We start from the raw sequence: 288358 nt of genomic DNA, 5'->3' as shown, positions 1-288358 counted from the left end.
TCATTAGCAAACAAAATGAAGTGGTCAGGGTTTTGCAGTTGCACTAATTATCATCGTGAGTGGGGCATTGCGACTGCAGACTAATTTGGGTAAGAGAGACTTCATTCCCACAAGTGGCAATGCATTGGGACACATTTTCCAGCCAAGGTGAACAACTCTTGGTAAAGAGCTGTGCAAAGAATAGTATTTCATATGTATGATAGTTGCATTACTAGGAAACTTGGGGACTAATACAACAGTATTTATTTACTTGGAATTACATGTAAAATGGAGTTTAATTGTCAGCTTAGATTACTAAACAGTTTTTTCACCTACATCAATGTCCACTAGGACCTTTGGAGGTTATGTGGGTCAATTCTTTATTGAGTGGGACAGGCTGGTACATTGCAGATTGACTAGCATCCTTGGCCTGCATCCCAGGAGGGCCTCCCCATTGTTTTGACACCCACAAATACCCACATTTCCTGCCCACATGCAGGAGGGTTGGGTCTGCCTCTCCAGGTAGCAGCTGCACCAGCCAAGACCAGCTTCCGTGCAGTCAAGGGGCCCCCAGGGAAGTCTCAGGTCAGTGAGCCCTTCTGCAGGGTTCAGTTGAGTGGCCTCAGGCCCAAAGGCATAGGGCTGGATAGACCCTTGTTTCCTAAGGAGTCAGGGGAGGGCTTTCTTGTCCACGTGGTTCTATCCTCTGGCAGTAGACATGGAGTAACCAGCTATATGGCTGGAGAGAAGACCGGATAGGGAGCAATATGGCTATTGTTCCCACTCCACAAATCATGGTAGCGACCCCATCCTGAGCTTCATACCTGATGAAGCCACCAGATTAGCATCCAGAAGGCACACACAACTATCCATATGCCAGCAGCTTCTCTCTGGGTGTGTGCACAAGCAAATACTTGGCAGGATGTGAAAACAGGGCTTTCCTCCCTTTGGCCCCTTAAGTTGTAAGAAACTTCTTCCATCTCACGTGGTTTTTTCCCCCTGTGAAAGTAAAGTCGCTCAGTCGTGTCCGACTCTTTGCGACCCCATGGACTGTAGCCTACCAGGCTCCTCAGTCCATGGGATTTTCCAGGCAAGAGTACTGGAGTGGGGTGCCATTGCCTTCTCCAGAGGGTCATCCCAACCCAGGGATCGAACCCGGTTCTCCCACATTATAAGCAGACACTTTACTGTCTGAGCACGTGTATTGGATGTTGGTGACTACCTGGAAAGTGTTTGCATTTTTTTTTTTTTTTAGATTTTTAAGAAAAACAGTTTTATCCTTTATAAACTATCACTAGGACATAAATGCTGTCTCCATTTCCTTCACTCAAGATACAAGCAATTGTTGGATAAAAGCGAGCACTTTGCAGGGGCTGTGAAGAAGTGTGCTCAGCCATGCAGTTAGGTTTGACTCTTTTGCGATCCCATGGACTGTAACCTGCCAGGCTCCTCTGTCCATGGGATTCTCCAGGTAGGATTACTGGGGTGTGTTGTCGCGCCCTCCTCCAGGGGATCTTCCTGATCCAGGGATTGAACCCACATCTCTTGCTTCTCCTGCCTTGGCAGGTGGATTCTTTACCACTGTGCCACCTGGGAAGCCTTACAGTGTTTGCTTTTAGTTTCTCTTTATTTTTTGGCTGTGCCAAGGGGCCAGTGGGACCTCAGTTCCCTGACCAGGGACCAAACCCACACTCTCGGCAATGAAAATGCAGAGACTTAACCACTGGACCATTAGGAAAGTCCCATATGTGAAACAGATCACCAGTCCAGGTTCGATGCATGAGACAGGGTGCTCAGGACTAGTGCACTGGGATAACCCTGAGAAGTGGGATGGGGAGGGTCAGGCTGGGGACACATGTACACCCATGGCTGATTCATGTCAGTGTGGCAAAACCACTACAATATTGTAAAGTAGTTAGCCTCCTGCTGCTGCTACTGCTGCTGCTAAGTCACTTCAGTCGTGTCTGACTGTGCGACCCCATAGACAGCAGCCCACTAGGCTCCCCCGTCCCTGGGATTCTCCAGGCAAGAACACTGGAGTGGGTTGCCATTTCCTTCTCCAATGCATGAAAGTGAAAAGTGAAAATGAAGTTGCTCAGTCGTGTCCAACTCTGTGCGACCCCATGGACTGCAGCCCACCAGGCTCCTCCGTCCATGGGATTTTCCAGGCAAGAGTACTGGAGTGGGGTGACGTGTTTGCATTTTAATTAAATTACCTAGAATATGGTGAAGCCTCTTCTCACCAGGCCCTCACCATCTGGACTGTGTTGTCCAGTGTGGTGGTGGCTCTTGAGTCTTTGGAATGTCACTCATAGTAAAACACACACCTGTTTTTGAAGACTTAATAGGAAAAAAGAGTGCAAAATACCTAACTAATAGACTTTTTATTGTGGGTACATGTTGCAGTGATAATACTTTTGAAACAGGGTGTGAAATAAAATATTGCTATTTTATATTGTTTTCCTTTTAATGTAACTAGTAGAAAATATGGAACTGCACATATAGACCGAATTTTATTTCTGACGGACAGTTCTAATCTAGGAGGAGGGCTGCTTTCTTTTGTCCTTTGGTTGGTATATTGGGATTTAGATTTTTGCTCTTTTGTTGTCTTTAATAGAGTCCCCAAGTTTGAGAACTGGATGCTTTCTAGGAAGAACTGCTTGGGTTCTGAATCAGTATAAGGGAGCCCTCAGTCTCTGTTCCGTTTCATCCATCCATCAACCAAAGAGGTCATTTTGAGGAGAAAAAGGTAACTTCTGTAAAACTCCCAGGTCTGAACATGATTATAACAGAGTGAGCAGCCTCTAATGGAGGAGGCCTCTTGTGAGTGAGCCCCAAGTCCTTTTCATATCATTGTTTAAACTTTTTGCTGTAGAAATATTTCAAATGTATATGAAAAGTAGTCAGAACATTATAATCAATTGCCACGTATGCTTCATCCAGCTTCAAGAATGATGATTTCAGGCCAATTTTGTTTTCTTCAAACCTGTACCTATTTTCCCCCTTTTTCATTTCAGGGCAAACCTAGACATCATATCTTTCCATATACAAATATTTCAGTATGTATCTCTAAAACTTTAAAGACTCTATAAAAAAACAACATAACTTCAATAATATTATCACTCTTTAAAATTAGCAATAATCAGTATTATTAAATATCAATATTCAGATTTCCAGTTACCTCATTTATTTACTGAAGCACAGTAATTTGTAATGTATTAGTTTCAGATGTACAGAAAAGTGATTCTGTTATATATATATATTCTTTTTCATGTTCATTTCCATTTTGGTTTATTACATGATTCTGAACATAGTTTCCTGCTGAAGCTGGAAGAGCAGGAGTGAATGGTCAGTGGATGCCTCTCTCCCCAGGTCTGAGGCTCTGCTGTAATTTAGGGGAATGAATGATAGGCAGCCCCAAAGCAGCCAGCGTGTACCCTGTCTACCTGTCCAACACACACACCTAGGCATACACACACGTCTTACAGTTTCAAAAATGCCCCCGCAGAATAAATCACTCACCTTCCTCCCCACAAAAAGTGGACAGTTGGGGTCCAAGTCCAGTGCCAAGACCGAACTTGCCACAATGTTGTCTGCCAGCCCCAAATGTCGTATATCGTGGTCCAGCAGTAAATTATAAATGAAAACACCCAGTGCACAATGGTGGCAGGACAGTAGAAGAGTTTCACAGCTAAACTTCCCTTTGGGAAAGGAGAGGAGTCATTTGTCACCTGACTCTAGCACATTTTATAACCCAGTGAGCAGATCCTACCTGTGTGGCGACGGTGTGGAACTTGCGTCAGTCAGCGGCTTAACTTCTTCTGCTCTTCCTCAAGGGTCTTCCTTAGCCGTTGCCTTCCAGAGCCGTCTCTAGGGCAGGGTCGCACCTGTTCCACAGCCTACGCCTTGTTCTCTGGCTTCACGGATCTAGGGATTGCCTTAGGATTTAAGCAGTCATTAGCTGTTTTCAACCATTCCAGGGTTTTATCCTCTAGTATTTAAAAACATGATAAGATTTTCTAGAATCCCCAAGCTCCATGGACTAGTGAACAAAACTCAAAATCGTGTTGGGAACAAAACTCAAAATTGCGTTGAGTCGCAGTCTTTGAAGGTGGAACCAAGCCTGGGCAATTCTGTCTCCCAGCAAATGAACCACCCTCCGCTCATAAGTTCTGTGGCCTTTATCTCAGTCTCTGATTAGGTACAGTGTTGAAACAGTGGCCTGAGGTGGTGAAGCCACTGTTAATTTACTCCTTGCTCCTGAGATAGAGTATATCACAATAAAGGTAACAGCCTTCTGCTCAGACGAGAGACCACAGTGTCTTTGGGGGAGACAGTGGGAAGTTCAGCTTCTCCTTTGTGTCAGACTTCTTTCCTGATATTGTTGTTATCTTTTGGACCTGTTCTGCCTAATGTTAGCATAGTGTAGAGAACTGGGGTTTTTAACCCCACAAGGCTCCGGATTCTTTGACTCTCAAACATCTTGGTTGCACATCATAGGGGGAAAAAAAGGCCTCTATTGACAAACCTCGTCCTGCCCTCCTCTCCACCAGGCTTCCAATAAGTTTCATCCTAAGTTTCTCTTTCCTGTGTATCTTACTGAAGGCTGAAAGTAGCCGACATACTCCAACCTTCTAATTTTTTCTCTGAATTCTTTAATGGCGCACCTTCAGTAGGCTTGTGGTCTTCGAGCCAGGATTCAGTAGGTGGCAGCCTAACCAGCAGTGATGCCATCACATAACCAGGATGGCCAACTTCCTAGCCCAGGAGAGCCTGCACTAGCTGTCACCCAACCTTAAATCAGCCAGCTGCACATTTTAGGGTTAGTCACATTCAATATTCACTTCTAGTACTGATTTCTGTATCACATAAGTGTTTGTATTACCAGTAATAGAAAACCTAACCACACTAACTTGCATGAAATATAGAATTTATTTGCTAGTATAATTTAAAAGTCCAAAATAGAGCTAGCTTCAGGTATAGAAGGATTCCGCCAATAACATCAGCAGCTGGTTTTCTCCATCCCTCGTTTCTCACTTTGTTGGTCTCATTTTCAGACCCCATGTGGTCAGAGGATGAGTGAGTCAGTTTCAGCCCCTCCATCCTCACAGACCCAGCTCCATCCCTCAGGAAAAATTCTGTCTTCTGGACACAAATCCCCTTGGTTCTGATGAGGCCACAGGCTATTGCCAAGAAAAGTCTCTGGGGCTGCGTGAATGCAAGGCTCCCATGAACCAGCAATTCATGTATCTGGAATCAGAGTAAATTCCTCTGGACCCACAGGGTCTGGGAGGGAGGGAGGGAGAGATGTGTCTCCAAACAAAAACTGAAGAACATCATTGTAAGTAGGGTCAGTGGATGCTGAGCTGCCAAAACACAAGGAAATATGTTGCAAATGTTTCCCCAGGTAAGGTTATACCAATTTATATTAGCAGGACGTAGAATAGTGTGATGTTAGTTCTCAATTTCTCTGTTTCTGAGATTATTTTTAAATGATCAGCCTTCTATATAACTACTGATAGGTTTCCTTTGTTTCTGCTCTTTTAAATCATGTGATTCCCATATTTTAATACTTTGAAAGTAGAATTCCTCTCACAATAAATGCGTACATTTAGTCTGGTACTGTTTCTTCTTCCCCATAAAAAGCTATAAGGGGGGTGTTTTGCTATTGAAGAAAATGGTGTTTTAGAATGGAAGGAGTACAGTATTTTAAAACATGTTTCTGCTGCTGCTGCTGCTGCTGCTAAGTCGCTTCAGTTGTGTCCGACTCTGTGCGACCCAGAGACGGCAGCCCACCAGGCTCCCCCGTCCCTGGGAATCTCCAGGCAAGAACACTGGAGTGGGTTGCCATTTCCTTCTCCAAAACATGTTTCTACAACTGGGGAAATACTGCACCATAACAGGTAGTCATGGAAACACATTGAAAAACTGGAATGAAAAGAAATCAATTGTCCTTATATTTCATTCGTGGCACTGTTGGCCCGATTCAGTCTCTGCTGATTTGGGGTCTCCGCAGGAGGGTCATTGGCTGTGATTCTTCACTGCTTTTTCCAGGTGAGAACCACAGTGTTGTGCTATAATCTCTGTGTGCTCTTCATTTTCCGTTTCTGTAGATTAATATGAAAGATTCTTCACTTGATTGTTCTGGAGACTGTTGATTATTGTTTTGCTCTGTTTTTAGGCTAGGACTGGTCCATGTGTTGACTAAGGTAATATATGCATTTAAAATTCCCTTTGAAGTCTGGAATCATGATTGTCTTTATTTGCCTCAGGTTCTCAATCCACTTTTCTTTAGCCTTTCATTATACTAACATACCCAGTGAAAAAAGTGAAAAAGTGAAAGTGTTAGTTGCTCAGCCGTGTCCAGCTCTTTTTGACTCCATGGACTGTAGCTCACCAGGCTCTTCTTTCCATGGAATTCTCCAGGCAAGAGTACTAAAGTGGGTTGCCATGCCCTTCTCCAAGAGATCTTCCCAACCCAGGGATCAAACCCAGGTCTCCTGCATTGCAGGCTGATTCTTTATAGTCTGAGCCACCAGGGAAGCCTCAAAATCAATACAAACATCCCCAACACCCCTAATACTGTCATCAACTGCTTCCCTCCATGTTACAGCCTTCTCCCCACCCCTCTTCCTTCCGCCTCTTCTTATGCTTATACAGAGGAATTAAGTAAATCCTCCCCTGAGCTTAAGGCCATAATGACACTGGACCATGGAGAGAGAGACCGGGCTTCTGGCACCAGCTCTGCCGCTGCCCGCTGTGTGACAGAGGCAGGCCACTTCATCTCTCTGCACTCTCATTTCCTCTTCTGTAAATGATGGTGTGGACTCCGGTCTCTGCAGTCTCATTCATCCTTAAACTTCCTTGTAAGCAACCGACGCTGATCTGGGAACCCCTGGGCACAGAGGAAGGGACAGAAAGCACTTTCACGTCTCACATCTACCTGCGTGGCGTTCGCTGCAGAGGGTGGCCTCCAGGTCTGCCTTGTCAATAATGCTGTCGGAACCCTCCCCCGCCCACCACGTGCTCTTCCCTTTGTCTCAGCCTTCAACTCTCTCAGCCCATTTTTCTCTCCTCACTGCTCAATGACATGAACCACTTGCACTGCGTGAGACTCTGCCTGCATTGTCAAGGCCCTCGATGAGCTAAAGGGCTCCCTGCTGGTCTCTGGTATCCTTTCCCTGGAAGATTTCCCTTTAGCCTAAGCCTTCCCAAGAAGGGGGTTCAAGTCTGTCCTTAACTTTCCTCAGTCACTGCTTTAGGGGAAACAGTCTCAGGCTTTTAAAGGAATGTTATGTTATGGTACTATTTTTAATTATTTTCTCTTTCATTCAACAAATAACATTCATTGACACCCACCAGGTACTGTTCTAGATCCTAAGGCAACAACAGGAGACAAGGTCCTATGGAACTTGAATTCTAGTGGGGAGAGATGTGCAAGTAAATAAGTAATTAAATCAATGGAAAAAAACACCAGATGGTGACAAGTGCGATGGGTAAAGGAAGACAGGAGCAGAGATGGGACATGAGAGGGGGCATTTTTGCTGACAAATGGAGAATGAGGAGGAACCAGGAAGGAGTAAGGTAAGAGGGCTTACAAGTGTCAGACCCAGGAAGCAAATGAGCCTGTGCATTTAAGGAATAGAAAGGGCTGGAAGGTAATTAGCAAGACGGAGTTTACTTGAAATGAGGTCAGAGAGCTGGGGGCAGGTGGGTGGGCAGATTTTGTGAGTCCTTGTGGGCTAGGCAGAACTTGGATTTTTAAAGTGAAATGAGAAACCATCAGATGGTTTCAAACAGGGAGGAACATTATCTGATTTATGTCCTGTGGTTCCTAGTAGACACCTCATAAATGTGTCCAAAGTTGACTGTGCTTACAAGTTCTCATTAAAGGTGGAATAGACGCAAACCCTAGACAACTACTCCCTTGAATGTGTCATGGGCTCCAGACTTCTAAGTGACAGACTCCCTTCTTGTTGAGTTTTTCCTAATGGATGGGGATAGTGATGATCTATCATGTCCTGGGGGTGGGGGGCGGTGCGTGTGTGTGTGTGTTTGAGGGGCATTACCTGTTAGAGAACTAAAAAGTAATTCTGTAAACACATAGCAAAATCACCATATTGCCTATGTTCTCTTTTTAGACCCAACTATAGTTAGACTTCCCCAAAGAGTCATTCAGGCATTTACTTAGTAGTTGATCAAGTTTTCTGTTTTTCCAAGGTTAGTGGAGGGCGAAGGAGATAATAACTGCAGGCCTCCCCCTCTTGTCCAGCCCCAGGTCTGTGTGTATTTTTTCATGTATTAAGTGTCTCTTGGGCTCCAGATCCTATGTTAGGTGAGATGAATAAAGTCTGTGCCTTCCAGTGGCACTGGGCAAAATAGAAGAGTCCAGATCACTAATCCTAGGCAGTTCCATTTCTCGGAGTGGGAATCCCCACTGACTCAGTGGTAAAACCAACTCTACTATTCTCGCCTGGGAAATCCCATGGACAGAGGAGGCTGGCAAGCTACAGTCCCTGGGGGCGCGGGAGTCATCATACACGACTTAGCAACTAAACCACCTCCACTTATAAGAATTCTGCCATGACTTGGCATCACAAAACTCCTTGTGCAGCCTATCTTAAAGAATTGAGAGTTAAAAGAACCTTAGTTAACTTCCAGTACTTAGTACTTAGTCAACTATCCCAGTACTCCACTCTAGGAGTACTTCCGGTATTGGGAGTGAGACTGTCCTAAGCATCACAGGAAACTTCATATTCCTGGCTCCACTCATGAATCCTACAAATCTTCCTCACCCCTTTCCAACCCACCCAGCGGAAAATGCCTCCACACGTTTCCTGCAGCCCCCTGATCCACCCAGTCCCATCATTTTATGTATAATGGACTATTAGGCAGCTTATGATCTTTTCATACCTTCTTCCTCTGAACCCAGCAGAATCAGGACCCCAGAGTCAAATTTTACAATGATGTTAGTTTCCAAAATATGCCTCTTTCTCATTCTTTCCGCTGATACTGTTTTCTCAGAGCTACATGGCATGTGTCACAAATATGTCTGAATAGATCAATTCAGACAGATTGAGAAAAAATTGAGAGCATTTTCAGATTTTTATACATTCCTCAAGTTTTGGTATAGTATTTTCTATGCATATTCCATTGCCTACCCACCTCTCAGCGTCCTTTAATAATGAGGAATCTGACTTTCTTCCTTCTGTTCATCATCACTGCTTTTCTGTCAAGCATCTTCTGGGAGAGTATTGTCACCCCATTTAAGTGTGGAGGATGGAAACAAAATATTTTGGTGTGGAAAACTCTGATCTTCACCTGACTTGACCTGTACAGGCATACTGTGGAGACATTGCAAATTCTACTCCAAGCTACCAAGATAAAGCAAATATTGCAGTAAAGCAAACCACACCAATTTTTTTGGTTTTCCAGTGCATATACTCTGCTGTAGTTTATGAAGTGTGCAATAGCCTCATGTCTAAAAAAGTGCACAAAAATTTTTAAAAAACAAAACAACAAAAACTAATAATTAAAAAGCAAAAAATGTTAATCTACATACATACCTAAATTAATAAGTCCTTTATTGCTCTTGTAAACCAACTATACCTCAGTTTGGAAAAACTTCATTCAAGTGGTAACCTTCATCTGAGCCGTCAATGTGTTGTGGTAGTGACGTCAAAGATCAGTAATCACAGATCACCATAACAAATATAATAATAATGAAAAAGTTTGAAATATTGCTTGAATTATCAAAATGTGAAGCAGAGGCACAAGGTGAGCAAATGCTGAAGGAAAAATGGCACCAATAGACTTGCTCATCTCAGGGTTGCCACAGACCTTCAATTTGTTTAAAAAAAAAAAAAGGCAATATCTGCAAAGCACAATAAAATGAGGTGAGCCTGTATATCATGTATTCTGGCTTGGGCACCAGAATCACATTTCAAAAACTCATTTGCCTTCATACACCTGACTGGCTTTCTTCACCGGCATTTGTAACTTACTTCCTACACACTTGACTGCTCTGTAGATGAGGAAGAATCACTCACCTTATTTATCAGTGTCATTTGGAGCTTTTAGATCTTGAGTGACTCTTTTCCTTAATCCTAAATGTTATCATCAATATCAAGAGTGATACTTTAAAATGAAATTTCCTGAAAGAGTCTCACATTCCATGAGCAGTTATTTTTGTGGAGATGTCTAGAATAAAGTTGAGCTGTTAACCAGCTCAAGTTGCTATCTCCTCTTGTCCCTGTACCAAAAGGTATGTTACACCTGGTGGGAAGGAGAAACATTAAATTTTCCAAATTTAGGGGTTTTTTCTTGCTTGCTTCTTAAGTAAAACCAATCTAGCTCCTTTTTCTGCAGAAAAGGAGGAAGGAACAAGCAACAAATTAATCAGACAGGAAGTGAATAACCACAGAAGGACGTCTGCCTCTGACTCAGTATGTCACATTTAACAAGAGGCCAGAGCTTGTCCAAAATGGCGGTCCAGAAATGACCCCTTGTTTGTGTTAGAAGACGATGGCTTTCACAGCGACGGTTTTCTCTCTCATTCCTCGTTTGCTCCCTGCCTGCTTGTGTCCCTGATCATGCCTTCCTCCAATATCCTTTAACGGTAAGAAAATTATATTCAAACTCCGTGTATTTCCTTTATTCAGTTAGTGGGGAGGACTAAGTGGCTTTTAGTGGACCATTGTATGCTGAGATAATATTATGTAATTTTTCACACACCGTGTGGTCCTCCTGTTGCACACGAGACTAGTTTCACCACTACGGTGACTGTGGGCAATTTAGAACTTATGCTTTGAACTAAAATGTAAGCAAGATTTTCAGCAGAATTTTTCCTGACCACTGGACAAGTGTGGATCCACAGTAATTTTTCTCCCAGTTAAAATGGCAGTTTATGTCGCTAACTGTATCCTTTCAGTGGATGGTACAGTTTGTCCACATGATTACCTTTGAACTCTCACTTTGGCCAACAACAGTAAGTGCTTTTAAAGCAAAAGGTGTCACTGGAAACTTCAAAGGAAAGTACCGTGCAACTCAGCTCTTGCCAGTCTGTTGCTATAGATCTGTTACTTAAGTCCAAATCCCAAGCTATTTCTAAGTAGTCTTTTAGGACAAAGACAGTTTGTCTTTTAGGACCATTCTGTTTAACATCCATACAGTGTAGTGCACAATTAATTATTGCTGATCAAATTCTGCAGCATTCACTATAAACAGTTACATTTAATACGATTAATATTGTGACACAAAGCATTGTAATTTTCATATTCCAAACAGTGTACTCAAATATCTACAGAGCAGGATTAAGGAAACTTTGTATTAAAAAAAAATGCTTTTTTTCCTTTGGAGCATATATGAGAAAGCAACTTGATTTATATTCCTTTTACCCCATGAAGAAGTACAAAATAAAGCTTTAAAAAGTTAAGAGGGTACATAAAACTTTGGTCAATAAGTATAAGTTCTTTTAAATAATTCAATGGCATAACTAATCTGTACAGTAGAAAATGGACAAGTAGTAAAATGAAGAAAAGGCTGCAGGAAGATTCTTATAAAAAAAAGTAGGACAGCTTGGTTGAGAGAAAGTGAGGAAGCAGGAGAAAGAGTAAGTCAGGATAGTGAGAGAGGAAGATGAGAAGCTTGAAAAAGACTTTGAGGACCATTAGGGTGGAAACCATACCCTTTCTGGTCACTTGGATTGTGGGTCTAATCTTATGCATTAACTTCATAAAGTTATGTTGTTTCTGAACTAGAATAACATTTAGTCAAAATTCTCCCTTGTATAATCTAAAGCACTTAAATGATCTATCTAAAATCAGAGTCAGGTTTCCTAATGCTTTTCAAAAGCTTCATCTATTAGTTAATTGCTCACAGCTCTTCAACTACTCTTAATGTCTGAACTTTGAGGGACTTCCCAGGTGGCGCTAGGAAGCAGTAAAGAACTTGCTTGCCAATGCAGGGGATGTAAGAGACAAGGGTTTGATGCCTGGGTTGGGACGATCCCCTGGAGAAGGAAATAGCAACCTGCTTCAGTATTCTTGCCTAGAATATTCCATGGACAAAGGAGCCTGGTGGGCTATACAGTCCATCGGGTCGCAGAGAGTCAGACATGACTGAAGCGATTTAGCACTAAACCTTTAATATTATGCATACTCTGGATGAACGGCAGTATTCAGAGAATTTCCCAAGGTGAAGAATTTTCCCTGGGGTCCAGCAGCAGTTTCATTCTGATCATTTATTGAAATCAAGTTCTAGATATGCCCTATAAGCTAGAGGTTCCCCGACTTGTGCTAAAATGTAAAAGGAAGTGAGCTACCTAATTCCTGGACCTTTCAAGGTTTACACTGTTTGAAGTCTGCTTAGCATTTCGTAAACACGTCATTTTGTTGGGAGTTTCTGGCTATTTAAATTTTGATCCACTTCTGGTTTAAGGTTTGACTCATTTTTGTTTTTCCAAATTGTCACTTATTTACCTCTTGTTGAAAAGAACATTTCCCTTGGACTATCATAAGTACTAAATACCTCTGTCTGTAATTTGGCAACCCTCAATTCTGAAAATTAAGACTGGAGAAAAGAATACTAGAGTAAGAAATGCCTTAGTATCCTTTTCTGAGAAATTTTAAATGCACTTTATACACACCTCCCTTTGCCATTTTTTTGTAATGCAGAAATTACATGGGTATGCACATGTGGGCTAGGCTTTAAATCAGCTCGTGATTTCTTTTTCTCATGGTTAAATAGAGGAAAAGATCATGTTTATTGAGCACTCACTATATGTTAGGTTCTTGACTTCTGGTTATTTTTTTAAAAAATGGCTAACAGCAATCGCCTCATTTAATTCCTCAGTGGTCCTATTAAGTAGGTACCCTTCTCCCCATTTTATTGTGGGAACTGGACTTAGGCTGAGCAGTTTGCCCAAGGCCACTAACAGTTAACTGTAATTTCAAGAGCTTTTTTCATAAGTACAGTTTAGAGGGCATGAGATGTCCTTTTCTAATCCTGAGAATCTGGGATTGTGCAAATGCTTTGTTTTAAAATGTCACAGCGATAGTAAATATCTTTAAGTGAATAATCTCAAGTAAGACCATTTCCTTTCTAAAGTCTTTTGACCTTTTTAAAAGTAAATTTGGTGACGCTTCTGCTTATATTACAAGGCTATACTTTCAATGATTAAGTTAATAAAATATGTTGAGTGTGCTGACATATATGCTGTGTGTTGTGCAGGTGTGTGTGTATGTGTGAGTGTGTGTGTGAGTGTGTGTGTGTGTGTGTGTGTGTAGTGGGGAATAGGGAGCGGCAGATTTGGTAAAACTAAATGTGGTGCTGAGGATTTAACTTTGAGATTTGAGCCCCTTAAAGAGAGTACTAAAAAAAAAAAAAGACACAAAAAAAGTACTTGTTAGAGATGGGAAGTTGTGGGAGGAAAATCGGTACTTTTTAATTAAGTGAATAAAGTAGAAAAGATTTACCTTCTTTTCTCACAGTTAAACAAGGACTGGTGGGTCATTCAACTTACCTTCATTTTCTCATTTTTGAGAGGTTTAGCTATCTGTGAATTTGTGCTGACTTTTCATGTAATTAAACATGTAGGACTGTGTATTCTAAAAATAATTTCACTTCATAGAAACCTTTATTTTCCCCAGCAGTTATTCTTATAGCAAAACTGTGTGTTTGTGTCCAAGCTCCCAGCTAATCATAATGACGTTGTAGATGCTTCAGAATGTCTTCTCTGAAAAATGCCTTCCCTCTACTCCCCAAATTATCAATTCTTTATCTAAAAGAACTCTAAAAGATATGTTTCTGAAATAGCCAAGGACCCTCCAAGTACCGCAGAGACACAAACCCTTACCACTGAGAACACAACCCGTAAGCAACAGTCACTTAAGGTATTGCCTTAATTGATGCCCAGCTGAGAAAAGAGCAAGTACGTTTTGAGAAATGAAGGGTCCCATGTACAGTAAGCGTGGGTGCCACATTCAGCTCAGATTGAGAAAAACAATGATCACGAGCTAGGAGAGGCAGTCGCTGTGCTTATAAAGGAACGCTTGTTTCTTTTCTGTACCTTTGGCTTCCTCTTGGGTTGAGCATCCTTTTTTGTTTCTCCTCCTCTATTGATTGCCTCATTGCCTACAGCCCTCAGAGCTTGAACTGAGGAGAGGAAGAGTCACAATAATAGAAACAAACTTTATGCAAAGATATTAAAAGTTTCTAAAATGGCCAAAAGGACATGCTATGCTTGGGGGTGGGGCACTGGGCCTGGTGTCAGAAAATAGAAATTACGGGCGACTGCAGCTGTGAACGACTGTGCGACAGAAACAGGATGGTTGTGGTTTGCTGTGAGCATCAATTTTCCTGTTGAGCATTTTTACAGGAAGTTAAAGAACAAAGCCGACTTCATCTTAATTAGTTCTGATGGTTTTCAGATCTTCAACACATCCAACAAAGTTTGCCTCATGGAGGAGTCTCCAAAGAATAGAACCAAAAATAATCCTGAGTTGGAATCATAAAACAACAATGTTGGCAGCAATTTGGGTTTTTGCTAAATGATTTTATTTTTACAGTATAACTTGGAGTGGATTTATTACCTTTATAATGAGTGCCTTTGCACTCTTTTTTTATGGCTGTGGTAACTCTATGAATTTAAGGGCCTTATTAAAACACTACTGAGTTATATGTATTATAAATTTCCTTCTGTTACTATTTGGTGAAACAGTTATGCATGTGTGTATTTATATAGATACAAAGAGGTGTATGTGTGCGTGTGTATAAACATTGGAAAATATACATCAAAACGTTGACAAGAATTATCTCTGGATATTATTAACTCCAACCCTTTTCAGCCAAAATTTAATTATTATCAAATGCTTTGTTCAGTGGTTAAACACAAGTGTCCTGTTTTATTTTCATCTTTGTATTTTAGTGTTCCCTGTTGTTTTCTTTCTTTCTGGCTGTTCTGGGTATTCATTGCTTTGCTTGGGCTCTCGCTAGTTGCAGTGCCTTCTCTTGTTCCAGGGCACAGGCTCTACACACGGGCTTCAGTGGTCGTGACACACAGGCTCAGTAATTGCTGCTCGTGGGCCCTCGCACGTGTGGCTCTGTCGTTGTGGCACATGAGCTTAGTTGCTCCAAGGCATGTGGAATTTTCCTGGACCCGGAATCAAACCCGTGCTCCCTGCATTTTATATAAATGATATATAAATGGCAGGCAGATTGCTATCCACTGGACCACCAGGGAAGTCCCTATCTGTTGTTTTCTAAATTAATAAGTAGATAAGTGGTAAGTAGCATTATCATTTTGGAAGCAGGAAAAAAAATTCTCAAAGTCTAACCTGAAGAAGTCAAGAGCACACAAGAAATACATACATGAAGATGAGTTAAGAACATTATATATAAAGTAAAATGTCAATGAATGTAAACAAAAATAAGATACAGAATAGAAAGTAATGAAGGCAAGAGAACATTTGGATCTTAGCATCTTTTCAATTCTATTATTTCTATTATGTCTACTCCCTGTCCCTGCCCCGCTCCACAATGATGAATTCAATCTTTTTGGAAAAAAAAAAAAAAAAGTTTACTTTTTTCTCATTTTATAGAATAGTATTCAAGGGTGACTTTTGGCAAGATTTGCATAGCAAAATGCTTTATAATTTTGAATAGCCCAAAAAGGTGATAAAACGTAACTGAATAAACCTGCTTCTTATCTTCTTTGCTAGAACTTGGCCGATTCACACACACACACATCCTCAGAATTAGAGGCTGGCCTTCTTCGGGTTATTTCATTGGATAGTGCTGGAAATCTCTCCCCTCCTCCTGTTGTTCTATAAAATGGGCCTCGTGTGGCATCATCTGGAATGAACTTGACGTTGGTTGCAAGAAACTAAGAAACAGTTTATTTAAGTAACTCGTCAATTCTCCTGGTCATTTCACATTCGGAGATGATTCTGCTTTCTTAGTTGAACACATTGAAGAAGAAAGCCTCAGTTTCCTGGGGCAGCTCTGGACTGACCTCTGGGCTCTGGGTGAGTGACTAGTTGTCCATGCTGTTGGGGGAATATGTGGCTGTACGGTGGGGAACAAGTCACTCGTTCTCACAGGTGTCCCCCATAACCAATATTACACAGCAAATGGCTTGTGGCCACAAGCTGCCCTGGTTATCTAGGGTCAGTGTGTGATGCTGTTTGCTGTGAGTTAAACCATGAGTTAAACCAGCATCATGGTTTAATGCTGACCTAGTAGAACTGTAGTAAAACCATCAAAACCATTCATTTCTCTCACAGAACTAGGAAATTCCAGAATTTCTAAATATTGATGTGTACTGTGTGTATTTGTGTTGGTGACAATGAAGAACTAATTAGTGGATTTTGAAATCATTTATATAAAATATTCTACTCTGTTCTCTCAACCCTCAGAGTCAGTTCCTTTATAAAAGGTTTACTGATAGATCTTTCCTTTCACCTCAGTAGTTTTCACCTAAAATTTAAGTGTTTTAGACTTAAAATTTTTTTTGGCCACACCGTGCGGCATGCGGGATCTTAGTTCTAAGACCAGGGATCAAATCTGTGTCCCCTGCATTGGCAGGTGGATTCTTAACTAATGGACCACCAGGGGAGTTCCAAAATTTGAATCACTGATTCATTCAGTGATTAAATAAAACTTTGGTAATCAATCACACATCTTTGGGTTCAGGTTGATTTTTAATTTCTTTAACTTTTGACAGACAATCCAGAGATGGTTTGGGTGAGAAATCAATGGATAGATTTTATTCAAAAACTCTTATAATTCCCACAGTGGATAACAGACATGATAGGTAACACATATTGTTAAAACTGTGTTTATTCATTTACTAGGGCTGCCATAACAAAGCACTTCAGATTGGGGGTCTCGAACAGCAGACTTTTATTATCTCACATTTCTGGAAGTTGGAAGTCAAAGATCAAGGTGTCGGCAGGTTTGGTTTCTCCCAGGGCCTCTCTTCTTGGCTTGCAGATGGCCACCTTCTCCCCATGTCCTCACACAGCCTTTTCTCTGTGCTCACGCATCCCCAGTGTTTCTTCCTCTTCTCACAAGGACCCTAGTCATATTAGATGAGGGCCCAGACTAATGGGGGCCTCTTAGTTACCTCTCTAAAGGCCCTCTCTCCAAGTATAGTCATATTCTGAGGTACTCGGGGTTAGAGCTTCAACATATAAATTCAACCCATAACGCTGTGTGTGAAAACAAAAAACCCATTTCCATCCGTGTGGTTTTCTTTGTGCACATAAAATTCAGCACACACAGTGAACGTTACAGAAAAGTCTGGGTTTTCTCCCTGTGATCAATGTTATTTAAACAGTGAAATGAGACTTCAGAAGCCATCACATGCTCGGTCATGTCCGACTCTTTGTGATCTGTAGCCCGCCAGGCTCCCCTGCCCATGGGATTTCCCAGGCAAGAACACTGGAGTGGGTTGCCATTTCCTGCTCCAGGGGGTCTTCCTGACCCAGGGATCGAGCCCCATCTCCTCCATCTCCTGCACTGCAGGTGGATTCTTCACCACTTGGGCCATCAGGGAAGCCCTGAGACCTTTATATGCGCATCCAGTTGCTCCAGGACCATTTATTGAAAAAACCTTCAAAAGACCTCCCCATCAAGTAGCTTTGATCACTTTATTGAAAATTAATTACATTCACATGGATTAATTTATTCAGCATTTTCTTCTTTAATAGATTGTTTTACTGGGAAGAGTACTGTTTGCTGCGTTGAATGTTTACAACACAGAAGGACTATTTTTATATTAAACTTTAAATTTTATCATTTGTGGACTAAATATATTGTTTTAATTTTAAAACAAACAACAACAACTAAAATCAGTGAAATGAGGGACTTCTTGGAGGTCCAGTGGTTAAGACTCAGTGCTTCCACTACAGGGGACACAGGTTCAATCCCTAGTCAGGGAATTGAGATCCTACATGCCTCGAGGCAGCCAAAAACACACACACAAAGAAAAACAGTGAAATGATTCTCTAAAAGCAGCTAATTCTCAAAAGTGTATATTGTTAAAAGTTCGGTGCCTAGGGAGGGTGGGAGAGCAAGGATCATTAAATGGGTAGGGCTACGGTCCTCCAACTCCAGGGAGCCTGGTTCCCATGTGAGAGCTCACAGCCCGCACTCTGGGAACCCTTGTCCTACTCACTCTTTCTTTTCTTCTAGAGCCCCTCCCACCCGGGGAACTGAGCTGCCTTTCCTGTGGGATTCCATCTCCTGAGGGAAGATCGAAATGCAGGAGGCCAAGCCCTCAGGCTGCCTCATTCCCACGGGGGCAGCCATACCCACACAGGACTCTTGGCAGAGCCAGGGCCTCAGCTCAGTCTCCAGGCCTGGCCACCCTCTGCTGGCTCTCACACCAGCAGGACCTGTGCTCACCTCAGCGACCACAGCTCTGGACCTATCTGCTGACTGCTTACTCTGCCCAGCCCTGCTGTACTGGTTCACTTCATCCTTCCCACACCCCCATTTAACAGAGAGCTTAGTCTTATCCCAGGTTATTAGCAACAGCAGAAATTCACAATTATGTTCTCTTGACCCAGGACTCCTGTTCTCATAGAGATTCTAACCGTTTTCATCCGTAGGCCACACTGGTATCTGGTAAAGCCCCCAAACTCTAACTTCTTCCCTGACTGCTGTTAAATGTGTAAAACAATATACAGAGGATTACCAAGGAAACCAGTTACAGTGCAATAGGTACAGCAAGGCCTAGGAGCAGATCATTGCCCCAGCTTCCAAAGAGATCTGCAACAATTATACTATGATGTGAAAATATCAAGTGAAAAACTGTTGGTGAAAAGGTTTCAGGTGTGGTTTGTGGCCTACATTTATAATTGAAGGAAATGCTAAATTGTAGTTAGAATTTAGGGGAAATAAGTATGTCCCTTTTTTCATCCACATTCATGAACCCCTGAATTCTGTCCACAGACCTTGTGGGTATGGGGATCCAGGCTAGGAAGGCCTGCCTGTTAGGATTTAGGCTGCTATTGAGGCCCTTCCATCAGGCCCAGTCTTGGTTCTGACATGGCTTTCCCGCGGCCTTGGACTCTACTTCTCTGGTGAAGTCAAGAAACTAAGCGCCCAGACTAAAAGCTGGCCTGCCTCTCTGCTGTGGGACTGGTTCTTTACCCAGGCTCCGGGGTGGTCAGAGCTCGTGCTGGGAGCTGTTTCAGTGGCCAGCATCTGGCTTGTTTGTGTGATACCTGATTCTTTCATTCCCGCCACATAATCAGTGGCCAGTCCCTGGTGGCTCAGAGGTTAAAACGCCTGCCTGCAATGCGGGAGACCTGGGTTCAATCCCTGGGTCGGGAAGATGCCCTGGAGAAGGAAATGGCAACCCACTCCAGTATTCTTGCCTGGAGAATCCTATGGACGGAGGAGCCTGGTGGGCTACAGTCCATGGGATCGCAAAGAGTCGGACACGACTGAGCGACTTCACTTTCACTTTCACATAATCAGTGAGACTATGTCCCATGTATTGGGGAGACCTGGTGTTCACAGTGGGGTGGAAAGACAGCCAAGAAGGGGATCCAGCAAGGGCCTGGCATGCGGGACATGAGATTGATCTTCTTTGACCCATGTGCTGGGGTGGCAGGTTTAGAGTCTGGGGTTTCTCACAAACCTCCCTCAAGGCCCAGCCTGGACAAGTCCAAACCAGCAGCTGTTCAGCTAGCAAGGAGCCAGGAGACCATGGCAGCCTCTGAAATCAGCTTTCAGCATGGGGGCAGGCATAGGAGTAGTTTTTCTGGAGGAGAGTGAGGCAGGGGGGCAGAGGGAGCTGCAGCAGGGGAGAGAAAGGAGGACTGAGCCTGGGAAAGGCAAGAGCGCTCACCCGCAGATCCTCACCCTGTTGCTTATGTGAGGTGGTCGGGGGCAGGGGAAAGCCCAGCTCTGTGGTCCAGAGGTTTATTTATAAGCCAGTTAATGCACAGAGAGAACCACAATAGCAACAGAAAACTGTGAGAGAGTTAAAGAGGCCTTGCAGGGTGGCAGTCTCCTGAGAACGCCCCTGCTCCATGCCTGGCCCCTAAGGTGTACAGGACGGAAGTTCGATTTGATCTTTGCAACCAGAGACTGGCTTATGAGAACCAAACCCAGAAGAGGTTCCCGGTGGTGATTAGAATTCACTTCTTCCTCTGTCTTAGGATAACAGGATGGCAGGCTAGTCAGTGAGCACAGAATCCGACACGATGAATTGGAGCATTGAGGGGTCTTTCATCCACCGAGCTCATGGATGGTCTGTCCCATGGAACCCGTCTCTCGCATTCTGGGTGGACCCGGCCACCCTCTTCCTTGATGAGCCACCTCCTCCAGCTCTGTTAATACCATTGCTTTGGCCACAGCATCTTTGACAGTTAGTTGGACCTGAATCCAGTTTCAGACCCTCGTTCTTCCTGCTGGTCCTGGAACACAACTCTGCAGTTGGAGCACCCCCTTCATAGCCGCCAAATGCAGGCCCCCAACTCTGTTTACATTGCCCATGCAGCCCTGTGGGTGACTGGTGTTACCCAGGAAAGATCAAAGTAAGGGATAGTGCAGCCCAGCCAAGACTGACATTCAAGTGGCTCCTCTCCCTCATCTCCGTGGCGCAGTCCTCTCTTGCCCACTTGGGGCCCACAGTATTTCTTCTCTGTCAAGAGAAGTAAGAGACAGTAAGGGACAGATCCCTGTCTAAGACAAGCTCTTTTTGAAAACCAGATTCTGACTGAGTTTCAGGTGAGCTGTAATACTAGTGAGCCCTTCACCTGCCTGAAAATGCTTATCTAAAAAGAGCAGAGATCAAAAGGACTTGATGTAAATGACTTTCACATCATTTCAATGAGTTATTAATTTCTGAGTCCCAGCATCCTTCCCTGTAAAATGTGTTTGAGACGATGGAAATAAAGTGCCCTTTATTATCCAGTTGACTGTCAATAAATGAGAGCAGCTGTTGCTGCTCTAGAGGTTTCTAAATTTCATTTTATAGAAGGCACTCAGAACAGAACTGTCTTGATTCCTATCTTCCAGAAGCTTTGACAAGTCTAGTCATGTCCTGTTAGCTTTTCCATTCTGTGAACATCACAGAAAGCAAGCCATCCAGCAGAACTTCAATAGAGAGTACAGCTGACCCTTGAAACCATCGATATGGAGGTTAGAGGCACCGATACTCCATGCACAGTTGCTCCTCAAATCCATGGGTCCCCTGTACCCTGATGCTGCATCTTTCGATTCAGTCACCCATAGATGTTTACTGTGGAAAAACATCCATATCTAAGTGGATCCTTGAAGTTCAAACTCATTGTTCAAGGGCTATCTATATTTGATTCAAGGTGTAAGTTTCCCTCAACTTTTAGTGATTGAGCTAAATTAATACTTTACATTCTAAGAAACTGTTTTCTGCAATTCAGAGACTGTTGAAAATAAAAGAAAGATAATTCCGCTGTTTGAAATTCAGGACACACGTTACATAAGAACAGTGTTATTCAGGTGGTCAGTGTCTCAGGCTGCTCTCTTGGTTTAAGGCTCCGTGACCAGGCTTCTCGAACATTAATGCATATGAATCACCCAGGGATCTTGTTAAAATGCTGAAACAAATTCAGTGTGGGCAGCGGGGCTGAGATGTGATGTTTCTCATGGTGATGCTCTGAGGCTGATCCAGGAGCCCTGCTGATCCAGGAGTAGCAAGGTCTAGGTGGGAGAAGCTGGGATGCGGAGGGTGTGAAGGTGGCTGAGGGGTGGGGCATCTGTCCCAGGGACAGGACTCTGAGGACTGGGGAAAACAGGCCAGGATTGGTGGTTAGCATCACTCCTGGGGCACTTCCTTCCCTTTGCTTATCTCCTGACATTGACCAGGCTGCCCCTTTACTGGTGTGGCCCACCATGGCTTCCCTGTACTGTCCTACAGCCTGGAGTCTGGCCTTCCCTCTGTCCCCTGAGCATCACACTCTGCAGAAAACCTTTCTAAGGAACCCTGTTTCTAGTAAACAGCTCCAAGTCAGAGGTTGGAGTCCTCCTCTCTTTTTTCCCCTGGCTCCTGTAAGGAAGTGCCGAGTAGCACAGAGGTAGGAACCTGGTCTCCTTGCCCATCTTACCTTGTCCCCATCTCCTTTCCCTGGAGGACTGGACGAACTTTGAGGGCAAGAATAGAAATAGGTTTATCTTTACATTCCTGCACGGCTACTCAGACCTAGACAGATGTCAGGAATCTCTTGACGGAGAAGAAACGCTGCCGGGCACCGAGTGGGCAAGCCCAGGAGAGAACTGCACCAGGGAGACAAGTGAGGGAGAGGAGCCACTTGAACATCAGTCTTGGCTGGGATGCACTGCTATTGTTCCCTGATAACCCCCCGGCTTCCTCGGGCTGCAGGCCAGGAGCCTTCCCCGACCTGCTTTGGTGGTGGTGAGATTAAGCAGCCTGTGGCACTGCACTTTGCTCGCAGTATCTCCGGGTACTCTGGCTGAGAATCTTCCCTGGCTGCATCCTTCCAGAAGAGTAACATCCTAGCCATGTTGTGAAGGAATCCCGCCTCTTATAGAAACTCAGACTGTCCCTTTGAGGTGAAAGGGGAAGGAAGATCAGGACAGAGAATTATTGAGACGTCTAATATGTGACGGTGCTTTGTTTCTTTCTGTTTTGTTTTACAGATCTGTCAGCCAGACTGTTGAAAGCTAACTGTTCAAGATGCCCGTTCCACCCCCTCCAGCGCCCCCGCCGCCGCCCACGTTTGCTCTGGTGAGTGGCTCTCCCCATCTATGATCCATGCGTGAAGCAAGTTAAACAGACGCGAACCTGGCACACGTGTTAGTTTTCAGTGTGTTTATGTTCTGGCTTAAATATGAATGATATGGTAAGCTCTCCAGGTGCTGGAGTAAGCCAGACCCTGAGATACAGCAGAAAAAATGTTTTGTAGTTTAAAGTCTCATACAATAACTAGAACACATGCAGAATGTGGATTAGTTAGGTTTGCTCCACCTGGTCTATCAAGGGAGACATATCCTATTCATTCAAACATGCTGGCCCAGGACAGGTTCACAGGACCAATTCTGCCCAGTTTGCCCTTTTTCCATTCAAATGGACTCAGCTTCCAGCCTTTACCATCTGGGCAGGATAGTCCAGAAACCCAGGTCTGCCCATTTATCTGAAAATGCATCCATTAATGTGTCCTCCAGACTCACTCATTTCTTTTTCTCTGCCTCTCCCCATCTTTCTTCCCACTCTGTTTGGACAAATAACCCCCATCTCCCATGCCATCCTCCCCTACACCCTTATTTTGCCCTTTAAGTCCATCCTCACGTTTCCATGTGTACTTTCCGAAGGAATGTATTCTCTGGGCCCGTCCCGCCCCATGATGGACATGTCCTGGAAGTTAGTGCACCCTCTTCCAGGAAGCCTCTTCCAAGTAGCCCTCCATGCAGTAATCCAGAAAGGCTCCCAGACGTACCCCTAGAATACAATGCCTTCACTCTTCACTTGGGGAAACTGAAGCTCAGAGAGAGTCTTTTGCCCAGGCTTCCAGGCTTCTTTCTAGCCCGTCTCAGGCTGGACCCTAGTTGGGAGAACAGACCATTAATTAGCTCATTGCTATTCCAAGTGTAATCCTCCAACTCCTGGTTAGAGTCCCCCCCAAAATAAAGACAGAAATTTAGAGTAATTTAGAGCAATCTGATAATGGTGTTGTGTCTATTTCTTCTAAGATTGTATTTTGTGTGTCTTTTTAAAACTAATTCGTTTTTCTAATAATTCATTGTTATTTTACAAAATATCGGTCCATGATGGATTGGAAATTTTTTTCTTAAAAATTCACCCTTCCCTAAAATGAGTGAAAAGCTCTGATCTGGCGAACATAGAAGAACTAGTTTTTATTTCCTGAAAACTATAGTTGTGTACCACTGCTGGGTAGTTCATGCCTTGATTAAAAAAAAAAAATGCTCATGTGTTTATTTTAATGTGTATTTGAAAAATTATAACTAGCACACTCAGGGTTTAATAGTGAGTTATCAATAAAACTTGAGGCAGAACAGGAGGCCAAGGAGGGTTGCTGACCCAAAACCATGCAGAAAACCAACATGGACACGTTATTAACCCTCTTTGCTGCTGCTGCTAAGTCGCTTTAGTCGTGTCTGACTCTGTGCGACCCCATAGACGGCAGCCCACCAGGCTCCCCTGTCCCTGGGATTCTCCAGGCAAGAACACTGGAGTGGGTTGCCATTTCCTTCTCCAATGCATGAAAGTGAAAAGTGAAAGTGAAGTCGCTCAGTCATGTCCGACTCCTAGTGACCCCATGGACTGCAGCCTACCAGGCTCCTCCATCCACGGGATTTTCCAGGCAAGAGTACTGGAGTGGGGTGCCATTGCCTTCTCCGATTAACCCTCTTTAGGCCTCAGGTTTTTTATCTTTAGGTTCAAGACAATAGGTAATTCAGAAAGCTCTTTCCAAGATGTCCAAGGCATGGTTAAGTTATAAAAACAAGTTTCAGCAATAGAGGGTGATACCATTAGCAGAAGTGAACTGTATATGCAAAGAGCCTTTCTGGAACTGACTGCCGAGAAGCTCTTAACAGGCTTGCTTCAGAGGAGGGTTGGATGGAGGTCAGTAGGCAAAGGGCATTTTATCTATTTTTTTTCAACTGAGATATAATTGACATATAACATTGTGTAAGTTTAAGGTGTACAGCATGTTGAATCGATACAGTTATGTATTACAATATAACTGCCACTGTTGTTTTAGTTAATGCCTTTATTACATCACATAATTATTATTTCTTTTTTGTGGTGAGAACATTTAAGTTCTGGTCTCTTAACAGCTTTGAAGTGCATAATGCAGCATTGTTAACTGTAATAACTATGGTTTACAGTTAGATCTCCAGAGCTTAGTCATCTTTTAGTTGCAAGTTTGTACTCTTTAATATCTTCCCAATTTGGGGAAGAGGCATTCAGGACCCCATGTTCATCCTTCTGCCAGGTTCTTGGGCTTTGGAGCCAGGCTGCCAGGCTTTTAATCCGAGCTCCTTCTCTTACGAGCTGGGTGACCCGAGTGATGATTTAACTTCCCTGTGCCTTAGTTTCCTTAACTCTATAAACTCACAGAGTTGATGAGGACTGAATGAACTAATATACATAAAATGTTAAAAACGATTCCTGATCCATAGTAAAAGCTATGCAAACGTTAGCTGTTATTATCGTGAGCAAGTAATACCTTAATTATTTTAAGACCCTTTCAGCTTAACACAGAGATTTCTGTTTAACCTGCTTCAGGGTTTTCTGAGCTCTCCCTCTGCCTCTAACTATAATAAACAGCTGGGTCAGGTATCAAGCTACACTTGCCCAGGTTTACTCCCTGTGGCCTTTCCTGGCACATCTGAAGTCAGAGCCTTTCAGAGTCCCTCGAAGGACTCTCAGGCCTGCCAGAAGCACCTCTGGGTTTGGGGAAGACGACTCTGCCTGGACCAGGCCAGACCAAGCCAGTTTCCAAGTGTGACAGACACAGGCACATGCCTACTTCTGAGTCCATTTGCTGGGCTCTTATTGTCCCTGCTCCTCTAAAGAATTCTGGAAAAACAAGATCCTAATTTCACAGTAAGGAGCTTTCCCGAAAATTCTGAAATCATAGAAAATACCCAAAGGTTTTAAAGTAGCACCTTTGTCTACTGTGCAACCTCTGCGAGGTAAATTTTCAAAAGGATTCAGTTAACTATATTTAATATCCTGTAATAAAGCATAGTGGGAAAGAATTAAAAAATAAACAGTTTGTAAAAAGGGATTACACATGAGGAACCCCTTAGGCCAGAAGGATGGGAAGGGAGTTTGGGAGGTAAAGGAAATGTTGTGTATCTTGATGGCTACACGATTGTATGTTTGTCAAAATTCACAGGACTTTACACTGAAAAAATGATTTTACTATACATAAAATGTAAAAACTATATGTATTATGCCTCCAATCTGCCTTAAATTAAAAAGAAAAAATTATCTGGCAATGAAACCAGAGGGAATTATTTTCTAAAATTTTGGTGCATTAAAAAATACAGCTGACCCTTTTTACTAAAGGCACTTGTCCTCTTGCACCAGCTTAGTTCCAAAAGACAAGAAAGAGAATCTATTCTTCAGAGAACATTCTAGAGGATGAAGCCTCGCAATATCCTGTCGATTCCTTTCAGACTTAAAATTCCCTTCTCGTCTCTAGCCACCCAACCCCTGGCTCTGTCAGTTACTGCCAGATTGTGGTCTGAATTTTCAGAGACTTTGATCAGGGACTGACTCTTCCTGCATGAAAAATGAATGTAATTTATTGCTGCATCTGCTCCCAAATGTCTGGATCTTAAAAAGAATGACATCAGGTCTAAAACTTGTGGAGAATTTACAGCCTATTGCCAAGAACCTTAATAACAAGCTTCCAATACTCTAGCTGTTCCCATTGAGTGCTGTAGTACATAATGTTAATTCAGAAGATGAATACGTGTTTGCATGGTTTCCTTTTAGGCCAATACAGAAAAGCCTTCCTTGAGTAAGTCAGAGCAGGCTGGGAGAAATGCTCTGCTCTCTGACATCAGCAAAGGAAAGAAACTAAAGAAGACAGTCACCAATGACAGAAGTGCACCAATATTGGACAGTAAGTTAAAAAAAAGTTATTTTCCATGGAGATAAGTGGTTTATGACCTAACAATCAACCCTACCCTTCCCACCAAAAAAGTTTTTTTTTTTTTTTTTTCTTCTGGTTAACAACAGCTGTGAAGCTAGCAGAATAAGGGACTGTATCATTCATTGTAGGCCATGGCTCTGGCTTGGGTTCCCTCTAATGCTGCAGGAAGCCAGTATAATAATTCTTTGTCCAAGACACACACAGCAGTGATTCTCTGAATTATTCACAACACTTTACAACACTTTCTGGAAATTAACCCCTTGTCTTACCACAGAGCAAAAGGCAGCATGAAATATGTAAAGAGCCCTAGTCTTGGAATCAAAGGATGTAGATTTAAGCGCTGACCATCTTCAACCCTTTGTCTCCATTTGTAAAATGGAGATAATAGCTGTTTCACTGCCCGCACATGTTTGTTGTGAGCATCAAATGAGACAATGCTTGAGAGTGTTATGTTGCCCGGAATGTATAATTCACGTGTACAGATATGATTATTAGGAGGTTGGAGAGAGAGGAAATGAGATCACAACTTTGCTTATATCCATCATAAATCTGAGCTACTTTCTGGAACAAGATAGGATATGTATAAACAAACAAGCACCTACCATACAGGGCTACTTATTAACATTTACAACAGAATGAAACATTACAGATGACTAGAATCTACCAGAAGTTAATTATCAGGCCTCAAGACTATCTCCTTGTACTCCTAGACATTTCCATCGCCAGCCAGCTATGCCCAGAATTTGTCCTAGACTATGAATCCCAGGGACGGGGGAGCCTGGTGGGCTGCTGTCTATGGGGTCGCACAGAGTCGGACACGACTGAAGTGACTTAGCAGCAGCATGGATCCCACTTGGACTCAATAGAAAATAGACTTCCCCAAAAATCACCAGAGGGAGCTTTGTAGACAGGGAATAATGATGTAGGATTTTAGTCGACTGGAGGATTAGAGAGCTTTAGGAAGAGTTTCTAGGAAAAGTGCCTAATGAGTAGAAGAGAAAGATGAGAATTATGAGATGTGAAGGTGAAAGTCACTCAGTCGTGTCTGACTCTTTGCAACCCCATGGACGGTACAGTCCAGGGAATTCTCCAGGCCAGAATACTGGATTGGGTAGCTGTTCCCTTCTTTGGGGGATCTTCCCAACCCAGGGATCAAACCTAGGTCTCCCGCACTGCAGGTGGATTCTTTACCAGCTGAGCTACCAGGGCAGTCCACGAACACTGGAGTGGGTAGCCTACCCCTTCTCCAGCAGATCTTCTCAACCTGGGAATTGCACTTGGGTCTTCCTGCATTGCAGGCAGATTATTTACCAGCTGAGCTACCAGGGAATCCTAATGGGTAGAAGAGAAAGATGAGAGTTAGGTGAGAACACTGGTGTGGGAAGAAGGTAGAAAGAGGAGTGTCATGACAAAGGCTTTTGAGTGCTGCTCTGTTACTGGGCAGGGTGGTACAGATCAGAATGTACCACACCTCAGCGGAACTAGGGGGTCTTTGACTTTCAACAGACTCTTATCTATAATGGGTCAAAATGCCCACAAAATGGTATGGTTATTGTATAATTAGTTCCTTAATTTTCCTTATCTTTGTCGCAAGGTTCTCCCAGGGAGTTTCCCAGCCCAGGCAGTTCTGTCTGGGGAGCCTACATCCAATGCCATTGAATTGTGGTGCCTGCTATGGAGCTAGAGGAACTCTGTCTGCAAACTGCCAACCTCCAGAACAGAGCCCAATGGTTCTCTCACTACGAGAGGGAGCGCAGACTCTGGAGATGTGAATTCCCTAGATGTTGAAGGAGAATGGACAGTCTGGGGCCTAGTTCTGAATCCACTAGTGGAAATTCATTATATTCTTCAAGATACACTTCTCTCATTAAAATGGAAATAAGTGTTAGTTCTCCCTTTCAGCTGCTCAGTGATGTTTAAGAATGCACTGTGCTTTGTGGACACCAGATGCAACCAATGCATGCCCTTATTGTCCATGAACTTAATTAGACACTAATACTGTTGTCTCAAGCTCTTTACAAGTGGCAAAGTTCATTCATGGTTTTGTATTGTTTGCAGGTAAAACCTCCCTGGGCTCTATGTTAAAATGTTGACCAAGGTTATGCATGTTGAGGTCAGCCTTGTCCTCAAGGTCAGCAATTTAATTTAATGCTAACAAAGTGACCTGGAGCCAGTTAGCTAACCTCAACTAGTTTAGTTTCCCTATCTGAAAGCAGCACAAATGCTGCAAGTTAAGAACGCTAATGTATGATGTCTGTTAGAACAGTACATCATTCTCTTTGAATGTTCAATTCCAGGTAAAGGTGTCCTATCAGCTATAGTATTCCAAAATGTATCCTTCATCAGTGAATAACATTTGAATGACAAGGACATTATTCATATTACTGGCAATAATTAAAATTAGTAAAAATTTTAAATTTTATATGGAAGCAATTTTACACACACTTCCAGAAACTTATTCTAATTTGATATATTTTATTATGTGAAGTAATTCTTGAGAGATCATTATCAGATTGTTTGTTTTATTAGCAGAGTTCCCATCAGTATCCCAGAAAGTCTTACACCTAGAAAAGGTACAGAGCCAACACAGACTTACAATAAATCTAATCCAGAAAAAAAGAAAATATCAATGAATAAAACAGAGCTCAGAAAGCAGATTAAATAAATGATTCAAAGCAGATTTTCTAAAATTAAGGAAGCTACAATGAAGTTATATGCTAAAACATTTTGAAATCTTAAATAAATTTTTAAGAAAAGTACAGATTTACCAGAAATCACTCATGAAGCCTCAATGAACAAGGGAAAAGTTGAAAACTTTATCAAATTACTTTTTCTCTACAAAGCTTTAGAGCCAGATAATTTTTATCAGAAAATTCAGATTTTAAGACATAGCTAATTCAAACACTATATAAATCATCCTAAACATAGACAGGAAAGCTACCTCATAGGTGTAATGAGACTAACATGATCCTAATATCAAAACATGATAGGCAGCTATCATGCCTAATATCAAAACAGGCAGCTGTGTATCAATGTCTCAGGGGACATGTGGCAATGCCTAATGGCATTTTTAGTTATTACAACTTGAGGGAGGGGTTCCTACTGACACCTAGTGGGCAGAGGCCAGGGATGCTGTAAACATTCTACAAAGAATAACAACAGAGAACCCACAACAAAGAATTATCTGACCCAAAATGTCAGTAGTTCCAAGGTTAAGAAACCTTACTACATATAGACCACTTATGATCATAGATGAAAGGCCACATATAATCATAGACTAAAAAACCCAAAGACTCTAGTTCAGTAGTATATAGTATTAAAAATAATAATTTTATAATTTACCAAGACCAGGGTTTATCTCATTTTTAATGTTAGAAAGTCTATATATCCATCATGCCAAATAAGGAAAACTATATAATGATCTCAGTTCAGTTCAGTCACTCAGTCATGTCCAACTCTGCAACCCCATGAATTACAGCACGCCAGGCCTCCCTGTCCATCACCATCTCCCAGAGTTCAAACTCACATCCATCGAGTCGGCGATGCCATCCAGCCATCTCATCTTCTGTCGTCCCCTCTTCCTCCTGTCCCCAGTCCCTCCCAGCATCAGAGTCTTTTCCAATGAGTCAGCTCTTCGCATGAGGTGGCCAAAGTACTGGAGTTTCAGCTTTAGCGTCATTCCTTCCAAAGAACACCCAGGGCTGATCTCCTTTAGAATGGACTGGTTGGATCTCCTTGCAGTCCAAGGGACTCTCAAGAGTCTTCTCCAACACCACAGTTCAAAAGCATCCATTCTTCGGCACTCAGCTTTCTTCACAGACCAACACTTTCTTCACAGTCCAACTCTTTCTTCACAGTCCAACTCTCACATCCATACATGACTACTGGAAAAACCATAGCCTGACTAGATGGACCTTTGTTGGCAAAGTAATGTCTCTGCTTTTCAATATGCTATCTAGGTTGGGCATAACTTTTCTTCCAAGGAGTAAGCGTCTTTTAATATCATGGCTGCAGTCACCATCTGCAGTGATTTTGGAGCCCCCAAAAATAAAGTCTGACACTGTTTCCAGTTTCCCCATCTATTTCCCATGAAGTGATGGGGCCAGATGCCATGATCTTCATTTTCTGAATGTTGAGCTTTAAGCCAACTTTTTCACTCTCCTCTTTCACTTTCATCAAGAGGCTTTTTAGTTCCTCTTCACTTTGTGCCATAAGGGTGGTGTCATCTGCATATCTGAGCTTATTGATATTTCTCCCGGCAATCTTGATTCCAGCTTGTGCTTCTTCCAGCCCAGCGTTTCTCATGATGTACTCTGCATATAAGTTAAATAAGCAGGGTGACAATATACAGCCTTGACGTACTCCTTTTCCTATTTGGAACCAGTCTGTTGTTCCATGTGCAGTTCTAACTGTTGCTTCCTGACCTGCATATAGGTTTCTCAAGAGGCAGGTCAGGTGGTCTGGTATTCCCATCTCAGTAAATCCTAAATAGGCATTTGATAAAATTCCATGCTATAAAAATAGTCTTAAAAACCCAGAGTAGAACAATCCTTGCTAACTATGAATATTTAGAAGAAAAAAAGTTATTTCAAACCAACAGTCAATATGTAACTTTGAAACATTAGAGTAATTCTCATTAAAAGCAAAATATTATTTACTCAGTTTTATACTACTAGTGACATTAATAATTTACTTTTAAGATAAATATATAATGTATATTTACTCTTTATAATTTATTTTAAAATAAATCATCTTTAATGAAACATTAATAACATTATTATGGAAACTCAGTCATCAAAGTAATTTCTTATATAAAAGAGAAATAAGATATACAACTGTTAGAAAAGACGAGGTAAAACCTTTATGATCTGCAGACCATTTGTCTATTAGAAAAGCCAAAGTGAAAGTGGTAGTCACTCAGTTGTGTCCGACTCTTTGTGACCCCATGGACTGTGCCTACCAGACTTCTCTGTCCCTGGGATTCTCTAGGCAAGAATACTGGAGTGGGTTGCCATTCCCTTCTCCAGGAGGTCTTCTTGATCCAGGGATTGAACCCAGGCCTCCTGCATTGCAGGCAGAATCTTTACCATCTGAGCCACCAGAGAAGCTCAGAAAATCCAAGGTAAAAAATTAATAAATTTTAATTTTGAAAATGCAAAGTGATTTATTAGATATCAAATGAAATTTCCTGATGCCAATAATAACCATATCCAAACTACAGTAGCAAAAGCATTCATCCTTTCAACAAAAATGTATATGAAGTAACCCTGAAAGAAGTATGGGTGACTCTCATTACAAAAAATATAAAATTTTACTGAATGAATCAGAACACATGGGAAAACATAGCATGTTTCCATAAAGTCTAAATATCATAAAAGTGTCAGTTCTCTCAGATTATTTTGTAGATATCATGTAATACTTATCAAAGACTCAACAAGGTTTTCCAGGGGTAGAACTTTAAACAGTATTTAGCCTCATAAAACATACATACATAAATTGTTAAGAGATAGTTTTTTAAAGAGGGTAAAATCATGGCTCTAATATGGATATAAAATAAACATATATCAAATATTTTATATAGCTCATTAATTTAATGAGGGAACCAATATGATATTATCAATTCAAAGGAGAATTATAAGTACCACACATATGCAGGCAGGTGAGTGTTGAAATGAATTTGCAAATAGGTGTAAGGTGAAGGTGAAGTCACTCAGTCATGTCTGACTCTTTGCGACCCCGTGGACTGCAGCCCACCAGGCTCCTCCATCCAGGGGATTCTCCAGGCAAGAATACTGGAATGGGTTGCCATTTCCTTCTCCAGGGGATCTTCCCGACCCAGGGACTGAACCCATGTCTCCCGCATTGGAGGCAGACGCTTTAACCTCTGAGCCACCAGGGAATAGGTATAAAATAGGTCAATAATCAGTTGAGTTACACTGAACACAGCCAATATGCATTTCTGTGGACAAATACGCATTATTTTCAGTTTTCTACAACTTACAGAGTTATATAGACTAACTCAAAGGCAATGGGAAATGACCATAAGTAAATGGTCAAATAAATTACAGCACATTCATGTTCTAAAACACAATGCAATCCTTTAAACTCATGTTTTCAGAGAATATTTAATAACATGGGAAATGCTAACAATATTGAGTGAAAAAAGCAGACTAAAAACTATGTAGTGAATTTGGTCTTAATTTTAAGAAAAAAAGTGTATACAGTGAAAAAACTGGCAGGGGGGAAAATATACAAAAATAGTGGGTATTTCCATGAAGCAGAATTATGGGATATTTTACTTTCTTCTATTTTTACCTGTTCCTTTCTTCTCACCTTTTATTGCATCTTCTCCTCCCTTAACACATTCTTTCTTTGAAGATACTTTTATTTGCCAAATCTTCTGATACAGAGCAAATAGATATTATTAATTCATATGGCAGTGAGCCAGGTGGAGGAAAGACATTATCTATTACTGATTCTTCCACCACAGGGCTTGAGATAGCCCTGGAGTAGAAAGAACCCTCTTCTGCTTTTCTGACTGGAGATAGGGTGAGTCCTTAAAATCCTACCCTTTAATGAAATCCCAGTTGTCCACTATGGGCTTAGGGTCAGCCAGCTTCCTGCTGTATCATTATTGTTTACCTGGGCCAGGACTGGTGAAGTTCTCCAGCAGTGTCTTCATACATGTGAAAAGAATCTGTCTTCTTCCTTCTACAGAACCTAAAGGAGCTGCTGCTGGTGGTGGTGGTGGTGGTGGCGGCTATGGCGGAGGCGGAGGCTATGGCGGAGGCGGCGGCGGGGGTGGTGGAAGTTTTGGAGGAGGTGGACCACCCGGTTTGGGAGGACTGTTCCAGGCTGGAATGCCGAAGCTGAGATCCACAGCCAACAGGGAGAATGGTAAAGAGCATTTCCTTCCCTTAGTAACCGAAGACAAGGCACAGTCGGGCGGTTTGAGATTTGGCATCCCCTCTAAGGCACTATGCCCTTTAAAATGTTTTAGATTGCTTGAAATGCTAACACCGTTTTATAAGAGGGACTCTATTTAGCATCGTTTTTTCTTTTTAAATCAGGATCAGACAGCTCCTTGAGATGTTAAATATTTGCCCAGTGTCCTTGGGGAATCTTGTACTTTTTTGTACTTTTCTAAAGGGTGAGCTAGATTGGAAAGAAAAGGAAGGAGCAAATGAGAGCCACCCCTGGAAACTCTGTCTGGTGTCAGATTCAGCTTTCTTTGTGAGGTAGTCTGACCTAGCTGTCTAGTGGAGTAAATACTTGTGAGTCTCTTTTCAAACACGCAGTGGAGCATGTCATATGGAATATAATTACATATCTCACAAAAATCTAAAAAGGCATTTTGCCTGGCAGACATTTGCCATTTCAGGGCCAGCGATTCTAGTATTCTCTGCAGGAAGCCATGGAAATGGGTCCTATAGGAATGTCTATGAACAGAATGGCAGAAAGAAAAGTTGAACCTGGTCATGCCTAAATTAAAAACCTTACAGAGTGCATGAGGCTCTTCCCTGATTGTGACAGAAACTCAAGAAAGTTTTCCATGAAATTTTATTTTTTAATGTTTCCTGTGCTAGAAGAATTTTATTTTTAATTCTATGGTCTTTTAAAATGTCACTGGGAAATTCTCACATTCACATGGAGATAAAGGCACTGAATCCTCAGAGTTAGCTGACTATTTTAGTTTTGGATTGTCAAAATCTAGAGGGAGACTCACTAATATAAGAGATTTTATCTTGCTAGGCCTGCATTTAGAATTTGTATATTTAAAACCTACTGAAAGGTTTTGAGGCAGCAGACATATGCATACGTTCAGTACTCTAATAGTAAGTGAGGAAATTTAGGCAAGAGACAACTGGAAGTAAAATAATTAAATGAAGATGGAATTGAAGTTAGTGCACAAAATGGTGTACCAGAAGTATATACTTTCACAGCATACAATTTGCATATTGGGTCCTACATGTAGATGTAGCTATGGATAATAACTGTACCTTTAGGGCTTCCCTGGTAGCTCGGTGGGTAAAGAATCCACCTGCAGTGCAGGAGACCCTGGTTCAATTTCTGGGTGGGGAAGTTCCGCTGGAGAAGGGATAGGCTACCCACTCTGGTATTCTTGGGCTTCCCTTGTTGCCCGGCTGGTAAAGAATCCACCTGCAATGTGGGAGACCTGGATTCAGTCCCTGGGTTGGGAATATCACTTGGAGAAGGGAAAGGCTACCCACTCCAGTATTCTGGCCTGGAGAATTCCCTGGACTGTATAGTCCATGGGTTGCAAAGAGTCCGACACAACCGAGCGATTTTCACTTTCTTTCACTTTCATCCAAACTTTGAAGATAAAACTTATCACAAGTTGGTGACATAGAAACATACCACACAGCCAAGGAAAATATAGATAATTTCTAGTGCTAAAGTCAAAACAAAAAACTCTCTCTAGAGTTCACATTACTCCACTGTATAAATCCAGCCAAATGTTTCTCATTGGACTTTTGGGTGAAATCTGAACTCCTTTTGGCCTACAAGGCTCTTAATCACCCGGCTTCTGCTGACCACTTAGGCTGCATTTGACAGTGTTCTCTGTGCTCACTGTGTGCCTGGCATATGAGCCTTGGTTTTTTAACTTAAGCTTACTTCCACCTCAGGGCCTCTGTACCTGCTGACACTCCGACTGAAGCACCTCTCCGCCTCCTTTCCATGGTTGGCCTTAGCTCAAATGTCACATCCCCGGAGGAGCCACCCCAGCCATGGGCACCTATCCTGGCCTCTCTAGCACTCTTCATGTCATCAGCCTATTTTAGTTTCTTTTTAGTACTTATAATGATCTGAAAATATTTATGTTTACCGGGTTTTTGTTCATCTCCATAAGAACATAAACTACAAGAGAACTGGATTGTTTCTATTTTGTTTACTCCTCTGCCTCTAGCATCTAGAATAATGGTTGGTTTATAGTATAGCAGGTACTCAATAAATAACTGGTACATGTTTGAACTGGTAGGAGTTTTCAGGCTAAGCATTTTTTAAAGAATTAGTTTGGGTTGCAAGAGACTCTGCAGTAGTGATTTGAATTTTTCCATAACTTTGGTTCCTCTTTAGTTCTGCCCTTTGCTGAACCAAAGCAGTCGAACATTAATTATGTAGTAGGGTGGTTCTGTCCTATATTATTGAAGTGGAACGACCTACGAGGGAAAAAACTGTATAATTGCCTACTTGTTTCCAGATTAAGACCACTTCCTGGTGTCAGCTCTTTCGATTAAACTTTAACAGCTTCTTTTTTCCTTTGCAGTTTCTTATTTCAGCCATAATTCTTCCATTATATTTTTCCCATCCTCTCTTGCACATTTCTTTACAAAGGGGCTAAGTAAGCCCTCCCATATAGAAACTTATATTGGGATAACTTCACCTAAGATGGCTAAATTATTTTTCAAACGTGAGATACAGGGTTGGGGGACCGGGATAGTGATAGGGAGAAAAGAAAATCCTTAGCAGAAATCACCAAGAGCAGTCCCATTCTGTTCTTGACCTCTTGTAATGAACAGTGATCTCTCCAGAACTCTTACCAACGTCATTCTGGTTTTTGTCCATCCAGAATTCCAAGAGAGTGCTCCAGAATCCCTTTGGAAGCTGATGGGTTGTAGAATCTGGGACTAGAAGAAAAACAGAGAGCTGTGATCTATTCCTTTGCCTCCAGGAAGGACACACTGAAGCCCCATTTATATAAATCATAGTTGCCTATAGTTTACAGCATCTGGGAAAGGGCTTCCAGTAGCTGGCAATATACTCTAGTTCTCTGATTTCCTTTCAGGTTCCTAACTTTCCGGCTTTTTTCCTGTTCTTCAGAGTCCGGAGGAAGCCGACCCCCAATCTTGCCACCAGGAGGAAGAGCCACATCCGCCAAACCTTTCACACCCCCAAGCGGCCCAGGGAGGTTCCCTGTGCCTCCTGCAGGCCACAGAAGCGGACCCCCAGAGCCTCAGAGGAACCGAATGCCTCCCCCGAGACCCGAAGTGGGCGCAAAGCCTGATATCATCCCCCCTCCTGTGCCTAATACTCCAAGACCCAGCCAGTCAAGTCTGCACAACCGGGGGACCCCCCTAGTGCCGGGGGCTCCCCGGCAGCCCAGTCCTGGCCTGACCCCTCCCCCTTTCCCCGGAAACCGAGGTGCTGCTTTCGGAGGAGGCTCCATCCGTCACACCCCCTCAGGCTCCTCCACGCCTCTCTCCACTAGGCCTCCCCTGCCTCCTACTCCGAGCAGGGCCTTGGATGACAAGCCGCCTCCGCCGCCTCCTCCGGTGGGCAACAGGCCCTCCATCCACAGGGAGTCTGTGCCGCCGCCTCCCCCGCAGAACAGCAAGCCCCCGGTGCCGTCCACCCCGCGGCCTTCCTCCTCCTCGCAGGCCCCGCCGCCGCCGCCCCCCAGCCGGCCGGGCCCTCCTCCGCTGCCCCCCGTGTCCAGCGGCAGTGGCGACGAAATCCCGAGGCTCCCGCAGAGGAACTTGTCCCTGTCGTCGTCGGCGCCTGCCTTACCTTCACCAGGACGGTCAGGCCCTCTTCCGCCCCCGCCCGCTGAGAGGCCCCCTCCTCCGGTGAGGGACCCACCGGGCAGATCAGGTATGGCCGGACCGGACCGCGGTGAGCTGCTCCCCTGCCTCCCAGCCAGCCCACACGTCACCAGCACGCTCAGGGGAGGGGAGCCCAACGCGGGCTTCAGTGAACCCTCAGACTGCTCTGACCTTTGGAGAGACATAGCCCATGTGATCTCCTCTTGACCTCCCCTAAACCTCTGAGGAGAGCGCAGGCCAGTATTTCTGTCCATGTTTTAAAAGTGAAGTGACTGAGTAACTAATGAAGTGCAATGATCCCAAGTGAGTTAAATTAAGAATGGGCAACTCACCTTCCATCTGAGGCTCTGCCTTCTCTCCTGGAAGGGAATTTCTGCTGTCTTAATGGGAACTAAATTCCCATCTCCAGCAGGAGGGCCCATTATTCCAAGAAGGGCAGTTGTTTAAGAGCAAGTGAACTTCTGTACTACATCTCTTCATTGGTCAAGCTTTGAGGCCACTTCCATGCTCAGTAAAGACACATAGTAGAGTCCATTTTCGGAGAAGGCAATGGCACCCCACTCCAGTACTCTTGCCTGGAAAATCCCATGGACGGAGGAGCCTGGTGGGCTGCAGTCCATGAGGTCGCTAGGAGTCGGACACACCTGAGCGACTTCACTTTCACTTTTCACTTTCATGCGTTGGAGAAGGAAATGGCAACCCACTCCAGTATTCTTGCCCGGAGAATCTCAGGGATGGGGGAGCCTGGTAGGCTGCCGTCTATGGGGTCGCACAGAGTCGGATACGACTGAAGTGACTTAGCAGCGGCGGCAGCAGCAGAGTCCATTTTGCTATCTATTCATATCTTGGGCACAGAGATCCCTTGGAGAGTTAGATAAAGGTATAAGGCCTATAAGGCCTTCTTCTCTCCATAAAAGTGCTCATAAGCATAAACTCAATTTGCCTGCTGTTTCATAGGTTGAGGACCTACTGAAGTCCATCTGTGCCCACACCCAGGGCGGAGAAACCTGGATCTAAGGGCAGAACCTTCACAGTATATGAGGAGTTTGTATCTCTCTCCTGCTTGTGATAGGTGCTTTTTTGTTTTCTGTTATTGACAGATTCAAAAGAATTATCTCACTTTTAAATTTAACCATTTGGAAATGGGGTACTTTTTTCTCTGTGAGAAGCTGACTTTTCATGCTCTGACGTCAAGAACCTAATAAACGCCATTTTTTCACCAGTAATCCTCAAACCTGACCACATACTGGAATCACCTGGTGAGCTTTAAAAATGATGATGCCTGGGTTTGAACCTCAGGGTTTCTGGTTTCATTTGTCTGGGTTGAAAACTGGGCACCAGGATATGAGGGAGCTCCCCAGTGACTGTAAGATGTCACAAAGTTTGAGAACCACTCCTTCAAACCACTTTGCCAGGGAGAGTCAGCTACAAATACAAAAGGTGGCTAGTCTATTCAATCTAGACACTGTGTCATCTCGTTACGGATGCTTCAGTGAACAAATAAGAACAACAGTCAGATGAATGAAGTGTGTTGTTTTCTCATTATCCAAAACCCCCAACATGGTTAAGGAGCTATTTTCTTCTACCAAATGACTGAATCAACAGGTTAAATATTCCCCAAAGTAGGATAGGCAGTGATATATATTTGTTGTTTCTTTCAATTACATAAGTCATACCTATTTATTATAGAAATGTATAAAAGAATAAAAGGAAATAAAAATCATCTATAATTCTGCCATCACCAACATTTTGATGTAACATTTTTTAGATACCCTGTCTTTTTTAAATGCATGTATATAAAAGTTTGCAAAATCAGTATCACACTACATACATTGTTGGCTAATTTTCTTTTATTTAACAATATCTCACTAACATTTTCTTGATATTATTAACTGTTCTTTTACACCCTGACTTTTAATGGCTGCATAATATTAAATCCCACATGAGTACCTTGGCTTATTTATTAGTCATGTGGTCATAACAGGCCATCTCTAGAGTTTTGCTATTGCAGATAATGCAGGGATACATTCTTAGAGCTAAATATTTGTGCACACCTCTGTGTATTTCTTTTGGAAAAATTTCTAGGAATGGAATTTCTAGGACAATGGATATGCGTAGCAAACTGTGAATTTCATAGGTATTGCCAAATAGGCCTCTAAAAATTCCCACCAATTTACGTTTCCACGGGGAACCTATGAGAAGTCATCAAGGGCCATCTATATTTTCAGAGGAGGTTTGGCTTCATTGTTAAGGGAGTGCTTTAGAATTTGACAGAATGGAGTCATATCCTATTCTTCCACTCACTAGCCTCCTGACTTGAGGTTTTTAATCTTCCAATATCTCTGAGGCCTTGCCTGCTATCCTGACACTCTTCAGGGTTATCATCAGAATTAAATGAGATAAGTGTATAGAGTAGTTTTCTTATTTCCCTGTACGTAGTTCAGTTCAATTGCTCAGTCTTGTCTGACTCTTTGCGACCCCATGGACTGCAGCACATTAAGCCTTCCTGTCCATCTCCAACTCCTAGAGTTTATTCAAACTCATGTCCATTGAGTCAGTGATGCCATCCAACCATCTCGTCCTCTGACGTCCTCTTCTCCTCCTGCCTTCAGTCTTTCCCAGCATCAGGGTCTTTTCAGATGAGTCAGTTCTTCACCTCAGGTGGCCAAAGTATTGGAGTTGCAGCTTCAGCATCAGTCTTCCAATGAATACTCAGGACTGATTTCCTTTAGGGTGGACTGGTTGGATCTCCTTGCAGTCCAAGGAACTTGCAAGAGTCAATGATCATTTTTATTATGCTGCCAACAGGAAATAGAAATCTGTTTTCTTTTCTGTTATGCTTGCCTAGGTTTGTAGCTAGGGGCTAAAAGGTTGGGCAGTTAGGAACATGAACAGTTACTTTTAAAGAGAGATACTGGGGTTGATGAGGTTGCACAGTACCAGGCCCCATAGTATTGGAAGTCTAGTTTGCACGTAGTGACAGTATGAGGTAATACTACCACTGCTTTTAAGCCCACAGCATATGAGCCACTTCTTCCCCCAGTGAATCTATTTATACTGACTGGGACTTCAGCTTTGAGAAGCAGATGGGGCAATAAATAAACCCTGCCAGGTGGGGCACTGAAGACTCCTTGAGATGAACCAGGGCTGGGTGTGCCTCCCACTTCCATTAAGGATCTGAGCCAAGACTTCCAGGCAGGAATATCTTCCATGGGTGGGTCATTCAGTATAAGGTCCTCTAGTTGGATTTTGACTGTGTAGTTAACAAAAGATATTTATACTTATAGCACCATAAGATGTTGTGTTTACATAAAATGTCAGCATCATGCTAGTGGAACACAGTACTGAAAATCAGGCATAACTACTAAGGCCATTTTGATTTGTATGAGAAATGCTCAAGTTCCTTTTATATGCTTTTTGACTATTTCTGGCAACAGTGCAGTGAGAAGGGTGCTCTTTTGTAGACAGGAAATCAAGTTCCATAGGATAATCAGCCTGTGTGGGGTCAGTGTCCTGCAGTAGCATTTATAACCATGCATATAGCTGACTGTCACTCCCTGTGTTAATCTGCCTCCCCAGATTAAGAGGAAGAACCAAGAAGGAACTCCTGCTCATCTCAGGATGACTGATATTTGGTTTCCTGATCCCTCTTCTGTCTAGAAATAGATCATAAGCATCACAGAAACATGCTTGTATAATTAGCAATAATACTCTGCATTTAAAAAGTTAATTCCTCTGGAGACCTAAAATAAGTTCATAACTATCTTATTTTTAAAACATTTACTTAATAAGTAGTATGTCACAGAAACTAGTTCAATAGCTGTTTATAAGGAATTTTAAATGTTTTTAAAGTACACAGTTGTCAGTATAAACAAATGACTACCTGTTCTCAACTACGTCATCTCCAATCTCAATACTGACTCAAAGCCAAATAGCCAGTTAGCCATCAGTGTGCATTTGTTCCACATGTGTGTACATTTGTGCATTTTTGTGTTTATATGTGCCTCATTTCTTGGCTAAAGCTCCTAGGAAGTCTCCACCATTTCTCTATTTTCTCAAGTAAAAGGGCGTGTATCCAGCAGGCATTCAGTAACTGCATGTTGATGATAATAGTAACATAGTATGTAAGGTATAGCACTAAATGTCATTTTTCTTTGGCTCCAGGCCCTCTCCCACCACCTCCTCCAATGAACAGAAATGGCAGCACATCTCGGGCCCTGCCTGCCACCCCTCAGTTGCCGTCCAGGAGTGGAATAGATTCTAGTCCCAGAAGTGGGCCCCGGCCTCCTCTTCCTCCCGAAAGGCCTGGCACTGGGGCACCTCCCCCACCTCCACCATCAACATCAATTAGAAATGGCTTCCAAGATTCTCCATGTGAAGGTAAGATGTGGTCCCAGCTCCTGGGAAGCTATAATGGGCAGCAGTTGAGTGGCAGGTGTGTTTGTATGTTTGCATGAACATTTCTTGTTTGTGTGACCTCCACTGTTACCACATTGCACAGCACTAATCTAAGCATTCTAGGGCCCACTATGATTTCAAATGAAAAACAGTAATCACCTTTTTCTTGCAAAAAGGCAGGTCATTATTCTCTGTTCCTTGTTTGAGTCTCATTTTGGTTAACTTTCCAAAGATTCTAGAATTCTGAAAAGAACCATTTTTGTAGCTTGCTTTCTTATTACCTACCTTTCTGAACAGTTTGCTATGGGTTTGAGGCCTAATGGCCTGCAGGTATTGAGCAGCTTATCCCTACCATTGTTATCAGTTACTCTTTCCACTGGTGGAGGAATAATTAAGAAAAGTATCCCAAACCCCAGCCCCCATCTCCTGAGAGGAACTGGCTGAGTCCTAGTCACCCTAGTGAAAGTCACTTAGATCTGTCTTTGGTTTGATTTGCAGACCAGTACATTTTATCACTGTGGTAATCAGTGACAGTGGTAGTATTTGGGGCTTTTCTCTGAACTTCTAGATGTAAAACCAGATGTGATCTCTGCTGTTCTATTTCATTCTGTGTCTTTCACTATATTAGTCTTCAGAGCAGATTGTCTGTTACTGAAGATACTGTTTGTTTCTCTCCCTCAGATGAGTGGGAAAGCAGATTCTACTTCCATCCGATTTCTGATTTGCCACCTCCAGAGCCATATGTACCAACAACCAAAAGTTATCCCAGTAAACTGGCGAGAAATGAAAGCCGGAGTGAGTATTTCTACAAGGGCTTTTAGATGGCTTCATACTTGAGTAGCCTGGGTCATACACAACTGAGGATTGTGTAGGAAATCCAGGTCTCTTGTCTGAAGTGGGGAGATTTCAGAGAAATTACTCCTGGATTTGGAACCATTTAAATTCTAGTAAACTTTCCTACATTCATTGAGGAAAATGGAGACATCCAGAATGCATATGAGAAGCGATTATTTTAATGTGTCATTATAAGTTCAAAATACCTTTAGTTTCCCAGTAGGTTAAATTTTATTATTTGGACAATCTTTCCCCATTTTGATCTTCCTAAATATGGCACAATTAGAATCTCTTCTACTCCTACTAGTTTTGAGACTGGCAGAATGTCTCATTAGTTATTAAAAAAACTGACTGTAACTATTTTGATCTTTTAAATATAAATTTACAGAGCATTACATGAAAATTTTAAGTATGCCTATAATCTCTGTACATAACAGATATTTTCATTTTACCAGGTTCTCTTTAATTTTTATCTGTCTAATTCTGATTATATAGTTATAGAATATGGGTTTTGGGTGAGGGAGGCAATGGCACCCCACTCCAGTACTCTTGCCCGGAAAATCCCATGGATGGAGGAGCCTTGTAGGCTGCAGTCCATGGGGTCGCTAAGAGTCGGATACGACTGAGCGACTTCACTTTCACTTTTCACTTTCCTGCATTGGAGAAGGACATGGCAGCCCACTCCAGTGTTCTTGCCTGGAGAATCCCAGGGACAGGGGAGCCTGGTGGGCTGCCGTCTATGGAGTTGCACAGAGTCGGACACAACTGAAGTGACTTAGTAGCAGCTAGGTAAATACTTCCCTATTTTATCCCTTGTTTTTTATTTTACAGGATTCCATCAAGTCAGCATATAATAATTTAGTTTACCATTATTGGACATTTAGATTTTTTTTTAACAAAAAATATATACAGCTAAGGAAGAATTAGCAGGACATATACATATATCTTTGATGGGGCTCTGTCTTATAACAATGTTAGCTTCAGAACCAAACTCCCAAGCCACAGATGTGTGGAGAAAAAGTGTATGAACATGTTAAACAGCTGTCACATATCCCTAGCCTTGTGCTCACTGTCCAGCAGAACTCCTTCACATACTCTGAGCCTACTGACTCTTTCTTAATGCATAGTTCTTAATTTGGGGTTGGTTGGTTCCCAGCCTTAGAGCAGATTAGTATCAGCTGAAGTCAAGGTTGGTTAGAAGCAAAATTACTGACTTTGGGGAGATGATAGGTGGCAGTCTTGGGTCAAAGGAGGAGCTAGGGACACAGCTGTGCTACGTATCACCAGACAATACCAGATACGTCTGCTGCTGCTGCTGCTGCTGCTGCTGCTAAGTTGCTTCAGTGGTGTCCGACTCTGTGTGACCCCATAGACGGCAGCCCACCAGGCTCCCCCATCCCTGGGATTCTCCAGGCAAGAACACTGGAGTGGGTTGCCATTTCCTTCTCCAATGCATGAAAGTGAAAAGTGAAAGTGAAGTCACTCAGTCGTGTCCGACTCTCAGCAACCCCATGGACTGCAGCCCACCAGGCTCCTCCGTCCATGGGATTTTCCAGGCATTTTCCAGGCAAGCGTACTGGAGTGGGGTGCCATTGCCTTCTCTGCCAGATACATCTAGTGGGTTATTAAAAACGGACAAATTTTGCCTTGTGCCTCTGTTGAAGAACTCAAAGAATTAGAAAATATTTTAGAAAATTTTCCCTGAGAAAAAAATGCCAAAAGTAAACAGAATATTTTACTGAAAAGACCTGTTTAAGTCCTAGAAAAAGTTATGTGGAATACTGAATTCTAGATAATGCCTAATAAAAGAGGCATAACTGTAATAAAATTATCATGCAGGAATTGGTGGTTGAAATTTTTGGTGAAAAAGTCTTCACATGTGACAAATATTCTTGAGTTTGCTCTCTCCTCACCCCACCCTATCTGTGCTATTTATATATTTAAGTCAGTAACAGAACCATCCTCTCCAGCCCTTCTAGATTTTTAATTTAGTAGCTGAACACATTCCTTCCCCCAACCTCCTGTCTTCATGATTATCTGCACCTTGAGGACTGGAACTATGTCCCTGCTCACTACTGCATCTTCCGCAAGTGGCACAGAGCTTGAAATACAGTAGGCATTTAAAAATATGTCTTAAATTGGTGAATTAATTTCCACAGCTCTCCAAAAATGTTCTTGTACCTTTACTATTTCTAGCATTAAGCATGTTTAATATTTTATAATATAACTGATCATATCTCTAACACAAAGTGCCGTGGAATGGTTTTACCCTGCTCCTGAACCTGCCTCTGCCTCCAAGCAGAGCTGCCCTGGTAGGGCACCCAGGCAGCCCTAAATAGCACAACCTACTTGCAGCTCTGCACAAGGCCAGCCCTCGATGTGCTAACCATTTGTGGTGTTATCAGTTGATGGTCAGGGCTTCGTGACAGATGGCTGGCTTACATCTAGGCAGTCTTTCTTCAGGTCCCTGCCCAGAAAAAGACCTGGTTGGGATAGAAAGAGGAAGAGGTGAGGTAATGGACTGCCAGTGTTTCCCTCTCACTCCTCCCCTTGGTCAGAGATTTGTCCTAACTCAGAAATCCCTCAGTGGGCTATTTTGGTTTCTGTCAGAAAAGTAGCTGCCTGCTGAGGAATCTGTCAGTACCAGCCCACCTGAGTCTGAAAACCGTGGCCATAGCAGACCTACCTAATTGACACGAGTCCCTGATTGACCTTCACACAGCATCTGAGCACCAGGCTTTGTGCCTGACACCTTTAAGATCCTCAGAAAAATGTGTATGGGGCAAATGAACTGTTCAGTCCTGAATGGATGTTAAACCAAGTTATGGTGTGCTAATAGCCCACAGATACGCATAGTTTTTAAAAGAACACCATCAAGACAGAGAAGAGACAACTGATGAAATGAGATAAAATATTTGCAAATCATATATCTGATAAAAGATTAATATCTAGAATATATAAAGAATTCCTACAACTCAACAACAAAACCCAATTTTTAAAATGAGTTGACTATTTGAATAGCTTATTTCTTGAAAGAAAATATACAGATTTCTAATAAGCACATGAAAAAATGCTCAACATCACTAATCATTCAGTTCAGTTCATTCGCTCAGTTGTGTCCGGCTCTTTGTGACCCCATGGACTGCAGCATGCCAGGCTTTCCTGTCCATCACCAACTCCCAGAGCTTACCCAAACTCATGTCCATAGAGTCAGTGATGCCAACCAACCATCTCATCCTCTGTCGTCCCCTTCTCCTCCTGCCTTCAAGCTTTCCCAGCATCAGGGTCTTTTCCAGTGAGTCAGTTCTTCGCATCTGGTGGCCAAAGTATTGGAGTTTCAGCTTTAACATCAGTCCTTCCAATAAATATTCAGGACTGATTTCCTTTAGGATTGACTGATTTGATCTCCTTGCAGTCCAAGGGACTCTCAAGAGTCTTCTCCAACACCACAGTTCAAAGCATCAATTCTTCGGTGGTCAGCTTTCTTTATAGTCCAACTCTCACATCCATACATGACTACTGGAAAAATCATAGCTTTGACTAGATGGACCTTTGTTGGGAAAGTAATATCTCTGTTTTTTAATATGCTATCTAGGTTGGTCATAGCTTTTCTTCCAAGGAGCAAACATCTTTTAATTTCATGGCTGTAGTTACCATCTGCAGTGACTTTGGAGCCCCCCAAAATAAAGTCTCTCACTGTTTCTGTGATTTCCCCATCTATTTGCCATGAAGTGATAGGACCAGATGCCATGATCTTACTTTTCTGAATGCTGAGTTTTAAGCCAACTTTTTCACTCTCCTCTTACACATTCATCAAGAGGCTCTTAGTTCTTCATTTTCTGCCCTAAGGGTGGTGTCATCTGCATATCTGAGGTTATTGATATTTCTCCCAGCACTCTTGATTCCAGCTTGTACTTCATCCAGCCCAGCATTTCTCATGATGTATTCTGCATATAAGTTAAATAAGCAGGATAACAATGGCCTTGACATACTCCTTTCCCGATTTGGAACCAGTCTGTTATTCCATGTCCAGTGCTAACTATTGCTTCTTGACCTGCACACAGATTTCCCAGGAGGCAGGTCAGGTAGTCTGGTATTCCCATCTCTTTCAGAATTTTCCAGAGTTTGTTATGATCCACACAGTCAAAGGCTTTGGCATAGTCAATTAAGCAGAAGTAGATGTTTTTCTGGAACTCTCTTGCTTATTCGATGATCCAATGGATGTTGGAAATTTGATCTCTGGTTCCTCTGCCTTTTCTAAATCCAGCTTGAACATCTGAAAGTTCACAGTTCACATAGTGCTGAAGCCTGGCTTGGAGAATTTTGAGCATTACTTTACTAGCATGTGAAGTGAGTGCATTTGCGCATTTGAGCATTCTTTGGCATTGCCTTTCTTTGGGATTGGAATGAAAACTGACCTTTTCCAGTCCTGTGGTCACTGCTGAGTTTTCCAAATTTGCTGGCATATTGCATGCAGCACTTTCACAGCATCATCTTTTAGGATTTGAAATAGCTCAACTGGAATTCCATCACCTCCACTAGCTTTGTTCACAGGGATGCTTCCTAAGGCCCACTTGACTTCACATACCAGGATGTCTGGCTATAGATGAGTGATCACACCATCATGGTTATCTGGGTCATGAAGATCTTTTTTGTATTCTTCTCTGTATTCTTGCCACCTCTTCTTAATATCTTCTGCTTCTGTTTGGTCCGTACCATATCTCTCCTTTATTGTGCCCATCTTTGCATGAAATGTTCCCTTGGTATCTCTGATTTTCTTGAAGAGCTCTCTAGTCTTTCCCATTCTATAGTTTTTCCTCTATTTGCATTGCTCACTTATGAAGACTTTCCTATCTCTCCTTGCTATTCTTTGGAACTCTGCATTCAAATGGGTATATTGTTCCTTTTCTCCTTTGCCTTTTGCTCTTCTTCTTTTCTCAGCTATTTGTAAGGCCTCCTCAAACAACCTTTTGCCTTTTTGCATTTCTTTTTCTTGGTGATGGTCTTGATCACTGCCTCCTGTACAATGTCACGAACCTCATCCATAGTTCTTCAGGCACTCTGTCTATCAGATCTAATCCCTTGAATCTATTTGTCACTTCCACTGTATAATTGTAAGGGATTTGATTTAGGTCATACCTGAATGGTCTAGTGGTTTTCCCTACTTTCTTCAATTTAAGTCTCAATTTGGCAATAAGGAGTTCACAATCTAAGCCACAGTCAGGTCCCAGTCTTGTTTTTGCTGACTGTATAGAGCTTCTCCATCTTTGGCTGCAAAGAATATAATCAATCTGATTTCAGTATTGACCATCTGGTGATGTCCATGTGTAGAGTCTTCTCTTGTGTTGTTGAAAGAGGGTGTTGGCTATGACCAGTGCATTCTCTTGGCAAAACTCTATTAGCCTTTGCCTTGCTTCGTTTTATACTCCAAGGCCAAATTTGCCTGTTACTCCAGGTATCTCTTGACTTCCTACGTTTGCATTCTAGTCCCCTATAATGAAAAGGACATCTTTTTTGGATGTTAGTTCTCGAAAGTCTTGTAGGTCTTCATAGAGCTGTGAGTTCTAGAAAATCTTGTAGGTCTTCATAGAGCTGTTCAACTTCAGCTTCTTCAGCATTACTGGTTGGAGTATAGACTTGGATTACTGTGATATTGAATGGTTTGCCTTGGAAATGAACAGAGATCATTCTGTCATATTTGAGATTGCATCCAAATACTGCATTTCAGACTCTCTTGTTGACTATGATGGCTATTCCATTTCTTCTAAGGGATTCTTGCCCACAGTAGTAGATATAATGGTCACCTGAGTTAAATTCACCCATTCCAGTCCATTTTAGTTCACTGATTCCTAAAATGTTGACGTTCACTCTTGCCATCTCTTGTTTGATCACTTCCAATTTACCTTGATTCATGGACCTAACATTCCACGTTCCTATGCAATATTGTTCTTGACAGCATCGGACTTTATTTCCATCATCAGTCACATCCACAGCTGGGTGTTGCTTTTGCTTTGGCTCCATCCCTTCAGTCTTTCTGGAGTTATTTCTCCACTGATCTATAGTAGCATATTGGGCACCTACCGACCTGGGGAGTTCATCTTTCAGTGTCCTATCTTTTTGCCTTTTCATACTGTTCATGGGGTTATCATGGCAAGAATACTGAAGTAACTTTTTTTGGCAGGATCCAACATTCTCCTGTCAGTTGTTGTTCAGCAGTGAGTTGTAATTTTGGAGCTCTTGCAGGAGAAGATGAGCACACGTGTGTCTACTCCACCATCTTGGAGTCATCCCATCACTAACCGTTAAGAAAACACAAATCAAAGTACAGTGAAATACACTTTACATTCATTAGGATGGCTGCTATCAAAAAAGCAGTATTTAGAAATGGAGAAGATAACTGAATGTCCAACAAAAGGGAACTGATTAGATTAACTATAGTATACTTATGTAATAAAATGCAATATGTCATTAATAATGGTATTTATAAAGAATGACTGAAAAATGTTCAAATGATCCTGCTTTTGGAAGGAAAAAGAACAGATATACACACAACATTGTAGGTTATCTCCAGGTGGTACAAGCATTAATGAATTTTTGTTTTGTTTTTCTCATCCATATTTTCTCAATCTATAATATATATATGTATAATTACATATACTAAGTTTGTGATGAGAAAAAAAAAGTAATTTTTAAAGAACTTTACCTTCCCACAAGTTTAGTGGCAGGTCCTCCTTCTCTAGTAAAATTTGTTCAGGTCCTTACCCGCTTCTCCCTTTCATTTCTCATGCCTGTGCACTCGTTTACAGCCTTGATCATGGGTAGGCGGTGGGTAGTGGGTACTTTTGCAGCCATTCTTGAGTTTTACAGTGCCAACATAAGTTTTCTAACCAAAATTTGTATTTTGTCTAATTTTTCATCAAGCTGGATCTAACCGAAGAGAGAGGGGTGCTCCACCCCTGCCTCCCATCCCGAGGTGATTCTCGCCTGCTCTTCTACACTCAAGCCCCAGAGCTCCTTCTGTCATTGCTGTCCAAGTCGTGCACCCTCCTCCTCTGTCCTCCCTTGTTCGTTTCATAATGGCAATAGGGAAGAAGGGAGGTGATGTGGGAATGTGTGTGTGTAGAGTGCGTATGCAGTAAAGGTATGCACCTCGCTTTTTATATTGTGTATATCCTTAAAGCTATTGCTTGCTTCAGCTACAGCCTGTTGGCTGCTTTGGGGATCAACAGGCTTTTGTGACAAGTAGGCAGCGATGAAATTGTGTCCCAGCTTTCAACCAACCAAATTCAAACATTCACTGCTTTTTTGCTACAAACCACAATATTAAGGTCCCTGAGAGTTGTTTGTTTCCATGCCTTTTTTGCATGTTTGGCCTCCTGTCTGTTTCCATGAACCATAGACCACCTAAACAAGTTGCTCACATAAAATATTTGCAGTTACAAGATGTCCAGTCTTGGGCAGTCTGAGGTAAGCCCTGGGACAGAGCTGTTCAATAGAAATATAATGTGAACCAGGTATACAAGTTTAAAATTTCTAGTAGCAACATAAAATAGGAAAATAGGTGAAATTAATTTTAATATATTTTATTTAATCCTAATATCCAAAATATCATTTCAACTTGCAGTCAGTTTAACAATTTTAATGAGATATTTTATATATATATATTTTTGGTACTAAGTCTTCAAACTCCAGTGTGTACTTTACACTTGAAACACATGTCCATTTGGATGTGTCACATTTCAAGTGCTCAGTAGCTACACATGGTTGGTGGCTACCATGTTGGACAGTGCGGATCTATAAGATAGAGCCTAGTGCAAACACCTCTTGTTTCAAAAACAGAAAAGGCCAGATGAGCTATAGCAGTTCAAGAGGTAGCTAAAAATAAAAGTTAGGACCCTGTTTGGCAAATAGTTTTCCTTAGATTTTGCTCCCTTATTTTCCTTCTTCCCTTGAAATCTGTATACAAGTGTTGCGTCACAGTACCAAGGTCAGAAATTGATCTAAAAGGGTTTACAGTCATGTGGAATAAAAGCCATTGAAAAGAAACTGAAAGGCAGTCGGGGCTCTCTAGCTGAGAACCAGCTTCCTTGAGCTCACCTGTTGGTTGGCCTCCTGCCTTATGCATTTCAAGTGGCTTCACTCCTCTCCAGCCCAGCTTGTTCCTTAGGGCAGGAGGCTCATAGGCTCCATAGCTGTGGGGGAAAGTCAGGGAAAGGTAGCAAATCAGAAATGTGGAAGAGGGGAACAGATTTTAATTGATGGGCAAAACTCTAAAATTCGAAATCTGATGCTTATGGGGTTGAGAGAAAGAGATTGCTGCTGGAAATTGGAGGGAACTTGTTTTGAATCTATCTGGGAGAATCATTTGCCTTGGATCTATGCAAATAAAGCTCCCCCAGAGGACCATAGGGTTGAGCCAGCCTTGCCTTTTTTGTATGATTTTGTTTACAAAACTTTACTGGGACTTTTAAATCTAGCTATAGACTTGGAAAAAATTATTTCCATTTAGATGTTTTATATAGTTGATTATGTTTAAAATTACCATTACTTATTTTTTAAAAGTTCACAGCTATATATGTATATCTACCTAAACTTTGTATCATGGTTTCAGTGTATCGTTCATGTATTCCTGGGAGATGCTAACAAGAAATCATTCCAAAGAAAAATTTGAAAGAAGCATTCATACTTATAGAATAATTGTTTCATTTTTATGAAATCAAAAGAACTTAGAATTCTAATAAATGGGACGTCTAATAAATTATGAAGTTGCCCATTTGAGTATATTGTATTTTTATAACTTCCCTTGCCAAAGTCCTGGGCTTATTAATACGTTAGAAAACTTGGGTTTTTCCCCACTTCTCCTCTACCATTCCGTTTGTCTTTCATACATTCACTTGGGGCCCTTTACCCAAAGAAAATCAGGAATAACAAAAATTAAGGTGTAACAAACTTGGTAAAGTATTTTCAGAAAACAGCTTTTAATCTCTAATATGTTGATAATATGGCATCATTTTATTTTGAATTCTTTGGTCGGATATCAATAGTTGGTAAAAATCCCTATGATAAAAGCGTATTGACCCACTTCAGAAAAGATGGAGTTGAACTCTCCTAGCAAATATGGCAGAGAAAAGTCTGACTCCGAAAAAATGGGTCTGAATTTTGTAAGGGATAGTAAGAATAGCCAGTTTCTTTATATATTCCAACTTTGCAGGTACCATCCTAAAGTGTGAAACAGGGTCACAGCTCAGAGTTGCCATTCATCCAGGATAGAGATGTATATTTTTAAGTGAATATTCCATTAATACATGTACACCCTTTCTTTGAAAATTAGAAACCTAACTGTGTCCAAATGAGTAAATTCTATGCTAAAATCTTTAACTATGGCAGACAACAGAAATTAATATGTCCTTTCCTGAAACCAGAGGTTACATATGTTTTTTTCCCATAAAATTTCCAGATAAATGTATTCAAGATGCAATACAGTATTTTAACATTTACATGTCATTTTATATGGAAATGTATTACAGTATTAAAGTTCAGTGTTCAGTATTTATTTCAGTATGCATTTTATTTAGTAAAAACCAAGAAAAATGTTTAATCCAATGGTGCCTTACTTGGTGATTTGAGAGAAATTGACTTTTTATGTCTAAGTAGCAGATTATTTGCATATTTGTAAAAACTGTTAGGCCTTTATATTTCAACTTGTAATACCAATTTTGTTATTTTAGTAGCAGAAATGTGATGACTGTTAAAGTGCCCCGAATTTTCTGGCATGATGAAATTAATTTCTCCCTATTTATAGTGAGGGACTGTAAATGTTTTCAAGAAAATGTTTTTCACACCACTGCACTATGTAAACATGCACATTTTGATACCTGTGTCATCAGGATCGCTTATATGGTGGGGTAGAACCTACCCTAGATATCTGCATCTTTGTAAATTAGCCAGACAATAAATAAAAGCAGAATGGTAAGACTGTCATCTGGTGGGTTTTATTTTAAGTACTGTCTATGTAAATATAAGTGAAAAAACAAGTGTCTGATTTCTGCTTTATGCTCTGGTAAAGAAAGACAAACTGAAAAAAGAAGAAGAAGGTCCATAGAGTAAGTAAATATTTAATGCAGTCCACTTTCTAATCTCCTTGTATTTCCTGAGAACTTGCATCTTAGTCAAAATTTGTTGTCTGTTTACCTGAGGCAAATGCCTCTACTCTGAGGTAAATAATGGGTGGTGGAAGGAATGGAAGATGTAATTACAAAGATTATTACTGACACTGATAAATAAGGAAAGGCCAGTGGAAATTTAGGAGGCCCAACAGGGTTTTTGTTTGTTTGTTTTTGGACAATTATGCTATTTCCTAGGGGAAAAAAGAAGCAAGATTCACAAACCGAATTTAAGTAGTCATAAAAACTGAGTTTCTGAGTTTATAGCTTCAATAACTTGAGTACTAAGTTCTACTATAGTAACCTTTCTTTCTGGACACAAATATTTTCTTTTAAAAACACCATTGATCATTCCCATTGTGATCTCAGACACCATAACTTAAGTGCTTGAGGTGGAAAAAGCACAGAGAAAAGCTTCAGATGTCTTTGACTTTTAAAATCTCTCTTCAATCTCCAGGTTAGTATAGCTTCCAATCTTCAGGTTAGTGTGTGTGTTAGTCACGCAGTCGTATCCAACTCTTTGCGATCCCATGGACTGTACCGGCTCCTCTGTCCATGGAATTCTCCAGGCAAGAATACTGGAGTGGGTTGCCATTTCCTCCTCCAGAGGATCTTCCCAACCCAGGGATGGAATCCGGGTCTCCTGCATTGCAGGTGGATTCTTTACCATCTGAGCCACTAGGGAAGCCCCCAGGTTAGTGTAGCTTCCTTTAATCTTGGTAATCTTGACACTGAAGCATGACTGACATTGACCTTTGCTCTGTTCCTCTTTAGGATGCTACTGGAGGGCAGGCAGAACCACAAGATTTAATTTCCCCCACCTGGCTTCCTAGAGAGGAATGAATTGTAATCATCTCTATTTCTTTTCTAACTGCTTTATCTTTTGTTGACTTTCCAACCTCACTCTTCTCCTACAACTATTCCTAAGAAGCAGTTAATTCACTTACAGAATTTCTCATGGTTCAAAAGTATCCAGAAGTGAATTCAGGTATATCACAATTCCGTATCAGGGACACATGCGTCAGAGGAGGTGTCATGCGTCTGCAGTTCCTAAATGGGTCTTGCTGTTCCTTGTCTCCATGACTGCAATGTCCTTTCTTCTCTTTGTCTAACTTACTCCTCATTTTTCAAAATCTCATCTTTTCCTGACTGCTGGAATATATTTTTCAGGGACGTACTTTATCCCCCCTCAACGTTACTGAGACTTGTTCATGCTACTTGCTGTCCACAGCTATTTGGTAGTCTACGCTAAAATTATATCACATTTTGTTTATTTATTTCACTGTTAATGGAAATTTCAGGTTGTTTTTGTCTATTTATTACAAATAATGCTATTATAAACTGTATTTTCGTCTGCTGGTGTACATGTGCAAGAATTTTGCTAGTGTCCATAAGTGTGTAGGAATAGAACTGACTGGTCAGGTTTCATAGGTGATGCGCTGATTTCTGCTGTGCTGCACTGCATGCCACATCCTCTTGCTCCATGTCTTTATAAACACTTGATATCAGCAAGGTTTTTAGAGAAGTTTGTTTAGCATTTGTTGTGAAGCTGGTTTGATGCTGCTGAATTCTCTTAGCTTTTGCTTGTTTGTGAAGTTTTTTATTTTCTCTGTCAAATCCGTACAAGAGTCTTGATAGGTAGAGTATTCTTGACTGTAGGTTTTTCCCTTTCATCACTTTAAATATATCTAGCCACTCCCTTCTGGCCTGCAGAATTTCTGCTGGGAAATCAGCTGATAACCTTATGGAGATTACTTTGTATATTATTTTTTGCTTTTCCTTTGTTGCTTTTAATATTTTATCTTTGTCTTTAACTTTGGTCAATTTGATTAATATGTGTCTCAGTATATTCCTCCTTGGGTTTATCCTGTATGGAACGCTCAGGGCTTCCTGGACTTGAGTGACTATTTCCTTTCTCATGTTAGGGAAGTTTTTGACTATTATCTTTTTCAAATATTTTCTCAGGCCCTTTCTCTTTCTCTTCTCCTCCTGGGGCCCCCATGATGTGAATATTGCTGAATTTAATGTTGTCCCAGACGTCTCTTAGATTGTCCTCACTTTTTTTCATTCTTTTTTCATTATTTTGTTCCCCTGCTGTGATTTCCACCGATCTTCCAGCTCACTTATTCATTCTTCTGCTCATTTATCCTGTTACTGACTCCTTCCAGTGTAATTTTCATTTCAGTTATTGTATTGTTCATCTCTGTTCTTTAAATCTTCTAGCTCTTCATTAAACATTTCTTGTGTCCTCTTAGTCTGTGCCTCCCTTCTTTTTCCAAGATCTTGGGTTATCTTTACTGTCAATACTCTGAATTCTTTTTCAGGTAGATTGCTTGTTTCCACTTCACTTAGTTGTTGTTCTGGGGTTTTATCTTGTTCCTTCATCTAGAACATAATTTCTCTACTGTGTCATTTTGCCTAACTTTCTGTGTTTGTGGTCTCCATTCCTCATGCTACAGAATTGTCATTCTTTTTAGTTCTGGAGTCTGCCCTCTTATGGGTGAATTTGGTCCAGGGGCTTGCACGAGCTTCCTGGTGGGAGGGACTGGTGCCTGTCCACTGGTGAGTGGAACAGCGTCTTGTCACTCTGATGGGCAGGGCCATGTGAAGGGGTGTGTTTATTGGCAGCTGTTGGCTCAGGATGACTTCAGGCAGCCTGTCTGCTGATGGGTGGGGCTGTGTTCCAGCCTTGTTGGTTGTTTAGCCTGAGGTGTCCCAGCATTGGAGCCTGCAGGCTGTTGGGTGGGACCAGATCTCAGTGCCAAAATGGCAACCTCCAGGAGAGTTCATGCAGATGAGCATTCCCTGGCACATCTGCCACCAGTGTCCTTGCCTCCGCAGAAAACCACAGCTGACTGCTGCCTCCTCAGGAGACTCACAAGTAGGTCCGGCCCAGGCTTCTGTGGGGTCATTGCTTTGCCCCGGGTCCCAGAGTGAAAGCTTGTGTGAGCCCTTTAAGTAAAATCTCTGTTTCCCTCAGTCCTATGGAGCTTCTGCACTCAAGCCTAGCCTATTTCAAAGCCAAGTGCTCCTGGGGCTCCTGTTTCCAATGCCAGACCTCTAGGCTGGGGAGCCTGACCTGGGGCTCAGAACTCTCACTCCTGTGGGAGATCCTCAGCAATATAATTAGTTTACAGTTTGTAGATCACCCACCTGGCAAATAAGGGATTTGACTATATCACAAAAGTACCCCCGTACCATCTTGTTGTGGCTTCTTTGGGGTAGAATGTCTTTTTTGGTAGGTTCGAATCCTTTTTTTGTCAGTGGTTGTTCAGCAGCCAGTTGTGATTTTGGTGTTATCATGAGAAAAGGTGAACTCAAGTCCTTCTACCTGCCATCTTGTCTCCAACTTTGACAGTTTTTTAAATTATCTGCTGTGTGTTTGTATACACACCTTAATATAGTATAATGGTTAAGAGATTAGGAAAATCTGCTTTCATCTCTTCCTTCAAGTCACTTAATTGCTCTAAGGTTCAGTTTCCTTATCTAGAAAGTGAGAAACTATCTTATAATATTAATAAATGCATTACATGAGACCATGTACTTAGCCTGACTTATTGTAAGTACTCAATAAGTGGTAGCCACTATTAGTAGAAGTAAATATTTATATAATAATCCCAAATTAACTGGAACCAAACTGACCAGAAGGGGATTAACAACTATACATTATTATAGCAGAATTTCTGTATCAGAAATGTAAAGCAGACTCTAGACAGGGGTCACTTCATGTGCGGTCAGTCCCTCATACTTCACAGGCCTGGGAAATGGAAATTCCTGTTGCTTCAGTAATCAAAAAATTACTAGCTTCAATTTGAAATCACAGAATCAAGACCTCATACATAGGGCAGCCTTAGACTTTATGATCCACAGTGGAACACTACTGAAAGTGGGAGGGAGTGCTAATCATAGTTGCTTTTGTACAAATCCCATATTTGTACAACAGGTATAAATTGGGGCAGCCTTGGCACACTGGGCCATGTGGACACCTCACTCAGAGGTCATCGACTCTAGTCCTCTGATCTTACACATGGATAGTTTAAGACCCCAAGTCACATCCTACTGATAGCTAAGCAGTATAACTCTGCACCACACCACACTCCCTTCTGTATCATTCTGCCTGTAGCTAAGGGCTTCCCTGGTGGCTCAGCTGGTAATGAATCTGCCTGCAATGCAGAGGCCTGGGTTGGGAAGATCCCCTAGAGAAGGGAAAGGCTACCCACTTCAATATTCTGGCCTGGAAAGTCTCTGTTTCGTGTGTCTTTCAACATTTGCTGCAAAGAAAATGTCAAAGGACAAGTTACAGAGTCAAGAGAATGGACACAAACCTGGATCTGAATCCTAGCTCTGCCACTTGCTCCCTGAAAGGCCACCGACAAGTTACTTAGCCCTGAGATCTAGATCTAGTTTCCAACACTGCAAAAGGGTTACAGTGCTTAAAGAAATAAACAGACATCAGCAAAAATACCTGGCATATGTCAGTGAAGTCGCTCAGTCGTGTCCGACTCTGTGTGACCCCATGGACTGCAGCCCACCAGGCTCCTCCATCCATGGCATTTTCCAGGCAAGAGTACTGGAGTGGGGTGCCATTGCCTTCTCCAGGGGATCTTCCCGACCCAGGTCTCCCACATTGTAGGCAGACGCTTTACCATCTGAGCCACCAGGGAAGCCCCTGCATATATCAGGCGCTCAGTAGAAGTTTCCTTCCATTTCCTAATCCTTTTGCTGTCAAACGTAGGCCATATTCAGGAAGGAGTTTTCAGTGCATTCGAGAGCTTGATAAAACTTGATTATAGAATTCTTAGGAATAAAAATACTTCTGAAATTGTCCTGATTTGTCCAAACTGGAACCATTCATTTGGTTCATTAATTCATTCAGTAAATTTTAATTGAGTATTTATAGCTTCACCACAATCAAACTAATGTTCTCACCATAACTCTACCAGTTGAATGATCTCTGAGAGGCAGTTAAGGAGGCCAGCATCCATGTTTCCACGAGGAATGGGCACTACTTCAGTCACCCAAGCAACAGAGGACTCTCTATTAAGGCGAGAATGAATACTTTATTATTTCCCCCTCTAAGTAATTATTTGGTTTCTTTTTTTCTTAAACTCAATTGGTAAATTACATGAATTTATTTTTTTTTTTAAGTTCTTAAACCTACAGGGAAATTGAAAAAAGAAGATTGTATTATTTTTAAGTTTTGATGGCCAATAAGTGAGGGGGTTTTGTTGTTGTTTTTTATTAATTTGAAAAGTCTACTCAATTCTCTAAGCATTCCAAGTAACTGAAGGCTTCCTGCATGTATAATTTTAGAGTGGCCCTTCTCTTCTGTCTTCACCACAGCCCTACTTCTCTCTACTCTGAGCATTTGGCACTTAGTGTCTATCTCTGGAGCTACATTTAGCATATATGTATTTCTCTTACTGGTAAATGTTTGGAAATGTCCCACCCATCAACATTCTATTGCAAATCCCTTTATCTTAAAATTTTGCTTCCAGTATTACAGAGGCATGTTTCTAGGAAACAAATGAAATTCCAGCTTTGTGACCACCACTTGGAAGGATTGATTCCTTCTAATTACTCACTTTGTATCAAATGTTTAAAATTATTTTTTTTTAAACAATAGGGCACCCTGAATTATCTAAAGCTTCCAGCTTCACAAAACCTGGATCTGTCCTCACATTATGGTCCTCCTCAGGTTCTGATATAGAACTTGAACAAAGTGATTGTCTTAAAAAGTTTAAGCCACAGGCTTTCTATAAGAGTAAAATGAGAATTCCAGATAAAGAGTAGAGAGCAAAAATGTTTGCTTCCTCTGTATTATGGAGTGGCCTATAGCTATTTCTAAAATAATTCAGTCATTGTACTGCCCACAGATAATTAGATTAGAACAAATAATCCTAAAATTCATATGAAACCACAAAAGACCCCAAAAAACAATCTTGAGGAAGAAGAACAAAGCTGCAGATTTAACTCTTCCAGATTTCAGACTATATTACATAGCTATAGTAACTTAAAAAGCATGGTACTGGCAGAAAAACAGACACAGGGATCAATGGAGCAATACGGAGGCCAGAAATAAACCCATGCACCTATGGTCAATTAATCTACAACAAAAATATACATTGGAGAAAAAACAAACTCTTAAGAAGTGGTGATGGGAAAACTGGACAGCCAACAGTGAGATTAAAACTATGAAATTAGAACATTCCCTCACATCAAATAAAACAATAAATTCAAAATGGTTTAAGACCTAAATGTAAGACTGGAAAGCAAAAAACTCCTAGAAGAGAACATAGGTAGAGCACTCTTTGACATAAATTGTAGCAATATTTTTGGATCAGTTTCCTAAGGCAAAAGAAAGAAGAGCAAAAACAAAAAATGAGGTCTGATTAAATTTAAAAGCTTTTGCATAATGAGGGAAACAAATGACATAATGAAGAGACGAACTGTGGAATGGGGGGAGAAAATATTTGCAAATAATGTGACCAACAAAGGATTAGTATCCAAAATATGTAAACAGCTAATACAACTTAATATCAGAAAAACAACCCGATCATAAAATGGGCAGAAGATCTGAATAGATATTTTCCCAAAGAAAACATATGGATGGTTAACAGGCACATGAAAAGAAGTTCACCACCACTAATTTTTAGAGAAATGCAAATCAAAACCACAATGAGATATCACCTCACACCTGTCAGAATGGCCATCATCAAAAAGTCTACAAAAAACAAATGTTGGAGAGGATGTGGAGGAAAGGAAACCTTTGAGATTCCTCAAAAAACTAATAACAGAACTACCATATGATCTAGCAATTCCATTCCTAGCATTGACCCAGAAAAAACCAAAACACTAATTCAAAAAGATATATGCACCCTAATGTTCAAAGCAGTACTATTTACAATAGCCCAGACATAGGAGCAACCCAAGAGTCCATCAAAAGATGTGCTACATACACACACACAATGGAATACTGCTGCTGCTGCTGCTGCTGCTGCTAAGTCACGTCAGTCGTGTCTGACTCTGTGCAACCCCATAGACAGCAACCCACCAGGCTCCCCCGCCCCTGGGATTCCCCAGGCAAGAACACTGGAGTGGGTTACCGTTTCCTTCTCCAATGAATGAAAATGAAAAGTGAAAGTGAAGTCTCTCAGTCGTGTCCGACCCTCAGCGACCCCATGGACTGCAGCCTTCCAGGCTCCTTCGTCCATGGGATTTTCCAGGCAAGAGTACTGGAGTGGGGTGCCATTGCCTTCTCCACAGTGGAATACTACTCAGCCATTAAAAAGAACGAAATTTTGCCATTCGCAGCAATGTGGATGGACCGAGAAACTACTATACTTAGTGGAAAAAGCCATACAAAAACATATTCTATAAGATTATCAGTTATATGTGGAATCTAAAAAGTAATACAAATAAATATATGTACAAATCAGAAACAGACTCACAGATATAGAAAACAAACGTGGTTACCAAAGGGGAGAGGTAAGAGGAAAGGTACAAATTAGGGGTATGGGTTAACAGATACAAACCACTACATATAAAATAGCTAATAAGAATGTACCGTATGACACAGGGAATTACAGCCATCATCTTGTAATAACCTATAATGAACTACAGTCAGAAAAATACTGAGTCACTATGCCATACACCTGAAACGAATAAAATATTGTCAATCAAACATGCTTCAATTTTTTTAAGTAAAATAATAAATACATACACACATAAAAGACAACAGAGACTCAACTGAATACATACAATCTCATGGAAAACTCCTTGTCCTTGTTTTCCTCTTTGGGCTATGAACTGCTTCAGACCTGGACCAGCACTTACCACCCAGGGCAAATCGCCTCTTGTAAGTGACCTGCTGCTGCTGCTGCTAAGTCGCTTCAGTCGTGTCCGACTCTGTGCGACCCCATAGATGGCAGCCCACCAGGCTCCCCCATCCTTGGGATTCTCCAAGCAAGAGCACTGGAGTCGGGTGCCATTTCCTTCTCCAATGCATGAAAGTAAAAAGTGAAAGTGAAGTCCCTCAGCGACCCCATGGACTGCAGCCTACCAGGCTCCTCTGTCCATGGGATTTTCCAGGCAAGAGCACTGGAGTGGGGTGCCTGCCATTGCCTAGTTTCTTTCAACTCTTTGGTTCTTTATAGCTTGAGGAGTAATCATAATCTCTACCTTAAGGTTTTGAAAGAGATGTGACATACTTGTACTTTTCAGCTTATCTTATCGGACAACTGTTTCCTTTTAAGGTGATCTTAGGGGAGCCACTAAAGTTCAGAGATCACTTCATTACACTCAGATTCTGAAAGTCCCGTCTCAGAATCAAACACCAGTGTGAATAGCTCATTTTGCTCCCCAGCATATTTCCCTTCCTTTGTATTCCCCATTATTTGTGAGGTAGTTATTCTATTTATATTACAATTTTTAGTATTGAAGTTGGAAAAGCCAGGTGGTTCTTTCAAATTTCAAATAATAGGATTCGCTTTCCCATAATTGCCAGAAATGAATGCTGTGTTCTTTGTCTCAGTCATATAAGTTGCCCTCGTTCACAGGAAAAATGAAGTTTAGAGGGAAAAAAAGACAGTCATAATCCAAAAACCTGAAACAAGGGGTTCTGCAATTTCAAAGAATTTCCACATACATCACATCATTTTACCCCAAAGCAGCCCTATGAAGGAAGAAGAAACTGACCTCCCACATAACAAATGCACGGCTGAGACACAGAAACCTGACCCTAAGGTCTCAAAAGCTGGGGGTGGAAAGATCTGTTTCAATCACATTCATTGAATTGCATTTTAACCCTTAGTGTCTTCCTTCATTTGACAAATTATTGAGCATCTTCTCAATCAGGAGAAGGCAGGGTGTGAGTCTAGTTGAAGATACAAATGTCAGTAGACCACATAATTCCTGTGTCTCAGGGAGCTTATAGTCTTTTGGGGGTGGAGGCAAGTGCACAAATAACTCTAGAACTAGACAGAAAGCATGTGCTAGTCAAGAGCTTGACTTAATGCATCTCGGGGATCCAAAGATCCTGTGACACTGCTTGAGCCTTACTGCCTCACAATCACAAATCAAAAGGTTTCCCTCTTTCTGAGTGAGATTTGCAATGTTTCTCAAAATGAAAGTTAAGGAACACCTGCACTGGAATCACCTAGAGTGGTTTTTGTGTACAGACTCCTGGACTCCAGGTGACCAAAATAGAAGTCTCTTGGAACCCAGAAAATTTTTTAAAAATATGGAATGCTTCATGAATCTTCATGTCATCCTTGCACAGGGGCTATGCTAATTTTCTCTGTAGGCTTGAATATTAGTATTTGTGCTGTCATAGCAAGCACGGAAATCTGTAATTCTGACAAGCTTCAAGGTCATTCTGATGCACATTCAGGATTTAGATTTGGGTCTTTAAAAGCATATACTCGTATATATAAGAATGTATTTTTATAAAGTAATATGAACATTAAATCATAAGATGCCATTCCCTTTCATCATACTCATTTACTCCATTTAACACTGCCCCACGCATGTTGATTCATTAGAATACTATTAGTCTTGGAAATACTTTTTTATTACAAAATTCCCTCTCTCTCAAACTCTTTCCCTTCCTCCCTCCCCCTTTGTCATCTATTACCAAACTCTGCAATACATTTCCTTAATCTCTCAGTCAAAGAAAAACTGTTACTGACATCCCTGCACAGTCCTGGTGAGTTTGCATCAGCATTCATACGAAGTATGTTCTTCAGTATTTTCTTGAATTAAGTGTGCTTGCAATGTGTGGCCTTTCCGCATAGCATTTTCTGGTGCGTTCTGGTAAATAGTTTTGACTAATAGTGCTATCAAAATATATAGTGCAGCTACTGCCATAAGAAATATAAAGAGCATCATGTTGGATGTTAAAATTTTTAAGCAACTCAAGACGACAGTAGGGAAAAGGTTGTAACAAAGGGAAAGGATCAGCAGAGGTTCAGGGTGGCGGAAAGCTTTTGACATTAGAAAGGGATCACAAACATACCTCTACCAGGGAGGATGAACTAACGAGTGGTAACAGGAAGAACCTATGGTTTGTGATATCTGGGGATTTGAAGAGAAGAAAAAACCCACTTAAGAGGAATTTGACCAAAAGAGCTTGTTCACTTACGTTCCCCTGGAACGCACATGGCCACAGTTAACAGGGAACACTTTCAGTGCTACTGGGATTACCCCTCCTTACCTGGCAGTGTTTCACTGTAGTCAAAGGAAACAGCTACAAGATGCTAAAGCAGCAGTTCTTAACCTCAGAGAATCACCTGGAGAGCTTGTTAAGACAGAGTCCTGTGCCCCACGGCCAAAGATTCTGACTCAACAAATCTGGGGCAGGAGAATTTACATTTCTAACTGGCTTCTAGGTGACCCCTGATGCTACTGGTTCTCAGAGTACACTTCGACCAGCACTGTTGACTATCTGTAATAATGGGACAGTTTTTTCCTTACATTAAAATAATATGTATTCATAGCATCAAACCTGAACACTGTGTCCATTATTTGCATCATGGTTGAAGAAACTTAGGCAAGAAGAAAACCAGTTGGCATGGCACTGTTGTTCCTGAAACATAATTATGTCTTACAATTACCTAATCCTCTGACCATCAATCATAACTATTAATCTTTTATTCCTGTTGCCTTGTCCACATATCATGGAGGGTAGGGGTAGAATCCAAATGTTAATAAGTGTTAAATTACAGAGTTTTAAAAATCAAATCAAAACAGCAAAAATCATGAAAAAAATAATTCATGAAAGCTGACAAGCCTTCACCCTTAATCACCATCTCAAGGTTAAATAATGATCAGAATTCTTTCAGCTGAAGTGCTTACATTGCATCTTGATGTTTGACTATCATATAAATATAACTGAGCTATTAGGATCTATTTTTCATTGCAGATGAAATTGATGTATCTTTGTGTGGTATAGTCTGACACAGTAAAATTGTTACTGTCTAGGTAGGATATTCATAAAAATGTAATTATCGTAATCAGAACAGTCTTTAAGCTCATGAGAGGGGATTGCCAGATTCATGATTGGCAGTTTTCAATCACCTCATGTATAATAAGGAAACTTTTTAAAGCAACCCTAGGAATCATTAATATCTTAGAGGGAAAATATTCTGATCAAATAACAAAGGGTGTTGGGAGACGGTGGTAAAGACTCAGGCTGGCCTCCTTTTCCAGGCTTTGGGCAGCACTGGAGGGAGCCATTTAATATACTTCCTTAAGTTTACTCACCCACAGATTTAATCAGCAGTGCTATCTGCCGGCAGAGTGCTTTGAAGAGAAGAGAGCATGGAAAGACCACTGTTACTTACTAACGCATTGATCGTTTTCCTGCTTGAGTTCATAACTCGTTAGAGAAGTAGCCCCATGTTGCTGCGCATGTGCCCTGCCACCTGGGGAAGATGCAGCAAGTGCCGTCAGTAGGATGGGGCCCTTGGTTAGCTGGAGTTTCCAGTGTTCTCAGTGTCCCAAATACTGGTTTAGGCAGCATGTTTAACAAATGTAGGAAAGCAAAGTGAAGTCGCTCAGCAGATTCTGACTCTCTGCGACCCCATGGACTGTAGCCTACCAGGCTCCTCCGTCCATGGGATTTTCCAGGCAAGAGTACTGGAGTGGGGTGCCGTTGCCTTCTCCAGGGGATCTTCCTGACCCGGGGATCAACCCGGGTTTCCAGCATTGCATGCAGACGCTTTACCATCTGAGCCACCAGGAAAGCCTAATAAATGTAGCAACACCACCAACAATCCCATGCTGGTGGGCAAGAGAAAGAAAACCCAACAAAAGAAGGTCAACAGGCTGTTCAGTTTGAAGGAGAAACTAATCTTCTCAAATGAGAAAGCAACTTTTTTATTTCCACTGTCACTTTTAAAATTTTCCAGTGAAGGAATGTTCTTTCCCTGCCCCCGGATGAAGACCTCCATAACCCTATGCTAGGACTGGTTTTAAATCAATCCCAGGTAACAAGTCCTACAGCCACTTTAAGTCTCCAACAGTCTCAATTAATAAGTGAGAAGAACCAATCCTGTGTAATAATCAAATCCTGGAATCAGATTTAAAAGCGAAACTTTTCCCTTTATTCTCTGGGGCATCATGCAGTCAGGAAGCCAGGGACAGGGGCAAGGTCCATCTTTTCCCTTATTCTACCTACTGTTTCCAATTATCTGCCCCATTTCACTAAATATGGTTGTTCTAGGGTCAAAGTGGGAAAAGGAAGAAGTAAAGGAGGATGGGGGTGAGGGTTCTTAATTAACCAGCTTTTCTATTTGGGGGCTAAGCTAGTGTATTGAAAGTTGCCTCTCTGTGGTGTGGGGAGCTCTCAAGGGGAGCTTCAGAGACCCACCATCCTTTTCTCACCTGAACTTCCCTGCCGCTAAGTCACTTCAGTCGTGTGCAACTCTGGGCGGCCCCATAGACGGCAGCCCACCAGGCTCCCCCATCCCTGGGATTCTCCAGGCAAGAACACTGGAGTGGGTTGCCATTTCCTTCTCCAATGCAGGAAAGTGAAAAGTGAAAGTGAAGTCGCTCAGTCGTGTCCGACTCTCAGCAACCCCGTGGACTGCAGCCTACCAGCCTCCTCCGTCCATGGGATTTTCCAGGCAAGAGTACTGGAGTGGATCAGCTAAAACTTCCTTAGCTCTGGGTCAAAACTCCAGCTTATCCCTTCAAAAGCCTGAGAGCCCCTCTAGATGGCCCTATTGGACAATTACACAGTTTCCTGTCTCCCTCCCTCTCTTCGCCCCCACCACCCCGCCTCGCTCCTCCTACTTCTCTCTTTCTCTCTGCCAACACTGGCCCACCCAGTCCAGCCACTTCTCCTTTGTTCCCACTGTTAGAATTCTTTCCTTTTTAGTTTACAAGCGGGAGCCAAACCCCAGCCACCAGCACCCTCCAAGCTGCACGAGGTATATGTAAAGCTCTGTGAAAGAAGCCTATTCCAGGAAAAAACAACTTTGGAGTGGGAGGGGCTTTCAGATTATCTTCCTCCAAAGAAACCTTATCACATATTTTCCCTCCCCATCTGTGACCCCCTTTTTGTTACGGGGAATAGCTGAATTCAGCACCAGCTGTAACGTCCTGGAATCTTCCTGGCACCACTTTCCAACACTATTCACTCACTGGGAAAGCTCAGCCTGGCCCTTCTTCCTCTTAGCAGTGGTCCTGCCCTCAGGCATTACCAGTTCTGCCCAGAAGGTGGTCCTGAATCGGGTTCAGTTAACAGCCCACTTGGCTGCTACGCTAAGTTCTGCTTTCCACTCAGCTTCTTTCAGTAACAAAGGTGATATTTTGACCTCTATCCGCTACCTTTCCTGTTGTTTCTCAATTTGTTCAGAATCAGGTGAGGAAGATAGGTACTATTTATTAAGCCCTCCTCAGAGGCCCATCCTTTTACCTTGAATGTACCCAAAGGATTGGAGTCATGTTACCAGTTTTTTGGATAACTCCTTTAAAGTTTTCTATCTTTTTATGGCTCTTCTTTTCAACTTGTCAGGTATTTTATCTTGAGGTAAGAACTATTTGACATCCTGAAATGTGTCAAATGGGAAATAATTAGCTAAAAGCTTGTAGAGTTTCCTTGAGGAGTAATTGATTATAACTATTTGATGGCATATATATAGCCATAAAATGAGGATCTTTAACATAAAGCTTTAAAATATTTCTGGAAGAAAAACGACTTTCAAGGAGACTCAGATTCTTCCTGGTTTTGCCAAAGACTAACTATATAATGATTCTTGCGTAAGTTGCTCCACCTCTCCAGGCCCAGTTTTTTTCACTTATAAAATGAAGTTGTTGTTGTTTGGTCTCTAAGTCATGTCCCACTCTTTGTGGCCCTGTGGACCACAGCATGCCAAGGTCCTCTGTCCTCCACTATCTCCCACAGTTTGCTCAGACTGATGTCTGCTGAGTCGGTGAGGTCATCCAACCCACTCAATCTCTGCCATCCCCTTTTTCTTCCTTCTTTTCCACCATCAGGGGCTTTTCCAATAAAATGAAGAGTTTGGCTTAAAAATCTCTCTGGTCCTTTCCCACCTATTACCATGAACCTGTGAGATCTTGAAAGGACCTGGGAGAACATTTCTGTTGCTCAGCAGCCAACACTGGTGACGGGGGTAAAGTTAACACGGCATTCTCACGTGGTATTCATGAACACGGTCCATGCTCTGCTTACTCAGACATAAACACTTAGTGTGTCCATATGTATGCTGAGACATCTAGGTGGGTGAGATTCGATCCTGGGCCCAGGGAACTCGTGAGAGTGAAGGAAAAGCTACACCACTCACCAATATTGCTAAACACCACTTGTTGTTTTACTTACCCAACAGTTACTGAGCACCTACAATTTTATGTAAAAAAAAAAAACATGGGATTCAGTTAAGGAAACAATGGGTAGAGTTTCCTCTCAGAGCACCACAGCTACATATGAGGGACAGACCTACAGGAAGCCCATAATCGGGATGGGTTGAAAGTGGAGTGAAGGCCCAGTGATGGTCCACAGCTTTGGGCCAGTGCTTCCAAAGACAAAAAAGATATTTCCATTAGGATAATGATGGCAGTGCTTCTCTTTTCTCTTTCCCCCCCTTTTTTAAAGACACAACTATCAAGATTCAGTCTGTTTACCGCTTGACTACTGAATAGAAAAATGTGTCTATAAAATACCTGGAAGTTATAAAAAGGGATAAGGCTCACAGACCAGATAAATATATCTATTCACCTGTCCCAAGCCATTACCAATCTCCTTATACCTAAGAACTGTCTGTCCTCTTCTAAACTTTATTTCTAATATTCTGGCTACATAATCAGATTAAAAATTTTTCAGAAGATCAAAGTCCTACCTCCATGAAAAACTATCCTTAAGTACAAACATTCTTTATGGCATTTCAGACCAGCTTTGAGACTCTGAACCAGAAAGATGGTTGCAAGTGGATTTATCTGGGGTAGCAAACAGTAGATTCAAGTGAAAGTTACGTGTCAATGCAGTTTGGCAAGTACCTCCTGAGCGCCTTTCATGTGCCTGGCTCATCCACCAGGCACTGCTGCCTGATCCACCACTTGTAGACAGCGAGCCTGCCCCCAGTGGGCTCAAATGTTGCTCTTTGCTCTTACCTATCTCCAAAGATGAACCCTGACCCTGCCTTCTTCCTTTCAGTGACTTTTCCAAGATAAGCTATGCTCACCTGCTTAAATGCATCACATTATGCAGTTTTAAAGGCTTTGAATTTTATTGTGCTAATGGACATTTAACTTACTCAGAATTCTGATCAGGTAGTTTTTCCTAGGGAGGTAGGCTCTGCCTTACTGTATATAGGTATTGACCATGTTGAAATGCCTTCTAGGCAGGATCCCTATGGGAGGATGTTTCCACTGAACACACAGGTAATTCTGCTTATTTAGCAAAGGAGAAGGGACACCACCTGAGACATGTCCAAAACAATGAGACGTGTGAGGAAAACCTCCAAGCAGGCAGAGAAGTTGGAAGGGGTTGTGCCATAATTAAGGAGATCATGTTTTCCTAAACAGACCCAAGGGCAGATGGCCTGACACATGGTCTGAAATCAGATTATTTGAATTCTGGGAGGTATGATCACCATCTTCACAGTGAATGAAGCCAGTGAGACCGGCAGCTGTTCAGAGTGAAAGTCATCAACAATGAGTCTCTGTACTTTGAGGGATCCATAGGAATGGGTGGGAAGCCTGCTGATGTCATCCACTTATGAGCCAGGGCTTCCTCACATAGCACAAAGGAGGTTTGTTACCAAGGGTTTCATGGAACCACTCACTGTCATCACCTTGTTCGCAAGGACAAAGGTACAATCTACAACTGACCGAAAAACAATAAAACTTTGCTTCCAACAGTCTGGGAATGCAAAATACAAGCGGGAGCATCATGTTATTTATCAATTAAAAAAAAAAAAAAAGAACCAGGAACAAGCCCAGGACAGATCATCAGCTATCCTTTGCTTTTTTCAGTTCTATAGCTGCTGCTTCGATTTCAAACATCATACCTTTTTAAAAAATTAAATCCTCATCACTGCCTGCTAACTTTGTGCATTCATTTTGAATGCTGGGAATTGTCTTCTTGCAAAGGAGGAGATTCAGAAATTCCAATTCTCCCACTTAATACGAATATTATGTCCAGCATAATGTAACAGGAGAAAAGTTTCCCTTTGTTGCCAGCACTCAAAGTCCACTCTTGGTTATATGCTTTGAGAATGAGACTTGGGAAAATATTTCAACTCCAATTCTTATCACCAACACAGACAGTTTAGGCCTCTATCTCTAAGTTGCTGTGTGCTTTTTTAATTTGTATCTAATCAAAAACTGATTTTATTTAAAATATGACATCAAAACAAGTTAATTTTGATGATTCAATGATTTGTGCTATCTGTATCATCATTTTACCTCTATTAGTGTGGTTAACAAAGACTTTGACTCAAGATCAAAATTTATAGGGTGTTTTCCCCCCCTATATCAGGGCTTTAAATAGTGAACAGAAACACAAAAGAAATTTATCTGAATATACTTGGTGTGTTATTTATAGCTGCAAACGATCAACTGAAAGTGGTTTAAATACACCTTTTTTATAATCTCACTTAAGAAGTCTGAAGGCATGGCATTGGCAAGGTTGCCTAATCCAGTCACTCCATGACTTTACTGGGCATCTGGACTCATCCCACATTTCCGTCCCATCATCCTGGACACACTGGTGTTAATCCTTAAGCTTACTCCCTATGGTCAGAAGATGGCCACTGAACACCAAATAACAACCTCACACCTCATATAAAAAACCAAAGATGACAATAATCCTCATAAAGAAGGAAAGAGTTTCCCAGAAACCAGGCACTTTGGAAAAAGTGGCCAGACTCTTTAACAGGAAGTAAGCTCTGTCTGTGCATTAAACAGGTGAGATGGATGGTAGTTGAATAGACAACCAGCAATATCACCACAGGTAGGAATTGAAACAATGCTTACTTACATATATTGACGGTTAATGGAACCTTCTGTGAGACAAGCTTACAACCAAGTAACCATTTCCTAATCAGTTAAAATAGTACAAAGGAGAGGGTATGTATATGAGGTATGTCTAAGGTGCGTATAGCTTGATAGTTAAGTTGAGGGGCAGTCAAAAATGAACAGTCTTCTAGTCAATGCCTGCTACCATCATATGCTTTCCAATGGAATTATATAAGCTTGGAATTATATAACCTACAAAGTGTCTTGCCAAAAAAATCAAGCCAAGTCAGATTAAACTTCTAGAGCTAATATCCAGCTTACAGGATGTACAGGGAATAAAAAGAATTTGTTAAGCAACATCTCAGTGAACTAATCAGAAAAATCCAAAAATGGAGGAAATTAAACCTGATTAGATATTTGATTATATCAAGGAATTTTATCAATACTTTTGAGTACTATTAAGGTATTGTGGCTATGTTTTGTTTTGCAAGTACACCTCTTTACTTTGCTAGTCAATCCAAACCGAAGCTCCGTTTTTAAAAAGAATCCATATCTTTAAGAGACACATGCTGAAATACAGCAGAAATGAAATGACATCTGAGATTTACTTCAAATGCCTCAAAATAACCCAGTGGGAGTAGGGGTGGAGGTTAAAGTTGGGGGAATGACAAGCTAGGAGGATTTATAGTCACTTATTCCCTAGCAGTAAAGCCTCTTCATTCTGAGAAGGTATAATATAAATCTAGTGCACATAGAACCAAGAAGCTTAATTCTTAGGTTTCATTTGCTTTCTCTAAGTGCAGCAAAACCAAAAATCAAACCTCTTCACGGCAATAAGCCAATTTTGCTCCAACAGGAACTCAATTCAAAAAAAACAAATGCAACACACAGACAATAAACAGCACAGACAGGATTCAAACTCTCAAAAACGAGTGATGAAGACACCCTCTAAACTCCAGATTGTTTGCAAAAGTTCCATGAGCTCGGCCCCAAGTAAAGCATCTACGTAATACAGGACAAAGCGGGGATTTGATATATTTAGGTATTTTCTCGGCTATAATCTAAGCCATCTCCTAGACTTCTACTTAAGTCATCTTGAGACTACCTCAAGAAACTAGTTTAGTTCTCCCTTTTACCAGGGTGAAATAGTAACCAGAGGCAGGGAAAAGTTGGGGTGGGAATTGTCCAGCAAGGACCATAAATGGCTGAAGGAGACAATTGTTATCCTGGGTATTGTTCTCCCTTAACAACCTTCTTACTCTCTGTCTCCATCCCTCTTCATCTTCTACCTGGGCTTGTATTGTGCTCACATCCTCTGGCTTCCCCAAGCCTTTCTCATCTCTTCCCTCTCTCTAAATTTTCAATACTCCCAAACTCAATTATAAATTGCAAAATTAAGGTTTCAATTACAGTAATATGTAATAAAGCACTACTAGAATCTTAGATTTGGTTGATCCCCTCAAGCCATCTCCCATCAGAATTCTAATTCCCATTCTCTCCACGTGCTGACTTAATATTAGGATTCTAATGGACATTCTCAGCTCACAGTCCTAAGGGCCCATCATCTCATGTTCTTTCTCATCAGAATGCTCAAAGGTTGCATCCTAAAGGGGTAGTTATTAATATGCCTTCAATAACAGAAGCTAAGGAGGGGCTATGAAGAAGAGAAAAGCATGCCTGATCATTTTAATTTACTTTAATGTATAACGATTCCCAGTTAAAGGAATAGTTTGGTTAGTGCTTGGGATGGAGCGTCGTACTATTACTCGAACAAGGTACTGGTGAGCTTTGCTCCTCTACGTTGATGAAAATTTTGTCACAGAAATCAAGATGCAGGCTTTAACAATGTATGTGATAAGGTTCATGTAATCTAGACAGTTCCACAAAAGTTATTCCTTCACGGTGGTTAAGATGACTTAGGACACCCCCAGTTCTAATTTTATACTCCCCCTCTCAGACAATATGGAAATGTTTCAAACCATTGGACTTTGGGGCAGGAATATATTCTAGAACAAGTCTCTAAACCTTACTGGTCATCAGAATCACCTAGGATTTTTTTTTCCCCATGTCCTGAAGCCCTACTGAATCAGATCCTTAACCAGAGTAGTGGCTAAAGAAAGTAAATGGCTGAGGTAGGAATGTTTTTAAACTCTCTATGAAATTCTATTATCGGTCAGGTTTGGGTACTACGTTGAGAGCACAGGGCCACCTCCTAGTACATGCTGAGTCATGCCACTTATCTGCTCAGAAACAAAGGAGACAGAGAAGCCCCAGCCTGCTTCCCACCCACCTGACCAAGTGCTTTGCTTCTCTGCAATCCAGGCCTCCCAATTCAGCTATCCCTACTTCCATGCAAGCAGGTGATTCCTCCTGTAGAAAAAAATAATAATACATTTACTAGGACTCTAAATATGGAGCTTTACAGATAGCTAGTTTGAGAAGGCAATGGCACCCCACTCCAGTACTCTTGCCTGGAAAATCCCATGGACAGAGGAGCCTGGTGGGCTGCAGTCCATGGGGTCGCTAACAGTCAGACACAGCTGAGCGACTTCACTTTCACTTTTCACTTTCATGCATTGGAGAAGGAAATGGTAACCCACTCCAGTGTTCTTGCCTGGAGAGTCCCAGGGATGGGGGAGCCTGGTGGGCTGCCGTCCATGGGGTCGCATAGAGTTGGACACGACTGAAGCGACTTAGCAGTAGCAGCAGTTTCATTTACCAATGAAAACATTTTTGCAAGGTTGGTATCACCATCATTTTGTAGCTGAAAAACCTGGGGCAGAGATGATACGAGTGCAATTTTGCCCAGTTTCCCCCGTGGTTCACGGAGAGCAGATCTGGAACCCAGCACTGTGGGACAGGAGAGGTTACTGACGTAGTCACTTAAACCCTGTTCCCACCTCTGTTGGAGACTTACTGAATAGAAGGGAAAAGCGACTTCCCCCTTCCTTTCCTCTTTGGAAGGAAACCTGGCTTTTTATTCCAAAGCTCAGGACTCTCTCATGCTTTAGGTGTAAGAACTTTAAGAGCTCCTTTATGGTTGAGAATTCTTGGCTTTTCCAGAAAAGAAACTGGAATTATCCTCAAGAGGGAGGACATGGAAGGCAGTGTTTCACAGGGAAGATAGCTATGCCCCTACCCTGAGAAAATGGGTTCCCAGAGGCTGGAGTCAGGCATGGACATGACTTGCACCCAAGTGTGTAGAGCAAGTCAGAGTTTTCCACTGCACCACCACAGCTGCAAAAAGGCAAAGGATGCCCTACCCTCGACCAAACTCAGGCAGCCGTCCCACCTCAAAGGGGAATCCCAGAAAGAAAAACGGAAGTAGCATTCACTTCACACACACACAGTATACCTAGAACGTCCACCCTCGAGCTCAGGGCACCTTGAGAGCCTTCAGGAGCGAATGGTGGTCCTCCCTGCAAGTTTCCCTTTTCTTTCCCATCCCCCATAGCTAGCTACTGAGATGCACAAAAGGCTATCCTGTATACAGAGCCCCTGGGGTCACACTCAGGGACCTTAACTACCTGCTCATGGAATGTGGTCATCTGCTCACAGATTCCAAGTATCTGATTCGTCAAAATAAATAAATAAGATGAGTAAAAGAAGCCAGACATGACAGAACACAAACCCTATATTCGATTATACATAGCTCAAAAATAGACTAAAAACGGACCCAAAATGATAGAGGTTAGTACGATAGTTACCTTTGGCCAGATTGAGAGGGGGCCCAAGGGAGCCTTCAAGGGGGCTAGAAACATTCTTTGGCTTGATCCAGATAGTAAATACTCAGGTATAAACACATATGAAAATTCATTGAGCTATGCCTTTAAGATATGTACTCATTACAGATACGCAAGTGTTAACTCCACAAAATAAGTGCATGATAAAAGCAAATAAGCCAACAAACTTGGATTCTAAACAATAACCTACAAGATCCACCAGCTTCAGCTTGCCTGTTACTGGGGCCACTTAATCCTCTCTTGCTGACTCAATCCTTTTCTAGTTCCTAAAATCAGTCTGGCTCCCTCCACCAAAACCACACAGGAAATTTTGAAAGGCAAAGGAGAGCACTCAGCCCAATAGGGTCATCTGCAGCAGATTGTGTGTGTGTGTGTAGACATGATGGCCAGATTGCCCAGGCTCAAAATCCCTCCTCTGCCACTTTATGATTACAGCCTTAAGCGGCTTACTTAAATTCCCTATTCCTCAGTTTCCTGATCTGTGTAATAGGTTTAAAAGTTGGGATTAAACAAGATTAATCCATGTAAAGTCACTCAGTAAATACCCAATACTGCCAAGCCTATGATAAGCGCATTGCCAATATTGACTCATTTAATTCTTTGAGCAACCCTGTCTGATAGACAATGTTAACCCCATTTTAAAATGAAAAAATGGAAGCTCATAGAGGTGAAACTTGCCTAAGTTTACCTGGTTGGAAAGGGGCAAATTGGTGTTTGAACTCAGGTCTGTTCTGTCTTTTCCTGTTAGGGGGCTTACCTGACCACCATCTGGGTCCTCCTAAACCCTGTGTTCCACTGGCTTCCTCCTGTACCTCCCTGCTGAGACTTGACCACACGGCCCACCCTTCAGGGAACTTTCTAATCCTTCAGATTCTGCCTGAGCCCCAGGTTCAGAATAATCAGCCTAAGTAACAGGCATCAATTGGATCAAGATGGTGAATTGAACACATAAGATCATGTCCCCTTCCACCCCAGTTTTCTTATAATGACAGGTGCAAAGTGTTTTTAAAGAAGAAATTCACATAGCACTGTTAAACAGGAAAAGGCACTATTATCAGAAAAATTTGAAATATTTGAAAGATAAAATTTAACAACATTGACAAGAGTGAAGAAAAATCACATCCCCAAACTGGCTGCTGAAAAACCAAATAAATGATTAAAACAATGGAAAGAGCAAGTCGAGTTCCACACTCGGAGGGACATTTATAATAATACAGAAGGCAGCTCTGAATCAACCAACAGGGTAACTTACTAAAGAACTGTATTCAGAACATGGGGTCCATTGGCCTTCCCCTGCCCCTAAACTAGCAGAAAGAAAACACCAGAGGGACATCAGAGAGTGATGGGATGCAAGAAGGCAGGAGGAAGTGTTAGATGGCAAAGTAGCTCTGCAAGGCTCACAGTGTTCATAGCCGGCGCCAGACTGAGGCCTTCCAGTGCTCTAGCATCACAACAGAGAAATGCTGCAAATGTGTGGTGTACCCGTTTTCTATTGTGGCCAAAACAATTTTCCACAGTGGCTTCAAACAGCACAAATTTGTTACTTTACTGTTCTGTAGATCAAAAGTCCAGGACTAAACTCAAGGTGCCAGCATTCCTTTCTGGAGATTAGGGGAGACTTTGGTTTTTGCGTTTTCCAGCTACCAACAGCCACCACATACCTTAGTTCATGGCCCCTTCCCCCAGCCTCAAAGACAGTAACACTGAATCTCTCTGACCCCTCTGTGTTAGTCCCGTCTCCCTCTGATCACAGCTGGGAGAGCTTCTCTACTTTTAAGGAATCATGTAATTGGACCCACCTGGGTAATACAAGCTAATCTCCCTTTCTCAAATTGTCCAACTTCATCGTATTTGCAAAGTCCCTTTGCCATTTAAAGGAACATGTTTATCAGTTCCAAGCGTTAGGCTATGGACATCTTTCTAGCCATTTTTCTGCCCCTCACGTGTGTTTACTGGGTGCCTGGCAGATAACTCTGCTTTCAGGTTTGGCAGTTTGAGTGCTAACTATTCCATCCAGGACCTGAATTTGGAGTGACCACAAAGACTGGCAGCAATGACCTAACCAGACTGTTCCTACAGAGTATCCTTGTTTGTGGCCCCCTTGGATCCTGCTGGTTTTCCAAGCCTGATTTTCAGCCTTCAAGGTAATTCTGTGAGCTGCCCAATAACCTGCCAATAAAATGTTTTTTACACAGATTAGCCAGAGCCAGTTTCTGTTACTTATAATCAGAGAAGAGGCAGATTAGCATCAGACTTCTCATCAGCAATCTTGGGTGCTAAATTCTGAAAGAAAATTATTTCATACCTAGAAATCTATAAAGGCAAACTCACAAATATGAGAGCAAAATTGGAGACATTTTTAACATACAAGGATTCAGAAGTTTTGCCACAATCATACTATCTCTAAAATAATTACAGTACTCAAAAATGCACTCAAACAAAACAACAATGACAACAGATAGTCCAAAGAAGCAGACGCTGTGAGATAAAAGAGAAAAAAACTGAGTCAAAACTAACAGTAAAACTTGACTAGAATAAAATTAATTTGGTAAAATCACTTACACATGTAGAGGTAGAAGGAGGAAGAGTAAAAATTTCTTATTTAATAGGAAGACATAAAGATGGATTAATTCTAGATGCTGATTTTAAAAACATGTATAACCATGAGAAAACTTGATCAGCCTAATAAAAGACAGCAAGAAGAAACAGAAAAAAAAAACTGAATAGAAAACATAAGCCAAGATAATATGAGTATATTTAAATATATTAGTAATACAAAATGTGGATGAGTTACGTTCCCTGATTAAAAAACCAAGTTTTGATCTGGATTTTTAAAAATCCAGCTATATGCCATTACAATTAAAAAGAAAGATGGCTATTTCCAGATGATAAAAATCACAATTCACTAACAAGACATGAGAGTCAAAACACTTATTCTCTTAATACAGAATTTTTAAATTCAACAAGCAGAAGGCCTTAGAAATATAAGATTAGGGCTTCCCTGGTGGTCCAGCGGTTAAGAATCTGCCTTGCAATGCAGGGGACACTCGTTCCATCCCTGGTCTGGGAAGATTCTACATTCCAAGGGGCAACTAAGCTCGTGTGCTACCACTACTGGAGCCTGGGAGAGATCGCACTCTGCAGCAAGAGAAGCCACTGCAATGAGAAGCCACAACTAAAGGGCAGCCCCCTCATTTCACAACCAGAGAAAGCCCTCATGCAGCAATGAAGACCCAGCGCAGCCAAATAAATAAACACTAAATATTTTTTAGAAAAAGAAATACAGATTGATCAATCTATATTGATGTTAGAAAACCTTAATATATCTCTTTGAGAAATTAATAAACCAAACAAAAAAAATATTTTAAGCTAGCACATTTGAGTAATGCATATAACCACTTGGAACTACGTCTTGCTGCTCACACTGTTCACTAAACCCCGGGTAGATAAGGCGTGACCAGGGAAGCTGGAAAAAGACTTGAGGAGCTGTGGGGACTGCAGACATATTTATTCTCTCTGGGCAGGAGCAGCAACAACAGGGAGCCTTCAAAGACTACTGACACACTAAGACAGACCAAAGTGGTCCATGGCCAAGTGGGTGTGCAGGCACAGGGCTACCAAGGTCAGCAATATCATTGTTTGCAGAGCACAAGATATGAGGCCACGAGAGAGTGGGACAGGAGAGCCTGACTGACTGTGCTGTCAGTTCATTTCCTCACAAACTACAAACAACCTTGTAAAGAGCCCAGGGACTTCCATCGCACAAAATCCGGCTGTCTTCATCTTACTCCGTCTCTCTACAGTAACCGACACTTGATGCCCCCTCTCCCCAAAGTGCTTTCTACCTGAGCTCCAGAGATGCCATATTGTCCTAACTCTCCTACTGCTTTGTGGAGCCAGCATGCCCACAGCTGCTTGGCTGGCCCTCCTCCTGTTCCCGACCATTATCAAGGCAGTCCGGGCTCAGTTTCTTCTCTTTTCTCTTTTTACACAACTTTCCTAGGTGGTCTCACCCAGTTCTCAGTCTTTAAATGTCATCCCTATGCTAATGACTCCCAGATTGACTTCTCCAGTCCTAAACTTGCCCCTGAGCTCTGGATTCCTGAATCCAGCTTTACTTGAATATGTAACAGGCATCTCAAATTTAACATGTCCCAAACTGAATGCTTGAGTTTCCCTACATACAAAAATTTTCCCTACATACAAAAACTCCCCTAAAATTTGTGTTGGCTCAGATTTTTTTTTAATTGTGGTAAAATACAAACAACATAGCATTTACCGCTGTAACCATTTTAAAGTATAAAATTTCATGACATTTAGTATATTGACTGGAGAAGGCAATGGCACCCCAATCCAGTACTCTCGCCTGGAAAATACCATGGACGGAGGAGCCTGGTAGGCTGCAGTCCATGGGGTCGCTAAGAGTTGGACACGACTGAGCGACTTCACTTTCCCTTTTCACCTTCATGCGTTGGAGAAGGAAATGGCAACCCACTCCCGTGTTCTTGCCTGGAGAATCCCAGAGGCGGGGGAGCCTGGTGGGCTCTGATCTATGGGGTCGCACAGAGTCAGATACAACTGTAACGACTTAGCAGCAGCAGCAGTTTATTAACAATGTTGTACAACTACCTCTATTGTCTAGCTCCAGAATCTTTTCATCCCCCCAAATGGAAACCTCCATTAAGCTGTCACTCTTGAGTCCTTCCTCCCACCCTGAGCCCCTGCCAAATACCAGTCTATTTTCTGACTCTATAGATTTGCTTATTCTGGATATTTCACACACATGGAAACATACGATATGTAGCCTTCTGTGTCTGGCTTCTTTTCACTTAGTATAATGTTCTCTAGTTTCAGCTATGTTGTAGCATGTATTGGTATGTCATTTCTTTTCATAGCTGAATAATATTTCACTGTATGGATATATTATACTTTGTTTATCTCTTCATCTGTCGATGCATGATGGGTTGTTCCACTCGTGCACACCAAAGTTCTTCCAGTGCCCGCTACTGTCTCTCTCATCAATCATCTCTCTCTCAGCTGGTGGCACTACCACTGATCCAGTTTAGGTCCCAAAGCAAGAAGTCATCCTTGACTTTTCTCTGCCCCTGGTCCCACTCCACCCCAATATCCAAACCATCAGCTGGCCCTAACTGTTACAACATCCAGATATGTCCCAATTTGGGTCACATTTCCACACTTTTCTGGCTCCCACCTAGTCCAATAGTGTCCCTCTGGCCACAGCTAAAGATCATTTTGCTCCCTTTCCTTCCCCTCCCATTCATTTCTTGACAACAATCAAAATTATCTTCTATAAATATTAATCAGCTTATGCCTCAGCAGTGCTGAAGACCCTTCAATGGCTTCTCATTACCCTGGAATAAAATCTAAATGTCTTGCTATAGCTAACAAGGTCAGTATGAACCAGCCCCCGCCTGCCTCTGCATCTCGCATACATTCTCCAGCCACATTAGTCTCTCTTGGAGTCTCTCCCACACCAAACACTTTCCTGATTTAGGATCTTTCTACTCTCAGAACTTCTGCCTGAACACATACACGTTCCCCTTAAATTTTGCTTGGCCTCCTCCTCCTCACCTCTGCAGAGAGGCTTTCCCTGATTCTCCTTTATGAACTAGAGCTCTCACTCCTCATCTCTCTAAGCTCTTACCTGTTGGGTTTTTTCCTCATACAACTTAGAACTCTATAAAATTGTATTTTTATATCTGTTTGTTATGTCTTCTCCCTACAAGAATGTAAGTTCTAAGACAGTAAGTATTTTGCCTTCAGCCAAATCCCCAGGGCCTAGAGCAGTACCTAGCATATATGAGGCATCCAGTAAATACTTGTTGCTTGAATAATGAATGAATTGCATTATATACACACACAGAAAGAGTACTTTGTGCTCAATAAATAGAATATCCATCCTTTGAAATATCCTTGAACATTGAGTAGGTCATGAAGCACTCTTAAGCATGTTGGTGAGAGCATAAATTACTGTTAGCTTTCTGGTGAATAATTTGCTACTATTTACCCAATTTTAAAATGCAAATATCCTTTGAACCAGTGCGTGCCTGCTCAATTGCTCAGATGTGTCCGACTCTTTGTTATCCCATGGACTGCAGCGTGTTTCCATGGAATTTTCCAGGTAAGAGGTTGACATTTCCCACTCCAGGGGATCTTCCTGATCCAGGGATTGAACCTATATCTCTTGTGTTTCCTGCATTGGCAGGCGGATTCTTTACTACTGCACCACCTGGGAAGCTCATCCTTTGAACTAGTACCATATAAAAAAGTCGTTCCTTTCTCCATGAATTTGATTGGCACTTCTGTGATAAATCAAATAATCCTCTATGCTGCTGCTGCTGCTGCTAAATCACTTCAGTCGTGTCCAACTCTGTGTGACCCCATAGACGACTATATGTGGGCCTATTTTTGCACCCTATTCTGTTCTGCTCATCTGTTATCTATCTGATCAATTTCAGTGATAATGTGGAGATTCACATGGATCTGAGGAAAGTTTCTTTTCCACAATGTAATTTTTTTTCTATTGTTCTATGTCCTAGAACTGATTACTTTATAGAATGATAGATGTAGTAAAGATTTAATATTACAGTAATATAGAGAATACTTTTGGTTTTGGTAGGAAGATTTTTACAGTATTTAGAATAATATTATAGGACATTGTCTTCCTGCACCTTGATATGTATCTGAGGTCAGGGAGTCACATTTTTTTAAATTAAAGGAACTGCCACTTTGCTTTTTAAAATTCTTGTTCAATTTCCTCTCCCCTCCCAAAATTCCCTAGAGACACTGAAATGATACATATATGTTGCAAATAACACTGAAAAAGAGATATGTTTTGAATGGCACTAGCTATTAAAGAGTAAAATATCTTATTAAGCCAGTTCTCGGTTTGAGAAATTGTCACTGTGTTCTATGCTGCCGAAGCAACTGAATATACAACCATGTGGAAATGTAGATAGACAAGACTTAAACTCTCTGTCATGTGAAAGGTTGTAGCAAAGCAGACTTATTTGTCCATTATGTGAACAGGAAGAAGAGAGAGCCAAGGAACCTTCTCTGATAATGTTTAGACCACTTGGGAACATAGTTGTTAACTACAGCATTATCACCAGGACAACATATAAAACTACCCTAACTGCCTTAACAAGTAAGGCAGGGGTCACTGAAGGTTATGTTCACATGACATGGCAATGATTTCTAAAATCTCTAGCATCTACAAGAGCCCTTTGTTCAAATAATAATTTCAGTGACAGATTTATATTAGACAGAACGTGATGAACTGGTAGCAGTTACAAATAGATGTGCAAGACTTCACACAGGAAACAAGACTGATGTCCTTGTGAGAGTTCACATAACACCTTGCTTCATCAGATCCTTTGACCAAATTTTAAGATGAGCAAGAATGTCTCTCCTTTTGTAGCTGCAGTAGAAAAGAAACATCTCTTTACTAGATTTTTTTTGCCGAATGATGAAGTTCTATATTTTCAAAGTCAATCTCTGAAATATCATAAATTAGCATTAAAAGAACACAGACCTGTTGGGGCTCAGGTTTAAAATGGGAAAATCGATTGTTAGGATTTGACTGGAAAATAGCAAAACAGAAGCAATTCATCTTCCATATTACAGAAGAACAAGAGTCAGACTGACATTTCACTTCTTATCGGAAACAAGGTACTAACGCACAATGAGGAAAAGCTCCCAAGTTCTTTGGTGACATAATTATAAGCTAGAATATTGTATCCAGACAAACACAATTAAGTCTGAAAGTAGAAGATACTTTCAGACTGCAAGGATTTGGAATATTTATCTCTTAACATGCTCATTCTGGGAAAATGGCTTGAAAATATTTTGCAGCAGAAGAAGGAAGGAAAAAAGAAGAATATCAGGGACCTAGGAAACAGCAAAATAAATCCAAAGAGCAGGAAAGGGAAGTTCCCATATGATTTGCTGTCAAGCAAGATGAAAGAGCAACCAGGAGAGACAGGAGGAGAATGTGATGCCCAGGAGGAGGGCAGTAGGGGCAAAAAGAGAGGGGTGGAGGAGGGGAATGGTAATAAGTTGACAGAATAAAATATAATGAAAGAATGAATGAAGCAGGGCAAAGGCTAATAGAATTTTGCCAAGAGAACACACTGGTCATAGCAAAACCCTCTTCCAACAACACAAGAGAAGACTCTACACATGGACATCACCAGATAGTCAATACCGAAATCAGATTGATTATATTCTTTGCAGCCAAGGATGGAGAAGCTCTATACAGTCAGCAAAAACAAGACTGGGAGCTGGCTGTGGCTCAGACCATAAACTCCTTATTGCCAAATTCAGACTTAAATTGAAGAAAGTAGGGAAAACCACTAGATCATTCAGGTATGACCTGAATCAAATCCTTTACGATTATATAGTGGAAGTGACAAATAGATTCAAGGGATTAGATCTGATAGACAGAGTGTCTGAAAAACTATGGACAGAGGTTCACGACATTGTACAGGAGGCAGTGATCAAGACCATCCCCAAGGAAAAGAAATGCAGAAAGGCAAAATGGGTGTCCTGAGGAGGCCTTACAAATAGCTGAAAAAAGAAGAGAAGCAAAAGGAAAGGAGAAAAGGAAAGATATACCCAATTGAATGCAAAGTTCCAAAGAATAGCAAAGAAAGATAAGAAAGCCTTCCTCAGTGATCAATGCAAAGAAATAGAGGAAGACAATAGAATAGGAAAGACTAGAGATCTCTTCAAGAAAATTAGAGACACCAAGGGAACATTTCATGCAAAGATGGGCACAATAAGAAGAACTATACAAAAAAGATCTTCATGGCCCAGATAATCACGATGGTGTGATCACCAACCCAGAGCCAGACATCCTGGAATGCAAAGTCAAGTGGGCCTTAGGAAGCATCACTGTGAACAAAGCTAGTGGAGGTGATGGAATTCCAGTTGAGCTATTTCAAATCCTAAAATATGATGCTGTGAGAGTGCTACACTCAGTATGCCAGCAAATTTGGAAAACTCAGCAGCGGCCACAGGACAGGAAAAGGTCTGTTTTCATTCCAATCCCAAAGAAAGGCAATGCCAAAGAATGCTCAAACTACCACACAATTGCACTCATTTCACATGCTAGTAAAGTAATGCTCAAAATTCTCCAAGCCAGGCTTCAACAGTATGTGAACTGTGAACTTCCAGATGTTCAAGCTGGATTTAGAAAAGGCAGAGGAACCAGAGATCAAATTGCCAACATCATTGAAAAAGCAAGAGAGTTCCAGAAAAACATCTACTTCTGCTTTATTGACTACACCAGAGCCTTTGACTGTGTGGACCACAACAAACTGTGTAAAATTCTGAAAGAGATGGGAACACCAGACCACCTGACCTGCCTCTTGAAAAATCTGTATGCAGGACAAGAAGCAACAGTTAGAACTGGACATGGGACAACAGACTGGTTCCAAATAGGAAAAGGAGTATGTCAAGGCTGTATATTGTCACCCTGCTTATTTAACTTACATGCAGAGTACATCATGAGAAACGCTGGGCTGGATGAAGCACAAACTGGAATCAAGATTGCCAGGAGAAATATCAATAACTTCAGATATTCAGATGATACCACCCTTATGGCAGAAAACGAAGAACTGAAGAGCCTCTTGTTGAAGGTGAAAGAGGAGAGTGAAAAAGTTGGCTTACAGCTCAACATTCAGAAAACTAAGATCATGGCATCCAGTCCCATTACTTCACGGCAAATAGATGCATAAACAATGGAAACAGTGAGAGACTTTATTTTGGGGGGCTCCAAAATCATGCACTCCAGTACTCTTGCCTGGAAAATCCCATGGACGGAGGAGCCTGGTGGGCTGCAGTCCATGGGGTCTCGAAGAGTCGGACACAACTGAGTGACTTCACTTTCACTTTTCACTTTCATGCATTGGAGAAGGAAATGGCAACCCACTCCAGTGTTCTTGCCTGGAGAATCTCAGGGACGGGGGAGCCTGTTGGGCTGCCGTCTATGGGGTTGCACAGAGTCAGACACAACTGAAGCGACCTAGCAGCAGCAGCAAAATCACGCAGATGGTGACTGCAGCCATGAAATTAAAAGACGCTTACTCCTTGGAAGAAAAGTGATGACCAACCTGGACAGTATATTAAAAAGCAGAGACATTACTTTGCCAACAAAGGTCCATCTAGTCAAAGCTATGGTTTTTCCAGTAGTCATGAATGGATGTGAGAGCTGGACTATAAAGAAAGCTGAGGGCTGAAGAATTGATGCTTTTGAACATTGGTGTTAGAGAAGACTCTTGAGAGTCCCTTGGACTGCAAGGAGATCCAACCAGTCCATCCTAAAGGAAATCAGTCCTAAATGTTCTTTGGAAGGACTGATGTTGAAGCTGAAACTCCAATACTTTGGCCACCTGATGCGAAGAACTGACATATTTGAAAAGACCCTGATGCTGGGAAAGATTGAAGGCAGGAGGAGAAGGGGACGACAGAGGATGAGATGGCTGGTTGGCATCACTGACTCAATGGACATGGGTTTGAGTAAACTCCAGGAGTTGGTGATGGACAGGGAGGCCGGGCATGCTGCAGTCCATGGGGTCACAAAGAGAAGGACACAACTGAGCGACTGAACTGAACTGAAAGAACTGGGAAAAGCTGAAACTAGGCAAAGAGCACAAAAGACAAAAGAAAAAAAAAGGTAGAAATACTGGTGGGGGCAGGAGGGAACCCACACAATTTAAAAAAGGAAATGAAAGCATGGCGTGGCACTGGGTTTCAAAGTAAAAAGAGAACTGCCCTTTGAGGATAAAAATTTTAGTGTTGGGGATATGGTGGCCTATCAGATTGAATGGATAAAGTTCGTGTAAATTATGGAAGGCCTTCTTCTACTCTGGGCTTAGAGATTTGCGTCCATAGTGTGATAAGCACAGAAAGCCATGCTAGTTACTGAGGAAGAAAATGAAAAGCAAAAGGCAGCACTACCGTGATGTTAGCCTGGCAGGAGCAGAGACAGAAAGCCAAAGGATAAGTCTGTTGCAATTTTCCAGGCATGAGGTGGAGGAATAAACAGACAATAGAGGAGGAAAAGAGAAGAAGCAGAAAGGCATTTCCGATGAGGGCTACAAAACTCTGGCACCAGGAGTGGGTAAAGGGCGGGGATGGTTCCAATGATTTCCGTTCTGTAAACTGGGCAAACGGTGATGGCTTTTAAAAGTATTGCTGTTTCATTGTTACACTTTTATTTCTCCTCCATGTCTTTCTCTTTCTTCTATTCCTCTCTCCCAGTTGACATTAAGTGCCTTGATTGTAGCAGCTAAAACCTGTGTTTGTTTCCTTGACAGCAGCACTGGGTCCTACGACAAGAGTTACTCAGATGGTGCTTGTGATTATGACTATGGGTGGTAGTGGCAGCGGCGAGATGATGATGGTAAGAACAGTTCAGTGCCTTTAAAGACAGTGGGGAAGAGGAGCGACTTGGGCATAAATGATGGTAGAATTCGAGCTTCCAAGAGATTATCAGCTCCTACTGGGAGTTGGGAAGAAGTACTTTTGAAAATGTTGCTGTTACTTCTGTATGGAAATGCCTTCATTTTCCCTTTCTTTAATATCCTTTACTTAACTCCATCTATACAGGTGTCCCCGGCTTTTCCAAAGTTTGCTCTATGCTACTTCATCTTTACGAAAGACCTACATTAGTACCTGTTTTCACTAATTAAAAGAAATCTGAAAAAAGATTTTCGCTTTTCCAAAACAAGGCAAAAAAGTGAAAATAGCGTTCAGCGCGTGGTTTGCAGCAAGCCACTACAAAAGTAGCTCACACAAGTAGAGTGGCACCAGCCTCCCTACCAGGGAGCTACAGACACTCAGCAACTCAGCATCGGGTACCTCAATTCACTCCGTGCATCCTTTAGCAAGATGTGTCCTAAGGCAACTGCTTTACGTCATTTCTGCATACAAAAGGTTTCATTTCTGCATACAAAAGGTTTCACAGGCACGCTCTGCTTTCAGATAGAGGGGAAATCTGTACCTACGTAGAAATAAAACCAACCAGTATTGGAAGATCCGACTACAGTCAAACTTACTGCCAAATTAGTCTTTCAAATTGCTTTTTGGCTGAAAACAGATTCTTTTTTTAGGAAGCAGAGCTATTTAAACAGGTTTTGCCCTGGGATTATGGGCCTTTCACATCTTGTTTCTCAGTCTAGTTTCTGAAGGTACAAAAATGTTATTTTCAAAGAAAGCACTAGGTGGCACTTGTGATGTATTCAATAGTTGCCTCAGATCCATTTTGGTAGAAAAGGTTTGGTAGGAAAAAAAATTCAATAAATATTAAAATGGGAAAATCTTCATTACAATAATGAAGATCAGTATCTTATGATTATGTTTACTATGTTACTATGTATGAGCAATATCTTTATGCAGTGTTTGCATTTAAAATCTGGGCTTTGCCTCTTTTATAAAAACTGCAAGAGGGGAGCCAGCATTTCTATAGTATGTGAAAACGCTACATCACTAAAATAATACATAGGGACTGATATTTGGTTTGCAAAAAGATTGACTACAGGTGTTCTTTCAAACAGCATTTCTCTATTGAATTTAAAATAGTTTAATTTGCAACAAAAGGTTATAAAATTAAGTTTGCCAAGATCCATCTATTATGTAAAGCAAAATAAATTATCAACAATTTAAAATAAGGCCCTACAGCTCAGCTCCAGGCTCTGCAGTGACCTAGACGGGTGGGATGGAGGGGGGCGGGAGAGAGGTCCAAGAGAGGATAGATATATACACATACAGTTGATTCACTTCACTGTACAGCAGAGACCAATACAACATCAGAAAGCAACTATACCCCAATAACTTTTTTAATTAAAAAAATTAGAACAATTTAAAAATTAACAATAAAATAAAATAAGGCACTATAGCTTAAAGGGCTTTTTTAGTATTATACCTATTTTAATCAATTAATTAATTAATTAAAGTCGATGTTTTAGGACTTTTTTTTAACCATCTTTAAAGTGATAGCATAATGACTTTAAGCAAATTCATTGTCTTTTCTGGGATTTGGCAGTTCTTATTTGGCAAGTTGACTATTTCATGGTCCCATTTTACTATAAAGAGATTTCAAGTTCTTTTAACAGAAATGTGGGTTGAGCCTGTATTATTTCAAGTGGAAAATATTGTTGCCAAATACCATAGCAACAACAGTAGCTTGTAGACCCTCTCAGGTTATTATTTCTTTTCTCTATTGTCTAGGCCTTCGTGGTAACCATTTTATAGATTAGGCTCACTTGTGGCCCCATCTCACTTTTCTATCCTTATTTTTCCCTTGTGTCATTTTTGTTTCTTATTTTAAATGTACTTTTTTTTTGCTGTACCTTTGTAGGATAATTTAACACAATGCAATCCTTTTGTAACAAGATGGGTTATAAATAAATTACTAGCTAACATATACTGTCTTGTAATTTCACTAATTTGTAGGTTTGAGCTGAAATTGACATTTTGAAGGTAGTATCTCATGTAGTAGTAAACTCAGCATGTGAGAATTCAGAGCTAAATATGGAAAACTGCACCAATACTGAACAAACCTGGATCTCAGAGTAACAGCTGAGTTTCTTTAGTTGTAAATGATAGGAATGGATTTTGGCTAACAAGCAAACAGAGACTTCCACGGAGTACTAGCCAGGAACTCATGGGATGGGCAGGGGGTTAGAGGGCCAGACCTGGACACAAGACAGGAATGGGGACAGGCTGCTGGAGTCTAGGCAGCAACAACAACTTAGAGATCTTGTCAAGGTGCTGCTGCTCCAGTGTATACTCACCCTTTATTTCCCATCCTGTGTGTCCCTACTCCAGGTAAAAAGTTCTAGGAGTCCAGATTGTGTAATGTGTTCTGTCAATTCAGATTTCCAGTGCTACTATTGTAGGAAATTTAGTAAAAACTCTATCTTGAAAGGCTTCAAAAATATAAAGAAAGATATATTTGGAGAAATAAATATCCTAGGAGTCTGTTTGTCTTCCTTTGGGTCAAATGTGGCTCCTTGGTTATGCTGGGACAAGAAATATTGATTTACATCTTTACCAAGATTGTTCACAAAATGGAAGAAGTAATTCCCTAATAGAAACTGGAGTTTTCTGGGGAAGGGAGGTGATTGCTGGCCATTCAAATAACAACCTAAGTGCACTAAATTACAGGAAGAGTAGATTGTTAGTCTCTGTATCAAATGAACCCCCGTAACAGGTTAAATTGTGTCCTCTCAAAATTCATGTTCATGGGGAACCTCAGAATGTGATCTTGGGAAGAAGGTAACAGGAGATATAATTAAAGATCGAGATTAGATTTTACTGTATTAGAGTGAACCCTAAATCCAATGAGAGTGTTCTTGTAAGAGACACAGGAGGGTACAGAGAAGCACACGAGGAAAGGCGATGTGAAGATGAGAGGAGAGATTGGAGTGATGCACCTGTGAGTCACGGGGTGCCAAGGATTGCCAGCAACCACCAGACATGGAAAGAGGCGTGGGATGAATTTTCCCCCCGAGCCTCCAGAAGGATTCAGTCCTGCTAACATTTCTGGCCTCCTGAACGGTGAGAGAATAAAGTTATGTAAGCCATTCAGTCTGTGGTAATTTGTTATGATCTCGACTGAGCGACTTCATTTTCACTTTTCACTTTCATGCATTGGAGAAGGAAATGGCATCCCACTCCAGTGTTCTTGCCTGGAGAATCCCAGGGACGGCGGAGTCTGGTGGGCTGCTGTCTATGGGGTCGCACAGAGTCGGACACGACTGAAGCAACGCAGCAGCAGCCAGGAAACTAACACCGCCCCTAAGAACAGTTTGTGCAAAACCCTAAACGATAATACCATGAAAGTAGGTGCTTAGTAAATGCATGTTATTGAGAGTGAACAAAAGTTCTTTTTTCCTATTTTAAAAGAAAATAAATCTACGAATGGTTTTATTTTTTCCATAAAGAGCTACTAAACACCTCATATACCAGGCATTGTTCTAGGGGCTGAAGATACAGCTATGAACAAATCAGGTAAGCTCCTTGAGCTGTATTTACAGGGGAAAATGGCTAAACAAGAAAACAAGACAATTTTTGTCAAGATCAGGATGATGAAGAAAGTGAAACTGGATGCTAAAGTGACATATGGAAGTGAGGGGAGTCAGTACAGATTGGGTGGCCAGGCAAGGAGGAGAGAGACCCAAATTATGAAAACCCACGCATTCGTGACCTGGAAGGGAAATATTCCAGGCAGATGACTCAGTTGGTAGAGAAGCTGCCTGCAATGCGAGAGACTACCTGCATTGCAGGAGATGCGGGTTCAATCCCTGGGTTAGGAAGACCTCCCGGAGAAGGAAACGGCAACCCACTCCAGTATTCTTGCCTGGGAAACTGCATGGACAGAGGAGCCCGGCGGGCTACAGTCCATAGAGTCACAAAGAGTCGAACACGACTTAGTGACTAAACCACTACAGTCTGTTTGCCACATGGGGAGATGCCTGTAGGGGCCAGAAGGAGCAGGGGACACTTGGGAGACTAGCATTAAGCCAGATGAGAAGAGGGGAAGCTCAAATTAGGGTGGGAGAGGGGTGTAGAGAAACAGACTAATCCTGGATGTGTGCGAGGCAGAGTCTGACAATATCAGTTACGTGCCTTCTCTTTGTTCACCAATGCTTGGATTTCTATAAAAAGACACACCCCAAAATATTATATTACCAAGACTTTAATATCCAGGAGTTTTACATTCAATTGGACAGATATGTGTTTATATATTTATAAAACATATACAGACTCAAAGTGTGTCATAGTGTGATAGAGGACAATAAATGCAGCAAACAACGTTTCAGTGTGGGCAGAGTTAACAAAGGAAACTTCAGGAACTTGAGACAGGCCTTCAAAGATACATAAGACTGCAGGAGAACATTCCAAACTGCAAAGGCCAGAGACAAAAGAGAAAAGTGGGGAATGAACACACACTTTCAGGGGTAGGTAAATAAGTCAAGAGGTTGTATACAGTGAATAATGCCGATGAAATAAGATCAGTAGTGTGATGAAAGATGATAGAACGCTTTGAAATCCAGGATGAGTTTAGATTTCATCTTTCAGGAAAAGGGTCAGCAAACTTTCTGAAAGGATCAAATCATAAAATGCTTTAGGTTTTGCAGCCCATAGGGTCTCTGCCACAACTCAATTCTCCATTGTGGTGTGAAAGCAGCCATAAACAATACTTTTAAAATAAGTGTGGCTGTGTTTCAGTAAAATCTTATAAAAACAGGTGGTGGGACAGATTTTGTTGGACTAGGGCATCAGAACAATGACATAAAAGTGGCATCTTAACCATTTTTGAAATAACCATGTAATTTTATTTTTATTTATTTTTTATTTTTTATTTTTTTGGGTATTTCTTAATTACCCAATATCTATTTCCCTATTCCTCCTTCCTCAGAATTTTCAGTCTTTCAGTCAGATGTCAATTTTTCTATCATGTTTGTCTAGAAGCTGATTGAACTCCTAGCACTGAGAGAAACTGAACTCCTTTCACTGAGAGAAATGGTCTCAGATTGATTTAAATTCGTCAGGTCAACCCTTCCTCTTTCTACAATGATTGGTTCATAAAAAGCCACACGTAAGCCTCATACAAAGAGACATCTATTTGAAGACACGATTCAACAGACATTATCACTCTAGCAACAAAAGATGTAAAGCCAGAGATAAAGCCAGACGTATTTAAAACCAAGTACTTATCACAAAATGTACAACTAGGTTCCATAAAACTGTGCAAAACCATGAGTATGGTAAAAAGAAAAAATAAACACACGTTAAAATAAGATAAACTAGTGAAGACTTTGGGATTCTTTTTTGGAATGGAAGAGGGGTCATAAAGAACCAAAAGGAAGTAGGTAGGGTGACTGGATGACGGATTGGGAAAATCTTATTAGAAAGGGTAGAACCGATCAAGCCATTCCAGTTCTTAAATTTTCCATATTTTTGTCCAAAGGACATTCTGTCAATAGAATATGAAGTCTGCTGCTGCTGCTGCTGTGTCGCTTCAGTCGTGTCCGACTCTGTGTGACCCCATAGACGGCAGCCCACCAGGCTCTGCCATCCTCTGCTGTCCATAGGATTCTCCAGGCAAGAACACTGGAGTGGGTTGCCGTTTCCTTCTCCAATGCATGACAATGAAAAATGAAAGTGAAGTCGCTCGGTCGTGTCTACTCTTTGCAACCCTATGGACTGCAGCCCACCAGGCTCCTCCGCCCATGGGATTTTCCAGGCAAGAGTACTGGAGTGGGCTGCCATTGCCTTCTCCGAATATGAAGTCTACTGACATATAATTTCTGGGAGCCCCAGTAAAATAATAGGGCAAACAAGGAAAACAGATGAGAAACTGCTAGAAGAAAGAGGCCTAGCAAAGATTCACAAAGAATCCCTGAGACTTTTCATACTTCTGAGATGAACAGGTAAAAAGAGATGTCCAGTCCAGCATGTAAGAAGCTCAGAATCTGACACTCCAACCTAACAATAAGTAAAACAAAAATCAACAAATCTTAGATCCAAAGAGAAATGAAGTCACAGGGCAAAATGCTGCTAACCAACAGGCAAATACAGAGAATCAGAGCTTACTGGAGCAGCAACCTCTGTGGGAGCCAGTGTTGAAGTAGCGAAACCTGAACTGGGATTTACAAATTGCTGGAGGCTCAGTGTGGAGAACTCAGAAAACTCAATAGGAACCCGGTCATTGAGGGCTTCCACACAGTCTTGAGTTTTACCTTCTGGATCTCCTCCAGGTTCTCACAGTGAGTACTGAAGAAAAATCCCACCACAACCTGTTTCCCCACCATGCTTCTACTGGGACTATTCTGCAGGAACGATTTTGAAATAAATCAGAACATTCAGTTCTTCTTAACAAGGTCTGCCTTCAGGAGAAACTGTTTAACCAGAGTGGAACCAGATGTGGTTTTATCAGAGCCTAACTGGCCTGTGAAAGAGAAATAACCAGTTCAGGGTCTGCCCTCCAGCCCCCGCCCCCCAACCCCTGCCCCTGCAGTCATCCTGTTCCACTTCAGGGTATGGGTGAGGGCACTGAGAAGCACATGTGAAGTTCACAGTCCAGAGGCATAGGCTCACTAAAAGGCTGGGACCTAATCTTAGGGCTATAGAACACTCCCTTCCTCCCCAACTCCCCCCCATTTTACCACGACATTACTAAAGGCCTATATACAGCAGTTCCTTTTATCCCGTACATCATGCTTGGTTACTGAGATTCTCTCAGTCATATCCGACTCTTTGTGACCCCACAGACCCTCTGCCAGGCTCCTCTGTCCATGGAATTCTCTAGGCAAGAATACTGAAGTGGGCTGCCATTCCCTCCTCCAGAGGATCTTCCCAACCCAGGGATCAAACCTGGGTTTCCCGCATTGTAGACATTGTAGATAGATATTCACCATCTGAGTCACCAAGGAAGCCCTCTATATATAACAAGACATACAAAAAGCAAGAAAAAGAAAAAGGTATAAGAAACAGAGAAAGCCTTAAAAACATGTCTTAGACATGGCAGGGATGTTGGAATTATCAGACTTATAATTTAAACAACTATTATTAACATGCTAAGGGTCTAGTGAACAAAGTAGATAGCATATAAGCAAAGAGATGGAAATTTTAAGAAAGAACTGAAAAAAAATTCCTAGAGATAAAAAACACTGAAAGATAAAAGAATAATGCCTTTGATGGACTTATTAGTAGACTAGACAGCTGAAGAAAGAACCTCTGAGCTTGAGGATATCTTAAGAGAAATCTTCAAAACTGAAAAACAAAGAGAAAAAGTCTGAAGAAAAAACCCCCAGAATATCCAAGAATTGTGAGACAACTACAAAAGGTGTACCTATGCATAAGGGAATACCAGAAGGAGAACAACAACAACAGCAAACAAACAAAAAAGAAGAAATAGTCAAAGCAATAATGACTAACAATTTCCCTCAAATTAATGTGAGACACCAAACTACAGATCCAGGAAGCTCAGAGAACACCGAGCAGAATTAAAGCTTCCAAAAAAACTACACCTAGGCATATCATTTTCAAAGTATAGAAAACTAAAAACATAGAAAAACTCCTGAACGAAGCTAGAGGGATGAGGCTGGGGGAATCTCATCTATAGAGGAGCAAAGATAAGAATTACAACTAACTTATTCTCAGAAGCCATTTAAGTAAGAAAACATTTCCCCGTGGAGTGAAATATTTAAAGTGCTGAGAGAAAAAAAAAAAAAACAAACCCTCACCAACTTAGAATTACACATTCTGCAAAATTATCCTTCAAAGTTCAGTTCAGTTCAGTTCAGTCGCTCAGTCGTGTCCAACTCTTTGTGACCCCATGAACCGCAGCACGCCAGGCCCCCAGTCCATCACCATCTCCCGGAGTCCACCCAAACCCATGTCCATTGAGTCAGTGATGCCATCCAGGCATCTCATCCTCTGTCATCCCCTTCTCCTTCTGCCCTCAATCTTTCCCAGCATCAGGGTCTTTTCCAATGAGCCAACTCTTTGCATCAGGTGGCCAAAGTACCGGAGTTTCAGCTTCAACATCAGTCCTTCCAATGAACACCCAGGACTGATCTCCTTTAGGATGGACTGGTTGGATCTCCTCGAAGTCCGAGGGACTCTCAAGAATCTTTTCCAACACAATAGTTCAAAAGCATCAATTCTTCAGCACTCAGCTTTCTTCACAGTCCAACTCTCACATACATTCATGACCAATGGAAAAATCATAGCCTTGACTAGATGGACCTTTGTTGGCAAAGTAATGTCTCTGCTTTTTAATATGCTGTCTAGGTTGGTCATAACTTTCCTTCCAAGGAGTAGTTCAGTTCAGTTCAGTCGCTCAGTCATGTACAACTCTGCGACCCCATGAATTGCAGCACGCCAGACCTCCCTATCCATCACGATCTCCCGGAGTTCACTCAGACTCAGGTCCATCGAGTCGGTGATGCCATCCAGCCATCTCATCCTCTGTCGTCCCCTTTTCCTCCTGCCCCCAATCCCTCCCAGCATCAGAGTCTTTTCCAATTAGTCAAGTCTTTGCATGAAGTGGCCAAAGTATTGGAGTTTCAGCCTCATCATCAGTCCTTCCAAAGTACACCCAGGCCTGATCTCCTTTAGAATGGACTGGTTGGATCTCCTTGCAGTCCAAGGGACTCTCAAGAGTCTTCTCCAACACCACAGTTCAAAAGCATCAATTCTTCGGCGCTCAGCCTTCTTCACAGTCCAACTCTCACATCCATACATGACCACTAGAAAAACCACAGCCTTGACTAGACGGATCTTTGTTGGCAAAGTAATGTGTGCTTTTCAATATGCTATCTAGGTTGGTCATAACTTTTCTTCCCAGGAGTAAGCGTCTTTTAATTTCATGGCTGCGGTCACCATCTGCAGTGATTTTGGAGCCCAGAAAAATAAAGTCAGCCACTGTTTCCACTGTTTATCTGCCATGAAGTGATGGGACCGGATGCCATGATCTTCGTTTTCTGAATGTTGAGCTTTAAGTCAACTTTTTTACTCTCCTCTTTCACTTTCATCAAAAGTGAAGCATAAATAAAGACTTTCTCAAACAAAAATTAAGGGAATCTGTTGTCAGTAGACCTGCCTTGTAAGAGAGTTTTAAAGAGGTTCTTTTGAGAGAACAAAAATGATACCTGTCAGAAACTCTTATCTATATAAAGGAAGAGCATTGGAGAAGGAATAAGTGAAGGAAAATTAAAATTTTTATTTTTGTATTCTTATAGATCTAACAAATAATAGCAACACAGTACTCAACTACATATAGCTATATATATATGTGTGTGTGTATGCTTATGTATAAATAAAATGAATGACAGCAAGGATGTAAAGGACATAAGAGAGAAATTAGGATTATTTTGTTATTATAGGATACTTTCACTACACATGAAGAAGTATATAGTGTTATCTGAAAGTGGATTTGGGTTAGTAAATCCAAATGTATCCATATATTGAAATTTTTAGGACAAACACTGAAAAAAATAAAACAAATATAACTAATATGCTGAGAGCAGATAAAAAGGAATAATACAAAATGGTCAATTAAAGCTATAAATGGTGGAAAAGAAGGACAGCAAACAGAAAATACAACTGACCCTTGAACAACAATGGGGGTTGATTTGCACGTAACTTGTAGGCCCTCAGCATCTGTGGATTCAACAGACCATGCAATACTGTGGTATTTACTATTGAAAAATATCCATGTATAAGTGGACCCATGCAGTTGAAACCAGCATTGTCTAGGGTCAATTGTAGTAACAAAAGTGGTAGCTATTAATCCAACTACATCAATAATCACTTTGAATGTCAGCAGTTTGAATGCACCAACTAAAAGATGGAGATTGTCAGAGTGAATCAAAAAACCTGATCCAGGAGGGGAATGACATCAGCAAAATGGCAGCATAGGAATTTCTACCACTGATTTCCTCCTGGAAATATCAATTTGAACAACTATCCACATATAAAAATACCTTCACAAGAGTCTGGGTGATGAATTATAGAACCTGAGTGAAACACAGAAATAAGAAAAAAAAAATGCATTGAGGAGGGTAGAAAAGATAGATTCACATTATTCCCATCACACCTTCTCCAAATCTAGACTGCCTGGGTCAAGACAGAAAACCTCCCCAAGAAGAAAGAGAGTGAAGTAGTGAGCAGGCAATTTCACTGTGGACCTCAGAGCCACCCTCCCCAGAACCCAGCTAACTCCTTCAGCCTTTAGGCGGCTTTCTGTAGGCTCCCTTGAACATAGGCCCCAGCTCATTCCAGGGTCTGTAGGCCCCAATGGCACCAGGGGACTCTCATGGTTCCAGGTTCCCAGAGGAACTGCAAACCCAGGGCCCTAGACCACCTGGGTACCAGCCAGCTCCAGAAGTCCCAGAGGGCTTCCACAGCCCAGGCTCCTGGCAGAATCCTGCTAATCCAGCCTCTTGGCACATGCCAGCACCAGCCACCTCCTATGGCCCTGGGTGGCTCTGGTGGCCTCTGGGTTCCCAAGAGTTTCCACAAACCCTGGCTCCTGGCTGGGTCCAGCACCAGGCCAACTACCAAGGACCAGGTTTTTGATCCAACCCACCACCAGGCCAACTCCCATAATCCCAGGATCCCATGCCACCTCATGCCAAACTGGCCCCTGTGGGTGCAGACTCCAGATAGGCTGCTACAGACCCAGGATCCTAGCCTTTTTCATCACTAGGCCAGCCGCTGAGGCCCTACCCTCAAGGCTGGTTCCCATGGGCTCATGCTTTCAGTCCATACCACACCAGTCTGGAACCACAGACACAACTTCCAGGCTGGCCCCTGAGGCCCCAGGTGACAGGATGACTCCTGCATCCCCATGCTCCAGGCTTGTCCTTGTGCCAGGGTAGCCCTGTGGTCCCAGCCTTCAGGCCAGCTCCTATGCAGTCAGGCTCCCAGTCTACCCTAGTACCAGATAGCCCCACACAGATTAAAATGACGGGCCTACCTGTCTGGTCCTTGGCACCTGGTTGGCTCCCGTGGACCCAAGATCCAGGTCTGCCCATAATGACCCAGTCTCAGGTTCATCAGTACAGACTCAAGCACCAGGCCTACCCAGTGAGCCACTGTGGACCCAGGCACCAAGCTGACCCCTATTTACCCAAATACCAAGCCTTCTTACATGCTGACGCAGGCAGCAGACCTGCCTGCTCAAGGAATCCAGTAACAAGCCTGCCTTTAGGCACACCAGACAATCTACCTAGAATCTCTGGATAGGCTGACTGGTGAAAGACTTCTGCCTGGCAAAGACAGTTTGTAAAGACTGGAAGAGATGACTACTTCCTCAAATTCATAGGCACCAATACAAGGCCTGAGGGATCAATAATCAAAGAAACATGACTCCATCAAAGAAAGCTATTAAAAGTCCAATGACTGACCTTAAAGACATGGAGATCTGTGAACTGACAAAGAATTCATAATAATCCTCTTAAAGAAATTTAGATCTTAATTATGTTGAATTGGTTCATAGTGCTTTTCAGGCCTACTATATTCTTCTACTTCTCTGTATATACATTCTAGTAATTTTTGTGAATTTGATATTGAAACTCCAACTAAAAATCTTAATTTAGCTACTTTTTTAAAATAATTGGAATATATAGTGGAACTATATGTAACCTTGTTCTGTATTTTCCAAGTTTCCTGTAAATGTGTTATCATACTTTCATGATTTAAAAAATAAAAATATTGGAAATTTAGTAAACTAAAAGAAAAGATAGACAATTAAAATGAAATTAGGAATATAATGCATGAATAAAATGAGAAGTTAAACAAAGAAATAGAAGCCGTAAAGAAAAACAGAAACCTTAGCACTGAAGAATACAATGCTTGAAGAATTCAACAGTTTCAACTGAGCTGAAATAGACTCAGTCAATCAAGAAACAAGTTGTTTGAGATTATCTGATCAGAGAAGAAAAAAGAAAAAAGAATGAAAAGAATGAAGACAATCTATGTGAATTATGAGATACCATCAAAAAAAAAAAAAAACACAACAATCTACACATAACTGGAATCTAGAAGGAAAAGAAAGGGAGAAAGGAGCAGAATGTTTATTTAAAGAAACAGTAACTGAGAACTTCCCAAATCTGAGGATACGTTTGGATGTCCAAGTTCAATGAAGCTAAGGCACATGTGCTAAGTCACTTCAGTCGTGTCCGACTCTGCATCCCTATGGACTGTAGCCCGCAGTCCATGGGATTCTCCAGGCAAGAATACTGGAGTGGGTTGCCACGCCCTTCTCCAGGGGATCCTGCCGACCCAGGTCAAATCCATGTCTCTTTTATCTCCTGCATTGGCAGGTGGGTTCTTTAACATTAGAGCTCCCTGGGAAGCCCAATGAAGCTAATAAATCCCAAAATTTCAACCCTAAACGATTTTATCCAAAGTGCGATACAACTATCTAAAACCAAAGACAAAGAGAGTATTTTAAAAGCAGCAAGAGGAAAACAAAAATTCTCACACATAAAGGGAACCAGCAGAAGGCGATGACCAGGATTTCTCAGCAGAAAACTTGCAGGCCTGAGGAGAGTAAGATAATATGTTCAAGAGTATAAGAACTAAAAAAAAATCTGCCAAGAATACTTTACCTAGCAAGGTTGTCTTTCAGGAATAGAGAGATGGACTTTCCCAAATAGAAGCTGCGGGAGTTCATCACCATTAGACTTGTACTATAAGATATGCTAAAAGGAGTTCAAGCTGAAATGAGAGAATGAAACGTTAAAATGTATGAAAATATAAAATATATTGGTAGAGGTAGGTATGGAACTAAAAGACCCTTCGTGGAAAGAACCTATTATCGGAAACTAACAATTATAATATTGTTTGCTTTGTCGCTCAGTCGTGTCTGACTCTTTGCAACCCCATGAACTGTAGCCCACCAGGCTCCTCTCTCCATGGGATTTTCTAGGCAAGAATCCTGGAGTGGTCTGCCACTTCCTACTCCAGGGGAATCTTTCTGACCCAGGGATAGAACCTACATCTCTTGCATTGGCAGCAGATTCTTTACCAGTGAGCCACCTAGAAAGCCTACAATTATAATATTAGCAAATAATTATTGGCCACTTACTAGTGCAAAGGTGCTGTTCAAAGGCATTAATTTAATTCTCACAGCAATTTGATAAGCTAGTTACTATAATTACCCTGATTTTATGGACAAGAAAACTGAAGCATGGGAAAGTTAAGTCACTTATCCAAAACCACATAGCTTTCAGCTTTCAAGTGGCAGAGCTGAGGGTCTGATCCAGGCAGTCTGACTCTGGAGCCTCTGCATGTACCTGCCGCTTCCGCTTCCAGTCCAGAGTGTTGGGGGGAGGAAGTGGGTGGGAGTTAGATTCAGGAAAACTAGAGAGCATAGAAAGTAGTAATGTATAGGTAATATATTTTCTAAACTTCAAAGAATTGAATTATTCTGTTTTTCAAAGAGGAAAAATTAAAATTCTAAGCAGTATTAACAAGGAAGATGGTAGAGTGACAGGTGAACTGTGTTCAATAGTAAAGTGTTTAAATTTTCTTTTCTTGTCCAGGAAGGGTCCAGAGATTAATTTCAGACTCTGGGGTTTTGGTGTTTTTTTTTCGTTGTTTGTTAAGGTTACTTAAATTCATATATTAATAATTTAATGGTAACTACTAAAAAAACAAAGAAAATATTCATGAAAGTTACTAAAATTCCCATTAGAGAATTAAGTAAATGAACGATGACACACATATATAGAATACCATAGCGCAGTTAAAAAAAAAAAGGATTGAGTTGAAATGAAAAAATATTTATTCTCAATATTTTGAGTTAAAAAAAGAGGTTATAAAATTCTGCATTTTAATAAATATATGTGTACTTTTGAGTGCATATATACATATGTATACATTTTCTGCATATATTAACTAAAGATTGTTTCTGTTGGCATTACTGAATATTTTTTATTTTCTACTATATACATTTTGGTATTGACTGCATTGTTTCTCAAGTGTGCACATATACTGTCCGTTATTATAATCAGAAAAGAAAAAGATTGTGATTGGGAGGAAAAAGAAAATGTCATGTTTTGCTCTGTCTGGCCATTTTTGTAGGCAAGGTCACGTCTTACAGTGGACTGTAGGGAAAGCTGCTCCTGACAAGAAGCAGAATCAGCCCCTGAGGACACCCAACTATCAGATTCACTTGACGAGAGGGTGCCTCCCACAAGAGTGGTGCTATTTTGCACAAGGTGGCCTAACACCAGTCACACCTTTGAAAAGGGACTATTTTTATCAATAGAGATGCCTTCTTTGTTGGGACAATTGTCAATTAGATCATTTGAGTATGTGGAAAGTATCCTAAAGGTTTGGCTTTCTTACTGCAAGTCCTGGTTCCCACCTGGTAACAGTTGGGAAATTTGGGCCAGAAGCTTATTCTCATCAGCTTGAGATGGTATTAAGTATCCTACATGGAGGCCGAATGATTCTGATTAGCTAGGGCAAAGGATACAAGTGAGCCAAGTTAAACACAGTAGACAAAACTGTCTGACACAATCCAGGAGGCAGGTGGAAGACACTAGATGGTAGACATTGATAAAGCAGTGTGGGCTTCCCTGGCAGCTCAGTGACCAAAAAATCCACCTGCAGTGCAGGAGATGCAGGAGATGTGGGTTGGATCCCTGAGTCGGGAAGATCCCCTGGAGGAGGAAATGGGAAGCCACTCCAGTACTCTTGTCTGGAGAATCCCATGGACAGAGGAGCCTGGCGGGCTACAGTCCACAGGGTTGAAAAGAGTCGGACACAACTGAGCTCAACAACAGCAACAAAGCAGTGCAAAAACTGGAGCCCCAAGTCCAGCAGCCAGTTCCAAAGTTGAGCCAAGAACCTGAGGGAGTAGTTGCATATGTAATAGGGGTTCAGATATGAGATGTCTTCCAGGAATTTCATCAAAAGATTACTATCTTTGAGGTAGTTGGGTTTTTTTAGAGCTGACATGGAGCTGTACAATGACTTTTCCTCAAGGACATCTTAGAGGCCCTGCTAGACATATTGGCAAACACATGATAAGTATACCTCTGCTAGACGTCTGGCAAACATGCAATAAGCATAACCACAGCATAATTACCAGTCATTAGTCCACACGCCCTTCACTTGCTCAGCCTTCTTAAGGCTTAAGGTCTCATCTCTTAGGTATCTCTAGGGAAGTACACATTGACTTTAAGATAATTAATATCTCCATTAGCTCATGCTACTCTGCTATCTTCTTTTACCACATTTGATAGCTTTTTATCTCTGTACATTCCTAGTTTATTTTATTCTGCATAGAGGATTTTTGGATCTTGACTCTGTAGCAAGAACTACAGAAACATTCTTCTCTGTGCTGGGCAGGAACTTTCTACACTTGCAGTCTCAAGTGGGGCTCTAATAACATATAAGAATTTGGAAAATGGTGCAAAGAAGAACAATTTTCAAAGACATTTAACTTTTAAAAGAAAATGTAGGTGAATATCATTATGACCTTGATACAGGTGAGGATTCCTTAAAGAAGACACCAAATGCACAAACTATAAAAGATTAGTAAAAAGCCATATTTTAGAAAATAACATCCCTGAAGAAATATAAGAAGAAATTATGAGTTTCTAAAAAACTGAAGCTTTAAGAGATGATGAAATGAAAGCACTGAGGTTTTGCTACATTATCCACAACACAGTAAATGTATTGGCTGAGTTACTGAATATATCAGAAAATTACTTCATCCAGTTTTACCCATAATACAACTTTTTTGACTGGAATCTGATAATAGCCCTATAGTGAGGAAATGGTGTAAATATATGAGAAATGAAGACAGGGATCAGTTTTATTTTGTTTTGCTTTTGTCCACAAACCAAAAAGAAATGGGTTTCACATGAGAAATATGTCCTGATAGGAAAAATTCTATTGAGATGGATTTCCAAAGGAAGTTCCCAGACTCAGTGTACTCTTTTTCCCATAATAAGAACACATTTCTCTCCATAGAAGACTGAGACTCTGGAAATTTTTTCGGCCTTCCTCCAAGACAAATATTCCTGCCTGCCCTTGAAAGAGATTTATAATTTTGAGTTTATTCCCTAAATGTGTCGCTTTCAGAAATTTGCATTAGAATCATCTGCAGAATCTAGGGGGAAAAGTATGGACACAATCCCAGTGATGTTGATCTGGTAAGTCTGACAGGGGCCCTGGCATCTATATTTTTAAAATTACATTCCCCAAGTGATCATTTTGCAATGTATAGAAATGTCAAATCATTATGTTATACACCTGAAATTAACATAATATTGTATGTAAACTATGCTTCAATTTTAAAAAGTTTTATTTCCCAGATGATTCTGGTGTGAAGCTGACTGAGCAATATGACAGACCTTTGGACTCCTGACTATGATTAAACGTTCTGCTTTTTACCCTTCTGTACCTCAGTCAGGGTTGATCCGTGCCCTATGTTATTCCATCTTTTGCTCACATGACGCTCCTAGGTCATGATCAGTAACCTACACATTAAAATCATACTGAACAAATAATGTGTGGAGCAAGCAGGTAGCTCACTAGCACCAAATTGCTAGCATGTACAGAAATACCTAGTTTTACTGCACTTGGTTTTATTGTGCTCCACAGACAATTGTGCTTTTTACAAATTGAAGGTCTGTGGAAACCCTGTGTTGCCAGACGATGGTTAGCACTTTTTAGCAATAAATTATTTTTTAATTAAGATATGTAAATTGTTTTACAGACATTATGTACATTTGTACACATTGCACATTTAACAGACTATACTGTAAATATCACTTTTATAGGCAATAGGAAACCCCAAAGTTCATGTGACTCACTTTATTGCAACGTTCATTGTATTGTGGCAGCCTGGAACCAAACCCACAATATCTCCAAAGTATGCCTGTAACAATAGTGAAATGAGAAGATGAGAACATGCTGAGAAAGAGAAAGAATGATAGAGTGCCTGAAAGCACATCAAGAATAAGGCCTAAGAGAGGAAACACTGGAACAGCTCTTGTCAAAATGGAGGAAGTGTCTGAAGTCTAACCCTCCACTCTCTATCCTTTATAGAACATCACCTAGAGCAATATCCGTGCACCAGCTGGCTCCTTAGCAACAGCCTCCCATTGGTCACCTTCCCTCAGAGGGACTGATACTACGCTGTCTTATTTCCCTTTCCAAGAGTGGAAGAGGCAAACTGCTCTTTTTCAGATTACTCCATAATTACTTTCAGGGACCCTCTACATTCACATAGGCTAAACTCCCTATAACAGAGGGAGTTTACCACTTTTCCTGCTTACCACCTTCCAAAGTTAGCAGAGGAATTTTGGACAAACAAGAAGAGTGATCATTTCCTTCATACTCTAGTTTTTGACACAACATGGTTGGATGAGTGAAATTGAAGTGGTTGAGAAGAAAGATTCATGGAGATGCTTCTGAATTTCTCTGAGATCACTGCCTGGGTTTGAAGATTTCTAAATACGGTTTCAATTGCCCTCAGGGACAATCTCCTTTTGCCTCTAAAACAATTACATTCACTATAGCAAATATTGGGCTTACGCTTTTTTAATAGCAGTTTTTCATTTGACAAAGACTATTATGTAAAAAAAGATCCTTAACCAATTACAGAGGCAACACATGAAATGAAATTTCTAAGGCTTTTCTAGGAATTTTATCATGTTCAGGTCAGTCACTCAGTCATGCCCTACTCTTTGCGACCCCATGAATCACAGCATGCCAGGCCTCCCTGTCCATCACCAACTCCCAGAGTTCATTCAAACTCATGTCCATCGAGTCGGTGATGCCATCCAGCCATCTCATCTTCTGTCGTTCCCTTCTCCTCCTGGCCCCAATCCCTCCCAGCATCAGAGTCTTTTCCAATGAGTCAACTCTTCGCATGAGGTGGCCAAAGTACTGGAGTTTCAGCTTCAACATCAGTCCTTCCAATGAACACCCAGGACTGATCTCTTTTAGGATGGACTGGTTGGATCCCCTTGCAGTCCAAAGGACTCTCAAGAGTCTTCTCCAACACCACAGTTCAAAAGCATCAATTCTTCAGTGCTCAGCTTTCTTCACAGTTCAACTCATATCCATACATGACCACAGGAAAAACCATAGCCTTGACTAGACAGACCTTTGTTGGCAAAGTAATATCTCTGCTTTTCAATATGCTATCGAGGCTGGTCATAACTTTCCTTCCAAGGAGTAAGCGTCTTTTAATTTCATGGATGCAGTCACCATCTGCAGTGATTTTGGAGCCCCCCAAAATAAAGTCTGACACTGTTTCCACTGTTTCCCCATCTATCTGCCATGAAGTGATGGGACCAGATGCCATGATCTTAGTTTTCTGAATGTTGAGCTTTAAGCCAACTTTTTCACTCTCCTTTTTCACTCTCATCAACAGGCTTTTTAGTTCCTCTTCACTTTCTGCCATAAGGGTGGTGTCATCTGCATATCTGAGTTAGCATTATATAAACATCTTGTCTCCAAAATGTACACCCACGGGAGAGGGCTTGAGTTAGGCTATTAGAACAAATCATAAGCCAGGCTTGAGCACATAGTTAATAGTCCTTTTAGCTATAGGCTATAGAAGCCTAGATGCCAATTACTGCTGCACTGAGAAACTCACTTTTATCAGTTTTATTCTCCAAGAACAACTTACTCCAAACCTAGTGCCCAGGCATCTTTCTGACTCAGTCTGGGTAGTGCTTTTACAGTTCAGAAGTCTTAAGTTCTGTGTCCTGTTTCCACTTTTTGGAATGGCTTAGGGAAAGCTTGCATAGAAGTTAAGGTAAAAGGAAAGTCTAAATAACTTTTGGAATTCTAGGGACATTTAAATATTTGTAGAATTGATTCTTGGGGCATTATCACATTTAGTCTATGTCCAGTGTTCAGCCGCTCAGTCATGTCTGACCCTTTGCGACCCATAGACTATAACCCACTAGGCTCCTCTGTCTATGGGATTTTCCAGGCAAGAATATTAGAGTGAGTTGCCATTTCCTCCTCCAGGGGATCTTCCTGACCCAGGGGTCAAACCCACATCTCCTGTGTCTCCTGCATTGCAGGCGGATTCTTTACTGCTGAGCCATCGGGGAATGACAGTTCCTCATGATCTGGCTTTTTCAGCCATTGAGAGTCACAACACAATCTGGTTCCTCTACTGCCACTCAGAGACTTGAGTTCTGATACTTCTTCTTCAGTTACTTTTGTTGATATTTGAAAGAATCAGCACAAGAAAGAGCAGATGTTTCTGTCCTAAGTTCTCTAAATACAGAAACTTCATAAAAGTGTTTAGCTGGCATTCCAAGAGTTGAGTTGAGTTGAGTTCAGTCGCTCAGTCATGTCCGACTCTTTGCAACCCCATGAATCGCAGCACGCCAGGCCTCCCTGTCCATCACCAACTCCCAGAGTTCACTCAGACTTGCGTCCATCGAGTCAGTGATGCCATTCAGCCATCTCATCCTCGGTCGTCCCCTTCTTCTCATGCCCCCAATCCCTCCCAGCATCAGAGTCTTTTCCAATGAGTCAACTCTTAGCATGAGGTGGCCAAAGTCCAAGAGTTGGCAGGGTAACAAATATTTACCTGGTGCCTACTGTGTGCCAAGCATGTTCCAGGTACTAAGGATACCACAGAAATCAACACAGATAAAGTGCCTACCCTTCTGAGGAAGGAAGGAACTCCTGAAACCCAAAATCTACTGGAAGAATGCATCTGAAATCTATGCTTAACGTTATGCTGAAGATATGATAGATTACTTGTTTTTTGAACTAGCTATTAAACTCAAAAGTTCCATCCAGGTTTTAACAAGAATCAGCTAAAAACCTTACTCCAAAGTCAAAACCAAATCTGAGGTTTTGCAACTTCCTCTTTATATCATACAAAGTTGGTTAGTTTTACAGTGTTTCATCTTAGAGATCATTCAAATTACAAAGTGTTCTACACATTTATAAGATTCTTTATTGAATGACTGCCTATTAAATAAGTTTGTCTGTGAGCACCTTTTTTTACTGAAAACCTAGCAGTAAAACAGGAGTATTTTTTGTTGTTCTTCATTTTCATTTTCCTGATCTCTAACCCTTTACCAAAAAAAAAAAAAGGTCAAAACAAAACCACAAGTACCGTATCAAGACGCTAAATCCTGAGGCAAATCAGATGGGTCCGAAGTCATCGTGTTGCTATTGCATACTTTCTGCACTCTATCTTATCTAAATCGTTGATTTAACTTTTAGTTTCATAATCTTTTTTTCTTCTTAAAACTTCTGAAGTGCTGGCGCAGACAGAAGCCTTTGTCTATTTAACTACATTTGAGTCTCACCTGACATCAATAAAATCAGTAACAAGGTGAAATGTTTAGATTACATTTTCCCTAAGGAAAAAAACATATATAATGATATACATGTAATATATAATTTGTATATATTCCAACAACTATGGTATAACTCTTTTATAGTGGCGCATTTCTTATTTTCTCCAGCCACAACAATAACAAATGTGATTTATTTTTACTAGTTTATTATAAAATGATATGCTAAAGGATACAAATGAACATCCAGATGGAAGAGATGCATAGGGCACAGTATGTGAGAATAGAGCATGGAGCTTCCATACGCTCTCTCAGGAAGAATCCTTCTCCAGGTACACCCATATGTCCACCAACTCAGCCTTGTAAGCATATTTTAATAGCAAATTGAAAAGGGGAAAAAGCTACTATGTATTTACAAAAATACAATGTTGAATTTTAAAAAAAGTTTTCAGGGTTTTACCTTGACAGGTCAGAAATTGTGGCTGAGATGGTAAAGAATCTGTTTGCAATGTGGGAGACCTGAGTTTGATCCCTGGGTTGGGAAGATTCCCTGAAGGGGAGGGCATGGCAACCCACTCCAGTAGTCTTGCCTGGAGAATCCCATGGACGGAGAAGCATGGTAGGCTACAGTCCATGGGGTCGCAAAGAGTCGGACACAACTGAGTCACTAAGCACATAGCATGTAAAACAACAAAAAGAAGCCATAATGTCAGAGGACGTTTATATAAAGCTATAAACCTGGGCTAAGTGAAAAGCTCTCTGTCCATCACCAACTCTCGGAGTTCACTCAAACTCATGTGCATCTAGTCGGTGATGCCATCCAGTCATTTCATCCTCTGTCGTCCCCTTCTCCTCCTACCCCCAATCCCTCCCAGCATCAGGGTCCTTTCCAATGAGTCAACTCTTCACATGAGGTGGCCAAAGTATTGGAGTTTCAGCCTCATCATCAGTCCTTCCAAAGAACACCCAGGCCTGATCTCCTCTAGAATGGATTGGTTGGATCTCCTTGCAGTTCAAAGGACTCTCAAGAGTCTTCTTCAACACCACAGTTCAAAAGCATCAATTCTTCAGTGCTCAGCTTTCTTCACAGTCCAACTCTCACATCCATACATGACTACTGGAAAAACCATAGCCTTGACTAGACGGACCTTTGTTGGCAAAGCAATGTCTCTGCTTTTATTTTTTATTTATTTATTTTTTCTCTCTGCTTTTAAATATGCTATCAAGGTTGGTCATAACTTTTCTTCCAAGGACTAAGCGTATTTTAATTTCATGGCTGCAATCACCATCTGCAGTGATTTTGGAGCCCAAAATAATAAAGTCTGACACTGTTTCCACTGTTTCCCCATCTATTTCCCATGAAGTAATGGGACCAGATGGCATGATCTTCGTTTTCTGAATGTTGAGCTTTAAGCCAACTTTTCACTCTCTTCTTTCACTTTCATCAAGAGGCTCTTTAGGTCCTCTTCACTTTCTGCCATAAGGGTGGTGTCATCTGCATATCTGAGGTTATTGATATTTCTCCCTGCAATCTTGATTCCAGCTTGTGCTTCTTCCAGCCCAGTTTCTCATGGTATACTCTGCATGTAAGTTAAATAAGCAGGGTGACAATATACAGCCTTGACGTACTCCTTTTCCTATTTGGAACCAGTCTGTTGTTCCATGTCCAGTTCTAACTGTTGCTTCCTGACTGGCTTCAGGTGAGGTTTAATCCTATGACTCAAACTGTCATCAAGGACCCATTTATTTCCGTCTCTCTGCTGTGGTTCCCTTGGTGTCCGCATCATTCTTAGACTGATTCTTCCCATGATCCCCAGATGGCTACCAGTATGTTCCTTTTGCTACACAGGAAAGAGAACAACAGCATTCTCAGCAAAGAGAATGTCAGCATTCTAAGAGCAATTCTGCCAAACCACCTTCGTGCCAATGCCCATCCTGACTCAATCATTGAGTCCAAAGGGATGGAACATACTAATTGGCTAGTATAGGTTAGTTACATCACCTTTGAAAGTGCAGTGAGGTCAGCTTCTCTGGAAACATATGAATCTTTAAGGAGAAATCTCTAAGGAGTACGTCAAGGCTATATATTGTCACCTTGCTTATTTAACTTATATGCAGAATACATCATGTGAAATGCTGGGCTGGATGAATCACAAGTTGGAATCAAGATGCCAGGCTGGATGAAGCACAAGCCAGAATCAAGATTGCTGGAATTAAGATTGCCAAGAAATACCAATAACCTCAGATATGCAGATGACACCATACTTACGGCAGAAAGCGAATAACTAAAGAGCCTCTTGATGAACGTGAAAGAGAAGAGTGAAGAAATTGGCATAAAACTCGACATTCAGAAAACTAAGATCATGGCATCTGGTCCCATCACTTCACAGCAAAGAAATGGGAAACCAATGGATACAGTGAGAGATTTTATTTTGGAGGGCTCCAAAATCATTGCAGATGGTGATTTCAGCCATGAAATTAAAAGATACTTGCTCCTTGGAAGAAAACATATGACCAAACTAGACAAGATACTAAGCAGAGACATTACTCTGGCAACAAAGGTCTGTCTAGTCAAAGCTCTGGCTTTTCCAGTGGTCATGTGTGGATGTGAGAGTTGGACTAGAAATAAAGTTGAGCGCTGAAGAACTGATGCTTTTGAACTGTGGTGTTGGAGAAGACTCTTGAGAGTCTCTTGAACTGCATGGAGATCAAACCAGTCAATCCTAAATGAAATCAGTCCTGAATATTCATTGGAAGGGCTGATGTTGAAGCTGAAACTCCAATACTTTGGAGTGTGAATAACTGACTCATTGGAAAAGACCCTGATGCTGGGAAAGATTCAAGGTGAGAGGAGAAGGGGACGACAGAGGATGAGATGGTTGGATAGCTTCACGGACTCAATGGACATGAGTTTGTGTAAGTTCCAGGAGTTAGTGATGGACAGGGAAGCCTGGAGTGCAGCAGTCCATGGGGTTGCAAGGAGTCGGACACAACTGAGTGACTGAACTGAACTGACTGAAGGAGAAATTGTTGCTGTCAGGAAGGGGACAGGGAGTTTCAAAGAAACTAAATATTATTTTTAAAGAAATTTTAAATTATATTGCTGTTGTTTGTTCAGTTGCTCTGCTGCTGCTTCTAAGTCGCTTCAGTGGTGTCCAATTCAGTGCCACCCCATAGACGGCAGCCCACCAGGCTCCCCCATCCCTGGGATTCTCCAGGCAAGAACACTGGAGTGGGTTGCCATTTCTTCTCCAATGCATGAAAGTGAAAAGTGAAAGTTAAGTCGCTCAGTTGTGTCCGACTCTTAGCGACCCTATGGACTGCAGCCCACCGGGCTCCTCCATCCATGGGATTTTCCAGGCGAGAGTACTGGAGTGGGGTGCCATTGCCTTCAGTTGCTCAGTCATATCCAATTCTTTATGACCCCATGTACTGCAGTATGCCAGGCTTCCCCGTCCTTCACCATCTCCCAGAGGTTGCTCAGACTCATGTCCATTGAGTCAGTGATGGCATCTAACCATCTTATCCTTTGTTGTCCCCTTATCCTACTGTCTTCAATCTTTCCTAGCATCAGGGTCTTTTTAAATAAGTCAACTCTTCACATCAGGTGGCCAAAGTATTGGAGCTTCAGCTTAGGATTGACTGGTTTGATCTCCTTGCAGTCTAAGGGACTCTCAAGAGTCTTCTCCAACACCACAGTTCACTGCTGTTTAATACGCTCTCTAGGTTTGTCACAGCTTTTCTCCCAAGGAGCAAGTGTCTTTTAATTTCATGCCTGCAGTCACTGTCTGCAACAATTTTGGAGCCCAATAAAGTAAATTCTCTCACTGTTTCCATTGTTTCTCATCTCTTTGCCATTAAGTGCTGGGACCAGATGTCATTATTTTAGTTTTCTGAATGTTGAGTTTTAAGCCAGCTTTTTCACTCTGCTCTTTAGTTCCTCATCACTTCTGCCATGAGGGTGGTGTCATGTAAATATCTGAGGATATTGATGCTTCTCCCAGCAAACATGATTCCACTTGTGCTTCATCCAGCCTGGCATTTCTCATGATGTACTCTGCATATAAGTTAAATAAGCAGGGGGACAATATACAGCCTTGACGTACTCCTTTCCCAATTTGAAACCAGTCTGTTGTTCCATGACTGGCTCTAACTCTTGCTTCTTGACCTGCACACAAGTTTCTCAGGAGGCAGGTAAGGTGGTCTGGTATTCCCATCTCTTTAAGAATTTTCTACAGTTTGTTGTGATCCACACAGTCAAAGACTTTAGTGTAGTCAATGAAGCAGAACTAGATATTTTTCTGGAATTCTCTTGGTTATTCTATGATCCAGTGGATGTTGGCAATTTGATCTCTGGTTCCTCTGCCTTTTCTAAATCCAGTTTGAACTTCTGGAAGTTCTCAATTCATATTCTGCTGAGCCTGGCATTAAGAATTTTAAGCATTACTTTGCTAGCATGTGAAATGAGTGCAATTGTGTGGTAGTTTGAACATTATTTGGCATTGTCCTTCTTTGGGATTGGAATGAAAACAGACCTTTTCCAAATGCCACTGATGAGTTTTCCAAATCTGCTAGCACATTGAGTGCATCACTTTAGCAGCAGCATCTTTTAGGATGTGAAATAGCTCAGCGGGAATTCCATCACCTTCACTAGCTTTGTTCACAGTGATGCTTCCTAAGGCCCACTTGACTTCACACTCCTGTATGTCTGGCTCTAGGTGAGCAATCACACCATTGTGGTTATCTGGGTCATGAAGTTCTTTTTTGTATAGTTCTTCTGTGTTTTCTTGCCACCTCTTCTTAATCTCTTCTGCTTCTGTTAAGTCCATACCATTTTTGTTCTTTATTTTGCCCATCTTTACATGAAATGTTCCCTTAGTATCTCTAATTTTCTTGAAAAGATCTCTAGTCTTTCCTATTCTATTGTTTTTCTCTATTTCTTTGCATTGCTCACTTATGAAGGCTTTCTTATCTCTCCTTGCTATTCTTTGGAACTCTGCATTCAAATATATTTCTTTTTGGAAAGGTATACCTTTCCTTTTCTCCTTTGCTTTTAGTTTCTCTTCTTTTTTCAGCTATTTGTAAGGCCTCTTCAGACAACCATTTCGCCTTTTTGCATTTGTTTTGGAGGGAATGGTTTTGATCACCATCTCCTGTGCAATGTCAAACCTCAGTCCATAGTTCTTCAGGCACTCTATCAGATGTAATCCCTTGAATCTATTTGTCACTTCTATTGTATAATCATAAGGGATTTCATTTAGGTCATACCTGAATGGCCTAGTAGTTTTCCCTACTTTCTTCAATTTAAGTCTAAATTTGGCAATAAGGAGTTCATGATCTGAGGCACAGTCAGCTTCCAGTCTATTTTTCACTGTCTACATAAAGCTTCTCCATCTTTGGCAGCAAAGAAAATAACCAATCTGATTTTGGTATTGACCATCTGGTGATGTCCATGTGTAGAGTCTTCCCTTGTGTTGTTGGAAGAGGGTGTTTGCTATGATCAATGCATTCTCTTGGCAAAACTGTTAGCCTTTGCCCTGCTTAATTTTGTACCTCAAGGCCAAACTTGCCTGTAAGTCCAGGTATCTCTTGACTTCCTACTTTTGGATTCCAGTCCCCTATGATGAAAAGGACATCATTTTGTGGTGTTAATTCTAGAAGGTCTTGTAGGTCTTCATAGAACAGTTCAGCTTCTTCAGAATTACTGGTTGGGGCATAGACTTGGATTACTGTGATACTGAATGGTTTGCCTAGGAAATGAATAGAAATCTTTCTGTCACTGTTGAGATTGCACCCTTTTGTCATTTTTGAGATTGCATCCTTTTGTTGCCTCTGTGGGTTTCTCCATTTCTTCTAAGGAATTCTTGCCCACAGTAGTGACTTCAAACAACACATTTTAAGTCACTCTGAACACTTCTACTGTTTTATCTTCCTCTTCTTTACTTACCTTTGACTAGACACTATGGAGAGAAAGTCCAAAGAATTTTAAGGGAGATAATCCTCAACTTTTCAATAGGGAATATTTAATGGGTGTTGAAAGTTATGATAGAGATCTATATTTATGCATAAAATGTTAAATATTATTAAATGAAAAAGATTACTAAAAATCATGTGTATGAAAAATAATTTGTATTGTATGACCTTAATTTTCTTTACTGATTTTTATATGCATAGGAAAAAGTGATATATTTACAGTAAAGTGTTAAATTATCTGAGGTGTTGTGCTTTTCACTTCCTATTTTCAGTTAATAGTACATTTAGGTCAGCATCTCACAGAATGACTAGCAGACATGATAATGGAATTGAAAGTTTACCTTACGGCATTCATCAGTAAATGCTTATCTAAGAATGATTTTTGATGAAGTCTTTCCTCTCTGTAAACAATTTTTTCCTAGAGCCATTGTCCCCTGGCCAGCTGCTTGTACCAGAAAACTTGTCCACTCTGTGCAGCTAGCTCCAAACCACATCTTTGGCTGTGTTTTTTCTCTGTCTTGAGCTTCTGTTTTCTCTTCCAGTGTCTCCTAGCAATCTTACAGGTCCTGATACTTTCATGAGCAAGTAGTTCTGAACAGTGAGCACTAGATTCCCATTCTCTTGCTGGCTGTTTTTAGACCAATGACTTAATCTCCAGGACCTCAAATGAAGAAGGTGATAACTTCTTCAAGAGAGAAGACTAACTTTCTTGAGATTTTAGATTTTAGGCCTAAAACCAAAATCATCCTCTTCTGTAACCACTTCCCTCACTTGAAACATTTCTTCATCTTCAGATCATAGAATGATAGGAAAGGGTGGAGCCTTGCAACTAGTAAGGGTATTAAGAGTTTCCCTAGTTTGATTCCTTTACTTTATTGTAGTTCAGTACAGTTCAGTGGCTCAGTCATGTCCGACTCTTTGCAACCCCATGGATTGCAGCATGCCAGGCCTCCCTGTTCATCACCAGTTCCTGGAGTTTACTTAAACTCATGTCCATTGAGTCGGTGATGCTTTCCAACCATCTCATTCTCTGTTGTCTCCTTCTCCTCTTGCCTGCAATCTTTCCTAGCATCAGGCTGTTTTCAAATAAGTCAGCTCTTCGCATCAGGTGGCCAAAGTATTGGAGTTTCAGCTTCAACATCAGTCCTTCCAATGAATATTCAGGACTGATTTCCTTTAGGATGGACTGGTTGGATCTCCTTGCAGTCCAAGGGACTCTCAAGAATCTTCTCCAGCACCACAGTTCAAAAGCATCAATTCTTCGGCGCTCACCTTTCTTCACAGTCCAACTCTCACATCCATACATGACCACTGGAAAAACCATAGCTTTGACTAGACGGACCTTTGTTGGCTAAAATGTTTCTGCTTTTTAATATGCTGTCTAGCATATTGGTCATAACTTTTTTTCCAAGGAGTAAGCGTCTTTTAATTTTATGGCAAAGTCACCATCTGCAGTGATTTTGGAGCCCCCCAAAATAAAGTCTGCCACTGTTTCTCCATCTATTTGCCATGAAGTGATGGGACCGGATGCCATGATCTTTGTTTTCTGAATGTTGACTTTTAAGCCAATTTTTTTCATTCTCCTCTTTCACTTTCATCAAGAGGCTCTTTAGTTTTCTTCACTTTCTTTATTGTAATGGATGAGTAAATACCTACCTTATCTTCTTCCTTTTCTTAGCCCTATCAATAATCCAGTCCTCACAGTTCTTTTGTAATGTCCCTCAGGTCTTTTCCATTCTTTTCATTACCACCACCCCAGAGCTTTTATTTCCTCTTGGCTTGTTTTTTTTTTCCCCAAAGTCATCTGTTTTTCTTGCTTTCAGTCTTTCAACTAACCCTGGGAAAGCTTCCAGATTGCATATCCAAAATTAGGGTAATCACTAAGACATGTTCTCATGGAAAAAAAAAATTAATGGTTTTATTGTAGTCAGAGGATATGGTCCAAACTCCAAGGCTAACCTAAGAAATTTGCTAGAGTTTCATCCTACCTTTCATGTCCAGGCCTATCTTCCAGTTTTTCGCTATAAGTCAAAGCTCAATAAATATTCCATTGAATTCAATTCCAAACTTTCTAAACCTTCCAGCTTTGAGATACAGTCAGATTAAAAAAAAAATGTAGCTAGGTTCTAGGCAAAAAGGGAAGGCTGTTAAAAGATAGAGAACAAGGGTGAAATGAGGAGAACAGGGCAGAATGCATTATTTTCCTGTATCTTCAGTTCCTACTCTGTTAAAGTTTTCCACGAATACAATGTTTCCTCTCAGTACACTGAGGAGAAACGCATGGTTCAACCCACAATAGAAACACAAGCAGTCAGCGACTGGGTGCTTATTTACTAAACCAAACACAACATGGCTCAGTGGGCAAAGAATCTGCCTGCAATACAGGAGACCCGAGTTCGATTCCTGAGTCGGGAAAATTCTCTGGAGAAGCAAATGGCAACCCATTCCAGTGTTCTCGCCTGGAGACCCCCATGGACAGAGGAGCCTGGCAGGCTACAGTCCATGGGATCGCAAAAGTCAGACACGACTTGTAGACTACACCACCACCACCAAACAGAACAAAAAGCTTTACATTTTAGTCTCTGATCTAGGAAGGTCGAAGTCACACTGCCTTGGGAAAGGTGAAAGGCAGGAGTCTGACCCACGATTCTGACTCTTTAAGACCTTGTTTTTAAACTGTACTATATAAACGACTAGGCTAATCGAGAGAGGACTCGGCAGACCACACGAGGCTGGGGTTAGGCGGAAAGACAAGAGGCTTCTGCACCTGAATTTAGGGGGAACAGAGAAACCACAAAGTCCCCACATCTGCCGCCATTTTGCCGGAGCCGAGCGGCCGGAAGTCCTGCCGCCGGCGTCTAGCGGCTCGCAGTAGGCGTGGGGAGAGGCGCGGGAGCGAGGACGGGACGCGGGTGAGAACCTTGCGCCTCCGCCTCTCGGCGGTCGGGGGCGGGGCGAAAGGGCGGGGCCAGGGCCAGCACAGCTCCGGGGTTCCCTAGGCCGGGGGCGGGGCTTAAGCGAGGGGCGGGGCGGGGCGGCACGGGGAGGAGTTGACCTGGTCCCAGCTTACTAAGCCCCTCACTTTCTCGGAACGTGACTGAGCTGCTGTAGCCTGACCCCGGCAGCCGGCAGCTCTCGGCTAGGAGGGCTGGGGGTGGGAAATGACGGTGATTTCCTCCCTGCTTGGTCCACCTCGAGCAACGAGTCCCTTCTCCTGCGGCCCCTGGGCTGCAGACGAAGCAGGTGAGATGGGCCCCTGGGGCGCGACCTGCGCGGTCCCGTTCCTTTGCGGGCCCCTGGTGCCCCCGCTCTCGCTCCTCGAGTCTGAGCCGGTGAGCAGCGCCTAGGCCCGCAGTCCGCTGCCTGCGCCTGCCCGCCTCTGCCCCGCAGCGCCTGCCTTTAGGACGTGCGGTCCACCCGGGAAGTCTTAGGCAGGGGAAGGGGCGGCTTGTTCCCTTTGGTGACAGATCTGCCATCCCCCAGTTTGAGGAGCGCCTCACTGTACGTGCGTCCACCATATCATTCTCAGACTCTTCCCCTTATTCTGGGGGGTGGCCTCAGCGAATGCCATCCTGGGAGCTTGTGCCCAGGTACCTGGAGCGTTGCACCAAATTGTCTACCTTACCCATTTTAGGAGCATTTCACTTACCTTGCGATGTGACTACCATGCCCCGGGAAAGCTGAGCGTCCAACTTTTTATCCCAGGTGCCGAACACTTCCACTGCTGCCTTCCCAGGCATTGGGTGGCAACTGTTCTTTGGGCGGCCTGTTTGATTAGGGATTCTCTACATCCTTATCTTAGAGGGCCAAAGTCTGTCCCCGCCGACAAGGCAAGAGGCAGCGCTAAGCCCTCCCCACCCTGGGTCTCTAGGGAGGACATTTGGTCCCCTGCAAGTAGGTGGGAGTGGGTGGATGGTGTGACTGTTGATGTCGGAAAGTGCTTGCATGGTACAACACTGTGTTATGTTTTTCCCACCCAATAAAGGATATTGGGTGTTTGAGAAATAGACAGCCTGAGGTTTTAAAGCTTTCTCTTTGAAACCAATCAGAATCCTCCTCCCGATTTTCACTTAATAGCAGTTTACAGTGTCAGTGGTTCCTCCTCGTTATCTAAATCATGAGTGACCAGAGGTGGCTAGCATAGCATTTGTCTGCTCCAGTCCCAGTGAGTGATCTTTTTCTGTGACAAGCCAACTTTTTGTTCTTTAACAAGCATTGTTTTTAATGAGATGAAAAGACTGGATGCAATTTTTTTAAATTACTTCCATTGCTGTGGCTCCTGTTTATTTTAAAAGAATGCTTTAGGAAGTTTATTTTCTTCCTGTTAGAAAAAAAAAATTAAGATGACATAAAACTTTCTAAGTCCTTTTTGGTTATTTTGATTGCCCCTCAATTAGCACATATTGCTTTTATGATATCAAGGAATATTAAAAGAAGCTTCATGGGAAAGGGAAGATTACAGTCCAAAGTTTTTCTCTTAATTTTTGGCTAACTGAAAGTTAAACCTGGACATTGCTACAACTATTTGACCATCACCTAGAGGGAACTAAAGAACTTTCCCTTCCCTGTTAACAACTAAGATCAAACTAAATTTTTGAATTGAACTCCCCTTAGTTGTTTGGTATAAAACAAAAACTGAGAACCTTATAATCTGTCCCATCCCTCTGTTTTAGTTGAAGGCTCTTTAATACCAAGTATGTTGGAAGAATTGGCACAGAACAATTAATTGTATTTAATTTACTACCATTCTTGTTATTATTAGGACACACAACTCCCAATAGTAGTTGTTACCACTTCTTGAAGGTCTACTTTGTGAAAGCTGTGTATAATAAGCTGTGTATAAAATCTCCAGTCCTCACAATATCCGTCTAAGGACATTTTTACTCTCATTTTACAGTTGAAGAAGCTGAAGTGCAGACAGGCTTAGTTGCCCAAGGAGTTGATAAGCGATAGGCCCAAAATTGGGTTCGGGCCATTTGACTCTTCACTGAACAACTGCAAATTTACTTAAAACTGTTGGTTTAAAAATTATTGGAATAAATTGACATGCAAGTGTGGTTGGTACAAATAAGGGGCAGTGAGAAGTGTAAGTTATAATAGTCCAGGCAAAGAAATATAGGGAACTTTTTAAAAATTACAGAAGACTGGAGTAGTTTATCACTTTAATCTTAGCACTAGTTTTTCAAATCCACATCTCTCAGGGCCTCTGAATGTTTAACACTTTAGTTCACTCATTTACCAGCTCCTTACTTCAGTTATGACTACCTGTATCAATCAGTAGCTTTCCCAGGATATAATCTGATGCTTATTTGGTAGACTTCAAGTATATGTGAGTATTACAGGTTTTGTGTATATTGACCATTCCTATCTAATCCTAGTAGGAAAATAACTTGTCCTGATCCAGATTTAAACATGTTTTTCAATGGATTCAGCTTATACTAGGATAGCTCAGAGAAAATTATCTCATCCACACTCCCTTGGATCAGTTGTTGTTGGTTTCTGGCCTGTCATCTGAGTCTTTAATGTTATGTGGGTGTTTGAGAATTTAACCCTGGGCATTGTACATTTCAGGAAGCATAAGCTGTTTTACTTTTTATGTTATATAAGTTTACTTTGGATGGTTTACCCATAATAATCACTTAGGAATTGGCAGTGGTCTCTATATTAACTTCTAGTTACTAATAAAAGCTGATTAGCTGCAGAGTTGTTCAAATCTAATGTGTCCCTGGCAGCAAGAAGAAAGTCTGCTAAGTATTGTCATGTTAACATAAAGTTTTCCTTGCTTTAGCATTTTCTGAACATCTTTAGAACATTTTACAAGACATTTTGTGTTCTTTAACATTGTATGAACAGATTTAGAACATTTTAGAGCACATTTTGTGGTCTTGGGCCTGTTGCTATATATAGTGAAAAACTTAGAATACTTAGCATTCAGAGAAAAACAAGATTCTGTCCATGAAGTAGATAGTTCCTAAGAGAGACCATTGATCCACCTAAGAGTGAAGGGTTTATATAAGAGCAGGTAATTGTTATCGTCTGTTAATCTCCAGGCACTGTGCTCAGCATTAGGAAGAAACAAAAGCATGCACAGTCCTTGCTTCTATGGCACTTAATGTCCAGTGAAGGAGACAGACATAAATCACATAGTCACTCTAATGCATAGTCTAATAAACTGAGAAAAGTGGCCTAAAGTTAAGGAACATGATTCTACTTGAGAAAGGCTCCTTGCCTGGGTATGGTGTTAGAGGAGTCTTGCCTACAACAGCTCCTGAATTGATTTGCCTACAATTCAAAGGATGGGTAGTTGTTATGTGGAGAATGGTAGGTGGTTAGGGAAGAGAATATTTTAGAGTGAACTGCATGTGCAAAGTCCCTGTGGCGCTCAAGGGCACATTCAGTGCCGCTGTGGAACACTCAAGACAGCCAATATGTGTTTCTGATGTAAAAGGAACTAAGACTAGGTAGGTGGGAGGCCATCATTTTTTCCTTCATATGCCACCAAAACTTATATTTAACTTTTAAGTGATTTATTTGTAACAGATGTATTTATAAGGATTTGCTATTGCATAATATCAAGTTCCTATGAGGTAGGTCCTATTATTGCCATTTCACACATGAGGAAAGTGAGGCACAGAAGTTACTGGTTCAAAGTTAGTGATATTTTATTATATTCTTTTTCCTATCCTATATTCAAGACCTTCTGCAGGCTGGAAAGGACCTTCCTGTCCACTGTGACTCCTTGATGTAGCCCCGAGAACTTCTGAAATTTCTGGACAATTTGGCTGCAGTGGACACTCAGCAGAGACTCTGTGGGCCCCATGCTCTCATCCACCAGGCGGAGCTTGAGTGTGGATCACTGGAGAGAACCACAGGGCATCATTGCAGCTGTGATATTTGTGGATGTTATTTTACTCATATCTGATACTGAATATAGGACATAAATATTTTGAGCTGACCCACCTTTGAGAGTCAAGAGGTTGTTGTTAGCAGACATTCCCACCCTGTTTTTTTTCTTCATTGTATTTTTCTCCGATGGTAGTTGAAAAAATTTTGTGTATTTATCTGGCCATTTAATAAATTTAGGTTTGCCAGTGTATCCTTTCAACTAGAATTCTTCTTGTTGATTTCACACTGAATCTTTCTTCCTTTCTTTTCAGAGCTCTGGTTGGAGTTGGAAGGTGAAAGAAAATGACTTCTTTTTCCAATATACCTGCCAAGAACTTAACCTTTGCAGTCAATATGACCAAGACTTTATCCTCACCAGTTACACATGGATTTAATTCCACTAATGACCCACCTTCAATGTCAATAACAAGGCTTTTTCCAGCCTTACTAGAATGCTTTGGCATAGTCCTTTGTGGCTACATAGCAGGAAGGGCCAATGTTATAACATCAACACAAGCGAAAGGACTGGGAAATTTTGTCTCCAGATTTGCACTTCCAGCTTTACTATTCAAAAACATGGTTGTACTTAATTTTTCTAATGTGGATTGGTCTTTTCTATATAGTATCTTAATTGCCAAAGCTTCTGTATTTTTCGTTGTATGTGTGTTAACATTATTGGTTGCCAGTCCCGATAGTCGATTTAGCAAAGCTGGACTGTTTCCTATTTTTGCTACACAAAGTAACGACTTTGCACTGGGATATCCTATAGGTAAGTTTTTTTTATTTTTTAAGTTTTAAAAAATTTCAGGTGTTTTAGGAGATAATAATGATTTATACCTCATTCTTGTATCTAAGAAATCTTTCGTGTTTTTTCTTAAATATATCTTAAATTAGTTGGATTATATATTTTTTCAGAATTTGAGGCACCTTCAAACATCTACTTAAATGCTCATATTCAAATAAACTTTGAGTCCTCTTTCTAACAGTATTCTTTTTCTTCTTCACAGTCACATATGAAAGAAGTTTAATTTCCAGAAGAGATCAGATTTTGATTTAAATTATGTAAAAAGCATAGGCATACACCTGTTTAAAAACAGTCATTATTAGGTGTTAGCAGTGGAAATTTATGAGGGACTTTTTCCCTTCCTTATTTTTCTTACCATTTAGAGTGTATGTTACTTTACATGAATGCCTGTTATTGAATTTGTTATTCAAAATATCAGTGTACTTTTGTTGAAGTTAATTTCTTGTTTAAGAACAAAATGATGTGGGTGTTGTTTTTTTTTTAACCTTTCCAACTTTTCCTTCTTTAAATTTCCAGCTCTTCAAACAGCCTAATTTTATGTTTCCATGTGTATGTTTCCTAATGAAATAGTAAACATACCAACTGGGAATGTTTAGATATCTTAGAAACATATTCTGTTTTCCAAACTGCCACCAAGAAAATATGTACTTAATAAATAGTCTTTAATATTCTTTATGTTAAAGTTTATGTTGTGCTTTGATCATTTATCATAATGTAGGGATCTGAATATTATGAATATAGTCATTCATTTTTTCCTTCATTCATTGATAGGTGACTATACTAGCTGCTGGGAATAACCTTGTGAACAAAGTTCTTGTACATATTGAATTTACATTTTAATGGGAAAATAAAAATAATATCAGGTAATTACAAGGACCATAAAAATAAAGTAGTGTTATGTTATAAGGAGCTGCTATTTGAGGTGGGAGGTAGGGTCAGTGAAGGCCTCTCTGGTGAGAAACTAAATGAAACTTAATGAAATGAACGGTTGAAATCTGCCATTAACTTTCAAATTTCTTACTTTTTAACTATCTCCCCTCCAGAAAAGTTATTACACTTCTGGCACTGAAGGGATTCTGGAGGACTATACTGTTTATCATTTTCCTCCATCTCACACTCACCAGAAATAGAGATTTACCTAAGAAATTAAATCACTCTGAGTAAAGCCGGATATTATGAAAGAGAAAAAACTAGGCTGTTAGATAACTGAGCTGTAAATAGTCAAAAACGAGATAGATGTTCCTTGAAGGTTAATGAATTTTAAAATTAAGGCTGAACCAAGCATTTAAATAAAGATATTAGAAATAGAAGAGGAAGAAGTTAATGTGCTGTCCATCCCTTCAGGAGCATTAATAAGGTATGTTTGTCAAGGTATTTATGGTATAAGGAAGGACTTTAGAAATGGCTAAGTATCATAGTGTTACATAATAAATAGTGCTATATCTTAATTTAGACATGAACCATAAGTTTCACGCCGTCATAGAGTAGTAACCCCATAATTAAATAGAAGTAATATTTGTAACTTTCTAAGAGTACTTATATACTTATCTCATTTGCGGTAGGGCAGATGTTATTATCCTCATTTTCAAATAAGGAGGCAGACTTACAGAGATTTAATTGTCTTACCCCAGGTCACACAGCTAACAGGTGACTAGATTTAAATCCTGGGTGTTCTTCTATGCCACACAGTTACATAACATCCCCATTGAATCATTAGAAGGCCCAACTAGCCCTTGTAATACATTATTTTCAGATAGAATCAAAGTTTTTCTTTATCTTTACATTATTCAAAATAATTTATAAAATGAGTAGCAGTAGCAAAAGACCGATTAGATGAGTTTATTCATTTTCATATTAAGGCAGAATCTCCAGACAAAAAATATAGTCAACCATTTTCATTGCTGCTTCTCTCATGTCGCATACTAAGTCAGTGAATCCAGAAATAATCATGTTTCCATCAGTGTGCTAGCCCAATTTCCCTGATGATTATACTTGCATATTTTGAATTGTAATTTTTGTTTTTATTTTGTTGTTGTTGTTTTTAAGTCACAATATAAAAGCTCTTATAACATTAGGTTGTAGACAATAACTTTACTAGAAATCAACAGTATAGACAGTAAATGTTTTCTCATATATCTGCAGATTGGAAGATGTGGTACAGAACTGTAGGGCCATGTATTTGCTCTGATGAGATTATTTATTATCTCTGTTCATGCCCAGCTGCCTTGTGGCCATGCTTAGGGTGAACAGAGAAAACTGTCTCTAGAGAGAAGACCATTCTTTTGTTTGTTGGGACGGCTCCCAAGAATTCCCACTGTCTTGTTCACAGATAAGCATCACAGCTTAAAGGAAATGTCCTTTTTAAGACTGCATTTGATCCGCAACATTGGTCGAATTTATAGGTTACTCAGAAGAGGGATAAGTTAATGATTAAAGACAAAGGAGAGTCATGTTTCCTTTTTCTCTATGACAATTATAAAGGTCTATAAAACTGCATCAAAATGATTTATCTGTACTCAAGTGACAGAATACTACATTGCATTCTTGCAGACTGAAAAAGGAAATTTGCTATTTTAAGAAAAAATTCTTTTCAAAGGTACTTTAAGAAATCTGAGTATGAGAAGAAACCAGGAATCTACTGGGGTGAAATGTTGATCTCAGCAAATCAGAATGGTTCCCTGCCTCTGTCATTAAAAGATACTAATGGGGCATAGTTAAGTCCTATAATTTATTCTTCAAACAATGCTGATAGCATAAGCACCCCGACTAATCATAATTATGCTCTAGTGCTTGAGCTGTAAACAGAAAGGAAATGAAGCATTTAACTATAAGCCATTAAATAATAGAATGATCTTGTCTGGGTCTTTGTGTTATTTGCTAGGGACTGAAAACCTGCAGGAATCAAAATGGGAGGCACAGTGGGTGGCTAATTTTGTCTCTTAGTTCTTCAAGGCTATATAATAATTCCTCATAGTGGGATTCTCCCCTCCCCCAAGAGCCTTATTTTTAAGTATTAATTAGCACTTAATAGTTGATATAATGATTATAAATCTAATTTGTTAATGTGGGTCACTGAATTTCATTTTTTTCAGATTTGAAAAACTATTCAGATTGGTAATGAATAGAGCTGCCTATTTATAGAGAAAGATGAAATGTTAAGTCATTATGTAAAAGAATGGCAGAATGGACTGAAATTCCCATATTGAACCGTATTCTAGTAATTTAACAGGGATTTATTCCCAGTTTTTGCTTTCCCACTAGACTGTATTTCTTCTGCCTTCGTATACCTGTTCAACTGACTTAAAATATCCCAATAGTAACCTGCTTTATAAATATTCAGACTATGAAAAAAGAAAAACATTGGATATAAAAAGAAATGGGTTCGTGGATAACAATTAGGTATAAATTGCTGTGTTACAAAATACATTTATAGTCTGTCTGAAACCTTTGACATTCACTGATATGTTAATTCCATTTGGTAAGTATTTTCAGATTTGCTCAGCGCTCTGCTGGGACTGGGGGTTATAAAATGATGCTTTCAAGGAATTCAGAATTTGTTGAGGTGGCACTGGTATGAAACAAGGTACCAGAGCCATCCAGGGAAGGGGATATCCATGATATAGACTGAAGACTTGGTGGAAGAAATGTTACCTGAGACAGGCCTTAAATAGTAGGCAAGATTTGGGTAAGAAAGAAGAGACTTCAAGATGTTGGGGGATATTGATCAGCATATAGAACTAGTAATTATGAACCTGGTGTTTATCCAGTATAACAATGATATAAATTGGCTGATGGAGGATTTGCACTAAGGTATAGTGAAAGATAAGCTGGATAAATAAGGAACCAACTGTGGCAACTGGACAATGAATGTCAAAAGAAAGATTTTATATATGGTCTTGTGGGTGGGGAGAGCTGTGGGGAAATCTTAATTTTTGAAATTTAAGATTTATGTTACATTGTCAATAGCAAATAAAATGGATGAAGGGGATGGGCAAGAAAAACCAGAGGAATATAGGTTGGTAAACAGTAGGTAACTCAATTTTGAGATTTTCTTTTTCGATGTGGATCATTTTTAAAGACTTTGTTCAATTTATTACAGTATTGCTTTAGCTTTATGTTTTGTTTTTTAGCCAAGGATGCATGTGGGATCTTGGCTCCCTGACCAGGAGTTGAACCCACACTCCTTGCATTGGAAGGTGAAGTCTTAACCACTGGACTTCAATGGAAGTCCAGTTTTGAGATTTTTAACCAGTGGGAGTAGTAGAAATCAAGATTCCATGTAGGAATCAAATACAAAAGATAATGCAAAAGAAGAAAGTATTTGGTGATTGGCTAGACCTAGATTATACACTGTGCTCATATTTGCTTTGAACTTTTAAAACAACCTGAAGTCCATTATATGATGGTGATTAAGTGCTACTGTACCAGGAAAGTACATTTCTGGTTTGTTTTTTTTTTTTTAAAAAAAAAAAACATTAACTTAAGGGACCTTGTGTGCTTTTACATTCTCAAAGGAAAGACCTTATGAATTTTATTTTGGCTACTTGGGGAAATTCTTAAGCTCAGATCGAAAACACAAGCCTTTTCTAAAATATACTCTATTTTAAAAATTGGGGTGGGGTGGGGTGGGAAGCTTTCTCTTTGAGTTAGACCATCTAATCAAAACTATAGCTAACTAAAAATAGTTATCAGAAGTACTGGTTTTATTTTTTTTAAACTTAAAAGGTGAAACTTTAGAAACGTGAAGGAAAACCACTGAGTTATAGAGCTAGTATATCTAATTTGGAAATCAGTGGAAAGAATTTGTGAAATTTTAGGTAATCAAATGTGTTTTGTTTAAACACTGCATTTCAGAGATATTAAAGACCTCTGTATGTGCTTCGCTGAGAAAAGGAATTGAATCTTATAAAAAGTAGGTTTTAGCTAATGAGAACAGGATCTTCTAAAGGTTATATAATCCAGTTACATAACTAATGGGACATGTACTTGACATTAACTGAACTTACGTATCCTGAGTAAGTAAGCAAATATATTTTCCTACCTTGTCACTTTATCTTAATGTAAATTGAGAAGCCTAATCTTTTACATGTTTTCACATGATTGCCTCTCTTATGAAGCAAGTGATTGTGAGTAATTGTGGCTGTTCTCTTTTTTATCTCTCTCAACTTGAAAATCATTTATGAATCAACCTTTTTATATATTAGGTTGAATAATTTCAGAACTCATTGCCAAAAATGTGCCTGGAGATCAGTTTGCTAGCTGCAAGGCTTTAAGTTGTGCTGATCAAGCCAAGACCAGGCCACCAACCCTCACATGAGTCAAGGAGACTCATCTTACACAGTGGTTAGATTCTAAAGTCATCATGTACAGTTGAACCCCTGAGAAATCCCTCAAATCACCCACAAAATACAGCACACACATTCCATGTATATTGTACCATTTTTCTTAAGTCTAAGAGCCAGATTCTTTCTCAAGTGGTGTTCTTCAGTGAATAAGTAATTAGTTTGTACTTGAGGACATGCTGTATGAAAAAGAAAATTGAAGCTTTTGTTTCCCTAAGAAAGCGTAGTTGAATTTACATTAGTTAAATGTACATTAACATGACTTTACTGTATCCCCCTTTGAAACATTTCTTGGGTCCACTTGACCATCTATAATTCTTCAGCACCTTCACTGGGCTTCCTTCCTGAAGGTGTTCACTCCTCTCCTCTGCTGTTCATTTCCTCATCACCTTCATACCACATGCGCAGTGGGTAGGCAGGACTGGCATCCTCTGCCACTGTGTATACATTATTCTCTGCTCTTCTGTACACACTGCTTCTTTGAGGTCCCTGCTGCCTGCTATACCACTCATTCTCATTGTTGTCACTCCTCATTCACTGAATATCTGGCTCTCTGTCATCATCTCTACTCCCAAGTTTTGCCATTATCTTGTTTGACATTAGTATCTGTGTGAGCTACCCACCAAGTTCTCTGCTCTCTCAGTTCCTTGACCTTCTCACCTTCAATGATGTTTTCCTCTACTCCATTTTAGCCGCCAACTCCCCTAGCCACATCCTGGACCTAGCCATCGGGGAAACACTAAATTCAGTAGTTCACTATCCGACTTTCTGGGATCTCCTAAATTTCCAAGTACACCTACTTGTGGATTTCACAGGAACCTCCAGTCTCTGGCCCCTCTGCTTTTTATCTGTTAGCCATGTCCTGTTTTCACTGCTTTTCCTGTATAGCCTGGACTCCATCACATCAGTCCTCATTTTTCAGTCCGTTTTCTCCTCCTCTCTCCTCCATTTCTCCATTTGTCTCCTCTGTCCTCTGATTTCTGCGTCATCATGTCAATGAAACTTCCCTCTCAAGAGAACCAACAACCACCTTGGTGCTATGACTACTTAAACATTTGGTTAGTAGATTTTAACTTTAAATTGTTTTAAGACCTGTACAATTCTGCCCCTTTCTTGAGACTAGTCTTAGTCTCTACATAGTAAAAATTAGTGAATTTAACGAAAAATTTTTTAAAGTTGATTATCATCTTATAAACTATGTCATTTAATATAGTGTTTTTCTTCCTTTTCAGCTTTACTAAAATATATTTTTCCAAAACTAAGCTAACGAAGTCATTCTACACTATTTAGGTTAATGTACAATATGTTATAATTAAGCAAGGAATATATTATATACATAATTTATTAATATATTTCTGTGGTCATCATTTTTAAATCAATTTTTATTTGTATTTTGCAGTTGAAGCTTTATATGAAACAACATACCCAGAATATCTCCAGTACATTTACTTAGTGGCACCAATATCTCTGATGATGTTAAACCCTATAGGATTTATCTTCTGTGAAATTCAGAAATGGAAAGACACTCAGAATGCTTCTCAAAACAAAGTGAAAATTTTGGGCCTTGGACTTTTGCGTGTGTTACAGAACCCAATCGTATTTATGGTCTTCATTGGCATTGCCTTCAATTTTATTCTTGATCAAAAGGTGCCTGAATATATGGAAAATTTTCTTGATGGACTTGCAAATTCTTTTTCTGGATCAGCTCTATTTTATCTTGGTCTTACAATGGTAGGAAAAATAAAGAAACTAAAGAAGTCAGCATTTGTTGTACTGATTCTTCTCATCACAGCTAAACTGTAAGTTTCACTTATTTACTTGGGGATTATACTTTGTGAAAGCCTTACTTTATTTAGCCAATTTGTTGGGATTTTCTCCTTTAAATAGTTCGATAGTAGTAATCCCTCCTAATTGAATGGTTTTAAAGGAAAATGTGAGATTGGTGATTGTGGAAAGTCATTTCCGAGCAGGCTGTTTTTTCCATTTTAATGTTAAAGGATAAAGACTGGTTTCCCTTCAGCTTTTATGTAATTTTACCTAATGCCTTCCAAGGTCCTATTTGATCATAGTTTTAAGGGAATTTTGCAGGATTTCTGAGTATTCTAAATCTATTAAAATCCTATTGGCTATGAAAGTGAAGTCACTCAGTCATATCCGACTCTTCGTGACCCCATGGACTGTAGCCTACCAGGTTCCTCTATCCACAGGATTTTCCAGGCAAGAGTACTGGAGTGGGTTGCCATTTCCTTCTCCAGAGCAGATGATGAAAAGACCAAATAGCTGAACACAGGGATCAGAACACAGGGATTTGGCTATGAGGAAAGCAATAATTTTGAACTAAAACTTTATTTCATGAAACTAGGAGAAATATTCTAAAATTCTGAAGGTGGTTAAATTTTCTAAATATGGATGTCAGTAGTGTTGATTATTATCAACCATCTGATCCTAACCTGCAAATGAAAAGTTCTTAGTTCCTTAGTTAATAGTTCTTCAACCTCTTTAGTTCTTTAGCCATGGAGTTACACTTCCTGGTGTAGGTGACATAATTTTACTATGAGATGATCCCAAGGCACTTGGGGCATATTTAACTATTGAATTTAGCTCCTCTGGAGACAAATTCATGAGAACTGTGCAATATGAAATAGTATCTATATTTTCAAAATAATAATGAATATAAATTCTGAAGATTATTTATAGTGGTTTTATGCTCTTGGAAATAAAGTAATATTTAGTTTTGCCACAATAGTAAATACAGTTCTGACAATGACAGTGATTACCAGCCATTACTTATAAATATTTAAATGTTCTCATTAAATTTTTTTTTCTGGTTCTATGATTCCTATTACATAATTTCTTCTTTTAATTATAAAAATAGATCAAAGTGGTTCTTGACTCCATCCGAGAGCATCTCTGTAGGTGCTGCTGTGACAATATTAACCTTGGTTTTGTTCTTTTTAAAGGAAAGCTCCTTTAATTCACTACTTTTGATATGCTCTTTCTATGAAATCCTGGAGGATTTGTTTCATAATTGACTCTTCACCAGATTTGAATTTAACTAGCTTCTGCTCTACCTCAGTTATTACAGTTCCCTTTGCTGAACCGTTTTTCTTTACAAAGATAAAAAATTAATTGTAAGACACCTATTTCTCTACTGCCTTTTAGAATCTACTTAGTAGCATTATTACCTGAACCATTTAAAACCCTGATCATAATAAGGTCAGCTGTTTTTTTTTTCCCCAAAAAAATGTTTAGTAATTTTCTTTTAAACAAGTTTACTCAGATTGTGAGTCTTTTTTTTTTTTAATATTGCAATGAACTAATATGGAAAGCAAGTACCAGCAGTATAATTGCAACATTTTACAAATTTTTTGCAAGAAAATTATTCATAGAACACAAAAAAAATCTGAGTTTCTTTTCCTCCTAATTCCTGCTGTTTAAAGAATATTGTTTTACTTTAAGTAGCTTCAAGTTGAATATTTGATTCTTTCAATAAAATGACACCTTCTGGGCAGAAGAAGAATAACCTAATGCCAGATTCACTAGAGCAATTTATTACTTGGGAACCAGCATGCTTTGATATCAAGCAATGATACATTTCTTGTTTCTTCAGCCTGGTGCTGCCACTTCTGTGCAGAGAAATGGTGGAACTCTTGGACAAAGACGACAGTGTAGTAAACCACACAAGTTTGTCAAATTACGCGTTTTTGTATGGTGTCTTTCCTGTAGCACCAGGAGTGGCTATCTTTGCAACACAGTTCAATATGGAAGTAGAGATTGTATGTATATATTACTTGCTAAGTTTGATTGTTTGGTTAGTAGAAAAATGAATGTTTGAAACACAGAAATGTACATTCTTGTATGAGAATTTGATATCTGGAAACTGCCTCATTGTAAATAAAGAGGGATCATGTAACAATAGTTATTTAATCTAAGATCTATATTCAGCCATGAATTTTTTCATTCGTCTTTTTAGTTTCAAGTATTTTAATGCTATAATTATAGTTAAGCCTGAAGGTTATTTATAGAAGGGCAGTTTTTGAAATTTGAGGGAGAAAAATCTGTTTTATTCATTGATAATCCAGCCACCAGATGCAAAAAACCACCTAATCAACTGCAATAAATGGTTAAATTGGTTAACACCAACTAGTGTCCGAGCACACTGGATGTGTTATCCACAGCATTAGAGTGGATGTTGTTGAAAACAACATGAAGGAACTAGATTGTTCACTGAAGTTCCATTAGTTCCATTATTTAATCGGTAGAATGTTTGCATGGTAATTTTTCTCTTTTTGAAATTGCTTTTATTGCCCTATAGTTTATCAGATAATATGGAAAGAAACTGGTCATCAGTTTAAGTAGATCATATGATTTACTTTCCAGAACCTAGAAGATAACCATCAGCTGTGGGATTTCTAGCATTTGTTTATATGCAGATATAAATTGAGCATGGATTAAAAGAGGAGCCAAAGGAACTTAACTGTGTTTCTCTAAGAATGCTCAGAAAAGGGGAATATGCTATTAGATAACATGCTGGATTCTATGATGTCTTTTTACTGACTCATGCTTTTATTTTAGAATGCCTTGGTGTGCTGTGGCTAAAGTTTATGTGAATTGTTTGAGTCTGTGACTCTTCCTCAGTTTGATTTCATTTTGGCAGATAACCTCAGGGATGGTAATAAGCACGTTTGTGTCTGCACCGATCATGTACGTTTCTGCCTGGTTACTGACTTTTCCTACCATGGACCCTAAGCCATTGGCATATGCCATCCAGAATGTTAGTTTTGATATAAGTATTATCAGCCTGGTCTCCTTGGTAAGTATGATTCAGTATAAAAATGAATGAAAATCACAGAATGAATCTGAAAATAGCTTGGTAATAGAAAGTTAGGGAATAAAAACCTAATTTCTTGTTCAATAGAGAAAACTGAAGCCTGCCCATAAAATGTAATATCAGCCTTCTGAGTTTTGCCTTTCCATTTGGGAGGTAGAATTGTATAACAGACAAGGCATGAGATTTAGTCAGACTCAGATTTGACTCCTGGTCCTGTCACAAACTGGGGGTTTCCTGGGTGGCTCAGTGGTAAAGAACCCACCTGCCAATGCAGGAGACAGAAGAGACACGAGTTCGATCCCTGGGTCGGGAAGATCCCCTGGAGGAGGGCATGGCAACCCACTCCAGTATTCCTGCCTGGAGAACCCCATGGACAGAGGAGCCTGGTGGGCTACAGTCCATGGGTCACAAAGAGTCAGAGACTATTGAAGCAACTTAGCATGCATGCATGCACCTATCACAAACTAGCTGTATTTCTCTGTGGAGTAACCTTAACTGCTCTAAGGTTCAGTTTTCTCATCTATAAAATAGAGGTAATAACTCCACCTATTTCCATGGTTTGTTTTAAGGATTACATGAGACAATATATATAAAAAGCATTCTGCAAATGGTGAATCACTATCCAGATGCTAGCTATTGTAGAACTGTGTTTTTGTCAGGGACCTTTGGGATTAAGACCAAACAGCCATTTAATGTTAATGAAACTTTTGAATATATCTAGCCCATATTAAATACTTATACACTTTGCAACTAGAGTATCTTGTAGACTGAGTGCCTACTGAATTCAAATAGTATTCTGGCTTTAAAAAAAAAAGACAATATCTGCTGTCAAAGGAGATAAGGATGAATATATACATTGGCAACAAATACACGTGTGATTAATATAGTTTTTAAGAAATTCTGCTTCTGTTACATATTCTTAAAATCTATGCCCATTGATAAGAGGGCAGTTTGGTGGAGGAGGGAGAGACAGCATAACCTTGATTGACAATGAGGTGAGAAGAAAGAAGGAAATCAGATAGCATATTTAGGTAACTATTAGGTATCTTTCTCAATGTAAAGAATGCAGGAAAATTCATCTTAAGGAGGATGACATGTATTGTTGGAAGTAAGATAGCCTGGAATTTAGATACCTCATGAGCCAATATGGTGGAATCAAAAAGGGAAAATCTACGGTAGTGCATTATAACTGCATCTTCCCCTCATCTTTTTTTCTGAACGTATGTCCCACCCCAGCCACCAAAGGTAGGGAAAGTTGGAACGTGGCCCTGGTCAAGGCATTCTCCCCATGCTTTTTATTTTACTTTGGATATTAGTTTACCTTAATACCCTTTTGGGAAGTAAGGTTAAAATAAGTAAAATATTGCAGTTCCTTTTTGAACCAGGATAAAAGAATTCTTTAAAGAGTCTAATAAGTAATTAATAATTAAAAATAAAAATTAGTAATTAATAAGTAGTTATAAAGATTAAGAAACCTGAATAACTTTTGAAACTCTGTCTTTAAGATCTGGTCTTTGGCTATTCTTCTTTTGAGCAAGAAATATAAACAGCTTCCTCATATGCTTACAACTAATTTACTCATCGCTCAGGTTAGTAAACCTACAAATAATTAAAGCTATGTTTTTTTCATTGATTATATGCAAAGAGCTGACTCATTGGAAAAGACCCTGATGCTGGGAAGGATTGAGGGCAGGAGGAGAAGGAGACGACAGAGGATGTGATGGTTGGATGGCATCACTGGCTCAATGGACATGGGTTTGGGTGGACTCCAGGAGTTGGTGAAGGACAGGGAGGCCTAGTATGCTGCGGTTCATAGGGTCGCAAAGAGTTGGATACAACTGAGCGACTGAACTGATATTTCTATAGAGGAGAAAATTTCTTCATTGGGTTTTTCCAGTTATAAAATCAAAGTATTTTTTACCAAATGCAATCAGTTGTTGCAATTTGATTATAATTAATTTATTCCTAATTTATTAAATATTGCATTGGATCTTGCACTATATAAAGTTGGCCCTCCATATCCATAGGTTTCACATGCTCAGATTCAACCAATCACAGATTGAAAATATTCAGAAAAAAAATTTCCAGAAAGTTCCAAAAAAGCAAAACTTGAATTTACCATATGCCAACAACTATTTACATAGCATTAACATTGTATTTGGTATTATAAGTAATCTGTAGATGATTTACAGTATAAAGAAACGCATGGAACTCAAACAGGGGCTATGTAACAACCTAGAGAGGTGGGATGGGGAGGGAGTTGGGAGGGAGGTTCAAGAGGGAGGGGACATATGTATACCTATGGCTGATTCATGTTGATATTTGGCAGAAAACAACAAAATTCTGTAAAGCAATTATCCTTCAATTTAAAAAAATATTTTTTTAAGTATACAGGAAGATGTACATAGGTTGTATGCAAATACTATAGAATTTTGTATAAGGAACTTGAGTGTCCTTATCTGTCAGGGGATAAGGAGGGGTCCTAGAACCAATCCTCCGTGGATACTAAAAGACACCTGTAATGACAGTTGGTGATAACTTTGCATTTTTTATAGAAGTAATTGAATTATTAAAAATTAACCTTTCTTATTACTTTTCTAGCTAAATCTTTGCATGTCTCAAATTATACTGGAAAGAAGTTTAAGCATTTTCTATGTAAACCTTTACTAAATATAAGCTTAGGATTTAGAACGTTGTCATTATCTGTTTCAATTAAATATGTACATTGTTAAAGGTGCTGTATAAAAAGGTTTTTAATCATAAAACTTACTGTTTTAGTATAACTAAGATGCAATAGTTAATTGCTCAGCATAATTTTAAATCAATAATTATAGTTGCTATGAATAAAACACATAAGTATGAGTCATGTGAGTATGACTGATTTCATTTTTTTTTATCATTTTTTTCTTCAGTCTATCGTCTGTGCTGGAATGATGATCTGGAATTTTGTTAAAGAAAAAAATTTTGTTGGACAAATTCTAGTGTTTGTCTTATTGTACAGCTCCCTCTATAGCACCTACCTGTGGACAGGTAAGTTGGATCAGGAAGAGAAATTTAGGGTCCCCCTCCCCTCCATCGCTTGAGGGTCCAGCTTCCAGTGATCTATTTTAAGTCTAGCAGTACAGGATGAGGGCACCTGCTCAGGCAGCTGTACTCGCTACCTAGGCAGTCTGCAAAGCTGAGTTCTGTTTCCTGATCACTTTGTTTCTACCTGGGCTCAGATGGTTTCCAGTCACATGTCCATGTCCTCAGGGCCTTGGGTTCTAGGCCACAGTCAGCAGAGCTCCCCTTTGAGCCATCGAGGGTGCAAGCACTGGAAGCAGACAGGGAGAGAAGGAATGCGCAGAGGGGGATGAGGAGGTGAGCTGTGTACCAGAGCGCACTTAGAGCCCAGCTGAACTGAATGAACAGTAACTATCATTCTGCCCTAAGCAAATGACTTGACTTGCGGTCTCAGTTCCTTATGTGTAAGCACCTTACAGGGTTATTTTAAGAACTAAATTAAATATGGATGTTTATGCCTGGTGCTTGGTAGGCGCTCAACAAATTTAACTGTATTATTAAGTAGAGGGAAGAGCAGTAATATAAGAACAAGAAAAACAAGTGATTAAAAGGATATGGAAATAGAAGAATAGTCAGTAAGAAAAACCTATTTTTCATTTCAACTGGCTCCAAAAAGGATATTCAGAATGTTTTAGCACATTGCTCATTTGAAGGAAAACATTAATTGGGGTGCACACATTCTGGTATGTTTATGAATAATCAGTCAGTCTGGCTGATTTGTAGTCATACCACAAATGCAAACCTGTAAAATGGCACATAAAAGGAAACTATAGAATTGTTGCGCTAGTTATAGCCATTGTTAGGAGGCACGTGTCGGGAAGTGGCTGGCGGGAATAGGCCTTTGATTTCATGCCTTCAGGATCAAAAGCAGGACCCATCTAAGTCAACAGCTTTTTGAAGTGAAGCAACAATGTGGTGAGGAATTACAAAATGAATTCAGTGCAAACAGGAGGTTTGTACTTTTTTAAAGGCGAGTACACCTTGCATGGTGTAAGAGTTTTCATGCGCTAAGTTAAAAGAGCCTAGGGGTTATTTCCAAAAACGGAAGAAACAACTTGATCTCTAATACTTAGGTTTATTAAGGTTAAATTTATAATGAGAATAAGAGAGCAGTAAAGAGCTCAGTTTATCAAAAAGCCTCAAGTTTCTCTGAAATCCTCTTCAAGCATGAATACCAAAATCTCCAAAGAAGCTGTTCTGAATTTCCTGACCCCAATGAAGGTGCCCTTTAACCTTAAGATTATTATAACAGAATTTTGGATCTAAAAGGTCATTTTAAATCATTTTGTTCAGCCATTTTCAGTTTTACTCATTTGCAAACCTCTCTCATGAATTTTGCCATATCTGCATACCACTTGTCCTTTCTTTCCCTTTTAAAATTAACTTATTTTTTTAACTTTAATATTACAAATTTAGCCTTATCTCGGTAAAATCCCAGGTTTTATGTGCTAGTTAAAATTTTTTGAAGCGTGTGTTAAGCACATAATTAGTTTTAAAAAAAAAATGTTCATCTTTGTGCCACCTACAGTCTTCTTGCTTTTGGGAACACCAGTCTAGTTGAAACCTTTCATTTTGCAAATGAGGAAAATAAGGCCCGAAGAGTTTAGCTGATTCAGGCAAGAGCTCTCACAGCTTCATCAGTGAGACATCCAGGCCTAGCCTGAGCTTTTTTTTCATTTGTCAATATTTTCACAAGGCAGGAATAAAATGATAAACATTAGACTTTTCAAGAGTCCCCTCACTATTGTAACACAGTTGGCACTCCTTTGTGATTGGTTGCTTGTCTCCCTGGCACCTTAAACCTGAAACAATAGAGGGTACAAATGCATTGGGAGGAGCACTGGTACGATAGTATCTCTTGAACTTGAGAACTGAGTGAGTCCCGTACAAAGAAAAACAATTCGCAAGGAGCTCAGTGTTGATTTGTATTATTGCTAGCACAGTGTTACTTAATCTGTATAATCTTAAATCTAGGTATAAATTCCTTGTTGTTCGGTTGCTAAGTCGTATCTGACTCTTTGTTACCCCATGAACGCCAGCACTCCAGACTTCCCTGTCCTTCACTATCTCCCAGAGTTTGCTCAAACTCATGTCCATTGAGTCAGTGATGCCATCCAACCATTTTATCCTCTGTCACCCCCTTCTTCTCCTGCCCTCAATCTTTCCCAACATCAGGGTGTTTTCCAGTGAGTCAGCTCTTTGCATCAGCTGGTTGGACATTATATACAGCTAATATACAATTTTAAAACCAAAGCAAATTCATTAGATTTAAACAAAAATACAAGCTCAGTAAGTGTTGGAGCCGACTCTTGAGAGTCCCCTGGACTGCAAGGAGATCCAACCAGTCCATCCTAACGGAGATCAGTCCTGGGTGTTCTTTGGAAGGAATGATGCTAAAGCTGAAACTCCAGTACTTCGGCCACCTGATGTGAAGAGTTGACTCATTGGAAAAGACTCTGATGCTGGGAGGGATTGGGGGCAGGAGGAAAAGGGGACGACAGAGGATGAGATGGCTGGATGGCATCACTGACTCGATGGACGTGAGTCTGAGTGAACTCTGGGAGTTGGTGATGGACAGGGAGGCCTGGCGTGCTGCAATTCATGGGGTCGCAAAGAGTCAGACACGACTGAGTGACTGACCTGAACTGAAGTAGTTAGCAACATTAATCGACATGACAAAGGGTCTTATTTTGCTGATCTGAATCACAGCTGAACTCACTTCTCTGATAGGGTTTTTTGGTTGGTTGGTTGGGTTTTTTTTTGGCCTACCTTTACTTTGATGTGTGGGTTTATGACCTGGTTATCTCACTGCTTTTCCCTCTTCAGACTACCACAGAATGTTAATTTGACCTGTGTTGTGGTATCATTTGGCCTTCACTTGGCTCAAACTTAATATAAAACCAGACGTAAACCCTGAAATAATGAGAGTGTGCTTCGGTTATAAGATGGTCACCACTGCAAATAAACCAAAAAGACTTAACATTTCTCATAGAAATTCCCAGATCCCTATGGGTCAACAGGCGAGTTTTAGGAACACTGAACAGAGCTGAAGGACGTAACCGTCTGTCAGAAGACTGGGTTTCTAGGCTTGCTCTGCCCTCTGCTGGCTGTGTGGCTTGGGCAAACCCTTGTTTACACAGCTATGATTGAAGGCATTAATTTAAGATAGTGGTCCCTTCCAACCCTAAAGTTCTAAGCTTCTATAGCTGTGTAAAATTTATTAAATAAGATGTTACTTCTATAAATAATTGGGTATAAAGTATAAGGAAAGCTCATGAAATATTTGTTTTAAAACATCTGTCCAAATGTTTAAAACGTTTGTTTCTGTATTAAGTTTATATTAAGGCCCATCATTTAGACTTGGTGACTTTTCCAAAAACAAACCTTTTGTGAGAATTGCCTATACTTTCTTAGCAACAGCAGAACGGGGGTGTTATTATTTGTAGAATTGTTCTGTATCCAGTTAAAAATTTTTTCCTTTTTTCCCACAAATATACTTCGATTCCAAACACATGAGTCAAAAGAACAAAATGATTTGGGCTTTTTGAAAAAAATCCTCATGTATAAAACGAGAAGATTTTAGTAAAGAAGCAGTATAGGAGGGAAAACAAATGATTTTGAATTAAGAAAACTTGCTTCAAAATATTGGGAAAAGCATTTATTTAGAAGGAGTAAATTCTAGGGCAAGAACTACAGACTACTATTGAAATAAGCTTGGTTAAAGTTCCATGAAGTTTGATCAACATCGAGAATAATCACCTATCTTTTAATCTCTATTTCTTATTCTTAGGCCTTCTAGCAATTTCTTTGTTTCTTTTGAAAAAGAGAGAAAGGGTACAAATTCCTGTTGGAATCATCATAATATCTGGCTGGGGGTAAGTTGGTAGCTTTCTGTTTGCTTACCTGTGCCCACACACACAGTTACTATTCATTCTCTCTCTCTCTCTTTTTCTCTCTAAACTCTCATTATTATAGGATTCCTGCTCTCCTTGTTGGTGTTCTTCTGATAACTGGAAAACATAATGGAGAAAGCATTGACTCAGCCTTCTTTTATGGAAAAGAGCAGGTGAGAAGAGTTTATTGACAGTTCTGTTCTTGAGAATGTCTCTTTTTAGCTGCTTAATGTGTTTTGCTATACTTACATTGAAATTAATTTTGAAAATTTATTCCAACTTATTGCTTATCACACTCGTGATCCTATGTTACTTTGTTAACTTACACCTCAAAATGTGATAAATATTTTTAGATGTCTATAAAAAAGAAAATGAAATTAAAAAAAAAACAAAAAACAAAAATGATTTTACATACCTAAGCCTGTTTGGGGGCTTCCCTGGTGGCTCAGATAGTAAAGAATCTGCCTGCAATGCAGGAGACCCAGCTTCGATCCCTGGGTCAGAAAGATTCCCCTGGAGTAGGGAATGATAATCCACTCCAGTATTCTTGCCTGGAGAATTCCATTGGAACCTACTGGGCTACAGTTGGACTCACAAAGAATCAGACACGACTGAGCAACTAACACATATGTCTTTTTTTAGCTGAAGATTATAAGTATTAGCTGCAATTACTTATCTTTAGTATTATCACCATATACAGTCTCTAGTTAAAGTACACTTGAGCTATGTATTAAGGCAAGCAAAAACTCTGATGTGAAGAAAAAGTCTATAAGTGCTCAGACAGTAAAGAATCTCCCTGTAGTGCGGGAGACTCAGGTTTGATCCCTAGGTCAGGAAGATCCCCTGGAGAAGAGAATGGCTACCCACTCTAGTATTCTTGCTGGAAGAATTTCACGGACAGAGGAGCCTGGCAGGCTACAATTCGTGAGATCATAAAGAGTCGAACACGACTGAGCAACTATCACTTTCACTTACTTTAGATTACTTGTAGCGTAAACCAAGGACATGATACATAATGAAAAGGACATCTAGACATCGCAGTTGATTAGAGACAAACCCTAATTTCTCTGTAAGTACTTTACCTTCCTTCCATACTCTTCCTCTTTTTTAAGAACCACTGTTATAGAGCATTTATAGCTATTGAGATAATGCATTTTCCACCAAAAAAGTGCCCTTAAGTCATCTACTAAGATTATCAAGCTGGGATTGTGAAAAGTGGCCTAATGTCTCTCTGCAACGTTGACAGATGATCACCACGGCAGTTACCCTGTTCTGCAGCATCGTGATAGCTGGCATATCACTCATGTGTATGAACCGCACCTCCCAAGCAGGACGCTATGAAGGTTTCGACCAGTCTCAGGACCGCAAAGCAGCAGAGCCGGGAAACACTGCTTTTGAGGACAGTCCAGCGCCAGTAAATGAACCTGAATGTTTTGCAAGTTCTGTCCCAGAAACAAGTATGATCCTTAAATATAAAGAAACTTTTATATGCTTATATAGCATGTACTCTAAATGTTTTGTTTAAGGGAACTTCCTTGAATTATCTTCAATATCACAGGTATTTGTAAAATGGGGAATTTGAATCATAGTCAATAATAGAAAGAGCTTACAAGTTCATTTATTAGATTCTTGTTTATAAATCTTTTATGAGGATAATCTTTTGTGAGAATAAGTCTAATCCTCAGACTTCTTTGGACCTGAGAGTTTAGAGAAGAGAAACAACTGCGGGAAGGCTCTTTCTAGGAATCTAAACATCTGTGTTTGTTAACTTAACAATGCATCAAGCAAGCACCATCAATAAAATGAACTAAAGAGGCTTAATTGAAGCAGGGTTAATGGTAAAAGTTAGGAGTTGGCAAACTGCAGTCTGCCACCTGTTTATGGCCCCAAACCTAAGAATAGCTTTTATGTTTTTAAAAGGTTGAAGAAAAAATTTTAAAAGACAATTATTTTATGACACTCGAAAGTTATATGAAATTTAAATTTGTGTCCGTCACATGTTATTGAAACACAGATGTGCTCATTTACTTTTGTATTGTCTGTGGATTCTTTCATGCTATATTGGCAGAATTGAGACATTCAACAGACACCCAGTGGACTGCAAAGCCTAAAATGTTTATTTATAGTGAACCTGTATCCCTATGTGAAAGTATGACCCTAATCAGTGATTTTTTTAATGTGTTAACAGTTGTTATGGGGTTTGCCTCAATTCCCTGGTGGCTCAGACGGTAAAGCATCTGCCTGCAATGCCGGAGACCGGGCTTCAATTCCTGGGTCGGGAAGATGCCCTGGAGAAGGAAATGGCAACCCACTCCAGTATTCTTGCCTGGAAAATCCCACGGACGGAGGAGCCTGATAGGCTACACAGTCCATGGGGTCGCAACGGACGCGGCTGAGCGACTTCACTTTCACTTTCGTTCTTTGCCTCAGTTCATGAGGAGAATTCAGCAATAGAGTTTGCATTTTGGATTCATTGGTGCATGCAGAGATTTCATAGATATCGACCGTTGTGCTGGGAAATAGCGATAAGTAGAGAAGAAAGAGAAAAGGTTTAAAAATCATTTTAACTGTCTTAAAAGGAAGAAGATTCCACAAATCTCACTGCTTATATTGCCTGCCTGCCTCCCTCCCTCCCGTCCTTCATCATCCCAAACTGGAAGGAGATAGGATTGGGGGTAGAGACATGGATATGGAACCAATCTGCCTAGGTTCAAGTCTGACTCTAGAACTTTATTATTTGGTCTTAGGCAAGTTTCCTGTGCCTTGGTTTCTATATCTGATGCTGATAACACCTGCTACACAGGACTGTGGGGTCCCACTACATAGGGCTGTATTTGGCCAACTAGTGATTTGCATTAACCCTGCTTCAATCAGGCCTCCTTTAGTTCATTTTATTGGTGGTGTTCACTAATTTCTTTGTTAGATCCTTTGTGATTATAGCATCAGAATTTCATTCTTTTGAGTCCTCTTGACTATTTTCCCTTTGAAAATGGAAATTTAAGGATTATGTGTATGTGTTCACTAAAATTTTAAAAGCCACTTCTCTGACATCTAGACTACTTTTCTGATCATGCCCAGCAACCTTTCCTTCCTTGCCTTCTTTGTGGACTCTTAACATTTATCCTATAAATCAGTCTACTGTATGTTTTCAGACAGGTTGTAAAGACCATTCACCACTCTCTAAGTCTTCTTCTCCTGCAAGTGTTTTAGAACTGTCCACCAAAGTCCTGCGAACGTGTGCAGAGTCCTAAACTAAGTGTCTTAAGCCCAGAGACTTTGCTGCTGTCTTTACTGTCCTTTAAAAATAGCAAATAAACAGTATCATAGATATTCCTTAAACCCTGTCATCATCATCTCCAGCAGGATAACTAGCTGGGACCTTTTGTATAAATAAATAGAGAATCAGAAGACAGTTATGGCTTATCTCAGTAGAAAACCTTCTGTAATGTTTATACCTCTCTCCTCTTACCTCACTGCTTTATAATTGCTTTTTAAATTATCAGTATAACCCACCAGACTATAAGTGCTGTGACTGACTTGCCCACTATTGTAGCCTCAGCACCTAGCATGTATCAGGTTTCCTATATATGTTTAGTAATATTTGTTAGATGAATGGATAGATGGATGGGTTGATAAGATATGAAGTGATTTTTCTGAAGCCGCCTGAAAACTGCTAAGGCAAAGTTCTTGTTTATTTGCCTATTCACCCATGTTCCTAGGAAAAAGGTTTTTAAACCTGTCTGGTTATTTTCCTTCCCTACAGTCTGCTCTTTTCTGCTTTGCTAATAGTATTAATACACAGCACATTAGATGTCCAGCCTGGCCTCCCCAAATCTCAGTAATCCAAAATAGTTTACTCCCCTCTGCCCCTCGCTACACATTTGTCAGACACATGACTTGCTTATAAGTGTGGAATTATAATTGAAAGGAAAATTAACCTACTTTAATATGAGATCAAAGGTTCAGTTAATAAAAGAGAAGGCCATATCATGTGGAATCTTTGGGGGGAAAAAAGGCTCATAGATACCGAGAACAAGGTTGATAGTTGCCAGAGGTGGGGCGTAGAGCATAGGAGAAATGGGTGAAGGAGGTCAAAGGGTAGAATGAAAAGATAATAAATAAGCGTGATGTATTACTGAGCAACAAACAAACACACACACATAAGTAAGAAGGCTCATGTTTGAAGGGAAAAACTGCTATATGTGTGTGTTCCCTACACATATGTCCTTGGAATGGGCTGGCTTTATATCTGTTTTCTTAACAATTTATCTTAGTGGATTTGAGCCTTCAAGTTTCTGAAGATAAGAGGCAGAGCCAGATGATTTCTGTGTTTTCTTTTCAATTTTTCTGTGGCACCATTATCTTAAATTTAAAAAGACAGTTGTAATAGTTTTATTATAGATGATAGTTTTTATACTTTGAAATCTTTAAAAAAATTTTTAATGACAGTACTGAAAAATTAGGGCATATTATCAATGAACATTTCAGCCTATGAATTATGCCTTTTTTAGTACATTAAGTTCTTTTTTTTTTTTTTTATTAAGTTCTAATACAGTTTATTACTGAAGTGATTCTATTATAATCCATATCAAGGAGGACTGTGTCCATGTATGAGTGTGATGTTTTAAAGGACACTCTGCAGTTCTCTGAATATACAGAGTAAAATTACAGCTCTATAGCAGGTGTCTCAGTGTGACTTCTGTAAACCTATCTACCTAAAAACCAGCAAGAGAGTTTCAGCAGTATATATCTAAAAATAGAATACAATTGCTTTTACTGCATCGTCTAAACTGGTAGAAGACATGTTCTTGAAAGAAGTGAGTTTTGAGCTAAACTTAGAAGAGAAAAGGTTTGGATGAATTTTGTGTCAAACTAGAATTCATCCAAGGAGTAGTGAAATCAAAGCTGTATTTTAGGAAAGTAGTCAAATTCTTATTTCCCAAAACACACTGGAAACTAATAACATAGCATGGGTAAAAACATTTTCCTTAAAAAAAATTTAATTAATTATGGGAATTCCCTGGTTTTCCAAAAAAGATACCAGCTGGAGAACAAACAAAAACATTTTCTTTGTCTTATACAAAGAAGAGGCAATATGTAAAGGGGCTGATCCTTTGTCTGACACTCCTTAAATGTTAATTTCTATATAAGCACATTTAAATACTTTTTGATAGCTACCCATACATTGAGGCTGTATGGAAAATCTCTGTGTGTATATACATGAATTTGGGGATTTGTTGTTTTTTTTTGAGGGGGTGTTTTATTTGGCATCTCCTTACATTGTCCGGTTTTTTGTGATTGGACTCTCCCGTCACAACCTATCTTTTATCTATATAGGTTGCTGCTCCTGCTCTATGGGAAATGGTGAATTACGCTGCCCATCCACGGAGCCAGCAGCAGACATAACCAACAGTGGGTCGGTGACTCCTTCATTTGAGAAAAGTAAGTGCCTCTAGGCTATGAGGATGAGCCTAAGGAACAAAAGATTTTTTAATCTTATGCCTTAAAAGAACTCTACATAGATTTTCTATAGAAGCTACACTGTTTGAAAATATTCTCATAAGATGGAAGAAAGTGCAAATATACAGTAATTGTGCACAGATAGGGTATTCATTATTTTTTTTTATTTGCATGGAAATTCTCCAGTAAATTTAACCTGAGTAGTAATTCCAAGGAGTTTGCCCTAAGGATCATTATTTTCTCTTTGGCATCTCCTTTTAGAAGCTGAGACTTTTCCCCACTCCATTCCCCCAGGGCCAGGACTAATTAGTCAGTGGTTAATTACATTTTGAATCCATATGCTTTAAAATATGCCCTTTCTTATAAAATAATAAAAATCTTTAAAAATAATAACCTTTTGACGTATAGACTAACAGACTGAATCACATTTATGGTCTGAATTTCAAATTATTTAAAACAACTGAATATATGTAAATTGCAATGTACCTTCAGTCAATTATGCCTATTTTTAAAAATCAAAGTAGAGAGAGAAACCCCAAAAAGTCCTCTTTATGATGGAGCATGTCAGCTGTTTTGCTGCCAAATGGTTTTATATTTTTAAAATGTTGTGAATATTATAAGAAATGATGCATGCTAATCACTTAGCACAGTGAGTAATGTACAAACCAAATGTTTATTAAACATGGAAGCAGGGACTTCCCTGGTGACCTAGTGGTTAGAATTCTGGCCATTCACTATGGTGGCCCAGGTTCAGTCCCTGGTCAGGGAAGATCCCACAAGCTGTGCAGTGTGGCCACAAATAAATAAATAAAAATTTAAAAATAAGCATAGTAGCAGCAGCAAATGTTGTAGTTATTGTTCGGGCAGATATTGAGCCTTCACTTACATTCAGCAGGAAACCTCTCTTGGTATCCAATTACAGTTGTTTCAAGTCATTTGTGTGCCCCTTTTCTAAAGCTAATATTTCTTTACATCAGAATTCCCAAGGCTTTACTCCTTACTTTTTCCTTCCTACACAACATACCTAATAGTAAAGTCCATTGACAAATTCAACATGTGATTTGATTCATCAACCCCAGGTGGGGTTTTTTTTTTGTCCCCAGAATCCCGTTACAATTTGCTTATGTCATTTCTACATTAATATGCTGATTCCTGAAAAAACCTTTTTAACATAGGAGCTTCTTAGATTTTCTGATCATATTTTATGAAAACAAATATTGCAATAAGTAAAAATGCAGGTAAAAGATAGTAAAATGGATTTTATGCATTTTTATAATATTTGTACATAATATTTTAAGACCAAGTTTATTATATACACGGCTAGAATTTTTCAACACCAAGATATACACAAATAATTGTTATAAAACAGGATCATACTACATAAACAGTTCCGCAGCCTGCTTTCTTTTTGCTGTTAACCTTTTTTGTGTGTGAACTTTCATCCGTGCGGTTAGCTATTATGTCATACCGTGTTTAATACTTGTGTGTTCTTTTCTAAAAAGAGGCTTTAGGAAATACAGTTTTTGTAAGCTTGAAGGTAAGAGCTGGAAAATTGTGTTTTTTAAGCCCTGACTTTTTGTAATAAGACTGTGTTAGACTAGCATCTCTTTTGTAAAAATGTTTACTCCTACTTTTGATGCCTTTGATATAGTGAAGCTGAGGTAAGAGAATAAAGGTTTCTTGTGAAAGGCTTCTCACTTCTCTTTTCGGCCAAAGAAAAGTCATGCTTATGATTTGGACTTGCTTCCATATGCAAACAGAACAAAGTGTATAATACTTTTTTATTTGGTTCCTTAAAGGTCTTTTCTAAGAAAATTCTAAACTCTTTAATGAAAGGCAAGTGGTAAATTTGCTTTGCTGTTAGCCAGTATAGGATATTCATACCAAGAGGTAGATTTATATAACAGGAGAAACTTGTTATTAAATTAGCCTTAAAAATTTGTGTGTGTATGTGTGTGTGTGTTACACTGTTGAATAATGTAGAAGGGAACTATTCCATATATTTGTTTTTTTTTTGGATAAAAACACTCTACAAGTAGAACTATCCTAAAACAACATGAAGGAGCCTTCTTTAGATTTCATCTAAAATAATATACTGATTCTGAACTGAGAATGTGCATATGTAGTGGTTTGCTTAGGAAGTCATTATGAATTTAAAATGCATTCAAATAAAAAGCTCTGATTACAAATTGTTGTGCTTACTGTTTTATAGATGAACATTGTGTGAGTCGCTGTAACTCCCAGAGCTGCATATTAGCCCAGGAAGAGGAGCAGTATCTACACAGTGGAGACCAGCAACTGACTCGACATGTGTTGCTGTGTTTACTTCTCATTATTGGCCTGTTTGCTGTAAATGTTTCTTCTGATTTTGTTTGGGAGCCATTTCTTTAAATGTTTGACAAAGGTTTTTTCCAGGCATCTGGGAGAAACTTCGTTGCTCCTTCCCAGGGGCGTCGCAGCACTAGCATCTCCTAATTGTGAGCTAATGTTTGGGGAGGAAGAAGAATGAGTAATTCACATTACTCTGTTGCTTAAGTGCTTCAGTAACTCATTTTGCTTTGAATACTTACTCATCCTATGCTCTGAACCTAGAATTTGGGGGTAAAACCAGTTATGTCTGTGATATATACAGGGCTGCTGCTGCTACTGCTAAGTCGCTTCAGTCGTGTCCGACTCTGTGCGACCCCATAGATGGAAGCCCACCAGGCTCCTCTGTCTCTGAGATTCTCCAGGCAAGAATACTGGAGTGGGGTGCCATTGCCTTCTCCAGTGCATGAAAGTGAAAAGCAAAAGTGAAGTCGCTCAGTCGTGCCAACTCTTAGCAACCCCATGGACTGCTAAGAGGAGCCTACCAGGCTCCTCCGTCCATGGGACTTTCCAGGCAAGAGTACTGGAGTGAGGTGCCATTGCCTTCTCCGGTATACAGGGCTACTTAGTCCTAAGTTAATCTTTGACTGACTTCAGTAGATAAATGTCTACATGGTCTTTCAGAAGACAGTCCTCAGATAAATAAACTTTTAAAAATAATTTTACATTATGAAAATAATACAAGCACTTCATACAATGGATACCATAAAGAAGAAAAATATCCATCATACTACTACCTTCTCTTTTTTAATATAGTTTTCATGGTTCTAATGATACATACAGATTTATGTCCTGCTTTGTGACTTATATCAAGCATTTTCATGTTGCTGCAAAAGTGTTCTAATTTTTACTTTAAATAGCTCCTCAATAAACTATAGAGGATATGCATTACAATTCAATCATTTTTTTAGAATTCACTAATAAACATCTCCATGCAGTATATTTCCTTATTGTAGATTCTCAAAAGTTGGAAAACCTGGATTAAATAGCATAAATATTTTTGTGTCTTTGGATGCATTCTACTAAGTTGTTTTCCAAAGGAGTAGTATAGGTTTGTAAAGTACTCTCACCAACATTGACTATTATAAATTTTTTACTTGATAATTTTATAAGTGAAATATAGCACTTCACTTTTAAATGCATTTCTTTGATTATCAAAGCATTTTTAAAAATTAGTTCTAAGTCTTCTTTTGTGAATTATTAGTTATTATATAATTCTTTGTGATAGTTCAAGAATAACTAGCCTAGTGATAGGCAATGGACATATAACCTATGAAGAAATTCTCTTACACTTTTCACACCGCAATGCTTGTTACATAGAATCCTATCAGCCAGCACCATTTTAGCTGCTGTTTAAGAAAAAAAATCAAAGATTAAGAAATGGTGCCAAGAATTGCTGCTCAGTGATGTGATTGTTTTCACTGTGTAAAACTAATTTTAAAATCAGACCTGTCTTAGGCTAGTTGAAGTCCTGATGTATTATGTAAGCTTCTGTATTATGGCTCATGTCTTCTTTCTTCAAATCTGATCAGAATAGATGCTGTTTGAATGACACCTGTCAAGAAGAGAGGTTTAAACCTCTTGTTTGAAAGACAGAGCCTCTGTATTCTCTTGGTGTTTTTCCCTTTAGTCCTTTTCTTCCTAATTATTAAGTAGATAAATTATTGTACTATGTTCTGGATAGAGAGAAATGATCAGCTTGCTTCATTTTAAAGTCCTATTTTCTCCTTCCTTTACAGAATCTTTCCAGTTGTTTATGGTGGCTATTCAACCAAGAGCCTGGGAGACTATATGTTGAGTTACAGTTTTTCTGTGCTGTGTTTAACTTTGGCCAGGTATTTATTTACTGAGAACTTTGAGGAGTTTCTGTTTTCCTGGATGGTTTGATTGGGAGGTGGTGGTACGGATGTTGTTGTTTTCTTCTAAATCAAAAGGGTTTAGTTTGTTTGCCAGCTGCTGGTATGCGTGACAGCTGACAGCTGCTGCCTATCTCCTAGTAGAGATGAATTATTATATTGGTTAAAGTCATCAGAATGCACACTGAGTGTTTCAGTCAGAAATACCAAATAGTTTTTTGCTTTGGTTTTGAGATAAAGGATGGTAATTTAAGCAGGGACAAGATGTTCCAAGTTCTTTTTAAACTTCGTTGTGGCCTTAATAAGTTACTTTGGGAAAATGACTTTACTTCTCTGAGCCTCTAGTTTAGTCACTTATTTAAATGCACAACATTTCATTTACATTTTGTTGTTTCTTGAACTATAGGTACTTATATCTTTTTTAAAGAAATCATGTGGCATATAAATAAAATTTGACCAAGGATAGTAGATAGAATTCCCTCAGAGTGTACCACAGGCCAAACATTTTAAGCATTTTACATTAATTATTTCATTTAAACATCACAATAATATCTACGAAGTAGACTTTTAGCCCCCAGTTTAAAAATTAGAAATTAAAATTCCATTGAAGATTTAAGAATAAATGAAGGTGTCCTTGGTGGTGAAGTGGTTGAGAATCTGCCTGCCAATGCAGGGGACACAGGTTTGATCCCTGGTCTGGGAAGATCCCACATACATCAGGGCAGCTAAGCCCACATGCCCTAGAGCTTGGGCTCTGCAAGAAGAAAAACCACTGCAATGAGAAGCCCTAGAACTGCAACTACAGAGTAGCCCCCACTCACCACAATCAGAGAAAGCCTCTGCGTAGCAAAGAAGACCCAGAGCAACCAAATATAAATAAATAAGTAAATATTTTAAAAAGAATAAATGATATTTTGCATACTGGGAAAATATCTTTATGTGAAGATTAGAAAATTTTATTCCACTTCAATCCCTTGCTTTTTAATTAGAGAATATTAGTCCCCAGATTAAGTATCAGGTTGAAAAAATACAGTACTTGAAATCACTGGGTTTGCTTATTAAACCTGAAATAACTGGCCATATGACTTAGTTAACATGTATTAGTATATAACATTTATATTTAGACAGACGAGTGACCTATCCATTTATTACAGTCAGACATGAGCATGCCAAGGACTCCTTGATGTCCACCTCACTTTGTGATACTGTTTACAATCTGAACTATAAAATACTAGGTTGAAAAATCATAGTCTTACTCAGTATCTTGCATTCAGAAAGCAGAAAGCCCACTCCAAGCTAAGCCATTCCAGGACTGGGACTCACAGAGCTTCACAAACGGAAGCTAACGCCAGGAATGTTACAGCCCCCACAGCTTATGGCTGAAGTGCTTCAAAGAAGGGAGAGAGATACAAAGCCTGCTCCCATTCCATTTTCCTCCTGAGGAGGTGTGGTAGTAAGATCATTCCTTTCTGGTCGTTTATAATGTGAAGTGAAGACAGACAGATTCTTCATGTCACTGCATTCTCCATTTCACCCACGCCAACCTGCACGAAGATCCTTCCCCTGCTGTGCCTGACAGATGGCAGTTCCCAGCCTCCCATCTTCCCAGGCAATCCTGATCGTCTTGCTGTGTAGCTAATATCTGGTGCTAGTTTGCCTCATTATGCCCAGATTCTTCAAACTCTTTCCCTAAGCAGTAGCCAATTTCATTTCACATAAATTTTGTTCAGTTACTTCATTTTAATCAGACACTATAGCACTTGTTAATTCTATTGTCTCTGAAGTTTTAACAGAAAAATAATAAAGAAGTACTTAAGCGTAATGGGAGATATTTTCTTTTCTTTTCAGAAAGGGGGCAAAAAGATACATAGCCCTTAAATGTTTTCATTTTTCTCCAGTAAGCTAGCTTGCTAGTGTGGGTGCTCAGCACTCATATCACCCATCATAATTAGCAGAAAAGATGATTGGGAAGAAGCAGCCAAATACCATAAAACCATCCCTCAGTATCCAAGGGGGATTGGCACCAGGACACACTCTTAGTTACCAAAATCCATGGATGCACAAGTCCCTTATATAAAATGGCATTGTATTTGCATATAACCTATGTACATCCTCCCGTTTACTTTAAATCATCTCTAAGTTACTTATAACACCTAATACAATGTAATTGCTATGTAAATTGCTCAGTCATGTCTGACTGTAGCCTGCCAGGCTCCTCCATCCGTGGGATTCTCCAGGCAAGAGTACTGGAGTGGGTTGCCGTTTCCTTCTACAAAATAGCTGTCAGTACACAGCAAATTCAACTTTTGCTCTCTTGAACTTTATGGAACTTTTTCCCCAAATATTTTTGACCCACAGTAGGTTGAATCCATAGATGCAGAACCTGTGGATACAGAGTGTCAACTGTACCTGCCATCAGGCACTGAACTTTGAGTCTGCCTGTGTGTTCTTTTTAAAATGTTGCTCTAATCACCAGAGGTTCACTTCCCCAAGCACTAAATTTTTCATTTCTGTCTTAAACTTTTATTGTAGAGCTCATAAAATAATAACCTTTTTTTTTCTTCCATAGGGGTTTATTTCCTTTGGCATCTTTGGATTGGACAAACATTTAATCATCCTACCTTTCAAAAGAAGGTAATTTTAGTTTTGAAATAAAGCTATAACTATAAAGGTAATGACAAAGCCATTCTATTAAGATACTTATATTTTTAAGCCTTTAGAAACTGCTAGGAGACTACAGAATGGTTAACCTAAGCACCATAGAAAGGTTTTCTGTTGATTCACATATTTGTTATATATAACTGCACGGAAAATGTCAGAAGCGCTGTCAATAATCCAACATTGTAATTTGCATTTTAATAGGAATTGATGAAAACTGACTTCTGTCTATACCATTAACTATATAAAATGAAACTTGAAAATGTATTTGCAAATGGAGATAAGAAGCAGTATGCCCCCAAAGGTCTATATTTGGTTGTCTTTTTCCTTTGACAACAGGATTTTTCTATCATACTGACAATTTATAGAAAACTCAAGTTTTCTTCTTTTTGAATTTCATTTTTTTAAAACTGGCTTGGTGAAGAGTTTCTTTGAATTCAGGTCAGGAATTTCTTTGTGAAAAATAATGAAGTGGGAACACTTCACTTTGGTGGTAGGAGGAAGTGGGGGTGGGGGGAAAATTCTTGTACTTCCTTGTTTGTTTTCAAAGTCAAAATTAGTAGAAACTAGAAGTGCTAGTGGAATTTATCTTATAGGATATATAAAAGTGCCCAGTAAATGGTTCCTGTTCTTTCTTCTCCTTTTTTCCATCATCATTATTGAAATGTAGTTGCTAGGGTTGGTCACAATCCTTTGAAGAAAGAAGAAAGGCGTAATAGGAAAGTCACTGCACTTAGTTATTAGCTTCATAATGTTGATCATTTAAAAGAGTCAACAGATCTGCTGTCTGGGTTGGCAAAAGAGAATTGTTCTTTATATCCCAGTATTTGTCTCTCTAGTACTGATACTGGGTAATTAAAATGCTTGATTGCTGTATATTATTTTTGTATTTTAAAACTACAGAATGTAGAATAAGGAACTTCATTTTTTGGTAGATCCTGAAATAGTTCAAACATGTCTAGAGGGTTTATAAAATGTTCAAGTCTTCTGCCCAAGCCTGCTCTGAACAGGAAACCAAATGCAGGTTAAATATATTTCTGCTTCAGAGACTAGGGATGTCTGGGTGTTGTAAATGACAGCTGTGGTGAATGATAGCTTTGGAACAGCCATATTGACGGGGTGATAAGCCAGAAGGAGCTCTCTCAGGGCTTTCCTTTCCTAAAAAATTTCATCCTAAAATGTTTGGTTTTCAGACTTGAATTCCTATGGAACAGCAAAGAAACAGCAGAAAACAAGGATTCTTCTGTTCCTGAGGAAATAAAAATGACCTGTCAACAATTTATCCATTATCACCGTGACCTCTGTATCCAAAACATTGTGAAGGAAAGAAGGTAAGTACAGGTTCTACATAATTATATTTTAGATGACTAATTTTGGTTTGTGATAGGCTAACTAACATGCTTGTAACTAACTTTGTTATTTTTCAATAACACATATACACATAAAAGTTAAAATAGCTACAGGTCAGTTTATAGTTTAATTTTTATATTTTTAAATGCCACTTAACTTATGATTTCCACATAAAATATGAAAACTTTAGAATGAACCAAAATATAGCAGAATATTAACATTCAGTTCATGCTGGCCATTAATCTCTCTCATGAAACTTTGAGATACATTGTATTTAGAAGTGATTTTATATTCCCTATCTCCTAAGGATATGCTAGTAATATGCTATTTCATATTACTAATGATATTATCAAGAAAGTAAAGTGAAATTTCTGGCTTTTAATTAATTCTGCTGCTTATTTTTTCACCTCAAGTCCTAATCTTTAGTCTTTGACATCATATTTAGTCTTCTAATCCTCAGGCATGGTGTATACAGCAGGAAAGAATAAACAAATGTTCTAGTGCCAATATATTTGGTTGTAGAAAAACAGGAAAAGAACAGAACATGATATAAAGAAGCAAATACTTTTATTTCTGTAACTGAAAAATTGAAAATCTACGAAAATTACCATTCAGGATAATTTATTTACATATATTATGCCGCTATATTTCATTATAACCAGTAGGTATCCTCATTCAGCTGGTAGAAAGGGGATTCACTGGGTGGAGACCAACTCTAGAACTCAATCCCTGGGTCTGTCACTTTGTGGGAGATTACTAGCTGTGTGACATTGGGCAAGTTCAATTCTCCAAACCTTAATTCGCCTCTTCTTTAAAATATCTTGGAGGTTGTTTGCATTAGATAACAAAATCTATGTAATGGGCCTAGTCTAGTTTCTAGGAATGGTAAGCTATGAAGAAAGATTAGTTTCCCACCCTTAAAGGGCCAAACACAATGATTTCAAAGTACGATCTATGGATAGTTTCAACAATTTAAAATTGCTTTTTCAAATTAAGAGAGGGAACTCTGTGTTAGCTCCACCAGGCCCACTCTGACTACTGACTGTTAGGAAGCATAGCTCTTGCCATTTGCAGGGCTGCCAGGCTGCCTCCGTCCCAGATGGTGAACGGGCACAGGCTGGCTCCAGTCCTGCATAGTGGCTGATCCTCTGTCACTCTGCACAACTTCCTAGACTGTAGTTGTAGCTGCCTGATCAGCCCATCAGAAGCAAATATGAATCAGTTGGTGTCTGGATTAGAAGGGTAGGGCTATACATTCAAAATCAACAAGCAGGAAGAAGGCTCAGACTTGGGATGTAACATTCAGGCTTTTGTTCAAAGTGATGTTTGTCGTTGCAAAGCATAAATTAAGTTATCCTATTACTAAGTAAAATACTGATGTTACAATAGTATTTATGTACTTGAGAAATTTTTTCATGTGTATTAACTTTTTAATTTTTATATGAAATGCTAATTTATATTTGTGATTAAATGTTTTAAAATTTTTTGTCACCTGTTTCTCATTTCATCTTGATTGCCACTGTTTCCTATTGTCAAGCACTTTAGGTTTTACAGCTTGACTAATGCTTGTGGACAGATTCATGTTGTCTATCACTTATTTGTATAAAAATGAACAGAATTCACTTAATTGGTTTTCTTACATTTCTTTTCCCCTTGTTTATTTTTTCATACCTGAGACACCCCTGTATTTGTATTAGGAAGACAAATTTTAAATAATTAAGAAGTAGGTTTATAATTAAAAAATTAAAAATATCTGAGGAATCTTATGGAAATTCCTCCAAAAATTAAAAGTAGAACTGCCATATGATCCAGCAATTCCACTTCTGTGTATTTACCCCCCAAAATTAAAAACACTAATTAGAAAAGGAATGTGCACTCCTTTGTCCACTGCTGTATTATTTACAATAGCCAAGATATTAAAAAAAAAACAACAAACCAACCTGTGTCCCTCAGTAGAATTGATAAAGAAGATATTGTGTGTGTGTGAATATATATAGTGTATACACATATACACAATAGAATATACCCCAGCCACAAAAGAAGAATGAAATCTTGCCATTGTGACAACATGGATGAACAATATGGAGGGCCTTATGCAAAGTGAAATAAGTCAGACAGAGAAAGATAAATACTGTTTGATTTCACTTATATGTGGAAACTAAAAAAACAAATGAGCAAGCATTACAAAACAAGAGAGTCATAGATACAGACAACAAACAAGTGGCTGCCAGAAGGGAGAAGGGTGAGGGGAAGAAAGAAGTAGGTGAGGGAGATTAAGAAGTACAGACTCCCAGTTGCAAAATCAATGAATCACAGGGATGAAATGTACAGTGTGGGAGTAGACTCAACAACTATGAAAAAAATCTTACAGCAAGACAGATCTCACTTAGCCTTTCCTTGCTCCATAAGGCAACAAATTCCTATCATATCAATAAGGTTATCTTGCTCAGGACATGAAGAAAGGCTATTTGTGGGCACTGTGATAAGCAGAAAATATTAAGGTTTGATTTGAATAACTTAGTAAAAATTGTCACTTCTTAAGAGCTTGCAAAAATATTAATGTTCCTGAAACAATTATGTGTTTTAACTAAGAGTATAACTTATAAAGTATGTAATAGGTCTACAGAACTTATCATAAAAGACTACCTACTATAAAAAGAATATTTCTCTGCTGATGCAGTTACATTATCTAAGTCATTATTTTAAATGTTTCTGTTTTCACAAGCATTATTGGCATATTTTGTTTTCGTCCAGTAGACCTTTCTAGAGTTAGGTGATTTAACAAAACCCTTTATATTCAGCATAGTTTCATTCCTGTCACCTCTTAACTATCATGCTGTCTTTCCCTGTCTCCTGTTTTTCCTTGCTTGTCTTCCATCATGCAGTTCTGATACCAGATTTACAGAACACATGGGTGAATCATTCCTTTGACATACAGGTGTGGTGCAAGGACTTCTGCCGGGACCTTCTGTGGCTGTGACTTGGTGAACTGGCTCATTGAAGTTGGCCTTGCCTCTGACCGTGGTGAAGCTGTGATATATGGAGATAGACTGGTGCAAGGGGGAGTCATCCAGCATATCACCAATGAATATGAATTTCGGGATGAGTACTTGTTTTATAGATTTCTTCAAAACAGTCCTAAACAGAGGCCTCCCACTATTAATGCAGACATTCCCCAGCAGGAAAGATATAAAGAAATTGAGCATTCATTCCTCTCCCCTAAGACCTAAGTTATCCAGGAGACAAGCCCACATGGAGTCATATTCTAGCCTCAGATCTGTTACTTATTAGCTGTGGGACCTTTGGCAAATCACCATGTTTCTGAGCCTCGGTTGCCTCTTCTGTAAAATTTGACATGTTCCCACTCCATGCTAATATTCTGTGATTTTGTGTGTATGTGTAACACACAGAAAACTGACTTAGAAAAAAGAGAACCAAATCAAAATTTAAAGTTCTGATAATGAATATAGTAATTACTATAATTATGTCAACATTTTAAAACATTGCTTCCTCCAACTGTGTGCTGTAATTTCAATGTCAACATCCAATTTACTATTCTTTTACATTGCCAAATTTGGCAGGTGTGCTGCTGGGGGGATTTGGTCCTTAAATTATGACCACTTTGCACTTATTGATAGCATTTCCTAAAAAAAGAAGTTTAATGATTGTAATGAGAGGCCTTCTTCTTCTATTTTTCCCCTTTCCTCGACAAATAGTACTCATTAAAAACTAGAAGCACTTTTTTTTTAAGGTTCATCTTCTCTTGCTTTGCTATCCAAAATAGTAATCTGTGCCATTAGGAGGGGAATAAAAACCTCCATAAATATTATTATCTCTAAAATCCATCAACTGAAGTATAGTCTAATCTTTAACTTTTGTACTAAAAATAATAATTTGAGCAGATGCATTTAAATTTGCCAACAAAATTATTGCCATGTGATATGTCATTTCTGGTGTTTGCACAAAATGTCTCAGAGCAGAAGGATAACCCTATACCTTTTCCCTGCAGTTAAAAAGAAGAGAAACTATGTAATTCAAGTCAAAATTTTAGAATTCTTTACCTAACATCCTACTGTTACATATACAATTTAGTTTTAAATATCCATGTATAAAAATTTATACATTTGAAAATTATTAAATGTTGCCCTCAGATAAGCTTTACCTTCAGTCAATTAAAGAGACACCTATTCGCATGACCTTTGAACCTCTACTTGTTAGGTGTCAGTACTGGTTTAACTTATTGAAAACTGTTTCAAATATTTATTTGTCTCATACTTTTTGGTGTCATATGTAAAGGCCATTTAGAAAATAATTTATAGGGTTAAATCACTGCCCTTTTAATGCAACAAAATGTAACCAAAAAAAAAAAAAAAAAAAACCTGCATGGAAGCCTAGGTTATTTAATAAGTTAATTACACATTAATGTGTAGTATTAATCTATACCAATTTTAAGTTTAATAAGGGAATGGGGTTTTCAGCAGAACTGTCTTGCTATATAACTTTTTTTTTTAATGACCACATAATAACTCTCAGAATGCTCAGGAGTAAGCATAAAGCCTCATTGCTGTACCAGGAGACTTATAGTTATAGCAATAAAGATACTAATTCATATGCATGCAAGCAACACAAACTCAAGTGGGGAATTTGTTTTGCTTGTGAACAAGTCATATTACACATGTTATTTGCATGAAGGGAATTGGAAGCGTCTTTTTCCATGGAAGCACTAAAAGAAAACCCTGACTCGGAAAGATCTGCAGTTTCAGATAATGGAAGTTTTTAAGAGATGTTTTTAGAATTAAGGATATGCTAGTTTTATTAAATAAAAATATTTGTAACTTTTACTTGCTCACTGACAGAGCAAGTTTCTCAATAAAATACCTATTTTAACTTGCATTGCCAGTGTCTTTTCTTTGAGTAATCCAAATAGTGCAGAAGCCATCAGAGAGGTCTTTTCTATAGATTCTCAGTGTTTCCTTAAGTGGATCTCCTGAGACTGACTACCCTTTATGACCCTATGGGACCTGTGCACAGGACCTTGCCCAAGTATGCACTCGGTAAGCACCTTTTATTCATGAGTCAGTATGGCATTAACATCCTCACATATTTCATAATTTTTACTATGTAGGGTCACAGCTGAAAAAATTATCCAATACAATTTTGATTAAAAGCTGCCACTTTTATACTAATCTTCAGCATGATCAGTTCTTTTCTTTGTTATCAATGTGTAATTCCATGCCAAACTTGTGTTTAAATTTCAGTATTTTTTAGAATAAGGTTAAATGCGCTTGGCATTTTAAGAATAGTAATTAATGATCAGTAAATTTCTAAAAGCACAAAAATAATGTAAAAGTATTATGTCACATTTGCTATGCAGCAGAATACAGCTTAGTTTTGCCCCATCATACCTCATATCATGTATAATATTAAATTACTTTAGATCACTAAACTAGATGGTCAAGTGATTGAGTTATGGTTGGAAACAGGATCAGAAATATCACTGTTTTTCAGAAAAAGACAGGATGATAAATTTCTCTAATTATTATGATAAAAGCCTAAAATCAATCAAAAAGAGAAAACATTCACTCCACAAAACCTGTTTTAAAGCAAAATTACAAAAGGAACTAGATTTCCAAAATTCTAGGTGGCATAATTATTTCTAGGGTAAATATTTTCATTAAAAATTAATATATAAATTGATGTTTTCATCAAAGATCAAACTAGCTTGCTCTAAAATACTCAGTTTATTAGATTATTCCCTTGCTTTATTATGTAATGGTAAATAATAAACCACATCATTTAAGGACTGACCAAAAAAATACTTAATTTGAGCTACTGTATTTTTTACTCTTAAGAAACCCATGAAATTGAAGAAAACCTTAAATTTTCTAAAATATACCACAAGGCATTAATTACCCACTCAAGGACCAAAGCCCAAATACCATTTAAGATTTATAAAGTCTCCCAAAATGTTTTATAAATTAATTGGCTATTTTATAAACACTAATGTAATAATTCTTGTCTTTATTTGGGGAGTTATTCCTATTTTGATTATGGAAAAAGGGAACAGATTGACATCAACCTTAATAAAAGGCTATCTTATCTTCCAAGTTATACAGATTGTCTAGCTAACATTCTCAACTTTACAAGCAGAGAAGAGGACTGTGTAAATTTTTTCCATCAGTCCTCAAATGTTAATTTAACAGATGTTTATTGAGCATGTACCTTGTGCCAGACATAATGTTGAATACCAAGTACACAACAGTGGGGGAAAATGTGGTTCCTATCCTCATCAGGCTTCTATTCTGCTGTGAGAGAGAGAGGTGTTAAACCTTTAATTACACTTGTGATGAGGCTCTCATGTGGCTCTGAAAGTGTGGATCAAGAGACTGAACCTTGTGTGGGGAAAACTTCCCTAAAGAAGTCATGTTTCAGCAGAACTCTCTCTTAAAGAGCACATGAAATGAATGATGCAGGCAGAGGGTGTAGTCATGATGAGGGAACTGGGCACATTCACGGAACTGAAAGAGCAGAATAGAAACTTAAAAAAAAAAAAAAAAACATGACAAAAGCATAAATAAGATAGACAGGAGCAGAATCTTGTTGATAGCTGGTAAGGACTGGGACTTGTCTCAGTGACTGTTTTAAGAGTTTTAGATTCAGTAAGAAAATTAACAACTTGATTTCTAAAAATGAGCAGAAGATCTGAACAGATATCTCACCAAAGAAGATACAGAGATGGCAAATAAGCATATTAAAAGATGCTTTGCATCATATGTCATTAGGGAAATACAAATTAAAACAATGAGATACTACTACATACCTATTCACTTCAGTTCAGTTCAGTCGCTCAGTCGTGTCCGACTCTTTGCGACCCCATGAATCGCAGCAGGCCAGGCCTCCCTGTCCATCACCAACTCCGAGTTCACTCAGACTCACCTATTAGAATGGCCCAAATCCAGGACACTGACAACATCAAATGTTGGCAAGGATGTGGAACAATAGGAACTCTTATTCATTGCCAGTAGGAAAGCAAAGTGGTACAGTAATCACTTTAGAAGACAGTTTGGCAGTTTCTTATAAAACTAACATACTCTTACCATGATATCCAACACTCATGTTCCTGGGTACCTACTCCAATGAGTTGAAAACATGTCTACACAAAAACCAGCATACAGATGTTTACAGTAGCTCTATTTATAATTGCCAAAACATAGAAGCAACCAAGATGCCCTTCAGTAGTGGATGTCAGCAACCATGATAACCAGACAATGGAATATTATTCCTCACTAAAGAAAAATGAGCTATCAAGCCATGAAAAGACATAGAGGAAACTTATATTACTAAGTTATAGAGACAATCTGAAAAGGCTATATACTGTAGAATTTCACTTATATAATACTCTGGAAAAGCCAAAACTGTGGAGACAATAAAAAGTGAGTGGCTGCCAGGGGTTAGAGGAAGAGAGGGATAAATAGGTGAAGCACAGAGGAGAGAGCAATGCAACTGTTCTGTATGATAGTATAATTGTAGATACATGTCATTATACATTTGTCCAAACCCACAGGATGTACAATGACTGAACCCTAATGTAAACTCTGGATTTGGGGGTGATAATGATGTGTCAATGTAGGTTCATCAATTATAACAAACGTAGCACTCTGGTGTGACATGTTGGTGGTGGAGGGGAGGGTAGAGGAATAGGGGTACGTGACAACTCTGTACCTTCTGCTCAATTTTGCTTTAAACCAAAACTGCTCTAAAAATAATGTTTTAATTCGGAGGGAAATTCATGGTCAGATTTAAAATTTTAATAGGTCATTTCGGCTGCAGTGACCCACATGGCTAAAGATAAAGAGCACAAATGGGTGTAGAAGAACTTAACTGCAGTGGTCCAGGTAAGAGCCTGGTGCTAGTTTGGTCTAGCATGGTTCAAAGGAGAAAGTGAAAACATGCAGGCCCTAGAGAGAGAAATAAGACTCACATTTCTGTGCCTCAATAAATCACTGAACTGCTTACCTTTAGATTCCTCATATATTAAAAAAGAGAGAGGGGGCACATGGGGTTGGCTAAGGTGCTTCATGATTTAAGAACCTATCCCTGAACTATATGTAAGACAAACCAGAATTAACTGAGTACTTGATAAAGTTTTCTTTTGTAATGGAAGCCCTATGTGAGACAAAAGCTGTCAGATGATGATTTTTAAGAGAAAATTTAAAACAATTTCTGAGCACTCTTTAGCAATAATAGTAACCCAGTATTTTAATAACAATCCTAATTGCAATGATGTGTGTGCATGCTAAGTTGCTTCATTCATATCTGACTCTTTGCAACCCTATGGACTGTAGACCTCCAGGCTCATCTGTCCATGGAATACTCCAGGCAAGAATACTGGAGTGGGTAGCCATTCACTCCCTTCTCCAGGGGATCCTCCCAACCCAGGGATTGAACCCAGGTCTTCCACATTGCAGGCAGATTCTTTACATCTGAGCTAGTGACCAATAAATATGACAGTGTAATCAAATACCTAAAATAGAAATTTCTAGAAACAATAAATACCATGTCATTTTGAGCTGGATTTTTCTTTTGTTTATATTTGCAACTTTGAGTCTTTCTTGGTAATCTCTGTGTAAACTTAACAAAGTTTTATAATTGGGGGCAGATACTATTACTCATATATAATGCTCATAACACATTATACATTATAGCATTTTAATGTTTATAATATGCTAATATTTCTATTTCATCACCACTATCCCACTCCTTGGAAGGAAAGTTATGACCAATCTAGACAGCATATTAAAAAGCAGAGACATTACTTTGTCAACAAAGGTCCGTCTAGTCAAGGCTATGGTTTATCCTGTGGCCATGTATGGATGTGAGAGTTGGACTATAAAGAGGGCTGAACACAGAAGAATTGATGCTTTTGAACTGTGGTGTTAGAGAAGACTCTTGAGAGTCCCTTGGACTGCAAGGAGATCCAACCAGTCCATCCTAAGGGAAATTGGTCCTGGGTGTTCATTGGAAGGACTGATGTTAAAGCTGAAACTTCAGTATTTTGGCCACTTGATGCAAAGAGCTGACTCATTTGAAAAGACCCTGATGTTGGGAAAGATTGAAGGCAGGAGGAGAAGGGGACGACAGAGGATGAGATTGTTAGATGGCATCACTGACTCAATGGACATGAGTTTGAGTAAACTCCGGGAGTTGGTGATAGACAGGGAGGCCTGGCGTGCTGTGGCTCATGGGGTCGCAAAGAGTCGGACACAACTGAGCAACTGAACTGAACTGAACTGATCCCATTCCTGTTTTTCTTGAATGAACAGAAGTAAAGGATGAGAGATTTGAGACACCAAAACAGTATCTCCTAGGGTCTTGGCTTATTTCATGTCCTGATCTCCCAGAAAAGCTCTAAGTAAGGAGCATGGGTGAAAGAATGCTAGATAATTAGAGCTAAACGCTCACTGGTCAGCTAAGTCTTGACAAAGAGCATGTTTGAGTTTAATAAAAAATTTGCATAATTAAAACACTAATAAAACAATGTAAATCTAGAAAATTTTGCTAGAGCTGGCTAATACTTGCCTAAAGCACAAAAAATTTATTAATTGAGACAATATTTTCCATTAAAAAGAAAAATTTGCTTTCTTACTGTAACTGAGAAAATTGAGGACAATATATAATTATAATAAATAAATGCATACATTATTTTAATGTTTCATGCTTTATGCAGAATTGGACATTTCCTTATTGTGATTTTTTTTTTAAGATATCATGGCTAACAAAATGTATACGTCAATACCTGAAGCAACACCATGATCTATATGTCCAATTCCAATCTTATTTCCTTTCTCAATATTTCATCAAAGCTATATATAGTTTTAATAGCCATGCTATCACTTGAATGCTATTAAAGAATAGTCAGATCTGCTCAAACTAAGTTTATATTATTTACCAAAGTAATAGATTCTAACTTTGAGGATGATTGCTGACCATTTATGTGATCACTAAGAACTAACATTTGACTTATAAATTCTAATTTCATCTTCTGTACACTGATGAAAAGGATTAACAATTTTATCCACATGAAGATGCTTGTTTTGAAGGACTGATTCCATCTCTTTGAACAGTTCTTTCTCCAGTTTGCTCATGTTGTCCAACATTGTTTTGGCTTTTTCCTGAACAATTGAAAAATAAAAATAAGTAAATACACAGACACATATGTGCATGTGAATGCACACACACACACACAAGTCTAACCAAGTTCCAAATCACCTCTACAGACAAGGTCTGTTCATTCTGGTTTCAGTTTCTGGTTCAGGTCCCCTTCTATTCTTTAGACAAAGAAGGAATGAAATTCTTTGGGAAAAATCATTGTTCTAGTTTGAGTTAATCTATTAACCACAAACTATTAGTTATTCTTAGTAGAAAAGACAATAACAAATATGTAGTATTAGTCCATAAGCAAGAAATATAAAAGACAAATTATAGGTCAATTGAAATTTTTATATTAATTGTGAATGGGGAAGACTGCTGAAAACAGGCTGAGCTATTTTTGTGAATTTGGATCTTCTATTTTTAAGACCAGTATTATCAGATTAAACAAAGGAATAGAATAGTAACATTCAAGGGAAAAAACAACTAAAAGAAAAGACATTTTCTCTATGATTCCTTGTTTCAACAGGGGGTTAAAAAGGTCATGATTCTTACTGAAAGGAGCAATTTCAAGTTATTAATGAATTACCATCATCAGTTAGAGGGTAGGTACTGGTATAAAAAGTATATAGGATGAGAGTTATAAAAAGTGAGCATAATTTTAAAAATTTGAACCATTATAGAGCAGAACTCCATCATGATTCTTAACTTTGAGCTGTACTTCAATATGAAATTGTATGCAATTTTTTCCCCTGAAGAAACTCTGCATTCTACATCTGAACAAACAATGTGTTTTGTTTATAAATGGTATTAGAATAATTGGTCACCTCTTTGAAAAAGTTAGAACCCTACTTCATAACACCTGCAAAAATAAATTCCTTATAAAGAACTTTTTTTTTCCAAATATACACATACATGCTGCTGCTGCTGCTGCTGCTGCTAAGTCGCTTCAGTAGTGTCCGACTGTGCAACCCCATAGACGGCAGCCCACCAGGCGCCCCCGTCCCTGGGATTCTCCAGGCAAGAACACTGGAGTGGGTTGCCATTTCCTTCTCCAGTACACATACATACTAGAAGAAAATGCAGAGGTTATATTTATTTTCAGGTGAGGCAGACATTTTGAAGCATGAAATCAAAATGCCTTACACTAACTTGACTAAATTTTAAACTTTTGTCTGACAAAAAAGTTAAATAAACTGAGATTAAAAATTTGCTACATAACAAAGTTCTTCACATATTTTTCGCCTCTTTGGGGCAAAGAGCTAAACAATCAAGAATCACTTGAAAAACAGGCTAAGGAAAATAACAGGCCAATCATTTAAGAAGAAATACCAAAGGCCAATAAACATGAGATTTTCAACTTCATTAGTAATCAAGAAATGGTAACAAACTACCAGTAGAACAGACTCTCCCTAAAACACAAAAGTAGTTATTTACACAACCAAACTCTTTGATACTTCTTCCCTCAAATTCTACTGTCTTTCCACTACTTTGTTGTCAATCAATATTTAATACCAGCTGGTTTTAGAAAAGGCAGAGGAACCAGAGATCAAATTGCCAACATCTGCTGCATCATTGAAAAAGCAAGAGAGTTCCAGAAAAACATCTATTTCTGCTTTATTGATTATGCCAAAGCCTTTGACTGTGTGGATCATAATAAACTGTAGAAAATTTTTCAAGAGATGGGAATACCAGACCATCTGACCTGCTTCTTGAGAAACCTATATGCAGGTCCGAAAGCAACAGTTAGAACTGGACATGGAACAACAGACTGGTTCCAAATAGGAAAAGGAGTATGTTAAGGCTGTATATTGTCACCCAGCTTATTTAACTTATATGCAGAGTACATCATGAGAAACGCTGGGCTGGAGGAAGCACAAGCTGCAACAAGATTGCTGGGAGAAATATCAATAACCTCAAATATGCAGATTACATCACCCTTATGGAAGAAAGTGAAGAGGAACTAAAACGCCTCTTGATGAAAGTGAAAGAGGAGAGTGAAAAAGTTGGCTTAAAGCTCAAGGTTCAGAAAAATAAGATCATGGCCTCTGGTCCCATCACTTCATGGGAAATAGATGGGGAAACAGTGGCTGACTTTATTTTTTTTTGGCTCCAAATCACTGCAGATGGTGACTGCAGCCATGAAATTAAAAGAACCTTACTCCTTGGAAGGAAAGTTATGACCAACCTGGATAGCATATTCAAAAGCAGAGATATTAATTTGCCAACAAAGGTCCATCTAGTCAAGGCTATGCTTTTTCCTGTGGTCATGATGGATGTGAGAGTTGGACCGTGAAGAAAGCTGAGCGCTGAAGAATTGATGTTTTTGAACTGTGGTGTTGGAGAAGACTCTTGAGAGTCCCTTGGACTGCAAGGAGTTCCAACCAGTCCATTCTAAAGGAGATCAGTCCTGGGTGTTCATTGGGAAGACTGATGTTGAGGCTGAAACTCCAATACTTTGGCCACTTCATACAAAGAGTTGACTCATTGGAAAAGACCCTGATGCTGGGAGGGATTGGGGGCAGGAGGAGAAGGGGACGACAGAGGATGAGATGGCTGGATGGCATCACCGATTCGATGTACATGAGTTTGGGTGAACTCCGGGAGTTAGTGATGGAGAAGGAGGCCTGGCGTGCTGCGATTCATGGGGTCGCAGAGTCAGACACGACTGAGCGACTGAACTGAACTGAACTGAACTGAAGTAAACTCTAAAATAGTAACTTCTTTTAAATTTTATTTCAATGTTGCTTGAGAAATGTCAAAAAGCAATTTTATTTAGTTTAATAGGCATTTAGTAGTAATTCTACAAAACTGACTCCCAAAACAGAAAAAGAAAAAAAAACCTCACTCCCACAAGCAGTATTTAAGGGGAAAAGGGCACTGACAACTCTTGAAAACTATTGTGAGAAATTAGAGCAGTGCAGAGGCTGCTCAGGGAGGAGTGAAGGAAAATCCCTCCAGACCAGATATTCATGAAACACATCACTGAGAAACTTGAGCAAGGCAAGAAGAACCAGAGGGTTTATCATTTTTCACAGCGCTGTGCTCAGTCAGGATGAGCCAAGCCCATGGAGGGAATGACACTTCTGACCCAGGGAACTGGGCCTGAATCAGTGCACTTAATAGGCTCCTAGAACAAAACACTTGCCTCTCACTCCATACCACTTGGGTACAAAGAAAGTGTTTACACTGTAGGTCAGAGGTCAAACAAATTGGTCCTAGAAAAAGCAGAAATAGTGTCAAGCGTGCGTGCATGCTAAGTCGCTTCAATCATGTACGACTCTTTGTAACCCTATGGATGGTAGCCTGCCAGGCTTCTCTGTCCATGAGATTCTCCAGGCAAGAATACTGGAGTGGGTTGCCGTGTCCTCCTCCAGGGTAGTGTCAAGAACATATAACAAATAGAGGATCTGGACAAAGCTCTCTGCTTTAAGCATAAGTTGGGGGGAGGGGAGAGCAGACAGAAAAGCATGACAACTATATAAACATACTACAGAAAAAAGAAAAAAAAAATTACCTGGGAAGAAAATGCATTTAATGTAGAAAGAATGTAAATATATATACCTTGACAAAGTAAAAGTAATTAAAGACAATAAAAATCAAAAGCTAGTAGAAGCAGGTGAGAAAAGGTATAAGATGGCCAACTTTTTCCTTCATTGCAAGGAATCAGTTGATAGTTTTATGAAAAGCCTTTAGTAACCCTTCCATTTTCTTCTAATCTATTTTTTTTTATCTCTGGGGCAGAGAGGGAAGAGGACAGGAAGGCTGAAGACGTATGGATATTATAGAATTGTCTCTCCATCTATCTATGTCCCCCTCAAAATATATTTATCTACTTGTTTTTGGAGATGAGATTTTGTGTGATATATTTAATCTTTTATAATACTTATATTTAAAAGTATTATATAAGCATTTATCATTTTGTAAAAAACTCAACTCATTATAATTATTATTTTAAGTCTATGGAATGTCAGGTCACTTTCAGTTAAAAGTAATCTGAGCGTACATGATCAAGAACATTATTTTAGAGACAAGGTTAACTCCCCTCCAGTAGTCTTATAATTTTTGGTATGAGATACACTAAGTAAGCTACTTAAACTCTCCAAGTTTCAGATTTATTAGAAATCAGTGAACAAAAATGGATGGAAATGGGTGAACTTAATTCACATGACCATTATATCTACTGCTGGGGCAAGAATCCCATAGAAGAAATGCAATAGCCCTCATAATCAACAAGAGTCCGAAATGCAGTACTTAGCTGCAACCCTGAAAGAAGCAGAAAGATCTCTGTTCATTTCCAAGGCAAACTATTTAACATAATTCAAGTCTATGCCCCAGCCACTGATGCTGAAGGAGCTGATCAGTTCTATAAAGACCTAGAAGACCTAGAACTAACACTAAAAAAAGATGTCCTATTCATCATACAGGATTGGAATTTAAAAGTGGGAAGTCAGGAGATACCTGGAGTAACAGACAAGTTTGTGTACAAAACAAAGGCAAAGCCTAACAGAATTCTGCCAAGAGTATACACTCGTCATAGCAAATACCCTTTGTCAACAACCTAAGATAACAACTTTACACATGGACACCACCAAACGTCAATACCAAAATCAGACTGATTACATTCTTTGTAGCCGAAGATGGAGAAGCTGTATACAGTCAGCAAAAACAAGACCTGGAGCTGACTGTGGCTCAGATCATCAGCTTCTCTTGGCAAAATTCAGGCTTAAACTAAAGAAAGTGGGGAAAACCACTAGGCCAGCCATGTATGACTTAAATCAAATCCCCTGTGAATATACAGTGGAGATGAAAAATAGATTCAGGGGATTAGATCTAGTAAATAAAGTCCCTGAAGAACTAGGGACAGAGGTCCATAACACTGTACAGGAAGCAGTAAAGAAAACCATCCCAGAGAAAAAGAAAAGCAAGAAGGCAAAGTGGTTGTCTGGGGAGGTTTTACAAATAGCCGAGGAAAGAAGAGAAGTGAAAGGAAGGGAGAAAGGGAAAGATACAGCCAACTGAATGCAGAATACCAGAGAATAGCAAGGAGAGACAAGAAGGCCTTCTTGAATGAACAATGCAAAGAAACAGAGGAAAACAACAGAAGTGGAAAGACTAGAGATCTCTTCAAGAAAATTGGAAATATCAAAGGAACCTTTCATCCAAAGATGGGTACAATAAAGGACAGAAATGGTAAAGACCTAATACAAGCAAAAGAGACCAAGAAGAGATGGAAAGAATACACAGAGGAACTGTACAAAAAAGATCTTCATGACCCGGATAACCACGACAGTGTGGTCACTCACCCAGAGCCAGACATTCTGGAGTGTGAAGCTAAGTGGGCCTTAGGAAGCACTGCTGTCAATAAAGCTAGTGGAGGTGATGGAATTCCAGCAGAGCTATTTAAAATCCTAAAAAATAATGCTATGAAAATGCTACACTTAATCAGTCAGTCAGTTCAATCGCTCAGTCATGTCCAACTCTTTGTGACCCCATGGACTGCAGCACGCCAGGCCTCCCTGTCCATCACCAACTCCCAGAGTTTACTCAAAGTCACGTCCATTGACTCGGTGATGCCATCCAACCATCTCATCCTCTGTCGTCCCCTTCTCCTCCTGCCTTCAATCTTTCTCAGCATCAGGGTCTTTTCAAATGAGTCAGTTCTTCACATCAGGTGCCCAAAGTATTGGAGTCTCAGCTTCAGCATCAGTCTTTCCAATGAATATTCAGGGCTGATTTCCTTTAGGATGGACTGGTTGGATCTCCTTGCTGTCCAAGGGACTCTCAAGAGTCTTTTCCAACACCACAGTTCAAAAGCATCAGTTCTTTGGCACTCAGCTTTCTTTATAGTCCAATTCTCACTCAATATGTCAGCAAATTTGGAAAACCCAGCCATGGCCACAGGACTGGAAAAGGTCAATCCAAGTCCCAAGGAAAGGCAGTACTAAAGAATGTTCAAACCACCATCTCCTGTGCTACTAAGGTTATGGTCAAAATCCTGCATGCTAAGCTTCAGTATTACGTGAACCAAGAACTTCCAGATGTGCAGGCTGGGTTTAGAAAAGGCAGAGGAATCAGAGATCAAATTACCAACATCTGCTGGATCATAGAGAAAGCAAGGGAATTCCAGAAAAAACATCTACCTCTGTTTCATTGACTATGTTAAAGCCTTTGACTGTGTGGATCATAGCAAATTGTGGAAAACTTTTAAAGAGATAGGAATACCAGACCATCTTACCTGTCTACTGAGAAACCTGTATGCCGGTCAAGAAGCAACAGTTAGAACCTTGTATGGAACAAGTAACTGGTTCAGGATTGAGAAAGGAGTACAAGACTGTTCATTGTCACCCTGTTTATTTAACTTACACGAAGAGCACATCATGAGAAATGCTCTTCTGGATGAATTACAAGCTGGAATCAAGATTGCCGGGAGAAATATCCACAACCTCAGATACGTAGATGATACCACACTAATGGCAGAAAGTGAAGAGAATAAGGGTGAAGGAGAAGAGTAAAAAAGCTGACTTAAAACTAAATATTAAAAAAAACTATGATCATGGTATCTGGCCCCATCACTTCATAGATGGGGAAAAGGGGGGAAGCAGAGAGAGATGCCTCTTCCTGGGCTTTAAAATCACTGCAGATGGTGAGTGCAGCCAGGAAACTAGAAGACGACTGCTTCTTGGCAGGAAAGCTATGACAACCTAGACAGTGTATTAAAAAGCAAAGACATCACTTTGTCAACAAAGGTCTGTATAGTCAAGGCTATGGTCTTTCCAGTAGTCACGTGTCGTTGTGAGAGCTGGACCATAAAGAAGGCAGAGTGCTGAAGAATTGATGCTATCGAACTGTGGTGATGTAGAAGACTTTTGAGAATCCCTTAGACAACAAGAAATTAAACCAGTCAATCTTAAAGGAAATCAACCCTGAATAATCAACGGATGGACTAATGCTGAAGCTAAAGTTCCAATACTTTGGCCACCTGATGCAAACAGCCAACTGACGGGAAATGACCCTGATGCTGGGAAGACCAAAGGCAGAAGAAGAGGGCAACAGTGATGAGATGGTTGGATGGCATCACCGATGCAATGGACATAAACTTGGGCAAACTGCAGGAGATGGTGAGGGACAGGGAAGCCTGGTGTGCTGCAGTCCATGGGGTCGTGAAGAGTCGGACAAGACATGGCGACTCAACAACAAAACAACAACAACAGCAATGGGGCTATTAATAGTACCTACCTGATAAAGTGGTTATTGTGAATATTAAATGAAATATCCAAGGTAACAGTACCATGGTGTTTGGTGTATAAGTGTTCAATAAATCTTAGCTATTGTTATTATGCTTAATATAATAAATTGCTGTAAAAAATTCAAACTACATTCTTAACCATTATTTTTAACCAAAGGTCAAAAATAATATAAGGGCTTCCCAGGTGGCTCAGTGGTAGAGAACTGGCCTGCCAGTGCAGGAGACACAGGAGATGTGAGTTTGATCCTTGGTTCGAAAGATCCCATGGAGGGGGAAATGGCAACCCTCTGCAGTATCCTTGCCTGGAAAATTCCATGGAGAGAGGAGCCTGGTGGGCTACTGTCCATGAGGTCAAAAAGACTTGGTCACGACTGAGCGACTGAGCACACATACAAAAATAATATAGCCCTATTATAGTCTAAGATCTAAACTATTTTTAGACAGATTTTATATAAAGGAAAGAAGGCTGACATTCCAAAGCTCAAAATATGAATTGAATCATACTTTAAGTTATTCTTCATGATAAACAGAAAAGATGATCTAATCATACCGTTTTATTATCTAGTATTTCCAAGGCCTGTTGGTGTTTTTGGTAGAGCGGATGTCTTCTGTCAGGCTTAATGTTAAATTGTAGCTTCTTTTCAACTGAATCTTCAAGTTCAAATGTAGGTGAGCTGGTGTTCAATAGTTGTGAAATATTCGGCACAAATATGAAAGGCTTAAAAACAGATCTAGAAGAAAAAGTATTAAGTTGGTATGTGCGATATAAAAATATTCAGCATTATTCTAAATCTTCGATGATTCTCGTGGTTTCTACTCATTTATAACACACTGATTGTTCCTGTCATAATAATTTTACCTGTGTCTATCTTCCTTGGTATCCTAGGATCTTCTTCTGGGACAAGGGACATGCTTTATTTAGCCTTGAATTCCCACGAACCTAACAAAGGGCCTGGCATATAAACAGTGTCAAGTTAAATTATGGCTCATTTTTTACTACAAACTCCACAGCTGGAGGGTAAAAACAATCCTCAGTGCAATATATTGAGGATTAGGATATGGGATGAAAATAAACAGAAGTATTAATAAAGGGTTCACAAGTTTCATTCCATTTGCTTGAAGATATCTTTAGTAAGATGAAAGGTAAAAGACAGCAAACATAAGATCATTTCTAAATGTAATGTGCATTATGTTTTATGAGAGATACCAACAATTTAAATCAAAATAGCCTGTATAATCCTACTTGATAAAGCTTGAACTATTGATATTTTAAGTTTTACATGTATTTTCTAGATTATTAAACCATTTTACTCTTACTAATCCTCTAATATTTAATATGGAAATCTGCATAAGAAAACCTATCTACTTTCTTTTCTTGACAATTTTAAATATATTTGGGGAAACAGGGGATAGGACTAACTGTGTACCAGAAACAATAAACATTTTCATCCCATAAGAATGAGAACAGTTATATAACACATATGCAAAGGGCAGACTAAAACTTGAATAAAACATTCAGTAGAAAATTTTTGTCATATTGGTGCAACAAAAATTTAGCCTGACAAAATCATGACCAAAATAATGACTCTACCCTACTCCCTGCCTGGTTTATAGTATTTGTGACTTTACCTCTCAGGATCAGGAGTTCCTGTAAAGAAGTGAATGCAAGGAAGGTTGGAATCTTGAGGTAAAATAGAAACCATGCTTGCAGTGGTCAGGAATTCTCCCTCCATATTAATGCCACTTGGTTTATCTCGGAGAATTTCCACCATTGTTTCAAAAGTTATGTTTCCTAGGGAAATAAATTTTAAGACCATCAAATACATATGCATTTGCAAACTGGTATCCTGCATTTATGAACTGCTTTCTCTATTGATAATATATAATATGAGATACTGGTTTAGGTATTAAGTAAGATTGATTATAAGCAAATCTCGTATCATAACTGTTAGACTCACTGGGCTGTCACAAGGAAGATATATATATTTTTTTAATTTTATTTTTACTTTATTTTACTTTACAATACTGTATTGGTTTTGCCATACATTGACATGAAGATATTTTTTAAATATAAAATAAAATCTCCAAACATTGTAACAGGATAAATCTGTTATCTCTTAAGAAGAAGAAATTAATAATACAAAATACACTCAATCTCACTGCCCTACTAAAAATTTTTAAGGGGTATGTAGTTAGCAATTAGCTAACAACGTCAATAATTATTATCTGAGTCTATCCATCCTAGGAAAATAATATTAAGAGAATATTGTGTTTAGTTTCCAATATTACAAAAGATGTTCTTTACAAAATAACAAATTATTTTTCCTGTAATAATTTCTATGTCTGACATTAATACTCTTTTATGAAAACCTGACTGGGAATCAAGGAGACGAAAGACATTATTGGCTAGTGGAACTTGTATGTACACAGTTCTGTCAGACTACTTCAAAAATCTAAATGTCCACTGTGCATGATAAATATAAATGTATTATATTCTGTTTTCTGCTTTCATAGGTAAAGTTAGGTATTTTAAGATTTTTTTGAGAAAAACAGAAAAAAAATCTATTTTATCTTTTTACCAAACACAACATGTTCATGGTTACAGAGAGCCTCAGAATCCCATATTTCGAAGGCATTTCCACCAAAAAAATTTTAAAAGTCCAGCATGCCATCAGACAGCTCTGCTCCATTCTACACGTTTATGTGGCTTAGGATCTCTCATGACAGGATGGAGAACCTTACCCCTTGACAATGCAGTCTTCCAAGAGTAGCCAGAATATCTTCTTCTCACATGATAATGATTCTTGTCTCCAAAATTTATGACTCTCAATTCTCCCTGAATCACATTAAAACTCCTTCAAATTAAAACTTCTACCAAACTTAACTGAAATAACATTTTCATATCTTTCATCAGCATTGGGCCTATCTTTTGTCTATTTCTGCCATTAGACTATAAATTCCTGATCTTTTCTCTGTATTGTTCCTATCTCTGCAATTAGATTACAAATTCTCTAAAGACAAAAATGGGATTTTCTCTCTTTAGTTCTCATTCATTCAACAAATTTATTGAATACCTATTAAATGCCAGGCATTGTCCTAGGCTATGGATAAATACAGTAATCTAATTTACACTTGGTTTACTTAGGAATTTAATATTTGATAAAATTGGTTGGCACTTCAAATCAGTAGACAAAACATAATTCATTTAAAAAGTGGTGCTGACAGAAAACTCTACTCAATACTGTATAATGGCCAATATGGGGAAAGAATCTTAAAAAAAAGTATTGTGTGTATATCCACACATACATACATATAACTGATTCACTTTGCTGTACACATGAAACTAACACATAACTATACTCCAATAAAAAATTTTAAAAAAACAAGTGGAGCTAAGATTATTGGATAATCATTTGAGAAGTGATTAAAAAAAAAAAAGAAGCTGGAATCCTAATTCATATGTTATTTTAGAATACTTCCAGAAAAATTATAATATAAATGTTAAAAATAAAACTACAAGATGTAGATAACCATTTCTGGTACAGTGTAAATGGTCTAAAAGCATAACATCAAAGATAAAAACCATATAAGAACAATTCTGCATGGGACATTTTATTACTAACTTTCTATTTATGCCAGCTATTCTTTTTCTCCTTTTATCCTTTCTTGCCTTCTTTAACTTTTTCAGGTATTTATTATTCTATTTCTACCATGTTAACTTATTTGTACATTTCTTATTATTTTATCTTGACTTTATATATTACAGTCTGTCTTAAATTAGTTATTCACCACTTAGTTAATGCAAGGACCTTATAACACTTTTACTCCAATTACTGTCTCCTGTCTTTTGTGCTATTTCTCATATATTTAATTCTACTGTATTAATCTGAGTCTTTGAAAAGCAGATGCCAATTCTATGTACAAAGCTTTTGAGAGAGAGAACCAAATTTCAGTCTGGCTTCAATGAACTTGGCTTGATGATTTATATAATTTTTCTAAATACACAAAGGTTTTTTTAAAACTTTATTTCATATTGTACTATAGCTACTTATTTAACTTATATGCAGAGTACATCACATGAAATGCTGGGCTGGATGAAGCACAAGCTGGAATCAAGATTGCCGGGAGAAATATCAATAACCTCAGATATGCAGATGACACCACCCTTATGGCAGAAAGCAAAGAGGAACTAAAGAATCTCTTGATGAAAGTGAAAGAGGAGAGTGAAAAAGCTGGCTTAAAACTCAACATTCAAAAAACAAAGATAATGGCATCCAGTCCCATCACTTCATGGCAAATAGATAAAACAATGGAAACAGTGTCAGACTTTATTTTTGGGGGCTCCAAACTCGCTGCAGATGGTGACTGCAGCCATGAAATTAAAAGCTGCTTGCTCCTTGGAAGGAAAGCTATGACAAACCTAGATAGCATACTAAAAAGCAGAGACATTACTTTGCTGACAAAGGTCCATCTAGTCAAGGCTATGGTGTTTCCAGCAGTCATGTATGGATGTGAGAGTTGGACTATAAAGAAAGCTGAGCGCCAAAGAATTTATGCTTTTGAACTGTAATGTTGAAGACTCTTGAGAGGCCCTTGAATAGCAAGATCAAACCAGTCAATCCTAAAGTATATCAGTCCTGAATATTCATTGGAAGGACTGATGCTGAAGCTGAAACTCCAATACTCTGGCTACCTGATGTGAAGAACTGACTCATTGGGAAAGACCCTGATGTTGGAAAAGATTGAAGGCAGAAGGAGAAGGGGATGACAGAAGATGAGATGATTGGATGGCATCACCAACTTGATGAAGATGAGTTTGAACAAGCTCTGGGAGTTGGTGATGGACAGGGAAGCCTGGCATGCTGCAGTTGCAAAGAGTTAGACATGACTGAGTGACTGAAATGACTGAACTGATAGCTGATTAACAATGTTGTGATAGTTTCAAACAGACAGCAAAAGAACTCATCCATACATATACATGTATCCATTCTCCTCCAAACTCCCCTCCTATTCAGGATGCCACATAACTGCATAGAGTTCCCTATTCAATACAGTAGGTCCTTGTTGATTATCCATTTTAAATATAGCAGGGTGTAAATGTATAAAGATTTTATGAGGGAAAATGCCTATGAGAGAAAATGACAAGTAATCCAGACTGCAACTGAAGTCTGAACCTGGGTTTAACAGAGAAGGAAGAAAGGTTGAGTGAAAGTGACCTAGATTAACATGCCATCTAAGGAAAGTTTGCAAGGCTCTCAGGAAGTCCTTGACCCAAAGTCAACCATGAGAAGAGTTCAATGACCCCCGGCATGGGCCTGCCTTAGTCTCCCTGATATTTTCAGTCATTGACCAGGAGCAGCCTTCAGGAAGTGTAATGCACAACAGAACTTGAGCACAGCAGCTATGGTCATTGGTCATAAAATTATTATTATTTTCAGTTCAGTTCAGTTCAGTCGCTCAGTCGTGTCTGACTCTTTGTGACCCCATGAACTACAGCACGCCAGGCCTCCCTGTCCGTCACCAACTCCTGGAGTCCACCCAAACCCATGTCCGTTGTGTCGGTGATGCCATCCAACCATCTCATCCTCTGTCATCCCCTTCTCCTCCTGCCCTCAATCTTTCCCAGCATCAGGGTCTTTTCAGATGAGTCAGCTCTGCACATCAGGTGGCCAAAGTATTGGAGTTTCAGCTTCAACATCAGTCCCTCCAATGAACACTCAGGACTGATCTCCTTTAGAATGGACTGGTTGGATCTCCTTGCAGTCCAAGGGACTCTCAAGAGTCTTCTCCAACACCACAGTTCAAAAGCATCAATTCTTTGGCGCTCAGCTTTCTTTATAGTCCAACTCTCATATCCATACATGACTAGTGGAAAAACCATAGCCTTGACTAGACAGACCTTTGTTGGCAAAGTAATGTCTCTGCTTTTTAATATGCTGTCTAGGTTGGTCATACTTCCAAGGAGTAAGCATCTTTTAATTTCATGGTTGCAGTCACCATCCACAGTGATTTTGGAGCCCAGAAAAAGTCAGCCACTGTTTCCCCATCTATTTGCCATGAAGTGATGGGACCGGGACCGTGATCTTAGTTTTCCGAATGTTGAGCTTTAAGCCAGCTTTTTCACTCTCCTCTTTCAGACAACGTTTATTTAGTTTTACCCACACATTTACTGTTTCTTTTCCTCTTCATTCACTCTCGCCCGCCTTGCTTCTAAGATCATTTTTCCTGAAGAATAACTCAGTATTTCTTTTAGTACCAGTTGATTTGTTGTTGTCATTGTCATTCAGTTGCTAACTTGTTTCCAACTCTTCGCAACTCCATAGACTGCAGCACGCCAGGCTTCCCTGTCCTTCACGATCTCCTGGAGTTTGCTCAGACTCACGTCCATTGAGTTGGTGATGCTATATAATCATCTCATCCTCTGCAGTCCCCTTCTCCTCCTACCCTCAGTCTTTCCCAGCATCAGGGTCTTTTCCAGTGAGTCAGCTCTTCACATCAGATGGCCAAAACATTGGAGCTTCAGCCTCAGCATCAGTTCTTCCAATGAATATTCAGAACTGATTTCCTTTAGGATTAACTGGTTTGATCTCCTTTCTGTCTAGGGGACTCTCAAGAGTCTTCACCAGCATCACAATTAGAAGACATCAGTTCTTCAGCACTCAGCCTTCTTTATGGTCCAACTCTAACATCCATACATGATTGCTGAAAAAAACCATAGCTTTGACTATATGGACCTTTGTTAGCAAAGTGATGTCTTTGCTTTTTAACACACTGTGTAGGTTTGTCATAGCTTTTCTTCCAAAGAGCAAATGTCTTTTCATTTCTTGGTTACGGTCTCCATCTGCAATGATTTAAGAGCTCAAGAAAATAAAATCTGTCACTGTTTCCACTCTTCCCCATCTATTTGCCATGAAGTGATGAAACTGGGTGCCATGATCTTAGTTTTTTGAATGTTGAGTTTTAAGTCCGCTCTTTCACTCTTCTCTTTTACCTTCATCAAGAAGCTCTTTAGTTTCTCTTTGCTTTCTGCCACTAGAGCGCTATGATCTGCATATCTGAGGTTGTTGATATTTCTCCTGGCAATCTTGATTCCAGCCAATTGGTTAGTGATGAATTCTCTCAAATTTTAGTCCAACTTCATTTCTGGAGTATATTTTCACTGGATATGGAATTCTAAATTGGGTAGTAATTATTTTTCTCTATCACCTTAAAGGTGTCATTTTACAGTCTTCTAGATTCTTTCCCTTCTGTTGAAGGCAAAGGTTTTCTGCCAGTCCTATTTGATGCTTTGAAGGTAATATATATTTTCTGACTGGTTTTAGGATTTTCTATTTCCCTCTTCAACAATCTTATTACAATAGGCCCAGGTGTGGTGTCCTTTTATTTATCCTTGGGATTTGTAGAGCTTCATTAAACTGTGACTTGCCGACTTTATTAATTTGGGAAGATTCTTGCCAGTATCTCTTCAAATCTTGCTTTTTGCCCATCCATATTCTCTCTCACCTTTCCTATTGGGACTCCAACTACATACATGTTAGACCTTTTCAATGAGTCCTATATGGCTTTCACACTCTTGCCTGTATTTTCCAAAGCCTTATCTCTGTTTCAAGCAGAAATTTTCTACTGATATTCCAATTTACTAATTTTTTCCTTCTGCTATGTCTAATAGGTTATTATACTGAATTCTCAGTTATTATAAATTTACAGTTCTAAAAACTAAGATCAAGACATCCAGTCCCATCACTTCATGGCAAGTTGAAGGGCAAAAAAATGGAAGCAGTGACAGATTTTATTTTCTTGGGCTCCAAAATCACTGCAGATGGCGACTGCAGCCATGAAATTAAGACACTCCTTGGAAGGAAAGCTACGACAAACCTAGACAGCACATTAAAAAGCCAAGACATCAGCTTGCCAACGAAGGTTTGTCTAGTCAAAGCTCTGGTTTTTGCAGTAGTCATATATGGATGTGAGAGTTGAACCATACAGAAGGCTGAGTGCTGAAGAACTGATGCCTTTGAATTTGGTGCTGGAGAAGACACTTGACAGTCCCTTGGACAGCAAGAAGATGAAACCAGTCAATCCTAGAGGAAATCAACCCTGAATATTCACTGAAAGGACTGACACTGAAGATGAAGCTCCAATACTCTGGTCACCTGATGCAAAGAGCCGACTCACTGGAAAAGATCCTGATGCTGGGAAAGACTGAAGGCAAAAGGAGAAGGGGGAGGCAGAGGATGAGATGGTTAGATAGCATCACCAACTCATGATTCTGAGCAAACTCCAGGAGACAGTGGAAAACAGGGAAACCCAGAGTGCTGCAGTCCATGGGGTCACAGTCAGACACGACTTAGTGACTAAACAACAACAACAGTTCTTTTATTTCCATTTGGTTCTCTTTTCTAGATTTCAGTTCTCTGATGAAATTCTCCATTTTCTCATCTAGTTTTTTTAAACATATAAAACATATTAATTTAAAAGTCTGTATCCAATAAAACTAATTGCAAATAACCAGTGGGTCAGTTTCTACTGTCTTTCTCTTGATTTTCAGTCATTTGGTCCATTTCTTGCCATGTCTGATAAATTTTTAATTAAGTGTTGGACACTATAGATAAAAATTTGTAGAGGTTCTGCATGATATTTTCCTTCACAGAAGATTTAATTTTCTTCTGGCAAACAGATGGAATATACATAGATTAACTATTGATCCAGCTGAGACTGGCCTATTCTCTGTCCATTCTTATTCCTAAGGTACAGCCTTTCTGGGGTTTCAGCTGAAAGCCTAGGGTATTTCTCAGGCCCCTTCTTCTTGGTTGTTCATCAAATCCCATTTTGTCCCTAAGACTTGTAAGATTACCAAAATCTCTCCTTAACTTTGTAAGGCCTTAGCAGCTACTCATCCTACAGCATCTCATCCTACATACACACTGCACAGAAGTCAGCAGCTGCTACAAGGAGAAATTGTGACACAGAAGGTCAGAATCTTCTCAGAGCGCAGATGGTCTTTTTCCAATCTCCTGGATCTAGGCCCCTCATGTCATAACTGTTTTGGGTATTCACCATGCCTTCAAACTGGTTTTATTCTTCCAGCTTTTATAGTTATTCTTGGGAAGAGGGTAGTCCAGTACTAGCTACCCCTTGTTAACCAGAAGCAGATGTTTGGCTTTGTGCTTTTAACCAACTCAAATTTTATGCCTTTCATTTATTAAATGTCTCTTTTCACCCTCAAGTAGTATCAATTTTTTAATAACAGTGATGAATATGGTAGATCCATATTGTAACAAGTATATTTTTAAAAAACACAAAACATAGAGTACCTGCCATCACATAAAATATTTTCAGACACTTATATGTAAATGTTTAATTACTGCATTAAAATTAGTCCTAAAGAAAAAAATAACTTTCACTTAACACAGTTGGTTGACCACAGGTATTTGTTTCTTCTCTTTCCAAATCCTATTACAATGACAGCAAAGGAATAAACAAATGAAATTACTTACAAGGACAAATAAAGCATGAAAAGCAAGAATTCCCCTCATTCCCATGATATATGGGAATAATTAAAAGAAAAAAGTTTACATCAAGTCTGTACCCAAATTGTAATTCTGTGACATTTCAAATTAAAATAAGATTGATTTCCATATAAAACAATCTAGTGTTCCATCCTCAGTTAATCACTCAAACTACCAACTGCTTTATGTTAATAGCAAATTTTCACTTTCTCCATAACATAGCTACGACTTCAAATTCAAGAAAAATAATGTGTAGATAATTTGTTACAGGAGCAATACCTTTCTGTAAATTTAGGGAAATGCAGGGAGAAACAAAATAAGTATATATCTGAAAACAATCCTTAATAATAAAACTAGACAATAAAGCAAAAGCCATCCACATCTATCAGACACATAGCTTCTGCACCCAGTGAGATTTTAGAATGACTCAAACATAAATTCCTATAAGTAGCAAGTTTTGATGAAAACAGTGTCAGAACCATAACACTGAGATAAGACAGGTATTATGAAAATGTTTTATGTCTTCAAAACCTACAATTCTCAAAATGAAAAAAGGATTTACATGATCACTTGAGTAGGACAGCTATAAGTAATCCACTAGCAAGCATTGAATAAGTACTGAGACTGCAGTGGCAGGGTTCACTGAAATGAATGCAAACCACAGGGTACAATCTCACTGTAATCTAAACTAGTCATTTAAAATGCATGAGTGAATACAGATGAAATTTGGACATACATGCAGCACAGTTAATAGCTATCAGGTAGGAAGAGCTGCAAAGAAGAGAAATAGGCTCTTTCATCTAGAAAAATCACAGGAAAAATTAGCTATAATATTCTAGTAGACAATTTTCTATAAAAGTGCTGGAAAGACATTTATTCCTTTGGCAAAGCACAGAAAGCTGGATGAACTGTACTTCATACTTGGAGGAAAAAGAAGTGTCATGTCAGATGCATCTATTACTATAATTACGTATGCACTTCAAATCTATAATTCAGTCATTTTGTAGTTAAATATAATAAATTATTATACTGCAGTAGATAATTGATTTATAATTTTTTCTACCTATTTTTTATTCCTTTTATCCAATCACCCTAAAGCTTACAATTCTTGACATTTTTCTCTCTGGCTTAGTTATGTGTTGATATTCTTCGTTTTTTCAGAATACCTGCTAATTTTATGTCCTAACCCTTTAGGTTTATTGCCATATAAAAAGGACACAATAATGATCATTGTTAAACTATCTGCAAGTTAGATAGTTCAATTCAATTTATAAGCCTTTGTTAACAACAACAAAAAAACTTACTAAGCATACATATACACTAGTGCAGACACTGAACTAGGTGCTGAGAAAAATGTAAGGACAAATAAGAGTCTTTTTTTTTTTTATTTAAGTTTCATACAGGAGATAAGTGAAGGGCACAAACACAGTTTCCTCATTTGTAAAATGAAGATAATACCTACTTACCATGGTTGCGTAAAGAAAATAATGTAATCATTTAGCACAGTGTCTAGACTTTGATACACTTTTTAAATAAACAGGAGTAGATACTGTTGCAACCATTACTCCATCTCTACTTTTACAATAATAGTCACTGTAAAGTCAAAATCCTTAGAGTAACATATTTTAGTGTTTTCTACATATCTATCCACATGGAAAAAAAGACACTTCAAATAACCTACTTATAAAATGACAAACTAACATTAAGAAACTTAGAGGAAAAGTTTTCAAATGATAAGATGTTCTGGAAATTAAAAGTGAGGTATTAAACACTTGGAAAATAATGACATTAAGGCATTCTAAAAACATTCTGTCACAAACTTTTTTCCGCTGTATGTGTGCATATTTGTGTGCTTAGTCACTCCATTGTGTCCGACTCTTTGCGACCCTAGGGACTATAGTCAGCTAGGCTCCCCCGTCCGGGGGATTCTCCAGGCAAGAATACTGGAGTGGGTTGCCATCTCCTCCTCCAGGGGATCTTCCTGACCCAGGAGCGAACGTGGGTCTCCTTCATCTCCTACACTGGCAGGCAGATTCTTTTACCACTGAGCCACCTGCGAAGCCACGCTTTTCTGCTATACATATAATTAATTTGTTTAATGAATACCTGAGAAGCAAGTATTAATCACTGACTGATCTTATCTCTCAGAAGTTGCTTTCTGACTGATTTATAGAACCACTTTATCTTTCAAGTGAAAGAGTATACATCAGTCACATATTTTTATTAGTGAAAAGAGCCTTTTAGCATTTATCTGCCACCCAGTAATCTTCTAAATAATCTTCATAATTATTGGGTGGCAGATAAATAATTTTTGCGTGGCAGATGAAGAATGTTTCTGGAATTATTTGGAGGCAAATAGACAAGACAAAGAGCCCTTGTGACTCAGACAGTAAAGAGTATGCCTGCAATGCAAGAGACTCAGGTTCAATCCCTGGGTTGGGAAGATCCTCTGGAGAAGGAAATGGCAACCCACTCCAGTATTCTTGCCTGGAGAATCCCGTGGACAGAGGAGCCTGGCAGGCTACAGTCCCGGGGTCGCAGAGTCGGACACAACTGAGAGACTTCACTTTCACTTTCAGACAACACAAAAGTAGCACAACACATGCACGTGCTTTGACCCCACATTCTACTCCGAGGAAATTATTCTAGGAAAATGGTCATGGATGTGAAAGTAAATAAGCTATAAGCATGTTGTATAATTTTCAGTAGTGAAAAACTAAAACCAACCTAAGTAACTGGGAATTCGTTAACTAAAGTATAATTCATACAATCAATCTTTATAATGATAAAATACAGCTATATGGAAATAAAAATATACAAAAATAATAGAATACCATGTACCTGTCGAAAAATGAAAAAGTTCAGTACATATTAAAATAGAATGATCTACCTTACCACTAACTGGTGAAAAGTTATGTGCAGATAAGTATGTGTGGAATGCAACCATTTTGTAAAACAGAGAATCAAGAATACCTATATATAATTTCATTAAGCATACAACATCTCTGAAAGAATACCCAAGGAACTGCCTATAGGAAAAATAACTTAATAGGTGCCTGTTAGAAGGGCAACTGGAGCAGGAAATGGCAACCCACTCTAGTGTTCTTACCTGAAGAATTCCACGGACAGAGAATCCTGGTGGGCTAAAGTCCATGGAGTCACAAAGAGTTGGACATGACTAGTCCATAACCCTTAGAAGGGAGACACTTCACTTGGGTACCTCTGAATTTTGAATCATGTGAATATATTTATTTTTATAAGTAAAACAATGCTGAAGAATTTATGCTTTTGAACTGTGGTGTTGGAGAAGATAAATTACCTTTATGCTTATTCAGAAGTTTGTAGCCTTCACAGTATCTGCCTGGTGAAATCATCATCTTGGCTGTGTCAAGATAAGAGTATGTTGCAGCAAAATCGAACTCCTTTCTCCCATCCCACCAACCTCTCTGCTTGGCATAGTTTCTCATGTCTGGGTGTTCCCGATCAATTTTGGTTGTTATAGAAAGCTGATTAGAAATATTTCGAACTCCCTCTATTTTGAAAGAAGAGAGGAAGGGACAAGTCACATTTAATGTAATGTATCTATCTCTGTACATTATGATCCTTAATCACTATTTCAATGTAAATATAGGCTTCTAAATGTTGAACCATGCATATCTATTTATTACTCACTCAAATGCATAAATAACTTTTCTAAATTACATTTTTTATTTTGAGGTAACTATGGATTCACATGCAATTATAAGAATTAAAGAACAAACTATGCACCTTTATACTGTCTCCTCAAATGGTAACACCTTGTATGATATCACAACCAAAGTATTAATATTCATACTGTCAAGATGATATCACAATGATCACTCATGTTGCCCTTTCATAGCCACCCCCACTCATCTCCTACACCCACCCTTTCATTAACCCCAGGCAACCATCTGTTATTCATTTCTACAATTGTCATTTCAAGAAAAACCATATAAATAGAATCATAATATATAATCTTTAGGCTTTTTTTCCCCTCAGTTTAACGCCCTAAAGATTATTCCAGGTTATTATATGTATCAACAGTTCATTCCTTTTTATTGCTGAGTAGTATTCCATGGTATAGGCATACTACAGTTCATTTAAATATTCACAAGTTAAAGGACTGCTTGGTTCTTTCCAGTTTCTGCCCACCATGGGAAAAGCTGCCATGCAAATTCATATAAGGTTTTTGTGTGCATTTAAGTTTTATTTCTCAGGGATAAATGCACAAGATTGTAAGTGTTACACTGTATAATAGTTACATATTAAGATCCTTTTTTTTAACTGCCAAACTGTTTTCCTGAGTGTACATTCTTACTAGCAATGTAGCAGTGACCCATTCTCCACATTCTCACTAGCATTTGGTAGAGTCATTTAAAAATTTTTAGCCCTTCCAGTAAAATAGATAGCCAGTGGGAATTTGCTGTATGATGCTGGGAGCTCAAACTGCTGCTCTGTGACAACCTAGAGGGATGGGATAGAGTGGCAAGTGGGAGGAAGGTTCAAGAGGGAGGTTCCAGACACAGGTATGCCTATGGCTGATTCATGTTGATGTATGGCAGAAAACAACACAATATTGTAAAGCAAATATCTTCCAATTAAAATAAATAAATTTGAAAATTTCTCAGCCATTCTGATAGAGGTATAATAATATTTCCTTGTGATTTTAGTTTGCATTTCCCTAATGGGTAATGATCTTAAACATCATTTCCTGTGCTTTTGTGATATCTGTATATCCCTTTCAGCAAAATGTCTCTTCAGGTCTTCTTGTTCATTTTTCTAGTTGGATTGTCTTTTTACTGTTGAATTTTGACAGTTATTTATATATTTTAGATATTCATCTTTTATATGAATTACTGCTTAAAAAATAGCCATAAGTAAGTTTAGAACAGAAATAGAAGGCTTCTAAAAATATCATAACAAAATTTTCAATTAAAATACAAAACAGAAGAAACAATAAAAGCCTATTCTAAACAAATCATAATAAATGAAATAGATATGATAAATAAAAATTAAGAACATTTTAACACAGTTTAGAATGACAGTTGGCCAAGGAGAAATCAGTTAAATTACTCTAATGAAGTCATATTTGGGATGGTCTCACTATAATAATAGACCTAAGTCATGACAGAATCAAAGTCAGAGAAGAAGAATTTTCTATCTAGTAAAATAATTCCCTACAGTTAAGATATTTAGTTCTTGGGCTCATTTACTATTAGGAAGAGAAACAAGTTGGCAAAGTTAATCTGCAACTGAATAATCAGACTCAATGAAGGTGTTCATTTTGGATGGCTCGGTGGGGCTAACTTTTTCAACAGAAAACACTTACTCATTTTTCTCTTCATGTAGCATACTTGACAAAATAAAAAGTAGTTAATGGTATGATCAGGCCAATTATCATAATAAGAAAAATAGTCTCAATTCAGTTTTATGTATTAATAAACATGCATGCAATATATAAAAGAAAATGTCCATCAAAACAACTGTCAATGACCTGTTGTGAAAAATAGCATCCAAATCCTGCAAAGCTCAAAGCTACCTTCATGAAGATTTTCTAAATTTCTCCAGTTCACAATGACTTTTCCTTTCTTTAAATATTCATGGCATATATATGTATGTATTATTCATGTACCATTTAATATTTTCACATGTGTTTCTGTAAAACTATGAGATCCAGAGGTAAGTACACAAAAGGTATGTGAACATGCCTTAGCACAAGACTATACTCAAGTGAAGGAATACTGAACAGAGTCAGGATGGAAATATTTAAATTCTAAGGCTAAAACAATAAATAAATAAAATTTTAAAACAATAAATTCTATCACTCACTGCCCTGAGTACATAATTTCATATCTCTGGATTTCCTCACTGGAAAATGAGTATATATGATCACAAAGAAATCAAAAAAAAAGAAAAGCATTCTAAAACAATCAACTGTTTTATTTACTCAATGACATTAAATGTTTCACTTTACTACTGTTACTACTAACATATTCTTTCTAACCACTAACTCACAATCACCAATCCCTAGTAACACTCCCTAGTCCTCACCTCCATATCCACACATGATGAAATTTTGGAGTTCAGTCCAAAGTTTAAAAGATGAAAAAATAATAAAGTAATGGTTTTTATCACATTAAAAGGTAAAAAACTACTATAAAGCATACAAGAATTACTTCACAGAAAATGTACACAGGTTATATGAAATTAGTATCATATTTATGAAAAAGAGATGATAGCACCTTTTCCTCTTTTTCAAGAAAGCTCTTTATAAAGTTCTTTTACTGTCTTGCCTAGAAAATCCCATGGACGGAGGAGCCTGATAGGCTACAGTCCATGGGGTTGCAAAGAGTCGGACACGACTGAGCGACTCCACTTTCACTTTCATTTTCACTTTACTGGATGTTCTTTCACATTTTTTCATTTCCCTTGCAGTTTTCCCCTTCATTTCATTGGAGTATAAGTCTTGAAAAACAACTAAATGAAATGTCTGCAATTAGGAGGTATTTTATTAACTGTAAAACAAATTAAATCATGAAAAGCTGTCCATACCTTCTACTTTTTCTGCTGCCCAGTACTTTCCTGCAGTTTCCAGAATCCAGGCTTCATTTCTATCTGCTATCAGGAAACTGTTGTGATAGCTAAATACCATCCTGCCCTCTGAACAATTTCCACCCTGGCCATATTTTTCTAATAAATCAACAATGACATTGAGGGCTTTTTCAGCTGTATCACCTCTTTCAAGGCCAAGTCTAAAATAAAAATATTAAAGTTCTCAGATTAAAAGAAATTTCCTTTTTTTTTTTCCTTAAATAATTTCATGCACATGAGATTTTGTGTTTATGTTCAAAGAAAAACCTCTTCAAGTTAATAGATCCAGTGAAATCCAACTTCTAACCTATTCCTTCTGAAGTTAGTTTGGGATGATGAAAACAAAGATCAGTGTTCAAATTCCAACTTGGTAATTTATTTGCAAGTTGATTTATCTCAAAACCTCCAGATTTCTCATCTGTAAAATCAGGATAATTATAATACCCCATAAGGTAACTGTGAGAATTAGTTATGGTCTAATAAAGTATGTTAAGTACTTCCAATGAATCATAATTTTCAATTCTCCTGACTTCCCTGGTGGCTCAGACGGTAAAGCATCTGTCTACAATGTGGGAGACCCGGGTTCAATCCCTGGGTCGGGAAGTTCCCTGGAGAAGGAAATGGCAACCCACTCCAGTACTCTTGCCTAGAAAAATCCCATGGACGGAGGAGCCTGGTGTCCATGGGGTCACAAAGAGTCAGACACGACTGAGCGACTTCACTCACTCACTCCCTCCCTCCCTTCTCCTAATTAACGACATTTGAACTGATTCTAAAGCATTTTTAATACAAACTATAAAGTATCAAAGTCCAAACAATGGAAAAAAAAAAAGGAAGCTAAAACATGTTAAAAGTTACACCAAAATTTTAAACTTAGACAAGTTCTATAGTGCAAAAATGTAACAAAAATATAACCTGACAAGGTCCATGCCCAATAGTGCCTCTTCATCACAAACTTTTTCTCTTCCCCATACGGCTTCATTCCCAATGCAAACTCCATGCTCATTGGCTCCCATTTCTGCTCCCCATAACCAAGCTGGGCGACTAAGGACAACAGCATATGTTTCAGGAACTTGATCAATTTCTATATAAGTACACTGTAAAGAAAGTCATAGTGACAACAATAAAACTGAAAAAGAAAAGTTGTCAAAGTCTAGAATCTTTATCGATCAAAGACCTGAATATTATGAAAGAGATTATAACTAAATTGAAATTTTCAATTATAAGGCATTGCCCTGAAAAAATATTCAGAATTGTCCCTAAGAGCATTTATTCATTCAGATATGTGCTAAGCATCTCCGGTCTGCTAAGAGATATATTAGTTATAATGATGAATCAGATATAGATCTTGCTTTCAAGAAACTAAGACCTGTACATTACTAAGACACAAGGAAATACAAACTATAAGGACTATGAAGAAAAGTGAAGATGGGGAGCTAATAGAAGCTCAGGAGAAAGAGAGTTTCTAGTTGTGAAATCTTGAAACATATTGTAAAGGAAGATGTATGTGAGCTGAAATGTAAAGAGAGAGATCTCAAACTCAGCGTCCAGGGTTTGTTGATTAATGATACACATTCCATATGGCAGCCCTTAAATACAAGTGACTGCCATAGAAGCCCATGTCACATGCGGGATTCACCCATCAGGTACATCCACAACTGTGAGAAGAACAAGAACTTACAGGATAGGTGAGACAAATATGAAGAGATAAAACAGAAATGGATCCACGATAAGTAAATAGTCTCGTCAAAAGAAAACACTGGCCTAGTACAATTAGCCCTCCATATCCACAGATCTCACATCCACACAGTCAACTAAACACTGATCAAAAATATTCAGCAAAAAAATAGTCCAAAAAGCAAAATAAATTTGCCATTTGCTAGAAACTATTTACATAGCATTTATATTGTATTTACAACTATTTACATGCCATACATATTGTACTACCCATTGGAGAAGGAAATGGCAACCCACTCCAGTGTTCTTGCCTGGAGAATCCCAGGGATGGGGGAGCCTGGTGGGCTGCCGTCTATGGGGTCACACAGAGTCGGACACAACTGGTGACTTAGCACCAGCAGCAGCAGAGATAATGTAAAGTTTATGAGAGGATGTGTATAGGTTATATGCATGTATACGTCATTTTATAACAAGGGACTTGAGCATCAGATGATTTTGATATCCTAGGGGGTCCTGGAACCAATCCCCCAAGGATGTGGAGGAACAACTGATACATCAAACATCTAATATTTAATACATCTTGGTACTAGAATATCAGTAAAAATGGAATCTAAAAATAAATAATTAGCAATAAAAGCATAGTGTGAATTTTTTCCTTTAAATTCCATGCTAAAAGGATTTTTTACATAAAACATTTTTAAAGGATCCTTTAATTGATGTGTATACTATCAAATGACTAGTGCATAGTATTGACAGTTATCACTGAATCAAAAAACCTCTTCTGATGATAAAACTGTTATTTCCAGAGCCTGGAATGACTGTTCCTATTCTACACCAATCAGAATCCTTTTTGCCCATCAAATTCCAGCTGAAACCCCAACTTCAGTGAAGCCTTCTTTGATTCCTAGTCTGAATTAATTGCTTCTTCCCCACTGCTGCCACCATCTGCTGCTCTTAAATTTGGTGTTGAAACTTCATCCTTCTTTACAAGGTGGTTAGTTACATACACATCCTATTCCTCTACTAGACTCTAAGCTCCTGAAAGACAAAACTAGTCTTTTTTTTTTTTGAATGATAGAAACTAAATGTTACAACTTATTCCATCTTCATGATTATAGGCATTACAGGGCAGGGTGGGTAAACAAGGCAAATAAAATCTTTTCTCCCCTCATTTAGCCAGATGCAACATGCTGGCATTTTTATGATCGGTTGACATTAATAACTAATTGACCTAAGCTGAAAGCTGGCAACAACAAATCTTTGCAATTTAGGATCTTCCTCCATAGCCACTCCAAGGATCTTAATTCCATGAGCTCTAAAATGGTGTTTACCACAGCATTCTTGAAGCTTTCAGATATTTTATTATTTTTGGCTGAGCCGGGTCTTTGTTGATGCATGCACGCTTTCTCGAGTTGTGGCCAGCAGGAGCTACTCTAGCTGTGCTGTGCAGGCTTCTCATTGAGGTGGCTTCTCTTGCTGTGGTGTTTAATAGTTGTGGCACAAGGGTGCAGCTGACCCACAGCAGGTGGAATCTTCCTGGGCCCAGGGATTGAATCCATGTTCCCTGCATTGGCAAGTGGATTCTTAATAACTGGACCACCAAGGAAGTCCACACTAGCACATCTTAATATGAGATCTCACACCTCTTGTTAAGAGTGGTTGTTGTTTAGTTTCTAAGTCCTGTCTGACTCTTTTGCAACCCCATAGACGAGAGCCCACCAGTCTCCTCTGTCCATGGGATTTTCCAGGCAAGATACTAGAGTGGGTTACCATTTCCCTCTCCAGGGGATCTTCCTGTCCCAGGAAATTCAGCCCCTGTTTCCTATTTGGCAGGCAGATTCTTTACCACCCAGCCACCTGGGAAACCTGTTGTTAAGGTAGGGCACTGTTAAAAGCAAGACAGAACCAGTCTGGACAGCAAGCTTTAACTCTCTTTCTCCTATTCAACATACTTGCATATGGTAAGCATTCAAATATTTGCTCAAAGAACTAATAATTATTTCAGTGTTCTCCAAACTGCTAAAATAAAAGACCAGAATTCTGATTCAAATTATTTACAAAATTTAAATTCTTTAATTTTTTAACATCTAGAGCCTCTGCCAGATAGCCAGCTAGTGATTTTTAAACACTGTTTTTGACATTTTTAAAGAAAAATATTGTTAACAAAACATGCATTTCACCTACCTTAAGATGTTCCTTCAAGTTGTCATGAACTGCAGCAGGAAAATAAACTACTTCCTGTACTTCATCACAGGGTCTATCTGAATTTTTTCCAAAAATAATCCTGTTATCAATTGTTGCTGGAGGTAATGCCACGAAAGTGTCACAGGAACAAGGTTCCATTGTTTTTTTAACTAAAAATCATATGGAAGTTTGAAAATAAAAAGAGAAAATATTTTTATTTAGTACATACAAAACAAAGTTTACTTGATGACTACGGGATATTACTGTCATATCTAACAAAGGATGTTCATTAAAGTTTAAATTTCATATACTGTGCTATAGAAATCAGTAAGAAAATAATGGGCATGAATCTAGTACTACAAGAATAAGTAAGAAAACAGGAATAACAAGCACCTTCTTCTAGTCCATAGCTCAGATTTACCCTCCAAGCTCTTTCTTGTCTTCCCTGAATCTCCTTTCATTATTTCCATATTTGGAAACACCTGCACCTATACTATAAAGACTATATTTGTGTACATATCTAACAAAGGATGTTCATTCAGTTCAATTCAGTTGAGTTCAGTTGGTCAGTTGTATCCGACTCTTCGCAACCCCATGGACCCAGGACTCCCTGTCCATCACCAACTTTGAGTTTGAGTTTACTTAAACTCATCTCCATTGAGTCAGTGATGCCATCCAACCATCTCATCCTCTGTCGTCCCCTTCTCTCGCCTTCAATCTTTCCCAGCATCAGGGTCTTTTCCAATGAGTCAGTTCTTCACATCAGGTGGCCAAAGTATTGGAGTTTCAGCTTCAACATTAGTCCTTCCAATGAACACCCAGGACTGATCTCCTTTAGGATGGATTGGTTGGATCTCCTTGCAGTCCAAGGGACTCTCAAGAGTCTTCTCCAACACCACAGTTCAAAAGCATCAATTCTTCTGAGCTCAGCTTTCTTTATAGTCCAATTCTCACATACATACATGACTACTGGAAAAACATTGCCTTGACAAGACAAACCTTTGTTGGCAAAGTAATGTCTCTGCTTTTCAATATGCTCTGTAGGTTGGTGATAACTTTCCTTCCAAGGAGTGTCTTTTAATTTCATGCCTGCAATCACCATCTGCAGTGATTTTGGAGCCCCCCAAAATAAAGTCAACCACTGTTTCCCCATCTATTTGCCATGAAGTGATAGGACCAGATGCCATGATCTTAGTTTTCTGAATGTTAAGCTTTAAGCCAACTTTTTCACTTTCCTCTTTCACTTTCATCAAGAGGCTCTTTAGTTCTTCTTCACTTTCTGCCATAAGGGTGGTGTTCATTAAAACATTTTAATTTTGAAACAGACTCACTAAATCAGACAAAAGCAAAAACATGTCAATAAAATTCCAAATTGTTATTTCCCATTGTTGAATTGTTATGTTCACATTCAACTTGCACGTCCTGATTGTATAATATCAGGATCATATCTTCATTTGTAATTTGGAAAAATCTTAAATCCTCAATTTTAGTAGAGCTTATTGGCTCAGTGGTAAAGAATCCACTTGCCAAGCAGGAGATGCCTGCCAAGCAGGAGACATGGGTTTGATCCCTGGGTCAGGAAGATCCCCTAGAGAAGGAAATGGCAACCCACTCCAGTATTCTTGTCTGGGAAATCCCAGGGACAGAGCAGCCTGGTGGGCTACAGACCATGGGGTGCAAAGAGTCAGAAACCTAGCAACTAAATATCAACAGCAACAAAATTTGCTTCTAGAATGGCAAATTGTTTTGTTTCCTTCTTTCCTGTTATACTACCCAAACCTTAGAATGGCTTTACAAGAACAGATTTAAATGTAATCAACATTTCATTGAAAAGAAAACAAAATGACTCAAGTAAGAAAGAAACAAATTCTGCCTGAAATGCCTAAGGGTTTTTCTCTTTTTTCAGTGATGGAGAAAGGTCACCAATGCTTCTGTTCCTTTCTGTGTGATTTTCCTTTCTCTAAAAAAAATTTTTTTAATTTATTATTTTTGGCCACACTGGGTCTTCCTTGCTGTGTGCAGGCTTTCTCTAGTTGTGGGGAGCCAGGGCTACTCTTGCTTGCAAAGCACGGGTTCCAGGAGCCTGGGCTTGAGTAGTTGTGCACTGCAGGCTCAGATGCTGGGCAGTATGGGGGAATCTTCCTGGACTAGGGACAGAAGCAGTGTCCCCTACATTGGCAGGCAGATTCTTAACCAATGGACCACCAGGGAAGTCCGTGTGATTTTCAACTCATGTCCTAAATCGCCTTCTATGTGTTCCAAAGTTAGTTCTACCACTGCCTAACTTTGGTAGGCTATTTAATCTCTATCTAAGCCTCCTGCCTCATCTGTAAATCTCTCAAAGGGCTGTTATGAAAATTTAATAAGACAATGTGTAAAACGTTTTGCACAAGGCATAGAGCATATCAGACACTTATATAAACGCTGTTACTGTTATTATTTGTCAGAAGAGTACATTTCTCACAAAAAGCTTACTCCTGACATCACACGCCACCTCATACTAGGAAAGGACTTGGCTGAAGGATCACCTACAGCAGCAGCAGCAGCCACGTACCCTCAATACCTTGGAATCTCAAGAGCCATCAAGGTGCACTAGGTGATCTGACCTAACCGGGGTAATAAGCTAAGAAAACAGGTTACCTGATTAGGAAGACATCTAACCCATTTAGGAGTGGCAGTCTTGAGAGGCTTTACTAACCTCTAGAATACAGTCATCATTTAACAAATGTTTACAGACATCTTTCTGCACCATGCGCCGTGCAGTTGGTAACAAACTAGAGTCTTCGCTCTTGTGGAGTTGACATGCTTTAGTTCACCAAGAGCTTTCATCGTTTGATCCTCACAAACTTGCTACAGTTAGGGCAAGAATTACTACAGACGAAAACAATCGGTGCAGGCAAGTTTCTGTAACTCGAAACAACGTTCACAAAATAAACTGCTCGGACTTCAAGAACCTCTTGCGAAAGGGCCGCCGCCCAGCACACACTTAGCACCGAAGACAGCTGCGGACTGCGCAGCTTTGGCCCGCGCCCCTCCCAGAAGCCCCTCCTAGGAGCCTCTCAGTAACCTCTCGCCCCCCACCCCACTCCGCAATTCTGGGCTTCCTACTTCCTACAACTACTAGGCTCGCTCGCCCCTCCCTCCCTGCACGCCCCTCACCTGGCCTCCGAGCTACCGAAGTGAAAGGGGAAAACTGAGAAAGGGCGGCAGAAGAGCTAGTTGCCGGAAGTCGTCCCCTTTGACCCCGGAAGTTCCTACTGCTACTGGAGGCGCAGTTCCGGTTAGGCGGCGGAGTTTGTTTACGTTGCCTCTCTCAGACCTAGTGGTTGCATACCCCAGCTCAGCCTCCAAAATGGGGAAATCCTTCGCCAATTTCATGTGCAAGAAGGACTTTCATCCTGCTTCCAAATCCAACATCAAAAAAGTGAGTACGATGAGCAGGCCTTTGGCGCCTGGGTTCCTAGGACCTCCTGGAGGTCAGAGTGGTGGTGTGTATGGAATCCCTGGGACAGCCGCCTTTTCTCCATGCCTAAAGCCCTGGCGTTCTTGTCCCTCGCCGCTGGCCCTCGAGGTTTATTTTACACTAGCCAGGGAAAAGGCTGCTCCGTCTGTTCTTTCGGCTCTGTCAGCCAGAATGTAAAGAGTCGAGATATGAAGACTGGTAACAGGGTTCTTCATTACTTCCTTCAGCGGATTCTAATATTGTCTTTTAGAATCTCAGAGATCACGGCTTCTGAGCTCTGCTGTCCCATACAAAAAAAGACTAGATAGATCTGAAAAGGAAAGGAAAGTCACACCTTGCTTCCTCTTTATCCCACCTAATCTTGTAGCGTCTGGCGACCTCTGAGCTGTGGTTTTTTAAATGACCACTTACAGGTCGATTAGATCCAGTACAAAAAAAGTATGCTGAATATTACAGCAGTGGAAATACTGAAGTAGGGTGAGTCTGAGCATTGAAACCTGACCTATATTCTGTTATTCCAGCACAGTCACTTTTAGCCTTGAGACCTTGCATAAAATATTTAATATCTCTCATCTTGAGTCTCCTGTAAATTAGGAATGATCCATATCAGTTGCCATGACTTGAAATTGTTATGAGGACTACATAAGATGGTGTAGATAAAGACTTTAAAACACAACCTTGATCTCTGCCTACTACATAGAGGGAGTGCACAATAAAATGTTAATTGGCCCACACACACTGTTATCCTTAGACTATTCCTAAAATACAGGTGGTGACCAGAGTTTCATACTGCTTATTCTGTATGCTTTCCTGAACAGTCACAGCCAATTTCAAAATTTTAATGACCCCTTTTTTTCACTCCTGACTCTCAGCTCTACACTGCCAGATCTTAGGCCTTAACTGAAGGCACCTGAACACAACTATATAGTAGACAATTTCATCTCGATATCTTACAGGCATTTCAAACTCAACATATTTGAAATGGAACTTATCTTTTATTCTAAATCTGCTCTTGCATTTATACCTCCTATTCTCATATCAGTAGGAAATGCAGATAGTAACACAACCTGCATCCAGTCACCCAGGCCAGAAATAAGATTCAGCTTTTTCCATCACTGCTTTATCTAGTTGGCTAATAAATTCTATTGCTGTTACTTCTTAAGTATCTCTTGAATCCATCTCTCCTCCTTGTCACTATTGTCTGCATCTTAGCTTAGACCCTGATCATCTTTCACCTAGATTGCTATATTTCCTAACTGATTTTTCTGCTGCCAGTCTTGACCCCTCTCAAATCCATTCTCTACCGATCAGAATAATTATTTTTTTATTTAGCAGTTTTACTGAAGTATAATTAGCATACCATACAATCGCTCATATAAAGTGTAAAATTCAATATTTTTTAGTATATTTATGAATTTTGTCATCACCAAAACAGTTCTAAAATATTTTCATCACCCTCCCCAAAACCCGTATCTACTAACAGTCACTCCCCATTTGTCCTTAATCCTCCCCCTCCCCAGCCTTAGCCAACAACTGATCTGCTTTCTATTTCTGTGAATTGGCCTATTCTGGACATTTCATATAAACTGAATCATGCCATATGGGTTTTTTTGTCACTGGCTTCTTTCACTTAGCACAATGTTTCAGAGTTCATGCTGTATAGTATATCAGTATTACATTCCTTTTTATTGCTGAATAATTCCATGGTGTAGATATGGCACATTTTATTTATCCATTCATCATTTGATGAGTATTTGGGTTGCTTCCATAGAGTAGTCATTTTAAAGCACAACTTTGATTTCTTCAGCTCCTTATTAAAATTCTCCAGAATTAAGTCCAGATAGCCAGGCTCCAGTTAATTTTTCCTTCATCATCCCTTACTGCTATTCTCCCATCTTAGATTTTAAATTTTATTTATTTTTTTAATTTTGGCCCCACAGTATGCTGGATCTTAGTTCCCTAACCAAGGATTGCACCCATGCCCCCTGCAGGGGAAACACAGAGTCTTAACCACTAGCCTAGCTGGAAAGTCTCCAACCTTAGACTTTATGCTCCAGTAAAATCAAACTACTCAATTCCTGTTTTCATCTTTGGATCTTTATCTCAGTTGTTCCCTCTGCCAGTGATATCTTACCCTATTTTTCCCTTGGCAAAATTGTAATGCGCTTCAAAATCCTGTTTAACACATTGAAGCTACTTGTGTAACAGGGTTACTTATTGCAGCTGCCTTTGTAATAACAGAAGGTTGGAAATTTCTTAATATCCACCAGTACAGCAGGAGATTGGTTAAATAAATGATGGTGTAGCTCCACAAAGAAATGATCCTCTTCAGCACCCTACCCTCCTGGAAAATAAACCATTTTGTTTACTGATCTGGGAGTGATCTCCATGGTATAGAATTTTATTTTATACATTTTCTCTGTTTATGTATGCTGTATTATATGTGCATACATACATAAATGCATGCTGTATATGTTCAGTTCAATTCAGTCACTCAGCTGTGTCCGACTCTTTGTGACCCCATGAACCGCAGCACGCCAGGCCTCCCTGTCCGTCACCAACTCCCGGAGTTTACCTAAACTCATGTCCCTTGAGTTGGTGATGCCATCCAACCATCTCATCCTCCATTGTCCCCTTCTCCTCCTGCCCTCAATCTTTCCCAGCATCAGGGTCTTTCCAAATCAGTCAGCTCTGCGCATCAGGTGGCCAAACTATTGGAGTTTCAGCTTCAACATCAGTCCCTCCAATGAACATCCAGGACTGATCTCCTTTAGGATGGATTGGTTGGATCTCCTTGCAGTTCAAGGGATTCTCAAGAGTCTTCTCCAACACCACAGTTCAAAAGCATCAATTCTTTGGCGCTCAGCTTTCTTTATAGTCCAACTCTCACATCCATACATGACTAGTGGAAAAACCATCGTCTTGACTAGATGGACCTTTGTTGACAAAGTAATGTCTCTGCTTTTCAATATGCTGTCTAGGTTGGTGATAACTTTGCTTCCAAGGAGTAAGCGTCTTTTAATTTCATGGCATCACCATCTGTATATGTTACCATTCATGAAAAGAGGGACCAAAAATGCGTGTGTATGTGTGTGTTTATATTATGTTCTGTATATTATGTGTGTATCCATGGGAACATCCTTGGAAGGATACACAAGACAGGAATAATATTGGCTCTGTGTGAGTATAGTTCATGGGGTTCTCAAGGCAAGAATGCTGAAGTGATTTGCCATTCCCTTCTCCAGTGGACCATATTTTGTCATAATGTGAGTATAGTTATGTCATTTAAAAAATAAAGAACTTCTAAAAACCAAAACTTGGCTATAAAGTATTCTATTATATCAGCCTTTTTCTCTGCCCACTAGAGTTAATCACTGTCTTGTTCTGTTTCCTTACATTGAATGTATTTTGTTATCCATTTTTATTGTTACTGTTTTTCCCCAGATGAGGATTTATTGGCGTAAATGCAACCATATAAAAATATAAGCTATGAAAAACACAATCACGATGTGCCCCCTTCCTGCACTGCCCAGACCCAAACATTGTTACTATTTATTTACACAATTCACATCTTTTTTATTATAAAATATCTTAAACATACAGAAAGGTTAGTATGGTTTTCTATTAGCAGATTCTGAGCATTTTGTAGGCGAGAATATATTTCACTACTTTTTATTTTAATCCATCATAAATATTCATGTATGTCAGCTCTAGAGCAAATGAGACTTGTAAAATAACTTTGTAAATCTAAAGCTTTAAATAAATGGTAGTTATTGTTAGAAGTAGTATCTTAATCATTAGGAGGCTATTATTAATGAATTATTTGATCAGGCAATGACATCTTGCATTTCTCTATTTCAACTGTTCGCATTTTGAGCTATAGTGAAAATTCCAAAGGTGCCTTTTACTGTCTATCCCAAGTGTAGACTTTTCTTCTACTGTAACATTACATTGGTAATGTTATATTGGTTATGACATTTATATTATGGTAGTTATGAAGACAGTAGAAGAAATTTTAGGAACTTATACAAAAGAAATTTCCAGGATAGTCTCTCCCTGAAGGATTCTCTTTTCATTTCTGTTTTTGCTTTTACTCTTCATATTAATCCTTGTCCACATCTCAGATTGTGGTCCCCATAAAACCTACCTATCTGAGTACTATTAAATCCTAATAACTACTCCTGTTTTGTGTCTAAAATTGAATAATGGCAGTCTTGTCCCCAGTCGTCCTCCCCACACTTATCTGGCCCATTATAATTATTAATTATTTTATCAATTTAAGTATTAAATATTTATCAATGTAAGTGTTAAATATTTTTCCTTAAATTTACCTTCTTAAAACAGCTTGTTGAGAGAGACAGTTTTGCCTTGCTATTTATGTTGAGTGGTTATCAAACACTTTATCCTTTACTTTAAAGAAGGTGGGAAGAGACTGATATCTTTTAAACCCGGAGGTAACATGATTAAATATCCTTGCATAAGCTGTGTGGGCTTTTTACCGTCTTCACCACTTTTATGATTCTGAGAATATCACATAGGGACGTACTCAGCCAGTGGTGGTGGTGCCCTTGAGCAACTGCAGGATATCAGATGCGTCTCTTATTCCATCTGTTTCCTCTCTTGGTGGTTTAGTTGCTAAGTCATGTTCAACTCTTGTGACCCCAGGCTCCTCTGTCCAGGCAAGAATACTGGAATGGGTTGCCATTTCCTTCTCCAGTTTTCTCTCTTGTTCCTTCCCTTTTTTCTACAACTATCTTTCATCTCCTTTCCTTTTTTCCTCCTCCTTGTCTTCCATTTTTCCTCTCTTGGGGTATCAGTGACACTTCCTGGCATCCAATGATGTGCCCTGTGTGTTTCCTGGACTAGACATATTCCATGTAGAGAGATGGTTGTTCTTGTCTCTGAAACATATGAGGGACTGAGGGCAAGAAGCTGTTGTACCCTGAGTGCTCAGAGTGGTTCTCAAGTTTGACATCTTTGACTGAAAGTTTAGCTGTTTTGAGTAATTATATTTTAGGACTTGCATCAAAGCATAAAATGAAATTTTCAACTCTTGTTTTGTGATTGTGACTTTATGACCAAAATAGATATGTTGTAAACTATAGAATAGCATTTTATGTTTTATTATAAAACAGAACAAACTTATTTAAGTTTTTACTTTACTAATTTAGGTTTGGATGGCAGAACAGAAAATATCATATGATAAGAAGAAACAAGAAGAGTTAATGCAACAATATCTAAAAGAACAAGAATCATATGATAACAGGTAAGAAATTCCACTCTGCTGGTATTTTTTAGAGTAATCAGTTGCATGAAAATATCCTTTACTGAGTCATATACTAGCTTTTTTTAACTGAATGCCCCCAATGATAGGATTATATTCCCTGTGAACTATCTTTATTCTTACATTGGTAGATGGGCACTTTTTCCAACCTTACCCATAATTCACACAAAATATAGATTGATGTGAATATACACTCCATATAGAGTTTATAGAGACGTTCCAACTTACTCAAAACTTGGAAGAAAAATAAATGTCTATACTTGAACTACTAAGGCCTCGTACAAAGATATTTCTTCAACATACACTGAAATGAAAAGATATGCAAGATAGCTTCAAGAAGTAAAGTGTCTTTACCTGACCTGCATGTCACTGTTCTTTTAATAGGATAAGAGCTAGAGTTCCTCACTGGCTTACTATATAGTACAGTATCCACCCCTACCCCTGGCTATTGTCATTTTATGTTTGTATTTGCACATCTAACTCTGAAGCTGATTTCTTTTGGTTAATCAAACAAATAAATAGTGGTGCTTTTTGATAAGTCATACTTTCTCTTCCAGTCAGTCCTATATTTCATCAAAAGATGGATCTTAAGCAAAGTAATACTAAACTATTACCAAATACTCTCTTTGAAATATAGTGTATTGAGAGCAAAATTAGAGAAATAAAACATTTTATTCAATTAAGTACTTTTCTCACTAATTTAATTTGATTGACTTTTATTGAGTACCTTCTTCATGCAAGGCAGCAAATGAAATTGTAGCACCCTATAATATAAAAGTGTGATGCATAGCTTCTGTCTAGCCTCAAGAAAGTCTAATAATGGATATGTACATACGTATAGTTCACGGCTGAAAATAATAACTAATTGAAAATAACACTGTTATAAAAACTGTGGCAGCCTAGCATAAGACAAAAATAATTCCATTTGGGATAACAAGGTAAGACTTTATGAAAGAGGTGAGGGAAAAAGGAGTGGCAAGGAGAAAAAGAAAGGTGACATTTGACATAGTTCAAAGCTGAACTCTGAAGAAGGGTAAAGATTTAGAGGCATTGTTCTCAACTGAGGGCCATTATTGCCCCAGGAGATATGTGGCAACATTTGGATACATTTTTTGATTGTCATAACTCAGGGGTTGGGTGCTACCAACATCTAGTGGTGGATTCTAGGGATGCTATAAAACAGCCTACAGTGTACCCAAAGAATGGTCAAGGCCAAAATGTCAGTAGCACCACTGTGGAAAAGCTGTGATCTGCATATAGTCAAAGCTTATTAAAGATGAGCATGGTGGGAAGGTGGAGAGTGTATTAGGAAACAGCAGTATAGTTGAGTTAGACCAATAAGGAGATCATGGATGAATGAAACAGGGCACTCAAACCCAGTGCACTGGGACAACCCAGAGGGATGGAATGGGGCGGGGGGTTGGAGGGGGTTCGGGACGGGGGGACACATGTATACTTGTGGCTGATTCATGTCAATATATGGCAACACCCAAAATATTGTAGGGTAGTTTCCTCCAATTAAAATTAATTAATTAATTGAAAGAGCTCGTGGAGGTGGAAGTGTAAGAACCCATGCAAATAGCTTGTTCCTCCCTGAATTTTGCCCACTAATATTATTATTCATTGATAGTTCTTGCCTGCATCAATTGTTACTGTGGTTTTCTAACAGTGGTTTTCTGTTTCTCTAAATTCCTCTACATTTTTAAATTTGAATTTCACTGGAAAGAGGATTTTTCCCTTGCCCTCACTTATTTATTTAATAATTTATTCCTATCATTATGGACTCAGATATTTACTTAATTTGTTATAATTCAATACTCGAATACTTTTTTGCTCAAATTTTGACCTTTGCCCACTCTGTCATCTTGACTCCTATGTCCACTTAACATGTTCCATCCTTTTAAAAAATAAATAAATAAAACTACTTCATGACACTATAAGATCATCAAAAATTTGTCTTTTATTTTTCCCTGCTGCAGCATTGGAATCAACCTGTTCCTTTTATTTGAGAAACATACTTAGAAACCAGGGTCTGGACATTAGGTTTGTTTGTTGCTTCTACGTTGGTTGTTTGAACTTACACGTATATAAAAGCAGATTTATGAGTATTTGGAGTGATTTGCTACGTTTTTCATTTTTCCTTGTTCAAAAATGTTGTCTTTAATAGTTCTGTTCCTTAGTATTCTATTTTTTCCCTTCTAAATTTTTAAATGTCCTAGATATTAGTGTTTGTGGATACTGATCCCTAAACATGACAATCATATTTATTATTCTGAATGGATAAATAAAAGGATGTTAGAACATCTATACATTTCACTCTACTTAGAGTCAACAGCAAAAAAAAAAAAAAAAGGGAAAAGAAAAAACCTGTATAGGTTTTTAGTTGAAGTTAAAACATAAATACTAATATAGTAGCTTTTCCTTTTATTTTGTATACTTACTGAGTTTTGCACAAAATGGAATTGATCTTCCAATTTTGATTTTATATTATTTTTGTTTCACTGTAAATGAAATGCTTTTTTGAAAGGGAATATATAAAACATAAAATTTATTGTTTTATGTGCACAGTTCAGTGGCATTAATTACATTCATAGTGTTGTATACCATCACCACTGTCTATTTCCAAAAATTTTTGTTCTTTACCCCAAGTAGAAACTCTGTACTCATTAAACTCTGTTCCCCCTGCCTCTATCTAGCCCCTGGTAAACACTATTTCTGCCTCTATGAAATTTGTCTTTCCTAAGTACATCATGTGAGTGGAATTATATAATATTTGTCCTTTTGTATCTGGCATACTTCACTTAGTATAACATATTCAAGAATCATCCATATTATAGTATGTATCAAGCTTATTTTTTATTATGGCCAAATAATATTCCATTGTTTGTACATACCACAGTTGGTCTACCCATTCAACCATAATGAACACTTGAATTGCTTCTATCTTTTAGCTATTTTGAATAATGGCATACCAGTATCTGTTCAGCCCCCAACTTTCAGTTCCTTTGGGTATATACCTAGGAGCAGAGCTGCTGGATCATCTGGTAGTTCTGTGTTTGACTATTGAAGAACCAGAAAACTGTTTTCCATAGGACCTGCACCATTTTACATTCCCACCAGTAATGCATAAGGGTTCCAATTTATCCACATCCTTGCCAACATTTGTTATTTTCCTTTTTTTTAAAAAAAAAAAATAACCATTCTTACGAATGCAGCATGGTATCTCATGGTTTTGATTTACATTTCCCTATAACTAGTGATATTGAGCTTTTCGTGTGCTTCATATTAATTTGTTAAATAGTGTTAATATAATTTATGAACTTTAAAGTATATGTTGGTTTTTAGTATATTTAAAGTTTGGAGCCATCACCATAACTCATTCAGAACATTTTCACCATCTGAAGAAGAAATCTTGTACCCAGTAGCGGTCACTTCCCATTCCCACAACCTGGCCTCCCAATTCCTCTCAGACTTAAGCAACCACTGACTTTGTCTCTACAGATTTACCTATCCTGGAAATGTCATATGAATGGAATCATACAATACGTGGCTTTTTGTGACTGGCTTCTTTCATTTAGTATAATGTTTTTGAAGTTCATCCATGTTGTAGCAGATGTCATTGGTTCATTCCCTTTTATTGCTGAATCATATCCCACGGTATGGAGGTAGATTCTGTTGTGCTTTTGCCCTCTTCTTCTTTTACAGTTATTTGTCAACTCCAGTGGAAATAAGAGAGAGAAGACTTACAATCATGTAGGCTATACTTTGTGATAGCCTTTTCCAAATATAAGAGGAAATTCTGTTTACTCCTTAGGTTTCTTCTCTTTAATCAATACTTTACATAGATCTTATGAATTAAAAGGTTTAACTTGATTATTCATTCAGTTTGTCGCAGAGCTATTTTTTTCTAAAAAGCACAGTGTATCTCTAAACAGAACAACATTCTCTAAACATATATCTCTAAACAGAACATATCTCTAAACAGAACAATGGAACAACAATGTTCTCCAAACAGGGAACATTCGGTGTTGAAAAAGAAATTATTAAAAAATGATTTTTAAGATGCAGTAGATAGTGAATCCATCATAGTAATTAACTTGTTGTAGATTTTCTTTAAACTATTCTCTCTTCATTGGCCTTGCGAAAGAATTTTATTTACTCTGTTACTGAATTTGACTCCTGTAAGCTTTAATTGGATTTGACTTCCTAAAGAAATCCAGAGAGACTTATTTTTCTAAACTGATTCCTCACAATTAAGAAAAAATGTTATTTAACTTAATTCTAAATATGTGTTGGCATATAGGATTTTAAGACAACATTTCAAAGTTTAAGAAAAGCATGTGAGGGAAAGCATGGCATTTTCCCCTCATTTCAGTTGGGAGGGCTGGGTTCTTTCAAGTATTGAGAAGGTCTCAGAACCAGTTATTAAAGGGGCAGCACTGCTGGAATTTTCATTCATAAATTTCAGATGTCATTTAGTCAGAGGAGTAGTTTTGAAATTTTATCGCTAATAAAAACATTTTATCCTAATTCCCTTGGAATTTAGGGGTATGGAGGGACAGTTATTCTGTAGTATTTTTCCTCCTACAAAAAAATTTGAAAATTTATCTCTTGTTTGATTTAGATTGCTAATGGGAGATGAACGTGTAAAGAATGGCCTTAATTTCATGTATGAGGCTCCACCAGGGGCTAAAAAAGGTACTTGCTTCAATTTCCTTTTTTTTAAGTCTTTGATGTGTTTGTGACTAAAGATTGAGAACTGTTATGACAGACATTTTTAGAAGTTGCTCATCTTTTAAAATTAATACTATTTTATAAAATAATGTTAAAATACTATAATCAATATAGTAGGATAAATACTAACAGTAATTCTCTAGTGTAATAATAATTTCATGGTGTGTTCTTCAGGGAGGAAAATCTTAACATCATCAGAAGTATATTTATTCTTTTATAATTTGTGTCTTTAGTCCTTCTTGTTGAGTATATTTGTAAATAGAAGGCATAATATTCACTGTCAATGAAAAGTATAGAAGTTTAAAGATTAGAAATTAATCTTTTATTAAGATTAATAAAGTACTGCCTCTTATTCGGTACTGTTTTTTACCCTACAGTGATTTGAATTTTATCTTGTGAAAGAAGAAAAAAGTCAAAGCAATACATTCTTACAAGTTACAATTAAATACCATGACATCATAGTGTAGTATATAATGGCAGACTTTCATGTTGAAGTTTTTAACTTGACCTACCTTTTTTTCCTCCCATATTTTTGATATGCAATCAAGAAAACAAAGAGGTAAAGTACTGTTTTCTATGTTTCGATTTATTTACAATAGATTGAAATTTTATGGAAATACTGAAAGACTTTAATGAATGTTTTTAGAAAGAAGAAACAGAAGGAGAGACTGAGTACAAATTTGAATGGCAGAAAGGGGCCCCACGAGAAAAGTAAGAACTGTTTTTTTTTTTTTTAAAGATAAAATATGTATCATTAACTTTATCTGGTGTGTGTGTGTGTAAGTTGCTTAGTCATGTCCAACTCTTTGCAACCCCATAGACCACAGCCCACCAGGCCCTTCTGTCCATGGTATTCTCCAGGCAAGAACACTGGAGTGGGTTGCCATTTCTTCTCCAAAAGAAACTGTAGAAAGAAAGTTAAGTTGCTCAGTCGTGTCCGACTCTTTGCGACCCCATGAACTGTAGCCTACCAGGCTCCTCCATCCATGGAATTTTCCAGGCAAGAGTACTGGAGTGGGGTGCCATGGCCTTCTCCAGTTTTATCTGGTATCCCATCCTATGTTGCTTTTTATTCACCAGAGAAAGCAACTAATGTGATAAGTTATTTTTAATGATTTGTCTTATGTAGCTAATTTGTTTGATCATAGTCTTTAGCTTTATTTTTGTTATTTTTTTAAAATCATGGATTATCAGACTGGATACTTGATAATAAAGTGGTGTTTGGAAATACTAAATAGATTTTATGGTTCTGTTTATTTACTAAAGTTGTATGTTTCATAATTTACTTAGAACTGTAAGACTGTTTTTAGTTTATTATTATTCTTAATATTGTTTATACATTTTCTCTCCTTAATAGATATGCCAAAGATGACATGAACATCAGAGATCAGCCGTTTGGTATTCAGGCAAGTGGCACATTTATTCTGTAAGAATAATTTTTTCAAAATAAACACTTCTTTATATTGTTGTCCAAAGGTATTTAAGCTGAAAAGGGTGTCTATGGTTTCTGAAAAGCTCTATGGTTTCTGTTTGTATCAGATAGTAGAAGGACTCAGAGAGAAAACATTAAATATAGCAAAGATACAAATCCAAATATCAAATCATGATAAAAGATAGGAGTCAAAATTTTATAGTGAGGGCTATAATGAAAATGGTCTCTGCAGTTTTCAAGGAATTTGGAGAATAGCTCATGGTCAAAAAATAAAACTGTTTGAATACTGCCGTACTTACTCATTTACATATTGTTTGTGGGTGCTTTCCTGCTGTATTGGCAGAGTTGAGTGGTTGCAACAGAGACCTTTGGCCCATACAGCCTAAAATATTTACTGTCTGGCTTTTTACAGGAAAAGTTTGCTAGCCCTTGGTTTAGGAAATTGAAACCTCAAAGATTAACTTTTTTCAAATTAGAGAATTCCAGATTGAGACAGGACATCATTCTTTTTTGGTGTTTTACCATTTCTTTTTGGATTACATTGTTTTATTGCCACCAGGTAAGGCTCAAAAAGAAATAAGATTCAGCTGAACTTTTAGACACAATTTATAGTAAAAAATTTTAGTGTTTGAATTACTTTTACCAAATATATGTGTGGAGTCTCTTTCCTTGGAGATCTTTTAGAAACAAGACTAATTTCACTTAAACTCTACAAGGAGTAAGGAGTTGAACAGTGGTTAGGTTCTTAGTATTTTAATAACCAAAATATGTTTACTATTTCTCAGGTTCGAAATGTGAGATGCATTAAATGTCACAAATGGGGTCATGTCAACACAGATCGAGAATGTCCTTTGTTTGGTCTTTCTGGAATTAATGCAAGTTCAGTTCCCACTGATGGCTCAGGTAGGCACTAGACATCATTTGTTTGTTTTAGAATTTATATAGAGGACAAACAAAGCTAAAGTAACTTCTTTTTTAATTCTCTCTCAGTATTGGTTTGATTTGGTTTGGTTTTGGTTTCTGGGGTTAGGTCACATTCCCAAAATGGTCAATGGGAAACTCTGATTATACGTTTTGAATATGAAATTCTGTATATTAGGATTTAATTTTTCTAGCCAAGGGCCCTATGAAATTGATATTAAAAGTAACAGATACATTAAGCATCATTTATCAGGTTGGTAACCTAAAAATAGAAGGAAGAAATGGTTGTTTCTCATATTTATGTCCTCCTGAGTTTTAGGACTAAGCTGAACTAGAAGCCACAATTGCAATTTTTGTTTCAGAGAGAAAATTGAGTTTTAAAAGATGTTAAATATGTTAAAATTAATTTTTACTTGAAAGTTATTTAACTTCCTGTCTGTTATTGTCTATTTAAGAAAAATTGGTTGAATTTGGTTTAAATCATTTGAGTTCTTCTTGTAAGAAGATATTAAAACTGAGAAGTTTTAACTTAAATTCCTCAGTGCCTTGTTAGTATGTTGTTCAAACAGCCACACTAATCCAACAATAATTCTTAATGAATCATAATAGCAATAACCTGCTTAACCCTGTAACCTTAAGTCATTTCACTTTTTATGAGTTTCAATTCTTCATTTTAAAATAAAGGATGATAGTATAACTCAAGAGATTTTCCACATTTTTTAAACAGCTGTTTAGTTCAGTTCAGTTCAGTCGCTCAGTCGTGCCCGACTCTTTGCGACCCCATGAATCGCAGCACACCAGGCCTCCCTGTCCATCACCAACTCCCGGAGTTCATTCAGACTCACGTCCATCGAGTCAGTGATGCCATCCAGTCATCTCATCCTCTGTCGTCCCCTTCTCCTCTTGCCCCCAATCCCTCCCAGCATCAGAGTCTTTTCCAATGAGTCAACTCTTAGAACCTTTAAAAATTTTTTTTAAATCCTACTTGTAATCCAAAGTAAGCCTCTTGATTAGAGTGAAAGAGAAGAGTGAAAAGGTGGGCTTAAAACTCAGTATTAAAAAAAACTAAGATCAAGGCATCTGGTCTCATCACTTCATGGCAAATAGACGAGGAACAGGTGAAAGCAGTGACAGATTTCCTCTTCTTGGGCTCTAAAATCACTGTGGGTGGTCACCGCAGCCATGAAATTGAGACAGTTACTTCTTGGCAGAAAAGCTATGACAAACCTAGACAGTGTTTTAAAAAGCAGAGACATCAGTTTGCCAACAAAGGTCCATATAAGTCAAGACTATGGTCTTTCCAGTAGTGTACAGATGTGAGAGCTGGACAGTAAAAAAGGCAGAGTGCTGAAAAATTGATGCCTTTGATCTGTGGTGCTGGAGAAGACTCTTGAGAGTCCCTTGGAAAGCAAGGAGACCAAACCAGTCAATCTTAAAGGAAATCAACCCTGAATACTCTTTGGAAGGACTTATGCTGAAGTTCCAATACTTTGGCCACCTTATGAGGACAGTTGACTCACTGGAAAAGACCCTGATGCTGGGAAAGATTGAAGGCAGATGGAGAAGAGGGCAGCAGAGGATAAGATAGGTTGGATGGTGTCACTGATTCAATGGACATGTACTTGGCCAAACTCTGGGAGATGATGAGGGACAGGAAAGCCTGGTGTGCTACAGTCCATGGGTATCACAGAATCAGACATGACCTGGCAACTAAACAACCACAGTCCCAGATGCAGAAAATAGAAAGGCAGAGCTGCCCTACGGAAGCAAATGCTCTAGGCATGAAGCGCCGTCCTCTCAGCTAATCTCGGGCTCCGAGCGCCTCTTTGGGCTCGCTGAGGCTTCCACTGCCACCTCTGAGCTCAAGGTTCACCCTCAGTCAGCAGATGATATTCAGGCTCTCTTCTATAGCTAGAGATCAGGCTTGCTTCCAGCAGGCCGGACGCAGGCTGTTGGACTCAAGATGCTAGTTCTCATATTAGGAGTTTAGGAATCTGATCCATCGTCAAGTTTGACACTGTTTCATTAGTGGTGTTATGAATGTCAGGATGGGTAGAAGAAGTACACACAAAATATTATACATGAATTTTTTAAAATCCTTACCTCTCTTTACAACATTTTTAAAAACCACATCTTAAGGACCTCCCTGGGTCCAGTAGTTAAGAATCTGCCTGTCTGTGCAGGGGACATAGGTTCTATCCCTGGCCCATGGGGCAGCTAAGCCATGTGCCACAGCTCCTGAAGCCCATGCACTCTCGAGCCTGTGCTCTGCATCGGGAAGCCCTAGCACTGCAGCTGGAGAGCAGCTCCCGCTCCCACAACTGCAGAAAAGAGCCTGCGTGCACCACCAACAACCCACCACAGCCAAAAAAACACACGTTTTAAGTAGAGGGAAAATTGCTCAGTGGTGAGGAATATGGACACAGACTCCTTGGTGTGACAGTCTCTGACAAAAGAACCTCCTGCTGATGCCACGGTGCAGGTGCTCTTAAACCCCACGTACTAGCTCCCTCTCCCCTGCCCTCACCCAACTGGTGAAAGAAGGGAGAGAAGTCGTCAAAGAAATCAAACCCAAAGCAAAGGAAGGTGGAGTAGGATGAAGAACCCATTAGCACAGATATCTCTGAGCTTTACTTTCGGTAGTCACGGGGATCTGTTGCTGTGTTTGAAAGGCATATTTTGTTTCCTGGAAGGGGTTATGTCTTTCTCATCTTTTCCTTCGCTCCATCCTTATGGTGCCCTTCCAGCTGAGTGACTTCCGTGTTGGCTGTGGAGGGGCAGTGTCAGTGCTATCTTTGTTCTTCAGCCTTGTCTCACTCTGATCTGCTTGGAGAGCATGAGTAGGATGGACCCTGGGACACTAGGAGACTAGGATGTAGACTGTAGACTAGGATAGCCCTTTATTTGGTATTTGATACACCTACTTTCTCTTGAATCTATTTAGAAAGTCTGTCCTCAGCAACCAAAAGAACTTACACTAAAGACGTAAAAGCATGACACAGCCTGTGTTAGAGCAAGTATGACAAAATGAACATTTTAATCTACTATTGATAAAGTGGAGGTAAATTGCTAAATTTGAAGAGTCATTTGATGTATCAAAAACCTTAAGAACATACATATCATTTTACTGGAAATTCAACATCCAGGAATTTATAGTAAGAAAGTGATAAGGTAGATGCCCAAAGGTTTATAGTAGTGAAAGATTAGAAATAACCCTAAATAAACCTAATCAGTAAAGGGTCGGTAAAATAAACTCACTCATCTATTCAGCAATTAAGTGTGGAGTAGTTACTCTGTGTGAGGCATTTTTCTAGGTTCTCGGAATATACCCCCGAGACAGAAATTCTTTCATAATTCTATTGGGAATGACAGAAAATAAACTAATAAGGAAGTACTAGGCATTTATAAATTCTGTGATGAAAACTACATTGGATACTAGGGTAAGAACTAATTGGGGAATAACTAGGTGAGGTGGTCAGGAAGGCCCCCCCTCTGAGGAAGTGATATTAGGGTGAGACCTAGAGGACAGGACGATGCAACCGTGTATTTGATGTCTCAGGCAAAAGGAACAACCTTCCACACAGAAGGAACTACAAATTCAGACTGTGAAGGTGTGGAAGTACGTAGATGCCTGATTTGGAACCCCTGCTCTCTACTTAGTAGCCATGTGACTTCAAGCAAGCCGTTAACTCCTCTGTGCCTCAGTTTGCAGTGTCTGTAAAATAGATATTATACTAATACCTACCTCATAAGGTTGTTATGAGAACTAAATGAGTTAATACATGTGTAGTGCTTAGAATAGTACCTAGCATATAGTAAGCACTTTATTAGTATATTTTTTTTAAATTAATTATGGGACTTCCCTGGTGGATCAGTGACTCCATGCTTCCACTAAGAGTGCATGCTTCCACTGCAGGGGACATGGGTTTAATCCCTAATCAGAGATCCAACATGATGCACGGCATGGCCAAAAAAAAAAAAAATCTTAAAAAATAAATTAATTATGGAATTAATTGGAATACCAGTGTAGCCAAAATGAAATACCATATAGCCATTAGATAAGATACATGAACTGAGCTGTTGATCTGTATTGACACATTAGGATGTACCAGGATATATCAACTAAAAAGAAGAAGAAGCAGTATTTCAAATTTCTTAAATCCCGTCTTACTTTTCTAAGAATACCTCAAAGCACTGAACTTTATGAAAGATTATGGTAAAAATAGATCAGTAACTTTCACTATCTATGATACCACATAAGATGAAAGTTACTGATCTATTTCTGATATACTGTCAGAGTTGAAAACCATCAGCTTCAGCTGTATGTAAGAACAACTGAAGGTTTGGGAAATAGGTCCTTGTTCGTTTAAATTATGTTTTACTAATAATACACAGGAAATTGTCCCACGGGAATAATCATGGATATGTCCCAAGGTTTTGTTGTAAAGCATTGTGTTAAGAGAACCTAAATGTCTAATAAAAGAATATTAAGTGAATAATTATGGGATATTGTCACAAGGGAATACTATACTATGCAACCATTAAAAAATGATAGGAACATTTCTTAATGAATGGATATTGTTTATAACATTTGGTCAAATAAAGCATATTATAAAACGAGGTAGCTATATGGATTCTATTCATTTTTCTCTTTACATCTTTAAGTAGACATATGGAGAGATGCTTTTAGAAAAATAAAAATGCCTGGAAGGAGATAGACTAAAATATTAACAACGATTATACATTTATAATTTTTAAATGAACAGTTCAGTCGCTCAGTTGTGTCCAACTCTGCAACCCCATGAATCTCAGTGCTCCAGGCCTCCCTGTCCATCACCAACTCCCAGAGTTCACTCAGACTCACATCCATAGAGTCAGTGATGCCATTCAGCCATCTCATCCTCTGTCATCCCCTTCTCCTCCTGCCCCCAATCCCTCCCAGCATCAGAGTCTTTTCCAGTGAGTCAGCTCTTTTCATGAGGTGGCCAAAGTACTGGAGTTTAAGCTTTAGCATCATTCCTTCCAAAGAAATCCCAAGGCTGATCTCCTTCAGAATGGACTGGTTGGATCTCCTTGCAGTCCAAGGGACTCTCAAGAGTCTTCTCCAACACCACAGTTCAAAAGCATCAATTCTTCGGCGCTCAGCCTTCTTCACACTCCAACTCTCACATCCATACATGAATATTAGAGGAATTAAAACTTATACATAGAAATAAATTATTTTAAATGGTATTGTTCACTTAATACCTTTTAAAGTTTGACCTGAATTTAGCAGTACCACTTAACTAACATTAATAGAAACTCCTAAAGGGTTTCTCAAAAACAAAATAAAAAGTACTCTGCTGTATCAAATAGGAAAGCAAATAATGATGTTATATTCTGAATTTGAATGTAATGAAAAATAAACTGGCCAATTTCCTAATCCACTTGCTGATTCAAGCTAAAAAATCTTTTCATTTAAAAAAAAATCACCTATTGAGTAATGTCTCACCAGTGAATAGAGATTATTTTTGCAATAAGGCAATTTCAGTGGATGTGGTTATCATGGGATAATCACACCCCTGGGGTACAGCCTTGTGCCTGTAATCTCCCAGGAGTGTAATTATTTCATGATAACTGCACCCCCTGGTGTTACATTATTTCTATTATGAAATTCTTAGTTTAGTATATAAAGTAACTTACTTTGATCACTGGAAACTGCAAGGTGCTGTTAGAACATTCCAGCTGTGAGGTTTACAGAGACCAGCTATAAGATTTACTTCTCCTTTACAAAGTTAAATTAGGTAATCAAAATGCTTCTCTGGCTAAGCTGGTTTAGAATATCTTTTCTACTGATAAGATCATCTTAACTTTGTAAGTTTTTGTACACTCTAGATATATCAAAATTATATATAAAACTTATAACCTTCAGTGGTGACTGAATATTTGTAAAATATTTTTATAGTACAACATAACTAAATGCCTGGCCCACTGGCCTTTTGTTTACACTCTGTAGCGCTTATTCCTATCATTGCCTCTTACCTTCTGTTACTTACTCATATTTTTAATGTAAATTGAAACTAGCATTTTTTTAAATACACAGTGGTGCTTTTCAACAAAGCAAGTGGGTTTTTTTTTTTTTTTTTTTTGGCTTTAATAGAGTGAATGGTCACATATATCTGTATGTCTCTTAATCTTTTTGTTTGTTTTGTTTCAGTCTTGTTTGTGTTTTTTCTTAATAGACTTTATTTTTTAGAGCAGTTTTAGGGTCGTAGCAAAATTGAGAGAAAAGCACAGAGTTCCCATATGCCACCTGCCCCCTCAGGTACATAACCTCTCCCATTATCAACATCCCCCAGCAGAGTGGAACATTTGCTGTAGTTGATGAACCTACAGTGACACATCATCATTATCCAAAGTCCATAGTTTACCATAGGTCTCACTCTTGGTATTGTGCCTTCCATGGGTTTGGACAAATGTATGATAGCATGTATCTACCAGTACAGTCTCATACAAAGTAGTTTCACTGTCCTAAAAAACCATTTGTGCTCTGAGCATTCGTCCCTCCCTCCCCTCTAATCCCTGACAACCACTGATCTTTTTACTCTCTCCATAATTTCACCTTTTTCTGAAGGTCATATTGTTGGAAGCATACTGTATGTAGCCTTTTAAGATCGGCTTCTTTCACTTGTGCATGTTGCTGCTGCTGCTAAGTCGCTTCATTTGTGTCCGACTCTGTGACCCCATAGATAGCAGCCCACCAGGCTCCCCCGTCCCTGGGATTCTCCAGGCAAGAACACTGGAGTGGGTTGCCATTTCCTTCTCCAATGCATGAAAGTGAAAAGTGAAAGTGAAGTCACTCAGTCGTGTCCAACCCTCAGCAACCCCATGGACTGCAGCCCACCAGGCTCCTCCGTCCATGGGATTTTCCAGGCAAGAGTTCTGGAGTGGGGTGCCATTGCCTTCTCCAGGGGATCTTCCCAACCCAGGGATTAAACCCATGTCTCTTATGTCTCCTACATTGGCAGGTGGATTCTTTACAACTAGCACCACCTGGGAAGCCCTTCTTTAACTTAGTAATATGCGTTTAAGGTTCCTCTATGTCTTTTCATGGCGTATTAGCTCATTTCTTTATAGTGCTGAATAACAACCCATTGTCTGGATGTATCACAGTTTATTGATCCGTTCACCTGCTAAAGCACATCTTGGTTGCTACCACCTTTTGACAGTTACAAATAAAGCTGCTGTATTAACATCTACATGCAGGTTTTTATGTGGTTATAGTTTTCAACTTGTTTAAGTAAATATGAAGGAACATAATTGCTGGATCATGTGGTAAGAATATTTTTAGTTTTATAAGAAGCTCCCAAACTGTCTTCCAAAGTAGGGCACCATTTTGCATTCCCACCAACAATGAATGCGAGCTCCCATTGCCCCACATCCTCATCAGCATTTGGCATTGTCAGTGTTAGGAATTTTGGTCATTCTGGTTGGTGTAGAGTGGTACCTTGTTGTTTTATTTTGCACTTCCCTGATGACATATTATTCAGCACATCTTTTTATATGCTTATTTGCCATCTGTATATCTTCTTGGTGAGGTGTCTGTTAAGGCCTTTGGCCCATTTTTTAACACTGAGTTATTTTCTCAGAGAAGGCAATGGCACCCCACTCCAGTCCTCTTACCTGGAAAATCCCATGGACAGAGGAGCCTGGTAGGCTGCAGTCCATGGGGTCGCTAAGAGTCAGACATGACTGAGCGACTTCACTTTCACTTTTCACTTTCATGCATTGGAGAAGGAAATGGCAACCCACTCCAGTGTTCTTGCCTGGAGAATCCCAGGGACAGGGGAACCTGGTGGGCTGCTGTCTATGGGGTCACACAGAGTCGGACATGACTGAAGTGACTTAGCAGCAGCAGAGTTATTTTCTTATTGTTGAGTTTTAAGAATTCTTTATATAACTGGGTATCAATCCTTTATCAGATTTGTCTTATGCAAATATTTTCTCTAGGTTTGTGGCTTGTCTTTTCATTTCTTTGAAAATGTTTTTATAACAGCTTCATTGAGTTATAATTTACACACCATACAGTTCACGCATTTGAAGTATACAGTTCAATGGCTTTGAATTTGTATATTCACAGAGTTGTCTGTCCATTATGATGGTTAATTTGAAAACATTTTCATTTCCTCAAAATGAAACCCCGCATTCCTCAGTTCTTATCCCCAGTCTTCCCCAGTCCTAGGCAACCATTAATCTACTTTCTGCTTTTTTTTTTTTTTTTTGCCTATTCTGGAAATTTCATGTAAACGGAATCACACAATATGTAGAAAAGAAAAATTTCACACTTTAACACAAAATTGTCTTACTTTTGCCTACCCTAGTCACATAGCTTCCAGTGTCCTCTCTCCACAGAGTCTTCCGGGGTCATCTTCCTTACATGTTGATATGCACCAGTATGCACAGAGCACTGTTAACCAGGGAAGCTCATCCATGCCATATGGAGTTTTTATTAGGGTTTAATTACATAGGCATGGTTTACCGAATCAATGGCCATGTGGTTGAACTCAATCTCTTGTCCCTCTTCCTTCCCCTGTAGATCAGGCTGACATGTGGCTCAAAGCTCCAACCCTCTAATCACATGGTTGGCCTTTCTCCTGTGGCCAGCCCCATCCTGACTCATCTCCTTGGCATAAGCATTCTAGGGGCTCACCATGACGCTATCACTTAGGAAATCTCTGATATTTAGAGGCTCCCTTCCACAAATTGGGGACAGAGGCTCCCAAGTTTTTTATTATACAGCAGTTGTATTTTCATCTAGTTCAAAATACTAAGTTTCTCTTGAGATTTCTTCTGTGTGTTATTTATAACTGTGTTTATTTAGTCTCCAAATATTTTGGATTTTCTGGTGCTCATTCTTTATTGGTTTCTAGTTTAATCCCATTTTGGTCTCAGAGCACTCTTTCTGTGATTTCCGTTCTTTTATAAATGTTAAGGTGTACGTTAAGGTTATGGCTCAGGATGTAGTCTTGGTGACTCTTCCATATGAGCTTGAAAAGAGTGTATATTCTGCTTTGATTGGATGAAGTGCTCAGTAAATAACAACTACATCCAGTTGATGGGAATGGTTCTGTTCAACTACGTCCTGCTGATTTTTTGCCTGGTAGATCTGTCAGTTTCTGATAGAGGAGTCCTGAAGTTCACTGCAACTATAATAGAGGATTTGTCTATTTCTGAAAACATTTATATCAGTTTTGGCCTCACATATTTTAATACTGTCTTACTAGGTGCATACACATTTGGGATTGTTATGTGTTAGAGAGTGTGCCCTATTTTCATTATGTAATTGTCTCTGTTTATCTTTCATAAAGGATTGTTCTGAAAGCATATTCCTTGGTCTGAAATATGCTTTATCTGAAAATAATGTGATACTCCAGCTGTATTTTATTAGTGTTAGCATGGTATATCTTTCTCTGTATCTTTACTTTTAATCTGTCTTTTTTTCCCCTCAGTGTCTTTAAACTGGGTTTCTTTTTTTTTTTTTTAAGACTGAAAATTTTTATTGAAAAGTCACATAATCAAGACAGTCAAAACTAAAAGTTTAACTTTAGGTAGCATAAACATTACAGAAACAAAAATGAAAACAATCTCTATAGTTTTTGTATCTACCTAAGAGTTTTAATTCTGATCTTTTGTTGAGATCAACGTGAGATTTCATGTAAATAATTGTCTAGCAATTAATAAATCAATTTTAGTAAAACTGAGAGATCAAAAGATACCTTCAGCAAGTACTAAATCATACTGCTGATGTAATGCTTTATTACTTTATTTTATTATTTATTAGTTTATTTTAATCTTAAGTGGAACAATAAGCAATTAAGGATAAAATCCAATTTTAAAAAGATGCTTTAAATTCTGTAAAACATTCCATATATGAACTGAATTTGGTCAAGTGGTCTCACAGAAGGACTGACGGATGATGGAGTCAAGAGCCATGACTCCCTCAGTGGAAGGGGCCAAGTGCCTGGAGGGGGAACCAGCAGGAGGTGTGGATAGGTCTGCAGATGAAGGAAGGCAAGGAAGGGTGGAGGAGTTCTTTCTCACAGCTTCCTCATGGTGTAGGAGGTGAGATTATTGACCAAGAAAGAGGGAGTGGAAAGAGGTGGGTGGGGCTTAGTGATTTAAGGGCAATGCAACCTGATGGAGGGTTAAGAGCCGACTAGGGAAACACAGCACAGTAGCCTGGGAGAGGACTACACACCATTTTTTAAGACACCCTAAACTGGGTTTCTTGTAGGCAGCATACAGTTGGATGTTTTTTAAATCTATTGTGGATACAATTGGATTAAGATCTACCATATTTATAATTGTTTTCAATGTGTTGCCCTTGTTCTTTGTTTTTGTCTTCCACTCTTTGCTTTCTCTGGTTTTAATTGAGTATTTTATGTGATTCCATTTTCTGTCCTCTCATAGCATATCATTTATGCTTAATTTTCTTAAAATTTTAGTTGCTGTCCTAGAATTTCCAGTATACATTTAGAACTAACCTAAGTCCACTTACAAATAACTCTCTACCACTTCACACGTAGTACCAGTGTCTTATAACAGAGTAAACCAATTGGGTGCAATTCCTTCTTCCTATCTCTTACAACATTGCTGCATAGAATTCATTTATCCATAGTTATTAATATAATGTATCCAATTTATTATTGCAGTTATCATTTTGAATAAGGTGTTACCTGTTAGATCAGTTAAGAATAAGAAGAATAAAATATTTATCTTACTTGTATTTCTTCTTTTGAAGGATAATTTACTGGATACTGGATAATTTCTATGCTGGTGGGTTTTTCCTTTCAACCTTTAAATATTTCAGTCTACTCTCCTTACTTGCATGGTTTCTTAAGAGAAGTCTCATAGGATTCTTATCCTTGTCCCTCTCTTGATTAAGTTTTTTCCCCCTCTGACATCTTTCGTCTTTCTCTGCATCTTTGATTTTCTGCAATATCATATACCTGGGATGGATTTTGTATTTATACTGCTTGGTGTTCTCTGAACTTTCTGGATTTGTGCTTCTGTCACAATAAACTGTGGAAAATTCTGAAAGAGATGGGAATACCAGACCACCTGACTTGCCTCTTGAGAAATCTGTATGCAGGCCAGGAGGCAACAGTTAGAACTGGACATGGAACAACAGACTGGTTCCAAATAGGAAAAGGAGTATGTCAAGGCTGTATATTGTCACCCTGCTTATTTAACTTATATGCAGAGTACATCATGAGAAACATTGGACTGGAAGAAGCACAAGCTGGAATCAAGATTGCCGGGAGAAATATCAATAACCTCAGATATGCAGATGACACCACCCTTATGGCAGAAAGTGAAGAGGAACTAAAAAGCCTCTTGATGAAAGTAAAAGAGGAGAGTGAAAAAGTTGGCTTAAAGCTCAACATTCAGAAAACTAAGATCATGGCATCCGGTCCCATCACTTCATGGGAAATAGATGGGGAAACAGTGGAAACAGTGTCAGACTTTATTTTTTTGGGCTCCAAAATCACTGCAGATTGTGATTGCAGCCATGAAATTAAAAGACGCTTACTCCTTGGAAGAAAAATTATGAGCAACCTAGATAGTATATTCAAAAGCAAAGACATTACTTTGCCAACTAAAGTCCGTCTAGTCAAGGCTATGGTTTTTCCAGTAGTCATGTATGGATGTGAGAGTTGGACTGTGAGCGCTGAAGAATTGATGCTTTTGAACTGTGGTGTTGGACAAGACTGTTGATAGTCCCTTGGACTGCAAGGAGATCCAACCAGTCCTTTCTGAAGGAGATCAACCCTGGGACTTCTTTGGAAGGAATGATGTTAAAGCTGAAACTCCAGTACTTTGGCCACCTCATGCAAAGAGTTGACTCATTGGAAAAGATTTTGATGCTGGGAGGGATTGGGGGCAGGAGAAGAAGGGGACGACAGAGGATGAGATGGCTGAATGGCATCACTGACTCGATGGACATGAGGCTGAGTGAACTCCGGGAGTTGGTGATGGACAGAGAGGCCTGGCGTGCTGCGATTCATGGGGTCGCAAAGAGTCGGACACAGCTGAGCGACTGAACTGAACTGACCTATCTTAAAAGTTCATTGATTCTTTCCTCAGTTATGCCTAGTCTGCTGATGAGCTCATCAAAGGCATTCTTTATTTCTGTTAGTGTTTTTTTTCCTTATCCTTTCCATTAGGTTATTCCTCAGAGCTTCCATCTCTTTGCTCACATTACCCATCTGTTTTGCATGCTGTCCACTTTTTCTGTTAGAGCCCTACCATATGAATCTTGTTATTTTAGATTCCCAATCTGATAATTCCAGAATCTTCATTAAAGCTAAGTTTGATTCTATAGCTTGCTTTGTCTCTCAAGCTATGGTTTTTGCCTCCTAGCAAACTTACAATTTTTGGTTGAAAGCCAGACATACTGTATCAGGTAGACAGACCCAAGGTAAATAGGCCTTTAGAATGAGGTTTTGTGTTTATCTGGCTAGGAGTTAGTTTCTATTTACTTTTTGTTGTAGCTGTAAATTTTAAAGGCTAAGTTTCCTCCAGTGTCCTTTTGTCTCCTCTGTTATCTTTGGGTTTTCCTACAGATTCTGTTAATAGACGCTGAGCCTGGCTTCAGTTATAATCTGTTATTTTACAGGAACCCTACTGATGCAGTGGTAAGATACGAGGGAAGGAAGGGGAAACATTCAATATAATTCTGGGACTAAGTTGCACTCTTTTAGTGAGCCTCTGCCTCTGGGCTGTAACCTTCACAAGTGTTTCTCAGCTTTTTTCCCTTCACTTCGTACAGCTTCTTTCTTCCCTCACATAGGTTATTGTGGTTTGTTGCTTGGTCAGTAAGTTGTGTTCGACTCTTTGCGACTCCGTGGATGGTAGCCCACTAGGCTCCTCTGTCCATGGGTTTTCCAGGCAAGAATACTGGAGTGGGTTGCCATTTCCTTCTCCAGGCAATCTTCCCAACCCAAGACTCTAACCCACGTCTCCTGCATTGGTAGGTGGATTCTTTACCACTGAGCCATAGCTTCCTTTGAGGTTAAGCACTTGTTCAAGGCAACAAAATGCTCTGGGCATATTTCACTATAGTTACTTCTCCCTTCCCACTATTGGAAGGGAAGTACAAGGGGATTGTCCTTTGCTGTTGACAGTGAGAACTTGATGGGGTTTCTGGAAGTAAAACTCACAAAAGTGTCAGGGCCCCTTTAAGGTTGGGCCCCAGGAATTTTCATCTCTTAAGCTAGTCCTTGCCCAGTCTCCGGCAGTAGTTGGTTATCGTCTAGGTATATCTCCCAGTTGCTGGATGTTGGTTTCTGATCCAGATAAACTGAGTCTCTGTATTGCTTTTAAGTCTGAGTTGCCATATATTTCAAGTTACTTTGCCATTTTTTAAAACTTAGCTATAATTTAAGAGTATTTGGAACTGACTATATGATACCATGGTAAGTTTCACATTTCTAATAAAACTAAATTTTAAGTTCAAAATGGTGTCACTGGATATTCTTGACATACACAAAATTTCTTTCTCTGTATTAATGCCTAAATAAGAGTTCCAGCCGTACCTCTAACAGCCAAAATGATGTTTGATGCTTAACGTTTCAAGTGTCTCTATCCATTCTTGTTTATGCCAAAGGCTTTTCGTGTGATGAAAACTAACAAGTAGCTTAAATTGAGGTATTATACTTGTTGCAAACATTTGTTTGCATGTCAGTACTCTTTTCCTTGCCTTATTTCCCCTAAGATTTGATTGGGTTTTTCTTGAAAGTTACACTAAGCTGTGGCACTGATAGCATTTTCTGCAGCAGAGCTCCCACAGCTGCTCCTCCATCTTTCCATCAGTCTTTCGTGTGGGAGGCAGTTTTGTTGCTTGAGAACATGTTTGGGAAATTTAACAAAATAATTGTCTGATCATAAGCTTGTACTAGAAAGACACCTAGGAGCTTTGCTGGAGTGCTTTTCTTTAGAAGGATGATAAACTCAGTTGACCATCATCTGGCCTATCCCACTGTATCTGTTACTGAGTTCTGTGTAATGCTTTGAAGAAGTTGAGTCCTCCCACCATAGCCACTGAGACAGCATTACATCTGATGGCAGAACTTTTTCTTAAATCCTTCAACATAATTCTACTGCAGGAAAAGTATTACCAGAATCTCTTTGAAGCTAAGCTCCTCAAGTAGGCAGATACTGAAACTAATAAATAAAGGATTGACCTCAAAATAAGGAAGGAAGGTTAGACACCATTTCTTCTCTTCTTTAATATGTAGTTGTGTGGGGTTTTTTGTTATTGAGTTGTGTGAACTCTTTGTATATTTTGAAAATTAAGCCCTTGTTGGTCATTATTCAGCCATAAAAAAGAATAAAATAATGCTCTTTGCAGCATATGGATGGACATAGAGATTATACTAAGGGAAGTAAACAGACAGGGAGACAAATATGATATCATTTGTATATGAAATCTAAAAAAATAGTATGAACTTATTTACAAAACAGAAATAGACTCACAGACATAGGAAACAAAACTGTATGGTTACCAAAGGGTAACCAGTAAAACTTGTCAGTTCCTAGTATTTAAAAGGTCAGATTGATGCTCTTGACCAATGAGTAATTTTGAACTGTCTATAAGCACTGGTATAATTCAGTGATTAAATTTGTTGTTAGAGCAGCTGTGCCTTAAAATTCCATTGATATTAACAAATTAATTGCAGTCCTGTTCTGTCAGTAAATGGCTCGGCTCTGTGTTAAAAGGCGTGTGTGAGGCTAGTGGAAGCTACACCTCCCATCTCAAAGGGGTGTTAATGATTCTCAGAGCGCAGTCATAACTCTTTTACATGACTCTTCCCGTTAATATCATTCCATCTACTCAAGGTCTGCCGACGTCAAGTAAAGGAAATTCGTGATTACCTGGGAAAAGGAGAATGAATGATATGTAGTCTACCTGGTCTAGGTAGTCTGCCTACCTAGAAATAATTCTGCCCAAACATGAATCTTCATCACGTTCCATTTATTTAAAATGCCTATGTTTTACCTTTACCTAAATCTTATATTAAGAGTTTGAAAGTCAAACTCACTTTCTAATTCTTTCCTAGAAAGTATTGCTTTTCTGAAATAGGTACTGTATCTCATTTATCTTTGTATTCCCAATGCTTTGCACAATGTACATGCTTAGTAAGTAATAGTTTAGTTAGTGACTGATTAGTTAGGCTTTGTTAACCATACTAAACATTATCTTATTTATCATCTTATTCTCTGAATGTATAGCACAAATTTACAATTTATATATTTCCTATTCTTTTATATGAACTAACTTTCCCAAAAAGATTGAAAGCAAAAACCAAGTTCTCTATTCTTTATTTCTGAGTACCTAGTGAGATAAAATAATAAGCCCTCAGTAATACTTAATATTGATTTGTAAAATCACTTTCTGTGTAAAATTACAATTCCTTTTGCAGGGGTCTCTCCATAGTTTTAGAGAGATCTAGTTTAGAAATGTAGTGAAAGTCTATAGTAACTTAGTCATTCAGTAATTACTGTTGAATATTGTTGTTCGTGGTTGTTAGTCACTAAGTTGTGTCCAACTCTTTGCAACACCTTGGACTGTAGCCCACCAGGCTCCTCTGTCCATGGGATTTCCAGGCAAAAATACTGGAGTGGCTTGCTGTTTTCTTCTCCGGGGGATTTTCCCCACACAGGGATAAAACTGGTGCCTCCTGCATTGGCAGGCAGTTTCTTTACTGCTGAGCCACCAAGAAAGCTCCACTGTTGACTGACTTGATTTATTTTTAAGTAAAATTCACTGGTCTTAAATGTAGTTTGAATTTGACAAATGTATGCATCCATGTAATGAATTTCTCCAACAAGATATAGAGCATAGAGCATTGTCATCACCTAGTAAATACCCTTCAGTCCCCTTTCCAGTCGGCCTCTTCCACATTTTACCTGTTCATGATATTCATATAGATGGAATCATCCGATATGTGTTCTTCTGTGTCTGGCTTCTTTGACTCAACATAATGTTTTTGAAGTTCATGGGTGCATTTCTTTTCAAGAGTGTTCATACTCTCATAACTTCTTTAGAACTTAGTGCTGACTTCTAATACTTCATATTCATCACAACACAATGATTTTTCTTTGTTCTCTAGGACTGTGAATTCACTTTATTATCTTTATCACTTTATTGTAATGTTTAGTGATAGATGTATCATCACTGAAATATCTGCATGTAAATTAAGTTGAAAATGTAAAGATATAATCAAATGAAACTCAAATATCTCTAACATTATTGATTCTATAAGGCAAGGTTGTTTTTAATACAGTGTTTTTCACTAGCATACAATAGGAGCAGTTTCACCTTTCCTTGCTTTTGTGTATTTTCCAGACACACAGACAAAAATGAAATGTTTAATTTTTCCTTTGTATTGTATGTCTTAATAGAGATCAGATTAGCTTTCTTCAGTATGAACTTGGATAAGGGCAGTAAGAAACCCTGTTGTTTCCAACCTCCACTAAGATGAACTGGCAATATGTCAGGAAAATTCCCAGTATAGAGCAGTTTTATTACAATTCAGTACAGTTGGTTCTTGCATAACCTTTAGAAAATCATACATAAAACATTCTCATCTGTATAAATAAAAATCACCCACGCACTTTATTAATAGCTTTGTTCACTTTTTCCCTGGGACGTGTGCTGCACGCTCCTACTGTGCCCCCCTTTTCAGTGTTTTTTAAAGATAACTTTCTATAAGCTTTCTTTAAAGCAAAAAGGTTAGGTAATATTAGGAATCAAATACAAGTATAAGATAATTTTGATAATTCTCCCTCTTGATCACGCACATAACTAGTGTTTCTAAGTGTCCTTTTTACATTTAGTGACAGGGAGTGTGGATTTTTCACAATATATAGTCAGTTTAACTTCAAGAAAGAAAGAAGAAATAAATGGAAATAAGAATCATAGTTTATTTGTGATGTGTTTGGGGGTTTATTTTCAACCATATATATTTTTAAGGTTTATGTCACTGTTAGTAAATAAACCACATGGTGAAACCAAGACCATACCAAGTGGAAGTCTCAGCCTTTCTTCCTTAGTCTAGTTCATTAGCAAAAATGTGTTTGTTTTCAGGTGTCGTCTTCCTGAATCCAAACTTTAGAAAACCTTCCATTATTCCTCTAAATTATGTGTTATAAAATAGCCAGATAGTTGAATAATAAGCATTTAGATCTAACTGCTAATTTACAGGAAATACAAGGGTCAAAGGAACATATTAAATGACATCACTGCCCAGAATGGGGGAAATTCTGCAGGAAAAATGACCCAGTTTCTTGAACAAATGAATAGCAAAGCATAAGGAGGAAAAATGGCTACTTTTTTTAGATTAAAAGAGATTTAAGATGGGTCATTTATACCTCAAAAAGAGACGAGGAGAGGGAGAAAAATACTCTATCAAAAGAGAAACAAAAATACTTGGAGGCAGTAAATAAAACAAGAATGGTAAAATATTGATAATTGTTGAGGCTGTGTGATGAGTATATAGAGCTCTTTACATTATTCTCTCTAGGTTTGAGGTTTTTTTTCATTATATAAAATTAAAATACACAGAACAAGAAGGAAAAATATTGATTACCCTTGTCATTGCAAACAAAATTATATTCACTCTAGGAATAGCGTTTTAGTCCCGGCAAACAGTTGGTGGTGTTCAGGGCCCCGGTAAACAGTAGCATCCTATAAATTAAATTAGTGTATTTCAGGGAAGGAGGGCAAAAGTATTTCTAATACAGCTATTCTTAACCTAGAACTCAGTGTCCTCTCTTCTCCCACTGGATGTCGTAAAATAGTAGAAGAAATGCTTCGTTTGAAAGGAATGATGAATTTGGAAAGGAAGATGCCTCTGTCTTAGGAAAAGCAGATGGACCTAGGTTAACAGTGAAACACAGGAAGTATCTCTGCCTTTAGCATTAGTCTTCCTCCTGTCCAGTGTGTGGCATTCACCTGGGACTACCGTCCTCTAATTGTGAAGTCAGCGATAGGGCCTTTCTCACAGCCAGCCCCTTTGATTCCTATATTATTCTCTGATAAGATACCTATTTTACTACAGAAGATTTTTTACCTTCTGTTGCTTTTGCTTAGTTCTATAAAAATGAATGCTCTTAATGAACAAATTAAACCCTTCACAAACATGATTTTAATACAATATAATTTGCCTTCAGAATTTTTTTCTGTGACATTGACTTCAAGGTATTTTTCTAGTAGAATAAAGTCTGGGTCTAATCAGGACATAGAACTGCATACTGTAGTCACAATCAATATTTTGATATTTATCCACATATCATAGCAAAGCAGGTTTGCAAAATTAATGAATGCTGAAAACAGTTCCTTCCATGGACCTGCTTTTCTAATTTGGAACACTGGTTTTCAGGCTATGGAGGCTTAACCCAGCCTGGCTGAAGTGATCTAGAAAGGATCCCTCACAAATCTACATTTTAAAACAAATGCCCTTTTTTCTTGGAGAAGGAAATGACAACCCGCTCCAATATTCTTGCCTAAAGAATCCTGTGGACAGGGGAGCCTGGTGGGCTGCCATCTATGGGGTCACACATAGTCGGGCACGACTGAAGTGACTTAGCATGCACGCATGCATTGGAGAAGGAAATGGCAACCCACTCCAGAATTCTTGCCTGGAGAATCCCAGGGACAGAGGAGTCTGGTGGGCTGCTGTCTATGGGGTCACACAGAGTCAGACACAACTGAAGCGACTTCGCAGCAGCAGCAGAAGCCCTTTTTTCTGAGTTCTCTAGAATCATTCTGCCATGGCAAATTTAAGAGCAAACCAAACATTCCTATAGCCCAGCTGCATGTGTAATTTAAATTATTAAGGTATCCCAAAAAAGTAATAATTTTGCATTTGAACATATTTGTAAAATCTGTCTTTTAACGTATCTGTATAATCTATTATATCAATTAAAGTTTGAGCTCTCAGCTGGAGTCATGTCTGTCAGTTTAACTCTACCTAGCCACTCTCATGATAACATGAAAGTATAAAGATATCTTGCTAAATATATCTTAAACTTGATATGTCACATCTTTTAAACCTAGAACTTGTGATGATAGAAGGAGAAAGTTTAAGTACCAAATGAAGGGAATAAGTCTGGATTTTGAAAAATGTTACTATCAAGAGCATTTTTTGTAAAAAAAAAAAAATATATATATATATATATATATATATAAAATAATCCTAAATGGTTATAGCTACTGACAAAAAAATAATTATTTTATTTATTGCATACTGTTAGATTCTTCACTAATCACTGTATTTAGAGTCTTACAGTGTGGAAGTATGCGCTGAGCATATGTACTATAAAATCTCAGTTAAGATTTTGGAGAAATATAAGTGATGGAAAGTAATTTTTGTTTCATAGTCTGTATAATCTCTGTCAGCCTGGGGAAAAAGAGATCATTTTCTTGAAGAGGTTGGAAGTACTGTAATGAAAAAATTTTAAGCATGTTTTCTAATACATTTTATTAAAATTACCCATCTTTTGATGAAAACTGATGAAATCAGCACCCTCTCATCATAATGGCCAAAACTCTTTAGCCCTTCACTGGAGTGCTTTTTATCCTGATTCTTAACATGTTTGCTTTCTGAATTCATTTAACATCTAAAAAGTTGTTGACAAAGAAATGTAGTTTTGACACTTCAGGAAAGACATTTTCTACTTTATAAAATTATGTTTCTACATGTGAAATTTGAGAAGGCACCAAAGTGAACACTCTATAATTAATTTAAAGCTATTGTATTAGCACTTCAGTGCCATTTAGAGGCAATCCATACTAATATTTAAAATTCAGTTTTTTACTTACCATCTTATTATTGATATTATCAACCAAATTGAATAATTTTCCTCAAAGTCATTAAAGTAATCCACAGGAACTAATTGTATAAAAGAAAAAACAAAAAATCATGTTGTTTTAAAATGAAATATATCAGTCAAAGGCACTGCTTTATGATGTTTTGTTTTCAATAAATAAGGCTTTTTCCCCCAATAAATTAAAGCATCACATTATTAATACTTCCCATACTCCAATAATAGGCAGTTTTTCTAATTATCTCCTTAATACCTATAGGCAACTTTCTGTTGTTTTTGCTAATATGAATAGAATGGTAAAGCCCAGAGTCCAATAAGAGTTACTGACCTACACCTGAACAGGTCTGACCAAACTTTTTACCAAAGATGCTACTGACAAGAGAACAGATTTAAATTGTATTGCCTATTTCCTTTTGTTTTTTTATGGTAACATGTAAGTGAGCGTGCAAATAAGTATCAATAGTTAAAAGACCAATAGAGCAGTTAAAAGAGTAAAGAAATTAGATGACATATTCAATCAGCAAACTAGAATATCAGTTTCTGACTGTTTCTCTATCCTCCCAACTTCCCATATGAATTCCTTGTTGATAGGAACTGTCCTGTTCTTCCCTGTATTCCAGATACATTGCCCAGTGTAGTTCATTGGAGCCAATGTAATGATTTAGGCCAGAAACTTAAAACCTTCCATGAAATGTCATTATTTGCTGCCGGCAGGGAAAACAAAGTGAAACTGGAATATGCAAAAGAAGGAGGAAAGAGTCTCTCTTATCTTACATAAATATAATAATGTTTGAGGGAAGAGTACAGATGTTTAAAATTTTGTTATTTTTAATTATATCTGTGTTTAGCCCATATTATTTGTCTTTAGAGCATATTATGTTACCAAAACAAGCTCACTTTTCTAAAAGTTTGGGGATTTTGCTAAAGTGCAAACAACAGCTTGTAGAAAATATAACACATACACACAGATAACCAGCCTAAAACTGCAATGTATTCAGTATTGGTATTTGATAAATAAGGGTTAGAAATTTTGAATTGGAAACTAGAATATTAAATTGCTCATGTACCTTTAAAAGTATCTCTTTTTAAATTCTTACTGAGAGAATAACTATTAAAAATTTAATTGCAGTCTTTTTATCATTTTGCTTTGATTTTATACTAAAAACTACCAAGAAGATAACATTTAAGTGTATCTTTTTCAATATGACAAAGTTACATAAGAAGAGAGTCCCCCAGCACGTAAAGAAAAATGCAATTATTTTCTATTCTGAATCTCCAGACTGCTGTTTTAGAAAATCATATCTGATTATTTGCTCAGCAGAAGATTATTGAGTTGATTTAGCTGTGATTTTATTTAACAAAGCTTCAACTGCATTCCTACTGTGGAGTCCGAAAAAGGTAGAGAGATATAAATGATACATTCAAACTGTGATTTTTGTGAACAGGGCCATCGATGCACCCCTCGGAGCTAATAGCGGAGATGAGAAACAGTGGGTTTGCACTGAAACGAAATGTACTGGGGAGAAACTTGACCGCAAATGATCCATCACAGGTAATGATCTTTTTATCAGTAAGCTGAAAATGTCTATAAATCTAAATGTGATTGCTTGTGAATTGCTACTTAATGTTTTCCAATATGCATATATCCATAGGAAGGCGAGATAGAGCAAAGAAAATGCCTAAAATACATCTTGATTTTGCTTCTTTATTATTTTAGCCTAAATGAGAAATTGTTTTTAAACCTATATTTTAATAAATGAAACTGCTTCTCTGGGTTTTTGTGGATAAAATACCTAACTGATCTGGTGATAAGATTGTTACTTTTTCCTTCCTGCTAACTTACCCTGAAGTGATATTAAACAGAACCAATGAGAAGAAGTGTATAAAAGCAAAAAATAATGGAAAATATTTTAAACAGTTACTTGATTAAACTGTGCATAGATCCAGAAATGGTTGAGTTTAAAGGGTTGTAGATGTTCTAATATAAATCATTTATTTCATGTAATGAGGAAACTGGAGCCCACAGAAGTTAAGTGATTTCCCTAAGATCATGTGGCTGTTTAGAGACAGAGCTGAGACTAAATCCCAGACTCCCACTGGCATAAACTTGTGCTGCTCTGAGAGAGTCACATTCCATCTCAGACATTGCTAGGGATTGTACGTGTAACCTATCTACTGTGTATAAAGTGAAGTGAAGTGTTAGTCGCAGTCGTGTCCTAATCTTTGCAAGTCCATGAACTGTAGCCCGCCAGTCTCCTCTGTCAGTGGGATTCTTCAGGCAAAAATACTGGAGTGGGTTGCTGTTCCCCTCTCCAGGAGATCTTCCCCACCCAGGGATCAAACCCGTGTCTTCCGCATTACAGGCAGATTCTTTACCTAGAATACCAGAGAGCTCTGAGCCACCAGAGAAGCCCATTTATTATGTATATGTACTGTTTAATATGTTTAATAATGTACTGTTGAAATTATAAAGGCAAAAAGTGTGGGTGTTTTGACCTTCCTGTAGAGTTCGTGATCTTCCTGGGTTTTATGTTTCATTAAATTAAAAAGAAAATATTTAAACTCACAAGTGTTTAAATTCAAACTTAAGAGAGAATTGTAAAGCCATTATCCTCCAATTAAAAATAAATAAGTTTTTAAAAAAATAAAAGTGGAGAAAGGTTAAAAAAAAAAAAAACGAGAGAGAGTAGAAGCCATGCTTTAACCATTTTGTCTGTGTTTCTCTAGCGTCCTCTCTTGATAAAGCTGTCATCTTAATCTCTTAGGGCATTATGATCCTCCTTGGCAGGTAGACTACAAAAGTTTCTGAATTCCACTTTCCAATCCAAAATGTCATACTCATCAACAGTATGTCCCTAATATAAAACTTACTTGTAAATGTTTCCTGATAACTAACTTGTTTCCTAATCTAGCAATTTAATGATGTTTTTGTTGACTTAGGAATATGTTGCAAGCGAGGGTGAAGAAGATCCAGAAGTTGAATTTTTAAAGTCACTAACAACCAAACAAAAACAGAAACTCCTCAGGTGATTAAAAAGTGTCTGTTTAATTAATTCAACTACATTTTTTCTTATGTTTCATTTTAGGGTCATATTCATCTCTGATCCTAGGTTTAAGGTACTTAAACCATGTATCACATTGATGTATTGATTATTCTTCAGCCTCAGTAATATAGTTTTGTCTTTCAGGAATATGAAAATGGATGTAAGATTATATACTCAGCTTATACCACCAAGGCACCGCACTTTTCAGAAAATTTAGTTTGGAAATAGATTTATTTGTAGGTTTTACTTTTCATAGTAGATTTGTATATCTTTATATACAGTTTGTTCTTAGAAGATATTGTGGGCCATGTATTACTCTCTTTAATTTTGTACGATTTTATGAAGAATGCTGAAAATGCTAAAATTTAAAGTAAGTATGAATCATGTTAAACAGACTACCTCGAGATTAAAGAATCTAAGAAATGTCTGGTGAGTCCAATAGAGGGAGCTCATGTTGTTTCAATATGTGGAGTTTTGAGGATGGCTGGACAGAATCCAGTGAGGACATTTTTATTTCAGAGTAACTCAAATATATCTTATAAATAAACAGTTACTCTTCTGAGAATGTGAATTACTCTTTAGAAATGCATAATGCCTTAATAGAATTGTCCTAATTATTTAATAAGTCTAAACAATTGTTGAAAATTAATATGTGATCTTTTATGTAACTAAAATAGAGTATTAAAAAATGTAAAAATATATTGTTATTCTGAATTTCTGGAGAATATGCCTTTGAATTTTGACAGTGTAATGTTTTGTATTTCCATATTTTAAAACAGTACATACATAAAATTAATGTTTCATTGATTAGAGCTTTAAATTTGAGTTTGCATTTGGTCCAGCTAATGTTACAGACCTTTCTTTATGCCATGGTGACGATTATGTAGAATACTATATAATTTCAAATTCTGATTCAGTAAAAAAATGTAATAGTCATTACTATAGAGGACAGTATACTGAGACAGTTAATGTATTTTTAAATTTAAATTTATTGTGTATGTGCCTTGAATAATTTAAAAGGAAGAAAATGATTTGTTGTTTAATAAAAGTAAAGAATGTGTTTGTATTTGAATACCACTTTTAACGTTTCTAAGAAACTGTATTGTCTATTCGAAATTTTATATTTGTCAGTGAAAGTACAGACTATTTTTACATAGCCTATTACTATTTTTTTCCTAATAACAGGAAATTAGATCGACTTGAGAAGAAAAAAAAGAAAAAGAAAAAAGATAGAAAAAAGAAAAAGCTTCAGAAGAGCAGAAGTAAACACAAAAAACATAAAAACAAGCCCTCCTCCTCTTCCTCCTCCTCCTCCTCTTCCACCTCCCCGTCCCCACTATCCTCCTCCTCCTCCTCCAGTGACAGTTCAGAAAGCAGCAGTGAGAGTGACGACAAAGGGACAAAAATACAGGAGAAGAAAAGAAAGAAAAACAAGCGTTCAGGGAATAACAACAGTGATTCTGAAGCGACAGGCAAGTCTAAGCAGAGAAAACGGGATGAGGAACGTTCTTGCAGTCACAGTCACAAGGAAAAGCCTAAGTTTTTAAAACAAGAGAGTTCTGGGGAGAACAGCAAACGGAGCCATCCTGATTCTGACAGAAAGCCCAGAGGCCGTGACCTGAGTCCAGGGAAGAGAGGATCTGGGAGAGAGGAGAGGAGCAGGAGAAGCCGGAGCAGGGGCGAGAGGAGCAGGAGAAGCTGGAGCAGAGGCCCCGGCAGTTGCAAGCCGAGAGAAGCAAGGGAGCGGCCTCGGCGCAGTCCAGGTGAAGAGCGGGACAGCAGGGACGCCAGACGCCGTGGCACGGACACACACAGAGGAGGGGAGGTGCATAGAGAGCATTATCGGGAGATAAGCATACTAGAGTGACACCAGAAGAATGGAGCAGAGTAGAGAACAAAGAGAGACTTACCTGCGACAATCAACTGCAAATAAAAGTGTCTCCACTTTTTTCTTGAATACCTTTAGCAAGGGCTAAATTATATACTGTTGTCTTCCTAATAAGAAGCTCTATTTTAATTTTTCATCTCTGTAAACTGTTACATCAAGTACAAAACTACATGAATCCCGTAAGAATAAACTTTGCAAATATTTGTAAGTAATCTATTTGGAGGCTGTAAAAATATATTCTGTTGACAAATGTTTCTTGTACCCTATACTGAAATAAAAACCCCTTATTACTCTGTGACATTTTCATCATTAAAAGAATGACAGTACATTGAATGGATATAGTTTAATTATTTTTTCAACTCACATTTATTACTTTTAAGATTTGAATTTACTTGAAGCCAAGTGTAAGCGCTATAGAAATTCCCTGGTGTGAATTAGTAGTGGATTGATCTGTATTACTTTAAGACTTTAAACTTCTTTCCATTGTTTTGCTCTAGGGTAAAAAACTAGCTACATTTGGATGATGTGTTAATTTTCTATGCTGCCTTAACAAATTACCTCAGTCTTAATGCAAATACAGTTCTGGAGATGAGAAGTCTGAAATGGGTCTCACTGGGCTAAAATCAAGGTGTCAGCAGAGTTGGTTCGCTCTGGAGGCTCTGGGAAAAATCTGCTTGACTATTCCAGCTTCTAGAGGCCACCTGCATTCCTTGGCTCCTGTCCCCTTTCTTCCATCTTCAAAACTAACAAAGTCAAGTCAAATTCTCATACCTAATTGCTCTGACACTTTGACATTCTGCATTGTTTTCAACTTTGGGGGACCCTTGTAAATTACATTGGGCCTGTCAGGAGACTGGGATAACCTCCGTGTTTCAAAATCAGCTGATTAGCAACCTTCATTCTGTCAGGAACTTTAATTCCTCTTTGCCCTGTAACCTAGCATCTTCATAGGCTCTGGGTTGGGACTGCTGTGTCATTAAGGGACCATTATTCTACCTAGAACAGATGGCCTTTCAACCACTGACATTTCTGCGATCGCACAGTTTACTTCTAAAGGTTATGCATTTATTGTCATGAATGAGTAAACTGTTGAGATATATTTCATAAGTATAGGTATGTGTGGCATACATAAATTTAGCTATAAATTTCCCCTTGTGTTTCAAAGCGTATGGTAAAGGAAAATTATAGAAAAAATCATTCAGTTCAAATTACAAGTAACATGCAATTCAAAAAAATACATAGTAACCATCACATACACAAGTATTATGATGGTTCCACATTTTAAAAACAACTCTTTAATACAATACAAATACTCATTAGTTCAGATGGTTTTTGAGAATTGGCAGTCCTAGTTTCATAAATTAGAAAGTAATTTAGAAGAATTACTTTAAGACCTGTGTATCTGATGTGTGTGTGTGTGTGTGTGTATATATAGATAGACAGATATATCTTTCTCTTGTATATGCACACACAGATGCCCTCTGATTTACAAGCAGCTAACTGAAGGCATAAAGCAACTCTTTGATTATTTACATTTTTAAGAGAGTTGGGAGAGGAGAACTTGAATTCCTCTTCCTGTACTCTTCAGTAACTTACTGTGCACCTTAAAGATCCCCTTCCTTCTTCATTTAAAAAAAGAAAGCATGCATTTGAGATTGATAAAGACTGCTAATTTACACCTTGAGTTCATCAGTGTCGCACTGATTATTTCCTATGTTATGCCTTTTTAGACTTTATAATTTTGATAATGTCAAAACCTATGCAATACTTACTGCCTTAAAGGATTTCTGAACCTGTAGTGTTCATGAAGGGAAATGCTGAAATGCATCCTGTAATTAAAATGAATTAAATACTTTATCATTTAACACTTCCACAAAAGTGTGGTGCCTTTTTAACTTGAAAGTGGCCGCAAGAATTTTTAAATCTCTGGTTAACTTATCCTTCACTGTTTGAGAAACTATAAAGCAGTACCAGTACCCCCCAATATTCTTATCAACCCAACGGTGAGAAAAATTCACATGTAGTTATAGAAAATGTTGGTTTGCTGTTTGGCTTTCAGACTTGGTCACCCAAGGGTGCTAGACAGCCCCAAGGGGTTAGCATTCCAACTTGGCAAACTTAAAAACTGAAGGGAGGCATTTTCACATATAATCATAACATGGTAACAGTTTTAAAGAGGCTCATCTGACTTGTTCTGTATATTCTAATGTAAAGGCAAAAGCAATTGAAAGTGATTTTTTAAATGTTAAGCATCTTGTTATCCTTTTGCTTTTGAGGTACAAGGTAAAAACAAGATAAGGCTCATAATAGAAAGTATGTCTAGTTGTATGTGTAGAGGTTTCCCTAAGTACTAACTCCCAAAAAGAATCCTCCAAGTTTAATGCGTATGATTCAAGAACAAAAGTCCTCAACAGTAACTTTTTTTTTTTTTTTTTTAGAAAACCACAGGAAAAGTCTGGTGATAAGTCATTCTTCTGACCCTTAATAGAGAATTTCTTTTCAAGAAATCTGGGTGTACCTAGTGACATTTCTTATTTGTCCAATGGCCTGACATAATAGCACTGGCTAACTTCGGAGGCTTTATTGGGGTCCCTTCCTCTCCTTTCCCTGGCTTAACATTTAAGGTAATTTAACACTAGCAAATTAATTCCTGCAGGAGGTGCTGTCGATTTACAAATGGTCAGGCATGATCAGGTTACTAGGTTAAGACTTGTTTATCTGAATGTCTATGTGGTAAGGTAGTCATCATTTAATTTAATAAATGTGCCAGAATAGGCAAAGTTGCTGCAGCATAGCAGCAGGTTTCTGCTTACCTTGCAGTGGGAAATGGAGATCTTGCTTTGTATCATACAGTTTTAATCTGAAGAAAGCTTTTTATCTGAAAGGCTTGAAGAGACCTTCCTTGCTGTTCTTCCAGGAGATGGCTTGCTGACAGTGAATCACGGTGCTGTTGGGAGCTCGGCGTTTCCCGTTTTTAATCACCAAATATTTACGATGCTTCAGCCTTGACTCTCAAAGATTTTAAAATCCACCTAAGCCATTTCACTTTCCTCCTTAGGAAACGACCACTGGGCTGAGGTGCGCTGGAAGAGGCCATTCTGCAAGGCCGCACCCGCCACACCCTGTACTTAAGATCTGGGAGAAAGCTGCGTTTTAGCTTCAGTAGCTGAGGAGTATTAAATCTTTATTTCGATTTTCTGAAAAGAAAACCTAGATAGTTACCACTTCTTGAAAAGAGAGAAAGGCATGCAATAGCTGCGGGTCTTGGGAGCGGGTTTTTCAGATCAAAAAGGAGAAATGCTTTTTAAAAGTTGTGAGCAAAAACTAAGACGGAGGGAACTATAAGGTTTGGGAGATGAGATGGCAACCCAGTACTGATGAATCTCCTCAAACCCCGTTCCTGCTGACAGAAGCGGAAACAGATCCTCGTCCTCTTCCCCCTTTCTCCCTTCTTCACGCCACACTTAACACCCTCAGAATATAACTAATAATGAAGCGAGGTGAAACGCAGGAAATGTAACGCAAAGAAATGCACATTCTGGCCCAAACTGCCCGTGAGTCGCCTCTCCCTGACTCGTAGACACGGAAAACCCCAGTCCTTTCGGTCTGAAGGTCCTCCAGATGGAGTGGGCAGAAGCGGAGGTCCGGAGGCTTGGGTGCTGACCAGATCGTGGCTTCCAAGCACCTCGCCTTAGACTGAAAGGAGGCCAGCTGGGGGCTGGAGTGAGTCCCGGGCTGGCTTGGTCTTCACATCCCCAGAGGCGACACCACCCTTGTGCGCTGTGATGCTTTCCTAGACACGCGTCTGGCAACCTTCTGAACGTACCTCAAACCCAGATGAAAGCCTGATTGTTCGGGGGCCCGTCTCCCTCCTACAATAAGCGAGGAGGCCGCTGGACTACCCACCGACGAAGTGTAACAGGAAAGGATGCGGGCTAAACTCGCAACACCCGTCCTCCTCCCCATCCCCGACCCCACCAGTGGCCCACTCAGAAGAAATTCCAGGCTGTGGGCCAGGGGAGCTGCGCCCTGGGGACCAGCGCGCCAGGGCCGCCACGCGCGCTCTCCTGCCAGTTCCTGCCTAAGCTCGCCCGGCCTCCCGCGCGTTTCTCCTCTGCAGGTCGGAGGGTGGACTTCGCTAGTTAGGAAAGCAAGCGAGGATCTCTTGTCTTTCGGGCTCCACAGGTGAAGAGGGCGCTTTAGGACGCTGATGCTAATCTCTCGCTCCCGGGGCAAAAATGAAAATGTTGACTCTCGCCAGCAAACTGCAAGCAGAAAACAGATCAGGGTTGCGGGGAGGGGGGTGGGCGGTGGAGCGGAGGGTGGGGGTGGAGAGGGGATTTATCAGTCTGCATTTTTAAAATAAATAGATCACCCAGAAATGGTTGGGTGTTTGCAAAACAATGTAAAATCCCCAGTATGAATTCTAAAGGAAGAGAGTGTAAGGATCTTGGAAAATCTATAGCCTTGCTTTGCTTTCCCGGGTCCCTGAGAACAGGCCCTGGAGGAACATGTTTCCACGGACTTGCTGAAACCTTCCCTTAACTGGAGTTGCAAACACACTGTATATATTTATATCAATAACATATAGGGTAGGCATGTCTGTATGTATTTACCTCATACATATTTCTATAAACTCCAGCGTCTGGAAAGGGTGGGGGTAAATAACACTGAACGGTTAAAATTATGGAGAAGGGATAATAACTGATTACTAATTTGAAAGTAAATAAACAGGTGACTTTTTCAGATCAAATTCCTCCTTGGATCGTTACAATAAATATCTCTGAAGGAAGCTCTCTATTTATGTTGTCATTGATTAATTCTTCACTACCTCATTTGATTTCGATTTAGAACGATTTGATTCTAATTTAATTAGCATGTAATTTGGATGTACATAATTACTGTAATTATGACATTCAGGTAAGGCAGCTTTAGGCTGAAAGGCAATTTCAAATTTTCTAGCAACCTACTTTGTACTTGGAAATGGACAAGGACTTTGCGCCCTGCTATCCAAGTAGTAATTAGCACATCTTTGAAATAGGCAGTGCGGCGGGATTTGTATTAAAACAGCAAATACAAACTCAGCCGAGTTACCCGCTGCAGAGGTGGCTGAGAGTTCCGGGAAACGCACGGCGTTTTCCTGGCGCGAGATCAGGGAGCCCGGCGCCCCGGCGCCTCAGCCGGCTTTATCTGCTGCGGGCTCCGGCGCCTCTGCGGCCTTGGGTGCGGGATTTGGAGGTGTAGCTTTTAAGATTAAAATACAATAAACGTGCGGGGAGGGTGGGGGACAAGAAATGAGGGGAAGAAGCCATTGCACGACGTCTGAAGACGAGGGGTGGGGTAGTGGACTAGGAAGAGGAGGGAAAGGGGCGGCGGGGGGACGGCGAGACGCAGAGTGGAGAGAAAATTGGTCAACGCCCCCAAGTGTTATCCGATTTTAGATTTGGGTTTCCAAGGGAAAAGGCGGGGGCAAAGGGGATCAGTTCTCGCCGGCGGGCAGTGCAGACCCTTCGCAAGGAGCTGGGAGGAGGGGTTTCGGGACTTCTGGCAGCCCTCGGAGACCCTGCCCGCCCCGCCCGGTCCCGGCCTACCCAGTAGCCCCCAGCACTCGACTCCGGCGGGACGGCGCCTGGAAGACAGCGGAGAGGCAGGAGACTGCTTCAGCCATCCCCGGGTCCGGGCTGGAGAAGGTGCGGGTCCCTCGCTTCTCTCCCCTTCACAGGGGGTCTCGGGACATGGGACGATGTGTTTGAGTGCTTTAATCAGCTTGATTTGGTCGGTCCAAGCCAGGGTCGTTGGGCGAAGAGCGCGGGGGCGCTGCGCCCACGGCCGGGTCCCCATGCCGGCTCCAAATCGCCGCCGACAGCGCCCAGCGTGCTCAACTCCAACTTGGAAGACCCTGAAATTGCCTTGAAAGAAATGTTAAATACGCCCATTCTAAGACTAGGGCCAAGCAGGGCGTTATTTTATTTGTTTGGATTTTCAGTTAGCACATCTCAGAAAAAATTTCCTTGCCTGGGAGCAATAATACCGGCCGTTACTAAGCAGTGCTCCCCAGTAGTGGGGTTTGTCTTCCCCGGAAGACAAAACTCGCTTTTCTTTGCTGGAATCGCTCGGTTGTTGCAGCTTGCTGCAAACGCAGACTCCCCGCTCTCGAAGCGGCGAGCGAGGGCGGAGAGTGCGGCCTTCCCGAACCCGAGCTCTAGATGGCGCCAGAGAGCCGCACTCGCCAAACTCCTCTTAAAGGAATCAAGAGCGACTGTCAAACATAAAAGCAAATCAGAGTTTTCAGTTTTTTTAATGTGTTAAGAATGTTATTCCTTAAGAAAATTTGTAGCTAAATTATTCTCACTTAAAATAAACACTTAGTATACCAATTACACAAATGGGCGGGATTTATGTAAGATTTACTTCATCTGCATTTTTGTAGTGAGAGAGAGCCTTGGCGAATACAGATAATAGATGCAAATAAGATTAGAGTTAAAATAAATAAAGTTTCCATCTGAATAAAAAGAAATTCAATTTTACACGACTTATAACGATTTGACGGAATGTCCAGACAAGCCGCTCAGGTGCACCATCTAATCGCGTCAAAATAATATTTTCCCTCTTGAAGGAGAGAAAAATCTTTCTCTTTTCTTTCTTTTTTTCGTTCTTTCTCCACACCCCCTCCCCCACATCAGGTAGAATTCGATTCACTCCAAGAGTTTTTAAAAAATGTAAATAAAGCCAGAAAAGGCAGAACGCGGCGAGGAGGGTGTGGATTGTGGCTGGCTGAGAGAGAAGGGCCGAGGAAAACTTGGTCTTCGTTCCTCTCCTGCGCAGGAAGCGAAGCTACAGCGCAGGAAATACTTGGAGACACCGGCTGAAACGAAATCAAATTTCCTCTCACCCGGGAATGAGAGAACTCAGGGCCCATGCCTGCGCCCCCAACTCCACACCAGCCTCCGAGCAGCGGCCCTCGCCTGCACCCGAACCAGGGCGGGCCGGGCCCAGGAGCCCCGAGGTGGCCCTGGGGAGACGCGGCCCCACCTCGGGTGGAGACCGAACTCTTCTCGGGGTTCCTGGGCTCTCTCCTCCCACGCACGCCTTCCCCAATTTGCTGGGGCCCAGCGGGTCGCCGCCTGCTCTGGTCAAGGCATCCCCGCGCCCCCAGGGCCCCTGGGGCTGGAGTTTGGGGAAGACGGCGGGAGTCTCCCTTGCCTGCTAGTTTCGGCTGGGGGCAGGGGCCCTCTCCCTCCGCGTGCAGGTTCCGCGAGCTCTGCTCTCCCGGCTGGACGCTCACGCCCGACCGCCGCCCGCCGTTCTGGGAAGCCGCGGTGATGGACATACGCTGACCCGCGGGGCACAGGCAGCGCGCAGAGGCCTTGATCACTGGGCTGCGGAGGGAGCCGCGAGGCGAGCGGGACCTGCACGGCCAGGCCCTTTGATCTGCCTTTATTATCCACGAGAAACAAAGCTGCCTGGGGCAGACGCCCGGGCGCCCTTATTCCCCGGGAGACCCCACCACACCCTCACCTCCGCGCCGCCTACCCTCAGCCCCCCAAACACGCCAGGCACGCTCTCGACCTCCAGCGCCTCGGCCCCAAGCCCCTAGAGTGAACGTAGCCCTGGCCAGCTTCTCCAGGCCAGGCCTGAACGAGAGGGCGAGCGGAGTGTAGGCTGGGGGGCCCGGTGATAAACTGAGCCAGAAGAGAAAATGGCCAAAGAAAAGAAACACTTGCGGAAGAGCCGGCCAGCCGAGGTTTCGGGGACGCAAGAAGGGGGAGCGGGAAGCCACCCAGCCCCAGACTCTGCAGACGCCCGGCCGGAGACCTTCGCTGTACGTTTTATCTCTACTTTGCTATTTGGCTTTTCACTGCAGTTTGAGAGAAAATTTTTGTTGACTTAATAACAACAGTTTATTTTTTTTCTCCTCTATAAAAATCAAAACATTCATTCAAGTTCCCAAGACAACAATTTTTTTAAATTCCCATGCCCCGCACACTGAGGCTGACTTTGCTTGTATTTTCTATTGTGAGGGGAGCCTTTTAGATATACTTTTATTCTGTAAATATGTACTTCATTTTCTAAATTAACATTTTTTCGAATTGCGAAATTATTTCATTTACCAATTTTCTTTTCGTTTCTCCCTCTCTTTTAAACCGGGGCTGTTAAGTTGGTGGTCAGAAGACAAAGAGAATGAAAATAATTTTCATTTCAATAATTGCCTTCTGGTCAATTTAACTGTGCCTTATTTTGAAAGAGACTGTCTAAATGAGATTCCTGTCCCAAATGTGTTCCCAGGCCTGATCCCAGCCTTTAATTATTCCTGAGTTTTTTTTTCTTCAGAATAAGACGCCGCACTGAGTAATCACAAAGAAGTCAGAGAGCATCCTTGAACCTTTTCAGAAGCAGCGCCACTGATATTCAAATAACCTGCGAGGGCCATTTGACGGCGCGGGGACCTAGGCATTTCCAATTCACTATTTGCATAGATCAGCCGTCTTTGAAAAGGAAAGGAGCAGTTGTCTTCCATAACATTAAAAAGCCTAGTTATCAAATCAAGTGCTTAGTTTGGGGGCTTTTAAAACGTTTACATTTTATCTCAGGTTGCCCTTTACCGTTTGACATGCAAATTTGGTGCAGTTAATTTAGACAATTAAAAAGATCTTCAAGGGAGCTTTGTCACGGAGAATATTTGGAGTTTTCCCCGTGGACCAGCTGAGATAAAGTTGGCCAGAACAAATGATGTCTAGGAGATTAATTAGATATTTGATAAGACATGAATCCCTAATAAGGGAATACAAGGCACAGGGGGCTGCTGTGTGCTCTAAGTCAAAATTAATAACATTTAACAAGATTTTCATTTAGGCATGAAATGTCTTTTCCGGGGTATTGACTCTAGCGATTTATTCCCTTGAGTCACCTCCCAACCGTAGAGGGTCTTGGGAGGTAAAAGACTTCTTTTTAAAAGCTTTTTCCTTTCACTCATTGTTTCTAAATCGCTTTTTAAAAACAAACAAACCCACTGGAGTTTTGTCTGACCTCTCTGGCAGGGGTAGGCACCTCCGCAGTTAAAACTGCCAAGGGCCTTTGCTTTTTCGAAGGGGTTCCAGAGTTTTAAAATGTCACCTTTTGAGAGCTCTCTCCTTAAGTAATACAACTACACCTTATAACCCCATTTAATTTATGCTGTTAATATACAAATAAATAATTCTGACTTTGCAAAAACGTATCTGTATTATGGCTTTTTATAACTCACATAAACCTTACATTACCTAAGACTAACATTAAGGGAATTTTTCCCAACAAAAAAAGTCAACCCATGTAAAGGTTACTGGTGGGGGGCTGGGGTGTGTGTGTGACAGGATTAAAAAAAAAAAAAAAGAAAGTGTATTGTTCAGAGTCCTTTAATAATACCAAAATGAAAATATGGTGTCAAGATTTTCTTCATACAGATAAACGCATTTAATTTCTTTAGATGACCTTAACTTACGTGTTTGTGAGTGAAATGATAACTCAACATTTTAAATATCTTTTACATATATACTGACTCTCACAAAGTGCATCAGAAAATAAAAATAAAAAAACTCCCTGAATTTCAGGAATTCACCAACAAAAAAACCCCTCTATTCGAATGAACACTTACAAGAAAATAAAAGAGAACACAATCTTTTGAACCCTATTTTTACAGATGTTATGAAATACAGAGAAACTGTCACTAGACTTCCAGTTTAATTTCTCACCTTCAGCCTTTTTGATGCTTCCTTTTATAGGAAAAAAAAAGTTTCACTGTAAGTAGATATCAAGCAGGACTTGGAGCATTTTATATATAATATAATCCACGCAAAGGGTCTGTTTTTATAGGTCCCGTTTGTTCTCAAATATTCTGACAGTCCTTTGCAGGGTGGTGACTTGTTTTTGGAGAAAAGGAAAGAAGGGTGGAGGAACCGGGTGGGCGGTGGGGGGAGGAGGGAACGTTTCTATGTATTGCTCTTCGCTCAAGAAGTTTGTGCGAGTGGTGTGTTTGTGTGTGCACGCTTGAGTGTGCGTGCTTGTGGTTGTAGGTCTCCGGCGTGTGTGTGTGTGTGTGTGTGTGCAGTTTTTTAAAGTGTTTGTGTCGCAAGTTGGTTCGCTTTTGTTCCTAGGACACGCGTTCGATTCTCGTCTGGGCTCGGGCAGCAGAGGGGAGCTCCTGGCTTGGCCGGCGAGCGGCGGTCCGCGAGCCGAATGCCGCATCACCTCGCGCCGGCCCGGGGGCGGCCCTGGAGCCCCCGCCCGTCCATCCCTCGGTCGTTTGCTCTCCGAACCTCTCGCTCGCTTTCGTTGTCTACTCTCTCGCTCGCTTCCTCGCGCCTCTCTCCGGATCTCTAAGAGTCGTTGGGGCCAGACGCGGCTTCCTTGCCTCCCGCCGAGGCTGCCGCCGCAGCCGCAGCCGCCGCAGCCGCAGCCGCCCGGGCCGCACTGACGCCGGAGTCGTGCAGGATGAGGTCAGGGGACTCGGAGCGGGGCGTCTCCAGGTTGCTGGCGTCCGTGTCACTGTCGCTACCCTTTTTGCCCCCGCCGCCCCCGTTGTGCGTCTTAATGTGTTTGCTCAGGTGGTCGCTGCGCATGAAGCGCTTGTTGCACACTGGACAGGCGAAGCGCTTCTCGCCCGTGTGAGTCCGCAGGTGCCGCTGCAGCTCGTCCGAGCGCGTGAAGCGCTTGCCGCAGAAGAGCCAGTTGCACACGAAAGGCCGCTCTCCCGTGTGCCAGCGCAGGTGCGCCTTCAGGTGCGACGTCTTGCCGTACACTTTGCCGCAGCCCGGGATATGGCAGCTGTGCAGGCCCTTGCGCCGCAGGCTTGCCCCGGCCGGGCCCAGCCGCTCCGCCTCCTGGCAGTTGGGGCAGTCGCAGGTGGCGCGGCCGGAGTAGCGGCGGGCCGACCGCGCCGAGCTTCCCCCGGCGGCGGCGGCCGCGGCGCCCGAGATCATAGCGCTGGCTGCCGCGGCCGCCACTGCGGCGCTGGAGTCCGAGTAGGAGGGCAGCACCGGCTTGAAGCCGTCCTGGGCCAGCAGGTGCTGGCTGGTGGAGAGCAAGTGCGAAGCGGCGGCGGCCGAGGAGCCGAGGCCCGTGGAGCTGAAGGCTGAGTGCGTGAGCGAGCTGAAGTCGGGGTTGTAGGTGCCGAGCTGCGAGTGCAGCGAGGCTTGGGGGGCGCCCGAGTGCAGCGAGCTCTGGAGCCCCCCAGCGGGGTTCTGCACCTCCAGCCACGAGCCCGGGCTGCTGTGCACGTCCCACCACGACGACGCAGCGCCGTTGGTCACCTCGCCCGCCGCCAGCGTCGAGTGGAAGCCTGACTTGTACCACGACTCGTAAGGGTGCGCCATGCCCACGCGCGGGTACAGGCCGTCGGCCGCCGTCGTGTGCACCTTGGAGATGAAGGCCGATTGGCCGCCCGCCTCCTGCGGGGACACCCCGGCCGCCGCCGCCGCGGCCGCCGCTGAGTTGGAGAAGAGGCCGCCGTAGTCGCTGCTGAAAGCGGACGACGTAGGGGACGTGGAGGCCAAGCAGAAGGCGCTGTTGGCTGCGCCCGAGCCTCCCGCCAGGCCGCCTGAGCCGCGGCCGCCGGTGGCCACTGCGAAGCCAGAGAGGCTGGACCCGAGGTTGCAGCTGGACGAGGAGCGCTTCCAGGGATGGAAGCCGCCCTTGGCAAAGGCGCTCGACTCCGGCAGCGTAGTCAGCGGGCTCGTGTTGCCGATCTTGTTACAGGTCGCCGCCAGCATGGCCAACGGGGTCGTTCCGAAGCGCGGCTCTTCCTACAGTGGGTGGGGTGGAGGAGGGAGCAAGGAGGAGGAGGGCAGGAACAAGTGGGAGGAAGACACAAAGTGCACCCGTGAGCAGCCCCGTCCCCCAGCCACTGGTCCCGAGGCGGGGGGCGGGGGGGTCGTGGCCCCCCAACTCGCGCCTCCTCCCGGTGAGCTAGCGGAGGATGCGCCGCGCCCCGCGCGGGGCAGAGGTGATCCCAAGAGAGAGGGTCCCGGAGCTGTAAAGTTGTTCTTCGGTGGGGCTACAAATCAAAGATGTGTCGGTTCTCAGTCGCTGCATATCCTGCCCCAAACTGGACTCAAGTCGCTCGCCTTCCGCTCGCCTCTCAAAGAAGCCCCCAAGTCGCCCTTCGGGATGAAGCGCGAAGGTAAACACATCGACAACACATACCAGGTGAGGGCAGAGGCGGCCGAAACAGCGACCGAGGGTGGGGGGAAACTTGGGGCACTCCTCCCAGGGGTGACTAGGACTTGATTCTTTTTAATAGAAAACGTTTTAAATGTTTACACACACACACACACACACACACACACGAAGACAAGAATCCGAGCAGAAGCGACCCCCGCGATGGATTTCAGTCATAGACGAACTAGGGAGCCGCAGAAGTGTAAATGTTAACGTGACTACATGGTCTGCAAAACGATTAAGACTGTTTTCTGGAAACACCGCTGTCGCGTAACTGCAACAATCCCCTAAGCAAGGGGTGGAGGGATGGGATATAAATCACGCGGGGAAGAAAAGGAACCTCTAAAACCGAATATTGAAAGGACTTGCTTAACAAATCCTTTTCTTTCAAAGGCACCTTCTGGGTTCCAATAATTTGGAAAGAATCTATATCAGAAATGTGGAAAGTGCTCAAAGAAGCTGAAGCTGCAGTCGGGCAGCAACAGTTTCTACAGAGCCGCCGACCTGGAGAAGCCATAACGAAAAATTACTCCTGTTAAAACCAGCAAATACCGCACTTTCGACTTACCCCAAGTATAGACGTGGCCATAGCAGGTCCCTGGGTGGCGTGCGGGGCCTGGAGCGAGGCTGAGTTTGGTGGCTGCTCGGAAAAACTATTCGGGTTCCGCGCGGCTCCCGCGTCCCCGCGCTCGCGCTGAGCGGACTCCGGGCTCCCGCAGACTAAACTCAGCCTAAGTGCGAGGAGCACCCGCTTTGAAGTGCCGCTGGCTGCGCTTCTTACCCAATGAGGGCGCAGGCAGAGCAGAAGGGAGCTGCCCAGCAGCCAATCAGACGCGCCGAGGGGCCCAAGCCCGGGCTCCCGGCGCGTGCCAGTCACTGCGGCTAACCGGGTTGGGGGCGGGGGCGGTCGCCGGCTAGGGACTGAAGAAATTACAGCGCAATTAAAAATTTACACACACTCACCAAGCCAGGTTTAAGTATCTTTGAGACCGAGTCACAAGCTTCCCCACCTCCACCCCCGCCCCCTGCGACCTCCCTAAGAAGATGCAAGTTAGGACTGACAGTCCTCGACTCTCCACTTGTGGGAAAGGAGACAGGAGGGGAGGGGGCGTCGAGGCGGAGGCCACACGAGCAAGGCCCAAGTAGAGATGAAAATGTCAACGCTCACTTTGTGTATCCAGGCTCTCGCCTACGGAGCACAACTTCAGCTGGAATCCATCATTCTCGCTCGCGATTGTATCATTGTCACTTGTCTACCTGGTTCCAGATTCCCACTGGATTCCGTTTTACTCTGAGTCACACTGAGGAGAAGGGGTGAAGGGACGGCTCCACCGAAAGGAGAGAAAATAGGCCTCTTCGTCCAGGTCTACACCCACAGACTTGCTGGGAGGGCCTGGAGCTTGCATCCCGCCATTTCCCCTAGCGGTCTATGTGACTTCCTAATTGTCGCTCTGGCCTCTGACCCAGTGGGTAATGCAAGTGCCACTCACACCCGAAGCTTCAAGTGGTAATTGAGGGCACCCTTTGTACCGTTTGCCAGCGCCTAGATACCAGGTTAACCCAGTTGTCAAATATGACTAAACAGTGGGACGTGCTGATTATCTGCCGGGTTTCGCTGGGGGCTGGCGTGGGGGTGGGAGATATCAGCCCATAAAACACGCTGCACGAAGCCGCTTATTTTCACAATGCAACGATTTTGGAAACAGAGATCGGCGGGAGCCGCGTCCGCCCCCACCGCCACCCCCGCTGAAGCTGCAGCTTGCTCGGCTGTTTGTTTAACCCGGTGAAGATTTACATGTCACATTTCAGCCCGGAATCGAGTTTCTTGCCCCAGCTCCAACCCACTCACACTCCAGGCTGCCTGGGCCTAGAGGCTCCTCCGAAGGGCAAGGACTCCGGTTTGAGGGGTGGGCTCGCCCCTAGCTCCCTGCTTTCCTGGTCGTGCTCAGGGAGCTTCTCCCGCCGATCTCCGTCCGTGAGTACCAGGGACGAGGCCACACGTGGGCGCCTCCACATTTTGCAAGCTGGAAGCATCTTCAAGTCCTCTTCGGATCCTGTCGCGTGAGAAGACACGTCCTCAGACAGACAACTAACTACGCTCCTGGAACCCCTTAGTCGCTGAGGTGTTTTTCTTCTTTCTGGGTCTCCCCTTCCTTTTCTTCAGGAAAGCTAGGAGCAGCTTTTGAATCAGAAATATCAGTGCCCTCGACAGACGTGGGTACTGGTTTTAGTGTACCACATTTCCCCCTGAAAACCCACATCCTGCTCTAAAAGACATTTTAAACCACGAACCTCAACAGCTTGGGTGCAAAAGACGAGTTGTTGCGGAGGGGGAGCATACAGTACCTCTTGACCCAAAAAGTGCGACTACCGTGGCTCATCTCTTGGCCCTTAGACGGAGCCTGCGTGCATCCTGGTGCACTCCGTAGGTGGAGAAGACTATATGGGTTGCTTTCTTTGCTTTTCGTTAGAATATCTTGGCTCAAATGTTCCCCGCCCCACCCACTTTGGTCTAAGGTGGCGAAAAGGCCGAGGAAAGTACGACAGAGAAAGAGAAGGGCGAGAGAGTGAGAAGACCCGCGCGGCTGTAATGAAGCTTTGTGTCCTGGGGATTCTAGTAGAAATTGGCAGGGGGAGAGGAGGAAGGGGGAGTGTGAAAAGCCCCGGGGACTCGGCGTGGAGGGGTGAGGCGGCATCCTAGCAGCCTGGGAGAACCGGAAAGCCCGGCAGGGGGACCCGGGAGCCCTTCCCAACAGGTGACTTCCGCCCTGGGAGAGCAGACTGGTGTTCGGCTTCCCGTAGAGTCTTCGCGTCGATTTACTAATAGAGGGATTGTTAAGTGGCAGCGAGGCGTTGCCGACTCACCCAGTGCAGCCCCGGGAGGAGTAGCGCGGAGGTTCCCCCCAGCCACCTCCTCCCCACCCCCAACATACCCTCTCTTTAAGGAAACCTGACAAAGTAATAAGACAATCCAAAAAGCCACTTAGCACTGGTGACATTTTCAAGTCAACCATTTAAAACAATTCCCGCTGGCACCTCGGGCTCCCGGCGCCCGGGTTGCCTTTCCCTTCTCCTCTTCCTCCCTTCTTCTCCTCTCCCCCTCCCCCCGTTTTCAGCGCAGTTCCAGCTGTCAGACTCTACGTGGGCACTCGGATATTTCTTCAGATACACATCACCGGATCACAATAAAAGTTAGAAAATCTTCCACATGATCGCAGGCAGACGCCCTGGGCACTTCAACTTTAAGGTGGGGTACCCAAGGAAATCTTTCAGAAGTCCAGGGTTGTTTTTTTGTTTTTGTTTTTTTTTTCCGTGTGACATTTTTTCTTCCTCTAAAAAATCTAGTTTTTAAACAAAGATCAATGTGTTATGCTGAAGTGTTGAGCTGACTGTTAAAACATTTGGGGAAATAATGACAATGTAACAAAGGCCTGGTTTGGAGTGAATCATCACCCTTTTAAAAGTTAAAGCAATTTTCAGGAGAATAGCTTTCAGCAAACGCTTTACATTATTCAAAACGGCCAAATAATGCTCTATTATAGCGCCTGAATGCTGCCAGTCAGCCCCTAAGTGCAATTTGTGCAAAGGCCCCGGTGCCTTATCTCCACTTCTTTATAAAGAGGTGAATATAAAACAATTTCTTCCAAACCCAGACAGAGAGCACGAAAATTGCTTCCCTTTCTGCAATCAGGGCAATTTAACTGGAGTGCAATTAGCACTATTAAATGTCGATTCTGCATAAACAAATCTGACTGAGCAGCGAAAGTGGGGTGAGAACCTCATATACACTGAAACTGATTTTTTAAAATTATGTATCCGGGTCCTTTACAATTGATCCGTGACGTTTTCATCTTGGAATATATTTACATCGTAAATACACTATGGTTAAATCAACATAATTTTTTTTTGCAAAATAAAATTTCAATAGGAATCCTAATAAAGAATAGGGTAATTAAACGGAAGAGTTCACTTCCTTTAACAAAGATTGTTTCCCCCATCTTGCCTCTCCCGAGAGCTTCGATCTGAGCAACTGCGCAAGTTGCTGCGTTGAGGAGGCAAAGCCGGGGAAACAATTCCGTCATTAGCGCGGATCCGAAGGATTGGAGCTGCTACGCCACAGGGGGAAAAAAAAAAAAAGAAAAAAAAAGATGCTTCTCCCTGATGCAAAGGGAGACAGGAGAGGACCAGTTATCTTCTGAATAACTCGAAATATTAGGTGACTGCCCAAGAGCTTTGGCCAGTCGCAGAGTTGAGCTGCGAATATATGGCACGGGGATGGGGTGGGGTGAGGTGAGGTGGAGTTGGGGAGACTTGAGGATGTGGGCGGGAGCGGAGGCGGCGGGGGAGGAGGAACAGAAGGTTCTCGCCCGGGCCCTGCTGGCTGCTGTCAAAGCCTCAGCCACCCGGACCAGGATGCCCAGGGGCGAGGAGAGGGCCAGAAGAGGAGTCCTAAAAAAAGCATTTATCTGACCTGTCCTCCTCTCTCGCCTTTATTTATTTGCTTAGCCACCAGGCTCCCTTTCTGAATAATACATGCAATTAATTATGCTTTTCATTTGCATGATCTACACTACAGCAGTGATTATCAGGTCAGCACGGTGTGGGAGTTGGGGAGATACATTAATAACGAGTTAAAAACAAAACAAACACCAAAAAAAAAAAAAAAAACCCACACACAGGGAAAGCTGCCCTGTGTACCACAGTTACCTGCCATGAACAGGGGCTGAAGACGCCAGTACAGAGGTAAGGTTGTTGAGTCCAATGAAGCTTTTCCTCAGTTGGAGTTTGTCAATAGTGGGTGACAATTAAATGCAGCTTTTGATTAGAAGGGAATCTTTTATCATGGACACATAGCTATATTTTTAAAAGCACTAGCCTTGAGATCAACTGGATGGAGAAAATTAATTGAAAATTGAGAAACTCTACCACAACTTCCACTGAGTTTTCACTTAATATTTGTTCTATAACACCATCATTCCATCCCAACCCTTGCAAATAAAAGAGGCAGAAAGGCTCAAGAGGACACTGAACTTTCATCTTTTCTCTACCTCAGAAGTGTTACTGCTCTTTAGAGATGGGAGGACCTGCAAATCCTTTTTGTCTCTAAGGTCTACTGAATAGACCTTAGTCTATTAAGGACACTCCACACCTTTGCCACACAACTAATTTTCTGCTGCTAGATGTGTCTGGGCCATATATTTTAAGCCTGCCTTGATCTGTTTATCTGAGCCAAAAATGCATGAACAATTAAATGAAAGACTCTGGTGTGTCAAAGGAAGGAAGGTGTCTGTAGACTGTGATGATTTTAATGACTGCAATTATTGGAAGATTATTCGACAAGCATCATAGATTTGTTTACTGCCTTACTTGGAAACTATGGGGGGCCTATTCACCTTGGGGTTTTACCTTCCCCCCCTCCATCACCAACTACTATAGAGGGGTCTTAGACCTAAGTAAATGTTGGCTTCCTTCTTTTTTAGGGCATTTCTACCAAAATTGGACTTCCCTGGTGGCTCAGACAGTAAAGCATCTGCCTACAATGTGGGAGACCCGGGTTTGATCCCTGGGTCAGGAAGATCCCCTCAAGAAGGAAATGGCAACCCACTCCAGTACTCTTGCCTGGAAAATCCCATGTACGGAGGAGCCTGGTGGGCTACAGTCCATGGGGTTTCAAAGAATCAGACACTACTGAGCAACTTCGCTTTTCTACCAAAATGGAACACATTTGTTGTCTCAGCCAACTCTGATGGAACCATCTTTGGAGACACTAAAGCAATCTTTTCACACAGACCCTAAGTTAATATTTTTTAAAAATCCAAAGGCCAAGGAATTCTGGTCATTCATCAGCTTCTTGCCAGCATATTAGTTTCCTCAGTTTTACACTTTCATAGGCAGCCTTTGAGGAGACTTCCAACTCTCCTTCCTCCATCCAGGCTTTAGAGGAGGCACAACTGCAAGTTATGAAACAGGACTTTAGGCATACCTAATATGCCTATTGGAGAAAGTTTGACTTTTCTTCCATACTGGAGAAAGTTTGGCTTTTCTTCTACAAGTGTTCCCTACCCCTACCCACCCCCCCAGCCCTATGATTTACTATCACAATTCCTAATGTTGCCCTGTTAGAAATAAGTAAATAAAAAGAAGTATGACTGAGAGCAGTTTGTGTCCAAGGAACTTCTTTGCTGTATTATATACAGACACAAGGAATGCAAATAAGGAAGATTTCTTGTCTGATAAAAGCAAAATCATCCTAACTAATCAATAAATCACAGTCTGCGTTTTGCTCCTTAGTGAAATTTGAAAAAAGAACAAAAAGGATAGCAAACACCCCTAGTAAGCCCCCTTTCCTCTCTTCCCTGAGGGTCTGAGACTGCTGTGGCCTGGTCATCCTAGTGCTCTTCCTGGGTCTGTAATCAACCAGTCTGAAGATTAAGGTGGACTTCTGCTGGAATCAAGAAACTGTCCTGTTCAAACAGGAGCCTGCAGAACTCTGCAAGTGGCAATTAGGAGCCCATTACAAGCCATTAGACTGATCAATGTACCTTAAACAATGCAAACGATTTATATGACTGATTTTTACGGAGTGGGGAAAAGAAAAGAGATGGGGGTTGGACGACTCCATAACCTTCCCATTATCTCACTGTTCTGGAGAAGACTCAGACCCAGCCTCTCTTCATCACTGCTTAGAACCACCAGAGCGATTTATTCTGAAAACTTTTCAAGCAAAGACACAGGCTCTCCTGGCTCGCTTGGTGGATGGCGAGGTACCCATTCTTTGCCCCTTTTCTCTTCTTTGTAAGGAAGAGCTTAGAAAGACCGAGGCCGGGATTCACAGCGACGCCACTCCCCCCGCGGAGCACGCAGCCGGGAGCGGTCCCAGCTGCCGCCTTTCGCCGGGTCTGTCCGGGAGAAGGGTAGGATGACTTACAGATTTGTTTTAACGGTGTGTTGGAGAGCTGTGTGGCCTCCTAATTACGGCAGAACACAGAACCATTAGCCCTTGAAGTTTCAGGCGCGACTTCGGGAAGAGCCGCGACCCAGCTCCTCGCGTGCAGAAGACATTGGGGAGGGGGCGCTGAGGAGGGAGGGGGAGCTCCTTGGAACAGAACTCCTCGCTAGAGCTGACTGTTTCAGCTAATCTAAACTGGAGAAGGCAAATATACAACAGAGCCGAGGCGATCAAAGCTGGCCCCTGCCAGCTCCCTCCTCCCGCCCTCTTTCCCGCCCCAAAGTCTGTTTGTAGTTGTCTCCTGTGCTGCAGACACTCGTCCGTCTTCTCACGACAAGGAAAGTCCTGCCAGTTTTTTCCAGAGCCTGCAAGGAGAGGACAGACGCACTTCACACTTCCTACAGGAGAATTCCCTTTGTCTTATCTCCCCTCCCCCAGTCCTCTCTCGGCTCTGAAATGGGGGGAGAGGCAGCTGGCGGAAAGACTCTGGGCGCTGAAGGGGCGATCGTAATCGAACCCCACTTTCAACTCTGCCCCTGTAGGTCCCCTCCCCCTTTCTCTTCTTTTCCCCATCTTTCTCCTCTTCTTTTCCCCATCTTTCTCCTCCCTTTCTTTCTCCTTCCCTTCTTCCAATCCCCTAAATGCTCTTACCATTCAAGTGTTCTTGAGGGCTCCCGCGCCCAGAGCCTGGGCAGGCGCCGTTTATTTCCCGGCCTTAGTGGTTTGGCGGGAAAGGGCTCCGTCCTGGCTTGTCCATGGGTGTTTGGGACAAATCCTTTTATCTGTGTCTATATGTGGAATGGGAAGCATTATGGGTTGATAATGGAGCACAGAAGGAAGAGGGAAAAAACAGAGAAACTACAGGCACTGGGAGAGTTGCCACCTGTGTCTTTTGCAGCCAACCTGCGATGGGAGCCCAGGATATGGAAACTTTTCTAGATGGCTCATGACCTCACACACACACACCCCTCTCCCCCCAACTGCCCTCATCTGTTCTTTATTATCCTTACTCTTACTCTTCTGAGATCTTCCCTGAGTTGTTTTCTTCCATTCCCCACCCCCCGCCGCCCCTAGGACTTCCCAGGGCTCTAGAGTTAAGTGAGAGACTGAGAAAGAAGGTCGGTTAAGAGTCTCACCAAGCATCCAGGCACTCCTGTGACATCTCCCAGAACCGGCCTGTCCTGGGCCGACACTTTCGTGCTTTCTGAATTTCAGCCAATAGAGTCCTCTCTGGTCACATCCGAACCCATCGCGAGGCCAGACTGCCACCTCCATCCTGCCTCTGAAGTACTCGGAGCGGCAGGGGAGGCTCCGCACACATTAGACACGTGCGTCTCCTCCTGCCCCTCCGCCTCCCCCGCGGCCACACGCGGAATGCACATTGATGACACACTCACTCGGGCACGCGCCAGCGGCGTCGGTCCTCCTTCCCCGCCAGGCAGCAGCGGGCGAGACGGCCTTGAGGCAGGTGACATAGCCTCGGGGAGAGAGACTCCGCGCTCCAGATGCCACCCTGGGAGTGGGGGTGTTCGGGTCCCCCAACGCCAGCGGCGGGGCTCCCCGGCCGGGTGGCCATAGGCCTCCCTGTGGCGGAGCCTCCGGTCCGCCTCCTGCCGTGATCCCCGCGCCGCCCCATGCTCGGCGTCCGGCACAGCACCTTCACCGCCGCAGCCCGCGAGCGCCCGCCTCCGAGAAGCCTGCAGTCTGCCCCCTCGCCTCCACTGGCTCGGTTACATCTGGGATGCATTGCCCCTTAATTGTCAGCCCCATCGCTGTGATCAAGTGAACGTTGCTAATCTCTACATTTATTGTTTAGGTAAATAGAGGCTGCGTTTAATCAATACGCGGGGCCCTAGCCCTCGCAGCGCCAAGTAACTTAAGTCAACGGTGAAGATTTCAGTGTGTGCGTAATTATAGAGCACACGGAATATTCACTCCAGCCTAATCCCACATCCCACCCGGGGGAGCGAGAGGAGGGAACGTGAGGAATCTCCACCCTCCGAGGGATCGAGGGCCGGCTCCCTTCGGGGAAGAAAAGGACTTGGCTGTGACGCCACGCGCCAGGCGCGGGGGCCTAAGACTGGACTGGGGACCGTCCTGACATCCGAGCGGCTAAAGCCGGCGTTTCGCGCTGTCTTCCCCAGGCTTCTGGCCCCCTCCGCTCCAAACGTGCAGCGGTGAAGAGGGTGGTCCCCCACCCGCAGGTCCCCGCCAGACAGGAAGACTGAGGGCGGGGCCCGGGAAGGAGGGTGGGGCTGTATTCCCGAGGCCCAGGACTCCGCCAGCGGTCAGGGTCTCTTTCTCTCCCTCAGCTCTGAGCCGCCGAGCTCCTTGCCCCACGGGAACTCTCGAGAACGCCAAGCTGGAGCGCACAGAGCTCTGGGGTATTTGCGCATCTTCTTAAACAGCTATTGTTTCCTAATTAAGAAGACCTTAGCCCAACGCTAGGTAGAGCTACTGGGATTCGCCGCAGGGAGTGGGCAGGCCTGGGGAGGTGGGCGGTCCGCACTGGCGGGAGGTGATGTCCGACTCCTAAAGCAGCTTGGATGCTGGAGTGGCCTTAAGAGCGAGGACCTCTGGGCTCGGCAGGGAAAGGGTTAACTAGCTGGGACTCATCCCGATGGCTTTGGCAAGAACCCAATCTCTGGCGTCGCGCTAGAGTGGGGCCTAAGAGGTTGCGCCTCCAGTTTGATACACTAACGCTCTCTCCTTGGGCACTTGGTCGCTAGAGTTTATTTCTCCTGGTGCCTTTTTCTCTTGTGCATTCCCGGGAATGTTCGATATAAACAACGAATAACTTCGGTTGTAATCAGATACTCGCCTTGCACGGAATTGCCCCGCTTTTAATAAGCTGGATTCTAAAGTCAACTGATGATTTGCAAGTTTAGGGTGTCAGCGCAACCACGGAACTAAATGACAGCTGAAGCTTGAATGGGGGCCATGGTTCTGGATGGTAGTTGGCTGGTTTTAATTTTTGGAACTGAACAGCTCTCGTATAAGGTATCTCTTTCTAGCTTTCTCTTTCCCATAAAAGTTGAATAGCATTTAGAACAAGAGGAAAATTAAACACAAATGTCAGGGCAATCCTAAAGTCTTTTTTCTAACACTTCTTCCTGAGAATCCTGTCTGCCAGCCTCAAGCTCCCACCAAGCCTTTTGACTCTCCTTATCAGCTATGCAGATCTTTCACTGCCCTGCTGCAAACCAGCCTGCCAGTCAGTTCACTGGACACACAATATCAGACTTCTTTGATTGGAGACAACTTAACTTTTTCTGTATTGAGGCTGATGTCCAGGGTTTCTGGATGAGGACAAGCCCTTTGGGACTCTCAGGAGCTGGGTGCAAGTTAAGGTCCACCGCTTAATGCTGGGACCTTGAGTGGGCCAGGAAGCTTCTCAGTTTCTTATTCTCTAAAATGAAGCTAATAATTTCCACTTGAAACGATCGTTGGTATAAATAAAACTGTGTAGGGAAATTCCTAGCAAATGCTCAGTACTTATTAATAGTTGCCTTCCATTTGCCACTGAAATTCCCAACTAAAATGTTCTGTGAAACTAAAGGTAAAATCAACAGCTACTCTAATATAGAATTTTAGTACATATGGAAACCTCAGGGCCTAGTACGGAATCAGACTGAAGGAGGATGAATGCAAGGACAGCCAGCAGCTGCCTGTTTGAGAAGGAGTGAGATTAGCTGCTTGATTCAGCAACATATCTCATGGTCTGACTTTCACAGGTCTGCACACAGGGAACGGGAGATGTCTCTAACAGTAATAGCTAACATTTTTGAGCACGTATTATATGCCAGGCACTCTGTCAAGTGCTTTACACATAGCATCTAATTTAATCCATAGGATAATTTTATCAGGTGAGTATCATGAGTATTATTGATCTCTCTTTTAAAACTATTATTATGAAAACTCACAAATATATATATTTAAAACAAGAGAGTATATTATAATGACCCCTCTATATTGATCACATAGTATCAATAATTGTCAGCTCCTAGCCAAACTTGTTTAATCCCTATCCCATCCATTTCTTCCTATCTTATTTTAAAGCAAATTTCAGATGTCATATCATTTGTAAATATTCTACTACTTATCAAACTATTAAAAGACAATAACCCTTGAAAAAACCCAAACTACGATACCATGTTATAATCATACTAAACACTTTTGAAATAATTCCTTAATATTATCAAACACCTAATCAGTATTCAAGTCTCTCCAGTTATCTCATAAATTATTTTTTACAGTTACTTTTCCCCCCAAATCAGATCTAAGCAATATCAGCATGTTCAGTCTCTAATGTCACTTTTAATCACAGATCCCTCTCCCTCTTTTTCTTTCCTTGCAATTTTTATATTGAAGTAACCTAGTCATTTGTCCTCGTATCATTTTTTATAAATGAAATAGACTAATAGAGGTCAAAAGAAATTAGTAAGAGATAGAAAAGGAATATAGACATAGCCACATCTGACTCCAGAGTCCAAGTGCTTAATGGCTTTATCATATTCTCTTTAAATCAAGTGATGAAAAGCAAGACACAGGAAAAGCACAAAAAGATTTCAGAACATGCCTGACTCGCTTAAGTGACTAGTTCCTTTGCTAAGTACCCGCAGAAAAGTGTTCACTTAAAAACCCAAGCAGGGTTTGAATGTGGGAAGAGAAATTGAAAACAGGGTAACCCAGAGTCCTCCTTCTGGTTTGACTCCGGCTACATAATTCCTTTGTGCAAATGTATGTATAACGTGGTGAAGTGATTTTTATTTCCAACAAATATTTAGCAAAGCAAAAACATTTCTTAATCTGCCAATTTCCTTTTCTCTCTTTCTCCTCCTTATTTAACTCTTATTTCCCCCTTTTCTCTGTTCTCCATAGCTAAATAAGGAGAAAACATCTCTTTTAAGTAGTTATTTAAAAATACTAGTCAAATTAACAATTTGGTAGTTTGATATGTGATATCTGGCTTTTGTTACAGTAGTTTTGAAACCACAGTTACCCTAGCAACTGAATACATTTTTTTTTCTTGAAAAATTTTTTAGCTGTCTGGAGGAAGAGAAAAAAGAAAAAGAAAACTTCTTGCCAGAATTTTCCCATAATAGCCTCCATTAACTGCAGTGACTTCTATTGGAGAGGCCAGTACTGTTGCCTCCTGCTGTCACCAGTCATTCACTGATCCAGGAGATGTTTTGTTTGATAAGGCCAATTTGAGCTTTATAAAACATTTATTTTTTCACCTCCAAGGAACAAATACCAGTAAGGATGGAATTCAGCGTCTATCACTGGATACCATATAAAGGCCTCAACCTGCCAGTGGAGCTTCTGGGTAAGAAGAAACACTAAAACAAACATAAAAACTTTGTTTATTTAATTTTAAAAAAAGAGGGAGGATGGTGCAAGGGCTTTAGATCAGCCCCTTGAGACTTGGAGTGAGGTTAAAAAAAAGCAAGTAGATGAGCCAATAGTCTACTCTAGAATCTTTCTGGAAACACCTTGTGCTTATCCACTCAGTCATGACCGACTCTTGGCAACCGAATGGACTGCAGTCTGCCAGGCTCCTCTGTCCATGGGATTTTTCCAGGCAAGACTACTGGACTGAGTTGCCATTTTCTTCTCCAGGGGATCTTCCCAACCCAGGGATCAAACTCAGGTCTCCCACACTGTAGGCAGATTCTTTACCAATTAAGCCACCAGAGAAGCCGTGGAAACATCTTTGTAGGTGAGCAATTGCCCAAAGTGAACAAGGATGTTAGATAAAGAAATAAGAGAGAGGGTGATGCACATAGCATTGTTTTATAGATTTGATAAAATATGTATTAGCATTTCAAGGAGGTGAAGTAGAGAAGGAAAAAAAGCTGTACATTAGGGTTTTTTGGAGTAAAGAGACTCTAAACACTGGTAAGAATATTCATTTATTTGCTTCTGAATAAAATTCCCCTCACAATAATGTTTCTAATGCACACAACTCTAGATTCCTCTTCTTAATGAAACAAACTGACTTTGTAAATTACAAATATCCAAATTCTTTCTCTTGAGTAGAAGGAAGCTTGGTTTCAAGACCTCAGGCTATGGTGTGAGGAAGCCAAAAGGCAGAGAACGAAGTGCTGGGCAGTTCTGCTCCTGTTGATAAGATGCCTCCTCTCAAGAGTCTCCCAGGCCAGGAAGTCCTCCTCTGCAATATAAGGGCTCAACAAAATGAAGGTTTCAGTCCTTCCATTTTATTTTAGATTGCCTTATTGAGGGAAAATATTTTGACTTGAGGAATTATATTTTGAACCAGAGTAAGAACTAAACAAAGAAAGAGAGAATATTGCTTCTATTTGTGGAAAATACAATTACTCCATAATAAATTTATCCTGAACAACCACAAAAATTTTGCAAACATATGCATATTCTTCTCTAGGTCAAAATACTGAAAGAAAAAAAAAAAGCAGAAACAGCAATATCAGCTAGGGATCTTTCTTAACTACCTGAATCACTAACGAGATGTATTGCTTCTTTTTCCTCCCAGCTTTTTTGAGATATAACTGACACATAACATCTTGTAAATGTAAGTCTACAACATGTTGGTGTGATACAATATATATTTTGAAATGTTACCACAATAAGGTTAACCTTACATAATTATCTTTTAAAAATTATTATTATTTTATTTTGGGCTGTGCTGAGTCTTTGTTGCTCCAAGTGGGCGTTCTCTAGTTGTGGCGAGTGAGGGGCTACTGTCTTGTTGCAGAGCAGGGGCCCTAGGGCGCATGGAAACTTCAGTAGTTGCGGTAGTCCTGGTGCACAGGCTTTGTTGCCTCGAGGCATGTGGGATGCTCCTGGACCAGGGATCACACCCGTGTCCCCTGCCTTAGTAGATGGATTCTTAACCACTGGACCACCAGGGAAGTGTCCTCCACCCCCTGCCTGCCCCTGCTTTTTTTTTTTTTTTGTAGTGGTGGTCATGGTAGAGACACCAACAATTGAGATCTACTTTTTAGCAACTTTCAGGTACACAATACAGTGTGACTAACTATAGTCACTGTGCTGTAATCATTAGACCTCCAGAACTTATTCATCCTATGACTTGGAAGTTTAAACCTTTTGGTCAACATCTCATTTGTGCCCCTTCCAGCCACTCAGAAATTCAGATTGAGTACAGAGGGTATGGATGGTTTGTTTCTGGTCCACTGTATTTGAAGCCTCCGCTGGGAAGACTCAAATATGGGGATGGTGGTGGTGACTCAGCTATCAGAGACTAGAATCATCCGGATAAGTCTTCATTCACTCATTCATTTATTATCTGGCATTAGATGCTGGGTGGGCTTCCTAGGTGGCACTAGTGGTGAAGAACCCACTTGCCAATGCAAGAGACACAAGAGATGCAGGTCTGATTCCTGGGTCGGGAAGATTCCCTGGAGGAGAGCATGGCAACCCACTCTATCTTGTCTGGAGAATCCTATGCACAGAAGAACCTGGTGGGCTACAGTCCCTAGAGTCTCAAAGAGTCGGACACAACTGAAGTGACTGAGCATGCACTCACGGGACATCTATACACGGTCTCTCCATGTGGTCTCTCTGCGTGTTTGCAGACTGGTTTGGACTTCCTCACAGGACATCTGTGAATGCCTAGAGCCATGTCCCAAGACAACAAGATGAAACAGCACAGTATTTTTGTGATCTCTTGATTGGGACAGTCACAAATACTTGCTCAGGTTTGAGGGACAAGGACATAAACTCCAGCTGTCCATGGGAGGAGTGTTAAGATCACATTGTAAAAAGAGCACTCAAGGTATGAGATACTGTTTTAGCCCCTTTTGGAAAATACTATCTCTAAGAATATAGAAATATCAATAACCTCAGATATGCAGATGATACCACCCTTATGGCAGAAAGTGAAGAGGAACTAAAAAGCCTCTTGATGAAAGTGAAAGAGGAGAGTGAAAAAGTTGGCTTAAAGCTCAACATTCAGAAAACTAAGATCATGGCATCTGGTCCCAACACTTCATGGGAAATAGATGGGGAAACAGTGGAACCAGTGTCAGACTTTATTTTAGGGGGCTCCAAAATCACTGCAGATGGTGATTGCAGCCATGAAATTAAAAGACGCTTGCTCCTTGGAAGGAAAGTTATGACCAACCTAGATAGCATATTCAAAAGCAGAGACATTCCTTTGCCAACAAAGGTCCGTCTAGTCAAGGCTATGGTTTTTCCAGTAGTCATGTATGGATGTGAGAGTTGGACTGTGAAGAAGGCTGAGCGCCAAAGAGTTGATGCTTTTGCACTGTGGTGTTGGAGAAGACTCTCAAGAGTCCCTTGGACTGCAAGGAGATCCAACCAGTCCATTCTAAAGGAGATCAGTCCTGGGTGTTCTTTGGAAGGACTGATGCTAAAGCTGAAACTCCAGTACTTTGGCCACCTCATGCGAAGAGTTGACTCATCGGAAAAGACTCTGATGCTGGGAGGGATTGGGGGCAGAAGGAGAAGGGGACGACAGAGGATGAGATGGCTGGATGGCATCACCAACTTGATGGACATAAGTTTGAGTGAACTCCATGAGTTGGTGATGGAGAGGGACACCTGGTGTGCTGTGATTCATGGGGTCGCAAAGAGTAGGACATGACTGAGCGACTGAACTGAACTGAACTGAAGAATATATGTATACACATGGAAAGGGAACTTTCTAATAGAGTGCAAAGAGTTGACAGATACCTGAGAGCTATCTTTCACTGTCTGGCAGTTGAAAATTAAATTATTTCCTCTGCAACTGCCCACCAAACACGAATACCCAGTTTGGAATTCATAGAAGTAAGAAAGAAGTATTAATATTTTGTGTGATCCATTAAAAAATAGTAAAGTCTGTCTGAGATGTAAAGCAGGAATTTACATATTTCCTATGCTTCTTTATTAAGAATTATTTTTCATTAATTTGCAAGTGTAAAGTTTACAGTGTTTTGATTAACATTTTGCTCTCACATGTAACTCATCAGCAGATGAACAACAGCAAGCGCAGAATTTCAATAACTACCAGTTTCTCTTTTGGCTCGAAACGCTGTAATAAAAAATATTCATCTAATAACTTGGTCACTCTCATCTCTTTAAAGTAAAATGTAATAGACAGCTTTAATAGAGAATTATTGATAGTCAAAAAATATAATGCTCAGTCTCTCAGTTGTACATTCCTTTTTATTAGCTTCTATTTGATTACATAATACAAAGCTTTGGAGTATTCTAAATCAGCCTGTACCTTTGAAAGAAACTTCGATACTTTTCTTGGTTACTATAAGTCTTTTCCTTTTTAATATTAAAAGAGACTGAGGAAATCTCTTAATGTTTGGTTAACAAATTAAAAAGCCATGTTTAAATGCTCTAATATCCTGGTCCTATTTCACTGTGTCATCAGGAGTTGATTTATCAACTGTAAAACTACATAAGAAATCTTTTAAATGTAGAACTTTTAAATGTAGATAATAGTTGGACTTCTGAACAGACACTATGATCTTCTGATAATGTCTATATCAATTGTGACAGCTCACTGTAGCTCACCTAGACCAGCTCTGAAAACAGTGATGCATTTTCAGAGATCTGAGACAGGTCACAAAGCTGGGCCTGATTTCACTATCTAATGCTTGTTACACATACGTAGTACAGGCCTTTTCCATTCTTCCCTGAATGCTTTCTGCAAATCTTATGAACAAAATACCTTTTTAGACAACCAGTTAGTGTGTTTGTTTGGGTGACCTTTCAACTGAGAAGACAGAAAGGATATGGATTATATTACAAGGGCAGATTCAAAGCAACATTTTGAAAATCGACAATTTGTCATTTTAAAACACTGAGTTGAATGGAATACATCTCAGTTAATAGTTAAATTAGATCTGGAGGCATGAACTCAGAGCTAACCCATTTTTCTGTGTGCTAGTTCCATCATAACTGAGGGATGGGGAAAAGTACACAGAAATGTATAGAAGTTAGGATTCATCTCGCTACATGTATCAAAAAAATTAGAAACCGAGATAAATAACATTGGCTTGAAGTAAACAGAATAGAAGCTTACTTCTAAACTCATATGGCAGCACCGTGATCATCAGGGATTTGATGCCTCTCTTCCTGCCTCACCTGTTTTACTAAGGACACAGCCATAGAGGTCTTATGGGCTTCCCATGTGGTACTAGCGGTACAGAACCCGCCTGTCAATGCAAGAGACACAGGTTCAGTCCCTGGGTCGGGAATCCCCTGAAGGAGGAAATGGCAACCCACTCCAGTATTCTTGCCTGGAAAATCCCATGGATAGGGGAGTTGGGCGGACTACAGTCCTTGGGGTTGCAAAGAGTTGGACATGATTGAAACAACATAGCATGCTCACATATAGGTCAGGATGACTACTGATTCTACCTTGTAGTCAACAGAAAGAAGGAAAGGAAAAGGAAAACATATTCTTTCCCCTTAAGAGCATTACCCAGAAGCTTAATCTAACACTATACATCTCATGTAGTAGAATTTTCTCACATGGCCACATCCAGCTGCAAGGAATATTGGGAAATATAGTATTCCTCATGACCATGTTTCTAGATTTAAAAACCTACAAGGAAAAGGGAGAGGTGAGACATTGGAGGGCAAATAATATTCTCCACCACAAAGTATGTGCTTTGCGTGAAGAGGAGTGATCTAGAAACCAACAAACTGTTGTGGTGAGGCAATTTGTACTAATTTGGGCTAGTCAGTATATGGCTGAATAGCAAAATAATTTTGAAATTGCATTCTATCTCAAGTAAACATCAAGTATTCCAGGCCAGAATACTGGAGCGTGTAACTGTTCCCTTCTCCAGGGTATCTTCCCAATCCAGGGATTGAACCCAGGTTTCCCACATTGCAGGTGGATTCTTTACCAGCTGAGCCACCAGGGAAGCCCGAGAACCCTGGAGTGGGTAGCCTACCCCTTCTCTAGCGGACCTTCCTGACCGAGGAATCGAACCAGGGTCTCCTGCATTGCAGACGGATTCTTTACCAGCTGAGCTCCCTGGGAAGCCCAAACATAAAAAATTGTATCTAAATAAGACAAATTAATTATTATTGATATTGTTAAGTGTGAAATGGCTTTATGGTTATGTTAACATAATGCTTTACTTTTTAATGATTTGTGTTGAGTATGAAGAGATGAATAACATGATCTCTGGGATGTTCTTGAAATACTTTTGCAAAGGAAAAGGGGGAAAGATGAAGGAAATATAGTCAAAATATTGATAATTTTGAATTTGGGGTTTTAGGTATATAGGATTTATCATCCTACTATTTTTAGTAAGTTTGAAACATTTCATAATATAATATATATATATTTTTAATAACTGAGGTTGAAATTTCTAAATCCTAAGTGGTAATATGAGTTTCTTATAGGCTTGGCCAAGTTACTTAATGTTATGGGGTCTTAGTTTCTTCATATGTAGAATGCAGATGATGGTATCTTATCCTAACCATTTAAGAGCACCACAGTGAAGGTCAAATGTAAAAAATGCCTATGAAAGTGTTTCAGAACCTATAATGTAGTATGGTATCAGTTATTGTTAATGATATGCTTGCTGTCATTTTTGTTATCATTATTCATGTGGGGGCAAAGGCTATGTCTCATTATTCACTGCTGTACCTCCAGTGACTGGTAAAATGCCTGGAACATCATAGATACGAAATAAATGTTTGATGACTGAGAACAAACATTGGTAAGCAAAAAATTGTATCTGTAACTGACACGGGATAGAAGAGACATGAAAGCTTATCCAACAACTTCCTAGTACATATTAAATGACGGGCTTAAAATGACACAGGGTGGCAGAGTGTCAGAACAGGGGAAAGGCAAAGGCATAGTCAAGCTCAAAATCACAAGGGAACACCGGAGGCCCAGAAAGAATGTTTTTTTTCTTTGTAACTGCCTTGGGAAAAGCATGCCATAATATAATCATGTCACTTCTTGTTAGAGTCCCAAGGAACAGTGCATTTTCTAGCGGTATTCAGTTTTGTTCCATTAACTACTATTTCTAAACAGGAGGCCAACCAGAGGGGACTCAGAAGTACTTTTGTCATGCAAACATTTTGTTTCTAATGGTCCCTATTGTAAGAACTGGTCTTGTAAATAGAATGACTACCTACCTCTTTAAAAGTTCTCAAGATTCAGTTACTGGTTGTAGCCAAAAGGTGTGAATTCTGTTCAGGTTTTTCACAGGAAATTCTCTCCTTGAGTATGCATGTGGATCAGTCATTTCAGGAGTGTCCTGATACAACAGGGCTGAATTAGATCCACGTTCTCAGATTATCGCTCTAGTTTTATGTGTGAGATATGTATGCTCAGCACTCCCCTAGCAAATAGCAGAGAACAATCATTCGGTAGCCAAGATGACAATGATAGAAATGATCAGATATTAATTTATCTTGGCATACAATAAACGTGTATTTTTGCTCATGAATCTATAAACTGGTTAGGTAATTCTGCTGATCTGAGCTGGTCTTGGTTGATCTCAGCTGGAATCACTGGATTCTGTGATCAGCCGTCTGGTCACCTGGTAGCTGATTGAAGCCGGATGTTCATGGATGAGATTGCTCATCTTGGCACTCTTGTCCTTCAGCAGGATCCTATGCTTGTCATCGTGGTGAAGGCAGGGTTTCAAAAGAGCAAGCATAAGCATTTAAGTCTTTTTGCAGGCCTTCACTCAGAGCTGGCACATTCACTTCTGCTGTATTCTACTGGTTAAGCAAGTAACAAGGCCAGTAGGAATTCAAAGCCAGGGAAAACAGATTCCACCTCTACATCGAAAGTCACACCATAAGAGGTATGGAGACCTAGAAGAGGATGATTGGGGCCTTTTTTTTTTTAACAGTCGGTCTACCATAATAAGGATGAGATTTTGCTAGGGATATCTTAGCGAGGTTTGCTCTTGGAGTGTCCCCAACTAATCAAAGTGCTTTACCTCTTGAGTAGGAAGAAGGGAATTTCATTGGAATAGTGGGTAGGCTGGCAACAGATACTGAACTTTATCTAAAAGGTTACAAAAGCAGGCACAGATCTAATTTTTCTGTGCTTTCTAGAGTTTGCCCAGGTCCAATAACAACATGGATTTCTATGTCCTGGTTATTAAGCTCTTTACATATTGTACTCAGTCGTTGAGTTGTCTCCAACTCTTTTTGACCCCGTGGACGATAGCCCACCAGGCTCCTCTGTCCATGGGATTTCCTAGGCAAGAGTACTGCAATGGGTTGCCACTTGCTCCTCCCGGGGATCTTTCCAACCCAGAGACTGAGCTGAACCTGTGTCTCCTGTGTGTCCTGCACTGGCAGGTAGGTTTCTTTGTCACTGAGCCACGGTATTGTATAGCTCATTTAATTCTGACACCTACCATATATGATATCATTATCTCTATTTTATGGATTAGGTAACTGAGGCTTAGGGAATTTAAAGGTTAGGAAGGTTTAACATGCTAATCAAGCTCTCTCAGCTGTAAATAGAGTGTGGATTCAAACCCAGGGCACTCTAACTTCAAGGCCAGTGGGAGATACTAAGCACTATGCCATTTAGTCTTCCCAAATGAAGAAGCTCCTTCTTTCCCTGCAAATGGTATTGTACACCCATTTCCCTGCAAATGGTACTGTACATCCACTGTACCCTAACCATCTCAAATTTAAAAAGTAGCAGAATCTTCATCTACAGTTAACATGAGAAAGCAGCTTCGTGTCATATCACAAAACAAGTGTCAACAAACATTTTCTACAAAAGGTCAGATATTAAATATTTTAGGCTTGTGGGTCATTCGTCTCTGTTATGTATATGTAACTCTATATGTAAATGAATGAATGTGGCTGTGTGCCAACAAAACTTTGTCTATAAAATGGGTGGCCAGCCAGATTTCTCACAGAGGATTTGATTCAAAGCCAGGACTTAGCAAAAATGTACTCTCTTTCACCTGGATGAGAGAGGGGGTTTGGGAGAGAATGGAATAAGGACATGTATGGCTATGTCCCTTTGCTGTTCACCGGAAGCTACCACAACATTGTTAATCAGCTATATTCCAATATAAAATAAAAAGTTCAGAAAAAATTAAGCAAGGTAAAAAAAATTAAATCAACAATACTTCAATTAAAAGAAGTGATCGTGGTCAAAGGTGGGGGCAGTGAAATAGGATCCAGAAGGTCTACTGTTTTGAGCTGTAACTCCTTCATCAGCTGTTTAATAAAACTAACACTAGTTTCAGGATAGAGACAGGAAGAGATCTTTTACTGAGGAAACTAGATTTCTTTTATTTTGTTTTTTTTTATCTTTTATCTCAGGAACTTAAGATCAAACAAGCAAGGTTTGCAAGCAATGAATTGATTGCCTTTACAACCTCATCAGAATGACGAGAAATATATCCATCTGTTTGAGAGGGAAGTTTGCAGACCTCAACCCAAAAATGCAAAGGAGCAATCAGTTCAGTTCAGTTCAGATGCTCAGTCGTGTCCGACTCCTTGTGACCCCATGAATCGCGGCACGCCAGGCCTCCCTGTCCATCACCAACTCCTGGAGTTCACTCAGACTCTCGTCCATCAAGTCAGTGATGCCATCCAGCCATCTCATCCTCTGTCGTCCCCTTCTCCTCCTGCCCCCAATCCCTCCCAGCATCAGAGTCTTTTCCAATGAGTCAACTCTTCACATGAGGTGGCCAAAGTACTGGAGTTTCAGCTTTAGCATCATTCCCTCCAAAGAAATCCCAGAGCTGATCTCCTTCAGAATGGACTGGTTGGATCTCCTTGCAGTCCAAGGGACTCTCAAGAGTCTTCTCCAACACCACAGTTCAAAACAGGCGTTAATAAAATGTGAGCCCACATCCTTCTTTTCAAATATTCCACTCTCCCTATAAGTGTATCTGTATCAATCTATTCAAAGGCCCCAGTCCATGTAACTCGCAGTTAAATTGTCTCTTAATGAAGTGATGCCCTTGAGAGCCAAACATCATTTGATACTGACTTCATGACTACCGTTAGGTGTTAGAACATGGGGCATTCCTCTGATGGATTATTTGATTATATATTTTATGCCACTATTTCTCTAGAGCTTTAGAAACTCAAAGATACCTGCTATATACTTTATACATGTGTAGATTGTTATTTTATACCTTAAAAATAGCCTTGTTATTTTATTTCTTAAAGTCTGTACTCATGAAGTGAAATAAAAAATTCTCACCCATATAAAAAAAAATATACTTTGTTCTAAAAGCCAGTTTGAAGTGTTCTCCAAATCCTCTCAAACATGATAAATATAGTAATAATGAACATTATAATAATTCATATATGCTATTAATAAAATATAGTTAAAAATAAGGCAAAATCATGATTTTTCAGATAAATAAAAAACATACAGGTCAAAGATCTTATTTAACTCATTAATAATTAATGAAGGAAACAGTAAGAGATTAAAACCTTTTCAAAGGAGAATTCAAAGAACAAACACATATAACAGCAATCAGGAATGCTAAAATGAGATTACCAATAAATGAGAAAATAATATTTATAGGAAATGTGATGTTTGGAATCATCTCTTTTACATGTGTGCTGATTCACTTCAGCTGTGTCCAACTGTTTGTGACTCTATAGACCGTAGCCCACCAGGCTCCTCTGTCTGGCAAGAATACTGAAGTGGGCGGCCATGCCCTACTCCAGGGCACCTTCCTGACCAAGGACCGAACCCACGTCTCTTATGTCTCCTGCATTGGCAGGTGGGTTCTTTACCACTAGTCTCACCTGGGAAGCCCTCTCTTTTACATAGTGACAATCAATTGCACCTTCAACAGAGACGATTTATTGTCACGTCTACAGATAAGACTCTTTTGCATCAGTTTTCTACAACTTACAGAGTTGTATGTAAAATTGCCCAAGGATCGTGAAAACACAGACAGCTATATAATAAAATAACCCCAAAGGATCACCTAGACAACAACCATTGAGAAGATACCTAATAATCTTCACCTATTCTGGGTTTTCCCTGATGATCTATTATAAATTTTCTTAATACTGTGCTTTTTAAAAATTGAAGTAGAGTTGATTGACGATATTGTATGGTATTAGTTTCAGGCGTACAGCAAAGTGACTCAGTTATACATATAGATAGACATCTATTTATAATTTAATTCTTTCTCATTATAGGTTTATACAAGATATTGAATAGAGTTCCCTGTGGTATATACAGTAAATCCTTGCTGTCTATGTATTTTACATGTAGTGGCGTGTATCTGTTCATCTCATACTCCTAATTTATCCCTCCTCTCCATAGTTTGTTTTCTATGTCTGTCAGTCTGTTTCTGTTTTGTAAATCAGTCCCTTTGTATTCTTTTGTAGATTCCACATATGAGTGATATAATATTTCTCTGTCTGACTTCACTCAGTATGATGACCTCTAGGGCCATTTACCTTGCTGAAAATGCAAATGGCAATGTTTCATTCTTTTTTTATGGCTGAGTTAATATTGCATTTTATATATATATATACATATATATATATACACACACACATAGATCTTCATCCATTCCTATTGATGGACACTTAGGTTACTTCCATGTTTTGGCTGTTGTAAATAGTGCTGCCGTGAAATTTGGGGTACATGTATCATTTTGAATTAGAATTTTCATCTTTTCTGGATCTGTGCCCAGGAATGGGATTGCTGGATCATATGGTAACTCTATGTTTACTTTTTAAGGAATGTCCATACTGTTCTGCATAGTGGCTGTACCAATGTATATTCCCACCAGCAATGTAGAAGGGTTCCCTTTTATCCACACCATCTTCAGCATTTACTACTGGTAGACTTTTTAATGATAGTCACTCTGACTAATGTGAGGTGATACCTCATTGTAGTTATGATTTGCATTTCTTTAGTAATTAGTGATGTTGAACATCTTTTCTTGTGCTCATTGGCCATCCATATGTCTTCTTTGGAAAAAGGTCTATTTAGGTCTCCTACTCATTTTTTGGTTGGGTTGGTTTTTTTACTTGAATTATATGAGCTGTTAGTAAATTTTGGAAATTAATCCCTTGTCAGTGGCATCATTTGCAAATACCTTCTCCCAGTTTGTAGGTTGTCTTTTGTTTTGCTTATGGTTTCCTTTGCTGTTTAACACTATGCTTTAATCCAAAGTTTCCTGAAAGGCAGAAGACATAACACCGGTGATACTAAGATAATTGTGTTGGGTAGCTTCCAGTCTTTTTTTTTTTTTTTTTTAATTTTTAAGTAAAGGAAAATTGCTTTACAATGTGGTGTTGGTTTCTGCCATTCAACATGAATCAGCCATAGTATACATGTGTGTGTGTGTGCTTAATCGAAAAGTCATTCTGGCAATTTGTGATCCCATGGACTGTAGCCTGCCAGGCTCCTCTGTCCATGGAATTTTCTAGGCAACAATACTGGAATGGGTTGCCATTTCCTCTTCAAGGGATCTTCCAGACCCTAGGATAGAACCCACGATTCCTGCATTTCCTGCATTGCAAGCAGATTCTTTACTGCTCAGCCACCAGGGAAGCCATAAGTATACATATGTCTCCCTAAAGATGATTTTAAATGGCATGATAAATGTTTTTTCATCTTAATGATCATATGCTTATTTTATAATGGGTTGTAAAATTAAAATTAGTCAACTCATGATTTCACAGCTATGATTTTTTTTTGAAATTTGTACCTTAACAGATCACTCTGAAATTTCAGAACACTAGGTCAAGAGATCATTCTAAAATCTTACAGAAAGAAAAAATGTTATTTACAAAGGAATTAAGAATCAAACAAACATCAGACTTCCCATACACAACACTGGATGCTCAAAACAAGGGAGAAATGCCTTTAGTTTGTAGTGAAAATGATGTGAAATAGAATTTTATTTCAATTCAAACTGTCTAATCAAGAGTGAGAGCAAAGTACAGTTATTCTCAGAAATTCAATAATTCAGAAAGTTTAATGCACATGTAAATTCCAAGTAGCTTTAAAATGTACTCATTTTGAAAAAAAAAAAAAAAGTACTCATTTTGGACTTTCCCAGTTGCTCAGTGGATAGGAATCTGCCTGCCAATGACGGGGACATGGGTTCAAAACCTGGTCCAGGAAGATTTCACATGCCATAGAGCATCTAAGCCTGAGCACCACAACTACTAAGCCAGCATGTTGCAACTACTGAAGCCTGTGCACCTACAGCCTGTGCTCTTCAACAAGAGAAGTCATCACAATGAAAAACCTGTGCACCTCAGCAAAGAGTAGCCCCTGCTCGCTGCATCTAGAGAAAGCCCACGCACATCAATGAAGACCAAGCGCAACCACAAAACAAAAAAGGTACTCATTTCCAGTCAAGATGGGGTGACAAAAACCAGATTGACCCACCTCCCTGAAACAACTTTAAAAAATCAGATGAAATAGTGAATATATGAAATAATTATTTTTTAGATGTTAGGCATGAGATAACGAAGGACAATGATCCCTGAGAGATGGGAAGCATAGCAGGTGTCTTCAACAATTATCCCAGTTTAGTTCCAGGAGAGTTTTCAGGCTGTAGTGCAGGAGGAGAACCCAAGCAGAATGCAATGATCTTTGAGTGGAGCAGATGGAACAGGGAGCTGGAGAGATGAAGTTAAGAGAGGCCCAAACTGCTAGAGTTTGCAGAACAAAGAACCAGAAAGGAGAAAACTTCTCAGAAAGAAAGAACCCCCCAAATGTCCAGAGGTGCTCCTGGAAGTATTCATCTGAGAGCTTACCAGCATATGCATTTGAGGAAACTACTTGATCATGTAAAGAACCACCAGTAAGGAGCTCACTCAGTGCCACAAATAGTGCCAATACCCACCAGCCAAACCAGAAAGCATCCCAATTCATGGGATACTGGGTAGAGCATGCAGAAGGGCCTCATTTCAATAGCAGTGCAAAATTAGCTCTAGATTAGATGCTGTTCTGGTCCTTCCTAATGAAGCTTAAAAGCAAGCCCTGAAAAGATCAAGCTTTTTTCCCAGTAACTTAGCTACATCCTAGGACAAAGCTCAGAAATATTTATAGGAATATGAGAATGCACATTGTCAACAATGTCTGGCATATAATAAAAAAAAAAGCTATCAGGCATGTGAAGAAGCAGGAAATTTCTAAAGAGAAAATTCAATCCATAGAATTTGGGAGAAAACAGATAGGGAGATAGAATTAGTAGACAATGACATTTAAATAGTCCTCATAACTGTATCACATATGCCCCCAAATCTAGCACAGTAGTTTTTAAGAGGGGACTTATTTTTTCCCCCAGCCAACATTTGGGAATGTCTGGAGGCAGTTCAATGATCACAACTTGAGGGTAGTGGTGCTACAGCCATGCGGTAGAAGCTAGGGATGGTGGCAAACATGCTGCAATCTATAGGACAGCCCCCCAGACAAAGAATCACCCAAACAGAAATGATCTAGAGGAGAGGACCGATCCTGATCTAGAGGAAAGGCAGGGCATGCGAAGGAGAAACACAGTGATGTGAAAAAAGACACAAACGGAACTTCTAGAGATGAAAACAATGACACTGGATAGGATTAATTAACAGAATAGATACTGGGGGAAAATCAGGAGTGAGTTTGAAAACATGATGATGTAAACTATGCACAATGAACCCAGACAAAAATAAGTCCGGTGGAAGAAAAGGACCAGAGAGCGTCAGTGAGCTGTGGGCTAACGTCAAGCAGCTTACCATACATGTAATTGGATCCTTGATGGAAAGGTGAAGGGGGGGAGTGGTGACAGGAAAACGTATTTGAAGAGATAAGAGCCAAAATCTTTCCAAATTTGATAAAAACTAGATCCAAGAAGTTCAACAAGCCCAAGCACAAGAAACACAAAGAAATCTACACCATGGTCACATCGTAATCAAATTTATTAAAACAAGTTACAAAGGGAAAATATTAAAAGCAAACAAGGGGATGGAAAAACACAAGTACAGAGGGACAAAGATAATGACAGAACATTTCTTCTCAGAAAAAATGTAAGCAAAAACACAAACCAACCGGTGGAGTAACATCTTTAAAGTACCAAAAAGATGACGATTTAAAGATGTCAAGCCTAGAAATTCTAAAAAATAGGTTCTTAGGATAAAATACAGCTGAGAGAGGAACTAATTATGGTCTGAAAGTTCATTAGCTATAAAAACCCATAGAAAGCTGTCTGGCTCTTAGTGCTTTTGTGCTCTGTTCTAACGTATGATTTTGCTTCTAATACTGTTTGGAATGTTGCAGAGCAAGTGAATGATTTACTCAAACCCATAAACATAAATTCATTTCTTTTTTTTTTTTTAGTAAGCTTATTTATTATTTTTGGCTGCACTGGATCTTCACTGCTGCGTGAATTTTCTCTAGTTGAGCCAAGTGGGGGCTACTTCCTAGCTGTGGTGTGCGTGCTTCTCATTGGAGTGGCTTCTCGTGTTGCAGAGCATGGAAACTGGGGCGCAGGCTCCAGGAGCTGTGGTTCCCAGGCTCTAGAGCACAGGCTTAATGGTGTGGTGCTCAGCCTTAGTTGCTCCAAGGCAAGTGGAATCTTCCCAGATCAGGGATCGAACCAGTGTCTCCTGCATTGGCAGGCAGATTCCTTATCACTGAGCCACCAGGTAAGCCCTAAATGCATTTCTTAATCTATACAATTATTCTGGAAATTAGCAATATTTTGACCAAAAATGAAGATTCCCTTAAAAGTAACCACATGGTATATATTTAGAGAGATATTAGGTTGATAACATTCTTAATTTTACTCAAGTAGAATACTTGAAAATCTTTTTAATGAAGATGGAGAAGCTGGATGTATTATACTCTATAACCTGTTAGAAACCTTTCAGATAAGCGAAAAATCCGAGATAGAAAATTAAGATTAACATTAATTATATTTCTTTGTGAGGCATGTTTTTATCTAAGCTATTTGCATTCTAGCACTTCATCTGAGATATATATATATATATATATATATATATAGCATAGTTGACAAATATTGTTAGCAGATAGCTGCTGTACTGCTGCTGCTGCTGCTGCTAAGTCGCTTCAGTCGTGTCCAACTCTGTGCAACCCCATAGACGGCAGCCCACCAGGCTGCCCCTTCCCCGGGATTCTCCAGACAAGAACACTAGAGTGGGTTGCCATTTCCTTCTCCAATGCATGAAAGCATGAAAGTGAAGTTACTCAGTCGTGTCCGACTCCTAGCGACCCCATGGACTGCAGCCTTCCAGGCTCCTCCGTCCATGGGATTTTCCAGGCAAGGGTACTGGAGTGGGGTGCCATCACCTTCTCCGAGCTGCTGTACTAATTTACATATTTTTTGTTTGCTTGTTTGTTTTGGTTGTGTTGCTCGGCTTGTGAGATCTTAGTACCCTGGGCCATCTTCAGTGGAAGTGTGGAGTCCTAACCACTGGACTGCCAGGGAATTCCCTACATGCTTTTATATGAATGAGTTTTGATAGTTTATACTGCAATAAGAAAGTTTATACTGCAATAAGAAACGCACAAACCTCAGTGGCTCGAGGGTTTATTTCTCACTCATGGAATGTGTCAGCTGTGGCTGTGCTCAATGTGTGTTCATTTCCGGATCCAAGCTGAAGAAGCAGCACCTGCTAAGGACATTCATTGTTGTGGTAGACGGTAAAGAGTGTAATGGCTGAACTGTGCAATGGGACTTAAGCTTCTGTTTAGATGGTCAATTGCACCTCACATTTCATTGGCCAAAGCAAATCACATGGCTAAATCCAATGTTAACAAAATAAGGAAGTATGCACCTCCTATATAAAGGGACTGCAAGTCACATGGACATACGTAGTATATATAACTCTCTTACAAGAGGTGTGGTGAATAGATGAGAACATTAATACAATCTTCTACCATTATTGAATGGGATACATTCAGTGAAGAAACAATTCAACAGATTGTTCTGCTCTGATTATTCAAATAAGACCAACCTGATGGTTTAATATCCTTTCAAATTTTATCACTGCATTTTCAATTTAAAAATCATGAAACTTCTAGTGAAATACAAACCATTGCTACCCAGTGCTACTGGGGTGTGGGTTTGTTTGTTTGTTTTGTCTATTTTGTTGTTTTTTTGGTGAAAATGTGGGGGAGAAAAGTTTCCTTAACAGGAATCAATCACTAACCATTTATGTCAAAGATAGTGACTCTCCTCTAGTAACAGCAGTGTTGTAAAGCATGTCTTCCCATATATGGCTCACATGTTCTTGTTAAAATGTATGGCAGCCACCACCACTCACAGTTCCTATTACTGTCTGTAACTCTGTCCTTTAAAATTTGTCCCCTACTCAAAATCTTTTCTCGAGAAGAGCTGTCATTGATTTTTCTCCAGTATTCCATTGAGATGCCACACTGTTTGAAGCATAGTGTCAGTGACTATCCTTCCAGCAATTGTTCTGGCTTGTAATCATCTGCACACCTTCACTTTGGCTCATCATATGGAAGCTAGCTTATCCTCCTGATGCCACACACATGTCCTAGGCAGGGGACTGTTTTTGAAGAGCTCTGCTACCATATGGTTTTTATAAATTTTCACTGTGATTCAAGAATTTTGGCATGGTGTTGCATTTTATATGTTTTGAGAGAGATTGAGCTCTGCCAGAATTTCAAAGACTTTAATTTTCATCTGTAGCTTGATGCCACTGTTTTTCAGTTTCCATTATGATTTGATGGTCTTCCTGATATTATTGTTACATTTTCTTTATTAGTGCATGTAAGAGAATTATCTCCATCTCATGGCACGCGGCTGCCTTTAGAGAGAAAACTGTCATTTTTGGATGAGCTGAGAGATTCCAGATAATGGAAAGATCTGATAGTGTATGTAGGTAAAGGTAAGATTATTCACTGGATTTAGAACTTGCCTTTCATCTCTGCCAGGCACATGAGTGGGGAGTGTGAGGCTTCCAAAATAAAAAAAACTAGCAACTGAGTGGAAGATGCAACAGAGAGGCATAAATTTCGAACTTGAAACATCGGAAATTCTTCTGTTTGCCCCTGGTGAGTTGCTGACATAATAAGATGGAACTCATGCTATGAGGACTAAGATGAATGGAATTGCTGAAAAAGCAAATGTTCCTTAAAAGCCTTTGTAACTCACCTGAAAAAGGGCTTCAGAAATACTATAAGGGGCTGAGAAAAAGGTCAAGGTTAAAGGCCCCATCTTCACCAATGTGAAAGAGAGGACTAGTTGATCAGTACAGGATTCCTCCAAGGAATTTTGAAACCAGAGATGGAACTCTCCTATTTCAGTCTCTAGGCAATTAGGAAAAGGCAGAACAGAAGAGACAAAGTGGCTGATGGCACTGGTTAGGGCATTGGGTCCAGATCCTGTGAAAGGAACCAGCAGATGGTTCCTGGAAAAGACAAGAATTCTGTCAGGTCTGGTGTTGGTGCCTGCCCAGATCTTGCTCAGGTCAGCAGTCTGAGTGCTAAGTATCTACTTCACCAAGTATTGAATTCAGACTAGAGCAAGGCATGGAGGTCGGGGTGTAGCCAAAGCTAATCTGGGGCTGAAAGATAGCTTCTCGGATAAGGATTTTGTGTTGAAGTTGCTCAGTTGTGTCCGACTCTTTGCGACCCCATGGACTGTAGCCCACCAGGCTCCTCCGTTCATGGGATTCTCCAGGCAAGAATACTGGAGTGGGTTGCCATTCCCTTCTCCAGGGGATCTTCCCAACCCAGGTCTCCTGCATTGCAGGCAGAGGCTTTAACCTCTGAGCCACCAGGGAAGCCCAAACTAAAACAAGGGAGAGGGGCTTCTGTCCCTTTCTCCATGGAGGAGGAGTTGATACTCTTGCCAAAAGTCAAGAAACTTATTAGAATACAGTTTCCTGTGAGCAGGGTCACTGTGATTAAAGCCATGGATTTTCTTCTCTTCCCCACGTTTAAGTAGTGAGTTGATTTGGGTCTTTGTTCAAAGCATTCAGATATTTTGCTCCTTTTTGGTACTTCTCACTCATGCAGCAGAAGGAATCAGAGGAGCTAGGGCTGCCTCATTAGGGAAGGCTGGGTTATCTTTCTATTGTTTTTCATGAGATGCTCTAGTTCCTGGATTAAGTCTCTTGTAGGGAAAGTGTGGTTTTGCTTGGCCCAGGTAAAACTCCCCATCTTTGTAAGCAGGTTAAGAAATTTCTCTTGTAGTGGCCAGAAGACAGGTGTGCACTTCCAGACAGCGCCAGGGATGGTCGTGGATTTCCTGAGCAGCCCTGCGGTGAAAAGCTCTTTGAAGTGAAAAGGTGGAAAGAAAAAGTGGAAAATCTGGGCCTCGGATATTATGATGGATAACTGTGCCACCTGCAGGAACCACATTATGGCTCTTGCATACAATGTCAAGCTAAGCAGTCATCTGCTACTTTTGACAGAGAGCTGTTGCATGGGGAGTCTGTAACATGCTTTTCACTTCCCCTGCTTCTCTTACAGGCTCAGAGCACAGCAGGTGTGTTCATTGGACAGCAGAGACTGGGAATTCCAAAGGTATATGCACTGGGAAAAGAGAATTTTTTCATTAAGCTCAACTGTTTTGTTATGCATTTAATGACTTGCCCTCCTGTTACTTAATTATAAATTAGGTAGAACCATGTCTTCTCTGCTTTGTATTTTTTCAGCCGTATTGTATTCCGTGTCAAATAAAATCCAGTAGGATTCTTTAAAAAGGAAAAAAGAAATTTTTCTCGTGGCCCAGAAATTTCTATGAAGAATAGGATACACCAGCTGGAACCCACTTCCAACCCTGCTTCATTCCATTGCTTGGAGAGAATTAATTCACTCTCATGGACAACATAAAAAAAAAAAAAAAGAGGCAGGATTTTCAGGGCTACCAAATGTGTTCAGTGGCATTCAGACTCCAGGCTACAAATGCTTGGCTTTCATTTGTTTCAGATGTTTGCTCAGGCTCATGACGGAATAAGCAATCTACTGGGCAGTGGAATTATAGAAAATATATTAGATAATCCATGCTCTACAGGTCTTTTACATATAGAAGTCTTTCATGTGTAAAACTGGGAAGAAAGCTGTTCTACAGTCCTTCTTATTCCAGCGGGCATTTTATTTTCAAGAATAATGAAAATATATTGGCCCCTGCATATTTCCTATTTCTACTGTTATTAATATAAAGATTGTATCCAGGAAGCATGTGATTCCAGAAAATCCATCTGATGGTGGGTAAATACTACAAATTAATTTGGCTGAATTTCTCTAGAAGTTGTACCCACCCAACTACCCTGTCCCCTCTGAAGTGCTGTGCAAGAGGGCAATTTGCTGCTGGCCTTCTGCAGCTTATTGCAGAAGAAAGGACCTACTGGCACCATGTAAATCACTAAAGTACTTAGGCTCTCCCTCAAGGAACAAGGCTATGTTGGCCAGAAGGTGACCCATAAATCATAATGGGAGCAAAAAAGGGTGGTAAGGTTAGCAGTACAAAATGGACTTTCCTTTCAGGCTTTCAGACTCAGTGGCCAGACACAGTAAGGTAGTATATCATAGTGAGGGGCTAACTTCTAGGCTCTTTGGATGTGCCTCCATCAAGAGTCTATCACCTTGTACTAAGACCCATGAGACCAGATGGTAACCTTAGAATTCAGCTGCTCACCAGAAATTGTTTGGCTGACTTGATGGCCTTCTTTGCTGGGAGCAGAAAGAGGAATGCAAGGGTGAATTGAGAGCATTCCCGGGAGTTTGGAGGAAGATCATGAATTGGGAACATTTGCCATTTTCTGATTCTTTATCAGGGAGGGAACACAACAGAAAATTGGATTAAAGATTTACTGAGCATGGCCCCGCCCATCAGAGCAAGAGCCAGTTTCCTCCTCAGTCAGTTTCTCCCATCAGAGAGCTTCCATAAGCTTCCATAAGCTTCCATAAGCCTCTTATCCTTATCCATCAGAGGACAGACAGAATAAAAACCTCAGTTACAGAAAACTAACCAAACTGATCACATGGACCACACAGCCTTGTCTAATTCAATGAAACTATGAACCATGCTGTGTAGGGCCACTCAAGATGGAAAGGTCATGATGGAGAGTTCTTACAAAACGTGGTCCACTGGAGAAGGGAATAGCAAACCACTGTGGTATCCTTGCCTTGCGAACCTCATGAACAGTATGAAAAGGCAAAAAGATAGGACCCTGAAAGATGAACTCCCCAGGTCAGTAAGTGCCCAATATGCTACTGGAGATCAGTGGAGAAATAACTCCAGAAAGACTGAAGAGATGGAGCCAAAGCAAAAGCAATACCAGTGTGGATGTAATGGGTGATAGAAGCAAGGTCTGATGCTGTAAAGAACAATATTGCATAGGAACCTGGAATGTTAGGTCCATGAATCAAGACAAATTGGAAGTGGTCAAATAGGAGATGGCAAGAGTGAACATCAACATTTTAGGAATCAATGAACTAAAATGGACTGGACTGGGTGAATTTAATTCAGGTGACCATTATATCTACTACTGTGGGCAAGAATCCCTTAGAAGAAATGGAGTAGCCATCATGGTCAACAAAAGAGTCTGAAATGCAGTACTTGGATGCAGTCTCAAAAACGACAGTATGTTCTCTGTTCATTTCCAAGGCAAACCATTCAATATCACAGTAATCCAAATCTATGCCCTAACCAGTAATGCTGAAGAAGCTGAACAGTTCTATGAAGACCTAAAAGACCTTCTAGAACTAACACCCAAAAAAGATGTCCTTTTCATTATAGGGGACTGGAATGCAAAAGTAGGAAGTCAAGATACACCTGGAGTAACAGGCAAACTTGGCCTTGGAGTACAAAATAAAGCAGGGCAAAGGCTAACAGAGTTTTGCCAAGAGAATGCACTGGTCAGAGCAAACACCCTCTTCCAACAACACAAGAGAAGACTCTACACATGAACATCACCAGATGGTCAATAGCAAAATCAGACTGATTACATTCTTTGCAGCCAAAGATGGAGAAGCTCTATACAGTCAGCAAATACAATACCAGGAACAGATCATGAACTCCTTATTGCCAAATTCAGATTTAAATTGAAGAAAGTAGGGAAAACCACTAGACCATTCAGGTATGACCTAAATCAAATCCCTTACAATTATACAGTGGAAGTGACAAATAGATTCAAGGGATTAGATTTGATAGACAAAGTCCCTGAAGAACTATGGACAGAAGTTCATGACATTGTATAAGAGGCAGTGATCAAGACCATCCTGAAGAAAAAGAAATGCAAAATGGTTGTCTCAGGAGGCCTTACAAATAGCTGAGAAAAGAAGAGAAGTGAAAGGCAAAGGAGAAAAGGAAAGATATACCCATTTGGATGCAGAGTTCCAAAGAATAGCAAGGAGAGATAAGATAGCCTGACTCAGTGATCAATGTAGAGAAATAGAGGAAAACAACAGAATGGGAAAGACTAGAGATCTCTTCAAGAAAATTAGAGATATCAAGGGAACATTTCATGCAAAGATGGGCACAATAAAGGACAGAAATGGTAGGGACCTAACAGAAGCAGAAGATATTAAGAAGAGGCGGCAAGAATACACAGAAGAACTGTACAAAAAAGGTCTTCATGGCCCAGATAATCACGATGGTGTGATCACTCACCTAGAGCCAGACATCCTGGAATGTGAAGTTAAGTGGGCCTTAGGAAGCATCACAACGAACAAAGCTAGTGGAGGTGATGGAATTTCAGTTGAGCTATTTCAAATCCTGAAAGTTCTGCACCCAATATGCCAGCAAATTTGGAAAACTCAGCAGTGGCCACAAGACTGGAAAAGGTCAGTTTTCATTTCAATCCCAAAGAATGGCAATGCCAAAGAATGCTCAAACTACTGCACAATTACACTCATCTCACATGCTAGCAAAGTAATGCTCAAAATTCTCCAAGCCAGGCTTAAACAGTACGTGAACCATGAACTTCCAGATGTTCAAGCTGGATTTAGAAAAGGCAGAGGAACCAGAGATCAAATTGCCGACATCCACTGGATCATAGAAAAAGCAAGAGAGTTCCAGAAAAATATCTACTTCTGCTTTATTGACTATGCTAACTCCTTTGCCTGTGTGGATCAAAAGAAACTGTGGAAAATTCTTCAAGAGATAGGAATGCCAGACCACATTACTTGCCTCCTGTGAAACCTGTATGCAGGTCAAGAAGCAACAGTTAGAACTGGACATGGAACAACAGACAGGTTCCAAATTGGGAAAGGAGTACGTCAAGGTTGTATATTGTCACCCTGCTTATTTAACTTATGTGTAGAGTACATTATGTGAAATGCTAGGCTGGATGGCACAAGCTGGAATTAAATTGTTGGGAGAAATATCAATAATCTCAGATATGCAGATGACACCACCCTTATGGCAGAAAGTGAAAAAGAACTAAAGAGCCTCTTGATGAAAGTGAAAGAGGAGAGTGAAAAAGTTGACTTAAAATTCAACATTCAGAAAACTAAGATCATGACATCCAGTCCCTCATGCAAATAGATGGGGAAACAATAGAAACAGAGAGGGACTTTATTTTTTCAGGCTCCAAGATCACTGCAGACGGTGACTCCCGCCATGAAATTAAAAGACTCTTGCTCCTTGGAAGAAGAGCTATGACCAACCTAGACAGCATATTAAGAAGCAGGGACATTACTTTGCCAGCAAAGGTCTATCTAGTCAAGGCTATGGTTTTTCCAGTAGTCATGTATGGATGTGAGAGTTGGACTATAAAGAAAGCTGAACACCAAAGAATTGATGCTTTTGGACTGTGGTGTTGGAGAAGACTCTTGAGAGTCCCTTGGACTGTAAGGAGATCCAAACAGTCAATCCTAAAAGAAATCAGTCCTGAATATTCATTGGAGGGAATGATGCTGAAGCTGAAACTCCAATACTTTGGCCACCAGACTTGAAGAACTGACTCATTGGAAAAGACCTTGATGCTAGGAAAGATTGAAAGAAGGAGAAGGGGATGACAGAAGATGAGATGGCTGGATGGCATCACCGACTGGATGGACATGAGAGTTGGTGATGGACAGGGAAGCCTGGCGTGCTGCAGTCCATGGGGTCACAAAGAGTTGGACACAACAGAGCGACTGAACTGAACTGAAACTAAGTTCTGATCAGAACTTAGTGAATTATTAAACTAAAAAGTTTAACTGAAATATATTTCAACATTCAATGCTACCGTGGCATCATTACACTCTAGATTCAGAATTGAGTGTTTCTTTTCCCAGGATTACTTGCTTTGAGTGATAACTGGAACTCAGATGAGCAGCAACTATGTCAATACTTATAATTCCACATATATTTCCTGAATATGTAGTATTTGAAAAGATGAACCAAATAATGAATGTCATTGGGAGAGAAATTAAAGTCTAAATATAAAAATATTCTGATGAGATGTCAAAACTTTAATGACCAGCATCAAGATGTTTACAAATAGAAATTTTACAAGAGTATTATCTTCATTGGACAATACGAATGTGGCCTTCAAGTATTGATTTATACCCAATTCCCAATTCTATTGTATTTTCCCAGGTTTAAACAGTCACCCTCATTTGATACAAATTAAAAATCCACTTTATTAATGTTAATAGAGTATTTCAGTTCTCATAATACTCTGTTTCATAAAGACATGGCATTTGTTTATTCTTTTTTAAAAAGTGCATAAAGAATTCAGAAAGAAAAATCAAAGAAAAAATCAAAATTCACCCTTCTAAAGTGTAGAGCTCAGTGGGTTTTAGTATATTCATAAGGTTGTGTGAATATCACATTACATACAGAACATTTTTATCACTCCAAAAAAGAAACCCTGTACCCATTAGCAGTAACTTCCCATCCTCCTGTGTCCTCAGGGATAAGAACCGCTAATAACCACTAATCTACTTTCTGTTCCCATGAATTTGCTTATTCTGAACATTTCATGTAAATGGAGCTATATAATATGTTACCTTTTGTTTCTGGTTTCTTTAACTTGGCATAATGTTTTCAAGATTTGTGCATGTTTTAGCATGAATCACTTACTTCATTCCTTTTTATGGCTGAATAATATTCCATTGTATGGATATACCTCATTGTGTTTATCCATTCATTTGAGTTGTTCTCAGTTTTTGGCTACTATGAATGATGCTGCTGTTAACATTTGTGTACAAATTTTTGTGTGAAAATATGTTTTCACTTCTTTCAGATGCACACTTAGGAGTGGAGTTATTAGGTCATGTAATAACTCTATGTTTATTTCAGAAATTGCTTTTCAGACTGCTTTTCAAAGTGGTCGCACTATTTTATATTCCCTTCATCAATGTGTGATGGTTATAATTTCTCCACATCTTTGCCAACACTGTCCATCTTTTTCATTGTAGCCATCCTAGTGAGTATGAAGTGATATCTCATTGTGGTCTTGATATACATTCCCTTTCGAGAAATGTCTATTGAAGTCCTTTGCTCATTTTTAATTGGGTTATCTTTTTATTATCAAGTTTAAGAATTCTTTATATATTCTGGTACTAGACCACTATCAGATAAATTATTTGTAAATATTTTCTACTCTTTTGTGGGCTTTTTTCTTTTTTGATAATGTCCTTTGAAGCACTCCAATTTTTCACTTTAGTAAAGCCTAATTTATCTATTTTTTCCCTTTGGCTATTTGTTTTTTATGTGACACATTTAAGAAACCAATTCCTAATCCAGGGTCATGAAAATTAACTCCTATGTTTTCGTCTAAGTGTTTTATAGTTTAAGCTCTTGCATTTAGGACTTTGATCCATCTTAAACTAGGTTTTGAATATCATGTGAGATAGGGGCCCAATTTCATTATTTTGCATGTGGATGTCTATTCCATTTTCTAGGCATTTTGGGTTCTATTTTAAAATATGAAAAGTATTGATAAAGGAACTGGTACAATTCTAATGAAATGTATTAACATTACACTGAGAACTCAAAATTTCTAAATTCTAGGTTTATGTCCAAATTAAATTGGTTTTCATCTAAAAGAGGCCACTAGATTTCTTTTGTTAACCTTTGAAATTATTTGTGCATCATAGATTTGTAAAACTCTGAAATATCAGCTCTGTATATGTGTTGGTAGTTTCTCATAGGATGTGTTCAAAGATCAAGCTGCTTGAATTCATTTTGAATTCTTCAGTTGGTAATGAGTATTCTGAACATGAAGCAAAGATAGTTTTTAACCAATAGTGAACAGTTTATTTTATTTTCTTATTTTAGCATGATTTTCTCTCCATAGTTTTACAGCAATGATTGGACAGTCGATATTTTTAATCTTACCCTCTTATTTCTTGGCATTTATTGACTTAGTTTTAGTCAGCTGTAGTTGTTAAATTTGAATTCTGTTCTCCTACCACCTATAATACTCCTTTGCCTACCTGTAACTAGAAGTATGAAACTGTAGTATTCAGAAATGGTCAATGAAATTACTCATCCCAGCAGACACAAAAATAACTCAAATGAGTAAAGTTTGGCTTCATCTACCTCATTTTTGAAATTAGTGTAATTTCCAACATTCCCAGTCAAGGAAATATTGGTTGCTTTTGAAAATGGTATGGGAAAAAAGTAGCAAATATAGCAATGGGCCTGTATACCTCAGACATTCAGACCTAAGGCTGTTCTCCAGCCTGGCTTCTGTGGAACTGCCATTCTAACAAGCAGATGCTGTAAGCAAGAACGTGAATTATTAATGCACTATAGCATTGTCACCAACAGACCACAAAAATCTATTTTAAAAATTCTTTTACATACATAGTACAGATTCTGCTGTGGCACTGTGTGCTCTAAAAGCTGCAGATACATTTTAGAAAACACTGATGAAGCCATTACTGTTCTGTCCATTTGTTCATCGTATATATCATTATTCAAGAAATTTAAGAACCATAATGATGGAAAATCACATAGAAAGAAAAGAAGAGGAACATGGACTCTGTCAGAAACAAGGGCTACATTTTTATTCAAGAGGTCCCTAATGATGGAAAATCACAGTGAAAAGCAGAGGCGAAACCAGGATTCCATAAAGGACCTGACACACACCAGTAGTACAAGTAGGAGAACAGTCATAGCAGACGCGTAAAAATAAAGAAAAACAAAATTAACGAGAGACAAGCTGTACTGGGGCTGACGTTCAAAACAGCAACAAATCACAGCGAATTCTGAAGATTAATTTCAAAGAATCTTCTGAAATAAGCAAGGAGACAGACAGCATCAATATTAATGAAGCTGAAATAGAACTCCAAAAGAGCCGCAGCATAAAATGGCACATGAATGTTTTGTTTTTAAATGGATTGTAGATTGGATCACAGGACCATCAGGAAAATGAAGGGACATTCACAAGAACATCATAACAGGGCCAGCTGTGTGATAAGCAATTACAACATCAGTGCTAAAATCTCCTATGTAAAAGAAAAACATCAGTAGTGAAATAAAAGAAAATGTCAACAGTCTGCAGATGAGGTAAAAGAAAGTGAAGAATAGATTTTATTGAGCCTCAATAGCCTGCACTGTGTCAATATCGAATGTCTTTGACAAAACAGACAATAGGCATTCGAAGAAGGATCAGAATTTGATTCCGTCTTGTAATGCACTCAATTTCCCTTCAGCTTGTCAGCTAAGCAGCCCTGGAATCAGCCCAAAGCTTCCACTGCTTAAACCACTTGCCCGGTTGCAAACTAAATGCTTTTGGAAGCTGTATAGCTTTGACAGGCTTCTAGAGTCTACAGATGTCTCAGGCGTCTATAGGTCAAATTTTAAAGGAAATAGTTTAGGTGTGTTAATAGCAGTGGAATGCTATAGTCCACATTTTTATAAATAAAAGATTTGTTATTAAAAGGCAAGTTGTCAATTATTACCTCCCTATTGGTTTCATGGATTGCTGCCCTCCAGATGGACAGGTCCAGGGGCTGTGTCTCAATGGAGTTGGGGCAATTCCACTTGGCATTTCCATTGCTATGTGGTACCACAGAGGGAGAAAATAACACCCACTTCAAGCTTTTTCTCTCTTCCTATAGCTCTACAACATTTATGATTGCAGGTTGTTAAGCTATTTTAACCACTAGCTGAGCCAAAGCCTGTTTGCAGGGGACAGAAGAGTATGGGGTGGGGGGCAGAATTTACTTCTTATCCACAGTTAGAAAAGTAAGTCATGTCTGGCATAAAACACCCTCTGTAGGGTTGGGTTCTTTGCCAATCTCCTCCTAAAAAATGAATGGGAAGTTGTGGGCATTTCCGGAGAATTTACGCTAAGGGGCTGTTTCACATAGCTTTACTCTCTGTACTACCACAAAGAAATATTAGCCCTGTAGTAATTTAAAGATATGTCCATAGATTCTCTGGTATTCTTCCCTTCAGAGCTGGCACTTAATTCTCCTCTCTTTGATAGTAAGCTGGACTTAGTGACTAACGGAATATGGTGATACGGGGCATGATGTTGGAGACGAGGTTATTAATGGCATTGAGGTTTCCTCCTTGCTCTTTCTGGAATGACTCACTTGGGGGAAAGCAGTGGCCACGTCATGGGGTAATCTCAAGAGGGCACTCAGGCAATCCTGCTGAGAGGCCCACTGGTGGAGGAACTGAGCCACCAAACGGCAGCCAGCAGGAGCAAAAGGAGGTCACTTGTCGAGGACCACGTGGGCGAGCCATCTTCTGGTCCCAGTCGGCCTTCCGGTGGCTGTCGCCGGGCCTGACCTCTTGAGTGCAAGCATGTGAGAGTTCCCAAGACGGAATCCCTCAGCTGAACCTCTTCCAAATTCCTGACCCACAGAAACTGTGAGGTAATAAATATTCATTGTTTAAGCTGCTAAGTTAGGGGGGATTTTTTTTTTTTTTGGCCATGCCATACCACTTACAATAATCTTAGATCAGGTTCGGATTGAACCTAGGCCTTGGTAGTGAAAGCCTGGAATCCTATCCACTAGGTCACCAGGGAACTCCCTGGGGGTGACCTTCTATGTAGCAATAGATAATTAATACAAGCCCTTGCCATTTATTTATGGTATTTATGTCCTAGGCTCTGTTTGCCAGACACAAACTTCTTATAAGGTAATGAGATTCTTTAAAGAGGCCCAAGATTGCTAATTTCAATATGTGTATGAATCAGCCTGTTAGGAATGCTATTTTCTGTGGCACATTCCCTAACGTGGGACCCATGAATCCGTATCTTAACTAGCTTCCCAGGTGATTCTGACACAGTTGTCTAGAACACACTATTTGAGAAATATTGCTTCAAGCCTTTATCCTTTTTCTTCAGCAAATGTACAGCTTTTAAATAAGACCCTCTGGGCATGTTGCTTCTTTTTTTAAAAAATTATTACATTATTATTTTTTAAATACTACCCAAAGACTGTCGTAAAGTTTTTGCAAAGAGCAGGAGATAGTGTACCCTGATGAGAAGGTATTTTTGGAGATCAAGGATTTCTGAAACCAGATCCCTTAGAAGTCTGCCTTATTTGTTTGGGTAGGATACTTGCACTACCCAAGGAATTTTGGATTTGCACTTAGGGCAATTCTATAGGCAAAAGCCTATGCCTCATTTTGCTCATAAGTTTATCTAATTTTTAGGAGGTAAAGACAGAACCATCTCAGAGGACCAGAGAGTTGTCAGCATGGTAGATCTGAGGGTCCCCAAAGGCCTTTCCCCAGTAGAAATTTCCTTCAGCCTCATAGGATAGGATAGAGTCATTCTCTTATTTCAACCATCTATATATTTGGCGTATTTAAAAAAAAATGCTTCCAATTATAATTGGAAGATGTCATCAATTATAAGATACACTTTGATTTCTAAGATATTAAAATGAAAAAATACGCATCTTAGAATAGATGAAATAATAATTTTATGGTTGACAAGAGTGGTATCAACAACTTATCACTGGTTGGGAGAGCCTAGTTAATGAAATTGTTTCTCACCTAAAGATCTGATAGAAAGCAACATTGAAATTTTAAACTATTATTGAAATTATTATATTAGTTTGTGCTTAAAATCATAGCGACAAAAACAACTGCGTATGTGCTAAATTGCTTCAGTTGTGTCCCTATGGACCGTAGCCTGCCAAGCTCCTCTGTCCATCAATTTTCCAGGCAAGAATACTGGAACCCACTAGGCTCTTCTGTCCACAGAATTCTCCAGTATTCTTACTGGAGTAGGTGGCCATTCCCTCTTCCAGAGGATCTTTCCGACCCAGGGATTGAACCAGCATCTCTATGTCTCCTGCATTGACAGGCAGATTCTTTCTCACTACTGCCACCTGGGAATCCCAACAAAAATGATTCCTAGTACTTGATTCTTATGATCTTGCAATGTAACTGGAACTTACCAGAGCAATCACAATGCTTATATACAATTTGTTTTCTTAAAAGATGAGTTTTTAATTCATTTGTTCATGGTCTCTGATGTCACTGGGTCCTCAATGGTGCTAGCAAGGATTTGGCAAAGGTTTGGGGTGTCACTGCTGAGGGGAGGGTAGAAAAGGAATAGTTTTGTAGCCTAAAGATATAATTGTCATTAATAGGAGATGATCTAGAATATGATTCTTTAATGAGATCCTCCTACTATACCTTCCTGTACTCCTTACTGCTCTACCCTTCACTCTCAGAAGAAGTGGGCATTATCACACCACTTCCTCAAAGTCTTGGCTACACCCTTTCAGCCTCCAGTCCTCATATAAGGCCAGTCTTTCCATTTTTGCCCCAAACTATTCTCTTCTGATTTCTCAAAGAATTCACTTAAACTATGACTGCTTTTTCCTGTTCTCAGCTTTAACCAACACATCTCTACTGGCTCCTTCCCATCCATTCACATTTAAGCATCCTCAAGGGTGTCTCATTTTATAAGTCCTGTGAAATAGATACCAAGTAGTAAATTGAGTGAAATTATGAAACCCAGGCAGAGCTTAGATGAAAGATCCTAACTCCTTCAACTGCCAAAAACATCTTCTCAGAGAGCCCCTGTGCCCCAGATGCTAACTATTCATTCCTTCAGAACAAAGGGTTAAGCACCTTCCAGGGTTGTGGTAGAAAGCTGGAAATGTTTTTATTTACAAGAAAAATAGAACTTGAATCCAAAATTGCAACTGAAATATATATTTTTCATGGGTTCCCTAATTAGAAAGTTAGAGAGAGAAGCATGTTTTCTTTGTAGTTGGGAAAGAGTATCCATAAATAAGGACAGAAACGCTTAGCTATTTGGATGAAGCCTTTCCACCAAGACTACTTACTCTACTCCTAGTCAATAAGAAACAGAACTGAAAGTATGGTAAGTTTTACAGATTCTTTACATTAAAACTTTTCTATACTCAAAACAGCCATATTCTAGTATATGCAATATTCTATAATTAAAGATGAATTATTGCAATCTAAAGATTCAGTTTCTTAGGAACATTTACAACAGCATTGGAAGTATGAAACATTTTTTTTGATTAAAGATGCGTCTAAGACTTGTACACTAAAAGCTACATAACATTGCTGAGACAAATAAAAGAAGGCCTAAATAAAAGAAGAGCTATATTTTGCTCATGGGTTTGAAGACTCAGTATTGTTAAGACATCTGTTCTCTCCAAATTGACCTATACATTCAATGCATTCCCAATAAAAAAACTCAGCAGGCTGTTTTATAGAAACTGTCAAACTGATTCTAAAATTCATATGGAAGTGCAAAGGACCCCTAGCATAACCAAAAGAACTGAAAAAGAAGAACAAAGTTGGAGGACTAACTATATGGTTTTAAGACTTTGTAAAGTTGCAGTAACCAAGACAGTGAGGTATACTGGCACGAAGACAGATAAACAGATGAATGAAATAGAATAGGCAGTCCAGAAATAGACCACATGTATATGAACAATTGTTTTTTTGACAAAGGTATATACGTAGTTAAGTGGAAACTGGATAATCTTTCCAATAAATGATGCTAGAGTGTTTGGATATCTACATGCATAACAATGAATGGATGTATACATATATCAAAACTTGTCAAGTTGTACATTTAAGTGTTTATAATTGATTGTATGTAATTTATACTTCAATATAGCTGCTTTTAAGGAGATCCACCAGTTCATTTTGAAGGAGATCAGCCCTGGGATTTCTTTGGAAGGAATGATGCTAAAGCTGAAACTCCAGTACTTTGGCCACCTCATGCGAAGAGTTGACTCATTGGAAAAGACTCTGATGCTGGGAGGGATTGGGGGCAGGAGGAGAAGGGGACGACAGAGGATGAGATGGCTGGATGGCATCACTGACTCGACGGACGTGAGTCTGAGTGAACTCCAGGAGTTGGTGATGGACAGGGAGGCCTGGTGTGCTGCAATTCATGGGGTTGCAAAGAGTCGGACATGACTGAGCAACTGAACTGAACTGAACTGATAGCTGTTTTTAAAAAATTAAGATTTATTTTTGAAGAACCAATATATAATTTTTCAGATGATGTTATCAGATGTCTCCCAAATCATAATTGGAATGCCATCTGGGTTAGGATCTCCTGTGGATAGATAAACACATGAGGGCAACTCTCTGCTTTAGTAAGTTCACACCAGGCTAAGCTAAGGTGTTACCATTGGATTATTTTCTTTTTAATTAAAGTGGTTTCTTACTATATTGGATTAGAATTGATGATCAGAATCCAATTGTCATTTTTACTAATAGAATGGATTTTTAATTTTGAAGTGAGAAAAGTAACTCCAAAATAAACTAGAATGATACAATCATGTAGATTTTTTGATCATCCTTAATAATCTGAGTTGGTACTATTATATATTAGGCAGGAAATTCGATTAAATTTAATGTCTAATTATATTAGGGAAATGAAATGATTCCTAGAATCACTCACAGTAAAATTTTAAGGGCTAGGACTTCCCTAGCAGTCCAGTGGTTAAGACTGCTCTTCCATTGTTTGGTTCAGTTCAGTTCAGTCGCTCAGTCATGTCCGACTCTTTGTGACCCCATAAACCACAGCACGCCAGGCCTCCCTGTCCATCACCAACTCCCAGAGTCCACCCAAACCCATGTTCATCGAGTCAGTGATGCCATCCAACCATCTCATCCTCTGTTGTCCCCTTCTCTTCCTGCCCTCAATCTTTCCCAGCATCAGGGTCTTCCATTGTAGGGGGCATTGTTTATCTCTGTTGGGGAACTAAGATGCTGCATGCCACATGGTTTGGCCAAAAATAATTTTTTAAAGGGCAACAATTTAGTTTTTAGTATATTTTTACATTCTAATAGCTATTAAAATAAAAATGAGCTTGGTTTAGTGTTAAGATATTTGTCATTCAAAAGACGTGGGCTAAATGTCCATGAAGCAACTGATGGACAAATAAAATATGGCACAAATTCAAAGGCATAATATTCAGCCTTTAAAAAGAATGAAATTCTGATACATGCCACAACATGGATGAATTATCAAAACATGCTAAGTGAAATTAGCCAGATATAAAAGACAAGTATTATATGATACTACTTACATGAGGTACCTAGAATAATCAAACTCACAGAGATGCAAAGTAGACTGGTGGTTACTAGGTGATGGGAGGAGGGGCTTATGGGGAGTTGGTGCTAAATGTGTACAAAGTTGCAGTTTGGGAACATGAAAAAGTCCTGGAGGTAGATAGTGGTGATGGTTGTACAACAATGAATGTATTTCCTGCCATTGAATTATACACTTAAAAATGGTTAAAATGGTAAATTTTAGGTTGTATATAGTTTGCCACAATAAAAATATTTTTTTAAAGCCTGGGCTAAGAACCAGTTCTGCCACTTTAAATTTATGAGATCTTGAATTATATTTGTTTAGTACCCACAAATTCCTCCTATGCAAATAGGGATAGTATTAGTAATACCTACCTCATAGAGTTAGAGTTGTGGGAATTAAATGAGATAAATTATGTAAAGTAATTAAAGAGCTTTTTTGGACAAAGTAAAAGTGAAGAAATGGTATATATATATCTCCATTCCTAAGGTCAATAGTTCGTTGAATGAGTGAGGAAAGGAACGAACTGCAGGGCACTTTCTCCCAGTATATTCAAAATGTTAGAGCAACGACAACAAAAATGACTACTAATTTTTGCATAATGATTAGAATTCACAGAGAGCTTTCATATACATCACCATGTCTAAATGTCATAACACAACGAGTAGGGCAGATGTGAGAGTGCTGTTCTTAACCACCAGGAACCCACATCAAGGCAATTAGGGTTTTAGTGCAATGATTAGGGTGCTTAATGCAATGGAAGAGTGAAATAGCAAAGTTAAACTTCAAACTCAGATTTGAAGCTTGGGTCTTTTCAACAGACACAGTAGAAAACAGCCAATAGGATGGAAAATGTGCAGAACATAAGATATCATGGAAGGTTGGTAGACAGTAGCATTGCATGATTCCTTTGCCCCAAATATCCTTCCTTCCCCTACACCTAAAAATTAGCTACTAAGCCTCTGGCAATGAGGGGTTAAAGTGGGACTTCAGTGCACCTGAAACAAGGTATCTTTTGATGGTGAAGGACAGCCAGAACGGATAGGGAAGAGAGACACTGGGTGGGGAAACCTGACCCTGATGACTTCAAAGGAGGAATGAGTATTGTCCTACAATTTCATTCCCATCACTGGAAAAAAGCACTGGGAGGTTGTCCCATTTCTTGGTCGATTTCTCCTATTGCTCAAGTCATTGTCTCTTTAAGATGGAAGATGGATAAGGGGAAGTTGGAAACAAAGAAATAAAGCTACTGCAAACTGGACCAGATTAGATTTTGACTGTGATTTCCGCTAGAAGTTGAGAATAGTGACTTGGGCAATAAGTGAGGAAGGACCCAGCTAAGAAATGGGTTTGTCTTCCTGTACCGTAGCAGAGCATCTGGCAGCAATGAAAATGAGACTATGGAGCCTTCCATCCACCGTTGTCTGTGACAACTCTTCCTCCGTAATTCACTGGGCTGTCTTTTTTTGTTTGTTTTTTTCAGACTAGATTTTTGGAGGTGTTATCTTCTACCTACAACATAAAATTTCTGCCCTTAAATTCTGCAACTGAGGTGTGTACCACATTCTCATTTCATTTAAAATGTTATAATTGAGCCATAAGAAAGCTGGGTAGTCATACAATCATCCTGAAAAATGCTTGAAGCAAAGTCTTACTGAGATGATTCCAACCTCAAACTATATGGCAAGCACACGGTTCTCCCAGTGCCTTCATCATGATAGAGGTGATCTTCCTGTAGTCTCTTTTGTTGTCTGCCTGCCTAAGATGCTCTTTCTGGCTCTAATGAGTAAGGATACAGACACATGTCTCTACTCCTCTGACCTCAGATAGCATGCAGCTAGATTCTGTCTCCATCGTTACTACAGAAAGTGCCATCTTTAAAAGAAGAATGCCTTTTGCAATCTTGTAAGAACTCCAGCTGGTCTGGCAAAGGTTGTAACCTATTTCACATCTTCAAGGACTACTTTTTATTTGGGGGTGTCTTTAAAAAGCAACACTCTCCAACTCCCTGTTTCCTTACATAAAATTCCCCCATATCCTTTACCTCTATGCTTTAAAACACCCTTTTAGGAGGCATAAGCACTACAGGCAAGATCTGAAAAGCTCAATGTTAAAAACTGTTAAAGTGTCATTAATTGCACGTGGTAAGAATCTTTAAAATAAACTTCTTGAATGAACATCTGTATGACACCATATACTTTCAGATTACATCAAGTTGTCAGTCTACTAGAAGATACTGAGAAAATTTCATATGGATGTGAAATTATGTTGGTTTCTAAGCCTACAGGTCTTCTCTGTAGCTCAAACAGTAAAGTAATCCTTCTGAAGTGCAGGAGACCCAGGTTTGATCCCTGGGTTGGGAAGATCCTCTGGAGAAGGAAATGGCAGTCTAGTCCAGTATTCTTGCCTGGAGAATCTCATGGATAGAGGAGCCTGGCGGGCTACAGTCCGTGGGATCACAAAGAGTCGGACACAACTAAGCAACTACTACTACTGCTACTACCAAGGCTACTGGTGTCTCTGAAAAGAAACATCTGTTCCTCATATTTGGTGCTGAGGGAGAGTCAGATCATATGGTAATACAGATGTTACTCTCGTTACTTCTGTGTTAAAGAAGCAATTGAAATATATAGAACCTTGAAGACTGGTGATGGTGATAATGTGACGGAGCCTGTAGGTAGTTCAGGGCTCCCTGGAGGAAAGGAGCTCAAGGTAAGAGGGGCTGTGTACTAATAAAAGTGTCTTAGAGAGGAGATGGGATTCACAAAGTTTGAAGGAGACAGTGGGTGGCTTAAATGGTAGATATTTAGAAGGCGATTCTGGAGGAGTACATGGGAAGTATATTAGTTTGCTCAGGCTGTGAAAACAAAGTTCCAGAGACCAGGTGGCTTAAACAACAGAAATGAATTACCTCACAGTTTTGGAGGCTGGAAGTCCCAGATGAAGATGTCAGCAGGGTTGGTTTTTCTCTGAGAGTCTCTCCTTGGACTGTGTGTCTTCATATGGCTTTACCTCTTTGTCTGGGTCCTAACCTCTTCTTCTTACATGGACCAGTCATTTTTGATTAGGGAGCACCCATCTGACCTCAGTTTACCCTAACTACCTCTTTACAGACACTGTCTCCAAAGAGTCAATTCTGAGATACTAGAGATCAAGACTTCA

At 40.0% G+C, this 288358-nt stretch overlaps 5 protein-coding genes and 1 non-coding gene across 12 annotated transcripts in view; 3 read left to right on the top strand and 3 right to left on the bottom strand.

Moving 5' to 3' along the window:
- WIPF1 (WAS/WASL interacting protein family member 1) overlaps nucleotides 1–52402 on the top strand; it is a 128645-nt gene extending 76243 nt beyond the window's left edge. The window contains exons 1-8 of one of the 2 annotated variants that reach the window (XM_040228190.1): nucleotides 10413–10597; nucleotides 22633–22720; nucleotides 26465–26594; nucleotides 33342–33521; nucleotides 36468–37238; nucleotides 41354–41569; nucleotides 42269–42382; nucleotides 49343–52402. In XM_040228190.1, coding sequence (XP_040084124.1) covers nucleotides 22670–22720; nucleotides 26465–26594; nucleotides 33342–33521; nucleotides 36468–37238; nucleotides 41354–41569; nucleotides 42269–42382; nucleotides 49343–49398 — 1518 coding nt within the window. In that variant the 5' untranslated portion in view covers nucleotides 10413–10597; nucleotides 22633–22669 and the 3' untranslated portion in view covers nucleotides 49399–52402. Of the gene's footprint in view, nucleotides 1–10412; nucleotides 10598–22632; nucleotides 22721–26464; nucleotides 26595–33341; nucleotides 33522–36467; nucleotides 37239–41353; nucleotides 41570–42268; nucleotides 42383–49342 lie in introns of those variants that run through there. The other variant, XM_040228189.1, reaches the window with a different exon arrangement.
- Nucleotides 52403–61819: 9417 nt separating this feature from the next.
- LOC120855275 lies at nucleotides 61820–61925 on the bottom strand. The gene has a single exon (XR_005719236.1). It is a non-coding gene; the product is annotated as a U6 spliceosomal RNA (small nuclear RNA).
- Nucleotides 61926–114189: 52264 nt separating this feature from the next.
- GPR155 (G protein-coupled receptor 155) lies at nucleotides 114190–154530 on the top strand. 3 transcript variants are annotated; one of them, XM_040228188.1, is made up of 17 exons: nucleotides 114190–114370; nucleotides 117823–118103; nucleotides 118285–118781; nucleotides 125559–125958; nucleotides 127770–127935; nucleotides 128817–128972; nucleotides 130496–130579; nucleotides 131903–132020; nucleotides 135844–135928; nucleotides 136029–136119; nucleotides 137193–137403; nucleotides 141284–141388; nucleotides 143619–143755; nucleotides 145513–145608; nucleotides 148199–148263; nucleotides 149481–149618; nucleotides 150098–154530. In XM_040228188.1, exons 3-17 carry the CDS (start codon nucleotides 118316–118318, stop codon nucleotides 150123–150125), a joined length of 2346 nt encoding a protein of 781 aa, XP_040084122.1. In that variant the 5' UTR covers nucleotides 114190–114370; nucleotides 117823–118103; nucleotides 118285–118315; the 3' UTR covers nucleotides 150126–154530. The 3 variants fall into 3 exon arrangements, with proteins under 3 accessions (XP_040084122.1, XP_040084120.1, XP_040084121.1); XM_040228186.1 differs by having other exon boundaries at nucleotides 114193–114370; nucleotides 152576–154530; XM_040228187.1 differs by lacking the exon at nucleotides 117823–118103 and having other exon boundaries at nucleotides 114193–114370; nucleotides 152576–154530.
- Nucleotides 154531–155638: 1108 nt separating this feature from the next.
- SCRN3 (secernin 3) lies at nucleotides 155639–190265 on the bottom strand. 3 transcript variants are annotated; one of them, XM_040228195.1, is made up of 9 exons: nucleotides 190177–190265; nucleotides 189716–189867; nucleotides 187018–187187; nucleotides 184072–184253; nucleotides 183118–183317; nucleotides 179864–180076; nucleotides 168665–168827; nucleotides 167586–167766; nucleotides 159103–159809 (listed from the first exon to the last, which is right to left on the bottom strand). In XM_040228195.1, exons 3-9 carry the CDS (start codon nucleotides 187174–187176, stop codon nucleotides 159639–159641), a joined length of 1269 nt encoding a protein of 422 aa, XP_040084129.1. In that variant the 5' UTR covers nucleotides 187177–187187; nucleotides 189716–189867; nucleotides 190177–190265; the 3' UTR covers nucleotides 159103–159638. The 3 variants fall into 3 exon arrangements, with proteins under 3 accessions (XP_040084128.1, XP_040084129.1, XP_040084130.1); XM_040228196.1 differs by lacking the exon at nucleotides 189716–189867 and adding an exon at nucleotides 189572–189640 and having other exon boundaries at nucleotides 190177–190251; XM_040228194.1 differs by lacking the exon at nucleotides 189716–189867 and having other exon boundaries at nucleotides 155639–159809; nucleotides 190177–190258.
- Nucleotides 190103–227988, top strand: CIR1 (corepressor interacting with RBPJ, CIR1). 2 transcript variants are annotated; one of them, XM_040228193.1, is made up of 11 exons: nucleotides 190103–190441; nucleotides 195652–195746; nucleotides 200389–200462; nucleotides 201047–201057; nucleotides 201145–201209; nucleotides 201856–201904; nucleotides 202716–202833; nucleotides 224169–224275; nucleotides 225664–225749; nucleotides 226953–227446; nucleotides 227477–227988. In XM_040228193.1, the coding sequence occupies exons 1-11, from the start codon at nucleotides 190370–190372 to the stop codon at nucleotides 227632–227634; spliced, it is 1329 nt and encodes a 442-aa protein (XP_040084127.1). In that variant the 5' UTR covers nucleotides 190103–190369; the 3' UTR covers nucleotides 227635–227988. The 2 variants fall into 2 exon arrangements, with proteins under 2 accessions (XP_040084127.1, XP_040084125.1); XM_040228191.1 differs by having other exon boundaries at nucleotides 226953–227988.
- A 10019-nt stretch (nucleotides 227989–238007) lies between these two features.
- On the bottom strand, nucleotides 238008–240436 carry SP9 (Sp9 transcription factor). Its single transcript, XM_040227947.1, has 2 exons — nucleotides 240416–240436; nucleotides 238008–239432 (listed from the first exon to the last, which is right to left on the bottom strand). Exons 1-2 carry the CDS (start codon nucleotides 240434–240436, stop codon nucleotides 238008–238010), a joined length of 1446 nt encoding a protein of 481 aa, XP_040083881.1.
- Between the last annotated feature and the right edge of the window lie 47922 nt (nucleotides 240437–288358).

Source organism: Oryx dammah, unplaced genomic scaffold (genome assembly GCF_014754425.2).
Source record: "Oryx dammah isolate SB20612 unplaced genomic scaffold, SCBI_Odam_1.1 HiC_scaffold_27, whole genome shotgun sequence".
NCBI lineage: Eukaryota > Metazoa > Chordata > Mammalia > Artiodactyla > Bovidae > Oryx > Oryx dammah.
This window is presented reverse-complemented; position numbering and strand designations above follow the sequence as displayed.

Bases quoted from the DNA above. Each gene is read 5' to 3' on its own strand.
- GPR155 (XM_040228187.1), top strand. From the start codon at position 118,316: ATGACTTCTTTTTCCAATATACCTGCCAAGAACTTAACCTTTGCAGTC. The intron at 118,782-125,558 runs GTAAGTTTTTTT...TGTATTTTGCAG, and splicing joins TGCACTGGGATATCCTATAG to TTGAAGCTTTATATGAAACA. The intron at 135,929-136,028 runs GTAAGTTGGTAG...TCATTATTATAG, and splicing joins ATCATAATATCTGGCTGGGG to GATTCCTGCTCTCCTTGTTG.
- SCRN3 (XM_040228195.1), bottom strand. From the start codon at position 187,176: ATGGAACCTTGTTCCTGTGACACTTTCGTGGCATTACCTCCAGCAACA. The intron at 180,077-183,117 runs GTATGGACAGCT...CTTTCAAAATAG, and splicing joins GGCAGCAGAAAAAGTAGAAG to AGGGAGTTCGAAATATTTCT. The intron at 168,828-179,863 runs GTAATTTATCTT...TTATTTCCCTAG, and splicing joins ACTTCTGAATAAGCATAAAG to GAAACATAACTTTTGAAACA.
- CIR1 (XM_040228191.1), top strand. From the start codon at position 190,370: ATGGGGAAATCCTTCGCCAATTTCATGTGCAAGAAGGACTTTCATCCT. The intron at 224,276-225,663 runs GTAATGATCTTT...TTGTTGACTTAG, and splicing joins CCGCAAATGATCCATCACAG to GAATATGTTGCAAGCGAGGG. The intron at 225,750-226,952 runs GTGATTAAAAAG...TCCTAATAACAG, and splicing joins CAAAAACAGAAACTCCTCAG to GAAATTAGATCGACTTGAGA.
- SP9 (XM_040227947.1), bottom strand. From the start codon at position 240,436: ATGGCCACGTCTATACTTGGG. The intron at 239,433-240,415 runs GTAAGTCGAAAG...CACCCACTGTAG, and splicing joins TGGCCACGTCTATACTTGGG to GAAGAGCCGCGCTTCGGAAC.